This window comes from Calonectris borealis, chromosome 14, assembly GCF_964195595.1.
Source record: "Calonectris borealis chromosome 14, bCalBor7.hap1.2, whole genome shotgun sequence".
Classification (NCBI taxonomy): Eukaryota; Metazoa; Chordata; class Aves; order Procellariiformes; family Procellariidae; genus Calonectris; species Calonectris borealis.
Window position 1 is genome coordinate 10,490,748 of NC_134325.1, and position 271,750 is coordinate 10,762,497.

General features: G+C 41.3%; 2 protein-coding genes across 6 annotated transcripts; both read left to right on the forward strand.

Moving 5' to 3' along the window:
• Positions 1–24,506: 24,506 nt before the first annotated feature.
• MICAL2 (microtubule associated monooxygenase, calponin and LIM domain containing 2) lies at positions 24,507–157,949 on the forward strand. Of its 5 annotated transcripts, XM_075163189.1 has the most exons (36): positions 24,821–24,883; positions 48,818–49,175; positions 69,012–69,219; positions 69,856–69,972; positions 71,116–71,217; positions 73,019–73,174; positions 74,168–74,268; positions 76,047–76,304; positions 77,112–77,227; positions 78,457–78,583; positions 78,786–78,876; positions 78,972–79,119; positions 81,275–81,474; positions 81,983–82,095; positions 86,365–86,436; positions 87,033–87,182; positions 88,343–88,447; positions 89,961–90,179; positions 90,402–90,503; positions 91,116–91,247; positions 99,590–99,697; positions 100,131–100,226; positions 101,622–101,808; positions 102,837–102,925; positions 103,225–103,324; positions 123,616–123,808; positions 127,263–127,435; positions 128,741–128,815; positions 133,103–133,200; positions 135,873–137,229; positions 145,175–145,269; positions 147,326–147,418; positions 149,368–149,461; positions 154,881–154,980; positions 156,205–156,278; positions 157,202–157,949. In XM_075163189.1, exons 2-36 carry the CDS (start codon positions 48,912–48,914, stop codon positions 157,384–157,386), a joined length of 5,898 nt encoding a protein of 1,965 aa, XP_075019290.1. In that variant the 5' UTR covers positions 24,821–24,883; positions 48,818–48,911; the 3' UTR covers positions 157,387–157,949. The 5 variants fall into 5 exon arrangements, with proteins under 5 accessions (XP_075019286.1, XP_075019290.1, XP_075019285.1 ...); XM_075163185.1 differs by lacking the exons at positions 24,821–24,883; positions 88,343–88,447; positions 89,961–90,179; ... (2 more) ...; positions 99,590–99,697; positions 100,131–100,226 and adding an exon at positions 24,507–24,586 and having other exon boundaries at positions 157,202–157,945; XM_075163184.1 differs by lacking the exons at positions 88,343–88,447; positions 89,961–90,179; positions 90,402–90,503; ... (1 more) ...; positions 99,590–99,697; positions 100,131–100,226 and having other exon boundaries at positions 157,202–157,945.
• An 8,138-nt stretch (positions 157,950–166,087) lies between these two features.
• Positions 166,088–235,795, forward strand: PARVA (parvin alpha). The gene is made up of 13 exons (XM_075163190.1): positions 166,088–166,402; positions 212,814–212,903; positions 213,003–213,073; positions 214,281–214,383; positions 216,283–216,423; positions 218,465–218,580; positions 224,108–224,166; positions 225,223–225,242; positions 226,629–226,690; positions 227,368–227,436; positions 229,073–229,174; positions 229,975–230,047; positions 233,527–235,795. The coding sequence occupies exons 1-13, from the start codon at positions 166,267–166,269 to the stop codon at positions 233,601–233,603; spliced, it is 1,119 nt and encodes a 372-aa protein (XP_075019291.1). The 5' UTR covers positions 166,088–166,266; the 3' UTR covers positions 233,604–235,795.
• Positions 235,796–271,750: the final 35,955 nt, after the last annotated feature.

A 271,750-nucleotide genomic window follows, 5' to 3' on the forward strand; every position in this document is an offset into this window, starting at 1 on the left:
TCCAGTCTGGGAAAGGGAAACAGTTCTTGCAAAGCTTTAGGGGCCAACTCTGCTTAGACTAAAAGTTGTTGTGGGAAGGTATGATGCCTTTGAGCTCACTGGACATAAAACTTCATATCTCGGGCAGTTACTCACCCTTCCTTTCCTGTGCTTGCAACAGAACTACTTTGTCTTTTAAGTAGAGAGGAGTATCCAGTTTCAGACAAAATGGACGTTTGTAGGCAGGAGTTTTGCCTCCAGGACTGGGAGTAGATGTACAATCTCCTGCCACCACCACACCTATTCTGAATCTACAGGAGGTCATTTTTATTTCCTTTCATGCCATTCATCACCCCTGGCAAAGGGATAAGGACAGAGAACCCTGCTGAGCAATTGATATGTTTGTGCTGCCCTGTATTAAGAAGTAATGTTTTTGCATCACTTAGGTTACACACTTCTGTCACCCACAACTTAATCCTTTCAGGATTTGTCTGCCAGCAGGTAAAATGGAATGATACGTTTTGTTGCTACTTAGCTCACATTGTGTACTCCTCCTGAAGAGTGATATATGCCAAGTACTAATGACAGTAACAAAGTGCAAGTTTATTACTGTCGTAACAGACTTATGACTCGACCTGGACTAGGATGGGATTTGCAAAAAAATCCTGTGAGGTCATGAGTGCTAAAACTTTTTCCTTTTCTTGCCCTGTGTCGCTGTTAGCATCCTGTACTAGATGCAAGAAACAGCCTTGCAGGAAATGACAACGTGCTACAGCCATCTGCCCAAGTGAAACGTTCTCAACACTGAAGCATCTGCCCTGACACACGATTCTCAGAACATACTACTGGTATGGCTGGGAGCAATGAGACCAAGCTCCTTCTGCACTAACACTTGCACCCATAGGGCTGAGGAGGTCCGCAAGATGGACAATCCCTTTCCACATGGGACCCTGATATATGTTGTATCCACTGGCATGAGATCTCACCAGGGGCACACAACATACAGATGGGCATCCTTCGGTATTTCCAAGATTTGACTTGACTGCTGCTCGACACAACCCATAAAATTCAGCAGGGTCATCCTCTTGTGCACAAGGTACCAGGTATTTACAACTGACACTTTACCAGCAAGACAAAATAGTGTACAGGACTATAAGCCACAAGATCACTTTGCTGGTATTTCCAGTTTTAAGCAGTAAAAATCTGTATCTTAGTTCCTTAGAGCATCCAGCTGGTGGTGCCAAATAGTAAGCGCAAAGGACATTTTTTCTGTATTTTGAATGCTTGGAATATCAATTGTTTGGATAAAGGCAGCTTTACGCTTGTTTCTTAGACTCTTTTTAACAACTGTCCTTCTCTCTCTTGGTGAACTCGGCAGGTCAGCTTCTAAAAGTCAACTGTTGTGTGTTTATGCCTCACACAACGGTATATAACTCCCTTCCGCTCTGATTTATTTGAAAGCTCACTCTGTGCATAGGGTGTATAAGATGTATATAGATGTACATGGATGATAAGCAGTGGAGGATCAGGCCCAGGACATTTTGCCCTGGAGTAATATGTTTATTACTTCATAAATCATAGTAAACCTTAAAAACACATACACCTGTTTTCTTGGGTGGTGAGTATCTCTGTACCTGGCATTTATATAACTTGTATGATCTGATGTCCTGTCCAGGATCTTTAACACATTTATTATGGCTGTTGATGAGTCAGCTTGTGACCTTCTTTTTCTGTGAAGTTCAGTAGTTAAAAGTATTTAGCTTGGAAGAAGATACCTGCTTTCAAATTTAAAAAGGGGGGCAAGGGGGAAGTGGTAAAGGAACACCGTGTTATGTTTCATTGGCCTAACAGTGACCTATAAAATGTGCTGGTGAGAACAGAAAATGTAATGCACCAATGACTGCAGCCACAGTTTGTTTTCATTCTTTTTGATATTTGATTATAAAGGTTAAAGCAGGGGAAAGGGAGTGCTAACCTGAAGTGCTAGCTTTCCTATGGCTCCCTGCCACGTAAGTCGGTGCTGATTTGAAAGGGCCAGGTTCTTTGCGGGCAGGCGGGCAGCAATGAGGAATAAACCCTAGGAAAGCCAGTTTTACAACGGGGTCATAGGTATGGTTATTTTAGGAAGTGTTTTGCCCTGTTCTGGAGGGTCTCCTCTGTCCCCACGGGCCTCCTGCTTCCCAGGAGAGAGCGCAACAGATTGCTGCTTGCACAAGACATGGGTTTTGCTGAGATAGGCTGAGCAGATGGCAGAGTGCGAGTATGACCAGTCGGGGCGGGGAAAGTATCAGAAAGGTGAGTCAGGCAGAGAGAGGCACGTGAAGAATGGCACAACTAACTCATGTTTCCTTCTCTTGGACTCCAGACCTGGTGGACTCGTGGTCAATGCAATTCATCCAGGCACCGTGATAGTCATTTTCCAGAGCATAATAATCAGATCTTTGGTCACTAAAAGAAAGCAAGTAAATGTTATATGCTGAGTGATCACTGAGAGGGACCTGGCTCCGAAGGCATTAAGATTTCCACTTTTTCACATTTCCACTTATCAAAATAATTGCTTAATCTGGTTTCAGAGATGAAGGCACTTCAATATGCATGTTTATGGTAAAATCATGATATGAGAAGAAATATTAATTGTATTGTCAAGAAAAATTTTATGTATAGTCTCTGGTACAGTAAAATCAATCAGTGCGAATGATTTGTTCAGTATTTTAAAAATACACTGTGCAGTATAAATATTAGAGGAACAGCTTGCTCTGTTCTGAGATCTTGTGTCCAACAAGTATGACTTTGTCTGTGTTGTTTTGCTCTGCTAAAGTATACCTCATGAAATCTCCTGAAGTATTCCATGTACAACTGTGGAGGCTAATGATTTACTCAGACTCATTAAGAAAATTAAATCCTCTTCAAACAATTATATCCAAACATTCTGCAAATGTTTTGAAACACAACGGCTGCACTCTGCCTCCAGTTGCTCTTGTGAAATCCTGCTGTAGTGAATGGAGGCTACGTGCGAGGACAGGGCTGGACTAGAGCCTGTTTGTACTGGCTGAGCAGTTGCGTCTTACATTTACAGCATTTCTTCAGTGAAGCGGGGAGCCCATTTAAAATCCCCGTGGTATCAGTGGTATCAGTTGTTCTTGTCTCCACAGTACCTTGAATCTCTCTTACAAAAATGGCTTGAGATGCAGCAATGGAAGAAATATGGGACAAATACTGCCGTCTTTTACATCCACATAAACAATGAACACGTTTGAACGCAGAGAGGTAAAAAAGCAATCACTGGTTAAGCTCTAGCTGCTCACACCTGGGTTGCGTGACTATAACTAAGAACAGAATGTAGCTGATTGTCCTTATGTGTATATACAGTCATTTACCATTTGATGAAATCAAGAGGATAAATTGTACCATTAATGGAATTTCTTAAGCTATGTACATGCTGCCTTTTCTCCTGGGTGTTTAGTTAAATGAGGTTTTCCCTTTCCTGCAGGCAAGCAAATTTTCTTTTTCCTTTTGATCTCTCAGAACTCTGTTTTTTAGCCTGCCTGTCTTACCTTAATTCCTTTTGATAGAAGAGCCCTTTTATCATGCATGCTAAAATTGTTGGATAGATCTATTTGACATGCCATGACGAAACTAAATAAGCAGCTTTTAAAATGTCATGTATCACTTAATTTTTCCGTATGTCTCATCACGAGATTTCACAATACCATGAGTGTCATGATTTTTGGTGGTTTTTGTTGAGGTCCAGCTTCTGGATTTTTTTTCCTTAAAATAAACATGAAAATAGCTTATATATCAAACTTTTGTGGTTGCAGAAAAGCACTTGATAACCTGCTCAGTTGTATGTGAAAAGCAAATTCAAAGCGTATTTATTGTGAAAAAACTTTTGACTGGGAGGCCTTAGCCGTGATTTTAGAATGCTTGGGATTGGTGATATTTCATACACAGTTGTTTGTTGTTTATTAGCAGATAAGCAACAGGACAGGATTTCTGTACTGGAGGATTTCGGATTAGGAATTTAATGACTATTTATTCACACTTACTGACTGTGCTGTCTTAGGCACATGGTAGTTTTCAAGACATCTAGAAATGTGACTAATAATTTAGCCAATTACTATAAAAATGAAATCTATTTTTATGGGCTGGTCAGATGATCTCCTGCTTATGAGTTTTTCTAAACCAGAAATATCTGAGCCACTTAATGTGGCCTTTAGTTCCTAGGAAACCCCTACACTGAACATTGTATTTTAAGGAATGACTAGAAAAAATAGGATTTGTAAGCTTTTCTAAGATAAAATTTGTTATTAGTTATAGAATTGTAAAAAAATCCCAACTTCCAGGGTTTTGTTCGGATGGGGTTTTTTTCTCACCAGGCTGTTGTGTGGCTTGGAAGCAGTAACCTATTTTTGTACCCTGATACTTTTATTTTAAACAAATAAATTAGCATTCAAATTTCCTGTCCTAATCTAATTAATACACTGTTTTCTGTAGTAAATAATGGTAGCATCTCCTTTGACTCTTCAGTCAGAAAGTATAGAAAGATACTTTAATTAGTACCTTGATTTTTTTTGTCTAAACTAAATTTTAGAAACTTTTTTAAAATATTGGAGAAAGACTACTAGAGGCCTTGAATCTGCAAGGATTTAAGCACGTATGGGATCTTGATGAACTCTAACAATGTCATTTAGAAATGACAATTCTTTTATTATATTATGACTTATTTTCTACATTTAGCCACTGCTACTGTATTTCTGACTTGTGTAGCTCTTCAAGACCTGAAGATTAATGTTTTTAATAAATTACTTTCAAGTGAAGGTTTGTTCAAAACCTTGAATTTTGCAGCAGGCATCCTGTAATGATAGAGGGGGGCTTTTATTTGTTTATCAGGAGTGAAATCAATATACAAGTACAGAAAACATATTTAGCTGTGAATTTGCTGTGGAAGCTACTCTCTGATAGCAGGGACATGCTGTTGTAAAATAGTTTGCATTTCATAATCTCAGTTTTACAGGCATCATATCACTGCAGCCTATAAAAAAAGAGTTGACCCATTATGCAACTGTTAGAAATGGGCTATAAAGGATAATAGGCAGTGATAACTTCTGAAGAAGCATTCATACCAAATGTTTCTATTACCAGTGAAAGTATTTTTTACATGTGATTTATAAAATAGACGGATTTATTTTATAAATAAAGGACAGATTCTGCACAAAATTAGATTCTTGGTAACATGCTAAAGATCGTTCCTTTATATATGTAATACTTGTATTTGAATTATTTGAAGTACTTATACATAATTTTCAGATAGGAAGGAATTTCTGAATTTACCATTCATACTCTGGTCTTGCCCAGTTTTTCTTCCAATAGCATCTGAATCTTAATTGTACACTGATCTACAAACCCAGCAGTAATCACTGCTGTTTTTTTTCTGGTCTTATTTTCTTCATAATGAAAAAGTAAAAAATATATGCAATAACTGGCATTCATTCTTCATGTATAAATTGAATAAACCAGATGCCAGGTCCAAGTAGTTGTTTTCCTCCTCTTTTATTTCCAGAACATTTTCATTTTTCTGAGTGTTTATTCCTAAAATATTATATGATTTTATCTCTGTGAGAGTTGTGTAAGCAATAGGGCAGAGGCTTTCTGATGACAAATGCCAAACTAAACACAGCAGGGCTCTAGCAGATCTCTAGGTAGAAATGCTCATGGAGAATTAGATAATCTTTTTAAATTATCCAATATTAAACCTAGCAGTGACTGAGAAAATACTTCTCACCTGACACATCTATAGTCTGCCTCATGTTTTAGAATATATTTTGTTTGGACCTCTTGTTCTGCTTGGTTTCTTCTCCACCCCTGCAAAACCATACAAAACTTGTTCAAGCAATGCAACCATTTTCCCTCAAATTAAACTTCCAGTGCCTTCACAGAAGGTGAGAGGCCAAATCCACAGCCAAAATTTTTGAGGAGGCAAGGGCAGGGTAGCCTAGCTCAGCTGAGGGCTATAAACACTCATTGCTTAGCTTTTAAATTAAAGAGTAGCTTCTCTCTTTCAGCTCTCCTATTTCTAACCTTATCTTGGTGGTGGTTGTTACAGGTAAAAGCCTCACAGCATTTTCACTCAGGTATCCAGGTAAGTATCCTGTTTGATGGTTTGGAGGATGAAGTTAAAAAAAAAAAAAAAAAAAGAGGCTTAGAAACAGAGGGGGAAAAACATTAAAATAGGCATTGGGTCACAGCAGAGTGCAGAATATTTGTGTCAGAAGAAAGACTGCTACAGCCCAGGTCCCTATCTTCTGCAGATGGGCTTAGCTTTGCATGCTGATTAAAATCCTTTGAAGTTGATAGGACTGAATAGTTGTGGGTGAATTTAAGCTGATATATAAGTCCTCAAATGCTGCGTATTCCTAAGAATGAGGTTCTATCAGAAGCCACCCTAACTCTTTTCTTGTTTCTCTTGTATCCTTTATAGATATAACCAAAGCTGGAATTTGTTGAATGTTCCAGTTCTGACCCTGATCCTCCAACATCCCATTTAACTACTCACATGATAAAGTTCTTTGTAAATGTTAAATCTTTGCAGGATTATGATCTAAAGGAGTATTAGAGCCTGATCCAACTACTTCAGAGGCCTGCCCTAGATTTTGGTGATCAGTGTATCGGAGCTATACTAAAGGGATTAAGATGCTGCCAGTGCTTACTGAAGATACAGTTTTCCTAAAAGCACAGTTCAATATTCTAGTATTGACACATCCAGAGCATGTGATATAATGGTGCACGTTATATAGTGTATCTCACCATACTTAGGCTAGCATAACTCTGATGGTTTACAGTGGCTCCAGTAGCCTTCACTTTATTTATGCTTTCATAATCCAAATCCTTAGCAGTGTAAATATTTCCTCTACGTGGCTATACACAGAGAGATGTATTTACTTATATAATGTGTGAGGCTCTGTCATGGAGAAATGTAAAGTTTTTGCTAACGTCTGTCTGAGATGAGTGGGTTACCCACTGCAGTGACATGGAGGCATTAGGCAGGCTGCCATGGCCCTGTCCCAGTGACTCTGCCATGCCCAGAGCTCTCCAGGAGACTAAGCCTTTCTTTAGAGAGGGCAGCATTGCAAAAGTAGAATTACACTTCATAGCACTTCAGCGGCTTGTATATATTAAGCTTTTGTAAAAAATAAAGGAAGAAAACATTAAAACCCTTTTCCCACTGCTGGTACAGAAATATTCTGGGGTCTTCTCTTTTTCTTCATCCATTTGTATCTTTTCATTTTACTTCTCTGCCTTCCCTGTGTCAGGAGAAACTTCCCTTTATTTCACAGGTGTGGCAAGCAGGACTGGGGAAATAATACAGGGAGAGATTTGGCACTTTCTTCTTTCATCAGCTGGCAGGAGATATATGATGACCTACAATGGGAGAGGGGTGCCCTGAATGTCTGTGGAGTATTGCTGAAATGTGAACCAGGTGATTGAAGACTAGGCAAAAAAAAAAAAAATAATTCTGTGGTGAGTCTTTTTTCTGTGTGTGAGAAATCTGCTAATGAACCAGAAAGGCCGGAGGCCTGGTAAAAGCAGGCAACATGCTAGACTGGAAGACTTTATGTACAAAAAAAAAAGGTATTACTGAGTGTCTAGCTTAAGAATACTTCCTTTCTCATTACATGACATCATGAACAAACTGATACTAAATGGTATAAAATCATCATTCTTGTATAATACCTTTCATCTCAGGATTTCAAAGCACTTTACAATCATTAATCTGTACCTCTTAACCCAGTAATCACATGAGTAAGGTCTTCCTCACACAGAAGAAACATTTCTAAATACTTTCACATCCTGTTGAAGATGAGAGAAGAAGCCAAGTTTACCCAGACAGGAACCGAGATTAAAACTCAGTACATCTGCTGTCCGTAAGAATCTTTCTTTCTTTTAAATGCATCTAGAGATCCAAAAGTCCCAATAAATATTGAGATACAGGTGGTTTTGGTGCATATCTGAAACCTGATGCTGCTTGGTTTAAATTTAGGATTTCCAGCTAACACAGGTCTGTTCTGTTGCTTTGTAGAGAAAAAATTTTGTCATGTCATGCATGTAATCACAGCTGTTCTGTTTGTTTTACAAATGTCTTTCTTCACAAGCTGGATTTTGTTCAATATGCATTACCAATTCTGGCATATTGGTAGCAGTGTTTGGGACAAGAAGAATACTTACCCAGGTGAATAGTCTTCTCCCATGTGAATAACTGTAGTGACTTCTAATCAACTCAATCACTCTGTATAGAGAAAATATAGAAACAAAATCTATCTATGGGACAAGAACACAAAACTTAACTCAAAAAAAACTTTCAGAATATTAACTGCAAGTTAAGATTTAAATTCTTCATAAAAGACAAAATATTGCTGCGACTTTTCAAAGTCAAACATTATTTGTCGTGCTTTGTGTTCCGATTTTGCCCTGATTTTGTTTTAGGGTCATATTTGTTTGTTCTAGGGTGAATGGGCTTAGGGCCAGTATAAACCTGGACTTACTGTCTGAGAATCAACGGTGTCAACTCTGTGAATGAAATTGTTTCTTTTGATTCATCGAACTCTGCCATAGAAATCCACAATAACAGGTTTTGATCCCTTGCATAGCTACTATGTATGATCCAGTGCAGCCTTTCACTATCTTTTTCTGCTAAGTCTTGGCCATCTTTGTGCTTGTTTTTCATGACCAAAAGCTGCCTGTTTGATATTATTTATCTGTAGAAGGAACAGGGTTAGCAACAGTTCATTACCAGAAAAAAAGTTGGCACTAAAGCCTTCTAAATATAACCACTTACTGAATTTACTGATTTTATTTTTTTCTTTATATGGAAATACTTTTCAGCTACTGTATCCTTTCGGATTCAGGCTGTTGTGTTATTTTTGAATCTTCCCATTCGAGAACAGTATTTCAAGCATTTGAACATTTTCTTTTTACCATTTGTAGAAGACCGCTAGGCTTTGACCCTGTCACCACCCGAGATGTTTTGAAACTTGCCCACACCTTTATTTACTGCGGACTGGATTACTGTGACTCCTGCCAAACTTCCTGCCCAGACACTGCTATTAAAAGGTTTTGTTAGACTCAATATATTGAGAGCAGAACTTTATAATATTTTTTAAACTTTCAAGTCATGTTATTCTATTACTATTCTTTGCATTGTGTGATGACATGTCCCTTGTGATTCCTACTTTTAATCTGTTGTATTTGCAAAGATATGTTTACAGCTTTGACTGTAGTCCAATAATTCACAGGATATAGCTGGGATGGTTAAAGAATTTTTTGATCAAGTAGCATTTTTACCGAATTGTAAGATACAATGGACTAAAAATAGATAATGTACCAGTATCTAAACTGGGAAAAGGTATGGATCATGAACTTCAGAGTAGTTACTCTTAAGACTGCTAGAGGCAAAATCAGACAAAATCAGAGATGGGTTGCAATAAGAAAACAAATAATTGATGGTAACATAATTAATACCAGTTGACATAGTTTTATGGGTGATAGAGCTTGACAATGGACATGTAATGTGCATTTGTAAGTGTGGCTAACAAACATACCTATGTTGATCTAATATATGATTCAATCATCCTAAGGATGTTGGACTTTCTGATTAAAAAAAAAAAAGGAAGAGAAAAATGCAATATTAAATAGATAGTTAATTGATGAGCTGAAAAAGTGGTTATAAGAGAAGATTAGTTAGTTTGAATTATTTCTGTTACTCCCAAGAATTTGTTCTTTCTTTGGTGAAATGCCATGTTTTTATCAGAGTCAACATGGAAAATGCTGATGACTCCAAGTCACTTCTAAAACCTGACCTGAGTAATTTGATAAGGCATGATCATTTGAGTAATATGTGTTTGAATATTAACAACCAGTGCTTATGGAGGAGGAGTATATTAAAGGCTAATTTATTTGTTTAATCCAAGAGTTAGCAATTATCACAGCCCACAAGTAAAGGAAAGGTGACTGTCAGTTCTATAGTCAAGTAGAAGAAACACCCTAAATTTGGAAGCAGAAACTATATACATTCAAGTCACCAAAAACCTGCAGCAGCAGGTTTTTTATTCTGAGGCAAGCTAGTTCTTGGTGCAATCTTCTTTGGTATGCAGAAGCTTCTTTAATACTTGAGTCTTTTTAATAAAGACTAAAATATTTCTAAAATGGGTACTATAACGCAAGCAGAAGTATACGGTTGAAAATTAACAGCCTATGTTAGATAGGAAGTCAAGTTAAATGATGATAAAGTTCCTCAGGTCTTAATCTATGTATGTATCTTCCTTTGAATCCTATTTTCCTTCTGATTATTAATAACCTCTGCTATCAAGGGTATATTCAACATGTGTTGAAACAGTAGAAGACATGGCTCCATTCCTGTTATTTTCTATTTCCAGATACACATACAACAATTCACACAGAAGTTTATCAGAACCATTGAAAGGAGTGAATAGTTTTAAAATAAGCCAATACTTTGAGTGCTTTAATGTTCAGTTTCTGTAAAAAGCATGACTTAAGATTATCTATTTACTTTGCATGACAATAGCATTATTGTCAGATGAGGTGCTACATCTGGGGGATTAGTAACTCCTAGCCAAGAGGACATAACTGAGTTTAGAAATCACTTAACCTATGCTATCTACCGCCTTACCTTTTTGTCATATGTGAGTACTTTCTGAAAGAGCATTGAAGAATATAGTTACAATTTGTTGTAAGAAATTAAGTTATTTTGTCATCACCCAGATGCAGATCTGATCCTGCACCACTGAGGTCCGTGGAAGTGGGATGAAGCTAAATGGGTGTTAGTCTTGTGAACTTTTTGTATGTGCAAAAATGTGCTCATGCTGCATGCCTTCAGGTCAGGAGACAGAGTTCCCTCTGGGGCTAGTGAGACTTTTTCAGGGCCAAATTAGGGAAGAAGCTTTAATCTGACTTGTCACTTTGGGAAGTCTTCTCTCCCTCCTGAGTAAATCAGCAGCCTACGGTGACAAGACACTTGACTACCTAAGTAAGAGCCTCTGAGTCTGTGGTGTTGGTGCTTCTTTTGGTACTATTTCTGGTATAATTGACAGACTCTTGCTTCTTGAGCATTTCTTAACCAAAGGGCAACTGATATATTACTCCTTGGTGAGTGTTTGGTTTTATTGTTCTATGTGACAGTCAATAGCAGTTTGTTGTGTTTCTTAATTTGCCTTGTCTTGATGAAGTTTGCTTTTGTGACCTCCCTGGAAAGGTACACTGAATTACCTATGGATGGGATGTGACCAAGCTGAACTCTAGCTGGTTTGCTCTTTGCATCCACTTCTGAACTTACCATATCAGAGTAGGGGGGAAGGTGGAAAGGAGAAACTAAGCAAGTTACCCTCCATAGAAGAGGGTGAAGGAGTTGTTTAAGAACACAATACAAACAGGCGCCTTGGAAGTAATACTGGTGCCTGGTATTAGTTTACTTTTTGTTCTGTACTGTATACATCTCATTTCACTCCATCTAATCTAAAAAATGCATTTGCATAATGACTTTTTGTTAAATAAAAGATACACTGCTGAACTGTTTAATTATACTTTGGCTGACTTGCATGTGTTTTCAAATTCTTATTTCCTAATAACTTTAAAGGAGATGGAGTTTGCCAAGGTCTCTGTTTAATTATTTCACCTATGTTTACTTGGGGAGTTTTCTTTTTAATCCAATTTCCTCTCTCTTTCCCTCTTCTTTCCTTCTTCTTTCCCTCTTTCCCCTCTGTTGCAGAACCCAGCTCCAGGCATTCAGACTTAGGCAGTTGTCCAAATCTATTTTAAAACAAAATTTTAAATCAAAACTTCTTGCAGCTATAGGGCGAGGGTCACATGTACTTTCCCTGGGTCAGCAGGAAAACTTGTGTTGACATTGCAGACCCATCTCTCTTTCCTCTCCCAGTAAGTATATGCATAACGTAGAGCTATTAAAATGTTTATTTTTCAGAAGTCAAGGTTACCTTGTGCCATATAGGACCAGTTGAAAGAACTTTGGCTCAGAAAAAAGAGGGAAGGTAGGCATATCTTACCTAAGAAACTTAATTTTTTTTCCTGATTAACAGCAAAGACTTAGCAAAGCATGTCTAGATTTTGCAGTGTCGACAAGCAGCTTCATTATTACCATAATAATATCACTTGATATCAGAGGCAGAGAAATGTGGAATCTGAAATGCCATTCAGAGATGGGAGAAATCATGGCATTTTGCAGATACTGAGATATACAAAGCTTTTCTAAACGCTAGTTCATTGTTCACACCTTCCGTCAGTTTTCCATACTGAACCCACAGTAAGCCTGTAGTGATGTAGAAAGGTAGATACTTTGAACAAAACTTGGAGTAGAAACAGATGTTAACACATTTGAAGCTGCATTTGTAGCTGAAAACATTCTAGTATTTTGATTTTTTTCCCTGATGTTTCTGTGGTAGTTATTCTTGTATGTTTTTCAGCTGCTTTTGAGCCACTTTGCTGTACTGCTGGCCGTGAAAGTGAGAGAACAGCTTCTGCAGATGAAAGGCCAGCAATGATAGCATTGGAATGTGACCTCGGACATTTATCAGAATGACATTGTCTGTCAGATGATACGGCATTCTTATTTTTCCGACCACTTTTGGCATGGAATCAGGTCAGTTCAGGGTGGGGGCGTATATTGCCATGCCATGCAATGGTATATTAAGATTCTCAATATGAAGTTAGCTTAGTTTGTATGAAATAGGTTTAATTTCAAAAGCCCTCTCTTGTGTGTAGATATTTAACATGTTCCTCTGTCACTTCCAACCTGTTTTAAAAGTCTGCTTGAAAGAAACCACTGGGATTAGAGAAAGACTGGTTATTCTCTCTGGAAAAAAAAAAGAAATAAATACCAAATGAGGATAATTTTCTTGCTGTGGATCATGGGTATTCTTCTGCTTAATAGACCAAGGTCTCATAAACTGTCAGTGATTATTCCTTCCTGCCTCAGATTTGCAAAGTACCTGAAACAATAACAGAAAATAAGCTGTTGTCTAAAGGATAGATTTTGGGTAAATGACGTTACTTGGGTGTAATCTCCATAGCTTCCTTCTCCCTACCTGCCGTTGAAAATAATGGAGACAAGTGTTTGGTAGATAGACTATGAGGGTGAAAGCTTGGACTACATGTCAATTCTGTTCTCAGCCTGGCTGTTGGCTTGCACTGTGAGCAAGTTATTTCCATAAGCTGCAACATCCACAGCTGCAAAACAGAGTGAGACTCAAGAGTCCTCAAAATAAAAAACTGAAATTTGTAATACAAATTCTATTATTTCTATGGTACTACTACTAAGGTGTTATTACAGATCTGAGATTTATTTGTAGATTGTGTCCCTCAGGAGATTCCAAAGAGTCAGGAATATTTTGGGGTTTTGTTGGTGCATACAGATTCGGACAATGCATGCAGGTGGGGCTGTCTTTAAGCTAAATGGTTGAGATGCCAGAAATTTGGTGCTTTTACATCTGGACATAAGGAAATACTTCTACTGCTCTTCTTTTACTGTGGAGTGTGGAAGAAATTCTGTGATGAATCATGCAGATAGTGGTTATGCACAAGTTTGTTTTAGGATGAAACTCCATCCTTAGTTTTTGATAATACTTCTGCTCATGAAAGGAGAATTGAGATTGCTTGTGCTCTGTATTCGAGTTCCATCTGTAATTTTTTTGCAGATGAATATGCTGGATGATGTTTATAGATGAATATTTAAACAGCATGCATTTTTGTGCCTAGAAAATTTAACAAGATCTGTGATATTCTAGAGCTGAAAAATTAGCAGTGAGTTAGTAAATAAGTAAGTTGAAAACGACAATTTTAGCCAGTTACATCTTTGTATTTCCAAGATATTTTTAGCTCGCATAAGAAACTATCAAGCATTTCTTCACAACAATGCCCACCCCAGACCAAAGAAGAGCAGCAGGAGAGTTATCCATGTTACAAATCTTGGTCATAAGCCTGTTTGTTTGCTTTTGAAATATAATATTGTGGTAGAGTAATTACAGAAATAGAAAGCATTTCAGAGTGAATGAATGATCAAAATATTCTTATTCTTGCTGAACAAGTGCCTAAGTGCTTCAAATGACAAGGTGAACAATTTCTAACATATTTCTGATCTAGAAAAAAAGAATCAGTTTAAACAGTATTTTGACTCATCAGTCAAGTTTTGAGCATGCTCATAATTTTCTCACTATGTTTGGCAGTGCCTGGACTGATTGGCTAAGTCATTTTCTGGTGATTAAGTGCTATGTCTGAACAGGAAACATACTGAAAAAGGTTTAAAGGGGTTTATAAATAGAAAATGTCACTCAGAAAACAAATTCTATTGATACATGACTGCAAAGATGCTGTTTATTGTACAAGACCAGTATTTTTTAATGGAAAATTTTATTTCTTTTTTAAAAAAAAAACTTTAATTACTTAATACTATTTCTTTACATCTTTGTCTTACTCAGATGAATGTGCAGGGACTATAATCACTTTTAAACTTCAAAATAAATTGCCTTGATAGCGGTCCTTTTGTTTTCAGGGCCTATTTGATTTCAGGGCTTTTGATTCCAAGAACACATATATCTTTAAACTTACCCTTGTAAAACTGACAAAATCCTGATTTACTGTGCACTTCCTATGTGCCTTCTTCTATGATACATACAGTATGTATATGTCATACATAGAGAAGGAGCAAGGAGTGGGACACAGAAGCTAGGAATTCCTGCGTTAGTACTACTTCCACCGTTATTAAATTAGTGAGTCACCTTAGACAAGTTTTCCTATCATTTCCCTGTTTTTTCCTAGGACTGTGATTTGTCTTCAGTTTTTTCTTCTGGAAAGGTAGGATAACAGCTATTTCCCCATTTCAGAATGGTATTTTACCACATGCTGAATACAAAGCATAATAGGATACTGTACAATTCCCTTGAAGTCAATTACTTTGTCCACAAAACCAGAAAGGGTGTCTTTTTCCCCTCCCCAGTTAGCAGCAATCTTAGGATCCCTATCTGGCCATATTACATTGTAACTTACTGACAAACGGATCATTTGACTGAAAAAAGCAGTTCTGTCATTGTTTAAAGAGGAGCTATGTTGTTAACACAGGAAAAAAAGATTGCGGACAAGTAATGAACTAAAATCAAACTTTCCTGATTTATAGCCGGATCCAAAGCTAATCAAAGCCAGTGGGAGTCTTTCCACTGACTTCATTAAACTTTGCATATTTGTCCACAGAAGTGCTAGTAATACAGCCCAGCCAGGCCCTGGGAGATGCTCCAACCCCTTGTTCTCAGCTGACCTTCTTTGGCCGGCGTACAGAGCTGCTAGGGTGAAAATGGTACTACAGTACGAAGGGCAGGCCGAACTACAACCTGAAACAAAAAAATGCTGTAGGAAAACCCTCATTAAAAAAGAAAAAGCTAAATATAAATAACCGTAAATGCTAGCAGTATTATGGGTTCTTTTGCCTCCAGGCACGTGCCTACACATTTATAAATACTGACATGCAGACATTAGTTTAGTTTAAGATGCTTATTGATGCTTTGTAGACTGATGTTTTAAGCAAAACAGAAGGCAAGAGTGGGCAAGTTTCCAAAATCTGGGTATATTGTGAAATAAAAAAGTACATATAAGCTTTCCCTCCATGAGCGCACAGTGAAATGTACATGTTGGCTAAAAATCCTACTGTACACTAAAAAACAAAATCCTACTCTATCACTGCCTGGAGTAAATGATAAGAGAAGTGGCAGGGCTCATGAAGGAAACCAGCCATTTAATTAAATTAATTGAAGATGGAAGTCCGCTTGAAATGTAGAACTTTTTTTTTAATAAGGAAGTTTCACCTGTAAAGTTTCACAGTAAATCATTCTCCGAAACAGCCTGTTAGATAGTGACTGTATTTTGTTGAAATATAATACAAATTATCCATGTATATCTAAACTTTTGTTTACTGTCTGACAACAAATATTTGTCTGTGTGGGTGAAAGTGAAAGGCCAGACAGTGATCTCTAGATCACCAGGAAGTATTGCACTATTGTAAATAAACTGTTTGAATTCTGTGAAGTTATTTCAAATTGACTTTTTTTAATACTGAAAACACCTTTTAGTCTTTAGCTTACACATTGTTAAACAGTATGTTGGTGAATGGGTGATGCCAGATCCATATCTTAAAAGAGCAGCATTAAAAGAGCAGCATAATTGCTGCTCATTAAGAAATTGCAACGATGCAATATAGCTAAAAGAAGCACTTCACGTGCAGAAAGGAGTGCTTTCAAATCAGGAAGGTTGAATGGCAAAAGAAGACTTTTCAGTTGTGCTGAGTTTCACAGGTCAATCTCATGTATGAATTTTAAATAACCTATGAAGGGCACTGTGAACAACATGGAGCAATCATACAACAAGCTGATGGACTAAGTTTCTGCTCAACAGGGTTTCCCCTGGGAATGTGGCAGTTGTTAGATGTCTTCATTTCAGCTGTTTTGAAAACGCACTTGTGCCCAGGTTTTGTTTTCTCCCCAAGTGGTGCTGTTACCATTCCAGAGAGTTCAAAGTGGTTTTGCTCTCGGTGTGTTCAGGCTCCTCCTTCATCAGCTGAAATCTGGTATTTCAAACTCTAGGTATGCACGAGGAGGAAGGGTGGAGGGATGCCAACTGCCCTGTTGACAAATTTGCAGAGGCACAGGACCTTTTTTTTTTTTTTAATTAAAGAATACCTTTTTTTTATGCTGGCACTGAGCCTGGAAAGCTATTGGCAGATGGTGCAACTCTGAAAAGGTCTCTCTTTAAGCTATGCTTGTTTGTTTGAAGTTGCTAACATGACATGTTTAAATACTAAATTATGGAGTTCATAAAAATATTTTACAGGTTGTCAAGAACAATATTGCTTGTGCTGTGATCCAGTGAGATCACATGAGCTAAGAAAACCCAAGCAACAGAAAGGAGATTGTTCAACAAGCCTTAGTGTTATCCTGGGAGCTGGTGGCAATTCATGAGGTGGCACCTCTCTGTCAAGCGCTAAGCCAATGGCCCAGTGGTGGGAGGAAACATGGTGCTGCAGAGCCTGACGTCCCGGGGGGGGCAGCAGTAGGGGCTGAATTACCTGCAACATCTTTGAAATCTCCAAAGCTTATGGCAGGGAGGAGAATGACCGTGGCCTTATTCCACATGTGGTCTCAACACGTCAAATGCTTGCTGTAAAGCTTCGTTTGCTCTGCCAGGTGGGCTTTAGCACTTGTCTTCCCTCTCATAAGCAGTGTTGAAGAGGGTTGTGTCCTCCCGAGCCACTCTGAATTTGGCAGATGGGTTTCGGTAGCACTGATGTCTGCGCATGGCCTGCATCTGTACCGCAGCGCTGAGCTCCCCTGGGAGCGGAGGCATTATGTAAGGCTGAGCTCTTCCCTATAGGTTTATGGAAAACTGACAATGCTGGAAGGTGGCCAATTTAACTGGAAAACCTGAAGTTGACTGAGCTTGAACAACTTAATTATCACATAAGGTTAAAGAGGTAAATGGCTTTAGGCCCCATTTAAGAAACCAGGAATGAAAGGGTGGAAACAGGAATAGGCTGCTTTTTTTCTGTGATCAGATAAGAAAGAGAAATCTTTAGTGCTGCTGTAGCTGGATATAAAATAAAAAAACCTGAAGTTACAGTGGGTAGTTAAAAAGCAATTAAACTTTCAAGAACATATTCCTGAGTAGCAGTTTGAGAATGCTGTTGTAATTTTTACCCAGAAAGAAGTCCAATCTTTTGAGAATAATTTTCCTAAGGTTAAGGTAGTGATTAGAGACCTATAACTCACAACTTTGTAACACCAGGTTTAGGAAAAAGTCTCTTTTGTGTCTGTACTGTGGGTAGCTTATCAATGCCATGAATATCTTTAGCTTTAGCAGTTGTGTTGCTCTGCTGCTATTTGGCCTCCGGTGAGGACAGTGGAATCCTTGCTTTTAACAGATGTCTCGGTCTTTTTGTTTGTTTGTTTTTGCAGTTGAGTGAGGTCAGAAGAAAAGTTGGTTATTGGTTTAAATGAGCACAGGATTGACTCCAGTGAAAGGCAGGAGGCTGGATGAAATTTTCTTTCTTACCAACAAGCATAGTAGTGAAAAATGTCAATATGCATATTTCATTGAGCATAACCACTTACCTCCTGAACCATGACAAAAACTGAGTATGATTGAACAAAGTTTACATATGCAAATATTTGTAACACCTATAAATCAGATTGAAATGCAAACCTACAGGTAAACCAAACTTTTATATGCATCAACACTTTTCTTGCTGAACTATATATAACCATAATATGCATAATTTCTGTGGAACCTGTAGGTCCTTAGTTATTCCACTCTTATTGACAGTATCCTTTGGAAATCCGTAGCAACATTATCTTGATGAAAGAGTAAATATGAGAGTAAAAATGTCAGTGACATTAATTGACATTTCCTACAGAACCCAGAACATGGAAAGAAACTTTAGAAGTTGTAATTATACATTGGCCAGAGTCCTAATTATGACATGACAGTAAAATTCACATTTCTTCTTCTTTGCCCAGAACTCGAGTTTGCATTTTAGTTGCACTGTGATAGTCTCCAAGTGCATCACGGCTACGTTTCATTTTTTATATAAATGCTGATTGTAAATGGCATTAAACATGCATAACTCTGGTTTCTTAGCAACCCTATTTTTTAAACAAAGGGGGTTTGAATACATATAATTTATTTATTTTATGCTGTCAAGACAAACAATAATGTATAACAGACAAAACTGACACCCAGCAGTTGTTGATTGTTCTCCATTATCTCCATAGAGCAAGTTAGAAACATTTGTGTTAGATAATTTTAAAGAAAGACTACATCTTCTTCCTAGCCATTCCTTCCTGGCTAAGCATGAGAAGCGAGGTCATCTCTTTTCTAATACAGCATAATGCAGCACAGTAAATGATCAGTCACTAGAATCTCTCAAAGTAAACTCTGGGATTGCCAAAGGAAGTACTTCTTTCCCCAAGAACGAAAAAAAAGAGATTTAGCATTAAACTTCTAACATAGGTTTGCTCATGCATATGGAGTCATATTTATTAAAGAAACAATTACAATAGCACAGACTAACTAGAAGTGTTTAACTTAAAAATGAAGAATGAGAATCTGTGAAACTAGAAGCATGGCAATTAGAAGTGGTGTGGTTTCATCCTTGAGCTAGGCAAGTATGTCTGAGTGTTCAGCTGTCTGAGAAACAGTAATTTTCCTAAAATATCACCAGAGACTATCTCTGCACTCAGACTTATCATGATGGTCCTTACTGGTTCAAACTCTCTGTCATTCGTCCATTAATGACACTCAGGGAAGACTTTCTTCAGTAACACCCACAAAACATAAATAACATTTAATTAAATAAAGTCTCTGCTAAGATTTAATATGCTAACATCAAAGCATCTGGAAAGTGATCTTTGTCTCTGACAGAAGGTTTCCCACAGACAAGAAATAATCTCAGGTTCTTGCTGACGACACATACAGAATGGTTAATTTGTATTAAGCATGTATTTACAGAAGATTCCCTTTATTCACTGACAGTCACATTCTAGGAACTATCTTCATGCAGGTGTGTGCTAAATACAGAAGTCTACTGTGTTGTTTTTATTGGGGTTTTTGGGGTACCCCTTGCCTCCCCCCCAAAAAAATTCCCCAACATCTCTATCACAGATCACTATATTTTTCTCCTGATATAATCTGAAGCAACCTAGCCAGCTATTTTGCAATGTGACATCCTTTAAGCAGCTGACAGTTACCGGCTCATGCAGATGTTTTAGCACCCTAGCAAAGCAGAATCTATTTACCAGCTGTATGCAGCCCGGAATCATTTGGCTTGAAAACTGTGCGTTAACTTAAATTTCTTTATCACTTTAGACGACATTTAAGTTTCACTTAGCTCTGCAAAGTCTTAATCTGAAATCAAGTATGACCAAACTCAGAGTACATTTTCAGGGAAGGTAATAGCACAGCAGTGCAGGAAGGAAATCTTATCAGCTTTGTTGAGCTTGGTTGGTTAGTTTTACAGCGAGTCGTTTGTCAGCAGAATCCAAAGCAGGAAAGCTGCAAGTACTAGCTAGGAAAATGAGGCCTGATCCAAAGCCTGTTGGAATCCATGCAAAACAATGTTTAATTACTTGATCCTTTTCTCTCTGAAGTCAGTGAGATGTTGATATTTATTTCAACAGGAGAAGCAGCTCTATGCCCTTGATATTCTCTCATATGTATTTCTCAGAGTGGTGACTTCTGCAAAGCAAAGCAGAATCAAAACGGTATCTGAGCACGCAAACCCAAATGTCAGAAATGAAAATATAAAAGATCTGTGGAATAAAGCCTTTAGGGCACTGAGGACTCAGCATTAATAAAATGAAGACTTTTAGTAATATTCCTTGGGGAAAAAATCCAAATATGTCCCTCTGGAAGACTGAGTCTTTTAACAGCTGACTAAAAGACTGGCTACCACAAGGACAGAAAAAGAAGAAAATGCAACTTTTTATAATAATTATTTATTCTACCTTTCATAATGTCCACCTTATTTGATTATCTGTCAAATCTTCTCAAAATTCAAATATACCTTACAAAATTATATGTGCCTCAAGAGAAGTTTCAAACTTCTTAAGGTTTTGGTTGTTGCTTTCAGAACTCAAAAAATGTTTCCATGATTTGTAATTACAACATCATCAAAACTGACATTATTACTTACACGAAGTGAAATGACACTGAGATGTGACCGTTTTGTAGGAATAAATACGGGATTATAATTTTATGCCTTACTAAAATGAGAGTTATCCTAGAGAATGTGAGGCTCATTTCTTCTGTCTTTTTTGACAGATTTTTTTGATTTTTTTGAAGGATTTTTTTGATTCATGAACTGAAGATTTTGAAGAGGTTGGTGCTGGCTAGCTGGGTATTCTCTATATGAGATTGCAGTTATCAAAGTGTCTTAGGAGATGAATCAGTTAATATTGAATGATACCGGGAGCAAGAGATCATCCTGTGCTCGGATTTGGTGTATGATTAGAAATTTCATATCACTAAAATCCTTTTTAGCTTCAGGGAGATTTAACCAGCAAAGACATGTGATCTAAAGAGTGAAATTTCCTAGATTTGTGTCAGTAACCTGCATCAGACAGGCTCTATCTCCTTTTTGTCAAAATATCAGAGAAAATATTCACATATGGAACTCCCCCCGCTCCCCCCCAACTAAAAAAAACCCATCCCCACACCCCCCCAAAATTCAAACAACAGAATATTTGCATTGAAGAAAGGAGGACTAATGTTACCAACCTGGGGATGTGTTACTGGCCAGGTGTGCTGTGGGATAGTTTGTTAGAGCTTGCCCTCTCAAAGGATAGAGGCAACACAGGGCAAATACAAATCCTGGCAGTTCTGTGCCAATGTGGGAGAGCTCTACTGCTGTTACTGCAGCAGAAGCAGTGAGTGTGTGAGAATTGCTAATATGAGGAAGGTAGGGTGATGAAGGACCCATCCCCAAACTTCCCTAACAAATGAACTTGTAGTCATCTGTGGGAAGAGGGCTAGAAAATTAGCTAGGTGTGTTTTGTTGGTACTTCTGTCTGGTTTTTTAATTAAGAAACAAGGATCCTGTGGAATAGTTTAAATATTCATTATTTACCAGTGAACCAAAGTGTTTTGAACTGTTCCTTCTATTGCTTAGAAGGTTATGCTAAGGGTATTATCTGATACATTCAGGATCGGGTAGGAAGGGCTATTTCCTGCACATGTGGTAAGAAAATCCAGCTATTCCAGGCTCCAGGAAAATTATATGCTCCCACATAAAGAATTCAGCTTCCTTTCCTTAGATCTATTTTCTTTTCCTCAATCTATAAAGCAAAATTTCTTTAAAAGAACCACTCTAATGGTTTTATATGTAGATTTAAAACAAAAAGCATTACTGAAGGAAGAGAATATGAAAATTTATAACTACTGATTCTCACTGGAGGTGAATATGATGACAAACTTCAAACCAAGAGCAGGAAAATACCTATGCTACCCATAATGGCCTTTCACGTGATGTAGTAGAATGTCAAGGTTTTACCCTCACATGAGGGTTTCACCCTCATAACCCCCCATAAGGCAAGGAAGTCTTATTACCTTCACCCTATAGATCATGAACTGATACACACCATGTATGCGTGAATACTCAAAGTCATAAAGGAGATGAGAGGAGGAGGGGGAGTTCAGCATGGTCTCCGGAGACCCAGGCTGGGACATAACAACCAGATCGTCTCTTTGTATAAAAAAGTTCAGTTAACTTTGAAGAAATCCACAATTAATCAGAAAAGATCAGACAGGTTGTTTAAATACCACAAGAAGGGCTTTTATTGTGTTGGATATGTAGATAGTATTACATTTACAAAAATTTGAATAGATAGTTTTGCACATGCCAGGAAAGGGAGTGCTTTACATGATCAGCCACAGTGAGGGGATGAGCATCCTACAGCGGAGTTAGCAGGCGTGGCTTTATACTAGTTGATAAGGCTGGATTGTTTTTCATAAGGGCTATTCTTATTCCTTTTTCCTATCCTTTCAACGGGGGAGAACAGGCTAGGACTGAACAAAAAAAAATGTACAAAGCAGCTGCACTGTTAAAAATAATGGGTTAGGAACTTGGTCTCAGTGGAAGGGGAGGCTGTGCAGCACCCAGGGAAATTGCTATTTCCCTTTATGGTTGCGTGTCCCATGCTTCACATAAGGGAGGGTGGGCTAGGATAGCCAACAGAGCCACATGTAATGCCAAATTTGTGGTTCTTGATTAGTGTTTATTAATCTAATCTTTACTGAAGTGTGTTCATTTTAGCCCAGTGTGATTAGACTGTATCTTAGTTATGTTTTCCTTTGGAGAGAGGTAGGTGTGACTATGAATAAAGAATTTCTTAATTCTGGTTAAGTAACATTTAATGAAACATAATTTTAAAAAGTGGTTATGATAATAGTTAAGATTAGTTAGTGTGAACTATACATTCATCTTCTGGCCATTTTCAAAGCTCAAACATTTAAGGACAATCAGTAAATATACTAATTATAGTTATTAGAATAGCAAGGTCCCTGGTGGTCTTAATGCAGCCCGTGACATGTCTCCCTAGGGAACACATAAAAATTTTGGAAGGACTTGGCAGGAGAGGGTTATCTTTTTATGGACTTACTAACGTTTTCTGAGAGGAGTTGAGGGAAGAGGACAGCTGGTAAAGGTGAAGGGATATATGAGAGGCCAGTGCTGTAGGCATCTTTCCTACCAAGAAAGAACATCTTTCCTAAGGAAGGAAGTTTTGGAATATTTCCCAGGAGGGGTTAAATTCTTTTTGACTTTGTATTTTCTGGGTTCTCTGTGGAGGAATCTTGCTTTCATGTGGCTCTCAATGCTGGACTGAAACTAGGGAGACTTTGTACAAATCATACAGATACTACTTCTTCATACACACATCCTGCTTTGCTAACTACAGATCACTTTTGCTGGAAGTTTGCCAAGAGCATTTTCTCATTCCTTGTTCTTGCCTTCCTCAAGGCTGCTAAAGATGATAGTCTTTTAGATAACAGGGAAACAGTATGCACTATTATTTCTATATTCTAGCTTTTAACATTTTGAGGAAAAAGTACATTTACTCTCCCAACATTAAATAAGCATACTGCAATGCAAAACTTAATAAGTGAATAAAACTTGGGTTCAGCCAAGCACAATACAAGAAGCTAAAAGACAAATCTCAACCCAAATGAGAGGTATTTTCCACAATAAAATGCTTACCTTGAGGTCAACAAATTTTTTTAGAGAGTTAGTTAAATGCTTGGCTCATTAGAGAGTGTGTTACATTCAGCTGCGCGTGGATAAATAGGGCCGCATTCACACTTGTTTTCTCTCCATGTTTTCCACAGCAACTTTAAATTTGGCTCAGAGCAGGCAAGTGTGAAAAAGGTCAGGTAGCTCATGTCATGGCAGACTAGGGTCCTGCTCCCTTGCTCTGCCACAGCCTTCTTCAAGGTCACTTAAGGTATAGTGTCTGTGTGGCCCATGTCAAAATACTTATGAATGTTTTAAGTTACCTAAATGTAGGCCTGCCGAGGTTTTTATCAAACCTTTAGGTTAGTAGATATGAGCTTTAGCTGCGGAGCATTTTGCCCTCCCTGTTGCAGCAGCTCAAGTGAATCCTAATTGTTTTTCTTTGTTCTTTCTTTTTTCATAAAACTTCACTTCTACCGTTAGCAAGGTGTTGTTATTGTTGATAAAAGTCAAGAAGTTGTAGTGTACGTGCTGTTAGTTACATTAGCTTGAACTTTCCAGTAGTTTTCCATTTGCTTGCTGACCTAAATCTTCTTAAACCTCCTGAATATATGACAACCTTTAAAGCTTCCTCAAATATAGAACCTAAACAGACAAGAGAAATAATTTCCGAGTTCCCTATTTCACGCTCTGCCCGGATGTGCTGACACACACACCACTTCCCCAATTTACAGGTGCCATCTTCTCCACCGCCCCGTCGGTGTCTCCGCGGGCAGCAGCAGCGGGGGACGCCGCTCGGGGCCGGACGCGGGCCAGCAGGTGAGCCCCTGCCTCCAGCCGGGAGGGCGTCCGGGACCCACGCGGCCCCGGGCACGGTCGGTCCCGAAAAGCCACGAGGGGGCGTGGGGAAAAAAAGAAAAAGACGACTGGGGCGGCGGGGGAAATGCACCTTGCTCGGAGCACAAGGGCGCCCGGCGGCGGCTCGCACGGGGCTGGGGCGGCCGGCCCGCCTCGGCCCGCCCCGGCCCGCCGGCCCCGCCCCGAGCCGCCCGCAGCCGCGCCGCGCTGAGCCGAGCCGAGCCGTGGGCAGCATGCGGAGCGGCGCCGCCGCCAGCGGTAGGTGCGCGGGGCGGGGGGCGCGCTGCCGCGGGCGGAGCAGGTGCGGTGGGAGCGGGACTCCCGCGGGCGGCGGCGCCTGGGGCCCGAGGGTCCCTCCGCGGGTGAGGGCACCGGGAGCCGGGCTCGCCCTCCAAGGGTGGCGGCGCTCGGTGCCGCGCCGTCCCTTCGCCGGGCGCGGGCGGCCGGTGCCCGGCTGAGTGCGGAGGGGTGCCCGGCTGGTGCCCGGCCGGGTGTCCGGCAGCTGCCGGCGCCCGGCAGGCTGGGCTTTACGTTGCGGATTTGCTTTTGCCGGCCGTGGCCCTTCCACGCCTGCGAGCTGTACCTGCCCCCGCGCGTTTGTGGTGGCGCAGGGTAGGTTCGTGGGCTCGCGCCGTGTCGGAGGGCGACGCAGGAAAAGTAAAAATAATCTTTAGCTTCGTAAGTACCCAGGGATTAAGACAGCAAAACGCTTTCCAAATGTGTTACAACACTGAAGTGGGCTATTAGTTTGGACGCGTCTTAATGAGTGTGTTAATCGGTGTAACATCCTTCTCTGCTCACCTTTTGGGCTAATTGAGTATGGCATCTGTTGGGTTTTTCTTTGTGCTTTGAAGTATGTCTTAACTTATGATAGTAATTGTCTTGTCATGTTCACGGTGTTTTTAATGTGTAAATTCAGCATGTGACTTGAATTCAGATAGTTGGCCGTGGGTTGGCTCGGAGGCTGATGATTGTAGATTTATTTGCCCCTGGGCTTATAGGGTTGAACCAGCATCAAAAAGTTGCAAGTTCTCTCTCAAACTTATCGGAAAAGATCTGGAGGTCTCTGTCGACGTTAAAAACCGTTTACAATTGGCAACCTTGCTGGTACTTTCAGCCAAAATGTGATCTGAGCATGGAAACCAAACTGCATTCATGTGTCTAAAGATGATCCCTGCAGGTCAAAACTGAGGCATATTGGTGTGGCCAGGACACTTCATATGAGTGTGAACCTTTTTTTTTCTTTTTTTCCCCTCACCTTAGAGACTCTAAATCGTGTAGTAAGGTGGAGCGGTGCAGTCTCGTGCCACCAGGCCCGGCTGGGGTGTAGCTGCCCCCCCCCCCGACTCTGCTGTTGGTTTTGAGGAAGTTCTTAATCTCTTTGTGACTCAGTGTCCTGATCTTTAAAATGGCTTAATAAGACTTGTCACGCTTGCCTCCCAGGGATATTAACATCTAATTGATGTTCATGAAGTGCCTTGATCTGGGAGAAAAGAGGGCATCTTGCTTCCCTCATTTCGCCACTCCATATTGGTTGCTAATTATATTACATGGGTGGAAAACAGATTATCCAACAACCAAACTGGAATTCATGTCTGTTATCATTTACACAAGCACTCTAAATAAGTGTATGTCCATGTATGATTAGTTTGAAGTTATCTGGGTATTTATCTAAATACGGTGGGTTTTATCCTTTCTGGAGGATGCATCTGAAAAATGCATTTCTAAAATACTGTACTGAAGCATCGGAAAACTTTTGCTCTTAACTCTAGAGATATTATATGGTTTTTCTCTGTGTTATGAGGTCAGTAAATGTTTTAAGAATTAAAATTATGTTGACTCAACAGTCAACACATCGTTGATCTTAGTCTTACTCAGACTGAATCTTATGTTCAGTCTCAGTTTTTGTCATGTTTCACTTCTTTAGAAACTTGAAAAATGTACAATTTTACAATTCTCTGCTTGAAAATACAAGTTGTCTTCAAAATGCAAGTGCTGTATTTATCTGCGTAACCATTTTACTTGCTATCCAAAGCAGTAATTAGCCACTTTACTCCCCTGACTTTAATCTCGCCTCACCTCTTCCTTATCACTGCTGCAGATAGCAGAACCCGCAGTGGCAATAGCGCAGGGCTGGGGTGATGGGGTCACCAGCAATGTATGCCAGAAGATATCAGTATTCCATAAATCAGCTGGTATGAATGACACACCTACTTACAGCACAGGCGTAATGGTCTTTTTCAGCTTAAGCCTTGGGTTAAGAAATTCTCAGTCCTTTTCCTACGTCTTGGATTCTCCATACCGCAAGGCTGTGTGCAGGGAGGCTGCTTTATGACGAGGCTGACTAGCAGGTACCAGCACATTTGACTTGTGCATTTTATTCAGTTCTCCTTTTCAAGATCATTGCCGCAAAACATATATTATCCCCCACGTTAAACAGACCTGTCAAGTTGATACCTGACAAATAAAGGTTTTAAAATGCTGCTTGACATTGGTTAGTGCTGTTCTCTTCATAGTACTAGAAAAAGATATTGGAGATGCAGCTTATACTGTGTGGTGGGGAAATGAATTCCGATGGGAAACTGAAGGATGCTGCATCCCAATTCCTCTTGCCATGTGGCCTGCAGGAAGTGACATGACTTTTCCTGCCCCGTCTGTAAAACTAGGTGAATTCTTAGCAAACCAGTAAAGTATACAGAAATGAGAAGTCGTCTCTGTTTGAAACTCTGAATTTCTTTTTTTTTTTTTTTTTTTTTCCTTAGTTGCCTTAATGCTGCCCTAAAGATGCACAGCAGTAAAATATCCCTGATACCACGGTAGTGGTTGCACTGCTGTTTGTGAGGAGTTCAGGTTTCCTTCAGTTTTGTCTAGAATCTAGAAGTAAGTATGATCTGAGAAGATCTTGTTTTTTCTAAGATATTCTGAAGCAGAGTTTTCTTGTCTGGCGTCCATGTTCCATTCCTTGTGGAGATGAGAGAGCCTATTTTTTGGCTGGAGATGATTCTTTAAGTGTAAGAAACCATAAAACAAGAGAGGTGATTGCTATCCGGTTTCTCCATGAGCACGCTTTAAGTCTTTCACCTCTTCTAGCACGTACCTTGTATCTGCTCCAGCTGTCTCACTGCTCTGGTATTTTGTAATTAGTATCTTGAAAACTCAAGGGAAAACTTTCAAATGCTATATATTTCCCATTGGGACTCTTCCACAGGGCTGTAACATTTGTTGTGAGTCCTTGGTAACGTGTATCTGTTCCTCAGGAGTCCTTCGTCTCAGTTTGATTCCCCTGGCATCAGCAGAAAAACTCTGTGTTCTAGTGGAAGAGGCTTTGCTTCTTAGGGGCATGGTGTGTTTTCATTCCCTTAAAACGAAGACAATTTCAGATGACTGAAATTGAGGTCTGCCTCCCCATATGGTCCTTCTGTTTTCTCAGCTTGCTCGCATGTTGTGTTCAGAGCCAACGAGCTACAGGAAGGCTGAGGGGTTGCTTTGTACGCCTGTACAGGCAGCCCGGCATGCATGTATCTGTATAATACATGTGTACCTGTATAATATATATTTAGCGTGTGCATTTTGTATGTGAGCAAATTGTTTCTTTGATGCACCTTTTCTTCTCAAGCTCTTTCTGTGTGAGGAGTCTATTAATTTGAAAAACGCAGTCTCTGCTCTGTGTCTGGCACCCTGACTGCTAAGGGATGGCACGCGGTTTGCTTTGCTCATCACTAGGACCAGTTTTAGAGGTGTTTATGCTGCAAATTGACTCCTTCAGAAGTGTTATTAATAGTTCAGGGTATTCCAGCATGGTACATTAGACTGTTTCCAGAAAATACAGATATTCTAAATTAAGGCTATTAAGTGTCCGCTGATTCAGTGACCGTGCAGATACATAGTTAATATTGTATTGTGACACATTCTGGAAATTGCTGGGTTTATTTTTGACATGGAGAAGATGACTAATAATAACTCTTTCATCTATGCATAGTTACATCTACAAGCAAGTGAAAACTTCCCCAAAATGATCTTTAGTCATATTTAGACTCTTAGGTCCATGAAAGGAAAAAAATTCAGACTTGTGCTTAAATCTGAGCTATGTGTGCTATCAACTCCTCTTCCTTCTCTGGGCTGTTGTTCAGTGAGGGGTTTTGGTTTGATTTTTTTTGTTTTGTTTTATCATCCCCTCCAAATTTTTGTGGGCAAGGTACTGTGCGGGGAAGGGGAGGAGAGAAGCCCAATTCCTTGAGTAGAGACCCTACTAACATAAATTATAATAGACACTACTGCCCTAGTTTATATTCAGTTCGAATTCTAATTATTTTTATTTCAGTGTCCCAGTAACACTGATGTAACTAGGAAGAAAGTCTGAACCTTGGGTTCATTACTTCCTGCTTTTTTCCTCCTACAGCTGTTATGGTAAGACCCATTGGGGAGAGAATAATTCTGAAGACAACCCATGGGTTCAGAGATCACCTGCCTGTCTGTTTCTGGACACTTTGCTACGTTTTGTTAACTGGTCTCCAAAACCAGTTGGGGACTGACTTCTTCAGGCAGATGGTTTATTGAATTGAGTGATGGGAATATGTGGATTAGATTTAAACTTTTGTTCTTGTCATTGGTATCTCATCTTCATTGGTCTGGACAAATAGTGCCAGCAGTTTCTCCACTTGCTGCATTCAACCAAGTGGATATTACCAAGTCAGTTTTTAAAATGACTGTGCCTGGCATTGTAAGTGTGTGCTGTGGAGTTTTGGCCTCTTAAAAAGCAGGTTCTTTGGATCCGTTAGTTCACGATAAATCCTTCTCAGACCTTTTAAGCTTGCAGCTTATTGCCTGTGTAGACTGCAGTAATGCCCAAGGGGCTGTTACAGTTTATCCTTCTGTGTAACTGCCATAGCCAAGCATCAAAATAGAATTTCCAAAGCCATGTGAAATTTTTGTTGGGAGTATGGGGGGATATTTCATAACCAACTTTAAATAGTCTTTGGTAATTCAATTGCTTATCTTAACTCTTTTGCATATTTTATGTTTTTTTTTTTTAATAGAGCGATACTTTTGAAAGACTGAGTACATCAAAATACTACTTGGTTCAGATAACACATTTTGCCATTTTCTTACCTGAATAGGTAACTCCAACAGCCAATCGGAAAGCTTTTAAATCTTCCAAGACGTTTTTTCCTAGTCTATCATATGCAAATCATATATGATGGAGTCCAGCAAAAAAATATTAACAGTTTTTAAAAAAAGCAAAGCAGAAAGTGGAGCAGGAGCAGAAGATGCATTTCCCCCTCTCTTTGAGAAGACTTGGATTTGGCAGATAGTAGAATTCTTTTTTGCGTGTAATCGGATCACAGTGTATCGCAATAACTATAATCGGTGTTACTGGCTGAGGTGAGTCCCATCTGTTAATGGTGTTAGGGATGTGCAATACCCTTGGCCTCTAAACTTGTGCACACAGGGAGCAGCACAGAAGGATTTAGAGAAACAAGTGCAGCCTCTGAAGGCAGTTGCTAAAAGCAAGGGAGAAATTCATAATGCAACACAATGTTCTCTGCTGACACCCTTTCCAGCTGAAAAAACCCTCTGGTTAAACATTACCTTTAATGAACTTTAGAAGATAGTGGGTAGTTTTTGGTTTCTGCTTACTCATGAGATCAGCTTTTTTTCGTACAGGATCATCCATTGTATATGCTTGTTATCAGGCTGTTTATTATGGATTTTCTTTACGCTGTGTCACCTCGTGTTGAGCTGGGGAATAATTTTAAGTAGTAATCTGAACTGATTAGGAGAAAATTCCAGGCTTGTATTGCAGGAAGTACTTGGGCTTGACTTCATGGTAGTAAGTGTATAGTCAGTGCTGCTTTTATTTATTTATTTATTTACTTATTTAAAATATTCTTCTTGTTGTCATTTCACCCCAGCTGTGGATCTGGCACAGTATATGCTTGTACACTTGAATCTCCATTGCTTTTCTCCTGTTGGAGGTCGTAAAGAAGAACTTACTTCTCCGGGTCTCATTTCCATCCTAGCTGGACTGAAGGAACTGCTGATGAAATGTGATATTTGGGTTTGGATAATTTATGTGAATGAGTTCTCTTTCAGATCCAAACTCCTAGCCTTCTGCCCAGTTTTTAGTTTTCCCCTTTCACTGAGTGCTGAGGATTCCTATGGTTGCCACCTGTGCAACCAACTGTTTCTATCAGTTCAGAAAATTGTTTAAGTAATTGCACAGCTGTAGGTTCAGAAGAGTATTGAAGTCGAGAGCCATTTTTTCAGATTTCAGAGTTTTGCTTCATAAGAGGAATGAATATTGAAGGTTCCTCCCATTTCTGACTATGGATTTTTAAAAGTAACAGCTGACACTCCTCTGTACAGTATTTGTATTCAGAACATTAATGTGGTTGAATGACGATCAGAAATGTGCACGTTTAAGGCTTGGAAACAAGCTCCATAAATATGAACTATTGGTGCGTATTCAAAACTGAATTCAGTGGATGTGACCAAATACCTCTTGCTGTAATTATTTTCTGAAACGCTGCCCTTGCACCAAGTCAACATTAGGTGTCCTGGCAAATGCATTAGGAAGAATAAGGCTTGCATAAAGAACTACGTACATCCCAACAGCGAACCTGTTAAGACAAAAGAAACCGTCTTTCTGTTGTTCTGATGGGGGGTATATGTGAGAGGGGAGAAGAATTAGGGTGGTTGACTTTATTTCCTGGAAGTGAATAGCATACATTTTTCAGTGCATAAAGCGGATATTACTCAGTTTGTGACCTGCTTCCTAGCAAAAGTGTCTTGAAGCAGGGATTGGTTAAAATCTGTTGCCTGCATTCCTGACATACAGTATTGTGTGATGCTATCTTGTCGCAGAGGCATGCAATGTGCCATGATGTATAAATAACCCTCTGTGTCAAAGGTAATTTGAGACAACGTGCCAAATATTTAATGAAGCGCTGGGTCTTGTCCTGAGTACCTGGTATATATTTGGGATAGGTATCTGAGCTGAAACTCGGTACAGTAAGGCATAACCAGCACTACAGGTCAGCCGCATCTTATTTGTAACTTTGATGCTTAGGTAAGTGGACAGGAAAATAGGTTGATGTGCACTAGGCCAACCTGCTTTGTGCATGTTGTGGGGAAAAAAAGTGCCTTTAGTATCCTCTGTGGAGTAATTCTAATGAATATTTCACATATCAATTTTCAGGATAAGTATAGAATAGCATACAGAGGGGAATGGGTTTATTCCTTCGGGAGCGCTACTTCTCCGCTGGAGGTGGACTCAGCGGGATGCCGACCTCGGGCAGTTGCACACTTTGTTCCTCAACGCAGAGTTACGGTATCCTGGGGCTGATGGCAGCCCTGCGAGGCAGATGGCTTTGGGAGATGTGAAGCAGCAGGTGCTGGCACGGGAAGGAGGAGCTGTGCCGCACACCGGGAGCTTGGCAGAGGCCTGGGTGTTGGTGGCAGAGGTGGATGGTGGCCTCGCTCAGGGAGAAGGTTTCTGTCTGGGTTTCCTTCTGATCTGGGAATGAAACTCCACAATGGGGAGTTTTCCTCTGTGTATTTATGTGGAAAAGGAGATCCACGAGGTCTTTATCTTGCACTTGCCTATGCAAAAATGCAGAGGGCAGGGTTATTTTCTTTCTCTCAATTTTCTTTTTTACTGAGGAAGGAGTTGCGATTGTTTCCTGAATGCACGCATGTAGAGAATTCCAGCAATATTTTTAATGCTTTTTCATGACAAATGCAGAAGCTTGATAATGCCTTCTTTATGCATACGTTTACATATATACCACCGAACCTGTATATAGCTACTCTTTTAGCCACTACCTGACTTAACGAATGGGTTGATGTTATTAGTAACTTGGGTGTAGAAGCACCTTCAAGCTCAGTTGTGGAGTCAAAATGTTTGTCTCCCATTTATTTTATGCTTATCATGCATTAATGCAGAACAAAAGGAATTACGCAGCTATTTCAAAGCAAGGTGAGACATTTTTGTGTGTTGTTCACAACACTTTGTGAACAAAGGTAAGTCCAAGGTTCAACCTGACAGTCCATAAAATACACAAATGACTTAACACTGCATTTGACAGAGTTTCTTGCCTCACCTTTTTCTAACGGAGCATTTGTATGTATCCTTCATATGGTCAGGTAAAGCAGGTAGTTCTACAAAGCAATATCAATATGAAACTCTTTTGCCCTTTGAGGTAAAGCTTTGTGGGTTCCTTGACAAGTAAAACATTCAGCAGGACATAACTGACCCAGAACATAATAGGATACATGTTCCTAAGGTGATCTGGCTCATTTGAATTCTCAAGCTAATATAACTACAAACTGGCTTCTGGAAAATAGCTGTATAATTATTTAAGTGTCACTTTTAGTTCACTGATTTGTAAGATAAATAAAGGAATGGCATATATAGTGTAGCGGGTCTGCATTTGCATACAGGATTTAATTTAGAAGTAAATATCAATGTGGATATATCACAGACTTTTCACTCTAATAGTTCTAGTGCACAAAGAGACTGTGAACCACTACTTTTCAGTTTTATTTGCTCTACTGAAGTAAGATACAGACAAGCAAAGAATGGCAAGGCTTTCCTTGTCTACCTGCCTAATCGGCTGTCGTGTAGCCAATATGCTAAGCCGCGTGCAAAGTTTATTGAAAATGTGGGTGAGAGAGAGAATTATTGGTACTTCTACAAAGTAGAAAGCAAACTTACTTCATTACTTTCTCTGACTTTCCTACTAGGTATCAACAGACTTTGTAAGGTTGTGATCAGTGCTTCTGATGAGTTCATGGAAGCCTTCATTGCATTTATTTTTTAATGACTGTTTCTCTAATGAGAAAAATACACCCTTGTCATACTAAGAAGCAGCTCATGTTTTGAATCCAAATTTTCTACTTTCTTTATGGGTTTCATCTGTTGTCTAATATTTGCTGGGATATTATGCCAAACACAGGGCTGAAATGAGTATGTTTTTTAATTTTGGAGAGCAAGCGAAGCCAATCAGTGTTTTCTTCCTTTGGCTGATGATTCCATTATGATTTTAATGATTATTCTGCTTTCTTGGGGGGAAAGTATCCAGAAGAGAGCGAGCTTATCTCTTTTCTAGCAGGTCTGGGGCATTTAAGATGAAAACTAATGGCTTGTTCTGGACCCAGTCATTAGAAATTAGTATTGACAACATTAAGGATTACCTCTCACAATTAGAGTTAAGGAAAAAAGGCAACATTTACATTAATTATTTACCTTACAGGCCTATATTCACAGGAATAGGCTCTGTCAAGTGTATCTGCAGTCACCTTTCTATTTTTAGAAATAGGATCCTAATTTCTAACATGTCTTACCTGATACATCTTAATCTTAAGTAGAATATTAACAGTCATGGTCCTGTGTGAATAGTTGTTTCATATCTTGTGGTGTGTTGGTTTTTTTTCTTGTTAAGGCTTCTTAAACTTCACTTGCAATGTTCTGTCTTTTTCCATATTTACGGATTGGTGGGAGCAGGAGATAAGAAGAAACTACCTTTATTTTTAAATTGGTGGTTGAGTATTGACGTACCCGAATACATGCTTAGTCATGTGCTGTGATGTTGATGAGTTTCGCTTGGCACACCCCAGCAGATGCAGTCCCTCCCCTGTTTTCAGCAGAGCCATCTTCTCTGTGGTGCAATTGTAGATGACTGGATTTGTTGTACAGCGGTGACATGGTGTAATGATAACCTTGCCAATGCTAAGGGGAGGTGGAAACAGCTGAACTTTTTGCTTGTATAGCATATTTAAAAATTTCACTCAAGATAACATGACTTGAAGGTTTTGGTCAGTGTTGCTTACAAAACTGTAGGGAACTTCTGTAAGAAACTGTCAAAGTGGCAGCGAGACTCGGGCCAGAGATTCCTTTTTCTTCCACTAAAATTGTACTGCAGTTGCTCATTCTTTTTTTTTGCCTTTACCTGTTTTTTTTCTCTCCTTTAAGCCTATATTCTAGATTATGTTCCTATTGCTTTTGATTAAAATTCCAGCAGTAAAATTTTGAGCTTTAAGCTGTGAGATGCACTGCTGTGCAACCTCATAGGGATCAGAAAAATAGGATGTAGGCAAGGATGTAGAGAAATCCATTTGGGAACTCCTGTGGTAATTGTGTTGGTAACTGTTGCTAATAATCTGGCTTTTCTGTCTGGGAAATATAAGCATGTTGGATTACTACTTAACACATGGAGGATCTGTGCCTGTAAGTTTACAGGCTCTGTCAGAGCCTGGGCGGACTCTTTACTCTGTGAAGGTAGCGCCTGCAAGTGCAGTGCATTTCTTCTGGCTGCTCGGGCATTTTGTAGATCCAGAGAAGTGGAGTCACGTTAGCAGTGTCTGTGCTGAACGCCCTTGGTTGAGATCCTTGCCCCTGCCTGTCGGGCGTATGCCTTAAGCCGATTTGCTAATCTGACCTTTTCACCCGCTGATGATTAATAGACCTCTGCCAGAGCACTATGAGACATCGTTGCTCTGGAGTGTCCCTGCCAGTAAACGTCTGCCATGAGGTAAAAGGAGTAATCAAGTAAGTGCAGGTGCCCCAACTGCAGGAAGATGGGCTGCGCAAAGCTGTCACCTTCTGTTTTTAGAAGGGAAGGGTGCTTTCTGCCTGATGTTGCACTGACCCATTTAGGATATAGTCTGACGTGAAAATACCGAGGTGAACTGTTCACGTGTTGCCATACACTGCCTGCCAAGATGCCTTGGAGAAATAAAAGTTGATTCATAATTAGTTGATAACTGGATATTAGGAATCCAATGAAGTGCTGTTCTTCTGCACTTTTTTCTAGTGATCTCTCTTAAACCTAATTTATATAGTCAAAGCGGCGTTTCATGTGCACATCCTACGGGCAACAACAGGAGAGACTGTAGTGGCTACTCGTGTAACTCAACATCTGCAACTTACAACTCTTTACAATTTTTTTAGTTTCCTTTTATGCAAACGTACAGCATCTTTTGTTGCAGTGAAAAAAAAAGCTAATAATTGAAGAATCCTATTATGTCAATCACAGAAAGCTAGGAATAAACTGTTCTGGATGTCATTGCTGCGTTAGGGCATCTGGTAAGCAAACACTTCATTGCTAAGGCTTTTGAATTTTTCTCAGTGTTCTTGTGTTGCTCCCCCTGAGGCAGTGTGCTGGTCACGGCTGCTGGCAGGACCGGTGGTCAGCAGTGGTCAGAGCTGGAAGACCCCCAGCTCTGTGTGGTGCGGTGAGGAGGACTTTGGATCATGGAGCACAGATAAACCATCATATGAAATAAGACAAAAGAGTTTTTCGTGAAAGGCTCCACATCATTAGTGGCAACAGGAGCCCTGGGAAATTTTGTACAATGAGGGTGGTGAAACACTGGCACAGGTTGCCCAGAGAGGTGGTAGATGTCCCATCCCTGGAAACATTCAAGGTCAGGCTGGATGGAGCTCTGAGCAACCTGATCTAGTTGAAGATGTCCCTGCCCATGGCAGGGGGGTTGGACTAGATGACCTTTAAAGGTCCCTTGCAACCCAAACTATTCTATGATTCTATATGCACTTAGAAGCCAAATCACTGTAATATATCCTTGGATGTGTGGTTTTCAATGTGGCAGTTTAAGGTAGCAGGTTAATCTGGCTAGAAAGGAGCCCGTTTTCCCTAGATGCAGACAGTAGTATGTCTGATGGACCTCATTTGAAAGGAATTCCCTGAAGTTGATAGCATCAATGAAGAAGTCAAGCTCAGTCTAGCTTTGATAGAAACATGAGGTCTGACAGCCTCTCATCCTACCTAGCTGCACCAGGCACCAGAAACCAAAGAGACATTGATGTTCAAAGCCTTTGCAATGATAATCTGTGCTACACACAGGGGAGGTTCTGGAGGATTTGCACTTAATGTCTTTCATAGTGATCTGTGCTTGGCAGGAATGAGGGCGGGGATAAAAACTCCCATGGTGTACCTTAAAGAAATGGACTGATTCTGTGACTGTTGCAGTCACTTCCCAGCTCCCTTTCATAAGGATTTCTGATCTAGAAATGCATTATGGAAATCTTTTGACTGGCATACAAGCTTTTTTTCCTTTGGCTATTCGTTTGAGAGTTTTCTTTTAAGTAGTAGCTGGCTGTAGTGTTACTTGCATGCAAAAGGAAGCACTGTTTCTTGAAAATTTTGCTTCCAGAGCTGATATAAATTCCCTTTAAACTTGTTCCATACTTCTTACTGTCCAGATTATTTTATTTGAGGTTTAGTTTGTAAGTTGACTCACTTTTTTTTTTTGAGGGGGGTGAGATCATACTATGCAAATTATATCCATTTGGACCTGATGTGCCAACTGTCCAAAACTTCTGGTGTATGCCTTTTTTATTCTTCTTTTTTTTTCCTTCTCTCCATGCAATAACTGCATGATACCTGAAACTCAGTTGTGATCACATGCCTGTGGGTCAGCATGTACGGAAGAACCTGTTTTTTAACTTCAGTTCAAAATTGGAAGGGGAAATACTGCATCATAGTTCAGCTTTTACTTCAGAAAATACTGCTTTTCTTTGCTTTATGCAGTTTATCGCTTGCTCATTCTCTTTGGTAATCCAAGTAGCAGTTCCAAGAAACTGTTTGGGGGGAGAAAAAATAAAAATATTCATGTATCTTTAAAAAAAAACCAACCCAACTACAAGTCCCAGCTGGAAAGAAAAGCTGAGGAGCAAAAAGCGTCCAACAGTACCCCTAAAGTTCTCTTTTCTTTTCTCTCCCTGTGCCCCAATGCTTTACAAAGCTGAAAGGTACTACATGATCTTCAGGACTGTTTCTGACAATTTGGGTTTTCTTTGCAGCAGAATGGTGTTGTGTGGAGGTCCTTCAGCTGCTCGTCCCTAACCAGCATCTATCACTGTGCTGTGATGGAGGCAACAGCAGAATTTGGTCTGCTCCAAACACAGATCTGCCCTCCCCTGTCTGCGCCTGTCCATCACCAGCCACCTCCGTGCTGATGCCTAGGCCAAAAGTCAGGCTCAGTATGGCAATGGCAGAGCAAGATGCCAAATGCAGATCGCTACAGTCTGTAATTAAATGGCTAGGAAAATGCAGCGCGAGTAAAGGCTAGTTCTGTGCTGTTTTCATGGCTTTATGAACACTCGGAGCCCTGTGTAGCGAGCTCCAAGGAAGTCTTGCTTTTGAAAGATGCTGCAACAAAGCCTATGCTGTTTTGTGTGTACAGCTCTTGGTGCACTGGTTGCATTAGTACTTAATCACAGTAATAATACATCCACTGTATTTGGGCATTAGCTAACTCTTTATTCCTAGTAAGCTAAAGCTTGATAACTGAAGTGTAGATAAAGATCTGGTTGCACATTTCAGTGAAATAAAAGCAATACTTTTTACCTGTATGCGGAAGACAGGGAGAAATCTGTGCTAATGTAAAACTAGAGAGAAGTCCGAGCCAGTATAAGGTCTCGGCTCAGTAATGAAACATTTTTTTTTAAAATCATATTTGTAAAGTGGAGAAGTTAACAATATTTCCTTTGCTAATAGCTTACATCCCAAAATTTTTCTCTCTATCCTGTTTCTGATGGTCAATTCTCTGTTTTCCTTCTTGGTCTCTATAAGTTGGGGAATATTAAAATTGTTTGAACTGTATATGAAAGAACTGTAATAACAAAGTACATCTTCACATCTTCAGTTGGTTTGCTTTTGGTAAGCACACTTGAATGGAATTTGGGTTTTCTTCTGATCAGAAGTTGAGTAAAAACTTCCAGTATTCTGGCAGTTCCCGCTCCCCAGTTCCCTTTCCCGCTCTTGGCAGGGCAGGCACAGTGGGGAGGAGCACAGCGCTTGGGGGGTCAGGCTGTGTGGGCTCAGCCCCGGGGACCCCGCAGGGGCCGTGGGCAGCCCACGGCAGTGGGGCAAGGGCGCAGCTGCCCCACGTCCTCCCTAGTGCGGCCCCGAGGGGCCGGCAGCACTGAGGCACGGGCCAGCGGGCATCCCACCGGCTGGCAGAGGCTGGGCTGCGTTAAGGCAAAACCGAATTGACCCAAGATGTTTCTGTAAACCACTTCCCGTCCTAAATTGTTGTTTTCTCTAACAAAGCCAGGTCTAATCAGGACCTTGCATACCAGGTGCTCTGCAAACCCAGAACCAATTAATCCTTTCTCTCTCTGAAAATTACAAACTGAGATTTGGGGCACCAAAGCAGCTTTTAGCTCTGTCTTCCTGTAGCTGTAGGAAGGGGAAGAAATGTGTTGCCTTTAATCTACTCTGGTACTGCAAACATTATTCTCAAATAAGCAACATGTAATCACCACATGGCATCATTTTAGGATCCCCAAACATGTAGCTGTTACATGTAACCTCATGTTAATATATGGGAATGAAAGAGTAACACTATCTTAAAACTTCCTGGATATGTCTAACATACCTGCAGTGTTTTTGTACTTTGCACATGCTCAGCTCTTTAAAAATACTGTTAACGTTGACTTTCAGATATGTATGTGTTGATGTTGGCCATAGCCTCCTACAGATGCATTCTTTCATTAAAAAATTTTGGATCTTCTATACAGTAAAGCGAACGTTAGGACTAAATGACAGTGAGAAAAGTAACCTTTTAGAGAAAATTGACATTGTCCTTTGCCTTGGCACTTTAGAAGTGCCTGTGTTCCTACAGTGTCTGCCCACTTACTTGCAGTGAATTACAGATACGTGGAAAAATAAATTTTCCAAATGAAAGAATGATTAATGAAGAGCCTGATGATAACATCTTCTATGTATTTAAGTGATTTTGTTTGGTAGGTGATTGGAAGCAAATGGCCAGTGATGCACAAAGACATATTAGAAGGTGCGTCCACCTCTGACCTTCAATATTGTTGACAGGACTAACATAGAGTATTTAAACCTTAGGCTTTTGGAACCAGGCTGTGTGATGAACAATTACTATTAAGAAGTGCTTTTTTGGTGTTTCACATTTTCTAGTAAACTTTTCTGTGCTGGAGAAGATGAATCATAATTTAATTCTGACTATATCTCAGCGTGCCTTGTGAAAACAGTGATGCATTTGTCATCTCTCCTATTATCGGTTAATGAGGTTCTGCCCTCAAAGGTTTTTTTTTGAAGGGACTGCTTCCTAACATTTTTTTCCCACTGTATTTTTTTTCTCATGGGTTTCCCACAAATAATGTTCCAATATGTATTTTGTTGTTTGAATGAGAGGAGTTTTCTGCAGCAGAAATGGATGATGTTTTTGTAACTCTCTTGGAATCTTTATTTGGTTTTTTTATACTTTGTTTTTCTTCATTTTTTGGGAAGTCAAGGCTGAGAGAGGGTAGAAATTGTCCTGCACATTTTCTTCCAAAAATACTGTTTCTACTTTCAGAAGCGATATCTTTTCTAGTCTCTTCTGGTAACTATGGGTCTAATTTACAAGGACAAAAAAAAGAAAACAGATATAAAGCAATCCCAGTAGCCTTCTTGCTTTTTTGTCTTCTCATATATCTGTTCCCTGGAGCGGAGTTTGGTGTTTCACCTAAATTTTCTGGTTTTCCACCACCCTCTGGCTGACTTGTCTGGGTGCGGCTTCACAGTTCTCCACTGTTGTTCAGTAGTGAATTGACATTACTCTAACCAAGGAACCTATCAATCACAACTCGAAACTGCTTTTGGATTTTTTTGATTCTTTTTCTCTTTCTTTAACTTATTTGTGGATTTCAGTGTGACTGATGACATTAACACCCCAATAAGCCGCAGGAAGTATTGTGTGCTAGCTTGCATTAAAAAAATTATAACAATCAAATGTGTTGATTGCTAAAAGCATGTGTGTATACATATGAAAATATTGCCCAGAATGTTTTATTTCTTTAATGATTGACAGTGCAATACTGTCTGTGTTTTCAGTGGATTAATCCTGGTTACTGATCTGGAAGTCTGATGTCTACAGATGAGGGCAGCTCTGCCAAATGAATTATCATGGCCTGGAGCCCTCGGGGTCTTGCAGCCCTCGTGTTGACTGTTTCTTTCTCCTGTTCAGCTCTTGGGTAGTTGCAGCAGCCCCAATAATGAGAGGGAAGCATGCTGGAGAGAAGACATATAACCAGAGATCCACACTTGGAAAGACAATCTGAAACATACTCCGGAGAGCTTTTGGCATGTATTTCTGTGAAAGCTAACGTTGGTGCTGTTCTTTTTCTTCCCCCAAGACGTATCCTGGGCAATTTGCTTCAGCCCAGCCATCGTTTCTTATTTTTGCTTAAAAAAACACAAACAAACATTAATTTGCTTTCCCACAGAAATCCTGAGGGGAAACAAAAGACAGTCTTATTTTGGTATCCACTGTTTTCTGGTCCCTCACTGCAAGGCACTTTCTGGTGTCTCCAACTCTCTTTGGGCAGTTCTCGGTTTGAGTAGCAGCAGTGCTGGTCACCTTTGCTCCGTAGCCCCTCTAGGTCAAGAGTGGCCACAGTAAGGGGACGGGCTGTATCTGGGCATAGGGTGGCTCCCAGCTGGAGAGAGCAGAGACTGGTGGCCCACTTTGCCCTGTGCTCCCTGCTGGGGGCCACCAGCTGCCTGGAAATGTGGTGGCACCTCCTTGGGCACTGCCAGAGGCCTTGGCAGTCTCCTGTTGCTGAGTCAGTTCATAGCCTATCTCGCTGCCCCATCCTTCTGGATTATTCCTATTCTCAGAGTGTCATAAACCAACATTATTTCCATGATTGCTGACTAAGGGAGTCTGCTTTCTCCTGGTTCATGCGTTTGTCCTTTTTTCATGGTGTATTTACCTCCATAATTACGTCCCCATGCATACAAAGGGAAAGCTGTACTAGAGTGACTGCTGCTGCCAAATGTGGCTCAATTTTGTTGGTATAGCTACATCTGTACCAGGGATTTTGCTGACATAGCTCTGTTAGCTAGTGGGTGTGCAATTTTTCGTGCTCCTCACAGACACACTTGTGCCGTCTAAGTTTTCCCTGTGACCTGGGGGTGAGGAGCAGAGAGGAGGACACAGGGCTGTGAGAGGGAGTGGGATGTCGAAGCTCCCACTGGCAGCCGAGCAGGAGTGGTGCCGGAGCTCCCTCTGCATCCTCCTCTCGTGTCGTCTGCCCCTGCTCGATGTGCCTGGCCCTGCTGCCTGCCTGCTGGATGTCATTTTGGTAACGGTAAATAGGATATTACTTGCTCGCTGAATTTGTCTGGCCCAATGTCCTAACATCCTATTGAAAGAAGAAAATATTGTGCTGATCAAAATACAACCAACCTGTTCTATGGTTAGCTTTTATATCTCTGTGTCCCATTGTGTGAGCTTGAGACTGGAAGTGTCACTATAGCAAAAGAAAGGCAGGATTTTCAAAGAGCTTAAAGTTTGTCCTTTTAATGTTTTCACTGACAGTATTTTCATAACATTTTTCTGACTTGAATAACAGGTGCCTTTTCTTAAGAGATACACTTACTTTCTGGTTGATGTTATCCTTATGGTATACTTTTTTCCTTTGCTCTTGGGATCCCAACCTAGGAAAACATCAGCATAAACTTTATACTGTTGTTTATATTGTGCGTTTAATCTACTACAACAGAGCTGAAAAATGTTCTTTCTTGTAACCAGTCTAAACAAGAGTCAGGTTTTAATATCTTGTTTGTGTATAACATTAACCCCTAATGACTGTGGCTTAATCATCTACAGTTAACTTTGAAGGTGTAGTCTATATGGAAACTTGTGACCTTGTAATAGAGGTTTTAGCACCCTTGTTAGAAATAATAATTTTTAAATACTCGCTATAACCTGCACAGAATAATAATTGGTCTAGAGACATTTTTCCTCAAAACTGTTGGACTTAGAAGTTTAGAGTTACAATTTCCAGTGTTATACGTACAACACCATTGCTTTAAAAAAAAGAAAATTTATTTATTTTAGAACTCGCTCTTCAGAAATGCATCAGTATTTCTGATCAGTATTTCTGATGAGTAGTTTAAGTATATGCTGCAAACAGATGCCTGCAAAACTACGCATTGTCATTCATTTGAAATACTTGTGCCTGTGCTTTGCAAAATGAGCATCTGGGGGTTTTGGTGATGCTCGCAGGACAGGACTTCCTGTGCAGGCGGCAGAATGGTGCGAACCCTGTGGTTGCCGGTTTTCTGTTCTGTGTTATCTGAAATCTGGGTTGCAAGAGTGGCCGTACGGCAAAACTAGTGCAGCGTGGCTGGGGTCCACCAGTGGCTGTGGCAGGGGCAGACGTTTGAGCCTCCATCTCTGGGATGACGCATGTGGACCCTTGGGCGGCATCCCGTGCTTTGCTCATGCCAAAACTGTATGTTTGCATGAATGGAGACATACGCAAGCTGCTGGCTTATGCAGTTGATCTCATTTTACTTGTCAGTGTCGTAGTGTATTCCCACAGTAAAACTGGGAAGCTCAGACCAGTAACATCAGGAAACAAACTGGACTGTTTTTAAAGCTTTCAGCTTTAAAACGCATGGAATGTGACTTAGTCTGTGTGGCAGATAAAATCCTACAGATAGGTCATTTTATTTTATGCTTCCTGTGAACATATCTAAAATATTCACTGCAAAGTGTTAGTGTACTTGTGCACATGCTTCCAGCTATATTTTATTGTGGGATGATTCCAGATGTAGCAGGTTAAATCGCCACAGCAGCACTTGTTGGAAGGCTTATGTTTGAAATGTCTCATATAACTTCGGCAAAACAAGCTGATAGCGTGTACGGTAACCTTGTAAGTTCATAGGCACAGAGTGTCTCAGTAGGAACTGTTTTGAATTCCATACTTGGCCTGAAAAGTTATTTTGCAGGAGTTCTGTGGAAGTCAGCTTTTTATAGAAATACAGAAAAGTGATCTGGCTGTTTATAAAGAGAGACTGTTTGCAAGGCTTTGTTCAGAAGCAATTTCTGTTCATTGATGTTTCTATAAGGATTGTGCATCTTAAGAAATGTGTTTTCTATTTGTCACCAATGGAAAACAAGTATTTTAGGCAAATGTACTTTTGTGTTTTTTAACTAGTTTTATTTGCAAAGCAAGGGAGAGCTTCAGTTGTTACCAGAGTCACATTTAAAAAATTTTTTTCCTTTTATGTCAGTTCTAGGAAAACATGCAAAGAAACCAAACCACCAAAAAGCTATGTTTCCTCCAGATAGAAATATTTATATTTAAAATGGTCACCATGAAAACAAAGTGCCTAATGTGAGTAGAAACTAAGTTGAAAAACCTAGAAGGTCCTGTAACACAGCCAGTCTCACTTGCAAATTTCACTTATTGTAATGGTATTGAGATTTTAGGCAGTTATGTCAGGGAAGAGACAGCAGAAATACTGTAGTTTTTACTGACGATGAGGAAGGGCCAAAGTAAATGATTACTACAGATGCTGCAGAATGCAGTCTTTCATTTCTGTTGATGTTTCTAACCTTAAGCAAACAATAAATGTATTGTATCCTGCATGCCAAACAGAAGTCTTAATAAAATAACTTATTCTTGGTAAACATGGCAGAATTAGGGTTGTATTGAAAATGGAATCGGGATTAGTGATACTGAAATGCGAGGAATTGAATTCTTTTCTAATCTCCCTGAGGAACATGTTCTCAAATATTAGAAACAGAGCATTAGGGGACTAAGGAAGGACTTAAGTGCTGCAAGTTTGAATTAAAATTAGGGTTGTTCTTTCTCCAGTGGGACAACTAAGCCAAAAAACATTTTTTTTTTGAGTATACTGCCTCAAAACACTGCTGACAAGCAATTCACATGGTATTGCTGTCAAAAATGTAAGTTATTTTCACTTAATGACTCCTATATGTCAACTTTATTGCTTGCTCTGTTATACTGAAAGGCTTCATGTGCAGACGTGAACCAGCTCCATACATCCATTTAACTAGTGATAATTAGTGGAATTACCCTGACAGTGGAGGCATTTTTTCACTATTCTCAAAATCATTTGCAGTAACAGAGCTTGTTTCACTGAGAAGAAATATCAGCCAAGGCTGGAGGCATTTGTTTTCATATGTACACATCTGTACATGCACCATTGCTTTAATTTCTACTTCGTCCCTTTTCCGTTGCTTTCCTTTAAGTTGTAATAAGATCTTCACTTTCTCCTTGGGTAGCCACCAGGCATGAATAGTGCTTCTCAGATTTTCTCATCTGATGTTCCTGGTTGCCCCCGATTGGAGGCAGAAAGGAGGTTGGGCGAACTTATTACAGTAGAAGGGATCATCAAAGTGCAGCCCTTCTTCTTCCCAGCGTCTGCACTTTGTGTCTGGGAGCCCTCCAGAGACTTCTGTAATACCACGGGAAGCCGTGTGGAAGGCCAAATTCTTGTATGTGCTTAATACATCACGCATGGGACCTAAAGTGACAGTTCTTGTTAGTTGTGAATCTAACCCATGGATGCTTCAGTTCTGACTTAGAAGAACTGTTTGTCCAGGCTATTTCCTGCTCTCTAATTCTCTTTCTTTCTGTGGCCCAAATTTTTATTGGGCTCTGTAGCACTTCAGTAGAGTTTCACATAAACTTAATTGTATTTTTGGATTGTGTTTCTGGAGGAAGTTCAGTGATCACTTTGAAAAGCAGAGTTTGCAGTTTCAGCATCAATGTTCACCGTGATGAGACTTTAGTATCTGTATTTCATCCGTGGAGTGATCTATATAATGAAGGAAGAAAAAGAGTAAATTGTAATACTCTAAGAACTCAAGTATTTGCCCAAACACTACTTTTTTTCCACTACAGGTAAGCAGTTTATGCATTGTCTTTTAAGTCTTTGAGACAGTAATAGAACAGGAAACTTTAATTATATTTAAGAATTACTGCATTCAACTTCTTGTCCTTATTGCATTGTTTCTAGTGAGTTATGTACAATACTGCAGTGAAATATCGGTGACTCCTCAGAAAAAAAATGCGTACTTTTCCATGAGCTGCATATACTTAGAGCACCATCATCTTCTCTGTCATCTGTCAACATAGTGTTCGTGCCAAAAAAAGAGAAAAAAGTGGTGTTTCCAGCAAGTCAGAAACCCCAGTAACCAGTCTCCTGTCTCATCCTGCCTTTCTGACCACAAAATGTGGCTTTTTTGGAGAACACGACCTCTGACACAGCGAGGAGAAATGCTTCGCTGGTGAGCAAATGTCTCTGCTGAGATGCCACTCCACAGCTTTTCAGTGTGGACAAGATGGGAGTGTTTTGGAAATTCATGAGCAGAAAATTTTGTGCCTCAAAAGAATAGCCTCAGTCCTGGCTTTGCGGTGTTGGAGGAGAGAAGTTTTAAGGCTGGGGAAGGTGTCCTGGCTGTCCTTCCCAGCTGCTCTCTTCCCCAGTGGAATGGCAGAGGAAGCCCAGGCCTGCTGCGTGTGTTTGTGTGTGTGCAACACCTACTTCCACTGGCTTGCATTGTGCTAAAAATGGTTTCTTCCCCTTCCCTTTGCCTGCAGTGGCTCCTGCCGACCATCTCTTCCGTCTTCCCCTTACTGTTATCAGCCCTGGCACGTTCTGCTTTTCTTCTTCGGTGGGTTCAGAGAGGGCTCTGCTCTTCTAGCTTTTCTCCCCTGCCCCCTTCCTTGCTGGATGGAAACTGCTGAAGCTTTAAAAATCTCCTCTCTGTGAGCAGAAAAGAGCTTGTGATCAGACTCACTTATCAATTATGCCAGAGTTAACTTTTAAAGATATTTGTGTTATATGAACTTGGTAACAGTCTTGTGGTGAGCTAATGAAAACAATGGAGAGGAAGTGTTGTTTTATGGCTATTAAGTCGGTCAAAGTCTTTAGTAGCACTGAGGCAGTAGTGATGTGAGCTTATAGCAATTAAGAAAACTGGATCTGGCTGCTACTCCCTTAGCTGAAATGTCCGAAGTGGAATGTTTCACTGACACTTCCCCACTCCCCAAGAAGCTGTTCATAATTACTTTGAGAGAAAAGAAAAATACTTTGGCTTTTCTATTATAAAAAAATATCTCCGGCAGGTATGGAAGTTGGGTAAAGTCAGCGTTTATCCTTGATTTTAATTCTTTTTTTTTTCAATGGCTCTTGACTCCTGGGGTGCCTGTATATCAAGCTGTTCAAGCCACATTGTAGCACCTTACACTGTGCTGTTGCTATCTTTAGTTGCCCTGTGTTGCCTTCCCCTTGTAGTAGCACTCCTGTGTAAAGCTTAAGCCCAGACATACATCAGCCTTTCCGCATGGCAGTCCCCTACCTTTCCCCTTCCCCTAGGAACTTCTGGATGTATTGGCTGGTTTTGGACTGACCCAAAAACCGCTGTGTAGCTCTGCGTTCCCAAAGCCGGGGCTGGTGAGGGTCATGCTGGGCCCCCCTTGCACCCACACCGGGGCGGCCAAGGTGGCCGGGCTCGCTCCTGCCGGCATGCAGTTGTTGGGGGGGTTTGCTCATTAATCATTGCGGACTCGAACCTGGAAGGGTGCTGGATGTCCTCAACTCTTTTTGAGTCAATGGGAGTTCACGGCCCTCAGTTTCTTGAAAAATTAGACCTTTTGGAAGTCAGGGCATATAAAATGTTTGTGCTTTTACCTCACAAAGCCACAAAGCTCTTCAGAAAAGGGCATGGAGAATACTATAAATGAAGAATTCAGAGGGGAAAACAAAAATTTCCTGACTTATTCTTGGCACCAAATATTTAATCATGACATTTGGTCTAAGAAAATGTACAAACTCTCAACATTGCCAATTTATTTTACCCACAAACCAACAACAGACTGATGATATGCACACAAAGGTTATTTATTTTGAGCGCAGCCGGGGAATGTGAGTATTCCAAATGCTTCCTTATATCTCCCCATGGGATGTCTTTAATAAGTTGCATAATATTTTTCTGTATTAGAGGATTGTAAGATAGACATGGTAGGTCTCTTCTTTACTTAAATACACTGGTTATGTTTTCTCTTTTCTTCTTTGAAGGAAGTGCAAGCAGAGAATGAATAGCTTGTGAACAGTGTTAAATTAAAAAGCATAACTTCAAAGGCCGTTCTAACAATTTATTCTAAAACTATCAGTCAACAGATGATGTTCCAAGCAAAATAACTAATTATGTGGGAGGTTAGGCAAGCATTGATTTAGTTTTTGATTTCTTGGACTGGTAGATAATTCTTTAATAGCAAGAAAAAGAATACATTACTTAAATCTCTGGACTTGAGTCCAGGTAGACCCTCCTCTGAGGACAAGTTTATACATAACCTGTACCAATTTTCTGGGAAAATGTGAAAGCCACTTGGATATTTTCTGTGGACCTTGGCTGACTCTAAGACGCTCCCCATTAGGGATTGAGAGCAAGGTTAAAGAAGGATAAGGGAGTGCCGCAATGAAAGTATTTTAGTTCTTGCAAACTTATGTTAATTTAGAATAGCATTCTTACAGAATGGAAGGGTATTTATCTGCAATATCAGGCACATTTTGACAGGGATCATGTTACTAGGAAAAGCCAGTGGGGCTTAGTGGGCCAAACATCATTACTTCAGCATCAGCACATGACAAGGTAGGAGTCCAAACACATAACTTTAGCATTTAACATGTGGAGACGTGGAGATAAAATTCCTTTCGATGTCCTAGAGCACCGAACCCTTTCTCATTTTGGCAAGAGAGTTAGAAAAAGGGGAGCTTTCTGTGGTTACTTGTTTTCTGTTTCTTCAGTTATAGTGTAACTTGTGATAATGTTTCTGCTTAGCCTGTTTTGTGCATTTGCTCGTGGCAAGTGATTGTGCCAATTCTAAAGTGCTCTGGTTAAGCTGCAGTCTTGGCCCTAGCTTGTGCAATGCGAGAAAATTCCCTCAAATAGTGTTGACTTTTGGCTGTGGGTTTATAAGAATTCTTAAGACCAAAACATTACCAGAGATGTACTTGCTGTGACATAAATTCTGCTTGGGAAAAGCATCTGGACATTTGGGTTTTCTTAATTTGTTACCTAGCGCTTATCACTGAACAAAATTTAAAGAAATCCTCAGGCTCTCAGGGAAGCTGGTTTTTTTTGTTGAAGCAGTAGGTTTGAGTTTGAAAGGTTTTTACGACAGTCTTTGTGAAGTTCATGTCATGGCAGCAGAAGTATGTTATGTTTACTTGTAACATTACCTTGGATGCCACTACTAACATTTTGTACCTGGTCATCCAGTTGCCATATGCTGTGTTTTTATGTTCATATTGGATATACAGTTTGTGGGTTTAATTTTGTTAGGCAGACCCTGCTTTAACATGACCTATGTTTTGTCTTTTCTAGGAATAACATGCTTGGAAATACTTGGTAGTGTTGATCACTTGTACACCAGCACAAGAGCTCCAGCTTAATCCTTTTCAAACAGGTCTCTCAGAACATGGGGGAAAATGATGATGAAAAACACAGTCAAGCTGGCCAGATATTTGAAAACTTTGTACAAGCATCAACGTGCAAAGGTACCATTCAGGCCTTTAATATTCTCACTCGCCAACTTGAATTAGATCCTTTGGACAATAGAAACTTTTACACCAAACTGAAGTCAAGAGTGACCACGTGGAAGGCCAAAGCTTTGTGGAACAAGCTTGATAAAAGAGCAAGTCACAAAGAGTATAAACGTGGAAAATCTTGTGTGAACACTAAGGTAAGTGGAGAAGTTCAGTTTTGGATTTCATAGCTTAGAATCTTTTAAACTTGTTTTTCTGCAGAAGCAAGGTTTATACCATCACATGCAATGTCTCCATTCATATAACCCTCCCTTTAATACACTTTTTGAAACTGGCTGATATCAACTGATTTTGACAAATTTTCAGGTGTATTTGTTCTGCAAGTTTTGTGGAAACACACAGCATGTAATTGTGGTCCCAAAAGCACTCTGCTTTACAATCTGCCTCAATCGTGACAGAAAAGTTTTCTGCCCTCTTTATTTGTCAGTGTCAATCAGGCATAAGAAGTAAACTCATGAGGCAGTAGGCTTTATTCATTCCAGGCTCACGAGAACTACTTGCTCTATTTAAACAGGGTTTTGCAAGGTGTAAATCACAGTATATTCAGCAGGCTCCTCAGTTTGCTGCTTGGTGCATCCTGTAAGAGACCAGGGCTGGCCAAATGTGTTTCAACAGCAGTTCCTAAACTGTTCTTTGGAAAGTGCTGCCTGGAGGTCTGGGGATCTGTCTTTGTCACCTAGCATTGGCTCTAGTTGCTAAACAACAGAAAAAGAAAATCCTGCACTATTTAAGGAGTTAAATACTTTTCTGTAACTGCTTTTTCGCAAGCACAATGTGAGTAATTGCTATGTGGTAGTTACTGAAGGAGAGGGTCTGCTTGGTTGTGGAAAGGACGGGAAATGATCTTCTCTTCAGCAGAGCATGCAATACCATATTTTGATAGAGAGAACCACTAAGCATTTGTATAAATCTTGTTGATAAAGCTGTACAAAATATTCTAGTTTGTGCCACTTGTTTCATCTAACTATCACAGAATATCTTTAATAGCGTTGTCTCAGAGCAATTCACTTATTTACTGCCAAGTGATAGCTAAAAGTTGCCCCAAGAAGGGTAAGTTTTAAGAAGCTACTTGACTGTATAGAGGTAGGACAGAGAGGAAGGGCACACTGGGGAGTAACTTGGACACCAAACTGTGGAGGACATTTTAATTAAAACTATCACTGCAGTGTTATTTTATGGACTTGGTAGACAGGCAGTGTTCAAGGTCTCTTTCTTGTTTGCATCACTGCATTGAAACTTCTTAAAAGTGCCAGGGAGAAGGACACCCTGTTACCTTCAGTCCATATAGAGGCCTCTGTTTTTATTTATTCATTTTTAATAAGCTCCTAATGATTGTTAACTTTTTCTAAGGTAATAAATGTCCTTACTACAATTTTCTTTAGAAAATGAAGGATGCCGTTACAGCTATTTGCACTGCTTTCCTGACAGCCTCTGTTTATCTCCTTTCCTTTTTCCCTTCGTTTCCCTTTTTGACCTCTGCTTCCTTCCTCCCTTTTGTTCTTTTGAAAAGGCCTTGAACATATGTCATTGAGCATCTTTGTGATGAAAACAGACAGGAAAGGGAAGGAATGAGAAAGTGTCTGATGATTAACAAATTATAGGAGATATTCCACATACACCTCACCTACACATACAGCCCTGGGTCCAAATTTCCATGGTTAGTTTGAGGAAGTATTTGCAACACAAAAAAGCAGTTTTAAGACCTACATGAAATATAAAAACGAAGTCCTGCTTTCTCAAGTGTGACATTACAAAGCCAAGGCCTGGTTCTGCAAAGTTCTTAAGCAAAGATTAATTTTTATGTATGGTGAGAAGACTCATGGAAATCGGTTGGTACATAAAATACAGCCTGTGTAAAGCTTTACAAGGTTGCCAGGCAGGAGGCTAATCAACACCTTCCGCAGCATTGAAAGTATGGTTATTGCTGCTCTTTAACAGTAAAGATTTATTTTTAGTGGCATGCTGTAAATATTTGCAGAAATTAATGGACCTATCTATGAGGCACATATGATCAAATTGCAAATGAATATATGAACAGTGCATGTATAGATATTCTGTGAAATACTTGTAGATGTTCATTATGAACCTGGACTATGCCCAGGCCTGCACTTCACTGTGTCATCACTGATTTAACGAGAGAAATATGAATCTTCATATGGCTGCAAATGAAAGCAGTAACCACAGTCTGCGGGCTCTATGGGGATATCTAGCAAACATTCCTCACATGTGAATCACAGTCTGCTGTGAAAGCCTATCTATGCAACATGAATGAGAGGAGACACGTTGTGAGAACACGGCGGACTCCCTGATCATGGCAGTGGTGTACTCTGACAGCCCCACTTACAGATAAGGAATTCTCAGAAATGCTGGCAGTCCAAACAAAAAGCCAGTGCAGAGAGATTAGGCTACAATATACATACCACGATTTTCCTTCGGTGCAACTGGTGATTTTAAGTTTCTGTCCTTCTTGCATGTTATGCCAGCTGCCAGTTTCAGTAGTGAAGCAGGGAGACAGGAGTTAGTAGGCTAAATTCTGACAGTGGTGCCCAGCGCTCACCTCTGTGGAGTTGCCTGGGGACTGGTTGAAGTAGATCAGCCTGGAGTAAAAAATCTTACTTGTTAAAGCAGGATCTCAAAATGAGCTAAGTGGATTTTTGCAGTTGCAGTTCTGTAAACAGAGCCAAGGTTGCTAGTAGGCATAATTTTAAAAAAATATGACTTGAAGGCTTTATATGAGGTTGTGGCCATGAGCTCTGTAGCTGAGTCTGCAGGTCACAGTTCTTCTCAGATAGTGTTTTGCAATCTGTCTGGCTTCTTGCAATCTTCCCAATCCTTGGAGGAGATAAAGGAGATAAAACACAATCAGGATCTAAACTACTCATGGTCTTTTGGTCTTTTTCTTTTCTTTTTTTTTTTTTTTTTTTTTTTTTTTTTTAACAAACTGAGAACCTGCTCCTTCACCCAAAAACTGTTTGGTTTTTTGCACAGTATTTAAGAGCTGAATGCTATACTTGTTGCTTTTTGTGCTTATAAACTCTTCAGCCACACTTAAGTTACTCATTACAATATACACAAGTTTTATACATACAGAACGTTCCACTCCAACTAAATAACAATAATCCTGTGTCTTAACTGCTCTTGAAGAACATTGCCAAATATGGCTTTCAGAGTTTCTACAATGATACGATTTTAAGCTGGATGAATAAAACCAGTTGAACAATTTTCAAGAAGCTCAAACCCACTGCTATTTCAGAGTTGCCTTACTGTGGACTTTATTTTCTCTTTAATTCTTTGTAGAAGAAAAAAAAAAAAAACAAAAACAAAGTACTGCAGAAAGACATGCACAAAATTGGGGCAGAAACAAATTTTTTTTGAAACTGCAGGAGTCCATCTGTGTGTATGTTAAATCTGTATCAAACATACACTTCTTTCCATCACAAACTTATAAAATGGGCATGAGTACTGTTCAGAATAGCTGTTTCTGGAACTGGCATTTGCACAGTTCACCAGAATTAGAGATGCAGAAGTCTGTCCTAAGTAGCCAAAACTCTAGAAATCATACTGTGATTTTTGCAAATACACCTAGAAAAAGAGCACAACTTTATTATCTTGGCAAAGTTTCTCTCTCATTTTCATCTTTTACTCATCAATGCAGAGTAGCGTGCTTGGAATCTGTAATGATTATTTGTTTCTTCATGGAATGAGATGTAGCTAGACAACTGAAGAAGATTAAAGGTTTAACATATGTTGTTCACCATGCTAGCAGCTTGAATGTCTTTCTAGGTTTTTGAACATGCAAAACATAATACGATGATGAAGGAGAATTCATCCAGCTAGATGCAGAGTGTATTCAATAGCATTTTTAAGACATATGTGAGTGTTCTCTAAACGTTTATTTGAACCTCTCGATATGGAGTAGATTCTTTACTTGATTTTTTGGCAGTTTACCTGTGTAAATGACAAAGATATGTGCATGCACATATAAATGAGGCTCCCACTGATGTTTGAGATATGTATATATATGTATGTGCACCTGAAATTCTGGCTCTCCCATGACTGTAGATTCATGCTTGAGGAGAGCAGAGGTTGCTGCACATGAAAACATCCCAGACTTGGTCTGAAGGGAGGTGTTGATTCTCTAAAGCATGCAAATGTGGTGGTGTCTTCCCCCTCAAACATGTATGCTGTTTTTTCAAAACACATGCTTGCACTTAAGGAGAACTAAGGAAACTTTGTTTGAAGTGCTAATGTGTAATTGTCAGCTACCTTGGTAGACTCTAGCATTTCTCTCTAGATATACCCAGTTTTGGATGATGGTGTTGTGCATTGGGGGGAGGGCAGTGGCAAGTTCCTGTGCACGACTTTGGTCTTCGGAGCATTGTTTCTATTGTAGACCCCACCTTGGGCACGGTTCCTGGGCAGAGGACTTGTACAGTCTGAGCAGTGGTTTTGAGGCCTAACTGAACAAGATTAGCATAAAGCAAGTAAATAAAATTGAGCTAAGAAGTTTTGAGTGCTTCATATAAATACATACATATGTGCATTTGTAGGTGTACGTCTATATATATCATATAGATTCCTGAAAAACAAATGAAATGATCTTGAACTCGGTCCCTGTTGGCCTCTCTTGTTTGACTCGTTCCTGGACTTGGCCTTTCAAAGCTGTTTTATAATAGCTTAGGTTCCCTTCCAAAAACTCCTGTTGGGAAACTTATTGCAAGAGGATGACTCTAAAATTATTTATGACCACATTTCCAAGGATTGCGTAAAAACACAGTGGCTCTTTTCAGTAGCATCATACGCTGTCAGTCCTACCCGGACTCGGTGGCGTTGGCGTCTCTGCCGTAGGGAGGGCTCCACGGGCTCCTCTGGCGGTGCTGCTTTAGCCGAGGCAGCACTGCAGAGAGCGTGCGGCTTGAGGGGGGACGGGAGCAGAGTCGGGGGCCAGGGTGTGAGTCAGCTGAAGAGGAGCCCTGGGTCGGAAACAGGGATGGAGGTTTTGTGACTGACTCAGCACTGGCTCTGAGCCGCCTCGCCCTGTACTAACCACACTGGTGTACCCGCGAATGATAAAACGGGACAGTCTTTATCTGCCAAACCCCTTCCGCTCCTTTTCATATCGTCTCCGTTTCCAAAGACTGTCAAATGAATGCTTTGGGAGCTCATAAAACCTACTTTGCCTGGTGCTTTCTTCCCACAGGGTTGAGAAAGGGAGAGGTGCTGCCATGTTACGTAGCCGTAGGGTAATCAGCAGGATGAGGAGTGGATACCAGGTCTCCCTCCTTGTTATTAGGTAGAAATTGGCTTCCTACCAGTCCTCAGTTGTTTACAAACATCCTACTCTGCAGTCTTGCCCCTCATAGTAAATGAGGCAGGTTGGCTTCTAGATGTCTTCCTCTCCCCTCTCTCCACCTTCCTCTCTAGTGCTAAACAAATACTTGTCTCTTAATTAAGCAAATCACCAGCATGTATAAACCTGCTGGTATTGTGGCTAAATTTCTTCCTGAAGCGCTGGCATTTGTTGATCTTTCAGAGGCAACTTGGATTTTCAGCCAGGTTTCTCCTGTGCTGTATATACTGGTACAGAAGCCAGTGAGTTTGTGTGTTCAAGTGTCGTGATTGATTGTGTCCCTCGAGACAAATATTTGTTTTTTTAAAGGACTAATTGAATTGTAAGATGAAAGAAGGGAATGCCAGTTGTGCTCCCACTCAAAAATATCCTTATTATAATGAAAACTTTAACCTGTTTATAATATAAAGAGCGAATATCCAGATGGCACATCCCTTTTGCTGGACATACTAATCTCTTCAAAATAATAATTGAAATGGGGAGATTTCCAAACCTGATAATCTAGGTTTATAATGAACACACCAAACTTATCTTAGATGTATTAGATAGCATTGCTAATTCTCTTATTATAATAAAAATGCATTCCTGTGAAGGTCATAAAGCTTGAAACTAGAAGTTAAGTATCATATTTATAGGAAGTTTAGTGAATGAAAGGTTGTGACTTTTCACAAAAAGACATTCAGCTGCCTTTTTTTTTTTTTTTTTTTTTAAATCCAAACACACAGTGCTCGGCTAGCAGAATCCAGAACCTACTGAGGTGTTGGGGGTATTAAGGGCCAAGTGTTCTACTGACTTTTTAAGTGGCATCTAGGTGTGTTTGGTACGCTTGAAAGACAAGCTGTTTATTTTGGTATATGTGCTTCTTTGCTTTTGCCTTTTAGGACGGGGCATCTAAAGCCTTGCAGTGGATTTCCATTGTAGACTTACTTTTAAGAATTTTAATAAGTAACTTTTACAGAGTTACTTTAAAGTAGTAGAAGATATGGGACTAATGGAATGAGTGGTAAGGAAGATTTGTTTGAGAGAAGCAGCAAATCACCTATGAACATGCAGTGAAACCACAATTGTTGGACATTGTCTGTGGATTCATTTCTCTAAGGGTTTTTAGAGGGGGTATGGGGAGAGGCTCGGGTGATGACAGGACACACAGCAGACAGGGTTCTTTGAAAACCAAACAAAGCATTTGACTCTTTGAGCTGTGTTTTAAATGGAGATTGGGCCAAATTACGTCAGCAAAAGCAAATGTTTGGCATGTGATTTGGTAATGAAATCACTTTATTTTTATTATCCTACAGACATTTCCACAAACACAAGATTTTTCAGCTTTATCAGTCATGAAAAGCAATGAAGCCCGGCCAAAGTAACATAATGAGGCAGCCTAAATAAGACTTTTTCAGGCATTTGGGAATTTTAAAATTTTTGGCTTGTAGGATAACAGTAGCTTTACATCAGTACTTTAACAGCACTGTGCTGTTTTTCTGCCCCTTGCTTAATGGCTTTGCAAGTAATCGACAGAAGGGAACTGTCCCACCCTGACCTGATTTCCTAGATATTTTATAAAGATTCCCAGAGGGAGTGACACCCAGTTACTTTCACACAAAACACTACTATTGTCACCACAAGTGGCTTAATTAAGTTTGAGTGAAACAAAAGGTTATGACAGGGCATGTTGCCGTCGCTGTGACTTTGTAATGCTTTTAGGTTTGACTGCGTGAAGCAGCCGGGCTGTGTGCGGGGCGAGGGGTGCTCTCGCCTGGCCCCCCGCCCGCGGCCCGTACCGACGCTTTGCTCAGGCCAGGCCTTCTCCTGGCTGCAGAGGGACCCCCACAGTGCCAGATGTGGTTGTTATGGGTTTGTTGTTAGCTACGTTTCCAGCTTCGCTTTGGTAATGTTTGTGTACTGATAAGTGAGGAAATACATAACTTTTGCTACCAAGAAGTGATTAAATGCTTGGCTGCTAAAAACCAGATTTCAGACAATAAGGCAATTTCCTGTCTCCTACAGCTCAGGTCCTTCCCGAGGTTCCCATGTCTGTCCTGAGAACGGGGGGTTTGGGGATGTGGTTGCTCTCTTTCCTCTTTCTGCTGACAAATGTAATTCTACCTTATTTCTGGTTTAGGCATTTGTGCAGATCGCTTTTAATACACTTTGGGTAGAATGCAAAATACCACAGTTCTAAGACATGCTGTATAAGAAGTGAGGATGTAAAATATTTTAGTAGAAGCTGATTGTCTTAATCAAATAACAGAATTTCTATTTGTGTTTTCTGTCTAAAAAGCCTTAACAGTGATGGAGTTGTCAAAAAAAATGGGATCTTTTGTCGTGACAAAGTAGAAACTCCCCTTTAATGCCCTTGAAATTGGGTTAATTTGCCTTACTTTCTCTGCTACAGTGTTTAAAGGTGGATTAGTTTGTGTCAGTCAGTTCTCAAAATTCCCACATTCCCTAACATGTCTACATTTATGCACAAAATCTGTTTGTGTCTACAAACGGCCAGGTTTCTGCAAACTAATGTAGACACCTGTTTTTCATTTCTAGGATATTTGTGTCTTAACCTGTATATCTGATGAATAGAGATTATTGAAAAACAATCTGAGTTTATACCATAATGTGACATTATTATAGTTTTCTAATTCTTCAATCTTTTAATCTTTTCCTTAGGTTGGGAACGTTTGGGTGGGTTTAAGCTGTATTTTGGAACAAACCTGGCAGGGGTGGGGGGGAGAACTATGTATTTCTGTGGTGAAAAAGCCTTTGCAACGGAGAGCTGTTGTCCTGGCAGCTGGCCACATTTTGCCTCAAATCTTCCAGAACTGTGAGAGTCTGACAGGCATTCAGATGAGCTGTGGTTTCGTTCTGGGTCCTGGGCGATGGCAGAGAGGACAAGCGTTATACTGTTTCAGCTGACAGAAGAGCTGTACTTGACATCTACAGAAGTTTTAAATTAGAAGTACATGAGAGCTGTGGGCCCGTTATACTAACCGCCTGGGAGATGAGGGATGGAATGGGTAATGGTGACATCTTGCATTGATTGTTGAACGCCATAGCCAGATATAGGTATCTTCCTCCTTTACAAAGAAGTTGGCCCAACGTGTCTGAGGGAAGCAGAAGTTACAATTCTGACTTGATCCTCATAGAGCCCTTGCTTTAATGAGCAAACTTGTGAATATGGTTTACGTTAAATTATGTCACATGGGCAGCTAGAGAACTGTATTTACAGTGGTGCTAGGAAGGGTTTGCTGCTGGACTGGGGAAATGCATTAGGTCGATTTCAGTGATTCCTGTTGTAGTCTGGTACTTACAAGTCATACTTACTAAAAATTTGGGTGCTGGATTGAGGAGGTGCAGATGTAACCAAAGCTGTAACTGCTTTGAAATGCAGGATTAGAATCTTGAAAAGTTGAAGAAATGGTCTGAGATCAAGAGGATAAAGTTTCTAAAAGCTGCTAGAAAATTGTGACCCTTCTAACAAAGGAGTGCAACACCCAGAGAAAATTTGGAATATGCTGCAGAAAATGATCCGGTGGTTATAACGGACCACACACCAAGCCTGAGCCCATAAGGTGTAGTGCTGACCCAAGGGGAGCTGATCCTGGGAGCCTGTCCAAGGAGGCCTGCAGTGTGTTGGGGACTGGGGTGGTTTCCTTCCCATCTAGCTGGTGCAGGTGAAACCCCAGCTAAAATATATTCGCTCGGTTTGGAGCATGTGTTATAGGCAAGAGGCAGATAAACTAGAGTGAGTCCAGAGCAGAGCAGCAAGAATGGTCAGAGCTTTAGAGAACGTGACCTGTAGGAGAGGCTTAAATACCTTCCCGAGGAACACTACATAGTTACTTGGAGCACAACCAGAACTGTTAGTCGTTTCACCTTCTCTCTAATTGGCTAACACTGCTGGATCAAATTCTGACTAGTTTTTCAAAGTTTGCATTTTGCCTTGGACGTTTGCTGCTCCTTTTTCAGCCCTGAAGAACAGCTTGTGTTTCCCAAGGTCTTAAGAAAGATGTTTCTGCTTAAGAAACCAGTCAAGAGATACTGCCTTGCTTGTCTTGCATCACTCTCTGGATTTGTTCATTTGACTAAGATAGTAACTTACAAGGAACCATGTGGTTATGCCACACTTTGAATTAGTCTTGTGTTGCTTACTTCCACTGCCCCTTTGAATGAGTTACAAGGGCGGCTTTAAAAGAACCTGTGCAACAGCAAATACTCTCTGTGATTGGTGTCCACCTCCCCATCCTGCCTGTACTCCCTGCCATCCTCTCTGGATTTACAATTCAGATAAAACAACTGCCCCAGGGTAAATTGCAACTCAGATTAGAAAACATTGCAAGAGATGGTAGTGAGCTTCCTGCCAAGGACTACACACCCAGGTCATTAATAACAAGTTATGCTGATCAGCAAGTGCTCAGTGGAAGGCAGAGGCATCTCTCTCAGATTTTTTTCTTTCCCTTTTTCTCTTGTTTGTTTGTTTTTTAGCGAGGTAGGAAATACTTGCATATGGTAGGAAGCCTTTCCTGACAAGTGAGGGCTGTTGTGACCGGTGGGGCTGCCGCTGGGTCTGCTCGCTGCCTGCCTGGCCCCCGGTGGGGCTGCACGGGCTGGGCCAGCTTGCTCTGTCTCCTGCTTGGCTGTAAGCATCTGGGGTAGGAAGTTCACTGCCCGTCAGCCCAGATACGGCCCTGATAGTGGTAGAACAAGCGCAGCCGGTGTTGTTTAGGCAGGTGCCTCCAAATTTCACCCTGCCTGGAACGTGAAAACAGCGTCATTAATATGTGGCCGTGTAAATAAACACTGATCTTCTATGTATGTTTATCTCCCTTCTGTTGTGTCGGATGTTGGTGTAAAAGAGACTGTTACACCTTGTGATGTGCAATTTGCTGCCAAATATTTTGTCTTCAACTCTCTGCCCCTCTCTTTGAAGCATGCTCCTTTTCATATTTATATTTATAGTTACTTTTATTTTTTGAAGACTCTTTCCTTCAGTAATAATGGCCGTTATGTACCTTCTAAAGATACATTTTCTACTTCTGGTTGTTTGAACTGTTCAAGTCCATCTTGCTTGTTGGTACTGTCAGATGCCATATTGCTAACAGGTGCTGGTTGGTCAATTCCTAGTGTTTTCAAATTGTAAATAAAAAGGTAAAAAGTAAGAGCATTGTCTACCTATGGTAAACTGGTAGTGCAAGTGACCAGTTAAATAAACTGGGAAAAATCAGGTTATCACTCTTCGGAGCTGTATTTGGCTTTGCTAGTAAAGTGGCTGTGAATGCTAGCACTGGAAAATGCAGTGGCTTTGAAGATTGCATGATGAGCTGGAAGAAAATAGACCCCAAGAGCCCAAAATTGCTGCCTTCTTGTACAGCATTGCATATAGAGCTCAGCTATAGCTGCCATACACGTCATTCTGCTTAGGAAAGTTAGAAATGATGGGATTAAATGATTCAGCTCTTTTAAAATAAATAAATAATAATTTAAAAACCTGGATTCTGTCTTGGACCTGATGGCTAATTCTGTATGAGATCATTTACCCACTACTGGCTTCTAAAAGCCAAGTCTTAATTGGGTGTTGGTTAATAATTCACCTAATATAAAAATGTATTTTAGAATGTGTTTTAAAATATTCTGTGAAATGACCTTGAAATAACTTGACTCACCACTTACTTTAAAAAGCCAGTTTCTAAGCAGAAGCTTAGCTGATTTATTAGATTGTTGTAATTGTTGTTGTTAAAAATTTTAGGTTCAGTGTAGTGTTTCATCTCTGTAGACAGACAGGCTGTAGCAACAGTGCTATTTTTTTTTTTTAAAGCATATTACCAACTTCTTCCTGTAGCAAAACCATGATTGTTGACCAACTTGTCTGCATGCTTCGGATGCCATAAAGCATGGGTAATCCCTTCCTCTGGGTCTGTAGACAAGTCCTGTACTGGCTGGTCAGCCCCTGCCCCTGAAACCATGTAAAGGATTAATTATTTTCTTGCAATCGCAATCTCACGAGTGTCACTACTCGCAAGGCTCCCAAGACTCATGTCTTGGTCTCTGCTGTGCTTGGAGGTAAGGTTCTTGGTGCCTTTGTTTCTTCATCTCTGTTCACCAGTTCTGTGTTTCTGGATGAATTGTTTTGTTTTGGTTTTTTTGCTAAGTTTTTAAGGATAGCCTTAAAGCATTATCTCAGTATGACAGGCGTAAGCCTAGAAAAAAAGGCAAGGTACTTAAATGCTGCCAACCATATTCATGACTGGGATAGTCAGGCAACATTCTTTCTGCAAGGTTTATCTTGTTTTCATTTTGATTGTTTAAGCAACTGGCCAAAAAAAAAAGAAAAGAAACCAATCTCTTCTGGTTTTTGGGTGTGGTGTCCCCCCCCGTTTTGATTACAATGAAAGACAGGTAAGAAAATGGCAAATACGCTTTTAATTCCAAAAGATGTTAGAGGGTTTATTTTGTACTTTATTTGAGGAGATTTTTGGATTAAAGCACTTGCCTGATTTCTGGTGGATAATCTGTTTATTAAGAATAGTATAACACTTCTTGTCAGATGATGTGCAGGTTTTCTTCAGATAACTGTGGCTGTGGTGCAGGGGAACTGAAAGTTTCTAGAGGTACTTTTCTGTATTATGTCTACCAATTGCAATTTTTTAAAATTTATTTTTGTAAATTGTTATAAAAGCCCTGAGATCAAGTCAACATATGGAAATATGACCAATGCCGCCTGAGAGAGCTCTTCAGAAAAGCTCCAAATAACAAAGTCCTGACAGCTTTGATGCATCAACAAAGGAACTCTTGACCTTCTAGCACACTGAATGCATACAGCCTTTCTTTAATGTATTGCATAGCAGACTATGAGTTTCAGATGTCTTTCATACCGTTGTTTTAATTTCAAACTATGGAAAGGTTTTTATATGCAAATCTAATATTAGTACATATATCCGAGAGACAGACAGGTTGGATGGACAAGTGTGTCCAAATTCATCCAGGAAAAATGAAGGCACGTGGTTTTTTCCATGCAGAAGCTTATCTTCCAAAAAAGAGAAAAAAATCCCAGTAAAGATGAGCCAAATGAATGCAATAAATGTACTAATGTTTCACTTCTGGCATTTTGACCCAATAAAACAGAAGGGCAATAAAGATAGATCCTCTGATCCCTGGATTGTGCCATATCCAGCTGCGAGTGCAGCAACTGCAGGGCACAGTGCTGGGGAAAGAGCTCTGTTCAAAATCAGCCTGGATTAGGTAGCCTCAAGTCCATGTTACAGTCTTTTAAGGAGAAAAATAGCAACGTCTCCATTTTTGCCAATTGCTGATATGGGTACTTTTGGCAGGAGATGACAAAACTGCTTATTTCTGAGGCGCTCAGCGGCAGGTACAAAGGGTAAAATGCTGGTGGGATCGAAAGCAGAAATGGACTCGTCGTGTTGCGCTTCCTGCACCAGGACAGGGTTTTGTTGCGGCTGTTGGCTGGCAATTAGGGGTGCGTGAGCCTCGCTGTTCCCAGCTGCCTTTGAACTTCCCCAACAGTGGTATTTCTGTGGTGTTCACTCTCCAAAAATGTCTGTTCATTGAAATCCAGCTAGTCTTAATAATATTTTAAGGTAGGTTTTGGAGCTATCTGTAGTGCATTTAAGTAGTGTTCACATAACCCTTTGGAGAGTTAAGATCTCATTAAAATACATTTAACTGAATATTATTTTTGTCAAACAAAACATTTTTAACCTTACTAATTTTATAAGGAGCTCATAAAACATAGTATAATAGACAAAAATATGCTTTTAAAGATTACTTAATTTTTGTAGGGCGAGTTTAATTAGCTCCTGTACCTTCTCCTCTCCCTTCATTTGATGGAAGAATTAATTTTTTTCTTTTTTTTTTTCTTTTCTTTTAATATTTGCATGTAGTATAGATCTGTTAACCACAGAAATTTTGGGTATATGTTTTGGTATCTGGCCTCTTTCTAAAAATGAAGAAAAGAATTCTTGTTTTAGGTCGGCACTGTCCCTTTTCTATATATGTGTGTATATATATATATGTATATATATGTCATATTTAGCTACAGTTATCATCACTGTTCTTGACAGGGTCATGTTTGTTGCCTTTTAGTAAAACCAGTTGTATAGGTATGGCAGCATTCAACAAGTCAGGCAACAGGCAACAAGTACAAGCATCTCATGCGATGCAGGGCACGTTACTGTCAAGAGAGCACTATACTTGCGTAGCTCTAACGTGTCTGGTAACTGAGCTATCTTATAGGAACACATCCTTCGTTGGTCCCAGCAGTTGGGCTGGTTTGTAAAGAGAAGACAAGCGCTTTGTATGGGAGTCTTTGTCTAGAGAAGCAGCGAGTGCCTGAAGAGAGTTGTTGAGTTCAGGGGAGCAACCATATATTGAAGTGCTTTGGTAGACCAGGGCAAGACTAGACTCGCATCTTAGATTGGCAAAACTCATAATGCCTATTGTGAGCTTAACCTTTTTTCTTTTTCCTATTTTTTTTAAATAAAGCTTTAGCTCTTGACATTTTTAACATTATCTGAAGTGGCATATAGAATTTTATTTTTGTGGCTTCAATTATAATGTTTCAAACTTTAAAAACTATATTGGCTGTTCAGTGGGTTCAGGGTACGTTTGACTTCACTGTTGTATCCGGTGACTGTCAATGAATTTATGTGATAAAATCTGAGACTACAAATGTGAGATGAACTGTAAGTCAGTAAGTCAGGAATGTCCTACTGAGCAGTCCTATTTTTGCCAGAAGCATTTTCACATCTAGTAAAGGAGATGAAGTGAAAAGCGTTGTGGTGGAGAGAGCTTCCCGCTGCAGCTTCTGGTAGCCGTCTGCCGTAGCTGCTTATGCAGCTGTTTCTCTTTGGAGCCTTTCCAGGGAAACAATCATTCTGATCCAGAAAATGTGTTGTTTCATTACATTTTGTGCCTATCTCCTGTTGCATCACATTTAGCTCTATCATGAATAAACACTTGCCCAAATCCATGTAGGATGTAATCCTGTGGAGTCAGTCAAATTAATCCTTGGTGCATCCCTGTCGCTTTGGATGTTGTACGAAGGCCAGGGCCGGTCTGAAGTCCCAGACGTGGTGACTACAGAAATGGACACACCTGAGGCCCAGAGCAAATGATGGAAGAGGGTTTGCCATGGAAAGGCAAAGCATTCTGTCCCTCTGCGTCCTGCAGACTGTCTGGGCACGGGCAGAGCCTCCTATCACTGCCGGGGAGGCCCACAGCCCCGGGGGGCACCTGCAGCACCAGGCAGCAGCTTCGAGGTGCGTGGGGAAAGCCACCCCTTGGTGCTCATTTCCAGCAGCATGATCCATTCCTATAGATTTCAATTTCCAGTTGGTGATTTGGGTGAATATTACATACAAGCTAATAATTTAGGCTGATGGTTTTCACTGTTTTTTCACTAGTATATATTCCTCTGAGGAGTAAAAGTGGTGTTTCTGACTTGGCGTGCCTTAGGACAACGGAGGGTGTCTCTGTGTCTATCCAGTTGCTGTTGAGCTGGAGTCTAAAATTAATCTCCTCTTTTTTACCTCCAAAACAACTGAAAGGCAGAAATGAGAAAATCTCGAATTCCTGGAGTGATTGTAGCTTCTGTCTTCATCCCAAGAACATATGGGGAGTGGATCATAATTGAACACACTTTCATTTTCCAGGACTAATTTAATGGTTTGGTACCTTGGGCAGGAGAGGAGTGAGGGATTTAGAGTTGGACGAGAACAGTGTAATGCATTGAGCTACAGCGGGATTTGTCTACTCTTAACTGTGCGAAGAGATGCGGTTTGGTTGCATTCCCCCACCCACATGCTACTGCCAACTGGAAGATTCCTTGACTGTGAGCATGTAAATGCCGAGAGCTATTTTTTTACATTTTTCAAGGTAAATGAGTAGATTCTGCCTTTCAATTATTAAAGTGGATGAGATTTTTGTGACTAGGTCATTGTGGAGTGTTATTTTGGTTTTTGTTAAACACAGTGCTTGTATTCTTGCTCTCTCCCTCCTTTCTCTCAAAACTTCAGTTGTTTCTGTAAGCTTTACTGTCTGAAAACCAATAGAGGCATTCTGCAAATTCTCAGCTGTTAAACTGCATACAGTTTTTCCAGAATGGGGTATAGGTGCCTGGATTCACAGGCTGCAGATTTAATAGTGGGGGACGGGAGGGGTTGCAAGAGGCCTCTACTTCACATCCCTCTCTCCCTTTCCTCTCCTCCTATTTTGTAAGTCATATATTTGTACATTATATACAGGAGATCATATCAAAAACCTGTGCCTGGCACAAAAGTCATTTTGCTTTTGGAGAGGTAACTTGTGCTGCCATTTAGCTCAGCACTAAGTGCTCTTACTCAGTGTAGAAACACTTTCTGGAGATTTTCAAGGTACTGCCATTCTTAAACATACTGATAGAGGGAAAGTAGCATCTCTTACAGTCAGATCGACCTTTGAGTAGAATCAAGCTTATGAGACTTACCAAATGCTGTGTATGTTTATATTATTACAAGTGAAACTTTCTGATATCTTTTAATTGTACTGGGGAAAAAAATACATTATGTTTCTGCTCTATTTCAGTCTGGAGATAAATAATGCGATGAGTAGAGTGTGCTTGGTTATAGTGTGGGACAAGTTTTATACAGAAACAAATAATTATCTTTTAGGGAGAAGTACAGTACTTCTTAACAGTACCGCAGAAACGTAATGTTTACTCAGCAGCTTAAGTAGTCAATTTTTATAAAATATGCATGGGCTCATTAGTGTTTTATTTTGAAGTACAAAAATTTCCGTGCTTTACTTAATATTTATAATTTTAAACTGAAATTGTCCTAAGTTTGTCACTAGGTAACTATTACTGGCCTGTAAACTTGCATTAGTCCTCTTCAATGGGAACTTTATAACTGGTATTCTAAAAATGCTCTTGCAGAAGTTTAACTCAAACCAGCACGTCCATTTACTTATGATATTTATATAATGAAATTTTCATTGTTGCATTTATTCTAATTGGTAATTAGTATCATTCATATCCAGGATATTTGCAAGAAGAGCAGATGAATTTAGCTCACATAAAATTCTCATGAGGAGTACTCGTGGTGACCGTTAGTGTTTATGGGCAGTCTCTCCAGTACTGCCAGTTACTGCGTAGCTGGAGTTTGGTGCAGGAAATTTGATGTATGTAACTTTACCTGATCCTGTTGCCGATGAGGTGCTGGAGCACAGGTGTGCCCGTGCGGGGCAGGCCACTGTCTGGGTGCGTGCAGGCATTCGCAGCGCCCAGCTTTTCTCCCCTTGGCTGGGGAATTGCTGGGCACCGCGCCGGGCTGCGGTGAGGGACAGGGACAGGGACCGACCAGGTCGGAGTCCTTGTCACGGCTCCCTTTCTCAGTGCGTGCATGTCCTCTTTTAGAGGATGTGTGCTCAATATTTCAAGCATTTATAAGATCTTTGGATGAAATATGTGCAAAGATAAATTATTTTCATAAAGGATAAAGGAGGAAACTTGACATTTTAAAATCACATGCTTTAATCTGCCACATGAATGCATAACTGTGTTATCCTCATTTATTCTTCCTGTACTTTTGCCTTGTTGTAACGTAGGTGCTGTTCTTGGGGAGTGTATTAAATTTGATGAAGCTTCTCATTTGACAGGAAGTATTTACATAATTTGCAGGCAGAAGATCAGCCCTTTATACTATGAGGTTTTCACTGAGAAAAATGCCTTCTCTCAGTATTTCTACCTTGCACTAACATGGTATACTCTTGGTAGTAAAACAGGATGTTAACATCCAACGTGATACTGATTGTTCAGGCAGGTCACAGAGGTCTAGTAGTGATCTTATTCTTCGATAAGTTGCCCTGTAACCTATACAAGTCTTTCTCCCCTTCGTTTCCAGCCTGAACAAGAAATATGCAAAAGCTGCCTGTCAGCCCTCTTCAGCAACTATTACTTTGATTAATTTGCAGAAGATGCTTTGAAAAGTCAAGTTACCCTTTACCTTTTGAGGAGGTGATCTGGCACCATTAAAAGACAGTTGAGCTGCGAGTGGTGATGTGGATGTCAAGAAACTGTTGGCGTTTGTCCAACCCTGTTTGTTAGATTTCAGGATTGATTATTCAAGACTTCCTTATGTGATGTCACTTGTCACGATCTGTGTTAAATTGCAAGAAATTAATTTCAAAAGCAGCCCCTGCTGAGCCAGGAGACTGGGGTAACAGGAGGTGAAAATAGGAAGCCATTCAAGGTTTGTTCTAGGCTGACTACAAGACTAGGCTACTAGGCTGACTACTGTTTCTCCTGTGACTTTGTTTGCAAGCAGAGAGCTGGGTAGGGAGGGCAGGGACAGGACAGTGGTACGGTCTCTTTCCTTACTTACTAAAGGGGGGAACATAAACACAGTAAGAATTACCTTTGCAAGGGTTTTGTGCTGGTTTTGACCCCAGAAGTTTCAAAAAAGATGACAAAGTGCCAAGAATGAGCTCTACACCAGCAGGAAGCGTCCTTAATAAATCAAAGAACAAATAGTTCTCAGACATAGATAATTATGGTTATGGAAGGTAACCATGGATGATAGCAAATATACAACCATTTTTCACAGTGTCTCTAGGCAGTTAGGAAGATATTTTGTCAATGGTGATAGGAGGAGGGGAGAGGGCAGAATCCTCCTTAAAATTTTAACATACTGTGTTGCAGAGCATCAGGAGGAACTAACAGTGTTTTCTGTGTGGGTTTTATTACTTGGCAGGATCCGCTATGACTAAATCTCAAAAGACTGCTTTTTTTTTAAAAGTTGCATTTATTTATATATAATACAGTTTGTTAGCCAAAAAAACAACCCCACCTTATCAAACCATGTATGGTCTTTATTTGTAAAATGTTTCTAACTGCTTGCTAAACATTACTGGAAAACTATGTAGCTGTGAAGGCAGTCGCTTACTTGTCAGAGCTCAGAGTTCCCATGTTAATCACAACAAGCATGTGCAGAAGAGAGCTGACCCAGACTCCACCAGTGATCCTCTTCAGTCGGGATAACATCTGCACTCCATTTTCTTCCTTTATATAATTATATCTGTTGATGTTTTCTTAATATTTAGTGTGCAGTGAGGAGTGTTCTTGTGAAATTATGAATTAAATATGTTCTTTTAGGAGGAAGAAAGCCAAGTGGCTAATGCAACAACCTAACTTATTTAATATCTCTAGTTAACAAAACACTTGCCCAGAGCAAAGCAAAAGCACCTCACAGGAGCTCTTCTTTCAGTGGGAATTTATTTGAATTATTTATTCAGTTTTTCAAAAATGTTTTGCACCTTTACGATTGGGTTGGACAAAAGTCATGGATGAAAGTCAGCACCAGATAATTTTTGCTTAAGTTGTTAAATTTGAAAACAAATGACGAACAAACCAAAATAAATAAATGACTCTATTTTATGAAATTGAAATGTAATGGGAACCAGACTCGTATCCAACAAGCCTCCAGATACAGTCCATGCTTGCTTTGAAACTGTAATCACTGTCTGGCTATGTGTGCGGGACGCACAGGAGCATGTCTGGCGTGTGAGATAATGGGTTTGGATTTGCAACGCGGCACAGCTCGGCCTCGCAGCCAGAGCTCTCCCCTCCGCTCAGGCCCACCTCGCCCCTCCCTGCCCGAGCTCGGTGCTTGAACTGATGGCATAGATTTTGTGAAGTCTGTGGGGGCTTGGGGGGGCTTGAGGGGAGGGTGGGTTTTGGGGGGAGGTGTGGAACAGCAAGGTTGTCCAGCTATAAGACTGTTTCTAATCAGTTTTTTGTAATCAGTCAGGAAAATGTAAGCATTAGATATGTTTGGGTTTTAATTAGTTTGCTTTCTGGAAATCCTTTGCTTGTTAGTCTGTGAAAACTTACAGCTGTCAACTAAAATTTGGGCAAGAATTCTCTGTAATCGTTTCTGAAGCGGTTCTTCTGAGGATGCCCAAACTTAGATTTAAACTCCTAAAATGGGATTGTCCCGAAGGTGAGAATGTTGACCACTGGGTGAAATGGAATAGGACGGGCCGAGTTCCCCAGCTCGGTGAAGCAGGACAAGTCTGCTGACTTCTCTTGACATGCCCTGCTTTACAGCAGTGGGTGCCTAGGCTGTTATATTCAGGATACTCCCTCGCTTGAAAGAGAGAGTAACTAATACTGTAAGACTTATCATAGATTTGTCTTACAAGCATAGCAAACGTATACCAATTTCCTCTTTAAAACAAAAAAAGCCTACACCAAGACCACTTGTTTCCTTTCCCCTCCCTTTTATGTAGCTGTAATCCTGTTTACTGCAAGCACTTTTGAAACGCTGAGTGTGAGTGAGTTAGAAATGTACAAGCAGATGCTCAAAAGTTTTTTTGCTTTTTGCTGTTTCTTCTGCTACATCTTTTTATCAAATGCTTTTACGTCTGCATGAAGCACAATTCATCCTCTTGTTGTATAAATTGACTGAACGCCACACGTGAACAAAATTTGAACATTTACTGATTTAAACAGATGGCCTGAATACACTCTCAGTAGCATAAGTCCAGTTGAATATTAAGTCGTACCAATAGAGTAAGTTAGAAACTATGTAGAAGTCAATACAAAACCCTGTGTAAGACTCCTTGTTTTCTCTGCTAGTGTTTAATTATTGGAGGTGGCCCATGTGGCTTGCGGACTGCCATAGAACTTGCCTTCCTGGGAGCCAAAGTCGTCGTCGTGGAGAAGCGGGACACTTTTTCAAGAAACAATGTGTTGCATCTCTGGCCATTTACAATCCACGACCTCCGGGGACTGGGAGCAAAGAAATTTTATGGAAAATTCTGTGCAGGATCTATTGATCACATCAGTAAGTATCTGAGGGCATGGGCACTGTTCAGATAAATGGTGTACTGAGGTCAGAAGATTAATAGAGACTTTCTTGATTTGGCAGAAAGCTCATCTGCCTTAAACATGCGCAAGTGTGTGCGTGCACACAGAGGGAAAAAACCAGTCTCATTTAAGGAGAATGGCAATTGAACAAAGGGCAGTCTTATGGAACAGCTTTTTTGTTAGTCTGGATTTGTTAAACAGTAGGTTTTTGTTATCAAGTATGAAGAATATTGATATTCATTCTAGTATGTTGAAGGTAGACACAACCCTTAATCTAATGAAAAAATATGCAGAAGTGGCATATTTTACAGGGAAACATGCTGTAAAATTTTCTGTCTTAAAATGGTCAACATATTGGTTAGCAGATCCTTTAAATATCATTAAGAAGGAAAGCTCTAAAGTATTGTAAGAAACTCACTGAAATGAATTTTATTACCTACGAGATTGTGCTGGAAGATAACATCCTGTGGTGGTTGCAGCATTTGCATTTGTCAGTATGGGAAATAACGATGCTGCATGCTTGCGTCAACGAGGAGTATCAGTTGCGTGGCATGCTGGTAGCAGCTGTGGTTACTTACACATTAAACACATCTTTGTTACTTGGTGTCTACAGGTATTCGACAACTTCAACTTATCCTCTTCAAAGTTGCACTTATACTAGGAGTGGAAATCCATGTGAATCTAGAATTTGTGAAAGTCCTGGAACCTCCTGAAGATCAAGAAAACCAAAGTATTGTTTATCATAATGTAGTTCTGTTCACAGTAACTTCTTTTTATGTCAGGCATTATGTGAAATCATTCAGAGTAATTGAATTCTGTTAAAGAAATTGGAGGTTTTTGCCCTTCTTATTCAGCTAGGTTCGCTATATGCAGCCATAGGCATGATAAGTATCATTGTGACAGAGCACTGATAATTCTTAAAATAAGACCCAGTCTGAGAAGTTGAGGTTTTGCACTATGCCTTCTGGCATGTGTTTGAGGCTTTGTAGGGAGTCTGGTGTGGCTTTTTGGTATCTTCTTGCAAAAACAATTTTTGATTGATAATATAAATATTGAGGATGGATTAAGCTCCCCGGGCCTCATTTTGCTTTCACATTTGATGTAACTCCCACTGGCACACAGAGTCTTATCAACCATCTTATGCAAGATTTTTAAATACAATAGAGAAAGACTTCTCATTCTTCTTTTCTTTTTTTTTTTTTTTTTTTTTTAAGATTAGTATTTAGGGTGTAGTAGCAATAGAATATTTTAAAATCTTACTTTAATTAAAATACTATGCTATCTCTCTTTAAATGGTCATATAGTGACGGTAGAATAAATATATTGTTTTAAGTAGTTAAAGCATATATGATTTTAAAATATGGACTATACAAACATTTTCGCATCATCAGCTTTGTGTTAATGCAAAGATTCAATTTAGCTTTGTGAGTATGCTTCCATTTAATTTCTATTTAGAAGACAAAAATATTGACAATGGAATGCTATTTTTCTTCTTTTAAAACCCAGCTCTTCCTTGCTGTTACCACATATATGTACTGTTCTGATAAGGTCATTGTGGGCTGTTTCTGTGAGAATGAAGTGCTTAAGCATATTCTTGTGATGTGGGTCTGAGAGGAAGTTTAAAGCATTAGGTGATCCAGATGAAGGCTTCCATTTTTTTTTTGTTGTCAGTTTACGAGCTTGATACCGTGCTAATACAGCCTGAACATAGCTTTGACTGCACCAGAACTTCTCTGCATCAAACTGAGGCAGAATTCAGCTCTGTTTGAATGAGAAATGGACCATTTATCTTAATGCCTTTACTTCAGACTCTGAAAGCACGTCTCCATTGTATAACTGAAGAATGAATAGATATTATTCTTTGTGTTTTTAGAGATAGGTTGGAGGGCTGAATTTCTCCCCCTGGATCACCCTTTGTCAGAGTATGAATTTGATGTTATTATTGGTGCAGATGGCCGCAGGAACACATTAGAAGGTAAGTGAATTTTAGCCTTATTAATGGTCTTTAGGGTATTTTGGAAGGCCTGAAAGTCAGAGGAGAACACAAAGCAACAGGCTACCTTTCAATCCACTGTAGTTTCTGTGTGGAAACTATTTTTTATGTGACATGTTCTGCTTTTGTTGTTATGTTGTAGCTCAAAATAAAGACTTTTAATGTCATTACTGATTCTCAGCACTGTGTATCTGCATTGCCTCTAAAATGCATCATGATGCCATTGGGCTTGCTTTAAGGTTAAGTAATTATATGATGATTTAACTTTAAGGAGGCTGACGAGATACGTATCAGGAATTGCATAGCCTTTGCTATTGTGCCGTAAATTTGCACTATGTGTTTGAACCAAAATGTGACTGCCAGGTATTTAATGAAGGCATCAGAGGTACTGCTATTTTATAGAGGTGATTTAATTTCAGAAGCAGTTACTTTGGAAACGATACCAAAAGATAACAAATAACTTGGGGGGGGGGGGCGGGGCAGGAAGAGGGGGGAAATGCTTGATGAAATTGAGCCTCAGACCACCTGAGCTGTCTTTGTTAGTGAGACACTATCTAAGCAGCTCCCATATCGCATGAACAAACCTGTTACTTAATTTTATATTCCCCTTTAATTATATCCATGTTAGTTTCAGTTCACCAAGTACAGCATTTCCTTTTTTTTATTAGCTTCATAGTTTGTCTGCTTATTCTTATATCTGCCAACCACAATAGCCTTATAATGTTCTGTTAGAAAATTCCTCACAGTAGTGTCTAGCTATCCCCCATAAAAGACTGTTTAAGTAGTCAGCTATCAGCAAAACGAAATTGTTCTTACTGCAGCTACAGACTGTATTGAGAAGTTAATGGTTATCGTAGTACTGGGATCTAAGGGAATATTTGGTGCACTGAAGATTGTTTACATATGGAAGCTGGTATTGTCATATTAAATTTATCCTTCTGAAAGAACGAGGGCCCATCAAAAAGCACAGAGACAAAAATTCATAGCTGATTTCTTTCTTTTTAGAAAAATATATGTATTCTCTGAAAAGTCATCTTCAGTTAGCTTAAAATACTCTAAGGACCCTCTGTCCTACTTCATAATTTACTTACAGATAAGGGGAGTATGCAGAGGGAAAAACCTAAATGTGTGACTGCAAGAGTGTGGCTTAGCAGGCTGCTTTTGTGAAAAGAGGAAGCTAGGATGGAGTGAGAGAGCAAGTAACTTCGCAGTCAGTCTCACCTTGGAAATATAACAGTTAAGCCACTGAGTATTTTTCAACCCCTAATACCTTTGAAAAACCTCATTAGCTGGTAGTGTGTGCACCTAAGCACTTTCAGATCTTTCTCTGCTGGTTTTGACTGCTGATCTCTTGCATGTTTTTTCATAAGCTGTTTACCACCTATATAACAAAAATTTTATTTGCTATTTAGCATGTTAGAAATGTTTCCCTCCATTAAATTTGATCTGCTCTATTTCCAGTCTGTTTTTCTTTAGTCATCATTTGTCCTTAACTCCCTCCCATGTTCAACTTCTTCCCATAGTTCCCCTCCAGACCTTTTTTTTTTCCTATGAGGCTTTATCTTGAATGCAGTAGAGCTCCCGTTTTGCAGCTGGAAGTGGGGAGAAAAGACTCTTTGCATTCAAGGGAGTTTTGGAGGAATGACGGAATCTGCTGATGGTGTGTTGTTTGATGACGTGTAGGACGAGACGTAGGAAAGAGACTGAGCTGCCTTGAGCTGACCCTCCCTGAAAGTCCAATGTGAAGTTTCCAGTGTTTTTAATTCTTTTGTTTGCTTACCAGGTTTCAGGAGGAAGGAGTTTCGTGGAAAGCTCGCTATAGCTATCACTGCCAATTTTATAAACAGAAACACAACTGCAGAAGCCAAGGTAGAAGAAATCAGTGGTGTTGCTTTCATCTTCAATCAGAAGTTCTTCCAGGACCTGAAAGAGGAAACGGGTGGGTGCATCCTCATTTTTTCCACAACCAAATACAAGAGGCAGTAGAGGAACTCTTTATGTGCCAGGCCACCCTCCTATTCCTATTAACATCAATTTAAATATATTGTATAAAAAAACCCAAGTGATAAAATGCTGTTATGTCAGAATCTTGCAGATGGAGGTGTCCATTTATGGTACAGTGGGATTTTTTTTTTCTTTTAGCTTGGGTGTTGCCATATCATAGCTTGTTTTAATGTTTAAATTTTTCTCAACTGTAAAAATGTCTGCTATGTTGAACAAATTTAGAAGAGCATTTTCGGTGCCCAGAGATTTCCCTTAAGACATGGTTTGTTTTGTTTGTATCCGTTCACATACTGAACAGCTTAAACCCTGTGAAAAAGGCTCTGCCCTTCTGGGAGGAGTTTATTCTTGCTTATTGATGTGTAGGTCTGATAAACTGAAAAGAACTAGACAGGAATCTGCCATAAATACTTAAAATATAAACTGTGAAATACATCTGTATGAAAAGGGGTTTCAGAATAGTTGCATCCACTGTCAGTACAAGCAATTCCATTCTTGATTTACAGCTGATATTATTATTGTTATTATTGTTATTATTGTTATTATTGTTATTATTGTTATTATTGTTATTATTGTTAATTATTATTACTGAAACTAAAACTCCTGGTTAGTCCCAGTGCCAGAGCACTTTGTTCCCTTGGCTCTCCATTTCTACCTCAGAAGATTGTTAAGGCTGTAGTTAACTGGCTATTACTTAAAAGGATGCTAAATAACTTTGAATTATGCTGAGACAAACTGTTGTGGGGTAAGGCTGATCTCTTCCCTTGATTTGTTTTGTTTTAGAGCATCTTGTCCACTAATGCTTCATCCCAGCTGGGAAAGTGAATGTATCCCAAAAAGGAAACGCACCTGTGGGGATCAATGACATGTTGTTAGTAAATGTCACAGACAATGCACTGTACTTCATAACAAATGTATTACCTCTTTTCAGGAATTGACCTGGAGAATATTGTTTACTATAAAGATAGCACTCATTATTTTGTGATGACGGCAAAAAAGCAGAGTCTTCTGGACAAAGGAGTGATTATTAACGTATGTAAAAATGCTGGCTGAAACCTTATTTTGTTTACTTGGCACAGAATAAGTGTGAACATCTGCATAAACGTTGTTGCATGTTATAGAGGGTGTTTATAGACTTACTGGATCACTTCAGTAAAGCTCGGATCACTTAGATCTTACTCTGACTTTTTTGTTTGTTTGTTTTTCCCTCTAGTCAGCACAAAGTTTCTGTAGAGAACTGAAAACAATACTTCCTAGATTTGTCAGTTCTGAAACTGGCTGAAATGGGATCTTGACTCACCTTGGAAATACGTGGTGTGGTCATCACACCAGAAAATAAAAACCTCAGTTTTTTAAAGATTAACTTAGCACAGCTATGTCCAGTTTTATCAGACAGATAAGGAAGTGTTAAAACCTACCCCAGGCTAAATTGCAAATTCTCTAAAGTGGGTGAAACAGGATAGTAGGAGGCTGATGTACTGAACTTTCAAAAGGAATTTGAGGCCTTTTTTCCCTCTTTTCCCCTCTTTTCCCTTCTTTCCTCTTTTCCCTTCTTTCCTCTTTTCCCTTCTTTCCTCTTTTCCCTTCTTTCCTCTTTTCCCTTCTTTCCTCTTTTCCCTTCTTTCCTCTTTTCCCTTCTTTCCTCTTTTCCCTTCTTTCCTCTTTTCCCTTCTTTCCTCTTTTCCCTTCTTTCCTCTTCTGTGAGATGTGGGAGTTTGTTTTCTTTTGTTTCTAGAAAGTGTTTTGGCACCATTTAAATTCCTCTTCCTGGAAACCCATGAGAGGTCAATTTTTCTTGCAAAGTAAGACAGTGCCAAAACAGTTGAGTATAATTTCCCGAAGGAAGTACTTGTGGGGAGCTATCAGAAGGCTGCTTGGCTTTCTGATGGGACCACTTAGCTCAGTGCCACGGTTGCCTGCCCTTTTGGAGGAGAGGGATGCCCAGGGCAGAGCAGCTGGCCTTGCCTAGCTGGGGCGGGAGAGGGGAAGGGCGGCAGCCCCGTGCAGCGTGGGGGGGGAGCGGGAGGTGGGCGCTGGGGTTGAGGGGCTGATGTCTGTAGGTGGGGCAGTCCCAGGAGATACATGGGGAGTTTGGAGAAGAGGAGCAGCAGCTGTGGCCCGTCAGAGCTGTTCTCCTGACCTACTCAGGTCTGAGTGGGAAAAAAAACCAGTCTGTCTAAAACAACTGGGCTAATAGTGGTTCTGTGGTGTCATCCCTGTGATTAGGGGTCTCATCCATGATTAAGCTATAAATAGAAACTGCCTTATTAATAATCACTGGCTTTAAGTAGGTTGACCTGTAAAGGCTGGGTCCTTCACCACACTGGCCAAAAAAATCCCCAGCTCAAAACAGAACAACAGAAAAGCATCTACGATCCAAATTTGAATGTGTTGTTACTGAGATGTTAAGTCAAACCTCCAGGCTGAGACCCGCATGTTTCATCATCAGTAACATCGGTATTTCTGCTCTCGTGTGGTTTCAGATGTGGGGTGCACACATGCAAAAAAGCATTGCAGTCATGATGATAACATCTTTTGATGGGAGGGAAGTAATGTTATGAAAATAACACTTAACCGAGGACTGGGAGGCACTGTAATATTCTATTGCAAATAAAGTTGCTTATTCAGTCTTGGCATAGAGAGTTCCTGTTTGGGGCAGTACAGTAACCTATGTTTGTGTATTAACTTTTTGGAGGAGATCTCACTTGGTTCTTTATGCTGTGAGATGTGTGGTTGCCACTCATGCTATGAGACTGCAATCCAGAGGGGATAGTTGGAGTATCTAATCCTACATGCTTCTCTCCTTGCAGGACTATATTGATACTGAGTTGCTCCTCTGTGGGGAAAATGTGAACCAGAGCAATTTGCTGTCCTACGCCAGAGAAGCTGCTGACTTTGCAACCAATTACCAGCTGCCTTCCTTGGATTTTGCAATTAATCACTATGGGCAACCAGATGTAGCAATGTTTGATTTTACTTCTATGTATGCATCTGAAAATGCTGCGCTAGTGAGAGAGAGGCACAGACATCAGCTCCTGGTGGCGCTTGTTGGAGATAGTTTGCTTGAGGTATATCTTAGAATGTCTTCCAAGTTGTCTTCCCCCCCCCCCCCCAATCCAGCCATTCAATCTACCCTCCAAAACAAACAGTCCTCTCTTACATGTCCTGAAACTATGGTACCTTCTTTGGAATAGATTCTTTTTTTCTTTTTCTTTTTTTTATGCCATAGTTTATGTCATAACTAATGCTTGGCTGGCAGTCTCTGGCTGAGATCCTGTTTTGCTTTATGCGAGTTGTATTTCTGGCTGAAAACTGTGAGCTGTGTGTCCTCAGCTTGGGTGCATGGCATAATTTTCCTGACTTCCATCATAGATAAAAACTTGGTCCAAATTTTTATTGCAGTTTCTTTGCTTTAATATGTTCTCTTTTTCTCTTTCTGAAGTGAAAAGTGTATGTTGCAACTGATTTATTTTTTTTAAACTCATGCTGACAGCCTGAAGTGTTTGAAAAGATCAGTCCAAAGCAAAATTAGGAGATGAGAAGAAAGGCATCATTTTTCCCTTTTTTTTCCTTGACTAATTCTTGAGTATTGGGTCTGGTTTTTTTCTCAGCCTTTACCTTTTGAGGTTAAGAAATTTGTTTTTAAATACAGAAGTTAAAAAAAGAAAAAGTGAAGGCAGCCTTTTTCATTACATAAGACTTGGAGGAGAGAAACATCTAAAAACTGCAAGAGTTGGCTATTTTGTATTTTAACTCTTTCTGGGCTACTTTTCTAAGACAATATTAAAACCTAGACTCCAAATTCACATTGCAAGCTACTTTTGTAATAAGACCTTAAGAAATACAAGGAATTAAAATGTAAATGCTTCTTACAGCCCTTCTGGCCAATGGGTACTGGCTGTGCAAGAGGATTCTTAGCTGCTTTTGATACTGCATGGATGGTGCGGAGCTGGGCTCAAGGAAAACCCCCGTTAGAAATCCTTGCTGAACGGTGAGTGCTACTTTTGTCTTCTCCATCGTTTCCAGTGTTTTAAGGAGTTGCAGTATTGGTAGAAGGCAGTGGAATTCAGAATGCCAACAGTAGAAGTATACTTCTTCACTGCAATGGCATTGGGTTGAAATTATCCATTCCTTCAGGTTACTGAACAATTTAAAATAGCAGTAGGCCGTTGCTTTGTAAGCTTCTGCACACTAATACAGACATCCAGCAATGTGCATGACATGGGTTTAAATCACTAATTTAAGTCACTAATGACTAGAATTAAGTGTGATCCTTAAGGAAATAAATGAAAGATACCTCGTGTCAAAAGACTAACCCTCCAACCATTTCAGCACCTGTTTTTTTTTTAATTTAAAAAAAAAAAATCCTGAAACAAGTCTAAATACTTTAACACTATCAGCTTTCATAGTTGGTATTTGTGATTTTAAATGTGCATTTTAGCTTAGTAGCCCTGATGCCCTCTTTATTTAGACTGATAAATGTGTGGCAAAGGAGAATTGCTATAATGCTGCATCATACGTAATGTGATCTATGTAATGTCTTTTTGACCAGGGCAAAAAAACTGTTGTTAAGTACACCAGCAATCCTGGTGTCGCCATGGTCTGGTGGTTGAAGTTGCTGACTTCGGTCCTGATGGCAACTGCCCTGCTCCACTACAGCTGCCCAGGCTGTTTTGGGGCAGATACGTAACAGAAATAGTCACGGTTGTGGTAATGCGAGTAGAAGCATTACTAAGTACAGTGATTTGAGAAGTTTTAAGATAGAAGCCTGTGGGATGACTCAAACACGGCATAGTCCCAAATGGAAAATTGAACAGCATAATAAAAAAGGCTGTGGTGGTTATAGGAATTGCAGAATGACGGGATTTAGTGCTGTTATGTGGTAAAGAAGTTACTCCTTGGGTGGATGTTAAAGCGAAACCAGATGACTGAATGATGTAACCTCCTTTTTTTTTTTCTTCTTCTTTTCCTCGCTTCCTGCCTCAGGAAAATATGGGCATAAGTTCTAAGAGTCTGTCTTTTTGTTGTCCATTTTCTGTCTGGCATCCTTCTCCTGCTGAGCAGGGGTAAGAAATGGCATGGATGCATTATGCATTTAGTGCATAACACTTGTCCTGGCAGAATCAAAGTAAGGTGCAGGTAGCTGCAAGAAAAAAATACTCTTTATATAATAAATATTTATTTTAATCAATACTTCTTGCATCTTTTTTTCTCTATAAGAGAGAGCATTTATCGACTCTTGCCTCAGACTACCCCTGAAAACATTAACAAGAATTTTGAGCAGTATACCATTGACCCGGGAACAAGATACCCGAACTTGAACTCAAGCTGTGTTCGACCTCACCAGGTCAGTACTTATGAGGCTTGCTTGTGAAATCACAGTTCATTTTTTGTCCGGGAGAAATAGGGCCACAACTGGTGCATAAACAAAATCTTCAGGAGACTCCTTAATTTAGATCCAGCTGTTGATAAAGTTAACCTAGAATGAAAACTCTTCTTTTCTCTCCAAGCAATTCTAACATTATACTGCCCATCGCTTTTAATTGTAGGTGAGACAATTATATGTTACCAATGAGTTACAACAATGTCCTCTCGAAAGAGTAAGCTCCATTAGAAGATCAGTGAATCTCTCAAGACATGGTATGTGACATCTCATGTTTGCTGTGGCTTAATATTTGGAGCCTTCTGAGCATACAAAAACTGATGAAAATGTTTGCTCTCTACTGTAACTGCAGAGTCAGATATTCGACCTAACAAGCTTTTGACCTGGTGTCAGAAACAGACAGAAGGCTACCGTAACGTTAACGTCACAGACCTGACTACCTCCTGGAAAAGTGGCCTTGCGTTGTGTGCAATTATCCATCGCTTCAGACCTGAGCTCATGTAAGTGACATCTGTAGATCTTGTTGAGCATAGGATATATTAAGCATTTGCCAAAGTATAGTGTAAGACCAACCAGAACAACACTGATAGTCTACAGTCCCCTTTTATTGCTGGTTTTCGCAAGGAGGTGCACACCATTGCCAGATTTGGGGGATGGGGAGGGTGGGGTTGGTTTTGCTTTGTTTTTTCTGTATGTCCTTGCATGCCATTTAAAATGAAATATAGATGTTTTCAAAGAGCTGGGAAGGCTTTGAACCTTATGAGTTATGATCATGTTTGTGGGAGTCACATGGCTATTTAAAACAAAAACTGCAGAGCTTGGAGAATGTGAAACTTGCATTCAAGTCCCTGGAGACAAGTTTTTAATGTATGTTTAAAACCACAGCTATAATGGCACTGTCATGAGTTGCAGAAATACCTGGATAAGCCTTAAATGAGCCATCCTCACTGTGTTATAGTGGTTGCCGTGACAGTCATGTAGGGAAACGTTGGGCCATGGAGGTGCACAGGAGATGGTGGTTCTGCACAAGCCTTTGCCCAGAAGAGCGCAGTGCACTTGCACATGGGCTATACAACAAGGGCTGGCCCTTGAAAATTAACTGCTTTAGGGATTGAATGTAAGCCAGCATTCCTCTTTTGACAGTGTTTCTGGGGTCCTAACCCTACAAGACCTGACTTCTTACGTATGGATATTTTGTAAGGTTCCTCAGATACCAGAGGGTCAGTGCGTGACAGGTGTCAGGAAATGGCAATTGCTGCTTGATGCAGTGCGCGGTGGGGTGACGCTTCTGTCCTCTCGCCAGTCTCCAGAATGCAGCAGATGCATTCTCTTGCCTTCCTACACAGACTTAAGAGTCATGAATGAATTATTGTCAGCCTCCCTTTATTGTGGATAAATGAAAGAAATGATTGAGCTCTTGTATGAGGTGTGATAAGTTGGAAAAAACAGGAGCGATACCCAGGGTGCTTGTTTGTACAGCTTTGCCAGAGGAGGAGCTAACAGTGTAAGAATAAGATATTTTTTGCCTGGGGTTATTTTAAAAAAATGGGAATTATGGATGGTTTTGTGGATATAAGGCAGAGACAGTGTAGAAAGCAAAGTAATCTTTGCTGTCTGTGGAAAGCATGTCTCTTAAGCACTGCTCTCTCCAGAAAGTTGATAGATTTATCTTCCTGAGCTAACAGTCCTCCTGCTGTTTAATTAACATTGTGTTCGGATCTTGTTGGGTTTTGTATTAAATGGGACTGCTGAAGGACTTGGCCAGATGAAAGCCGGGCAGGCAAGAGAGGCGGCTGCGTGTGGGCTGTGGGCAGGTCTGGGGCGGAGGGCTGCCTGCAGACCCTGGCTCCAGAAATAGGCAGAGTGTGTGGGTGGGGGGAGAGAGAGGAATTCTTTGGGGGTTCAAAAACTCACATTCCTTATGAGGAGAAAGAAACTACCCTGCCTGGAGCTTTGTAATTTATTCACATGTTTATTTTAATCATGAATTTTGGAAGCTGTTCAAGGGATCAGAGTCTTAGAATAGGTCCCATAGAAAATGGATTAGAGAATGAATAACACAGTTGCAGATGTGTGATGTACTTACTTGGTGCACTGCTAAATCCAGTTATGACATGGACAGGAGGTCTTCATTCAAACTGTGCGTATAACACCTTAAAAAGTGCAGGTAGTGCCTATGCATGTGTGTGCGCACACATACAACATGTTTGTTTTATAAAATGCTAGCCTAAATTTACTACTCCTGGCTTTGATGATTTATAGAACTAATCAAAACTAAAAAGTCAATTGCTAACAGGTGAAATCTGTAGTACCACAGCTGTATTTGGAGAGGAAAAAGGTTTCTTAGCACTTCTGAGAAGGAATTGCATTTCTTCATAAATAAGGGAATCCTTTTTCATGGGACTACATCAAAATCCAGTTCAATGAAATAGCTTTTAAATTACATTTTTGGCAAAGCTAGGATTTTTAATAATGGGATTTGTATGAGACTTTTACCTTTGGCATTGTGTAGACTCTGTAGCTCTGACCCAGTGAAATGCCTGTGCCCTCATTCATGGTGCTGTTCTGCACCTCTCCGACGGGCAAGGGTGGACCGCGTGTTTCCGAGGGGAGCCAGAGCAAACCACCACTGACGCCAGTGTGTTGTCCCCGCAGCGACTTCGATGCTCTGAACGAAGAGGACGTTGTCAAAAACAACCAGCTGGCGTTCGATGTTGCTGAGCAGGAGTTTGGGATCCCCCCTGTGACCACGGGGAAGGAGGTGGGGTCGGCCGGGGAGCCCGACAAGCTCAGCATGGTCATGTACCTCTCCAAGTTTTACGAACTGTTCAGGGGCGCACCTCTGCGGGCAGTAGGTAAGCCGAACCCAGGCTGCTTCTAATTCTTGCAAGTTTGGGGAGCGGAACCACTTCATCCAGGCTGCTTACGAGCATTGCTCTTGAGCCAAGAGTCCTTTCCCAGCTGAGCCATTCTGGCATGCGAGCGTGCCTGCTTCTGTCTGCGATAGTTACCTTGTGCTTAAAAAAGGAAAGAGGGAAAAATGATTGAAGACCAGGGTTTTGTGGGCCTTTGGTGGTTTCAGAGAACAGGAGCAGCTGGATAACTGTGGCTTGACATCATGAAGTTCATGTATCAGGTCGTTAGAGTGATTCTCTGGTAAGGATGACTGCATATGGCATGTCCATTCCTGGGTGTTTCTCTTCCTTTTTTAAAAAGTCACCCTACATTGTATGTATTTACTTTTGTTTGCCTGGGTTTCTTATATATAATTGCTACCAGCACTCAACTGGAAAGTTATGGCTTAGTCAAAGTATTTAAAAAAGAAATCTGAATAAATATCCTAAGCAGTCATTTTTTGAACAGATGCTGGCGACAAGCAAAATGGAGAAAATAATGATCTTTGTTCAGCAAAATCATCGAACTTCATCTTTAATAATTACATCAATTTAACTTTACCAAGAAAACGAGTACCAAAGGTAAGTTGTGAAGGAAGACTTGCCTTATAAATCCTTTTCTTAAAAAGATGAAAAATAAGGGGTTTTTTTATATATATATCCTACTATAAAAGACTTGTAGAAGGAGATTTTTTGAGCATGGTAAAAAAGTAAAATAAGATTTCACAGTAAACAAAGCTAACACACACCTGCACACTCAATCATTATGATGTTTGTAAGGACAAAACCGAAGCAGTGTCAAATTGCTGAAGCATTAATAATAGTCCCAGTTAAGCGTTCTCTGTAAATGCAAAATTTCGAATCACGGTGAGAATTTGGGTGTACTTGGGAAGAATTTGGATCTGTTGTCCATGTCAATCTTTTTCAGTGTAGGTAAAAGTGAGGGGAAGAGGATGTTTCAATTGGTATGTTTATAAGTTGTAGTTTTCAACTTGAAATATTTGAGATCTTGACTCCATTACCTGTATTGTCTTTTATGTTTTATTTTTGGAAATTTTTCAAAAGGCGTTTTAAGGAGGTTTTGTACAATGCTAGATGCTAAGTTTTATATTTTTGTTGGGGACTTTGTTTTTTTGGGTTTGTTTGTTTGTTTGAGATGGGAAAGACTGGAATTTTTCTGCGCTATTTCTGCCTTTAAGAAAAATAGTACTGTAGTTCTGTATTCCTAGAGTTAAATATACAGCTATAATATATCAGTTCAATTAATCACTGGTATGCTAGAATGCTTATTGATTGGGCAGGGGTGCTTTTTTTTAACTAAAGCAGTGATTTGAACAGTTTGTGGATACTGTCAAGGTTCTAGAGGGCAGCTTTCAAACCCTCACAGATATATAAAGCCTGCAACAGTGACAAACAGTGGGCAGATTGACTAACAGCTCTGAGATAATGATTTCTTAGTCATACCCATATACTTTTTCTCTCTTGGTCACTTATTAATGAAAACTTATTGACATGCCCTGTTTATGTCCCTGTATAAGAAACATCCATGCCCATACATGTTGTAATTAAAGACTCCAGGGCCTTGAAGGGTTATGGAGACCTGAGTTAATACTGTCTGGCATAGGACTGTGTGCAGTAAGAGTATTGTCTTTGTGTTTCGGAATAGATTATAACTTCAAAAGTTTTACATGATTTAATTTAAAAGTTACTCTAATGAAATTATTCAGTAATAAACTGTTTCACCTTCTGCCTATTCATTAGCTTGGTCCTCTTCTGAAAGGAGAACCTTGAGGAGGGGCTTTGCTTTCATAGCCAAGCCTACCTTCATTTTAACTTCAATTTAAATGGGGAGTGTCTGCACAACCTGGCTCAGAAGCAGCAGTGTCTCAAGTCCAACTGTTGCAGATTAACCAGCACAAGTTAGACAGAGCATGTACTCCTCCATCAAAATGAATTTATCTTCTGCATTTTCTGAAGCACAGCTTAATGCAAAACTGTTCCAGGTTTTGAGTTTCCTGGGCTAGCCAGAAACTCTGCATCAACTACAATGATTCTCAAGTTCGTTCTTTGTTTTTTTTTTTTTCTTTTCTTTTTTTTTTTGTTAAACAGACCTCCTTAATACTTAAAAGTTAAAATAAAAATGTATTGCTTCATTTACACCTATGCAGAGACTCTAAGTTTTGCCTACAGAAGTACAGTACAGATTTCCTACTTCTCTTGGGATTCAGTGTCCTTAATAAAAGTTCAGGTGTACATATATGTACTGCATTTCTCGGTATTTTAATATATTGCTTTTTAAATTTGTTGCTATCTTATCTTCTCAGTTTTAGTAGAAATGCAATTTTTTTTTTTCCACCTGAAGAATTACTCCAGAATTTCCAGGTGTTTCCTAGACTGACTTACATCTTGAATATTTTCCATCCACAAACACATTTTCAAAACCTGTGGACAGTCAATTGCCCAGTAACCTTATATATCCTTCTTAGGAAATAACTTTTCCCTGCCACCCACATATACACAAAACCAAGTGACATGTTTCCCAGCTAACTAAGCAGTGAGAAACCAAATAGACAAAATAAATATTGCTTTTTCTTGTGGGTGACTTCTTTAGAAGAAAAACCTTTTTTATGACCACAATGTTGTTGTTTTTCCATGAGTTATTTGCAGAAGTAAATAGACTTTTAGTAGTGGGGAGAGCTTTCCATTACTAAGCTGTACAGCCCTCTGACTAACCTCCCATCATGAAATACGCCTTCTGTCATAACAGGAGGTATAGTTCTTGGCACTACATGAAAGCACGAGGTGATTTGCTTGACGGGCCCCTTTGGTTTCGCACTACAGGGGCTCATTTGAAAGGAGAGTGGAAGCGATATTTTCCAAATCAACTTGGGGAACAGGACTGTCAAGACCTTATTTTGTCTTGAGGCTTTGCAGCCCTGTTATGGATGGGGCATGGAACTTAGCAAGAAACACAGGACTCGAGTTAGGACAGAGACTTGAGTGCCATAACCGTCTGAAACTAGCTCGGAAATGAAGCTCCTTGGAAAGCAATGGCTTGAGTTAAGAGTTTGGCTGTGGCTTCAGTTTTATGGTTCTTTCCTCTGCAAAAAGTGGTGCTGAGCGTTATCCAGGCATGACAGTAGGAGAGCACTCGCCTATCACACAGTCAAAAACCAGCCGGGGTAACAGAGTGTTGCTTACTGAACTTTCTGTGCCATCTACTTTGTCCTTTTATTTGGCTGGAGGAGGGATCCTTATCTGGGCGCAGGTTGTGAGAGACCAGGAAGCGGGGGCTTGGTGCTGGTGCGGCGGTAGCTGTTCTGGCAGCCTGTGCTGGGCTGGATAATGTTTTCCATTCTCTTACGAGTGTCAGCCAGGCTGGAGAGGAACTGAGATTTCCTGTGCTCCAGACTAATAAATGAATGGAGGTGTTTACACAATAAAGGGCACAATCCTTTTTCTTGGAGTTTTGCTAGGCAATTAAATTGCTTTGTCTTTCACTTCTTTGTAAATATGTTAATGAACGTCCTTTATGTAAGATTTTTGAAAGGCAACATCTTGTTTGCTCCATTCACTTAAGCAAATTCTGCTTTTATGTGGCACAGATTATTATGCAGAATACATTGTGCTGTTATGTTGTTCACTCTTCCTTGGTAGACTAATGATTATAGGTAGTGTAAAGCTAGGTTACTGAGAGCTGGTGCTTGAAAGACAATGTATGAAAGCATACAAAGTAATCAAAATATTGTCATCTGGTTCTTTTGGTGTTTGCCCAGAAGTTGTTTGGGATTACTTCTATTCACTGCGTAATGATTTATTATAAACAGTGTATATGTAAAAAGGAAGCCTGTATTCTTTGATCTTTCTCTCTTCATTCTTTTTTCCTTTTTTTAAGTTGGCTGAGCAATCACTGAGTTACAGTGTGGGCAAATGCAAATAAGTGGAATGTAGTTTATTGTTCATAAAATATAACCTAACGTAACATTTATCAGACAAAAAATCTCTCCATTGTACCTATTCTTCAAGACTGAATTTAATAAGAACTGATACAAATTTTAAGCATTGACTATTTTGCAAGTTTCTGTGGACTGAGTATGAAGCATTATTTATTGTTTTTGTAATCTCTAGTTCAGTGAAATAATTTAACATGTGCATAGCTTGAGCACAAAATAGGCAATTCGGTTGCTTAAATACTGTAATGTAAAGCCATAGTCAGGGAGATGAACCTTACAAGGGAGACAGACTTTTAAGGCAGACAATAATTGCTCCAAAAAAGGAGATAGGTCTGCACTAAGAACACATGATCTGCGTGCAGATATCTAGGTTAAAAGATGTGGAGGCTATAGTGAAAGAGTGAGGGTTTTTTGATTTTGCTGTTTATGTGGAAACCAGTGTAGTCTAGATTAAAATTCACAGAATAACTGATGCTGTAATGCCTTTTTCTTCAAGGATGTGCTAGTGCTTTGTGAATTACAAACTCTATAGTACTGAAAGAGGAAAAGGTAAACACCAACGTTGTAGGGCCTGTGTTCACCAAAGTGTATGAGCATGTATTTTCACCCATCAGAGTCCAGTGGGAGCTCCAGTCAGGGGTTACAGGGCAGCTTTTACATACGTGCTAACTGCCACGAGGGCCACCAGGCTCCTCACGTGAGGAATGACCCTGCTGAGCACGCCAGTGCAACGAGGGCCCCCGCACACTGGTGCTGCTCACCTGAGTTTGCCTCGTTCAACACAGGCCAGACCGCACTTGCCTGGTTATGAAAGTTAATATCCTGGGAGGAACTGCGTGCGTAAATCTAGTAACTGCTGCAGTAATCCATAGAACTTGTTTTGGCTTTACCGTTTCAGGTTGAAGGGAAAACGGAAGAAAATGAGACTAACAAAAGACGTCGAAAAGGTCTTTTCGGTGTCTTCGAGGAGGTTGGTGTTCAGTGGTGTCCGCACACATCCAGCTCCTTGTTGAGCACCAGAGCTGAGGAGCAGCGAGCGTCGGGGGGCCAGGGCTTGGCCTCTTGTGCTTGGCGGGAACAAAAAGCCTCTCCCCTTAAAACCTTTGATTTACTGTGGTGTGCACTAAAGAAGAGCTAAATTTATTTAAATCATTTGGTAGGGAGGAGGAGAGCATTACCTAAATTGCACTAGTTTTCTTTCTGACCCAAGAATGTTTAAGGTATTGTTTGTTTGTTTTTTATCCTTTTCCCAACACAGTTGTTTAAACAAATTTTTGTTTGAAGAGTTTGCATTGCAGCTTGGTTCCTAGCCCTTCTCTGATTAGTTACCTTTGTGACTCTGCTTTATCATCACAGCACTGATTAATGTTCCCTTTTTACTGTGCTCTGGGACCAAAGAAAGTGTTTTTTTTGGTGACTTTTACATGCTAACCAATGTCATTTTTAATATACTGTAGACACTTTCCTTTCACCCTTTGCTGATAAGGATGTTATCTCTCTCTTTCTCTCTCTTCATGAGTGTCATAGGTAAACTCGAGAAAAACATAGTTTGTTGTTTCCTTGCAGGCTTCAGGCTTTTCAAGCCAAGGGACAAATGCGGGGAAAGAGCAGAGTGATGGCAGAGAAGGAATGAACCAGAATAAAGTTAAATCAATGGCAACTCAACTGTTAGCAAAGTTTGAAGAGAATGCTCCAAATACAATTTTTCGGAGGCAGGTAGGTCATAGATGAACATAAAAGTAATCGCTGAAATTAAACTGTAGTCCCTCCTCGTGAAGGTGATGCAGATTTCCAAGGGAAAAAATGGATCTATTATGTGTTTGAAGTGGGTTGTCTTTTTTTATACTTTATGTAAATTAAAGGTATTCCTCTCAATATGTAGCGAACAAATATGACTAATATAGATTGACTAATGCATGTTAATATAATATATTAATATCTATTATATTAATAAAGTATAGTGGAATTGCAATGTCTAGAAATCTCTTGTAAGCCAGTCTGTAGAATTTTGGCTTTGTGTGGAAGTCTAAGCTGGCTGCATATGGTATTGCAGAAGGACTTTTTTTTTTCCCTATTTTCTATGAATAAAGGACACTGCATATCCAGTTGAATCTTTTTTTGTAGAAAATTTAGAAAGCGTAAGAAGGGAACCTAATCTTTTGCAAGATGTGTCCAGCTGCCATTACCATTCCTAAAGTAGGCATAATGGAATACATTTTTACATTCCGCTGCATTTTCATAGTTTGTTGTTAGTGTGACTAGTGGTGTTTTAAAAATAATCCCGTGCTGTCAAGTTAGGAATGATAAGCTGAAAATCACACTTTAGCCAGTGAGATGGCTTGAGTCAGCAGAGTTTGGATCTGTCACCTAAAAGATCTGAAGGAAGGATGAGCAAGGTGTCGAGGTTCTGTCAAGGGTGGTGGCTTTCTTAATTCTTTGTGCTTGTATCCATTTGTTTATTTACATACTTAAGTTCTCTACAAGTGTAGGCTTTATAGATGTCAAGTGACTTTCTCATCCCATGAACCACTGTTGTTTGCACTCTGCTTGGCTACTTGTCAATGCCCAGAGCTTTCTGCATGTGATACAAGGTTTGCTTGGCCATGTTGGAGGAAGCCTCAATGCGTTACATTTTGATTGTAACCTCTCTAAAAGAATACTGAATGTGCTGAATTTTAACTGTATCTTTGATGGTAGAAGTGGTTAATAAAATGGATAGGTGACAAAAATCTGCAAAATCTGTTGTTAAGCTCCATAGTAATGTATTGTTAAAAGCAGCTTTTATTTATTTCTGCCTCAAAAGATCTTTGAATCGTATTTACTGTCTTCCTTTTTTTTCCCACTCTGTCTTTATAATTTTAAAAATGCTTTACAAGGAGCTAATAGATAGACCAGCCCTGCTCTCTTCTGACCCTCCTGTTAATCCTCGCTTTGCTAAACCTAAGGATCCAAGTCTTCTTCCACCTCAACCAAAAAGGCAGGTAGGAACTCATATGGGTAACACCTGACAAGCACACCATTTCTCTTACTGCTGGGAACTCAGTGTTATTGTGTCACTACAGAATATATATACACACACACACATATATATACACACACATGTGTATATATTTTTTAAAAATAAATAAATAAAACAATACTTGGATGTAATCTGCAGGGTTAACAGATATATTTAGCTGAGAATTGTGAAAACCACATTAAAGTTTAAGGCTATTTTACGCCTGCTTGGCCAGATGAGAAAACTATTTGAGAGAATTAGTAACTGTGTAGAAAAAAAAACTAAAAACATAGGTGTTGATTTCTGTTAGATTACAAATTGTATAAATATAATTACATAGCTATTAACATGCGAGAAAACTACAGCAGTACCTGAAAATTTGTCTGTGCATGTACTCAATGCTTTGGGCTGTTGTAGTGATAAGGCAAATGAAGTTTTTCATCCCGAGAAACCTGGCAAGAATGTCTAAGGTAAAAGGTAGAGCATTGAAAAGCTGATACTGATGCCCAGGGTTTTTTTTATTTCTTTAAGTAGAACTTGTGATAAGAATTTCTGCTGAAAGCTCTTTCGCAGCATCATAAATATGGGGCAAAATTTTGAATACACTGTCTAAATTTTTCACTTAGTACTTCCAATGAAAGCGATCTCATATCAAATAGTATTGACATTCACTTTACATTAGAGTTCGAAATGGAAGTAAATATCCTTAGTGGCATTTCAAGAGTAGTCTCTTGAAAATCTGCATTGCATGTGGAAATCTGCAGATCAGCTTGATGAAAAATGCGGATTCATGAACCAGTTGAGAATTGTTGTTTTAAAGGCAGGTGTGCTATCCTAGGTTTTTTAATTTTAATTCTGAGAAATTTCAGAAGTTTGTGTATTTATTTGAATTGGACAGATAGGATGAAGTAGAAAACTGTCATGAAAAGACCAACTGGAAGGTCATTTTTGAGACTGAATTTGATAAAGCTGAACTGGTTCAAATGTTTAATTTACTTCAAAAGCTATTTTATATGAGGATTCAAATTCAGAGACCTATTCTGAACTCCTCAGAAAATGCATTATAGCTTGACTTGTGTTGGACTAGATCTAGAATTATGCCAAGAACTACTGTTGATATTCTTACAATTTGATTGTAAGTTTAGTTTCAGGCAGATGTGATGTTAAAAAAAAAACCAAAACCTTTCATAAAAACCCTAGAAGGAGATGTAGTGTCGTGTTCTTCTGCACTGATGCTATCTGGGGTTATTCATATAAACTGATACAAACCTAGAGAAGGATGTCAAGACCTGCGTAAGTTATGTCGGACTGATTTATTTCAGTGTATGGACACAAGCATCAGAGATGCAGTAGGTAGTGTGCAAAGAGTGATGTGAGAACACTTTATTTCTAGTTATGTGCATGACTGTGCTGCGCTTTCGGAAGCATCCTTAAAAGCTGCATATACTGCATGGTAGTGCAGAAAGCAGATTTTTTTCAATTCAAGTGTTTCCCAGTTTCAGGTGGTAGCTAGGAGTGAACACGAGGTCAGGGAACCCAAACAGTCTTTAAGTGGTTCTGATCATATGGCCAGGAGATCAAAGACTGTACAAAAAACAGATACCCAGCCCAGTCTGTCAGAAACCTCTGAAAATCTCGCATCTGCCTGTTCTGCTGCATTTGTACTTTCTGGAGTGCTTGAGCGTCTTCAGCACCTGGAGGAAAAAATGAAACAGGTGACAAGCAATTTCTTTTCCTTTCTGTCTCTTAACTGCATACGTTAATCTGTCTACTGCATTTTCCCTGGATATGCTAGCCTTTTCTCTTTGACTTTAGGTTATATTAAGACAATAAAAAGTCTTTCTACAAACTTGCTGTATTCTGAGGACGTATGTGACATTAACTGAAATCTCTCTCTCTTTCTTTTCTTGGCTCTCCTTCCCTGGCTCTTATTGCAGAAAAGAGCTCAGACCATAGCAAATAGGGAATTCCATAAAAAGAACATTAAAGAGAAAGCAGCACATCTTGCCTCAATGTTTGGATACCTGGAGTTTCCAAAGGTGAATATTAGGTTTTGCACCTGAAGAAGTGCTGAGTTAGAAGATGTATAAGAATTCATGGAAGGAAAAAAATTGCAGTAGTTTTGTTTTTAACTTTCCTTTCATCCTGGGTGGATCTGAAAAGTACTGTGGATTCCACTGAAACCGTAAAAAGCTGTGTTTAAATATTATTGCATAATTTGATTGAGGTAAAACACAATTTAAATCATAAAGCTAGTCAGCGTACTTTAGCATGAGAGAAATGTGTTAGAATAAACCATGTCTTGTGCTTAAGTATGCATTGGTAGCTCACAATTTCTAATGAATTGGTGAGCAGTAGCTCTTAGTGCAATCTGGCATTTCTTATGTTTCTTTATGCTTTCTCCCAGCATTATCTTACCTTACTGCCTACTGTAAATATTTTTATAAGAAAACTGAGTACAATAATATCATTTGCCATGAAGGTTTTGCCATGATGATTTCCATGGCTCCTCACTGTGCAGAAATAGAGAAAAGAGCAGAACTGTAGTTATTATCTTTATATTTTTTTGATGCGTGACTGTGAAATTATTCTCTTAATCTGTGCTAATGTCACTGTCTCTTGGATAACTCTCCTGTTTCTGCTCTATACAGAATAAGCTACCTACTAAAGGCTTATCCCATTCTCAGCCCCCAACTCCCTCTTGCCCTCCACCTCACGATTCAGCTGCTGCCTCTTCTCCATCATCTGTCGGTTCAGCTTTCCCTGCTGTTCCTTCTAGACAGGTACTCTATTAATAGATTTTTTTTTTTTTTTTCCCTGTAAAATCCAAACTTGCGCTAAAGCTGCTTGAGAAATGGCTTGGATGGAAGGCGCTGCCAGCAGATCTGTTGTATAGGTTGTATTTCACATTTGAATCAAACTTCACTTTGTTCACTGTTGTTAATTCTGCATGTTTGTAAGAGGAGAGTCGTTGTTAAAAATAGTTCAGATATAAAGCTGAAGAACAAAGCAAATAGTTAACAAAATTTTTGCTTCAATTCTGAAAATTTTGCATTGCTGCTTATTTTAAATGTTCTGTTATTGGATAGTACCACAGATATGCCTAGCAGAGAAAGAGCTTCACATTGTATAGCTAAGTGGATCTTACAGGACTGGTTAGTTGTTCTTGGGTGGCATTTGTGTGTCTTTTCATAAGAATATCCGCCTGGACTGCAGGGGACAACCTGCACAATAATGGTTATTTTAACTAGAGGACATGTTTTGGGATTGTGTGAGCGCTTGTCGATCTAGACAGATTTTATTGTTGTTTTGTTTGTTTACTTATTTGTACTTTAAACTTGCTTCTGCACGTTGATTGCTAGAATACAGTTGTTTGTAACAGCAAGCTTTACAGAGAGGAAAGATGCATACTCTGAATGAAAGCAATTAGATAACACTTGAATCAGAGATATTCAGCTCTTACTTCTTATGCTGATATTACAATGGGCTGTGCTTTTATCTGTGGAAGTTAAGGTGACATTGCCTTCTAACTCCCCTTCTTTTACAAGGATTTTAATTGAAGAAAGTTTGATATTTTTCAGCTTTTCAGGGCAGGTAAAGGCCCAGGTTCTCTTTCCTTCACCCACAGATTATGTAGCAGCAGTCTGGGAACACTGCAGTATTGAATAGGGTTGGTGTGGAAAATAAAGGTGGAAACATCAAGTTTCTAGAAGTATTGAAGGCGACCCAATGCAGTGCTGCTGGAGCTGGAGGCTCTGCTGCCTGACACACTGAAAGAAGTGCTGTTTGCAGGTACTGTCTCCGTTTACTGTGAGGAGCAGCAAAGCATTCTGCCTGATTTTATTATATTTAAATGACAGTAGTATTATAAAATACTCATAAGTATTGCCCAACTTCAGGTAAGCCATGGCTGAAGGTAATTTCCCGTCTGGTGGGCATTTGGCAGGATCATTTAGTGGAATTGGTCTAGATCTTTTTAGGTTATTTTGCACCATATTGTTAATGCTGGCTGGAAATCAGGCTCACAGCCTCAGCAGTAACTTAGCAGGTAGATACTGAGCTGACTTGCGGTTTGCAAAGGCACGTTCCTCGGTTGAGATAGAGCTGTGTTGAAAAAACTCCCTTCCTCTCATTCCTCAGGAAAATATAGGCTACACAGCCCTTCAAGGACACTGCAAGCCCAGCAGGTGCCTTACTGCGGTAATCCCCTAATTCCCTTCAGCTTCAAAATAATTCCTTTGCCTGGATTTACCTCTTACTTTTTATGACCTAGGAGGTACAGCATGTGATGGGTTTTAAGCTAAGTAATGGTTTCCAAAATATCAGGGCCTGTTGCTCGTTTGATTTGGAGAGCTATTGTGACACTGCAAAGAGAATTAAAAAAAAACCAAACTATGTGAACAAGCCTTTAGAGTATGAGAACAAGGCTCTTAATCATGTGGAAACTCTGTGAGCGATAATTTTACTGGGGTTTTAAGATTTTTTTTCTTAACAAACATTTTGGCCTGAGCAATCATTTTTGGATGTTTTAATTCAACTGCATTTTGTTTAAAGTGCACTCACAGCCTTTTATTAGTTTTTCATTGTATTTAAGTGGCATAGCAATAGTTTGTTGTGACTTGATTTCACTCAGGCTGAGTTTACTTCAACTGAAAAATGCTTTCTCCATGGGTAATGGCAGAATGCAGCACAGCTGAGGCAAGAAAATCTTGTTCTGTCACCAGCACAGTAAATATACATTCATGCCATTTGGTAAATATTTGGCTGGTTAGGTAGGGCTACATGTATTCTTTGGCGGATCTACATGCGTAAACATCTTGATGCCTACTATATTGCTCCATAGGGTTGTACAGGCTCAGGTCCTCTTGTACACTGTATGCATCACATATGTCTAAATATGGTGCATTTGGCACGGCATATTTGAGAATTTTTAAATAGCAGGTCTGATAATGAACTGGCAAACTTTTACCTTCCTCCCCTTTGAGGCAGATGCAGTAATAGAAAGCTGATCCAAATGAACCCCAGGTGATGATGGATTACTGTAGATATTTCAATGGGAAAGGTAGTAAGTAGATTTAAAAAAAAAAAAAAAAACCAAAACCAAAAATGCAAAAAACCCCTTTGAGTTTCCTTTCCAGGGTTGCCAGTGAGTACAAGTGACATTGTTGGTGCTGTCCTTGCTACAGGGGTAACTAAGAGGGAGTAGAGGGGTTAGACAGGGTCAGTCAGCACAGACGGTGTCTGTGCAGGGGTGTTACGGAGAAGGGGAGGGTACCTATCCTCCATGCACAGTAAGGGGTGATGGATGGTCACCATGGAAACAGAGATTCAGGTCAGGCTTGGGGATGGGGATAAGGGACCCTGGAGTGGTAAGGAGCAGGGTGCTGGGGGAGGCCTGCAGTCAGCAGCATGGACAGCTTTTGGAGCAGGTTATGCCAATGTGCACTTACTTTACACAAATAAAGTGGATCCTGCCCTGAGGATGGGTGATGGACTTAATGGCCTTTTGGACCTATGTCCAGGACCGTTGTTTGCATTGGTGATGTGTTGGTGAGGTGTTAATGAATGTGCAAGACTTTTGGTCTCCATACTATTCATGTGCTGCGAGGTCGATTCAGTCCTGTGATATGCCTGTTACTTTAGCTTTACCTTTCTTTGGCAACTTAACTTTAGTTCTGTTCCTCTTCAAGTTACACAGGCCATGTTTTGGCTTACCTTTTGTTATTTCTCAAGCAAATTTTTTCCAGAAGCAGTTTTTTTACTGCTGTTTTTACTGTAAGAGTATGAAATCTTCAGGGAACACCTGCTGCAGCCTTGCCATCCGTCCATGCCCTTCCATGGTTAAATTGTTGTCCCCGTGTTTTATCTTTTAAGCTTGCACACTTTTCAGAACATGAAAATTTCATCATACTCTATAAAACACAGGCTAAATGTGCAGCATTATATAAATAAAATTTGATAACATTTCAGGTGTGCAGTGTGCATTTTCAAGTACTGTGCATGATAATTTTACAATATGTTTGGACCTCTCTGCTGTGAATATGTACTGGTAATTGCCTGTGTTTGTGTTATCTTGAGGGAGGGTGGGGTTATAGGACTCAGAATTTATATTTCTGGTCTCTGTTCTGAGAGATATCGCTAGGTAAGTCTAGACTTCAGTTTGGAAAAGGGCTTCAGGATTGGTAAGCCAACAGAAAGAGCTCCCGCCTGTTACGCTCAGTGTTTCTGCTTTTTCCCAGCAGAAGACCAGAAAATAATAGAAGTCTCTTCAGTTTTGTAAGACTTCATGAGAGATGACCTATAAATATCAGCACCCTCCCATCCTTTAAATAGTTAGTATTGTCATTTTAATTTCAAGTGAGTACTGAGATTGTTATCAGACATGACGATCCTTTACATCTGTTGAATTTTCATTGGTACAGTATTAGTTATTGTAGCATATTTATTGAAAATGGTGGCTAATAAATCATTCTGTCTTATTACAGAAACCTGTTATTAAGCCTCAGTCCTGAAAGGAGTACTTGAAAGGAAGGCTATGGAAGCATATTGTTTCTTTTAAAGACATACAGTCATTACAATTTATTAAGAATTAACTTCTATATGACACTATATGCAAGTTGCCAGTAATAATCAAAACTACTTTCTAGCTTTAATCAGCTGTCAAAATTCACATAGGTAGAATTATGAATTAACAAATATTATATTACAGGCTGGGCTTTGGTTATTCCTGTTTTCTGTTTAAAGTTGGATTGACCTTCAGAAAACTGTGTTCATCTGAGCTTTGCATGAGTGAATCCACACAATACATCGTAAGAACTATGAAGATGTTGCAATAAATAGGCTTTGCTGCCTGCAGAGTTTGGACCAACTACTTCCCTTCAGTGATGTGAATTTAATTACCAGCAGTAAGCAGGGCTTGGGTGTTTCCTACACACGGTAACTTATTACTCAAATGTTGTTTATCTCAGAGGTAAAATATATGGAGCAGGTGGTACCAAAAGTAAATAAATCACCCTCAGAGCAAAATAAGACCAGGAAAATCATTAAGGATATGAAACAAAAAGGGGAAGCATTGTATGCTTTTGGAGGCAGAGAGCATATTTCCTTTGTTTTATGAAAATACTACTGAGGCTGACTTGTTGGTTGGCTGCGGTGCTATAAATAATAGCAGAGGGAAATACAGAAGGCAGCTTTCTTTTCCCACGTTAATAACCACCCTGATCAACCTGCTGAAAAGCATTGGCAACATGTCATTGACAGGTCAATAGTCTTAGTAAATCACAAACACTTGGGGGATTTTTAAGTGGTTTTTTGATCGTTTCCTGAAATTCACCATGTAAGGTAACTCTTTAAGATTCCTTTCCAACAAAGGGTTTAAAGCTACTGGTACAAACCTGCTTGAATTGTGAGCAGTAGCCTGTTACATATTGATAATGGCCCCAGCACTACAAAATTGCATGCGTGTGTGGGACTTCATGTACACCAGTAGCCTCAAGGGTAGTAAGTGCATGAGCAAAATATAAAACCTATTATGTTTATAATGAGTTTCTAGGGTATGAGCAGCATCAGGCAGGCAGAGATCTGTGTGCTGTTGACCAAAGCTGAGCTGTGTAAGAGCTGGCAGGTTCTCTAAAGGAATGTGTGTAGATTTGGAGTCAGACCCTCTCTCCTGCAACTGGAGTTTATTACACTCACACAATTAAATGGGTAAGGATGTTATTGAAGTCCTTCTCCTTAAGCAGGGTGAGGTTTAGAGAAGACACATGGGGTTGCTTGGCGGTTATGCTGTTGTACGACGGCAGAAGTCACGAGCCTTGCAGGGCAGCACTGCTCTTGCACACCCCATCCCTCCCATTCTCTGTGGGTTTCTGATGGTGGCAGGTGCTCATGGGGCAGTGGATTCTCATCCTGCCCTGATATTTCTGTTTTGTGATTGAATAGCATTTGAGTATAATAGAATATTTCAGTTGGAAGGGACCTACAACATTCATCTAGTCCAACTGCCTGACCAATTCGGGGCTGTCCATAAGTTAAAGCATGTTATTAAGGGCATTGTCCAGATGCCTCTTAAACGCTGACAGGCATGGGGCACCAACCACCTCTCTAGGAAGCCTGTTGCAGTGTTTGACCACCCTCTCGGTAAAGAAGTGCTTCCTAATGTCCAGTCTGAACCTCCCCTGACGCAGCTTTGAACCATTCCCACACATCCTATCACTGGATCAGCACCTCCCTCTCCACGTCCCCTCCTCAGGAAGCTGTAGAGAGCAATGAGGTCGCCCCTCAGCCTCCTTTTCTCCAAACTAGACAAGCCCAAAGACCTTGGCCTCATAGGACATTCCTTCCAGCCCTTTCACCAGCTTTGTTGCCCTCCTCTGGACACATTCAAGGACCTTTACATCCTTCTTAAATTCTGGGGCCCAGAATTGCACACAGCACTCAAGGTGAGGCCGAACCAACGCTGAATACAGTGGGATAGTCACCTCTTTTGACCGGCTGGTTATACTGTTTAACGCACCCCAGGATGCGGGTTGCCCTCTTGGCTGCCAGCGCACGCTGCTGGCTCATGTTGAGCCTGCTGTCAGCCAGCACCCCCAGATCCCTTTCTGCAGGGCTCTCCAGCCACTCCTCTCCCAATTTATAATTGTGCCTGGCCTAGGTGCAGAATCTGGCATTTGGACTTGTTAAATTTCATCCCATCAATCATTGCCCGGTTCTCCAATCTATCTAGATCTCTCTGCTAGGCATCTGAAAGGTGCAGTCCCGAGGCTGTGGCAAATGGATGTCCTCTTAATTACCCACATACCCGATTCAGTAAGGAGAACCAGTAGAGATCTTCCCCCAGTAATATGTTCTTATTGAACAGTTTCCCTAAAATGAGATCTAATCAGTCAAGTCCACTTGCTTCCTGCCCTCCCCGCTGGTGAGTAGCAACAATGTTTGTGTTGGTGGTTGTTGATTAGGAGGCGAGCAGACAGCAATCTTTTGGTTGCTAGATTAAATTGAAATCCCACTTACTTTTACATGGAATGTGAATTCACATTCATTACAAGAACATTTCCTTTTAATAACATTTTTTAAAGTATGTATAAACATGCAGTTTTCTTGTTTTGACTGCTTTAATGTTGACACAGATCACTCCAGTGGGTGGAGAACAGAAATCAACCGACTTGATGAATTGCAAGGTGTAGTTCAGACTCAAGGATACTTTTCCTGAAATTCAACTACTTGCACTTTAAGCATAGCCTTATTGTTTAAGCAATTGCTCCAGTTCAAAGTAAACTTTCTGCTTCAACTGACTTTGAATGCTTTCTTTTAGGAGCTCATGGGTAATAAGTTGTATGTGGCCTAAAAGTTGCTCAGCATATTCAGAGGTGCGGAATTTGGGGAGGAAAATTTTTTCTTCTGTGATCTTAAACAATACAAAGGAACATAGTTTTCCTGCGGTAGCAAGTAATCTCACTTCTAGTATTGGTTTATAATTTAATGTACCACTTAGAACAGCATTGTGGTATGTAATTAACAGTTCACTTTGCTGTTGTTACCCCACAAGTTGTGCAGATATTGAGTAATATTTAAAAGTCTTTTTGTATTAAACAAAACCAGCAGTACAGAAGTTTGTCCCTTGAATGGCCTTTGTTGTCTTAACATACATATTTTGTATCTGCCTGGATATTAAGTTAGTTATGGGATAACTCTCAAAAGGTAAGGGGAGCTGTAAGGGGCTGGACCTGTTCCCAAGTTCCTGAACTTGAATTTTTTTTTATTAGCAAGAACATTTTTATCCATCATAATTTTTGAAAACACACCCACAATGCATTATAGTTGCTTTTAAGCTTGATAGAAAATGCTTTAAAATTATTCTGAAGTATCATGAATACCATTGCTTTTGTATTTTTTTTCCTTTCTTCATGGTAACTTTCTGATATTTTAAAACCTTTCCATTAGCCAGACTTGGTGTGGTGGCAGTAGAAAAATCATTTCACTGAGAAGTGTGGGACTTAAAATCTGGGCTCTGTGGGAGGCAAATGGAGTGTAAGATATGAGATCATGGACCCTCCAGGGAAAAAAAAAATGTCCTGGCTTCAGAAGCAGAATATCAGATCCCTGGCCATACCAGGATGGCCCTTGCTGCCTTTGCCACCAGAGAGGTTGTGAGACCTATAATCAAAATCGCTACAGGAGATTTGGTTTAGGGTAAAAAATAGTAATGTAAATCTACAAAGTCTTTACGGACTTTTTTCCCAGGAACAGAAAACTAGAGTACCTACCTGCCTGCCTGCCACTCACGCAGACGTGCATGCGCACACACACCTTTCTTCTTTTCCAGTCCCCCGGCGTGTGTTTTGGCAAGGAAGTCTGGACCATGCAGGCAGTGGTCTGTCTGTGGTGCGTTTGGAGCCGCAGCCTAAGGAACTGCAGTCTCCTTGCAGGCCTGTCTATTTGATAAATTTGGTTAGAAACAGCCTAATATTCATGGCTGCAATAGTGTGATGAAGCAGATTAAAGGAGGTGTCTTCCTTTCATGAGCGTAGTTTCTCCAGTTTTCCCTGGCATTAAAATGAGTCACTGGGGAGAAGGAGAACGGTTGCTCTGTGAGCATCAACAAACATTTCCGTGTGGGACTTCTAGTATGTTTTCATAGAATGTTTCCTGAAAAGCCACAGTTTGTGGTCCATTAATGTGAAGTTTAGTCCCCATCCCCTGTTCTGAAATAGAACAACAAAGTCCTAAGAAGTCAAAGTGAACAATATGGATTTTTTTAACCTATCAGAATGGTCCAACCCTGATAGCCAGGCAGCAGCTCCCTGCTCAGCCTCTTTGTGGACAGGGCAGGAGGCCTTGTGCTGTGGGAGCAGCGTTTGCTCCCAGCAGCTATTTCTCTGTTATCTGCAGGGAGAAATGTGTGGGCTGCATGGAAGCCTTCTGTGGCCACCAGCTGGACCACGCTGATCACGCATGAACATGCTTGTGCTCTGCTAGACTTTGCCTCTGCTCTTTCTCCTAGCCTTCTTTATCATTGTTTGCATGTTTTCAAATCATTCTTGTCCTTCTCTCATTAAATTCATTTTCAAGAATAATTAAAGGTCTTCCTTCTATTCTTCATCTTCTCCCCTTTTCTGGTTAGATGACTGTAGGGAAGGTCTCGCGTGCAATTGAAGCTGTGGCTGAAGTTCTTGTCAATCTGTATGTGAATGATCACAGACCCAAGCCACAGCTTCCCTCCCTTGAACTGGTAAGACTAAACCCACAAAAAAACAATAACTTGACTTAAGAGTGGTGTTTCCAGAACATCGTCGCGACTTAAGATCCTGGTTGTGGAGCACTTTAAGCGTTACGAAAGGTCTTAGTCTAACACTTATTAAGGAATCAAGTGCATATTGGCAAAATATGCTGATGTGTGGATATGCTGGAGACGTTGCTCACCATGTCTTCTATTTGTATTTTTTACTTGTCTGTATGAATTAAAACTTCAGGAGGCTTTTATTAAATGTAATTACTGGTACAATTAGTAACAGAAGACATTTATTAATCTGGGTGGCTTCTAAAGAAAGTTTTGTACAGTGCATGTTTATGGTGTTATTTTTAACACTCAAATGCTGAATCACCGTGCCTCATTTTGAAGAGAGCTGTTTTTAAACTCTGACACTATTCTGTGTTGAATTCAGAAGCGGTCTCTGGACAGAGCTACAGGTTCTTGCCCCATTCCTCACTCTCTATCTCCTGCCTCCACTGCTCAGAGCTGTCAGGTATTGGGAAGCAAAGTAAGGTGTTGTGTTGTGGTGTTGACACTTACTTATTAGCCATCACTAAACTCAGTTGCTTCTGCTTCATTGTAACTATCTGTTCTATTAACACTGTATTTTTAAAAATGCATTTGTATATTTTTCCATTTGCATGGTTGTTCATTTGGAAAGTTTCATGCTCTGAAGTGATCCATCACAGCAAAATAGATTACTAATGGCAGATTTGGAATAGGATCCTCAACTTTTAAGCACAAGACAATGTGACGGTGACAATTGTGACTTGCACTTAACATGAAAAAATTGTTCCAAGGCCTTCTTTTGCTGGCAAATTAAAGATGAGTTGTGTGGACTGTGTGCTGCTGTCTGAGTGTGCCTGGACTCTGCCAAGCCTGCGCCTCCTCTGTCCCGTGGTACCTCTCCTGTGGCAGCGGGACGGTGGAAGGGGAGGGAGATGGTGATGGCTGTGGCAGAGACGGGATGCTCATCTGTACCAACCTATAACTAAGTATAGTATGATAATACATAGTAACATCCTCATACCCGCCTCTGATAAGGAAAGGGAAGCCCAGTGGCATCTAATCCATCTGTAATTTATTTTTCTGTACCTTTTGCATGTATATCCAGAGAGGATGACATTTGTGGCAATTAAAGAATATTAATTGCCAGCCCAAATTCAACAAAAACTTTCAAAATTGTTTCAGGTTGTTAATATTGATCATATTTTAAAGTCCAATGAGTTAAAAATATTCTGAATGTCTGTGGTAGGAATTAAATTGATTTTTAAAACAAACCAAGCCCCAGCTTGGGCTGTAATCTCAGGCTGAGAGGGGAAGCACATCTGCGGCGATCTAAGGGATAGTTCAGACACCGGCATCGAAGACTGTCAGTTTTTCTTTCTGGACCTTAAAGCACGAGCCTGCATTTTCCTCTGGAGTGTGTATGAACCGAGTCTTCAGGGTGTCTGTTTTCTTAGCTCCAAATGCGTGTCTGTTGTTTGAGGCTGGCAAGGTCTGCCTTTGCCCTCTTCTGAGAAACACCGGTGCCCGCAGCCGTGAGGTGCCAGTGCCCGAGGCAGCGCGGTGCGGGGTGGTGAACGAGCACTTGGGGCTGATGCTGCTCTTGTACCCGAGTAAACACAAAATGTCACTGAACTCCCAGAGGGAGGCTGGATGCAAGTCCAGCTGAAAACTCACCCCTTGAAGTCCTTTGATGTCTGATTTATGAATTGCTGCATAAACCTACAGAATTGCAGCAAATGAGTAATAAAAAAGCTGACTGATGCTTGTTTTAATTGTGTGTGGAGGGTGCTGTGTAAAACTTCAAGCAGCAAAAGCAGCTGCCCACTTAGTAAGAATTTATATCTGGGTGTAGTGCAACAGGTTTATGTGCATTTCTATTTTTATCTTTTAACAGGGATCTCTGCGAAAAGAATTTCCTCAGTCTGTCGGGGGGAGTGACATTTGTTATTTCTGCAAAAAACGGGTATATGTTATGGAGCGGCTGAGTGCAGAAGGCCACTTCTTTCATAGGGAGTGCTTCAAGTGTGAAATATGTTCTACAACACTCCGTTTAGGAATTTATGCCTTTGATGTTGAAGAAGGTAATATAAGAGCTATTTAAGAATATTTTACAATGTCTGAGTATTGATGCTTTTAATGGAACTAGGGAAAAAGTCCTGGCTGAGTAGCACGGTCAGGAGGAGGTCTGCCAAGTATGTTGTTTGCGTCCATGCTGGTCTTTGAGTCCTTCTACTTGTAGTTCTAGTCTTTCAAAAGAATCCAGTTATGACAGACCTGAGCTTTAGATGAAGAAATCCTCAGTGGAAAGTAAGTTGAGTGACCAAAATGCAGTTTGTTCAATCACAGGTCAAAGCGGGGGGGGGGGGGAAATAAGGTGCTTTTTCTCCAACAATACAGAATTATTCTCATCCCTCATTTATATTTGGCCATTAAATAAGGTGATCTATAAGGTTAAGCCATGATAGTGGCAGATTTACACGGATGGGGGGAATATAGGTTATTTCTTTCAAGATGTTATGGCTCAGGAGTTGAAAGCAGTGTAGTGGCCAAGCAGCAGTGTAATTCATTCCAGTCTGCTGTAGAACAGTGCTCAATCCCACCTAGAGCCTGGGTTTTTTTGGTTTAGAGGGAAATTATTAAACTGAATTGAAATTCCCTTGCCACTTCCAAGTGATTTGAGTAGATCGGAGTATTAACCTGATCTCCTTCTACGAAGTATTAAAGACTCAAGGCCAAAGGTGGTTCTTTTGCCGTCCAGAGAATCTTCTGCAAAGACTTTTTTGGACTGAATATTTGACTTTTTGCTGCTTGATGTCTTGTTTTGGTTTGTGACTTGGTATTTATGGAATCTTGTTTTTCTGCTGTTTATTAATCTTAAACCTGTGTGGTAGATAAACGACCTTGCCTTGTTTAACACATGTACAAATCTGTGTACTGTAAAAGAAACCTGTTCAGAGCTGTGAGCTATTCAGTCAGTGGCAAGTTTCCCATTCCCTTTGCTGCCCAACCATTAATTATCCTGATTTCATCTTTTTAGAGATGCAACAGTGAGATTTCAGTCCATAGACATATAGGTAAAATATCATATAATTTACTTTTTCTCTTGTAGGTAAATTCTACTGTAAACCTCATTTTACACACTGCAAAATGAGTACTAAACACCGAAAGAGAAGAGCAACATTACAGGTCCAGGGAAAGGTATGTATTGGTTATATTACTAATGCAGGAAATGTTGAGGCAGCTTTATCTGGAGCAGGGTGCAATCCGTGTGTGTGTGTAGTGTGTAGTAAAATCTATACTAAAATATAACCTCCTGGTTCTGTGAATTTGGCATATTTATAGTCTGGTTCTCAATGGAAACTAGCTTTTCCTATACAAAGTAAAGTTGAATTTAAGAGCAATTGGAAATGACATCTATAAAAACTTGAAAACAGTTACAGAAACTGGACTTCCATTTTTAGAACTATATTTAACATTTTTTTAATGCTTTATATAAGGAGGCAACAGAAGCATGGAAGAAAGAGGAATCCAAACCCACAGAGACCACCACAGAAAGCACTTTGTCTACCGCTAGCAGTCCAGAGGACAGGTCCCCAGGTATCCTGACTTCCTTCTTTAGGGGCACGCTAAGCTGGCCCCTTAGGGTGACAAGGGATCTGCTTGACATTCCCAGACGCCTGTCTAACTGGATGCATGGTTTTCTGCACGCTACCAATCTTCATTTCAGGGACAATGCATATAACTATACCTACTTGTATGAACTCTTGAGCCTTGGTGTGCCGTTCCTTTGTGCTCTTCTAGAGGTACTTACTCATATGTACCGGGAAGCAGAGCTATCACTTGAAAATGTGCTTGAATGGGTGAAAAAATTCTATAGGGTTTAAATTCTTCTACGTGTCTTGCTTAGTTGTGCCTTTCAGATTTTCAAAATTAACAGCCTCGCTATTTTCTTGAGGGGCTTTTTTGGTTTGGTTTTTTTTTTTTTTTACTTTTCATGCAATTTAATGTGTGACTTAAATGAATGGTGGATTCCTCCTGATATAAATGAGGTGCAATCAAAATTTTCAATATAAAAAGTACTGTATGTTAGAGCATGAAGGGCAGTGTCCAGACACATTTCCAGAACACGAAGACGGATGAAGGATATTTTGTAGATTTTTTGTTTTTTTTCTCCCCCATTTTATCCTGTGATCAGACCATTGCGGGGGTGGTACATTTTAAAACCATTCTTCTCCCTGTCCCATCCTACCCCCCCCCCTTTTTTTTTTCTTAGACCAAGAAAGAATGTGCATTCTTTCAGATGTTTGGGGAATATTTATGACAAATGACTGGGTTTTGAAACCTGAATATGGCGCATACCTTTTTTTTCTTGCTTTCATCTTTGCTCTGGGTTATGAGGTTTATAACTTGCATGAATATGTTAAGAAAAAAAAAAAAATGTACTTAATTCACATTGCTCCTAGTCATGTCTTTTACATTTCTTACATGTGATAGATACCCTTTGTTGATAGTGGGTATACTCTGTACTACTAATTTATTTAAAGTTTTGAAATAAATTTGAAGAGCAAACCTTAGTTGAGTGAAGGCTTGATTGAAACTGTAAGTCAAAGGAACTGGTAGTGTAATTAGACCTGATTTATTCCTCAAGTCAAGGCTTCTTCATTAGGTGGCTGATTCAAGGAATATCAACTTACGGAGCACTCATCGGTAACTGAAATCACTGCTGTTGTGCCTCTGGGTAGGCACTGCTCCTATTATCTTTTGGAATTTTTAAAAAATACAAGTTCAGAACAAAGAACAAAAGCCTACAAACTTATTCTAAGGAGATTACTTCTTAGTTGGGTATTTCCTTAATTTCAATGTATAAAGCTGATAGCAGAAAGGTGAAATTCTATAATCTGGAGCAGCTGTTAAGTAAATTTCTTTCAGATGTCTCTTAACAAGGTCTACCTTAATCAGAAGGTGTTGGGACAGATTAAATAAGCTATTTAACAGCAAGGAGACACCAACATCCCAAATTCTGATTTACTTTCAGCCTAGTTAGCCACTGAGGTAAGCATGCTCCCTGCCTCTTAAATACTTAAATGTTCAAATTCAGAAGTTAACCAGGAAATAGGTAAATACATAAACATGGTAATATGTATAGCCTAAAATAAAAAGCATCTGTAGCATTTATTTCTAGCCAAAAGAATGTGGCTTAAATAATAGGAAATAATGTCGCATTCACTTAGTACCAAAGTTGAGGATCACCTTCCAGAGGTCTTAAATGTCTGCGCTGCTTATGGGCTGGCAGTTTTTTGATTTTTTTAACGTAATGTGGGAAAAGATAATTTGAATTGTTTTGTTTCTTAGGTATTAAAAGGAAATGTGTCTTCTGTTTAAAATAAATGACAAACTGGATTTTTCTTTAGGTAGTTTGACTTTCTTTGAACTACAAGGATAAAGCTTTTCACATTTTAGAGTGCTTATGTATTTTGGGAAAAAATTGTTAAGTATATGCACAAAACTTGAAAAAGTGCTTGAAGAAAATTGTTTAGGTATAAGGTAGCATTCATTTGAAATAAATAGCCATTAATGCTCAAACATGTATCAGCAAAACTTTGCTAGAATATTGACCGGACACAGCGACAATTATAGTAACATGGTGGGCATCTGTATATATGTAAAGAAATGTATCTGTACTCTTTTATAGCATTTAAAAAAAACTCCTTTGGAACACTGTATACTTTTTAATTATTTGCTAATGATAGTAGTTGTTTCACCCTAAAACGGAAAAAATCTGCATTGGGATTTACCATGTTACTCCTGCAACACAGCAAACTGCTAAGTGGTAAAGTTTTAAAATTTGGCTTGCCATCAATTGTGATTTCAGTTTGTCAATGGTACAGTCTTTAGGAACATTTTTTTCCTGAAATTTTCTCCTGCTGTTTACTACAGGAAATTTTCTGCTTTTCAGCAAAGTGAGCATAATGGTAAACTTACAGAAAATGGTGATACAGTAAGAAACTTGGAAAACTCTGATGTCCAATGAATTTAAAGCAAATGAATCTTACTAATAGAAAGTTTAAAAATAAAATTAAAAAATTTAGAGATGGTATTGACTTTATATATATTTATATAATGGGGAATAAAATCCCTATGTTCCCACAACAGAATTCAGGAACTTGCATAATGAAAACATTTTCCTGAGGAATCTTAATTACGTTGCGTATTCCACTGGGAGTTTGCAGGTGATTCTGCTGGGAAGTTTTTTTTATTGGTATCAATCTAATTGGTAGATTTTTTTTTTTTTTAATCTCTTCATCTTAATATTCTGCTAGTAAGATTCATACCTATTTGTCCTCATTCATGGTTTAATGAAAAAAGGCAGTTTCATTTTGGCCAATTCTTCTTTGTGCCTACGTAATCTTTCTGGTGCTTTCCTATATAACCAAGTTAAGTTCTGTGTTTTTTTTCCTGCTGTCTTCTCTGTCAATCTCCCTCGTTGCTTTTAGTCCACTTCATCATTCCGGTGCTGCACCCACTCACTGGCTGAAGCCTTTCTGCTCTCAGGTGATTTTTTCTGCTTGCCAGTTCCAAAATTGTGTGACTAACACTGTTGTTTGACAGCATTTCATTGCGCCTTTTTTTAAGACTTTTGGAGCAAACTGTGTGTGTCTGGTATATTAATGGATGCGAGCTTTGGCATGATCATTTAACCTGTTGCTGAGTTCACGGTTCTAGAAAAGGTAACGTCTGCGCTCTCTGTAGAGAATGTTTTTCTCTCTGTGTCTGTGCATGTACACTTCCTTGTGCCTTTAAGGTAAGTTAGGCAAGTACATTGTTTCTTGAAAGAACTAGTTAAAGCCTTATTTCTTTCAAAGGAGGGATTTAAAATAAGGTCAGGACAAGATTAGCCAGCTGATTCTCCTGGTTAGCGTGAACACCTATTTCCATTGAGCTCAAATATGCAATGAGCAAGCAACGTTTGAGCACTGTGGCGCTTTCTAAGCACGTCTTTGCTTTCATACTGGAAAAGCACAATATAAAAGGATTCTGTTGGAAGAAGTGGTCAAAGCGATGCAAATTCCAGTCTTCCACCCCAAGTAACATAGTAGGCAGGCCTAACAGCAATAGATGTGCATGCTATTTTTAGTCTGTAATATCAAAATGCCAAGTTTATATAACCAGAGTGTTTTGGTTTGAATTGTTTTGTTAACTAATTAACTAGGCCCCATTTGCCACTCTGATGAATGGATTTGTCTTATTGCATGAGGCATTGCCACTACTCTCCATGACAAATTTGTGTGATTATTTTGTATGTATTTTTTTATATAATAAAAAAATTATTCCAGTATGTGATTCCAGTATGTGTAATCACATGTTGATAATCTGCGAGGGGAAATGAATCCAAACAGGAACCAAGGGCTCAGTCTGACAAGCAAGTGCGTGCTAAGGTTTTGGTTGGTATGGCCATGACCCAGCCTTCCCTGCTGAGGATCCCTTTCAAAGGGATCAAAGGATCCTTCGGGGATTGATCTAAGCAGCAATTTTCAGGAGGGGCCAAACATCCTCTGCCGCTTGCCCCATTTCACGTGCCTCAGCCAGGAATGCCGAAGGCTTCAGGGTGAGAGCCCCACGCCTTATCTCGCTGACCTGTATGTTTGCATGACTAAAGCAATAGTATTTTTTTGTGTGGGTATCCTAAAATATCTTGACGGCTTTGAAAGTCCCCACGCTGTGCCCACACAGAAACCTCTCTGCATTTTAAGCATCACTTCCTGCACAAATGGTTAGGACGTGACTTCCTATGTATTTCAGGGCTACGGTGTTTCCTTACAAAGCTCAGCATGCTTTGAGATGAAGGTCGTGACGTAAGGTCTGCCATTTCAAACCACTTCCCATTGCTGTTTTTTTTACCCTCTGTTGCAGGGTCTTCCTAGCTTTTCCTGGCCAGAGAGGATTCTGTCCTTCTCCTCCTAAATCTTCTGTCTTCATTTTACTTTATAATCTTAACTGAATAGTTTTATTAAATAGATTTTAACACTGTATTTAAATTTTCACATGGAAATTCTGTATTTTGCACACAGTGAAAATTGTTTTAGCTTTATTTATGATATCTGCTGTAAACAAAAATAAATGTAGTTCTTTATAAGTCTCCTTGTTTCATCTTTTCCTTTTAAAAATATTTCCTGAGGACAGAGACTTAATAGCAACTTCACACTCGTTTTGCGAATTCCTCTTCTGGTGGATGCTGTTATCTTTGTTGCGGCCTGACCCAAAGGCCAGAGAGTTTCACTGTGGTGGGATAATCGCATGTGTGTCCCTTTTGAAAGGGATATACGTCGGGGTCCTTGACAAGTTATCCCATCCACTGCAGATCAGGAGGTGCCTGGTGTTGGGGTTTATCCTTCTTGGGAACGATTAATTGGTGTTGGTGAGCATGGGGGTTGTGTATTGCGTATACAAATGGCACTTGTCCTCTTCTCTTTGACTTCTGTTACCTTTCCTGATGTTTTTATTTTGCATATTAACAAATGCTAAGTTACATGTGTTTGGGATCGTGCGCAGGAAAAGCAGGTAATAACTGTGGGTAAAGCTTGACCTTTGCTGCTGGCTCTGGAGTGCTATTTGCAAGCTCCCTGTATCTTCTGGACCCCTGGAAGCTGCAGCTAATGGTGACCTATTATCTGTTAAGAGTGGCGTTGTTTTATTTATGTATTTATTTTGCCTTCCTTTACTCTGTCATGGGTTTTTTTTAATTTAAATTCTTGTTTTTTTAAAGCTGGTGTTGTGGTTCTTTGTAAACAGCAGGTTCTCCAAAAGAGCTTTCCTAAGTCTTCCTCGCCTTCATCTTCTTTCTTTTACTTGCTCTGCAATTCTTAAGCTATAATCTCTTCCGTTGCATTTCAAGAAAAAAGCAAATCCCAGAAAGAATAGTCCCAATAATTTAATGGAAAGATTGTGTGATTTTTTTTTTTTTTTTTAAAGTTAATTTGAACTGAGCCTCACTAGGGCTGATTGAGTGACAGAAATGAATTTTTTGAAAGTGTTGCTAAAGACAACATTGCTAAAGAACAACAAATGTTACTCCCAATGAACTATTCCATCTTCCCTGCCAAAGAAAAAGCCACTATGCACAGTAGAAAGTTTGCTGTCCAAGGGGGAGATGATTTGCATAATGAAAACATAAGGCAATGAATACCATTTAAGACAATACTTGGCACTTCCTTAATTGCAATGGACAAAGCAATTTGGGTAAAACTAAATTTACTCTTTGCACAATTTACAGTTTCGAAGCAGGCTCATTTCTGCCATCTTTACTTGATCATTTTAGGCAGAGGCAGTGGCATGGAAACATCAGAAGAGGTTTTTGTGTCTGCAGAAGGTGATGATTTGTTTGGCACTGAAGCTTTCAGAGGCATCAGATGTTCATGCTGTTCTCATAAAGTTTCACTTATTCCTGCTAAAATATCAGTACAATAGCTTGGAATTGGGGTGATGTTAGAGTCTAGATTTGTAGTAATTGTGTTGTTCGTGGTGGCGCAGAAGGCCCAAAAAGTCAAGTCACTAGCAAATCCTGTCGCTAGAGGGATATACCGAGTAGTAAAGAGTCCATGCCCTGGAGCGCTAGTGGACAAGACAGGACACAGTGTACAGAAAAGAAATAAAACAGACAAAATGAGCAACACGAGGGGAGCAAGTTGTTAGTTCCCTCACTGTCAGTAAAAATCATTACACAATAAAACTCAATATTCCTTGTTTGGCTGCCAGTAATGCTGCTAGAGGAAGAGACAAGTGGGTTAAGTTCAAGCGAATTTAACAAGCCTAATTTGGGACTCCTGTCTTCCACTGGCCATGTGAGCAGACCTCCCTGTGAGTAGGAGGCTTGAATCCTCCTACTGCTCTTGTGTCGAGCTCTCTCCAAAAGCTCCAGTGCTCTCGGTCTCCAGCAAGCACACGCTCTTATAAATGCACCCCAAAGCAGTAATGCATTGTCCCTTTGTATAGCTGGAATTGGCAGCGGTGCGTGTTGGGAAGGCAGACAGGCTGCTACTCTGGTCTCCAGCTGCCGCTGAACTGGGTGCCTTCCAAAAATCATGGTTCGGAGCCGATGATACTAATGCCTCTTTACCTAGTTAATGCTTTCTAAGACTTGAAAGCTACTTGATGTTAGAGGTGCCATTATAGCACTAGAAGTGCAGAGGTGACGGTTGCTGTGTCTGGCCGGCGTGGGAGTTGCTCTGTCTTTCCTTCTCTTTATATGGTTCAAATGGGTTCTGAACTTGTCTGTTGCCACTAGGGCCATTTGGATTGGAAATACATACACAGATGTGCTTTTTTTGAAAAGCCAGACTAATCTTTCATTCTCAAAGCAACACAGCATTACCTGCCTAGATGTCTGTTAATGAAAAGCAAACATGTTGGGATTCTGTAAAGGTAACCTTCCTTTATTGTAATTATGCTAATACTTTATAATGAAAAAGATCTTGCAGTTTTTAAGCATACTTGATTTGGAAAAAAAAAAAAAAAGAGTACTGACAAAACTTCTTAAAATTGCTCACATTCAAATGTCAGCCTTTCATTAACTCTACTAAGAAGAGTAATTTCTATTCCTCTTGGTTTCTTCTAGACTGCTACAGCTATAAAATGCCAGTCCAAGTTGCTTCTGTATGTATTCAAACCTCAAGCAAGGGCTATGGTCTGCGTTTTCCCACAACATTATGGCAATTAGTTACTATAATTGGCTTTAATTCATTTCTGGCTCGCTCATTCCTCACATTCCAATCAAAACAATGAGTTCTGAAATGCACTGAATTCTGCATTAATATTTATGTTTTCGAAGGCATGACATGTTTGCAGATGACTTGATTTTTTTGCATGAAAGATTATGTCGCTGAAGATCAGAAGACATTATATATTAATGTTTGATCCAAGTATATATATTAGTCATGTAAATATTTCCCCAAGTCTCTTTCCTTTTCTTCATGAACTGTGTTAACATAAAAAGAAGGGAGGCTTTGATCTCATCTTGTCAGGTGGTGGGCTCCAAACTTCTTTGTAATGGCTGGAATTTCTTTTGAAATGTGAAATTGCGAAAAAATTTGCTATAGTCTTGAATTTTCTCTTTCAGCATTTATTTCAGCAGGTATTAATTCGTGTCTTTGTTTTACGGTTTTTGGTGCTTTGAGTCTGTGTACAAAAAAGTATTATTTTGACAGACACTGATCACTCTAGAGAATGAAACCGTTGTGGCTGCACTCCGAATTCACAATTATTACATGCATTAATATACCAGACTAACACAGATTGCTCTGATAAAATATATATTTACTCTAAAATGATAGAAATAGTGTGTTGTTATAGCAGTTTTTGTTTGAGAAGCAATTTTCCATAAATATATACATTCAGCATACTTAGTAGGTTTTCAGTGAGTTGCTTTTTCCTTTATCTCTAAGTTTTGCTTAGTTTGTATTAGAGCATAAATGTGCACTGTCCCGGATGCATTCAAAAGTCGTGTGCTTTGGGCTCTGCCTCGCTTTGCCAACTTCACATTCGCTGGTTGTATTTTGTGCCTGAATTCAGAAGTATCTGTTCCTCGAGTAAGTAATGGTTCCCTTGAAAAAGTGTTTTGCTGCTGAAGAACTCGTGTAGGAGCTGGCATGGGCCCACAGGGGAGAGGGAGAAGGTGGGCTCCTGGCATGGGGACAGGAGGAGGGGGCCGAGGGGGAGCCTGTCACTGGGCTATGGGTGGAGAAGGGGCAGCAGGAAAGCATTTGCTTCTGGTGGTTGGAAGCCGGGCAGGCGATCACGCCGCATTGCACAGGGAGCAGTGTGCCACCCCATGGAAATGGGAGCAGTGGTTGTCTTTATTCTTTGCCCTGTTAGCCACCATAACATGGAGATGACCTCTGTAGACATGTGAAGGAGGCCTGAGGAAAAAGGAGGAGAAAGGTGGCAAGAACTGAAATCTGTGAAATGTCCAACATCCTATCTTTTACAGGGGTCCTTTTTCAAGGACAGAAATCTGCCTGGCGGTTTGTCAGGTGTGATGAAAACTCAAAGTTTGGACAGGACATCAGTTTGGGAATGCTGCTAGAAGCTTTCCAGCCTCTTAAGGCAGATCTGTGAAACACCTTAATGGGATGCCTTCAGTTTCAAACTAACGCAGGTGATCCTCCCGTGCAGCCTTGCACGTGTTGAAGCTCAGGCTGCAGGGCACAGCTGAAGCTGTAAGAGGCTTCAGCTCTGGTTTCACTCCAGTGCGGGCTGGTAACCAGTGTATTGCAGCAAGAGCAAGGTGGAGGTGTTGTGGTTCCTCCATCCCCTCTCACAGTCCCACGTGGGCTGTGCTTCCCTGGCGAGTGCTTTCTGCTCTGCGTCTCGTCCCTGTGCTGGCTGGGTTCATTTCAGCTGTGCTTCCACAGCACTGGTATGGGACCTTCCTTCTGCCCCACAGCTTTCTTAACGCACTGCTGTATTATAAGCAGGACTCAAAAATTATTTTTTTCATCTATTATACAGTAAGAAGTCAGAGAGACAGTGAAGTGTGCTGGGTGTGCTACAAAGCAGTTTGTGGTCTGCTGACTGAATTTCTTAATGTCGGTTTTTGATGCCAACTGGTGTTTGCTTTCACCATCAGAGCTGCCTATGTTTATGAGTAACGCCACTTTAAGATTGTTCGCTCCCGTCGTTGCCTTAGTCAGCAGCTCCGTACAGGGCCAGGCAGAGTCCATTCATCCTCAGAAAGAGTTATGGGGTGACACATTTTAATGGCAGGCTAAGAGCCCCAGGATTGCCAGCCGGAAAAGCAGGACACGGGTTAGGCTGGGGTCTTTGTGGGGGGGCCCTGTGTTGTATTGGGCCAGTTGCCCAGCCAGGAAGGTGAGCCGTGTGCCAGCCCGGGGTGCCCGGGCACGCGCCTGCTGCTGATAAGAGCATTACCAGGGATTTCAGTGGTGCTTTTCACCTGAGGACCTGAAAGCCTTTTGCCAGTCCTGAATGGCGGGGGCAGCCGTGGGTAAGTACTGCTCCTGCTTCGCAGCCGTCAGGGAGACACAGAAGCGTCGTGTGTCAGAGGTGCAAAATGTCACATCCCAAATGCAGGCTGCAACGTCCAATTCCAGTAGGTTTCCTCCTTCCTCCCCCCTGCCGAACAGGGCCGTCGCACAGACAGGCAACGTGGGCAGGGCTGTAAGAAATCGGTCATTTCTTGTCTGCTTTTTCTGGAGCCGCGGGGCGGGCGCCCAGCTGCCTGGGCTCGGGGCAGGGCAGTCGGGGCAGGGCCCCCTCTCGCTGCCAGCAGCAGCTATGAACAACTTCTTACCTGCTTCACGGGCCCAGCTGGGGGTTCTCCACCCGGTCAGCCACCAGACCTCGTGTTTGCTGTGAGGACCCTCCCAAGCCAGAGGGGTCAGGGGGCTCTCGGGGGCATTTTCTGGACCAGCGTCCCTGCAGAAACTTTCTTGCTGACCACCAGGACGCTGGGTGTGTTGTGTCCCAAAGCAGAAAGGCTGATACCATTTTAAAACTTCTTGTTTCCTGGCTCTGTTTCTGTTTTTCATCTGCCTTCCCTCAGGGGTGTTCGCTGGGTTTGTGTCAGTATAAGTTTTCATACTTGGGTTAGCTCGGCAAGGCTCGCTCTCCCTTTCTGCTTGTGCGGGGCTCCCGCTGTACCTTGCTTAGAAATGGATTCCCCTCTCATGACTTAAAATCAGCTAAAGAGGAGGAAGGAGGATAAATGTGAACACTTCTGGCTGCTTATGGCACGGCAGCGTGGACTTGGTGGGGAGGCTGCTGCAGCTGCCTTGGCTGGGGATTTTTCAGTGGAGCATCCTTGGCCTTTTTTGTCCAAGGCGGGCAGAGGCACGCGCAGAGCGGCCGCTCCCGAGCAAAGCTGACAAAAGGCAGCTGCCCTGAGCCAGCTGGTGCCCGAGGCGCTCGGCCCAGTGCTCCCGGAGGGGAGGGGGACGGTGCTCGGCACAGTTCGGGCTTTGTGCCGTTGTGGGCAGCGCGTGCTCTGCCCGAGGTGGGGGGGAAACGGCCTATCCGGCCCAGCTGCCCCACGGGGGCTTGGCTCTGCCCAAATGTGGCTGGTTCCCAAGCTCTTGTCATCTCCTTGTCAGGTCGCGGTAATGTGATTTGCCTGACGCTGGTTTGGCAGATGATGGGGAGCAGCAGCCCGCACGGAAAGTCAGGCTGACTTGTCAAGTGGGATTCGCCAGTATGAATAACATCTCCTGCTTATGTCTGTTCGTTGGCCCTGGCGTTATCGGTGGGGACACTCAGATGCTGGAGCGATCAGCACCTTATAAACGGTAATCATAGAAGGTGCCGAGAGCCGTCTGTGAAGCCCCGTGTGGGTGGACGCTAAGCCCCTTTGGTAAGGGCCTCTCCCTTGTCACGCTGCTCCCGGGCAGGTTTCTGAAGGGGACCCATGCCAGGGACTGTCACAGGACCGTGGTGTTTTCATCAGCTGAGCAAAACCCATTGCAATTGCACCACCAAGCGTGGCATAACATGGAAGAAAGTTTCAGTGCTTCTGTGCGCAGCGCTGCATTGGCACGGTGTGTGCCAGTCACCAGCGTGTAGCTCGGCACCTTTCCCCCATTAAATGGGGCTGGTGTGTTGGCAAAGCCTCTGGGACCAGGAGGAGGGATGTGATGATGCATTTATCTGTTTTGGAGTGGCAGAGGGATCTTGCCTGGTGGACAACATTAGCAGTTTGTTAGTCATGGAGGGGCAGTAAACAGCTCTGAGATTTGAGCTTTCAAAAATCTGAGCTTGAGCTTTTTGGCAAAGTGGTCTAGTTAGAGCTGGCATGGCCCGTGAGGGTCCTAGATTTGGGTCTGCGCAGCTCAGTGCCCCGTGCAAACCCTCCCTCGGTCCCCGCGGGGACCAGCAGTGAGGCCCTGCGATGCCGGGAGAGGTTTGCTCTCTGCCAGCGCGAGGCCGACAGGCCCGTGCAGCCGTGCTGCTCCTGTTCAGCTTGAGCAAAACCGGCGCAGGTGCCTGGTAGCTGTGGGGGAGACCTGCCCTGTATTTCCATGGGGATAAAATCACTCCAGGAGAAAATGACTAACAAAACTAATTGCAAGCTTTCAGGGCATTAAGGATATTCACGTAGCTCATGTCTGTAATACGCAGCATATTACAGACAAGAAAGACCTCTCCACTGCTGTGCTTGGCTGTCAGCTTTGCCCTCGTACGTGAGGGAGGAAGGCGAACCGAGGTATTCACGAAAGCACTTGAGATCCCCTAGGCCCTGATCCTGCCTGCTGAGAGATTTCTTCATCCTTGTTTCTGGGCTTCGGGATGACTTGCGGGGCTGTTCCCGCTGCGGAGCTGGGTCTCGGCACTGCGCATGTGGTCTCACCGCCGTGCTCCCTCCTTGGCCGTTCCCCCCGGGCACGGAGCCTTTTCAGGAGAGCGGTGCAGCTTGAAGGCATTGGTAGATACTGAAATGCATCCAGACCACTGAGGATGCTGGTACAAAAAATAATTAAAAAACAAACAAAAAAAAGAGGCAGAAATGCTTTTTAGGTTATGGTGGATCATCACTGGATGTTATTCTGTAAGTGTGTGAATTTTACAAGCCTGTCATTGAGAGAATCACAGTTACAATGATCTTTCAGTGAGCAAAACCGCCACGCTGAATTTGCATGCTTTTTGCTAACACGAAGCTGCCTGTGCGCTTTCTGCAGGGCTCAGCCAGGGAGAGCGTCTCCAGCGAGATGAAGGGAAAGGTCTCTCAGAACTCCTGCAGGAGGGCTGCTGCTGGACTTGCATGTACAGGGACCTCCAAAACCCATAATTATATTCCTAATTAGAGGCTGCTGCTTTGCCGAGCCATAAACAAACTACAGTTTGTTTCTCAGATTTGATAATCGAAACAGGCCCCTGCCAAGGTACCGGCCCTGCCCGGCTCCTGCTCGGCGGCCGTGCTGGGATGGGAGCATCTTCACACAGCCCGTCCTCCCCTGAAGCGGGGTGAAGGATTTGGAAGGCTGGGGCTCTGGGTGCAGGCTGGCAGTCCAGCACAGGGCCTTGCCGTGCCGTCCCAAAGGCTTGGGTCACTTTGTTGCCTTTTCTGCTCTTCGGTACAAACTTCCCCGAGTGGTCCAGTCCGCTCAGCCGCGGTCTCTGCTGCGTCTGATGGGTGAATTCTTGCAAGTCCACCCAGAAGCCACAAACTAGCTGAAGGTGGTCTTACCATCCAAATGGTCTCACTTCATGAGTAAATGTCCATGGCGTTTGGATTATCGGTGCTATGGGGAAAAACTGAGGATTTGTGCTCCTTGACCATATCTGTGGAGCTGCAGTAAGGCCCACCTCCGAGTTTTGTAAACCCTCCCAGTGTTGCAGAGACCTGGTAATGTCTTTGTCCCTCACTGGCTGCATCTCTGACTTATTCGAGACTTGGTGCAAAAATTGCTCTCTCTCAAATGCGAGGGTGAGCTGGCGCTCTTGGTGAATTGGGAAAACTTGCCATGACACTTAATGGAGAATAAAAGTGTGGTTTACTGGAAAGAGGTGTGCATCTGTCTGTGGGGTCTGCAGGGGCTGTTTGGCCAAGCCCGTACGTTGGAGGACGTTTTGAACCGCCCTGACCTCTGGGTGAGCGCCGACCCAGATGCGAGCCCTGCAGATGAAGCTTTGGGGATACTTCTCAGTTACCACACGGTTTAGCTAAATCCTTGCCCTGTAAGGAAAACAGTTGTTTCTCTCCCAGTGTGAGGAGGATGAGGTGGGCTTTGGAATACAGACAAAGGAGAAATTGTTTATTCAGATTTTTCATCGTGTTTGAGTGGGAGGGCCAGATGAATACAGGATTGTTCTGTTGAAATCACTTACGGTCTTGCTGCTGTTTAAATAACTGGAGGCAGCTAAGCTCCATTGCTTGCATTAAAAAAACGTAACTCAAAAAAAACCTAAAGCCATGTTACTTGCTCTCAATGCAAGTCAGTCAAGAACTCTGATCAGGAGAGCTCAGACTGAGGAGAGAGACTTGCAGTGAAGAGATGGGCGATAGAGCTTTTGTGTGGAAAGGGTGCTGTCCCAGGACAGCAAGGGTGCTGTCCCAAGGACACCAAGCCTCTGAGATCAGCCATCCCTGCCCCAGGGTAATTCTCTGGAGAGAGCTGTGACTGCTGATGTGAATGCACCAGTATTTTGAGCATTGCTTTGCATTATAAGATGCATTGCAAAATTTTTTCTATATTAAAGGGCTTTAGATTTATGCATTGTTTTTTCTAGCTGTAACTTTGCATAAGGGACGACTGCCAAGTTGCCCTTCGTGCCAAAGTGACCGTGGCAAAGCAGGGAAAGGAGGAAGCATTAGTATTGCTGTTGTGAACACGGACAGCAGAGGATAGAGAGGTTAAAATAGAGGTTTTCCCGAATTCAGTAGGATTTGGGTTTCTGGATCCTTTGGAAAATTCCTCTAAGGTAACTTGTTTATTTTGTCAGGAAAGTATGTACCTGAGGAACTGAACCCAAACCACCTGAGCAGAAACTCAGATTTTTCTTGAAATAGGGGGGAAAATAACCCAATGCTTTTTGCCCTGCTGGGCTGCAGTCTGGTACTAAAGGGAATAATCTCACCCCAGGCTCCGGCGGGGCAGGCAGCGCACTCTCCAAAGGCTGGTCGCCCACACCTCGCCATGGTGCAGCCTGCCCGTCACCGTGTGTTTGGGGCCCTCGGGTTGGCGAGGGTGACAACAGCCTCACCTCCTCCTGCCTGCCCTGTGCCCGGGGGTGAAGTGCAGCCACCGGCCAGTGCGCTTCAACCAGCCTGGCTCCGCTCTCAATTTGGGACCTGCGGTTTTGTCACGCGGTTTAGGAGCAGCAAGCGTGACACCAGTTTTGTGGTACCGCAAAGCTGTTCCTGCTGCTCTGAGGAGCAGAGCCCCTCCAAGCCCTCGCCTTGGGCCGGGTCCGCCTGCTGTTGGGCCAGCAAGATGTCCCCGGCCCCAGAAACTGCCCAGCTCAATAGCAGAGCCAGCCTGTAAGTGGGTGAGGGCTGTCGGGCTTTGGAGCTGGAAGCCTGCTGGGACACCACCCTGAGAAGGGCAGCTGGGGAAAGGCAGCCAGGGGGTAGGGGATAAATTAGGCAAGGCACAGTGTGCTTGGCAGGGCAGAGGAGAGAGGAGCATTGGGAGATGAATGAAAAAGGCAACGGTGTGGCCAAAACAAAGCACTGGGGCAGAGGAAGGATCATAACATGCAGATGACAGTGGAGTAGGGAGGAGGTTAACAACGACTTAAGTAATGGAGAACTTAAATTCTCTTAATCTCACCAGACCTTCAGACAGCAAGTTACAGTTGTGTCAGCGTAGTCCGTAAAACAGCGTGAACCCCGGGTTGCGCAGGCTGCAGGGGACCTGCTGCTGGTGTCTGAGCAGAGCGGGAGGGCTGCCCTGCCTGCTCGCTTCCCTTCAGAGGCGTGCAGGAGAGCACCAAACGACATGGAGGATTTGGAAATTAGCACATTAGCTCCCTGGCTTACTCGTACTGACTAGCTTAGGAAACTTCAGCACATAAGAAACACAAGTGAGTTGTTGTTAGGACGTTTCCACTTTAACTGGCCAGCAGTGTGCTGCGAGATACTTGTGGTGTGTGCTGCCTGTCCCTGCAGTCATACTCGCATGACTGATCTGGTCGGCTGATTGTGACCTAAGATTAACGCCTTCCCATGCACGGCTTGTCCATGCCCCCCCGAGTAAATTATTTGAATGTTTTGGCAAAGGATGAGTAGGGACTCCAGTCCAAACTGTGCTACGGAGCAGGCGTACTCACTGCTGGAGGTCTTTAGCATGCTGAGACATAGATAGTAGGAAATCTGAAGTGAGCATGATGGGAATGAAGTAAGATCTTACGCAAATGCTATTTTGAGTGACTATTTCCTGAGGACTGGGTTCTCTTCTGGTAACGTCTGGTGCTGCCCCACGGAGGTCAGTGGCACGGCACCAGTTTGCATCGGCAGGAAACAGGGCTGTGCCCTTTTCTGTCCCGCAGACCGGATGCCTCTTTAGCTTTTACACTGTATGTGTTTATCTTACAAAGTTCAATTCCTCTGACTCAGTCTCTTAATTTCTAGTAGAAAATCTCCTGGCCTGGGGAGGAAACCTGGTGCGGAGCGAGAGCGCTGGCTGGCCAGGGTGGTGCCTGCAAGCGTCGCAGGCTGCCTGGGTGATCCCGGAGGAGTGGCTTGGTCCACCCGCATGCCCCTTCCCCTTTGGGAATAGCAATAAGGCCATTTTTCTGTCTTCTGGTGAAGCAGTGGGATAACGTGATATGTACAGCCAGGCACAGACTTATGAAAGGACTCAAACGCTAGCAAAATTGGATATCTCGGAGCTTATGTGGGAATTGCCACCTTGGATTTAGGAGCTGAATGTCCACCTCAATCCTTCTGCAAGAGCTTGAGTTTCCCCAGAGAGCAGGGGCAGCAGTGGGGGCTGCTGCGTGTGCCCAGAAGTGCCGAACAGCTTGGGCTTATCCCCTGCCTGAGCCCAGCTCAGCCTCCAGCGAGGCTCCGTCTGCCTCCTCTGCGAGGGCCAGTTCTTCAGCCCGCTTGGTGCGTGACCAGTTAATTGCAGTGGTCACTAGAGGTGTCAGTCTGAGGTGCTTAACTCTCAACCTGCAGTGTGATGGGAATCAGGGCACTGAGGTTTAGAGCCTGGTTTCCACCCTGGAGTCAGATTTCCAAAAAATCAGTGTCCTCCCGCTCAGCATCGCTGTGCCAACGTCTCGCTGAGGACCTGACTGCCGGTGCTGCAAGGATGGGTGGCTGTCCAGGATGCAGGGAGAGCTGCAAGGCTCCCAGCTGGAATGGAGAGGTACGAGGGCTGCTTCTTATTTAGCCTAGCATCTGTTCAGGAGCATAAATGTATGCCTCACCTTCTGTAAGTACTCAGCCTTTGGGCTGATTCAGGAGAAATTAGTTCAGACAGCCCTTCTTATCTTTTTGTGCAAAATAAGAGCTTTAAAGAAGTCTCAGCTTTCTTTTTAAATTCGTTGTTTATATCGGATCATGTTTCTCCTTTTTGATACTCCTTTCAAATGAATGGCAGTGATGGCCAGCGGTGGAGTTGCAGCTGATGGCCGGTTGGATTTGTTTGCATTGCTGTGGAGAGGCAGGTGGTAATTGCCAGGCGGGCTCCAGGCCTGCGGAGCCTCCAGGCTTTTGTTTGAATTGGCCACGCTCTTCCTCCGCAGTGTTTACACGAATCCAGCAGCAGCTTGTCCCTGCTCTCTGTACTCGGTCCGTATCCCTCTTGTTCTCGGGGATTGAAATCTCTCTCTTGTGGGAGCCCGAAATGCTCCGGCGGGCTGCGTTTCACCATGCAGCGCTGCCTGCGGGGCTGGGGGGTCAGTCCGGCGCTGCAGGAAGGGCTGCTTTTTAGGAGAGACCAGGCAATTGTGTAACATCATCAGAGCCTACAAAAAACCTCTGACACCTGGGCATCTGGGACATCTTTGCCTTTCGTTTGAGTCTGTTACTCAAGGTGCAGCCCTGCAATGAGAAACAGCAGTACTAACTTTAGTCTTTTCGAATGTCCTGCAGAATGCGTGACCCAGTGTTGGAGTTAACGCGCACATGTGGGCGTCCCATGAAACACAAGGCGGTCCAGTTTCTAATTTTATGGAGTTGAGTGCAACGTAGTTTATTCAACTTTATATATCACTATACAAATATAGATTAAATATGTTGGTAAGGAGTGGGTTTGCTTTCTAATCCTAGAGTGGGTTGGGTTGGAAGGGACCTTTAAAGATCTAGCCCAACCCCCCTGCTGAGGGCAGGGACATCTTTCACTAGGTTGAGGTGGATGCTAATGCAGGATGCTGATCTTAAACCTGATTAGTATCACTGTGAATGCAAACTTATCTTGCTCAGAAAGGACTCTGCTGTCTAACAGATCCCTGAGAGGGTCAGCTTCTAGGTGCAGAATTCAAGATGGGAGATACCATGATACCAAAAAAAAAAAAAGGGGAAAGAAAAAAAAAAAGACGCAAGCACAGAAATGTAGCTCATCGGAGAGAGGTGATGGTGCCATCCGTCACTGTCATCCAGTGGCCTGGATGACATCCTGAGGTCCTTCACCAGCTCTGACTATTATGTCTATAATGATTGAAAACTGGATGTGTGACAGGTCATTGCAGAGGGACTTGTTGACTGGAAATGTGTTCACATTCAGGAACCACGCTGGGAATCGTTTTAGGTAGTCTGTCTGTCTGTGGGTTTCGATGCTCTCCAGCTGTGTGTCTGTTAGTCATAAACATGTTTTCTCCTCTTTCCTGTTAGCGTGGCGGGCAAAGCATTAATGTGTGGGATGGGAAGGGAATACGTACTGAGTGTGCAAGCAAATGGCAAAACTGACTTTCTTTAACAGCCGCTTGCAGTGACCCCGGGCAGTGCTTATTGCCAGCATGGGTACAAAGTTTGTAGACAGAGCTGGCAAACTTTTGTTTGCTTGTGCTTGCTCTGATTTTCATATAAAATGCAGCACCGTTTAAGGAGAAAGTTGAGTTGAAGGACTTAGGTTTTACAAATTGGCTCACAGTACTGCTTTCTGCTTTGCTTCTGGAGAGTAGAAATGGCACATCGTGGTCCAGCCCAGCTCTGAGGGAGAGGGGCCGTTCCCAGGAGGGTTTCATGCCCCCCGCGAGGAAGGGCAGCTCTGCCCTCCTGCAGGCAGCCGTGCCCCTGACCCGTGGGCTCCCACGTTGCCACCTGAACGCTGCTGGGCTTGCTGTGCACTGCCCGCCAGTGCTTTGGGGTGGGTGGCCTGGCTGGGCCGAAGTAGGAGTCAGACAGAAAAATTGGAGAGGGATGAATTTCCTCCATCTCCCGAAGGAAATGAAATCTCTGCGGTCAAGAAACACGTGGCTGCTGTGGTGCTGGTGAGCTGGACGTAGAGCCTGAGCACGTGTTTTCACATGGGAGCATCTTGCTCCGGAGAAGCAGTGAGCCACTCCTCCGTCCTCCTTGGCTTCTTCTACAAAGAAGTAGAGGAATTTAAAAAAAAAAAACCACACAAAACCCTTGTGAGCAGTGAAGTCTTGAGTTTTTAAGCCAAGAAAATACATTGACTTTTATGAAGGGTGAAAAACCAGAGCTCGCCACAGCCTTTTGAAAAGTGCAGTGCTCTGTGCCGCTTGGGAAAAGCGTAATCAGTAAAACTACTAAAAAAACTGACTGTAAAGCCATGTTACTCAGTCTGTGAGCACAAGTTAGGGAGCTTCACCTGGCCAGCACAGGAGTTGTACCTGTAGAGCAGTCATCCCTGCCACCAGCAGCTGGGCTTTCCTCGGTGGTGGTGATTTTCAAACATAGAAAGCGGGTGAGCACAAACAATAACTGGGAGAGGTGCAGAAGCTCAGAACACCAGTTTTCTTTTTCTGGGGGAGGCTGGGAGCTACCTGAATTGTGCAAAAAACCAAAAGCGTAGCTCTGCTGTCACAGGTTGTGTTGAGGACCGTTGAGGACAGCTCCACAGAAATGGTAACAGGCCAAGGGGACGGCGAAGGACAGACCAAGCGATCCGGGACAGGCTTAGAGCTCAGCGCGGTGCAGGTCGTGCCCCTGCAATAGCTGCTGCGTCTGCTCCCAGGAGCAGCAGTGCCCGGCGGCTGCCGCCTCTCGGGTGCGAGTGAAGAGCCGTGTGCGACGGCCCAGGGGCAGACGCAGGGACTGCAGGTGGGGAATTGCTGCTCCGGAGGGTCCGAGGGCCAGCGCTTGGGCTCTGCAGCGTATATAATCCTCCTGATGTGTCTGGGATTTGCTTGTAGCACTCTTGCTCCCAGCAGGTTTGTTTTCCACGTTCATTCGCGCTTGGCGTTCGAGTTAAAAACCCTTGCAAGGTGGAGGACAGCGGTGGGTGAACTCCTGCAATAAATGGAGGAGCTGCAAGTTAAAGAGGAGTTTAATTGATGTTTACTAGATAGTTTGCTCTAATAGGTGAGAAAATAAGCCATGTCCCAGGTCTGATTTTTTTCCACTTATACAGGTGTAAATTAGAAGCAACAGTGTTGAATTAAATGTGGCGAAAGCACCACACATGGGAGGTGAACTGAGCAAAGCCACTCTCCTGGAGCTTGTCATTTGTCCCTTCTGCACCGAGCCCCAGGGGAGCTTGCGCAGCCGATATTTGCTTTGTATTTGCTTGAGCAGGAGGTTGTGGATAGATGAGGTTGCTCAGAAATTAAGGATTTCACAGGGAGAGATGATCTCCTGTCTTTGGCTCCGTCTGCATCACTTGGGGTGAGCGAGGAAAACTTGGCTTTATTCTTTATTCCTCCTGCCTGAATGTGAAGTTCAAGGATGGTGCTGTTTAACTGCTGTGATGATGCTGCTTTTCCCAAATCAGTGTCTGTATTTGCTGTACACACTCAAAAATAACCTGAAGAGCCTGTGTTTATTTTGCTCACTCCCGCTGTCGTAAATTGACCTAAATTTGCAATAAAAGGCTGAAGTTTTAGCCACCCAAGCAAGGTTGGTCCATCTGCCACCTGCCACATGCACACATACATCGGGGGCTTGAAAAGAGGCCGTAAACCCCTACTTGTGTGGCTGGCACGTGTCTTACTGCTGCCACTGCACCCACCCTGACAGCGTCCCACGGAGCAGAGCGAGGACCTGCAGCTGCAAAAGCTGAGCCTGCCCCTGAAGTTTCCTTCTCTCTGCACCCGAGCTGACAAATCCCGGCAGGGCTGTACCGGGTTGAAGGGATGTTCTTGCTGTGCCAGGTGTCGGTGCACGCACCTCGCCTGCACCCGTGGGGACAGCACGGGGCCCCACGCGGAAACTGCCGGTGATGGCCAAGGACCACCCGAACGCGGGGGTGAGGTCCCCGCCATGGACGCCCTCCTCCCTTAACGCCCCTATCGCCTTTGTGCTTTCCCAGACCGCTGCCTGCCCGCGGCCGACGCGCCCACCTCCCCGAAGAAGGCGAAGAGCATCCCCGAGTGCCACAACCTGGAGAGCTGGTTCTCGCCCCCTTCCCCCGAGTGGGCCACCGTGAGGGTCATCCCCGAGGAGGAGATGACCGAGCACAACCTTCTCGCTATCCGAGTCATGGTCACCAGTGATGCAAGCAGGTACTTTAAAATACAAGTGAGCCTATAAAAAACCCATAAGAGCAGCTTGGTGTTCTCTGGAACACAAAGAAAAATATAGCAAAATATAGTACTGAATGTACGTACAACTGGGGGAAAAAAAAAGAAAAAGACAAACCGCTCAGAATAACAATTGTTCTTTGCCGCAGCCATAAATCCCCCAGACACATGACTCACTTTGCAGAAAATCGTCAAACATGTGCATCCCACACAGGGGCCTGAATCAGAGAGAAAAGCATTGCCCTGATCAGCCCGGGTTCAGCTCTTTGTGTACCAAAAAATGTCGGTTCAGGGCTTAGGGCAGTGGGTGTGTTGTGGCAAAAGGTGCGTCCTGTGATGTGGCTGCCTCCCACCCTGGGCATCATCCTGCAGCTCCGCACCCCGGGCCTCTCTCGGGGTGTTTGAGGGCTTGTCCACCCCTAAGAAATCTGAAATTTGATGATCCTTGGGGAGCTGTCAGAGGAAGCCCAATTTCTGCATACAAATTAGAATATATTGGCTTTCTGGGCAGGATTCTGGGGGAGTTCATTCTGTCTAAAGATTAGATTGGTATCTCCCGAGTAAGGCAGTTTTCCTTACTGAGAACTAAAAAAGAAGAGGGGGACGAAAAAAAAGAAGGGAGGGGGGAAAAAAAAAAAAGGCAAACGCAAAGCCAACTGTTGCAAACACAGAGCTATTGCTCTGCAAGGAAGCTCATTCAAATTCTTGACATCCTTTAAACACCTGTTCGTGGTGCTGTGTGGAGAGCAACGCTTTTAGAAATGCAGCCTCCTGCTCTTCCCTGCGGTGGTTTTAAATGACGTTTGTGCTCTGCCACGTGGGTAATCTTCTGGGGAACCTCTTTGGGGTTCCTCTCTCGTGGGGGACGGAGAGCTCGGGGAAGGGTTTCCTACCTGTTTGACAGCCCCCCCTGCGGAGCGTGCGCTTGTATTCCTCGCTAATACCCTCCGGCTCCTGGTGCCCCCGCGGCGCCCGGGCAGCGATGAGAGTCGGCTAATCCCTCTGATCTGAGGGATCAGCTCCCTTCCCTGCGGCAGGCCCTGCGGCTGGACGGCGAGGCCCCTGGTTCCCCGCCAGCGGGACGCGGCGCGAGGGCTGGTGCCACATCTGTCACCGGCGCAGCTGGTGCCAGCAGCTCCGAGGTCAGCCTCCCGCTGCTGCGGCAGCTCAGGCGCCCTTCGCCTCACACCGCTCCGGCAGGCCAGCCCCTGCCTAAAAAGGGGGGGGAGGAAAGAAATAGCAAGTGACAAATGGCACTGCTGAGCTGGCTGCGGGGCACTCGGTGGGACGGGGAAAACGACCGGCTCGGTGACACAGCTTTGCAGTTCAGGCTTTAGGTACTTGTGAGTAATGACTGCCTATCAAACAGAGAGCAGAGGAGAAGCTTCGTACTATAGCACTTGCATCCTTGCCAGCCAAGGAAAATAAACATTTTGCTCTTAAAAACAGAAATATATCAATCAATGTTAATGGCAGGTTTTTTTCTTTTTCTTTTGTGTGGCGCTCTGCCCAGTCTCAGTGTGGTATCTCCCCATCACACAGCATCTCAGCTATCAAAGACTTCATATATTTATATTTTTATATATATCTCTGTATGCTTGACACAGCTTGAAAGATACCTAAAAAGTATGTGTTAGTGGTGAAATTTAAGGCTGCTCTGATTCAGCCTACTGAGAGAGCAACGCACCTGGAGCTGGGCTCCCATCCTCGCTGCCTTGCTGGCCCCGGCCTCCCAGCACTGCTGGTTTGATCTGGGCAAAGAGGCTGCAGGACTGGCAGGCGCTACCCATATGGCATTTACCCCGGCTTTATACTGTCTGCAGCCTTGCCTTTAGCTCTTCTTCCTCCTGCCTCCTGGGCTCTGCCTTGGGCTGTTACAATAAATCTTTACTTTCTATGAGGCAGTGCTATAAAAACACAAAACAGCTTTCTCCTGCCATGCCAACAGGACTACTCATGGCGTAAGATCCTTTTTTTTTTTTAAGGTAGAGCCATTAATCATCACAATAAATCTATAAATTAGGTTAGCAGTATTGTTTGCATTAAAAATAGGCTGAGTGGGATGATGGCATGCTTATTTATAGCAGTGGGAATATGGTCAGATCAGAAGGCCTGAAAGTGCCTTCCCTACAGTCTGGCCTTTAGAGATGAAAGAAATCCCATGGTTATTGAAAAAAGGACTAATAATCACCTCAAACAGTCGTTCTCCTGCCCAGAGGCAAGGTCATGACGTGTGTGCCATTCACGTGTGTTTGTGTGGCATATTTTTAATTACATTTAAGGAAGGGGATGCCAAAATCTGCCTCTGTGATCAGCTCAGGTGCCTCATTGCACTCGCTGTTCTATGGGCTGTCCCAGTGGCTCCTGAAGAGTTCGTTTCCTTATTTCCTATAGGTGCCTTTTGCATGTTGAAGGCTATTCACGTAGCTTCACTCAGGCTTACCCTCTCTAGCCTGGTGCTTACAATTTCCTCCAACTTCTTGCCTAAGCCCTGTTTGCTGGGCCAGTGGCTGTCCTCACCCCTCTCCTCGGGGCTCCCTCCTCGTCCTGTATCGCAGCACCCAGAAGTGGGGTCAGGACCAAGTGCAGCAGCTCGCTGTGGTCCAAAACCCTCCTCATGGCTCCGTGAGGTGCCCGACACACGATAAGAAATTATGCTGGTGCAAAGGCTGAGTTTTACAGCGGTCTCATCTGAGCCACGGATGCCAGCATGGCATCATCTGTCACCCCCAGGTTGAAATGGCTGATGCTGCGTGATTTCCAGCATGGGTTCCCCCAAACTGCTGAAGGCTTAGGAAAGCCTCCCACCCCTCAGCATTTCCTCACCTTCCTTGGCTTTATCTTCCGCTGGCAGCACCAGTGCAGAGGCATCTGTGTGGCAGGAGGGGGCTGCGCCTCCCCCGCCGCTTGCCAAGTGATGGGCACTCGGCAGCCGCTGCCACCCGGAGAGGGGAGCTGGTTCCAGGTCCCAGATGGGAGATGAGGCGAGATCCAGCAATAACCATATTGAATTGGGAGATGAAGCCTGCCTTGCAGTCGGAGTGGGCTGCCCTGGATTTGGCCTCCTGCGCGTTCTCTACGGCATGCCTCATTTCCAAAAATCTGTGGGGAAAAGCTGGAAAGTGTGGAGTTTTGACCCTCATCCTTGCTTCTAGGCGGATTATGGCATTGCAAATGCTGCTATTTCCCTTTCTTCATCTTGGTGCAGCCTTGCGGGCAGAAGGACCTGTCCCTGCTAATCGAGCAGTGTGGTGTTTCCCCCCAAGTCTCTCTCGATGCCAGTTTGATTCCAGGTGCTGAGTGTAGCAGTTGTGGGCTGCATGGCTGTCAGGGCTGACACTGGTGCTTGTTGCACTGAAGGGGAATGAATACCTCCATGCCGTGTGTCTTCTGATGTGTCCCGCTTTCTTTCCATCTCGCCCTTTTTTCCCCGTAGCTCTGAGCTGGACTCTGATTGTAATGGCGACTTGTTGAACACTGAAGTGGGCGAAGGTCGGACCTCACTGCTGGAGCCCCCTGCCTACCCGAGCCCCGTCCGGAGGTGGGCATCGCTCGTCAGGAGCCCTGAGGCGCCGGAGGAAAGCCCCAAAACATCCAAAGTTGCCGATGGTAAGCAGTGTCCTGACCCAGGGATACTCCAGCAGCTTCTCCTCAAGGCTGAAGTCAGGGTTGGGGGAGAGGCTTCGAAGTGGAGGCTGTTACCTGCGATGTGGCCAGGTTGTACCCATTAACAGTGTCTTTTTTAGGGGGGATTTATGCCTTTTGAGTGCTGTAGCTGAAACAGCATTTCCATGATGCAGGGTAACCTGGAGCAGTTGTGCCTCGTGCTTTGCTTGCAGGGGTGGGATGAATGTTTTCCCTCTGGTAAGAAGCTTGGATTTATTAGTATTAGTTATTAGTAGCCTCTGCAATATTTGTGGTGTTGCCTAAGGAAGGGTGATATTGGGAGGCACTAGAGAGCTCTGCTTGGTTCAGTTTGTATTTCTATCAGTAGCTGCTTAAAATTTTTGTATCCAGTGAAAGCACAAGGAGGAAAGGAACCTCGAAAAGCTAGCAGGGGACTGGGGAGAGGCTTAGGAACAGTCTGCCTCCACATGGAAACTCCTTTCTGGAGCTGGAGAAGGTCAAAACTAAAAGCGCTAAAAACAGCCAAAGAAATGGTTTTGCAGAAAATAAAAGGCCATCAGCCTTCATTTCTTCCCATCTCCCACCACCCCCACATCCATATATGCATTTTTAATCCAAACAGAAAAGAGAAGATTTCATACAGCAATCTAAATGGACTCTTGAATAACGAAGCCCTTGTTTAGGGCAAAAAAAGGACAGCAGCAAACCCCAAAAGGTGCCCAGCAGTGTGTGATCCCGTGCAGTCACTGAAGGATTTTATCCTTTTTCCTCCCCAATTCCATGCTCTCCCCACCCCTGGCTGCTCATGTCACCTTCCCCCCCGCCGTCACCTTCCACCCCATGCCAGCGGGGTTCTCTAGGTCTTCACGAGCAGCCCGTCTCCCTGCTCCACATCCTCACCCAGCCGCGCTATAGCCTCCTTAATAAGTTTTTACCCCTTCAGGCTGTCCCCCCACCTGTCTGTCTGTCTGCTCGTCCCGGCTTCGCTGAGAAAAGAGCCGAGGTTGGTCTGGGGACCAGCGAGAAGGACCAGGCGAGCCCTTTTCCCCTGAGCATCTCCCTGCCGCCCCTCGCCCCAGCACCCCCCGCCCGGGGCTGGGCCCGGTGGCGGGCGCGCGCTGCCCCCTCCCGGCCGCCGCCGCGGGGAGAGGGACCGGCGCGGGGGGAGAGCGGTTAGAAAACTCACCCCCGCCGCTGGGTTTATTTCTTTTATTCCCCCCCTCTTTATTTTTGCTCTCTGGCTTTTGCTGCATTAGCTGACCGTGTGTCTTTTCTGTTTCTGTTCAGCCCTACAGAGAGCCAACAGTTTTCACTCCACGGCATTAAATAGGTATCAGAATTGGAGAAGAAAACTCCAAACAAGTGAGTAAAGCCTGAGAAGCGATTGTTTCTTCTATTTGTACTGTCTTTTGTTTTCCTGTCTCCTAAATGTTTGTTTCTCCTTCTTTCCTTTCAAAGTTTTGTATTTTTGAGTCACTAGATGAGAAAACAGAGATCTAAAATGCAACAAATATTTCTTTTCCATTTTCTTGTCCTGAAAAGATCAAACTCCCTTTTTGCTTGACTGTTCCCTACATTATTACACCCACCAGCAAGTGGTGTCCTCTCTAACTCTCCAGCCAAGAAAATGCACCCCTGTCTCTAGCCCTGCGTGTGCCGATTGCTTTTGATCAGGTGCAAGATGTGTCTAACATTTTGAGTATCACTTACGAGAAATGCTCCTGGAGGTGCCTATTTACACCCTCCTACAGGTGCTCTATCATCTCTTTTTTGTTGGAAAAAACAGGTGATGTTTTTGGGTTATGGAAAGGGATAGCATACTAATAGCCATCCCAAGAGGTGAGCTGGTGAAAACGAGCATTGCTAGTTCTTGTCCTCTAGCAGTTTCATTTGGTTTGGGCTGACCTCTCTCTGTCCGTGGGAATCGCACAGGAATGCAGCGATTTCAATAGCAATCAGGTCTGTGCTCAATTCACCTCCGAAACACAGTGCGGTCGCTGCTTGCAGCCGGGGCTGCATCTAAGGAATCCTCCTGGGCTGTGGTCCCAAAACAAGGCAGCCATCCCCGGTCACACCTCTGCTGCTCATAACAGGGTCACCCGGCAGCCTCGGCACAGCCACTCTGCAAGCGCACACGGTGCCTGCCCAGTGCCCGCTAAGGACTCACAGGTACCTGCCAGGATAGATCATACCAGTATGGGAGCTGGGTGAGCTTACCAGCATCCCAAACCCTCTCAAAACTTGGTTATACTGGGGTGTTGACAGCCTTAAGTATAAAACATGAATGTATAGCAGCGGAAAGAGGGGATTTGTGCATGTGACCGAGTGCCACAGTTTCTGGGCATGGAGACAGCGGGTTTTGGGGAATGGTGGTGACAGCCGCTCTTTAACCCTGCCCTCAGATGCCCTCTGCAACAGCGGGGACTGCTGCTGCTGGTCAGAGTCCCAGTTGCCTTCAAAGAAGTTAAGAGCTCTGCTCACAAAACAAGCAGGATCCCTGTGTCTGTTATGGGACCAGCATTCAAGCAGAGGCGTCTTGGCTTGCTTGGTTTGAATGCACAAACAAGCTTCAGGATTATTTGCAAGTACCCACTGCAGAAAGATTTTTCAGATCTCAAAAGAGGAGACAAGCTGCATCTCCTTCCTGGCACTGGGCTCGCCTCCAAGTCAGATGCCTGCAGGTACACGTGAGCGCTGTCACTACCGACCCTGCGGTCCCTTGGAGGCCCCCCGTGCCACACATCTGGGATCTGGAAATCCCAGAAATCAGGAAATCTCAGTAGAGGATGCACGGGGCTCTTTCACAGTCCTGAAGGATGCTCCCACCAAGCTTGACTTCAGCAAACCATCCCCTGTGACGGGCTGTCCCCAGAGAGGCAGCTGTGGCAGACAGACAGGCAGACGGGCCGCGATGGGGCTGCCTTCCCTGGGACTCACCGCACCTCCGCGGGAGACTCGCCGTGCCTGTGAGGCCTCTCTGGAGCAGCCGCTTGGGATGTCCCACCCGGGGAAAGACTGTCCCCAGCCTGGGACAGGGAGGCAGAGCAGGGTGCCCTCAAAGTCTCGTGGCATCTGTGTCAGCCTCGGGGCTGTCTCTGGGCACTGTACAGCATTTGAAGATTGGCTTGTAATCAGGTGTTGGCTTTGCCAAAGGCTTAGATTTAAAATCTTGCCTTAATCAATCTCAAACGAAAACGATGCTTATTCCAGGTTTGAAGGAAAAAAAAGAAAGACTGTGAGAGAGGAAAGAAGAGAAGACCAGGGGTCACTCTTAATTTCGACTCATTTTCAGCTTGTTCTCAGCAAGTGCATTACTTAATCGTTTGCCAATTAATTTTCCCGTCATTTTATTAAAATCTTCCGCGTGCCTCCGAAGGGCTCTAGAGGGAGCTAAAAGCCTTTGAGAGGGAAGCGACGCGCTGCATGAATTTGTCCGAACCTCAAGTACGGTGTTAAAACGAGGTATAAAACACATTCAGCATATTCTGGGAACAGAATAAAGGCATTTTTTACTCTCTGGAGGAACACTGTAAATCTTAGTTTCTATATTTAATCCACTTAATATTTGGTTACAAGAATTCATATGATCATCAGTCACATGAAAGAAAAATCTGTCTCCTTTTCAGACTTATTTCCCCAAACACATATGTTTCATAAACAGCACGAGGTACGTGGCCAAGGAAAGGAAATCAGTGTCATGCTTATATTGGCTGAAAGGCTCAGAGCAGGATATTACCTTTCAAAATCTTTAATCCCTGTTGCACGGCCACAGGGAACACCGCGCTCTTAATTTGTCTTGGTCAATTCGAGTAGCTTTTCGGCCAAGCAGATCGTGATAGTGCCCCAGGGAACTTTTTTTAAAAACCCTGTTTTGAATGTGAAGCTGCAAATATGGGTTCAGCATCTTGGTGGAATACATCCATTATCTCTGTGAAAGACAGCAAGCTGTGGCTTCCTGCGAAGCGATGTTCTCGCACGTGCAGGCCCCGTCCTTGCAAGCTAATGCACGCCCACGAGAGCTGTAGTGGGAAGTAGGTCTCCCCACGGGCATGTGCCGTTACCCTGCAGACCCCTGGGTTGTGGGTTTTAAGCCCTCATCAGTGTTATGGCTGTCGCTGCTGCAGTGGTTGCGTTTCCCCTCGTTGTGCTGAGCCATGACGTTTGCCCGTGTCAGGAGGTGAAGGGCTTTAGTGGATCGGTCTAAACTCCCCTGGCTCACTTCTACAGGTAACAGTGGGTTTTCATCCTCATTCTGGATTTTTATCTTTTCCCATGGTCAATTCGCTATACAGAATATCAAGGTCGACGTGCATGGGTGGGAAGGGAGGAGCATTTGTACTGGGGACAGAGAATTGAGGTAGGGTGGGGATAGGCTGTGAAAATGAAGCTGGAGTAGCTCAAGTTTGATGCTGCTTTCTTAGAGGACCATCGTTGGACTTTCTCAATGTGTCTGAAATTATTTGAAGGGTGGTTTTTCTCTTTCTTTCTTTTCCCCTCCCCTGAAAACTCATTGCAAAAAGGTACAGAAAGCAAGACCAGCAGCAGACCAGAGTTATGGTATCCCTTTAACCAGGTGACAAAAGCTGGGTTTGTCTCAGTTCAGCCCCTCGTTGTTGGTGCCTGTGGGAGTTCCTTAATGAACTCCAGCACTTCGTTTCCATCCATTCTTGACTGAATGTAACAAATTGCATCAAGATTGGGAACGCACAGGTGAGACACCGAGAGGAAAGGAAAGTTGGCCCCTCTCCCTGGCTTGCCTTTTCTGAAGTCCACATGCAAGAACTGTCTTCTCTCTCTGGTGTGCTGCTTTTGTCCTTATGCCGCTTTTAATCCCTACGTAGAAGAACCAAAGTTTGCTTTGGGAACCTTTGTTGGTTTCAGAGCTAATAATTGGGTTTGGGAGTTAATAATTCAGCTATAAATATACTTGTCATGTTAAAGCTTGACATGGTAATATCTTGGCTCTGGGATACTTTTCTTCTGTCCAAAGATTATTTATTATGTAAAATTCCCACAGGCGCAAATATTAGAGAGCTCTTCTGACTCCCTTCAGGTGCAAGTTACCTCCCTACTTTTGTTTCTGGCAGGTCTAAGTCTGTCTGTGCTCGTTTTGGTTAAAGACTGTTAGCAATTAGTTACCTTGCCTGATCCTAGGAGAGCGCCCAGCGTGCTGCCCGTTGGCCTGGCTTGCAGGACCGCAGGATTGTTTCTGTCCTTACTGCCTGCAAGTGGTTTCTTTCCCATTCTGACAGACAGCCCTCTCGGAAGCCATCCATTTTCTTCATTTCTCAGAACTACCCAAAGCTTCAAAAGTCGATGGTTGTTTTGCCTGCCTCTGCTTTTAAGGCCTGAAAGCCCTCTAAAGAGGGCTGGTTTTCCAGAAAGTTTCCTGGAACTCAAAAGCTGCTTCACTGTGTCCAGCCAAAAAGTGGAAGCAGTTCAGGTCCACCACTGAAAACGTCAACATGTGTTTGGCACAGTGTGCACGCACATGTGAGCAAGGCCATAAACTTCATTACTGTAGGTCAGCTCTTCAGGTACAACTGTATCCAGATGACTTTTTAACTTTCTACTCTCGTTCTTTAATTGCAAACTTTATTTAAGACAAAAGCAATACACATATGATGGTAAAATTTGTGTCTTTGGCAGGTTTCCCTCTACTGTCCAGCAGGAAACCTGGGCTACACTGGAAGGACAGCTCAGCCAGCTGTCAAAGTGGTCCTGGAGAGGATCACTCCCAAACACAGGTACGAGGGAGGATTGTGCAGAGCAAAAGGAGCGTAACTACTGTTGGGGTGTGTCTGCTTTTGGCAGGCTGTCTGAGCATCCTCTGCTCTTTCAGATGGTTTTGGTTCTCACAGTAACCAGCAAAAGTTGGAGTTATGCCTGTGCTATACATAGGGAAGAGACTTGGATGCTCTGATATAACCATTCCCAAATCCTGTGGCTAAGTGGCATTTGCTTTTTGTGGGACTCAGACCTCAATCGCACTCAGAGTTAGGCACTAACCTGTTGCATCAGCCAACATGTAGGCACCACCACCCTGCCCTTCCCCAACAGCTTGGGGTTTAGCTGCCACTGGGATTTCCTCTGTGCCACAGTTTCTGCCCAAAGGAGAGGAAACCCCCCACTACAAGAAGGACATTGAGGTGCTGGAGCGTGTCCAGAGAAGGGCAACGAAGCTGGTGAAGGGTCTGGAGCACAAGTCTTATGAGGAGCGGCTGAGGGAACTGAGGTTGTTTAGTCTGGAGAAGAGGAGGCTGAGGGGAGACCTCATCGCGCTCTACAACTACCTGAAAGGAGGTTGTAGCGAGGTGGGTGTTGGTCTCTTCTCCCAAGTAACCAGCGATAGGACGAGAGGAAATGGCCTCAAGTTGCACCAGGGGAGGTTTAGATTGGATATTAGGAAATACTTCTTCACTGAAAGGGTTGTCAAGCATTGGAACAGGCTGCCCAGGGCAGTGGTTGAGTCACCATCCCTGGAGGTATTTAAAAGACATGTAGATGTGGTGCTTAGGGACATGGTTTAGTGGTGGACTTGGCAGTGTAGGTTAACGGTTGGACTTGATGATCTTAAAGGTCTTTTCCAACCTAAGCAGTTCTAAGATTCTCGATCTCTGTCCCCCGGTGCTCCCGAGCTGGCTGCTGGTCTGCCTGCGTGCTTGTAGGGCTGGATGGAAACGTGTGGCGTGTTGGGCAAGGCCAAGTACCAGCAGCAATGGGTAAGAGGGTGTCACATCTGAGTGGCTTAAATGCCACTTGATCGCTGTGCATCACTGGGCAAAAGGCAAGTGCCAGCACCGGCCTCGGAGGGCAAATCTGGGAGCCGAGGTAAGGGGTCGCATAGTGCCGGCCATAGGAAACCTGGCATAGGGGACTGGGGGATTTCAGGCTGTTACAGCCCTTACATAGGTGTGCCTGTGTCTAATGTTTAAATGTTTACCCCTTGCATCCAGTGGGCAGAAGTCTTCTAGTCTTAATTTGCAGCAGGCCCTTGGCTCTACACCTCCCACAACTCAGGAGCATCTGTAGCTTCCTTCGGGACCTAGGATTTCCACTGTATTTTCAGTCCCTTTTTTTTTTTTTTTTTTTTTTTTTTTTTTTTAAGGCTGAGGGAGGGATGACCGACCATCCTGAGCAAAGGGCAGCACGTTCCCTGGACTCCGAGCAGGGTGGAGTGGGGACCAGCCCACGTCCTCTGTGTCCTAGCCCGTTGTCCTCACCTTGGGTTAAACATGATTAAAATTGCTTGACCTCAGGTCTGCATTAGAAAAAAATCAAGTCTTCCACGTCCACGGTGGTAGTTGAAATCCGGTCCAGGACAATAGGGCCAGGAAGGGAATGTCCCAGGGGAGCAGAGCTGCACAATGCTGCCTGGCCGTGCTGCGCTCGAGGAGAGCTGACTCCATGCTGCAGCTCCCACTCTATACGCAGCACACAGCGGCCTTTTTCTTGCTCTAAAGAGAGAGGATTAAGAGGATGTTTATTTGTTTATTGGTGTTTCTCATGTTTTTTATCCGAGATCCTGGCCAATATTAATTTTAGTCATCAAATACGACTGTGAAACAGGGAGTAATCATTATTGCCTTACTTCTGATGCTTCTGGGAAATGAGAAGTCAGACAGTCACCCGTGTGAATTTGAGAATCTGGCCATAGGTGGAAACAGGAATTGAATCTTCTTACCATCCGTTATCACATAACATTGAGGATAAAATGCCTCCCTTTTAAGAAGGAAAAAAACCTCTAGTTTTGGTCCCCTGGCTAGTTAATGTGAACATTTATCCTTGTTACTATCTCCAACAGAAGAGTTGGTGGCTAGAGTAATGAATTTAAATCTTCACCAAAGGAAAAATAATCATGAGAGAACTAATTGAATTTTTTAAAATGACTGTCTTGCATTTTACAATCTCTTCTGGGTCAGTTCATTCATTCCTACCTGTGCTATGTAAGCATGCAATATTACAAAAGCAGTTGGCGAGGATGGATAGTGGTCCCTTGTGCTTGCTGGAAACTCTAAGGTGATGCAAGTGGAATGCACACGGGAGAATAGAGCAGATCTGCTTTTGCTTATTTTCCTGTAGATAGGACTGTTTCTTTCTAAGGAAAATATTAAAGGTAATTCATAAAGTTATGACAGATTCTTAGCATGAATAACATTATTTTTAGACTATTAACATTTCCAGCAGTATTAGATCTCCACTCCTAGAGAAATATTAGCTCTTTAGGGAGAAAACCTTTTCTTCTTATTGTATTATCATCTACATATATATGTGTGTGTATATATGTATATATAAAGTAAATGTTACGCTTATTAGTATTATGTTAAGATTGAAATCGATTAAAATATTATATGAAATAAAAGATACGTTAAACAATATTTTTAACCACTAAAATAATCTTTTTTCATGCATTTCACAGTTGGCTTCTTACAAGAAACCGCCAGAAGTTACAAGAGGACATTTCAAACCCTACAGCCCAGTATTTCAAAGAAAAGAAAAAGCCAGAGAGATGCCTGAAGACATCTGCCTCTATGTGCCCCATTGTCCTTTTCAGAGCAGCACTAGAGGTTCTCCACGGACCCCTCCTGGGAATGGGACACTGGCTGCTGACTTTTCTGAGCCTGAAGATATAGATGGTGACATTGGGACAAACACAGCCCAGGGCTGGAAGGAAAAAAACCTGAAATATACCTCTGAACCAGAAGATTTTAATAGGAAGACAAAAGTGCTGTCATCTCTGGATTTGAAAGAGAAAGATGGCAAAAATACAAGGCACCCAGAAGAAAAGCTTGAGCAAGAACTAAAGGAGGCAAAAAAAAGGCTGGCACTTTGTACTCAACAGCAATCCTTGCCGTATGATTCGAACAGGACGGACTTAGGTGGAACCAGTCCAGGGTATCGAAACAAAGGAGCGCTGGGGACTTCAGAGGAGAAGGATGCTGACTGGAGAAAAGATGTGTTCAAACTATCTGGTTGTCCTGTGCCCCTCTTATTTGCAGATGATGCTCCACCAGCTTTGCCAGTTGACACAAAAGATGCTCTGAGGAGTCCAGTTGCCAGGGAGCATGCAGCTGGCCGCCCAAAATCCCCACTGAGGCTCATAGCCAATGCGATCAAACGGTCCATTTTGGAACCTCTAACCTCATCTCCAGAAGGACTAAAGCAGGACTCAGACAGCAAAGTTAAAGCTTCTTCAGAACAAGCTTTCTTCAGCTTCCCCAGTACTCCTAGCTACTCCCTAAGCCAAAGGAACAGTAACAATAATAGAGCAAATAACACTCAGCCACAAGAGCTTAAAGTAGGGGAGTGGGCAGGAGAATATTTAGGGAATGGGAGCGCTCTCTCAAATCCATCTCATTTTTCTGTTGGCTCTGAAGAGAGATCACCAAGGGATTACAGCGAGGAGGTATCCTTCCCAGTCTACAGTCCTCACACGAGGCCTTCCAAGACGACCAGAATACCTCAGAAATCATATTGCACTAGGATGGAGGATGTCCCAGGACTCCTAGAAAAGTTTACCTTCAAAGAGACTCCTCCAGGGACTCCCATGGATGACATATTTATCTGTAATGAAAAGTACCTCCTTCTGTCATCTCCAGAGCCCAAGATCAACTCCAAGGACAATCTGGATGACTCTGCACACAAGGGTAGTCTTGGGTCGCTCTTTGATAGACTGAGAAGTAAAGTTCGTGACAGAGAAGGGAATTCCTTCGTGTCATCTCTGCCTTTCGTGAAGGATCGTCCTCCAGAAGACAGGCTACGTCATCCTTCCACAGGTGAGGGCATGAGTGGAATTATTTATTTCTGATAATAGCACTTAACATTTAAAAGACGTGTGTGTGATCATGCAAATACATATCTGTTGTATGCTATGTTTAATTTATAGTTACTTTCTATATATGTCGTGGTTTAACATATCAACGTTCTCCTCATACTAAATCCAAAACACAGCACTAGGAAGAAATTTAACCCTATCCCAGCCGAAACCAGGACAGTATAGGAAGACTTAATAAATATATTTTTTGGTTAAGGTTTAAGAGTTGCTTCTGGTTTAAAGGAGCAGAGTGCATTTGCAAGCAGAGCGCAGCACGCTGAACCCAAGTTTGATGTGCTGCTCGCTGCTGTTCAAATGTGTTTAGGTCAGGAAAATGCACTCGCCGAGGTGGAAGGAGCGGGGAGGCCGAGTGGGATGCTGAGCAGGGCAGCTGCTGCTGTGGCACTGAGCCTCTTGTGGAAGGGGGAGTACAGCGGCAAGCAGAAGGACGAGCACCGAAAACTCCAGTGCAGTGTAGACTACTTCTGCTACCCTTTCCATGAGGAGCTCAGGGACGGAAGCAACACGGTTGCAATAGCAAGAAGCTTTGCTTTGTGCATGTGCTTTCTCAGCAGGTGTCTCTTCAGCTCTGCTGTCGTAGTGACCGAACTGTAGACATACTTTCGGGAGCTTTGCGGTGTCATTAATATCCCCTTGTTCTTTTATTTGAGAGGAGATAGCACTTATTGACATACTCTGACCTATTTGTGAGTCTATTTGGGCAGTGATTAAAAGGCATCAATTTTCATGTTTGCTCGCAAGAACAAGGTTAGTATTAAAATTGCAGACGAGTCTAAGAAATATTGATGTCAGACAAAGAGCAACCCGAGTAATCTGAGCATAAGCTCAGAAAGAATTAAGCGCAGCACAGTTTCAGGTATGAAATATGAGGTATGAGAGCTGCACCCACCTGTCTTTCTCCGTGATCCGTCTTTCCACTAGCCCACTGCAGAAAGTCACAGTTATTTAACTAAATAACCTATTGAATGTTATTGAAATACCTGTTTGTTTCTTACTTTATTAAATTGCAACCCAAACTGTAACCCCCAAATTGCTGCTGTACTGCAGCATTAAAATAACAATCTGTATGTAAAATTTGAAGTCACTGAAATGTTCCCAGTGAGCTGCCAGATCCTTTCTGCTTCAGAACTACTGCATACTGTGAGGAAGATATACAGTATATGAGACTCGATCTAAGCTCATTAAAATTGATAGAATAACTCCCGCTCTCGTTCCTGAATTTTTGGATTGGATTCTTGGAGCATCCTTTATCTAGCAACTCACAAAACCACGCATGCCCATCGAGCCAGGGGATGCTGAGGACTGCACTGAAGCCACCAAGGCTTGCTAGTGTTCACACTTGTCACGCTGTGGTCTTAAATGGGAGGCTTTTTCTGAGTCTGTACCTAGTCATCACCTGTCAACTAAGCCAAGCTGACCTGCTCTTAACTAAATGTATTACAATAATTGGTATGTTGTGTTCCTACTAAAATGGGAAAAGTTCTTGTTAGGTTTGAATAATGCTATACTTTATTTATGTTTTAAATATTTTTGAAAAACATGCTGGTTTAATATGTGTTGCATTCCTCTGCTGCGCAAGCCAGAAGAGGAATTATTAAATTATTATAATTATTGAATATAGGCATTGCAAAGTCTGTTCAGAAGAAAAAAATGCAGCTTTGATCTAGCAATTTGCCCACTGACCTGTCGTTTTCAATGTTTCAATGTTGCAGCTCCCTGAACTTTTTCAAACAGTCATATTGGAGTAAATCAAACTGGTAAAGAGCCAAGTCCTCCTTGGCTCTCTAAAATGGCATTTCTGTCTCATATTGGCACTTGTCTGAGGCCCAGGCTTGGCAAACTTCAGTCATGAACTGATGACAAGCTTTAGCCCACATTACATGTCATTATTTTTCTCTCTTGAAATTTACCATGAATCTCAGAAAATTTCTTTTCTTTAAAGAAAAAAAAAATACTCCCAGCAACTTGCAGAAACCAATTTAATGAGGCTCTTTCTCATACTCCTCTTGGCTCTTTGCAGTAGGACTTTTCCATCCTATTTGAGGCCAGACAGTCTTGTTCTGTGCAAGTATGGTTGGTCTTACATTACGCTGGTGTTTTCTCCCTCAATGGGCTGTTGGCTTGTGGAGCCAAAGAATGAGCTGGGTGGTAAAGGTCCATGGGCTTGGGATGAGCCTGGGCAAGCTCATTGAAGAGAAATCCACTGAGGATTAACCAAATGCTTAGAAACCACTTCCAGTTTAGGAAGCTCCTGAACTGAAAAATGCTTGGAGGCTGGGCGATGTTAAGCGGAGGAATCACATATGACTGCCCGGTGCCTCTAGCGTTCCTTTAGACATCCGCTACCGGAGACAGACTGGAAGGACCTTCAATCTCACCCTACACATCTACTTCTATGTTATGTTGCTCATCTTTCCCTACACCTTATCTTTGTTACTTCCTCTGCAAATACACGTCCAGATGTCTTTCCTATGCTGATGACTTCTGCATTTCAGTCCCAGGTGTCTGTCCAAACTAAAACTATATTCTGTCCTTCTGTCATCTCCTGCCAAGTGTTCAGCCACCAGCTGAAGCTCAGCATGAGGAAGCAGAGATCTTAATTACTCAGCAGCAGATTGCCTGTCGCTCAAGCTTATGCCTGCAGTTACACCTTCCATGTGGGTCATTCCAGCTTCTGATATCCAGACTGGTCTAAAGGCTCTCTGGCTAACACTTTCTTTCTGTTTCATAAGAGCTGTTCCTCAGAGCCGCTTGGAAATTTTGGGCTGTGCAGAGATCCGGGTGCATAGAATACATGTGTGGGACCTAGACAAATCTTACTGAAGTGATGGGGGTTCATGCACTGTTTTCAGTGAGAGATTAGTTTTAAAAAAAAAAAAAACAACCCTATCTAAGTTTGCCTGTAGAATATACAAATGTCCCCAAATAGCCACAATGGGGTTTCTAAGTGCAATTCCAGATTTTTGATTTACTGAACAAATATCTTTGAGGCTTTTGTCCTTTGATTTCTCCTTTGTGTTCCAACCTGCAGTAAAAAAACCCCAAAACTTGCTCAATAAAATTTATCAATCAGATGGTTAACCGTTCTCTCCTAAGCCTACTTGCCCTTTTGAAATTAAAAAAAATGCCAAAGTGTCGTGTTAGTGATAGATACTAAAAATCATTAATACCACAGAAAAACAAGAGTAAAAAGAGAGCTAAGCCAGGTTGTACGAGAGGTGCAGTCAGCAGTGTTTGTAATGAGAGGCAGTAGTGGATCCAGGGTTTCGGTTACGTTTGACTTACAGACAGACCTTCTGAAGACCAGCCCATGAAGATAGTTGGTTGTTGGCAAATGTTTGTGACTCCAGGTTTGCATCTTGATAGTGATGGAGAGGTGGGAGGAATATTTCTATCCCTGACAGAGTAGGGATCACGTGAAAACATTTCTAGGATCGTCCCCCAGATGAGATGAGAGTTGTTGTAACTCAGTTTGTGACTGTATGTTGTTTACGCGGCTCACTTCATTAAGTAGGGCAACCAATTCAACTGATGAGAAAACTAGACGTGTTATGAACTCACTTTGCTGTTTTTGTGCACTTTTAGATTGAAAAGGGATTCCTTGCAAATATTTCAGGTTCATACATGGTTCCCATTACTGCATCTTTGTACCAGTGAAAGTCTGTGTGTTTGTCAGCTAGGACACTGTTATCTCAGTGATTTCATATTTTAGAAGGGGAACTGAGGCACTACAAGATTAAATTATGTGCCTAAGACCACATGAGAAATCTGTAGAGAAGCAGAGATGTGAAGCCAAATAGCCAAGCCCACTCTTGATTTCTACTGGCCTTTCTTTTCATCTCCTACCTCATGCCAATTCCCATCTGGTTTGGGACACGAGTGCCCCAAGAGATCTGTGTAGCTTTGCCTCTCTCTTTTGTAAAACACTGAAGTACTTAAAGTGGTCATGATTAACTCCAATTACTTTATAAAAATATGCAATCTTGGACCCTTACAGAGGAAGCCAACAGATTTATATAACGTTATGTTATAAAAACAGTTCCTGCTCCAAGACTTTCTGTGTATTTAGACTATTTAGTCATTACTGTGACACAAAAACACCCCAGGAAAGGGAGGTGAGCTGTGACACGTAGAGTGACGGCAGTGGTGGTTTTGCCTATAAATCTCCAGGACAACCAGCAGTGCTCCCACGACTAACAGAAGGTATCACCTTCGTAACCTCTTCATATGACACCTCCCTCTTTGTTCAGAGGACCTCGAGTTTCCTAGGAGAATCAGTACCTTCGATTTATGTGAAGGGTTCTCAAGAGCACTGGTCTTTGGTCCAGTTGATCCCTCTGGATACAGCGAGGGTTTTACCGCCGATGGCATTCGATGGCAGTGCTCTTAGGCCAAAGCAAAGTGTCTTTGAGACCCACCCTTGGATTACCAAGCTGTAAGGAACTGGCTGTAGGAAGGAATTTTAATTTTATGGATGTAATTTTTCTTAGCTCTTATGACATATACATATGAGGATACCAAGTCTCAATATCAAGAATTGGAAGTTTCCTCCAACTTTGTACTTTGAAGCGTATTCTGTGACGCTGTCAGATGCAATAACAATTAATAACAGTAATAATTAATACTCAGTTTCCTGTGATTTGACAGCTGTAAATCAGGTATGCCGGAAAGGTCTCTTGACCCAACTCCTAGTAGCTGCTGTGAGGCAGAAATCAAGAATAGATTAATAAAAAATTAAGAAATATTTGTACCTTTCCCCTTTATAATTAAGAACTAAAACTATGGCTGACCGTTCCTAGTCATCCAAAGTGATGTTAGCTGGGGAGGAAAAGCTCTAGTATAAGATAAAATAATTTGGAAGTTAGGGAGACGCTAGAGTACTTAAGAAATAAGTAATAAATAACTCCCGTTTTGAAGGGATGAGATGGCCAGAAAGAGAAAGCCCAAGTCTAGAACTAGAGTTGAGCTAATATTTGGAAAAAAACATGTTTTTGAGATCTTTTCTGTAGCTATTGAGCTTTAAGGCTTGACATATTTGGAGTAGACAAATTATTATCTAACTTCACTATTGCAGTTCTAAGTTTCAGATTTAAATGACCGCTAAATGTAAAATTCCCTAAGTTGAACATTTTTGTGCGTGAACTCATTGTCCAAATCCTCACAGCTGGTGGCTGAATTCTGCCTATCCCACCCCTTTGAAGATGGGAAAGATTAATGCTCAGTCATCTATAGTAGAACATATAGACGCTGTAATACAGAAGAGGGGGTTTTGGGTTTGTTTTTGTTGTTTTTTTTTTTTAAAATACAATAAACTTGCGGTATTTTTCTCTAGCTCTGCATAAAGCAAATTCATGCAGTGAGGTAATTTCTTACTGTGCTTGTTATAGTTGTCTTGAAGTTGAAATTTGCATCTGGGGTACATTTTAGCGCATGTTTCTGGTCTCTTCCACAAGGAAATAGCAAAAGAAAAATAGTTGAGCAGAGCATTGAGTGGCCGCCTTTTTAATGCTGAATGAATTGCACTGTCCCACTGTTTCTATATCCCTGAAATGTGGCAGGACCACACATGTGGGAGCCAAAAACCTGTATTCTCATCCCAATTCTGTCACTCTTTGCTGGGTGTTTCCGGGCACCTCCTTGGAGCAGCCCATGCTTCAATTACCCACATTGTGTTAGCAGAGAGCATCAGTGCTGTGAAATGTATACGCAATAAATGTGACAGAGACCGTAACTGTCAATGTGCATAGGTAGATCCATCAGACGCCTCATTGCTGAGTGCTTTCATGTGGTCCTTTGTCCTGTAGGCTTCTTGGGTGGAGACGATGAAGGACGTTGCTGATGGCAGTCGGGTGGCTGTTGTCTCACTGGGCTGTGGGTACCACATCCCTTGAAAGGCTGAGCTGTTTCGGAGCAATCTAAATGGTTTTTCTCTGCAGAGCAAGGTGCAAATACCTGGCTTGCCATAACAGATCGGCATTGGGAGGACTGTGGATGTTACGAATCTGTTCCATGCACAGACATCAGCTTCTTCGTGCTCATGAGATGGCCCTTGGAAGTCCTTGGGAAAGTCATTGGCCCTTTCTCTGTCCCAGAAAGGCAAACAGCTCCCGAGTCACACCCCCGAGGAGGAGGCAGGTGCCCTTGCGGTACAGCGGGCTGCTGTTCCTCCAGACCTTGTAAGGCTTTTTAAATTATTGATATCACTCAACGAGGAGGACACGGGGAAGCAGTCACTTATTCCCACAGCTGAGGGAAGAAAGGGAGCGTGTAATTGCTTGTGTTGCCAGCCCTGCCAGGCTGTAAGGTTTGCCGCTTGCATATTATGGAATTTGATTTCACCAGCGGCCTGACCGCAGGGTAGTCACTGCAAACTTTTGGTTGCACAGCGAAAAGCGGGGTAGGCGAGTTTACTCCTCAAAAGAAATAGTAACTGTGACACCCCCATGCCTTCCTCCATCTTGTGCACGGGAAGGGCTTTACAGCTGACTGTCCCTGCCGGGGGCAGAGATGGGGCACAGCTGGTGTGCACTCTTGTCCGCAGAGCGTGGGGCAGTGCGTGGCACTGGTGTGACCCCAGCAGTCATGAGCCATCGGAGAGTCCCCAGCAGTCAGCAAGCGGGAGCTGCACCCTCTGAGCTTGCAGCTTCATTGACACAAGGACTGGGTGCTTCTAAACTTGAGATTGCTGAGAAAAATCAGAATTTCTGCCTCAAATTACTTGGATTTGCTTTCCTTGCTTTACCGCCATGAACGTGTTTCATGGATCCTGATTTTAAATTAGGTTTTGGGACAGAAGTCCTGCTTCAGGACTGGGATCCAGGACAAGGCAAAGAAGAAACATTTACACTGGGAGAATGGGAAGTGATTTTAATGTGAATACAACTTGCACATAGAAAGCCAACTGTTACCTCACAGATACAAAGAATAATGGCACTGTTAGCTTTAAATAATGTACGTTTCCAAGATGTTGCCCAGCTGTTAATCATTAACCCTGTAGCAGGTTGAAGCGTAGAGACAGATGTTCCAAAAGCAGTTTTATTTTCTGAAATAAAGAGAATGAAGCTATGAATTAGACAAATTAAGAAGAAATTCAAATATTTACACCCAGTTGAAACAAGATGCTGGAAAAACAGGCATGATAAAATTGCTGCAATTAAATGTAATTTAATTTATAATTCTGAAAGCACGCTTCTTCCAAAGGCAGCCTTTGAGTTTTCCTTATGGAGCGCATTGTTGTGATGTATGGATTTTCCTGACTTATTATGGCATTTTAATCAACAGTTCAATGATGTGATAATATTCCTAAAGCAGAAAAATAAGTGACGTTTGTTTAGACATAATTAATGAAATATTTATGTTGCATGAGGCTGTGTGATAAAGCCTTGTTCTCTTAGTCCATTTGCTTCTGATTACATTTGTGATTTTTTTATATGACCAGACATTCTGACGCCAACTATTTTACACTGAGCAGATGTCATGTAGTAAAAATGGGTGCCAGATGCTACAAGCCACATAAGGGTAATTTGTTTAAGAGCTGGCTCAGACTTTTTGCATTCAATTACACTGTATAGTGAGTCTTATACAATCATTTGGGTAATATGGCTAACTTCAGATATACATTTTAATGAATGTTGAGTGCATTCAGAACAGCATGCTACATGCAGGGTGCTCAAGGAATTAATTTATTTGATTGTAATACCTGAAAAAAATCAAATATACCCAGACAGAGTTTTTGACAGGGATCAAAAATTTAATTAATGCCGTCACCCAAATTTCCAAATTGCTCTAGGTGCTGCTGATTAGAACTCAGGGCAGGTGCAAAGTGTCTCTGTAAGTTAAAGAACAGTATTTTTTGCTTCATTGACTATTTTGTTCCTGCATTTTAGGATGTGAACACCTACCTGTCAGAAAACAAGGTACCGAGTATTCTGCTTCTTCCTCCAATGATGAATTTGAACCCAAGCCTTCATTAACACACAAGGTAACCTTGACTTGGAAACAGAAAGATATTTCCTCAGTTGGATTGTATTTAAGATTCATCCTATGATTTTGATCTAAAACAGACTGCAATTTCTCAAAATGGGGATGGGAACGCTTTATCAGTGGAGGTTACATTAAAACTCTTTGAGACAGATGAAAATCAAAATTTCTGTTTCGTCTTTGGATCTTTAATTCCCCCAGGTTACACCAACATTGACAGAGAAGGTCTTAATTTGACAAGCAGCCATGTTTCACTGAAACCACTTTGAAGCTGCATTCTTAAGTGGCCTTAATATGTAGCCCAACAAGCAAAGTATTGAAAAAATTAAACCAAACAGATGCAGATTTCCCTGGGGAAATACAACTTCATTTGAGAGGCGCTACAGGCAGGGTGCGTGGAAAACGCTGTGTTTATCCTAATCAACACGACTGCGTGAGCCACGAAGCCGCACCGGACCCTATCCACCGCAAGGCCGGCTGCACACCGGGCTCTGCACGCCCTAACTCGGTTCCTGTGGCTAGCAGGAGCGGTGGGGTTAAAGCACCAGTGAACTCTTGATACCCAGCTCTGATGTGAAGAAACAGAGCTTTTATTGCCTGCATAGCTCATCAGAAATGTGCTTACCTCTTTCCTGCGGAGGGAATATTAGTAAGTGGAATTAATAGTACGAGGTGGCCTTTTGATTTATTGCCTTTGAGGGGAAAAAAAGGAAAGCAAAGCAAGAGGCTGCCCAGCTCACTGAAAAAACAGCTGAGCTGAAAGCTGAGCGGGGCTTTGAACGGAAACCCAGTTGCACAGCTCCAGAGGAACCGAAGTGCCACGAGGCAGAAGCGCAGCAGCGTGTGGCAGCACGTACCGCCAGTGTCCGTGTCAGGACGTGCTGAGATGCCAGAATCCATCATTCATCTTCCCTGTTACAGGAAAGACAATCTATAGTAAGATAATATGGTGAATTAAATAAAGTTTAAACAAAATAGAGAAAAGAAGGGAGACATGGGAGAAAACTGAATGGGAGCAACTCCCAGCAGGTCAGGCAGCCGCAGGGACAGGCAGGAGCAGGCAGCGGGGAAGGCAGCGCTGCCGGGGCAGCTGCCAGAAACGGGGTGAATGAGCAGCTGTCGCACACGGGCGTTAGCAGTGACTCAGTTTTGATGCACATTCCCTGCTCAGCTTGTTTCTCTCGGCTGCCTCCTAGCACCTCTTTTCATGCCAGCACTGGCTGCTATTTTGCCAGTACCACCATTTTTCTCCGGCAAAAGTCGGTGGGAAAAATTTTAGTGGCTTCCTGGCTTGTTAGTTTTTCAGTCGTCTTGTCTACGGTGCTTATATATTCTGTCTCCTCAAAATTGGAAAACCAGAGCCTTGAAGCACTTCCAGATAGCTTGGGTCAAGGGCAAGACGGAGCAAGCGCAGGCGATGCCCTCGGCCGGCCCTGCAGCACGGGCTGCCCCGCTTCGCAGGCAGCAGCCACAGGTGCCCCAGGGAAAGGCAAAAACCCTCTGTAATGCAGGAGAGAAACGGTATGGGGGAAGGTTTTGTAGGGCTTCAGGTAGTGTCCTGTGATGGCTGTTTCTTTCAGGTACGTCCCTCTTATCGTGTTAGAAGCGATCCAAAGTGAATTTTACCACTCAGCAGCTACAGCAATAGAAATGGGTTGAGTTTCCTTAAATTGGTGCTTCCCACCACCTTTGCCTGGCTTCTTCCCTCATCACGGTGATGTCTGTAGAAGCCAGGTATAGTGGTATGTTGTATATAGTCAACTTCGTGATTCGGACATTTTTTATTGATAGATACAGTTCACACTCACTTAGGGTTGCAATAAGAGCTTGTAATGATTTAAAGTCAATGTAGGCAAATGCATGAAAATATTCCTATGTGAATATTTGTGAATATGTGAATATGTGCACCCTGCAGTAGCTCACCTAGCTTTGAGCAGGGGAGTTGGGTTAGATGATCTCCAGACGTTTCTACTAACCTCAATGGTTCTGCAATTCTGGGGAAGGAATACTTACGCTTTGATAGCCTACTATGCTTTGATAGTCTTTCTCTTTTGTAGGCAAAAAGAACTCTCAGAAGGAGAAGGAAGCTGGAGAAGGAGACAAAGCAATTGATTAAACAAGAGGAGCTGAAGAGGCTTCACAAAGCACAGGTGAAAACGTAGCTCGCAGATGTCCCATTTGTCTCCCAAGAATGACTAGCGAGGACGGGGGGTGCCCAGTGTGGGCTCTGCACCTCCCCTCACTCCTCACTGTGGCACACTGCCTTCCGTGTTGAAATTCCCCAAAATGTCAGGAGCAGAGGATGCATGTGGCAGGGCCTTGCAACTTATATGTGACAGATCCCAAGAGATCTTCGTAATTTTGTAATTGTGTATGAGGAACAAGAGGGAATAGTGACTGGCAATAAGAGAAGAATACACTGAAAAGGGAAAGAGATAGAAAGGGGAAATAATATCAGCCCCCGAGAATGTAAGAAACTCAGCTATTACCCCTATGTACTACAGGAGGGTACAAAAATACAGTGATGGTTTTTATTCTCTCTCTGCCATAACAGTGAAAGTCACACATTTTCTTTCTTAATGATGGAAAGTCACTTCACTTTATACAGGCTGTGCTCTTCGGAAAATGCTGGAAAAGCTCTGGACCCTGCTAATGTTTTATTATTTCCAATTACAGTTCAAAGATTTGGGAATGCACTTCTGCATGACTTGACCTCAGACTGTGTTCTCTCAGGTGTCAAAATTTTCGGGTTTATCTATTTCACTCACCATACATATATACACACCATATATATATACACACACACACACAAAACTTAAAGGCTTATGTGGCTATTAGCATTTCTTGTGTGTGTCTGTACTGTAGCATAAGGCAGAGAAACCTGAGCTAGATTTAATCTCTTTAATTCAGGTTGTAATGGTAATCAAGATATGGTAGTGGGGAGAGCAGGCTTTTTGAAGGCAGAGTTGTCCGTCATCTTCTCTTGTATTCCCATAGCAGGTGGATAGCTTTGGATGGAGCTTCCACTTGCTATTTCTGTACCAATAATAAATTAAAAAAGAAAACTAAGAAGTTGTTTTTCAGATGTGAATCTGAAATCTCTGTTTTTGTAGACATCAATGCTTTTGGAAAATGTATAACTGAAAAGGAGAGAAATTTTGTGTTTAAACCAGGCAGTGGATTTTGTGAAAATGCTAACATCTAGCCATTACTATAAAATCCATTACAGAATAAAACCCATGGGAAAGAAGAATAGTATCTTTTTTAATCCAAAGTAAGAGCAACTGTGTTATAGTTTTTATCTGAGAATTGTAAATTATCTCAAGGTAAAATTATCTCAAGACATACATACCTTCTCTTATTTTACTGCTTTGTGGAAATAATCAAGTCCAAACTTTTTGAACCATCTTTCGTGTTTGTTAGGCTGTTCCTGAGGGCTGGGCTTGGTATGCCCTAACACAGCCTGAAATGGAACTGCGGAGCATCTGTCTTTGACAATTCAACCTTTTAAGGTGTTTCATGCCTATTATCACTGTGGCACCTCTGAAAATCTTATTTAAAAGGGGATGGACCAGTGAATGTAGAAGTCCTTCCTGAAGTGCCTCTGAATTATCACTTCTTAGCTATTAGACCCCTTCCTCCCTGTGTCAAAAGCTTGTGAAATATAAAAGCAAAACAAACAACAAAACCCCACGGACAACCAAATAGCTAGCAAAGCTTTCTAGCTGTAAACCTTCAATATTTATATGAGCTTTTTTCATGTAGCATCTCAGAATACGTGCCTCTGGATGTGTAAGGTATTGACTTTTCACGCCTTGCGAGACACAGAAATGTTATGATCTCTGTTTTACAATGGGAGAGCTAAAGTTCAGAAAAACTGAGGTTCTTTTAGTACCTACGGTACTTACCCACATAAAAATGTGGATAGCTACTTAGTGGAATTATTAAATTGCTTAGGCGCCTAATATGCTCAATGAGTTTGCAAATCCCATGGCTCGTCCAAGAACTTTTCAAGCTGTTTCTCTAACCACTGAGACCATCTTTTGTCTCTGAATTTTTAAGCTATGTCTGTAGCTTTTATATCATTACAATTTTGCAGGCAGTCCAGCGCCAACTAGAAGAATTGGAGGAAAGACAAAGAGCTCTGGAGATTTTTGGTGTCAAATTGGAGAGAGAACTAAGAGGAGAATCAGGTAAATGAAGCAGTGTTTGTTTGGTGGTGGTTTTTTTAACCTTTTTCAAAGCAGAGGGGTTTTAATGATTGTCACAGAAATAGAGTTCAGTGCAAAATCTGAAATGAAACAATAACTGGAAGGACAAAAATCATTGTTTACCCTTTTCCTCAAACTCTGTTAGCTCAAGCACCTTTACGCTGAGTGCTATAAATTTTCTTTGGTTATCACAGATGTGGAATTATTTGCCTTGCTGTTGAACCTGAATCCACATTTCCCTCCCCATTTTTAAAAATCCCATTCTGAGCTTAATTTCATCTTCTGGAGGGAACCAGTGAGGTTTCCAGGAGCTGCATCTCAGTTACCAAGCCAGCAGCAGCCCGTGCCTAGTAACAGAGTCCTTAATGACTTCTCCCGGCGTGTGAAATGCCATTAATACGATTAGAGCTGGTGGCCGTGTTATAGCAACAGCAGCATGCGGGCACACAGACCTGAACCACACAGCTTTCCCCCCCACGGGTGGAAGATAACAGGGGCGTCATCCTGGCCCTGGTCGGAGGCAAGGTTTTCACTCGCCTGAACCAACAGTCCCAAGCACCCAGGACTGCGGCGTCCTCCCGCCGGCCCAGCCTTACCAGTGCTCCCCAGCGCGCATGGGGTGAAGCTGGGGAGACCTCCCGTGGAGGGACGGGACGTCCAGGGGCTCCTGCCAGGCTCAAAAGGGGGATGGGAGCGTGAGCCATGCGTGTAAGGGACTTCAGAGGGGGCTGCAGTACTGTGCTGAAAGGACTCTGGGGAGCCAACAGCCCGATTGCAAATGTGTCTTTATTTACCTCTGTTTTAGAAAGCTGAACCTCGTTTTTTCATGACAGGCAGTTGCACAACACTGAAAACCTAGATATGTTTTGGCACCTGATCTTGTTGTTGTCTTAGCTGGGCAACCCAGCAAAAGCTCCACATGCTGGCTTTTTTAATGCCATATTTCTTAGCAGTTATTGCCCCTATTCTTAACACTGAACTAATCAGTTCAGCAAGAGAGCATTTGTCCAACCTTTTATATTTATTAATTAATTTCCTATAATTGATAGTGCCAACCTATTTCAAATGTTTTTTAAAAAGCATTGGTTTTTTTTTTTTTCTTAAATGAAAACATAACCGTTTATCAAATGGCACCCACCTTCCCGCCTATGAGAAAGTCTGCTAAAAAGAGGATTTGGAGTGTTAGCTTTTTTCTTTACTGCTGATTTGTATAAGGGTGGGTGTTTTTTGGAAATGTCAAAAATATAGAGGGACAAGAGGCTTCTAGCTCTTGGGATAGACACCGAATACCAGGATAAATGGCCTAGAGCTACTCCTTGTTTTTGCTGTTTTGACAATCGCATTTCCTGAAGAAGGCTGTCTGCCAACAGATTGATGCTTCTCATTCTCTTCCCATCCTTAGTAATTGGATTGCCCTCATTAAGGTGAAAGTACTATTTTTTTCTCCCTGTTGATTGTTTGTGCGTAGGTGGCCAGTTACAAATAGGGCAGATACTGAGATGTAGGATGTTACTGTGTCTCAATAACTCTTTTGGGGCAAAAGCATGAAGCCGTACGTTTCCCAAACGAAATGTGCGTGCTCTGTTGCTTGTAATAACATACGTGTAATGATGCAGGAATCGGCGAGTTTAATATTCTGTTCAACCTTCTTAAAAATAATGAGCAGTATTGTTTAATGAATGACCAGTGTTTATTAGGTTAAGTTGTATTTAAGCAGGTCTGCGCTTATGCAATTCAAGTGATTTAATAGGTATTATTAAGGTAATTAGAAAACGATCACAGTTCAGCAATAATATTGAGCTGCAAAGGTTGTGAATAACCAAATTTAGAGACAGGCCTACAAACACTAGTCTTCAGTGACATTTACGCAACTCTCCTCTAATAATTCTGTAAGGCTGGGATGAATGGCTCCTTTGTTGGGGGGAGTTATTCATTAGCTCCTCAACTGAATTAGAAGAGAACATGCGTGGGTGCGAAACAACTGCCATGAAGACTGATGAGCAAAATGAGGCTCTGATGATCTTCTAATTGTAGTGACAACAATTCATGCATTTAAAAAAAAAAAGAAATAATATCAGTCCTGTGAATAATTTTTCATGCCCGTTATTCCCTTCATTCGGGTTCGAAATACCAAATAATAAATCATTGATGTACCGTCGCTTTGTTTTCCACTGACATTTGTGGAGGCTTATGGAGTTCTTCTGCCTACAAGAAAATACAGAAATAAAAATCTCGAAACACATTTTCCACTGAAATTAGCATAACCGATCAGTTGACTAAACAAATCATGAAGAATGATGGTAAAGAAGAAAATCTGTGTTGAGGGAACGCTAAGAAATCTCTCCGTGTTTTGGAAGGTGAACAAATATCTGCACATGTTGCAGCTAGTTTTTGATTTCATAAGGAGCATATCCAAGGTTTCTCAGAACTTTCAACAGAGTCAAAAGAAATCAGTTGAAAACCTGTAGGAATAAGGAATATGAGGTTTAGCTGTTCCTAAAAAGGTGCATACTGGCCGAGCCCCCTTTACTGTGTGCGGAGGGACAGCATAGCATTACTCTGGAGAACAGAAAGTTGAGGTTTTGAGAACAGGGCCTAGTAAATACTCCTCTGCGGCCTGTTGTTCCCTCAAAAGTGATGAAAAAAGAAATATCTATGATGTAATTAGAATAATATCTGTCTGTCAAACGGGATCTAGGTTAAAGGAGACTTGGGTAAACCAGGAGGAAAGTTTTGCTTTAGAAATGCTGTAAGACAAAGCCAGCATGTCTCACAAAACTCACAAATTGTTTTCCCTCTAACCTTTAAAAAGATCTGTCATCCTACGTTACGCAAAAGACTTCATTGGCTTGTTCTGCCCTTGGAAGGCATAAAGCGCTCCATCAGACTTAAATAACTATTAACATTATTATTAACAAATATTTGAAAAGCTCAGGGAAATATGCCCCTGGGGAGACTTGGGGGCTGTTCTGTGGATGGAGAAGGAGGGGAAACAAGGGCTATTTTTATTTCAGCTTGCACTGAGGATTTTGCTAAAATGAGTGGCATTTTTGCAAAGTGCGTTACTCTCTGCTTACTTCAATCAACCTATGATACACAGTCTTTTATTAGAGATACAGAGATTTTTAAGTGTAAAGAGGAAACGTTAAAAAAAAAGAATATTTTTGCCTAATCAAGAAAACAGCAAAAAGGGAATAGTAATCCTCTGTGCGTGTGCAGGACGTACGCATACCTGCAATTGCAATGTTTTTACTGACAGTAAGATAGATCACATTTTGATGATAACTTCTGATGGTGGCATACGAAGACCTAAGGCTCTGAATACTAAGGCTGCATCCCTGCATTGGGTCTGTGAGAAACCACCGTTGGCATGTCCCAGCGAGAACTGCTCCAGCAGTCACTCTCAGAAGACGTTTTTGTATCAGCACTTGCTGACCTGGAAGATCCCACAGGAACACATCCATTACTGCCAAGTTTTAATGGAATCGGGCAGAAATCGGACCAAGATTGCTCTGCCCTCTCCTGCTGCTTTATCCTCCCATTTCATGGTAACTTCAGAATCCTGATGCGAAATTGCAGAACTGCACCCAAGCCAGCAGGACTCCTGCCCTCGGAGTCATCCCTCCGACACCGGCGGGAGGTGACCCGGGCTCTCTGGGATGACAGCGCCTGGTGAAGGCGCGCACATGGGCTGGTGATCCCAAACACCCAACAATTTCCCTCCTGCTCAGGAAGATTGCTGAAGGGCTGCACTGGGCGAGATCGTTACTGCCCGAAGGAGATGGGCTTTAAACTGCTGTTCTTGAGTGGAGCCAAATCCTGGCTTTGACATTAAAGTGAGGGACAGCTGAAGCAGTAGAGGCAAGAGGGTAATTCCTGGGCCAAGAACAAAGTGCATTTCGAAACGATAATAGAAAGGCATCCGAAACACTGCTGAGCTGTCCAGGAGTCTGGCTATCTCTCCACTTGGTAACCTAGTTTAATGATACTCTTGTAATTGTCATCTCTGGAGCTTGAACCTGAGTGAGACCTTTGGGCTTAAATTTCAGCGCTCTTAATCATCTGAAATAAAGGTGAAGTCCTCTTACAGTAGGAGAAATCACATAAGTCTCCATCCACAGAAAATAGCCAGGCTGGTTTATGGGGATTATGGGTTTATGGTTATCTAGCAGCGTGATGTAAGGACTGAGGAGGAGAGAGCTGTGTTCCCCTGCCTGCTGGCAGCACCTCCTTTTGCTTTGTCCCCGCTCCGGCTGTCCCGGCTGCCAACACGCGGGGTGTGCAGCTACCACGTGCTGAGGCAGGAGCACGGGCTGGCTGTCGGTTTTATGCTTCTGAAGGGGTCAGCCTGCCACCTAAATTCTTGCCTCAACCTGGGATAGCGTAAGATATTTGCTTCCTACAAGTGATCACTATTGTGTGGCAACAGACGGCGGATGGACAGAGCAGATGTTGTGGGAGGTGTGTTTGCAGTACCATCGCTGCTGCTGTAATTCTGCATCAAAGGGTGGTGGGGTGGTTTTGTTTTGTGAAGAAAATTAATGCAAAATGTGAAGTGATGAGCATGTTAAAAAGGACAGCAAGGAAAAGAAATACATATGTGCTCTGACTTGCCACTTGAAAACACCCAAGGGTTCTTCATTGCCAAAGATTTTTGTACCGGTGGCATTTTAGGAGCAGGCCCTCACCTGGTGAAAAAGAAATCTGTCCTCCTCTTCAGCAAGGCAGAGTCAAGCTGTGAGCTCTTTGGAGAGAGACCATCTCGTGTTTCGTGTCAGTATAGGGCCTACCAGTGATGCCCTGGCCCAAAGTGTTACAAAACCACCCAGTAATAATGGATTTATCCTGTCCCACAGCCTTTCCCATCATTCAAAGCAGATGCAGATTTAGAGGCCAGTTGGCAAACGAATGGACATTTGTAGAGGATTTGATTGTATGTCTGATGTCCACAGAAGCAGGGACTAAGTTGATACTTGCCAGCATGTACATCCTGAAGCCCAATTGTGTTAATGCGATATCCGTTTATACGTATAGTTCAGCTGCTGGAGTCCAGTATCAACAGAGAAACTATGTTATCAAAGGCAGAACTAAGAGAAAATGCCCATTAAAAAAAGAAAGTCTATATGAATATTTGAAAGAAAAAACTTACCTTCCAAAACAAAAGTGTTTTTAAATCTAATGTATCTTTAACTGCTATAAACTACAACATTCAACCAAATGTAGACAAGAATTTTGTACCTGTTGTACCCAGACATTACTGATGTAAGTGACACACAGCAAAAAAAATCTACATTTTAACTCACGTAGGCTTACAAATGAGGACTGTTTAAAGTGAACTTAAGTGGTGAGAGCATTGGAAGGAAAGCTGGTAATGCACACCTAAGTCTCCTATTTTAAACAGATTCAGGCACAAAGGATGAAACTCAGATGCTACATGAATGGTTTGAGCTGGTCCTGGAGAAGAATAAATTAATGCGTTATGAGTCTGAGCTCCTGATTATGTAAGTAAGGACAAGCATTAGTACTAAAGACGGGGAAGGGAGAGGGGGAAAGCGTACTCACAGTACACCTGAACACCTTGCTGCGTGCTGAAGTTTGAGATTGCCGTGGAATAAATGTACCCAGAGTAGCTACAACCTGTTTTGAACACAGATTTTTAGTTGAGCCCTCCTCGTCCTTCCCTCTCTCAAGGGTTCAATTATTTCAATCCTATACGATACTCTAAACCAGTATAGCATATAGATGCTCTGCCTTTACATAATGCGGGTCTAATGAACACTGGGGTACTTTCTCCTGTGGAAGAAAAATATTCTAACAAGTTTATCTCAGTTTTTATTGGACATAGGAGAAAAGATCTAGGAATTCACTACAGCAATGAAACAAGCAGATACACCCAGCAAATAAAAACCGTCTCAGATGCCACTGTTTGTGGGTGATGGAAACAATATCGGCTGTAGCTCCCTCGCCTCCTTAGAAATGCACTCAACAGATAGGCGGAGGTGACTCTCAGCTATTTTCTCCACTATTTCTGGGCAATGTGGGAAGGCGATGGGAGCTGCAGCAGGCATTACTCACCCCTGGACTGCACACCAGTGCAGGCTGCTCGTTGCCATTTATCATTTCCATATCACTCAGTCAGCCCCCCGTGCTGTCTGCAGAGCTGCAGCCAGCCACTAGCTCCAGCTGCACCCCAGTTTCTCCCCAGCTGTGCTGATGCTGCCAGGGGCCAAACCTTTTCTTTCCCCTTCGATTGTCATTGGGTGTTGTGGTAGCAATGCTTCCTGCTCACACTGTCTGCAAAGCGGAGTTCAAAAAGCAAAAGCAGGCTGCTTTTATCACCACGGGACACAAAATGTTGTTGTCTGGGTGTGTTCGCATGTGTTAATTCCCTTGCCTCGGGACCCGTTCCTGTGCAGAGGGCCTGGCAGGGCCCTTCGTGTGTGGGAGCGTTCGGTCCTACCCAGAATTACACAGCACAGCTGGTTAAAGCCGTCAGTGTTGCAGCGTATGAGGGAGCTTAATCTGGTATGTAATGCAAAAGGTGGGAGTGGTACTTCTGGCGTTGCTGTGGCAATGTAGGCACAGGCAAACCTTTTAGCCTTGACTGCCCATGAGGAGAAAATACTGGATAAACAGAACATAGAATCTCTTGGTTGAAATAATATTAAGATATATGTCTTTATTGAAAAAAGCTTATTCTTTAACATACTTTTTATTGTACCTAGAGCCCAAGAGCTAGAATTGGAGGACCACCAAAGCAGATTGGAACAAAAGCTGAGAGAGAAAATGGCCATTGATGGTAAGTCAAAGAGGAGAGTATGCTCCAGCCCACAGTGACAGACCATGCCCGTATGTATCCCTGTTTGCTCCAAAAAGGACCAGAGTGGCTGAGGCTCTTCCTCCTGTGCTCTTCTGTGAGTGCAGCTCAGCCAGCAAAACGCAACTTGTGAGGTCTTCTCATCTGACTTCTCGTGAAGACAGCTAAGCTAACCTGCCCAGTTTTACACTGAACTGGATCAGAAGCACTCGCACATGTAATTCCACTAACTGCGCTGTGCAGGCAGCAGCACCCAGCTAACACGCGATGATGGGCAGCAAGGGAAAGCAGTTTCTTCAACCACCTAAACACACAAGAGGTTATCTGCTATTATGTTAACTGTAGCATTAGTGGTTACCGCAGTATTTTGGAACTGCTTTTAGGTACTTGGGATTGCAGTTTGGCCTTGTCCTTTCATTCGGTATTAGAAAAGAGAGCATGGGGAGGAGGAATGCAGGGAGAAGGGGGGTTACATAGCACTGAATACCCCAAAATATCCTGTTGTGTTCTAAGCACGTGGATTGTAAGTGACGGCAGTTTTCAATATGTTTTCTGAAAAACACTTGCTGTTTTCTTACAGTACTACATTTCATGCTTGGGCTTTTTACCTTATAAACTAAATTTAAACTCCAGCTTAAATGTTTTTATAAACAAATAGCACTTTTCCTACCCCTTCAAGTTTAAGTTTTGCTAAAAGATCTAGGCGTTAGGAGCCTTAATGGTAACCTTACATGGCCCAAATGCAGGAGAAATTTTCCCTGAACTGTAACATGAAAAATATTAACTGCTATTAACTTCATTTGTCATTGACTATAATATTAATTCAAGCTGTACATCAACAGTTAAAATGCAAAGTGTAACAAGAGATTGATCTGGATTTAACCTCTTGTTTTGTGATCTTTTAGACAGCCTTAAAGATGAGATGGATCTGAACGAGGAGGATGAAATTTTTGCTGAGATGATGAAAGTGGTTGAAGAAAGGGACAAACTCGTGTCTACCTTAGAGGAGCAGAGAGTGAAAGAAAAAGCAGAAGACCAGCACTTTGAAAGTATTATATTATCTAGAGGCTATCAGCTTAGCAGGATCTAAACAGCCACATGCAAATGAACATGATTTCAGCAATATTCGTGATCGTGGAGGTACAGTCTTCTGAAAAAGGAAGGAATTCAAATTTAAGATCAGTTTATTTGGGAAACATGTCATTTTGTTATCAAAGGTCTTAAGCAGTTCTTTTGCTCATACCTGAGTGAGTCATTTCACTATCAGCTTAAAGGATCGCTGGAACACAGAATAGGACTGAATTTACCTGTCTGATGGGCATCAGGGCCTGTGAAAGGGAAATCAGAGCTCTCTTGTTTTCTTGGAATTTTATTTTAATGCTGAGAACAGAGTTTCTGAGAAACATGATGACATCATTCAGTATTTTTGAGATGGCATTATTTTCCATCTGTGTGTCTGAATCTGTATGTGGTTTTGTTAATATTTTGGCACAGCCAAACCATGGTGAACTATTTAAAGGCCAGAAAGCAAGCATCTCATATAAAAATAAGGTTAGTTTTTATTTCTGGTGGAGGAAGGGTCGTTTGACTAATAACTACATATAAGCACTCATTAAAATCACTGTAAATGCAATGTCAGAAATTTAATTTTCCAGGTATTTGTAAGTTTTAGTGCACTGTGTATTTTTGAACAAGAAGTTAAAGCAATATTAAATCCCTACATTTTGTAAAATGGTAAGGGATTATCAAAGGGGTGACTAACCCTTAAAACTATTACATGCTCAGAAAAGCTTTTGTATGTCACAGATTAAGGTCTTCAAAATATGCTAAATGATAATTTAAAAATAGTAATCCAGACTCAATTAGTATTTATAGGGTAGGCTTTAAAACTGCTTGATAAAATACATCACAAATAGTATCATAGGGTGTGATGAGTGGTGTAGCAGTTAAAGATCTCCCTGAGAATAATTCCTCAAAAGGATTGCAAAAAATGTTGAGTTTGTAATGCCAACACTTGATAGAAAATATTGTGGGTATATTTAAACTACATTTATCTTGCTGCTTAAGAATGTATGCATTTTTTTTTGCTTAAAGGAACTATCTCCTATCTTTTTTGTACATGCATTTGTAGATATTGGCAAAGCAGATGTGCAGAAATTCTCCTTAGTATTCGGTGTAATTTAAGTACTTTCTTAAATCTGAGATAATTCTGCAATTTAAGATTGGTAGTGTTCCCAACTGTGTGTATGATGCACTAGATTTTCAAACTGAAAAAACAAGGAGAAACTGAAAGACTGTTTCTTTTTGAATATCATTTTACCTCATGCTCTGAGAAGATTTGATGTTTTCGTTATTTCATGAATGGTGCTAATTTGCAGCAGTTGTCTATGGTACAGCCAAAGCTAGAAGCATTCCTGTTACAAAAGCTTTAAACTAAAAAACCTCTTGGTAAGTACTTGTAGGGTAACAGACACACTGGAACCTGTCACAGTAACTTATGAATTACCTTAAGTTTTGCTGTATTGTAAGAAATTTAAAATACCCTTTCTAAGATAAAAGCAAGATTTTACTATTGACCACAGATAAATAATATACCTCTATTGGTGCAAGGAATATACTATTGTTCTGCAATATTTATGTATTTATATTTATTTATTAGACTGTTTAAAGAGGATAAGAGTGTCTGGTTGCATTTTACAGTTTGTACAGTTGTCTCTGATTTTGATTGATAAATGTGTTTCTAACAGATATGTATAGGTAAAGCTGTGCATTGTAGAGTAGATAGCTTTATCGATTTGGTGAATAATTAGTAATAAAAGAATTAAGGTTTGAATTATGAATTAAGATCTTTAAACAATGTTCTCAGTTACCGTATCTTGAAGGGATATCCCTAAAACATAGCATGTAGGGCTTTAGCAATATAACTTGTCTTTCATCGCAGTGGAAAGACATAGCAGAATCCTTGAATGTGTTCCAAAATTACCATCAGACTTTTTTTTTTTGTCATTCATAGGCTAAGCGTACCTGATCTTCAGACCACATTTTTATTGAGATGGATTGCAGCGATTGATTTTTAAACTAACTCTATTACTTAAGATTGACACAAAGTAGGAGCAGGCAGGTCAGCAATAAATATTTTAATTTTCTCTGTTGAAATCTGCTGGTATTTCCAGTTTTGTGGAGAAAATTTCTGGATTTTCTCACTGTTCCCAGAAGCCTCATGTAATCCCGTAGAAGACGACTGTCTAGAACATCTATCACAGTTTTCTGCAGAAAACGGAGAGTCGTAACGCTTTCACGGTATTTTTAAGAAGTTTTAAAGCAAACTTCTTAGTGCTTTGCACAGGAGGGAATTCAGCAGAAACCTTCAATTACATCAGTCAAAGACTGTTTTTTTTTCACCTCACTTCTACAATCTAAAAAGCCCGTTCACCTTAATGTGGTGCCGCACAAAGAGGAAGGGCAGCCTCAGAGAAACATGATGTCCCACGCCCTGAGGAGGAGATTGCTCTCCTCTGCCAGGGGAGATGCACACGCTGCCATCGGTCAGGTTCAGGTTGCTCTCAATTGTATGTAAGCCCTGCGATTCCAGTTTACAGCAGATACCTGTTCGGCTACAAAACCGAATGCGAAAGGGTGCTTTTCTTTTAGCTCCAAAGATTTGAGTTCTTGAGAGTATTAGAGTCAACAGAAGCTGGGAGCCATCAGCATTTTATGGACCTCAAAAATATTCTTTGCTAAAAAGATACTTTTCTGGATGCCATGTGGTCATAACACATGCTCCACCCAAAACTGTGTTCGCTCTTGGGTGGAAAAACCTGTCAGGTTACTGTTACCCTGCCTGATAGTAAGTACCTCACAGGATTAGATCCAAAAATGAACTGTGCAAGTGATTTAGAAAAATAATAAACTCTTAAGTCATTTAAAGCAGGTCTTCATATATCGTGAGAGTAGAGAAGGAGGGGAAAAAAAAGAGAAGCTATGTGCACTGTTCACAGGTCAATTTAATATGGTTGGCTTGTATTAGAAATGTATTTAAACATTGGTTTGGTTATGAGTCTTCTTGCTGCTCAATCTTTTCTGTAAATTGACTCACTAACTTATTATAGATTTGTTCATTTTTAAGTCCTTGGCGCTGTCATTTTTGGTTATAATGTGATGTGCTGGAACGTATTGACTATGTCTAAATGGACTAGATGTGAGCAATTTTCTATTTGAAAAAAATAAAATTATATCTCACTCTCTGAAGTCCCTGAATCATTTCCATAGCAATTTCTCTCCACCGATATCTACAATGTAATAATGTGTGTCTAGGAAAGATCTATAGGTAAGAAATCACATCAGTTTCTTAATCCATATACTGGTAAGTAAATCACACCGTCTTGCAGTTCCCAGATTCATTTTATAGTTTAGGAATAATGACACCCTGAGGTTAGAGGGCATTCGACGCTACCTTTAACGCAAGAGGTTGCAAACTCCATGAGATCAACAACTTCCTCACATTCTTACATAGGAATTCACCACCTAATTTCCTTAGGCATGACGTACAAACTAAAACAGCTCTTTGAAGACTTGAAGGAAAAGTGTCAGTGTCACTGCATGGATCACTAAGAATCGGTGATCAAACCTTAATTGCCAATTTTCAAATTCCACTATTTTTGCCTCTATCAGGTCATCTTGTTTTGTTGCTTTCTACCAGTGGGAGAGCCTTACAGAGCAAGACCACGTGCTGCTCGAGATGAGACAAGTGGATAAGCAAGATTTGGTCTTACGTTAGTGCCTGCACCTTTCTCCCCTGCTCAATGACTGAACTGATGGATAGTTCTCTCCTCTTCAGAGGACAGATGGACAGCTGCTTCTCTTCAGAGGTCAAGGTAAATTTTGGCATATTTGAACTGAGGTTTTTCTTCTACTGTCATGTCCTTTCCCTTCCATCTTGTGTGCTTCAGAGGCAGATGGGCATGGTGACTCCTCTGATAATACCACATGTAAGTTCTCAGGACTGCACAGGAATTACCTGCCTGCTGGGTTTATTGGAAGTAATAGGTCAAACTTTTATCTGTGTTCAAAACCTTGCAGCCATGTTGACTTCTCAGGCAGCTGGTCAACAGCTGGAGGACTTGGCTGGCCCAGGAGCAGGATATGGGTAGAAATGCCACCATAGGAATTTACTGATGGGTTTTGCATGGACCATACAGTTTTTGCACAGTTTAGCATGATGGGTTTGCCATGTTAGCATGCAAGTACTATCCCTCCAGTCTTCGTGGCAGCCACATCTCATGAACCTAGATCCTGGCAAATACTTTGTGATGAGTAAGGTATTTACTGGATTTCACCTAAATCTCTTCGCCTAATATTTATCAAATTGTGGTTTCTTCTCTTGGTTCTAATGAACTACGAAAAGAGAGCTGGTGGCGCTGCGTGCCAGCAATGCGCTTGCTGGAATATTAGTGTAACACAGATGTACAAAATTACAGGTAGAAGGGCACAAGTGAAGCTTATTAAGAAAAAATCATAATATTGATTTTTTTTCTAAAACTATCTCAAGAAGGCCAGATGTAAATGCAAGTAAACAGCCCGGTATTTATAAATAACTGATTAATGGAACGACATGTTATCAGAAGCATTAAATACCAGGATGATGTTCTCATCTTACTGAAAAGTTTTAAACCGGCTTTCTTTCCTTTGAAACTTTCCAAATAATTAATCTCTGTGACTATACAACATGTTATCTTTTGTCCTTCATGTACATTTTTCCTCACTGCATCTTAGTCTATCTTTTTTGCTCCTTGATGTACAACAAAAAATAAATCTGGTTGGAAATACTCTGATAATTTTATGAAACTCTGTTAATTTATTATTTGTTATTTATTTAAAGAGAAGATTCTTATCCCAAGAAGTTACAAACTGAGTAGAAAGCATACCATAAGCATATGCTTAATCTTAAATTCACCTTGTGAGCTGGAAACAAATTTATCCTTAAGTGTGAGTTTTAGAGGATGGTGGCAATGAAAATTTGGAGCCCTTCTACCCCTGGTACTAATGTAGCCACATTGGCATGATCAGTCAACCCTGGGCCTGTCTTATAGGGTCTGAAATCACGTGCAGCAAAGTCTTTGGGATGTGTAAACTCTCTTGTATGGGTATGGAATAAGAGATGTGGATGTACAAATGCCAGCCAGGTATGGCTGTGCTTTAGCCTGCTCCCAGCACTGTCAGAGGTGGCACTGCCCGCAGGCACGCGAAGAGGAGTGGGGCTTCCTGGTGAAGTTCAAAAACACTTTCTTGCAGGACAGGGCTGGAGGCAGCTCATGCTTCCCAGGCTCCTGGGGTGCCAGCGTTGGCCACAGCCTTTCCTCACCTGAGGGAGCAGGTGCCTGGCGTGTCTTGCTCGTGGACACGTGCTGGAGCGCCAGGTCCTGCCAGAGCTGTTATCTCCAGGTATTTTGGGGCGCTCTCAGGAAAATCCCAATCAAGAAATAGATGTTAAACATCTGCAAAGTAACCTGTAAGGAAATGCCTTCTTTTCTAAGCAGGCTCTTTTAATGTGCTGTTAACTATTACTCAGTGTGGGGCAGGCATGTTCAGCAGTTAACCACACAGAATTGGCAGGTCAGCAGAAGGCTGACCACAAATACTCTAGAAAAATAAAGAGGGTAGACTTTGGTCTAGTTCTGTTCTTCCTGAAATCAGGAAAGGGTGTTACTGTAGGCAATCACAGCAACAGCAGTAGGTTGATAAAACATTTTTGAAAATTCCACTTTCACTCTTTAAATGACCAAATGGTGAAAAGGCTAGAGCAGAGGTATACCTAGGAGAAAAATGTTAGGAGAAAACTACAAGACAAATGAATATTTATTGCACGGCCTTAACCAGCTTGGCTGCCGCAGTGCTCTTTCTGACTAGCCTAGCCCATGGTCCTTATATTACATATCCTGCCTCTTCCGCCTCATTGGGGAAGTAAGATTCTGTTTGCGATCATTCTGAGTCCCGTAGTAAAAGAAATAAAAACCAGGTGTGCGTGGACAGATATGCAGGTGAATAAGAATTATTTGAGTATGTGGATTTAGCCTTCTTTTATTGCCTGGCAAAAGTATATATGTGATCAGGATACAATTAATTTGAGCTACTGGTTGTCTCATCTGTAAGAACAAGGTGCTGACAGGGAGCATGGTGAGAGCTCTCGTGGTCTGCTCCAGATTTCTATATGCCAGATGCACTGGGGCCAGCCTGAATGGCAGCTTGCTGACTACTGTGTCCTGTGCACGGGACCATGGGGCATGATCGTGAAAGTATTCAATTATCAAATATAAAGCAGAGCAAAAACCTAGCCAAACAAAAATCCCCACCGAATTTATATGCAGCTTTTATTTGTGGTTAAAATACTGTATAAATAAGAGCTAGGCATTTAAAATCAACATTCCTGTATCTGCCATAACTTAGACCTTGTGGGTATCTATAAGGCCTTTTGTGCTGAATGCAATATTAATTTAAGGTCACATGTCTATATATATTCCCAGATCAAAAGGAAAAAAAAAGTAGCATACATAGTTCTAAATTAAAGATACAGGGAAAAAAAATGTTGTAACTATCCTCAAAGAGAAACATCATAAGTGGAAAAACACTGCAATAATGTTATACCCAAAGAACTGCAATTAATTCTGAAAGAAAAACCCATTAAAAACCCCAATAAACTTAAGTCTGTCTGTTGCTTTAGCATTATTACTTAAAGCACACAGTATTTGTGTTTCCAGATCTGATAAAGTTGATTTTAAACACATTAAGTTTCATTTAAAATTTATTTTCTCCTTGTGATGTGAAACACTCATAGCTCATGAGGCTATTAAATCAGTAATATTGCATTTGTCATTAATTTACATACAATGAGTGTAGTGAAATAGGAAAGAAAGATGCTGGGTCTTTTCAGCTATTTTGTGTGAGACTTGGCAAACGCACGTTGAATTCTGACTTTGCCGTACTGCACAACCCAGCACCTGTTACTGTTCGTGAAGTATCTGGCTTGTTCTTTCTGTCTTAAACGTAGTGCTGTCTCTTCTGCTGTGCCCACAAAATCCTATATTGACATCTCTGTATAGTCATTTGGGTCCAAATGGAGATTTAGTTGGGTCATTGCTCTGTTTGTAAATGCCACAGATTCACATGCATATAAAAAAGGACTTGACGTGTTTGTTTCTCCTTCTTTTGAAATAGTCTTTTATTATGTTCTTAAAAATTATTCAAAACTGTTCATCTCCTAATCCGTACACTGTGTGAGTAGCACTTCTGTAAAAAGAGAGTAATGTGTGAACTTCAGACTGTTCTGTAGACAACAGCCCTGAGACACAACCAGTGCTACGAGCCAGAGAGCAACCGTAAGGAAAGGAGAGATTGTGCTAACGGCTTGGGCTCATTCCTGCTTTTAACTGATGGCAGTATGGATGAATAAAGTTTTTCTCCAGGGCATATACTAACTGCATGCAACAAATATGCATTGATGTCTACCCCTCATCAGCTAACCAATGTTACTGGCTTGTAAAAATACAACAATTATTAGCTGATTTAGAAATATCCTCATGGTAATTTCATTTCACTTATTATGCCTAATGGATAGCTAGATATTTGCATGAAGTGTGTGTGGCTTTTTGCCTGAATTGTTAATAGAGTGATTAAGTGGTAAGTGAAAGTAGTGCATCCAGATGACATTAATGCTGTTCCAGTCCTGGGTGCCTCCTGAACCAGTCACAGCAAATTACCTGTTTTAAAGATACTTCTCTCTTAAGCTACTCATCTGCAAATCAAAGCAGGATTAGTATAGGCAATCTATCATGCTAAGTCACCTTTCTTTCCCACTGGCTTTCATACTGGTCTGACAACGACAGTTGGTTTCTTTTGTAAGAGTGGGTATGACGATGCCCGCGGCCTCTGACCACAGATGTAGCCAAAACCTACAGGCAGAAGAGCTGCTTTGCAAAATGTGCTCCAGACTGAAATGTATGTAGTGAGCTTGAACTTTAACTTGCACAAAACTATTTAGTTTTATTACACCATTAGTTCTTTTCTCTCTGTGCTGACCACAGGGTGTAGAAACACCTGCCTGCAGCTGCGACCCCCCCATCCTTCCAGAGCCTTCACTTATGAATAGTTACGGATGAGTTGAGCTGTGTGAGCCCTGGTCCTGCCTGTCTATACCTGCGTTTAACTTTTGGCACCCGTGTTGACTAGCTCTCTCGTGCGTGTTGTCACTGCATTGGTGCGTTTGACCAACCAGCCCGAGTTAGTGGCCGGCTCCGCTGCAAGGCAGTGCAAAGGTGGATGGAGCGTGGGGCGAGACACTGTCCTGTGCCTCAGTGTACAGCCCGCCGCCCAAAAAGCTGTGGGTCCCCCAGCTGGGGGGGGGAGCGTGGCCTGCATACCACCCCGGGGCTGCAGCCCTCCTCGAGGCCCAGCTTTCTCCTGCGTTCTCCTTCCCGGGGCTGTGTGAAACGCCCTGCTCCTGAGCCTGAGGGACCAGACCCTGCGGGCAGGTAAAACGAGGACGCTTGGCCCGTAGCTGAACCCCCTGAGAGGGGCAGGTAAGGGCGCGCGTTGCACTGAGGAAAGGGCCGTTGAGGTGGGGGGGGCGGCGTTGGGCGGCTGTTGGGCTGAGGAGGGGGCCGTTGGGCTGGGCGTTGGGCGGCTGTTGGGCTGAGGGAGGGGGGCGTTGGGCTGAGGGAGGGGGCGTTGGGCTGATGAGGGGGGCCGGCGGCGGGAGCCATGCGAGGGGAGCGGGCCCTCCCCGGCGGGCGCCGAGCGGGCGGGAGGGCGGGCGGGAGGGAGGGAAGGAGCGGGAGAGCCGGCAGAGCGGAGCAGGAGCTGCCTCAAATGCTTGAAATAATTCCGCTTCCGTTCAGAGCCGGGAGCAGCCTCCCACGGCATTGGGGCCTCGGACCCGTCTCCTCCATCCCCGAGCGCCGGCGGCGGCTGGGCCATCATGGCAACCTCCCCCCAGAAGTCCCCTTCTTCCCCCAAGTCCCCCACCCCTAAATCTCCCCCGTCCAGAAAGAAAGATGACTCCTTCCTGGGCAAGCTCGGCGGCACGCTGGCGAGGAGGAAAAAAGCCAAAGAAGGTAAAAATTACAGGTTTGCACCTTTCCTGGGAGTTACCTTAAAATGGGGGGGGGGTGGGGGGGGGGGGAGGAGGAGGAGACAGGGGGAGAGGAAAGGCTCTGGGGAGCGGGAGGAAGGGGCTGACTGGGGAAGGACGCGCGGGGTGGGGTGGGCAGGCGAGCAGTGAGGGAGGAGCGCGCCGCCTTGTCCCCGCGGCTTTGCCGGGACCGGGCGGGGGCCGCGGCGCCGCTCCCCGCTGCCGCTCCCCGGTGCCAGCGCGTCACGGCGGAGAAACGCGGGAGCGCGGGCGGGCACCGGCCAGGAGACACCCCACCCACCCAGCCACCCTCCCTGCCGCCGCCGCCGCTGCTAACGGCCCCCCGCGCCGGGGCGGGCTGTGCGCTGCGGCCGAGGCGGGCCCGCCGCACCGCGGGCCGGGCGGCGGCGGGGGGGGAGCCGCGGAGCTCGGGCCGGGTGAGCGGTGCCCCCCGAGTGGGGGGCAGTGCTGAGCTCGTACCGCGGGACGGGGTCAGAGCGGGGCAGGGCAGGACGGGGTGCCCGGGCTGCTGGAGGGGAGCGTTTCCTCGCAGTAGGTGAAGCGCTCCGGCGGGCGAGGGCCGCGGCGGCCTGCGGGCCTGCCAGGCCTGCGGGCCTGGGCGCCTCGCAGCTCCGCGAGCTGGGGCTTGGCCAGGTTGCGGGCGCTGCACGCCTCGGCCGCGCCTCGCAGCCTGACAGGAGTACTTGCCTTTTAAGTTGTGGTGCAAAAACCCAAAAACTTGATGCTCAGATCCTCTTTGACTCGTAATGTATTGCTTTATATTGGTGTACAGCATGGTCTATACGCATTGCTCTGAGAAACCGGTGTAATGCACACAGCTGATTTAATGTTTGTAATAGTAATCATTCCTCAAAGGCTTAAAACTTAACCTGATTATTCTTGTGCCAACTTAACCTGATTATTCTTGTGCTAAGCAAAAAACCTTTGCCTCATGACAGTGGACCTTGGAAGAACAGAGAGCGTGTACAGGAGTCTGGTTCTTTGTCCATACATGTGAATTAATATCCACCCCCTACTGAATAGGTCTATTTAAAATCCCATGAGACAGAGAATTGGAATTTAACCTCACTCACCCATCGTTTTCACAGCTGATGTTAATTTAAACATGATGCAAATAGAGCCAAACTAACAGTCACTTCAAAATAGTTTTTCAAGCAATGTTCATTGCTTGCAAGTGCGAAGAAGGGTGTTATGCTCAGCAGACCCTTGCTTCTGATGTATACATGGGTAATGAAACCAGGCACAGTATTTCAGAGTAGCATCAGTGCTGCAGACAAGGATGATATAAGTTTGGCGAGTACAGCCCCTCGCTCTGTAATTATCACGTCATCTTTCTGAGATGCATGGTCTTGCTTTTCAGTTAAAACGCATGTTCTACGATTGTATTCACATTAGTTGGCTTTTTCTGGTCATTGCAGATGGCTCAGAAGTTGATGAAATAGTAAATGATGGCAGACTTTATTAGTTACCCAGTTTGTTATATTACTCTGTTAGGGTATTCATAAATAATAGCAGCATTGAACTAGCAACAATTTTCTGTGATGAGTTTATATTGTAGGTATGTTTAGAGATCTGTAATTTAGCCTATTTGTAGTAGATTTAGTATGTCCAGTATTATTATTATTAATGCTGTTTTCCTCAGTGACAGATTCTGTTAAGTTACGAATCTCCAGCAAACTGTTAGAGCAGCAGTTACTTTTATCCACAATCTTGTAATTTTACAAAAAGATGTATTCTGTGAAATCATATTTCTTCTCGTTACTTTTCTCTCTGTATTAAATTTATTGACAAAACCTGCACCTGCCATTTCATAGTCTCAACTCATGTTACCCTTTTGAAATTTTGTAACAACATTATGTTGTCCTTTGTTTCCCAATTTTCTAAAGTCTATTTAAAAATAGCAGTGGTTTGGAGAAAATTTTTTTAACTTTGTGAGGAGTTTGTTATTTGCTGATGGAAGAAAAAGTATTTTATTAAATTCACCTTAACATCCTTCTTACTTCTGCATGTATTTATCACATTTCTTTAGTGGAAGCACATATAGTGGTGAGATTGATACTATGCTCTCTTCCTTGTTTGTTTGTTTGTTTTTGACAGATTCAGATGGCTTCAAAGCTGGTAAATCCTTACTGTGAAGCCTGTCCTCTTCATGCTTCCTAATCTTTCCTCCACTAGAAATAAATAGGGGTTTGCAAACTATTAATGAGTCACCTTGTTTTCTTGCAGGCTGTGACCCACATGGGTTCCATCTTAAGTTGTGCTGCCACAGTTTGTAGGGCTGCAGTGTATTTGAAGTCTAGCTAGCAAATTCATGTAGAAGGCCAGATTGCTTGTTCATCTAGGCTCTGTTCTTTGATTTTTTTTTCCCTACTTTAATCAAGCTATCTAGTGTCAGGTTTCCTCTAGAGACAGGTCTCAGTCGTAGGAGTGCACGTGGTTATTCAACTGTTAACACACAGTTATTTTCTGTGTTAACACACAGAAAATGTATAAGTCATAGGCATTTGAAAAAAAATGTTTTTTCTACCGGGCATGTTTAGACCTTCAGCTTATGTAAACTAGAATGAAGTACTCTTGGATGGGACCTTTACTCTTTCTTCATATTTTTTGTAGAACATCAGAATCTATTCTCCAATCCAGTTTGTTAGTCTGATATAGATTTCTACCCCATTTTGTTGTGAATGTTGATCTCTAATCATATAAGGTCTCTAAATATGATGAACTGTTAGTAACTCTTTGGAAATAATCATAGAATCATAGAATAGTTTGGATTGGAAGGGACCTTTAAAGATCATCTAGTCCAACCCTCCCTACAATGAACAGGGACATCTTCAACTAGATCAGGTTGCTCAGGGCCCCGTCCAACCTGACCTTGAATGTTTCCAGGGATGGGACATCTACCACCTCTCTGGGCAACCTGTTCCAGTGTTTCACCACCCTCATTGTACAAAATTTCTTCCTTGTATCTAGTCTGAATCTACCCTCTTTTAGTTTAAAACCATTACCCTTCGTCCTGTTGCAACAGGCCCTGCTAAAAAGTTTGTCCCCGTCTTTTTTATAAGGCCCCTTTCAGTACTGAAAGACTGCAACAAGGTCTCCCTGAAGCCTTCTCTTCTCCAGGCTGAACAACCCCAACTCTCTCAGTCTTTCTTCATAGGAGAGCCGTTCCATCCCCCTGATCATTTTCGTGGCCCTCCTCTGGACCCACTCCAACAGGTCCATGTCTGTCTTGTGCTGAGGACTCCAGAGCTGGACACAGTACTGCAGTGGGGTCTCACCAGAGCAGAGGAGAGAGGCAGAATCACCTCCCTCGACCTGCTGGCCACGCTTCTTTTGATGCAGCCCAGGATACGGTTGGCTTTCTGGGCTGCGAGTGCACATTGTCTGCTCATGTCCACGTTTTCATCCACGAGTATCCCAAGTCCTTCTCGGCAGGGCTGCTCTCAATCCCTTCATCTCCCAGCCTGTATTGATACTGGGGGTTGCCCCGACCCAAGTGCAGGACTTTGCACTTGGCCTTGTTGAACCTCATGAGGTTCACATGGGCCCACTTCTTGAGCTTGTCTAGGTCCCTCTGGATGGCATCCTGTCCCTCAGGTGTTTCAACCACACCTCTCAGCTTGGAGTCCTCTGAAAATTTGGTGAGGGTGCACTCATTGTCTATGTCACTGATGAAGATACTAAACAGTACCAGTCCCAATACGGACCCTTGAGGGACACCACTTATCACCGATCTCCATGTGGATATTGAACTGTTGACCACTACCCTCTGGATGCGACCATCCAACCAATTCCTTATCCACTGAACAGTCCATCTATCAAATCCATACCTCTCCAGTTTAGAGAGAAGGATGTTGTGGGGAACTGTGTCAGAGGCCTTACAGAGGTCCAGATAGATGATAACTGTAGCCTTTCCCGTGTCCACTGTTGTAGTCACTCCATCAGAGAAGGCCACTATGTTGGTCAGGCAGGATTTGGTCTTGGTGAAGCCATGCTGGCTGTCTTGAATCACCTCCCTGTCCTCCATGTGCCTTAGCATAGCTTCCAGGAGGATCTGTTCCATGATCCTACCAGGCACAGAGTTGAGACTGACTGGCCTGTAATTCCCCGGGTCTTCCTTTTTTCCCTTTTTAAAAATGGGGGTTATGTTTCCCCTTTTCCAGTCAGCAGGAACGTCACCAGACTGCCACGACTTCTCAAATATGATGGATAGTGGCTTAGCAACTTCATCCGCCAGTTCCTCCAGGACCTGCGGGTGGATCTCATCCGGGTCCCGTGGAATTGCGCACCTTCAGGTTCCTTAGATGGTCTCGAATCTGATCTTCTCCTACAGTGGGTGGCTCTTCATTCTCCCAGTCCCTGCCTTTGCCTTCTGTGGCTTGGGCAGTGGGGCTTGAGCACTTGCTGATGAAGACTGAGGCAAAAAAGTCATTGAGTACCTCTGCCTTCTCCATATCCTGGAGATGATTGAAACAGGCCTCCTGTTTCAATCCGGAGAGGGCCCACATTTTCCCTAGCCTTCCTTTTATCACCAGTGTACCTATAGAAGCTTTCTTGTTGCCCTTGACATCCCTGGCCAGATTTAATTCCATCAGGGCTTTATCTTTCCTCACCTGATCCCTGGCCGCTTGGACAATTTCTCTGTATTCCTCCCAGACTACCTGTCCTTGCTTCCACCCTCTGTAGGCTTCCTTTTTCTGTTTGAGTGTGTCTAGGAGCTCCTTGTTCATCCACGCAGGCCTCCTGGCGGTTTTGCCTGACTTCCTCTTTGTTGGGATGCATTGCTCCTGAGCTTGGAGGAGGTGATCCTTGGATATTAACCACCTTTCTTGGGCCCCTCTTCCCTCCAGGGTTTTGTCCCATGTCACTCTACCAAGCAGATCCCTGAAGAGGCCAAAGTCTGCTCTCCTGAAGCCCAGGGTAGTGAGCTTGCTGTGCGCCCTTCTCGGTGCCCTAAGGATCTTGAATTCCACCATTTCATGGTCACTGCAGCCAAGGCTGCCCCCTCACGTTCCCCACCAGCCCCTCCTTGTTGGTGAGAACAAGGTCCAGCATAGGCCTTGTTTTGCTGTGGTTTTTTTCTGTATAGGATATTCATTTCCCCTTTTACCTACTTAATCTTGTGCTTTGTGATTTTAATATTCCAGTAGAGTAAACCCACGTTCTGGATTTCACCTATGTCAGTATTTCTTCATGAGGCAACAGTTCTGGTTATTCCAATTTATTGTTATCTCTAATGTATGGGTAGTAGAACAAGTATTCTTCTTTTAGATGAATGTAGACTATGCAGAAGATGCCTATGTCATCCCAGTCTCCTGATCAACTGGGTTATAGACCTGGCTAGAGCTACTATGGGTTTTTTTTTCCCAACCTGCGCACCCTCAGGGCCTACCAAGGGGCTGCTGCACACACACCTCTGTTTTGTTCCTCTGCTGCACGCCCCTCTGTTTATGTTAAGCCAGACCATGCTGAGGGTGCACACCTGGAATCGAAAACTCAGGAGCATACCCGAGTCTTACAGCTTAGCAATACGTCAAGAAAGTCAGTGGGACTTAGTGTGCTTATGATAAATAAGGGGTGTAAGTTGGTTTAAGTTCTGCTGTTACATAGAAGACAGTAACTTACTGATTTACTGGGGTATTTTACCGCAAGAGCTAAGAATTAGTGTTTTTAAATACTGCAGAAATGTTCTATCTGTTGTAAGGAGTATACTGATTACATTTTAGTACTATCTGTGTTATATATGTAGTTAACTGTTGTAGATGATATATGATTATACGTATATGGTTTTTGTATTTATGCCATCAACAGGCATTTTAATCATTGTCAAAATTGTATTTTTATATACTGCAACAATAGAGCCAGTGCCAAAATGCTCCACCGAATGAAAATCCATTAGGATCTGAAGTGACATCATGGTGAAGAATAATGCAGATTATTTATAAAGAGAGTAAAGTCTATGTAGTTTTAGATGTAGCAAAAGTAGTTTATAATACAATATAGAATGGATTTTCTGTAATAACATTAATTTATATGTATGAATATATATAAAAATACATAGCAAGCCTTTCCTGACAAACTTCCAAGTTCTTAGCAATGTTAAGTATTCCACCCATGTTAGAGCTGAGAATATTCTAGACAAGTGAAATGAATTCTTTAATATCACAGTACAAGTTGTTGACCAAAACAGAGAGAGTAACCCAAGATACTATTACTTGAGATATCAAAGCAGGGGTTAGTCATACCTTAAGACATATGTTAATCTGGAAAATACATTGTCATTAAATATTAGAGAATATTTCATAAGATCTGAAATTTGGAGCTCAGATTTGCTTATGTTGTCATCTGTCATGTAGGATCTTAGCCTGGTTTTCATTTACAGTATCTCATCGCCATTGGTGCAATTCAAGGATGAGAACATTGTACTTTTAGTCTCTCCTGTGAGAGTATGACCATCTGCATCTTTAAATAGTCTATAAATTCTGCTAAGGTAACAAAGATTACAAATTATTAAATATGTTTGGAATTAATTATAATTAGCTTTTTATCTAATGAGAAAATTGTGAGAGAATACTAGAATATTTGATGACCTGTTTACGACTGAACTGTTACATGCAAAAATTATTTGTAGCTTATAGTAAGATTCCGTACCTTTAATTCCTGAAAAGCATTTGAAGACTTAGCCACCCTGTATATGCTACTGGAGGATTCCAGTCCTTATCTAGCAGGAGTTAAGATGCATGGTGGAGCTCATTGTATTAGGAAAAATCAACCACAAATTAAAATTATTTGTAAGCTCCTTATAGTAGTCTGCATAACGAAACATATCTTTATCCAAGTGCAAGGAGAGAACAGAATGACCTCTTTTTTTAGATGTAGGGGTGTGTTATGTTATCTTACGAATTTTTCATGGTGGGTTCAGTAAGGTCATGTGTGATTGTCCTCCTTGAATTTTCCTGGCCTGGCAATTATAGACACAGAAATTTCACCCTTCCTAATAGCTTACCTTAGTGGAGAATCTTAAGAATTGGCCCCTGACATGCTAATAAATCTGTGACACATTTGGGAACGGAGGGCAAAGTTCAGAATTGCTTAAATTGCTTAGGAGCAGATGGGAAACAGACAGCTTGGACCCATGAATTTGATAGAAAGCAATTACTGCTCATTTTATGGGCTCAGTTGATTTTCCAATTGATATGACATCAATTTCAGTAATTTGACTGCTCTTCTGCCTAGTTTATTTGATGTTGATGGGTGGGAGAAGGAATGAATTTTCTTCTAGCTTTCACTTACGATATTTCTTCTTTTTCTTTTCTATGTCTTGTTTTGATTTCATTTTGGTATTTGAGGTCACAGTAGACCATATTCTCTGTATAGGGAAGAGTATGTTAGCAGTGTAAAATATTGTAGATTCTGCTATTTCTTTATAATCACCTTCAATTTCTTAATCTTTACTTTGTTGCCATCATGCATTTCACAGAATAATATGAAAATAGAACAAATTAAAATTACAAATGAAAAATAAGTGTAGGGTGATGACAAATTTGTGGTGTTTTAAGTAAAATTTTGTCTTTCTGGAATCCATAACTAAAATACCTTGTGTGAGAGATTGTGCCTTGGTCTGGCTATGGGCATTTTACTATGAAATAAGTGTATTTCTTAATATACAAGAAGTGTTCTGTTGAATTTTAATTGACATATCGGAATTACTTTCTTTGGATCTGCTTCTGCAACTTCTTTTTGAGTAATGCACTACTGGTGCAAAGGACTGGTTTCTTATATCAGTGGACTTTTGTTTTGCTTGTCTGTTTCTCATGTAAGAGATTCTAGACTACCTTAAATGCTTTGCAGGCTTTTTCTTTTCTACTGCTCTCACCTGATGCTGTATTTAAAATGCAGACAAAGCTGAAAGAACTGATATACATCCTACCGTCGTATTTGCTAGTATGTAGTGCAAGTGATGAAAATGGGCCACTGAATGCTAATTTCATACTGGTGCTTTGAAGACAGCATATAGTGTTTTCTAGGAAAAGGAAATGGCATGGGGAAGGCTTTATTGTCACTCTTATATCAGTACTTTTGAATTTCTGTCTTTTACTGTGGCATATCAATACATCAATCCTAGGCTTTCTTGTGCCATTAGAATAGCTGAACAGCTGTTTTTGATGTCTGACATAATGCGCTTTACCTCCAACCTTAGTGCATAGCAACTGAAATGTGCTTATAATCTTTCCCCTATATACTGTGTTACATATTCCCATGTCCCTGGTGTAATGCCACAGGCGCATCATAGACAGCTGCGTAGCTGATGCTGGACAAAACCTATTAGTACCACCACTGAAATAATTATTGGAGCAAGCTCTGTTAAGTAGATAAAATACTTCTGTTAAGTGGAAGGAAGTGGAAAGCAAAAAGAAAAAAAGAGGGAAGACTCACCTGCTGCATATGTTGTCATTTCATTGCTACAAGCCTTCTGAGCATATGAAAGGAAGACAAACTACTCAAGAGGAGAGTATTGGGTTTTTGTTTCCACCCTTTGAATCCAAATTGTCAGGGGATATCTGGAGAGTCCTCTCTGCTCTGACTGTTGAAGGGATTGCTCGGTAGAAAGAAAGATAATTGCCTCTGAAACTCTTCGGTCAGCGTAGACAGAATAACCAACTGTTGCTTATGCTGGGATGGCAATAGCCCTCCAGATGCAACTCTCAGGCATATATGTAAATGACAGCTCCAACATGCTTGAAGCTGTTTGTCATCTGTCAAGCCATGCCGTGCTGGGTTTGTGCGGGTGAAAGAGTAACTGCTGTAGCCTTTGATAGCTTTTGGGTCTGCCTCTCTCTTGCCTTCCTGCCTCTGCTTCCTCTTTCCACAAGTGCTGCTCTCTGCAATAAACAGAAACTAATCTGCGCTGTTATCTGTAAGACACTGTTAAGCATCTATTATTGTTTATATGTGGCTAAATTGAGGGCCAGGTCCTATTATGTTAGGCACTATATTTTCACAAACAGTGCGAAGAGCCCCTGCATGCGATAATTTGCAACCTAGAGCTCTTTATCTGTATATCTTGCATATTTTTCTGGCTTTTTTCCTCCTGTAATCTGCATTTTAACGTTATTTCGTTATTTCAGTTTTTCTGGGACTTGTGATCTCATTGGGAATTTTATCTAATGCATTTTCTCTTTGGTTTCAAGAGACTTTTTTTTTCTTTTTTTTTTTTTTAATAGGCTTTGGCTCTGGTTGGTTCAGAGAAAAATATGAAAATACTACCTGTGAATGCATTTCTGAATCTTGAAAGTCACAGATAATCCCAAACTTATTCTAAAAAAGTCATTGTTTTAACCAAATATTTATGTAGGGATCAGTCCAATTATGCTTGGTCCATGAGTTTCATCTACAGCAATCAAATGTGTAGGAACATGTGAGTCCCAGATGCCCGCATTTTTGCCAGACAGATTATTGAGTCTATATCCAGAGGTACCTTATCATGGTAGAGCTGAGCGTATCAGTGCCTGCTTTATGTGAATGTCTCCTAGCATGTGTAAACATATGTGAAGGGGTTAGGTCATATAGGATCGTAGAACATAGGATACGTGAAATGCGCTGACAGCGTTGAGATTAGCACAAAACACAGCACTGGCAGCCTCTTCTCTGCCAAAGAGAAGGCAAAGGAGCCTGTGGTGGTGTCTCACTGGAGGCGGGAGGCCCCATGCGTGCAGTAGGGGATGTATATGTAGAAGACACAGAGCCAGGCTTTCCTGCCTGTTCCCACAAAGCACCCCCAATTGTTAAGTCCATCCAGTTGCTTTTGAACTAACTAAAGTGACACAGAATTGTTTTTTTTTTTCACTCTGTGCATGATTAAGTTCTGAAACGTATTGCTATAGGATGTTTTGGATGCCAGAAATATTTTTTAAAAGGGAGAAGGGGGGGCGGGGGCTAAAAATGGGTCTGGGTGGATTCTAGATGAAAAAAAAAATGTCTGCAGTGGCCCACATGCGAATGATGTAGGCCATCATAGATATTTCAGATTCAGAAATCATTGAATGCCTATAATGAAATCCACAGCTATTAGGAAGCTTATACCAAGGGAAAAATTCTGTTTGTTTGCTTTTCCCTGTTTGTATTGTTAAGGATGCATTTCTGCCAGGGGCCAGGACCCTGGCCTTTGATCTGCTGTTCTGACCCAATACAGCCATTAATTCTGTTGTTCTCTGACTACCTTCATGTGGGCATAGAGCCACTGAACTCTATTTTTGCATTTGACTTCCAAAAGCAGCCTTAGATAATATGGGCAAGTTAACTGTTACAGAAGTATGGCTTTTATTTCCTGCGTTTTTCCCATTTGAGCAGTTTCTTCATTGCCTGAGCCTATAGGTTTCATACAGGGTAAAACTAAATATGCACATAACGGGTTAAAGGAAGAGGGGTGGTGAAGAGGAGCAGAGCAAGGGGTCTGGCTGCAGAAAACAGCTGCACTCTGAGGCGCTCCTGGGCTGGGAGGAGGCACAGGGCAGGGGGAGGGAGGATGTCTTCCATAAGGCTGTGTCCATCCCGTCCTCCCCTCTCCTCTCTTCAGCAGCAGCTGCTCCCCCGCCTCTCCTTGTGCTGCCTTGGTCGCAGCGGTCACTGTGGAGCTCTTTAGGATGCTGTGAGCAGACACGGATGAGAGTGCTTGGTGGTTTGGCAGTGCTTGTTGCTACAGCAGCTGTTCCCCATCTGTGGGGAAGGGGTGGTGGCCACAAGCTACCAGCTGGACTGTGCTGTCATAGAGACTGACAAGCTTGGGTTGCAGAATTACTGAATAGTTACAATTGGAAGGGACCTCTGGAGATCATCTAAAGATTAAGGTGTCTAATAGTTCAGGATCTCAGCTGAGGTAAGGTGGACTGGTCTGGTCCACCAAGCTTGTACCTCTGACTGGCCAGGTGTGATGAAGGCATGGTGACAGCATACACTGTTAGTTCTTTTCAGTATCAGCTAGTTGGCTAGATGCATAGCAATTATCTAGATGAAAGGTAAAAAAAGATTAAAGTGCTGAAGTAAAATCAGCATTAAACAAGTGGTTGAAGAGCCTCCAGTGCTTCTGAATTACAGGACAGAGCCATGGAAAGAAGAAAAAAACAGAGACCAGCTCAGCCTGATGTACCTTTATTTCAATGTTAACTTTTTCTTTACATCTCTAGATTTAAAATATGCTATCCCTGATATCAGACTCATAAAAACATGCATCCAGTCTTCAACGTGAAGGTGGACATAACCAAGTGAAGCTGTAGAAGAGAGTAAATATGAAGTTCTCATTTTCATCCTTAGTAAAGTGAGCATGCTCACTTACAGATTCAAGAGAATCTGTAATTTTAGAACTCCAATGTTTCCCTTAGCACTTAAGGAATCTGCCCTGTAGGTAAAAGAAAACCAAGAGACCAAGACTGACAAAGAGAAAAGTTCTTGCTGGGTTTGATTACTGCTTGTGGGGTTCTACATCTTCTGAAACCCATCAGCTTAAAGGCAACTTCCTGTAAGTGCAGGTCTGTGCTTCTGTGAATCTCCCTTGGACAGAATCTCTGGGATATATCTTACTTTTTTTTTTCTCTCTTTAATACCTTCTGCAACCAGTAAACCATGCCCTTCCTGCAGTCTGAATAGTTTAATACTGGGCTCTCTGCCCTTCTCACTGAGATTAAGATAAGGACAGTCCAGTTCTTTTGTTACTTCACTGTATCTGAGATCAAGTGCTTTCTGTTAACTTAATCTACAGAGTTCTGCAGTCTTTTTCATCAAAATGCTGATGTCGCTGAAGGTGAAATCAGCAGTTGTAGGGGCACAGTTCCCTGCGAAGTGAAGCTTTAGAAAGGCGGTGCTTGAGGTGTACCTAAACTATTGTTGCTTTCCCATCTGCTGCTTCTGTGCTCTTCCTTTTCCTCCCCACACCAGTTCCTATTAAAATATACAGTGCTGTTGACTTGTGTCCCTAATGATAGGCTATTTTCTTAGCTAAACTGCAGCCAAAACCAAAAAGAGATGGTCCTTGAAAGGGCAGTTAACACTGTACTAGGTGAAGTCAGTACTGTGCTGGGAGCAGTGTGATGCCATTTTGCATGAGAGAGGATGAGCTGGAAGGCAGGATATTTTGCAGTGTTTCACGTTTTCGCTTGCAGCTCTTCCAAATGCAGGGCTGGGGTGGGGCTGAAGGCTTAACTTGCTCTCTGTATTCCTTGTGCCTTCTCCAGATCATAGTAGTTCCTGTGCTGCTTTGAGCGTGTAGCTGTACTCGGAGCACTGAGTAGCAAGGCACTCAAAGCCTTGCTCTTTATACATATCATCATACGTTTTCTTTTTGGTGTGCTAATAATTACTAATAGATAACATTACTTGGTTTTAATATCCTTATCCCTCTTGGGATTGGGTGTGTTATATGTGTTGAGTGCGCCAGTGAGTTAATTCACTTTGGTGACCAGACTGAAATACAAACAAAAGATGTCTTGGACCAAAAGCAAAATCAGATCAGCAGCCTTATGTGAATCCTTACTCTACGATGCAACTACCCCTTGACAACCTGTGCTCAGGCCAGAGAAAACCAAGGGCCAGAAAAAAAGAAAAACAGGGATGTGACTGGTCAAGAGTGAGTTGTATTGGCAGATCTGTATTAGGAAGATTAGCCACCATCTGTTCACCCTAATCCTGCACCTGGCTCTAGACTGTGCCACTGTTCAACCAAGTGGTGATCTTGCTGAAAATATTAAAGAATTGCGGGGTTAAGTAACAAGGCTCTACAGTCTCCCAAATGTTCTGCTTTCTTTTAGTTTTGTAGTAGTCCTTGTAAAATAATTGCATGTGGTGCTATAAAACGTTCTTATCTTATCTGTGGATTTAATACAAAATTAAAGAGAGCACATTGGTCCTGAGTTAGTGATACTGCTTTTCTTTTAGTCTTTTCCTTTCTCTTCATGACTTCTTATGGATGTTTGTGTTAAACACCACATAGTGTAGCATGGTTGACAATATCTTACTCATCTTGTTTTTCTTAGATAATTATTTTTGCAAAAGAAAACACCTGGAATATATATTTCTGTGAGTCATTCTTGATAGTTGTAGTCGTGGTTAAGTCCTCTGGCTCCTCTGATTTCTGCTTAGCGTAGAGCTGATTCTATTCTTTTCCCTTCCTGTGGAGTGATAGAGCAGTCTATGGCACTGACCCAGTGGTGGGTGAGATTAACCTTTATTCAGAGTGAAACCTATGGAATTCCACTTGGAAAAACGGATTTTAGTCAGGGTGGTAGGAGAGGGGATGCAACAATTGTCAGCGACCACTACCTGCCTTCAAAAGCTCTGAGAAGAGACTGAAGGGCATGGTAGAGTGAGGAGCAGCTGCTCATCTCCAGAACGATAGAGGTGGCCCGGACATGAAAATACAATCTTATCCTGCAAAAGCTTTGAAAGCATCAAAAATCCTAAATGTAGTCTAAACGCTATAATTTCCTGAATGTTTCTTTAGTATAGGGTTCATCATTTTTTAATGGAATGTGTGTTCACAAGAAGAAAAATCCGTCACCACATCTTTAGTATTTGAATCTCTTTCGCTTGCCTTTGCATGCAGTAAAACAACTTTTAAGTGCTCTAATTAGAGCCGGCCTCTTGGCTTTGGTGGCTGCAGCAGTGCACAAGCAAACAATTCAGGTGAAGTTAACTATACTAGAAACAGGATTGAGAAAGGGAGTTATGAAATAATTTTTTTTCATACGTGTTTTTCTGTATTATCCTTTGGAGATACCAGCTTTTTCCACTAGCCATGTTTCTTTGGTCATTTTCATGTAGTGCTTTCCTGTGTTCATGTCTACTAAAAATAGATAAAGCTCCATGTTACCAGTGATGTTCAATAGGTAGACTTCAACATAGCCCTTTTCAGATAGTGTGCAGGTAATGACTGCTGGTTTCTTTTATGTTAGGACTTAATACTGTAGCTTCTCATTTACTGCAGAGGCAAAAATGTAAGTTGCTTCTTATTGCCTGGCCCTAGCTTCTAAGAGGTGCACGTTACTGTGTCAGTGCTGTCCTGCCAGTTGTACCTGCACCACTTTAGCTCACGATTGATTGTTTCCCTGGAATTACAGACAGTCAGACTGTCAGGTGTTAAGCAATCATAGGGCTATGGTGGACCACCTTCCTGGCTCAGCAAACAAGCAGGCGTCACGCTTTGCAAACAGATGGATGGGGTACAGGCAGCCTAGAGAGCATGTGTGCAGCAAGGGTGGGTGTTAAGGTCAGAATTTCCCAGACAAGAATGTCTAAATTGCTGTGCCCTACTTATCCAACTGTGAGCTGGATTAATGAAAGGGAGCGTTTAGACAGAGAAGTACTTTGGGTACATTTAGTGGGAGAAGAGAGAGGTGTTTTCTTTTGAGTCTGTACAGGTGGTCCTTTTGAAGCAAGCCAAAATAAACTTCCTCACCTGGGTAACGGCCTGAATAGGTTGGCAGGGTGTGAATCCATTTTCAATGTGTGTAAAGAAAAGTGTAACAGTTTGGCAGCGTACAGCCTTTCATTTATTTTTTTCTTAACAAGTTTCTTCTTTGACCGTTGAGTTAGGCTGAGGCCTAATAATTTTTTTCATTTAACCGTAGGCGGTTCTAAAGCAGCAAACTATTAATAGTGAAATATTGGTTTAGAAGAACACTAATGCACAGGGGATTCTAGAGCAAACGAGGCAATGCTGTCAATGGTTCAGATTGTTCTTAATTACAATAATGGCATTATAGGAGCTGCAGTTGCTGTCGGGCACAAAAGAAGATAATGATAATGTCAGAGTGCTCAGCGTAAATGCAGTATAATGTATTGCAGTACTGGATTCAAAAGATGATATGCCTAACTTGTCGTCAGAGTGCATGAAGAAGAAGAATGGTAAAAGGCCAGAACAGTTTTTCTTGTAACTATGTAGTTCAGGGTTTTGGGGTTTTTTTTGTGGCCTATGCTTTCAGGCTTAAGAAGGAATGTCAGGTCTCATGTGCTTAAATGATGTATATTAATTTTACTAGAAGGTGTGATCATATCTGTCCTCCTCCCTTGGAATAAAGAAAATCACCCTTGCTTTGAGAAGGAAAGGAAATGTGTGTTGGCTCAGTACTCTCATACCCTCCACACATTTGATATTGATCCTGTTAGAATAAAAGAACATGAATATGGTGGATTTGTCCCTGAGTCAGAATTTGCCCCAGTAGCCTCTGGAAATATGTCCAGATCTATTTGATGCATGTGATCCCTATTTTATAATGAGACCAAAAAAATTCAACTTTGAGTTTTGGGGATGTTTCAAAGCTGGATTTGAATTTTATGGCTAGAGGCCAAATCTGAACGGTAGCACTTGTAAACATTTTAAGGCCGTATGCTGTGACTCAAATTCATTACTGTAGAGGAAGAGACTTTACTGTTTTACTGCAAAATAAAACATGCAGCAAAGCAGCTCATGGTCTCAGATTCTTGTTACTGTTTTGTTGTAATCCTCAGTTATAGGTAAGAACAGATAATAAACTGGAAAATAGTGATGGTGTTCCTCATTATACCACAAGTGTTCAAAATGACTTGCATACTTCCTAAAAACTCATTGCAGTGGTGGGTTGGATTGGAAAAAAAAATCAGCATCCAGTTGATTTGCATCTTTATTATTTTGTTCATGTTTAACTGACTTGAAGCAGTTACTCACAAATGAAAAAATGTATATAGAATCCGAATAAATATTTTTTCAGAGTTGTCTCATGCACAGAATACCAGTATGCTTTGTGAATAAACATTTTCCTAAACGGACAGCAGGGTGCAGGTGCTCTATAGGGCACAAGGTGGCTCCAGTTCACGAGGAAAGCTGGCGTGAGCGAAGCAAGTGCCAGGAATTAGTTCACAGGAATCAGCTAGAAGTGTGTCAGAATGGAGCTCAGCATTTCGCTGTATTGCAGGTCTGTTTTTTTGAATATGAACTGAATCTTAATGGGTCTTTTGGAAGAAGACTCTGTCTAGTCTGAGAGTAGGACTAGTAAATTTAGATTGCATTTTGCTTCTTGTATTTCATTTTTGAAGGAGTTACCCCAGTGGATTTTATCAGACGTTCTGAGCTAAATTGCTTTTGTCCGAGTAAAAGGTAACAACTCTTATGTGCAGAACAGCATTCCCAGGGTAAGCTACAGATGAAACAGAGCTGGTGTGTACAGTAAAAGCAGAAATGTAAAGAAAGCTAGTCAGAGGATAAAACAGAGATTCAAAGGTTCATAAGAAATGTTTTTATCAAGCAGGTCATTAAAATTTAATGGGTAGGGGAGAGAACAAAATAAATGGATAAGAAAATCCTGTATTATAACCAAACTTAATAAAAAATGCTTTGTGTCTGTTGTTGAACTTGCACTCTGTAACAACAGCATTTTTGTTTTCAGAGTCTCTTTTCCATTTCTATTTCCAATGTAATAATAGCTGCTAATAGTCTGCCCTTACACAGAACATCTTCATCTGAGCATTTCTAAGCACCTGAGAATTTTTGAGTGAGGACAGAAAGGGAGAAATGTTTGTTCTGTCTGTACTATCTGCATGGGGCAACTGAGGCAGAAAAAGGTGAATTGAGTTGATATACTCATGGGATCTTTTGCAGGGTAAGAAGTGGAAAGAGCAGTGAGCTCCTAATTTCAGTGTTTAGTCTTGCTCTATTAGATAGTGCTTTGTGCCATTCACATTTTTTGTTGTTTTTTTAACTCTCTGTTGCATGTCTTGATACAGTATGTGAAACTGAACTTTTAACTGGGTTTTTTGTTTTTAACAACAGATCATTTGGTGTTTAATTTTTTTGTTTGTGTGAACTTTGCAGAAATTTTCTGGGGTTTGAATTTTTCAATTTGCTTTACATACTGCTGTAGAAGGCATTATATTAGGTAAATACATGAAGAAATAGCATTTCTTAATGTGATCTTTGCCTCGATCCCAAAGAAAGAGGATTTGGTTAAGAGGTTTAAGCTGTTTTACTTAAAAACAATCTTTCTCAAAGTAATATCTGGTGTTAAAACAAATTCATAAATCTAACTTTGCTACAGTATTTATTTTAAAAGTCTTGAAGCTTATAGTTTTCCTCTCTAACATCTAATGTTAGACACAGCAAAACAGATTAGGTACAAGACCTATGTAGAGTTAATATTAAAAATAAAATAGTGCAAAGCACCATTTTGACTTAGTAGATTCTCTGTATTTTCAGTTTTCCAAATGAATTTTATCAAAAGTTAACTGTAAGCATGATTACAATTAGTAACTCCCCATATTAAATCTAATCCCTTTGTTCTTCATTCAGACAGAACACCCATTAAGGTCAAAGAAAGTTTTGACTGAATAAGGAATACAGCAACTGGCTCTAGTTTTAGTACATATAGGGCCAGATTGTGGGTCACAGCCAGCTTAAAAGTGTACAGCTCCAGTGATTCCAGATCTTGTGCATAATAGGCAGATCCTTCACACTGTTATGACGGTACTTTATTAACATGTCAAATACAGAAGGAAAAAAACTGACAATTTTATGGCTGCTCAGAATCTTATTAGCATGTCTTAATATTTTGTGTTTCTGAGTTGAAATTATGCAAATATGTCTTCAAAAACATTTCCCTGTTTTCATGAGAGAGTGAAGAAAATAGAAGTAATCAAAAATTGGAATTAAATAGTCGAATAGTTTGGCCAATTAATAAATCTGCAGTTGCAGAATAGAAGGTCTGTGGGCTGGAGCTGGCTCTTAACTTAATGTTAACTTACATTTAATTAGCCAGACCAGATGGAGCTGGCTAAGCTTCGCATGAAGGCTTGTGGGAAAAAGACATAATCTTCCATTTTGTCAAAGGAACTAATACCACAGATTAAAGGTCGGTGTTCTTTTCAGAATTTAAAGAGTGGATGCATAGTGGCTGTCGGCAAGAAACAGCAAGGGCACTAACAAATTAGCTTAACCCCTAGATGACTAGTATACCAGCTCTGCTTCATTTGATTCCCTGGTTCAAATCATTGGTCTCCAGTTTCAGTAATAAATCCCAGAGAGATAAGAATGTCTGTAAATTTTATTCTTTTGTCAGGAAAGTAGAGTCGTATGTAGGCAGTTAGCATGGATAGAGAGATGAAGCTCTGGGAAAGGTTTTCTTACTCAACTGAGTAAAAATTCATGCTGTTCAGATGCTAAGCACTTGGGATCAGTCTGACAAACCACTTAATTCCTTGCTTAACAATAAGCATGCAAGTAGACAAGTCAAGTAGAGGAGTCAAGAAACCATTCATGTGCTCAAAGAGGTGCATACATAGATCAAGTCAGAGTGTGCAGAGCTTAAGGACTAAATCAGGCACATACTATGTTAAGGCTTGAAAACGTAGTGGAAAGAGTGAAGCGGATCTGTCAGACTGAACCGTAAGCATAGCTGCAAGAAATTACACATTTCAAAAATGAGGAAATTAGAGTCCCTTAAAAAAAGAAAGAAAGGAAGGGGTTAGGTTTATGTTAATTGTTTGAGCATTTAACCAGTCTTTGGGAATACTTCCTAGTGGTTTCAGCAAGGTAGGAGAGAGTTCTTTCTGAAGTAGAGAATAGTAACTTAAATACCAAGAAAATAAGGAAAACTTAGCGTTGCCATGAAACATCGAATGCCACATTGCTTGTGCAGAAAGTAAGGTAACCCTCTGCAGTAGGTAATAATTATTATAACTTTGGTCTGCCATCTTTGCATATCTTATTTACAGTGGAAATACTTACGCAAAGTCTGGCTTGGGAAAGGAGGCTGGGAAATAAGAGCCTGTTTTTTCAATCAGGTTTATGTTTGTGTTCATGTCCAGCACTAGGGAATTAGATATCTGATGGACTTTACCAGCTGAGATGCAGGCACCTGTAGAGCTGGTAGGTGTCTTTTGGACACTCAAATACGTACCGGATCTATGTACCTAAATAGCTGCTTAAGTTCCCACAATGTCTAATCCCCTGTTAGTCTAACACAATGTATTTTTAAACACTTAAAAAGAAGCCTTTCAAAACATTCTGGAGCTTGCTTCTATTTTGTAAAACTTCTTTGCTACTAGTCCATCTTGCCTAGTTTGTCGCATCTAAACTTTTCCATAGTGGCCAAAAATCCACTACCATTTGATGGTTGTATCACTTAAATAAAACTATTTGGATGAGATTGGGTCAGTTCTTACAAAGAGTAGAGTATCTTGGAAATCTCAGTTAATAGTCTGTGCTTGCTGACAGTCCCAGGAGAGGGGGCTAGGGAACTGAATGAACATGAAAAGTCTGCAACCTGTTTATGATTGCCTTGTGTAGATCGAGATTTGATATGCTGCGGTGAGGAAATCTGTTTACTGTAGCATTCTTAGAGCATGGATAAACACAAGACTCCAGCCCCACACTCTGCAATGTGCACGAATTAAAAAAATAATTCTAGGGGGGAAAGCTTTTCTACTGCATCAGCTGAACTGGAGCACATATGGAGTACTTTGAAAGCTGTATTTGCATGTATGTATGATGATGCTTTCGTCTCTTTCCTCATTTTTAAATAATTATATCCTTAGGATGGAAGAAGAAGAATTCTACTAGTCACCATTTACTAGACCACATTTATCTAGAGTTACCAAATGGTGGTGTTGGAGATACCACAGTTATTTTCCATTTTGAGTTACTGACATACTTCAGATACCACTTGGTGACAAAATATTTGAAGGAAATGGTAAATTTAAAAATAATTGTAGTTGCAAATGACGGAATTAGCACTTATATCAAATGGCTCACTTCAGCCGTTGTAAACCCAGAGTAGTATAGGAGTACATAGTGCACTTTTGGGAGAAGCATAGGTAGTATGCAAATATTGTTTTACTTTTCTTGTCAGATAAAACTTAACGCTGCACATCTAAACCCAGCTTCTGTTCTCTGATAAATGCCCACTGCCTCATATGGAGAGTGTAGTATAACCCAGTAGGATTTGTCCCAATAAGTACATTTGAAGAGAACATTTAGGAACAGTCATTCGTTTACCTTTGGTAAGTGTGTTGGACGTCTTCAGGTGGGGATCACATTCAGTTTCGTAAGGGCATGAGTATCTACGAATTCTACCTTCATTAAAACTCTGTTACAATAAACACTGTTGAAATCGGAAGAGTTTGGGAACTGCCCTTTTCATGGAAGTACTGTGCAGTATAAAACTGGCCAAAAACTAATGGATCGTTTGCAGGAAATTGGAAGTTAAAGTGCATGAGTCAGTCTGCTTCAAGGCTGAACAGTTTCCACTGAACTTAAATAATGAATGCCAAGACCTAGAGACAGTACAATCAGCTGCATTAGTTTTCTTCAGTTGTTTCATCCAGGCCTGTAGAGGATTCTATGTTTAGTGGAGTTCTCCTTGTCATTTAGTTCCCCAGGCTTTAAAAGCATGTTAGCATACATTGTTGTTACTGTCATTGAAACCTTTGCAGAAGAAGCAGCAACCCAAGTTTTTTATTTTTGCTTCAAAGCAGTTACTAGAGAGTATGGGCTAGAATGTGCATTTTCAGGGATTTCATCTACAGAAAACAATCACCCACTTTAGTAATGTCAATCTCCAGAAAAGGAGAGGATCATTTCTGTATTCGGAAGTGATATATGCTAGCTTCACACTTTCTTCTCAAAGGACACGGGTTATTTACTTCCTGGTGTGTATATATCAAACACCAAATAAGAGAAAAGACAAAACAATTCTTAATAGTTTTGATTTGTAACAGATCCTGTGCCCAGAGCATATTTGTGCAATACCGCTTTTTACCAGGGTATTAAATGAATCTGACTCTTTGTAGGAATTCAAGAAAAGAATGAGGTGTTCCTGTCTATGCACATGGCTTAGATTTCCTTAATGTGAGTTATTTACTTGATGTCTGTGCGTGGAAAGAGTGGTTGAGGGCATGCATGGCCTGGTGGACTCTTTGCTCAATTCTTTGCTCTTGCAGTGTGAGTCTTGGTCTCCAGTTTGTATCAACAGTTGAACCTTCTGAGCATTTCTGAGTTGGAGAATCACTGTGTGTACCAGAGTCTTGGGACTTTGGGTCATACAGGCAGTGTGATGGGAGGTAGATGGTGTGTCTCCATCCATTCACAATTGCTCATGACGGTGTCACTGCTGAGCTACAAAGATCACTGTGTGCCCAGAGTCACAGAATTACAGAATGGCTGAGGTTGAAAGGGACCTTTGGAGGTCATCTGGTCCAACACCCCTGCCCAAGTAGGGCCACCTAGACCCAGCATGTCCAGATCACTTTTGAGTATCTCCAAGGATGGAGACTCTACAACGTCTCTGGGCAACCTATGCCATTGCTCGGTCACCCTCACAGTAAAAATATTTTTCCTGATGTTCAGACAGAACCTCCTGTGTTTTGGTTTGTGCCCATTAGCTCTGGTCCTATCACTGGGCACCACTGAAAAGAGTTTAGCTCTGCCTTTTTTACAGCCTCCCTTCAATATTTGTGCACATTGATGAGATCCCCATGAGCCTTCTCTTATCTAGGCTAAACAGTTCCAGCTCTCTCAGTCTTTTGGAGCTACTCTTTCCAGTAGCTCCATATGTCTCTTGCACAGGAGAACTGGGCACAGTACTCCAGGTGTGAAAGTGCATGTGCAAAGCTCTCCCCTGTGTCTCCACTGCTTTTCCACCATGCACAGCATCCATGCAGCTCTTCAACTGTGGCTTGGCCAAGAGTATAGGCATGAGGTTTTAAGAAGATTTGAGTATGCTGCCATATAAATTGGGTCAAATGTTTCTTGTTGAGATTTAGTCTGAGTATGCTTAACATTATTTAGAAGAACAATTAACCACTTTTTCAAATAGAGAGTAGTCCTGGATCAAGAGGAAAGAATTTATATTTTCTGTTTTCTTTTTTTTTCCCCTTCTTTCTTTTTTCTTCAGTTAGGTGGAAACATGACTGAGGTTTTCAAAGCCAGCTAGAGAATTTTGCTGTGCTGACTCAATATTCTGTTGCCAAGTCTACTATTTGGCTCTGAAAATCCCAACCTGAGATATGCCCACCTAGAGCACGCCGCCTAAATAATGGCCACAGACTCAGCTGTATTAATTTACATGCATGGACCAGACTGCAATTTCTATTCCCTTTGCCCCCAGAAGATAAATATTTCCTCTGGGTGTTTCATTGGAGAAGACCATCTAAAGGCTAAACAGAAATCTTACTGGTTCCAGTCTTGAAAGAAAAGCTGAATTACACCAGTGGGTATAATTATCTGGCACTTTTCTAATGTTTATAATCTAAATAGGAATGTAAGATTTTTATTTCTTTTGTTAATTTAATATTTCACTTACTAAGCATTTTTTTAATAAATAGCAACTCTCTCTCTTATATCTGCTAGTTAACATAAAAACAGGCAAGCGAAGGCCCGACCAACTCAGCACTTACTGGCCAGAGATGTTCAGCTGTAGACGAGTGAGATGCATATGATGGCTTTTCAGAATGCTCTGCCAGCCTCCAACCAAGTTGTCATTGGCAGCTCTTTTTATGTACATTTACTAAACCTCTCTCCAAATATTTTCTTGAGTGAATTTTCACATTTGGCCTCTGACCATGTGAAGTTTTTGGTACCTTCAAAAGTGTGCTACATAAGGAGTTTCTCAGTTTTACTGTGAGCTTTCCGAAGATCCATCCTTTGATGTTGGTTGTATTTTCTGGAATATTGTTTTTTGAATGCGCATTCCCTCTTCAGCTTCTCTGCTGAATGATCACGTGGTCTTGAGTGTGCATGATTTCATGTGCACGGCAGGATATTAGAAAGTTCCAGCATTAATGCTGTAGTTCCATTAGTCTTGCAAGCTGATTGAAAGATGGAGTCTCACTCTGATCCTAACCCCTGGGGTGTTGCCTCGCTTGACCCAATTCAAGTGTTTGTGTGGCTGTGGAATGAATGGGATCGGGAACTGACATAGGTTAAAACTAACCCTTTTTTGTTGACTGGTTGGTTAGTTTTAATCTGAAGCTCTTTCCTGATGTAATTTATTATAAGGCCATGTGAATGCTTGTGCAAGAGATGATGATCATGTGAGAGTGAGAATGAGAAACAAGTTTGGGAAGAAGGTGCAGTCACCCCTTTCAAAAACAGTGGCTATGGCACAGGTTCCTGCGTTAGGTTTGGATATTTAATTATTGTGTGCCTCAGTTTCCATATATGTGAAATGGAGCAGTGGCAAGGATTCAATGTGAAAGACCAGTTGAGCTTTCTAGATGAAAAATCTTAAGGGTTATTAAGTGTGAATGTGGTGAAAGGCTTAGTGGACAGGTGTGGCTTAAAGAAATGGTTTGAAATCCAGTAATTTAGTTCTAGGTTTAATTGAAAGTTGTAATCCCAGCAATTGGTGCCAATGACTTCTAGGATTTAAATCTAATGCACTGAAGCGTGTAATTTAAGGCTTTACAGAACAGTGTTAGCGCATGTACGCTTATCACTCAGCACGTGTTAGTAGTATTCCTGTGGAATGCTCTTAATTAAAATCCCATAGTTGCTTACAGTGCATTTGATGCTTACTACCATGAGCACTCAGTCAAGTTAGCAGAAAAATAAATCTGAAATAAGAATGATTTTTCTCGGAGGTACAGTGTAATTGGCAGACACTTTTGTAACTGATGTTATCATTAACATACAGGAGGTTTCCACAAGAGACTCCTTGTTGATCAAATGATTTCTGTTTTCCTTTTCCAAATCCTAGTTTTAGCTTTAAGTATGGGGAAAGGGACTTTAAGTTGGTACACCAGAAAACAGGATGCTTTTGCAGCAAAATAGGCAGGGCTAGGGCATGTCTAGTTTACACATTGTATTCTAACATTTCATACTTAAAAGCTAGATTTGTTTTGGAAAAGTTACACCCAGAAAATCTCTTGATAAATTGGAGAAATTTTTTGCTGCTTGTTTTGAAGGGGAGGAACACACACCAAAATAAGTGCTTTGTGATATAATATTGCTTCTTTCTGAAATTTTACGTGGGTTTTTTTTGGCTGGTATATAGTTGGTGCTCAGTAGATAGGGTTAATTGTTTCAGTGTGAGCAACCGAGATTTTAAATATGAATTCTAACTTTTTGACCCCATTAATCATAAAACTGCCTGACCTATCTTGCTTACTGTAACACTGCTTTTTTTAAATTGATGAGTCATGAGCATATATTAAATACAATTTCTTTAAAAATCAAAAAAAGTCCTGCGTGCATCTTAAAAAGATTTTGTAAGCTAAGAATTTAGCATATGTATGTCAGTACATATTGCAGTGGGCTTATGATATAATAGCTTCAATGAAAATTAGATCCAAATTGGAGTAGACTTTGAAAAAGGGTTGTGGGCACGTGTTTCTGGGAGTGGCTGGAAGAACTTACTGTAGGGGAAGGTTCAGTCATGTGTGCGTTCTACCTAGAAACCAGATAGGGTGATGTTTCTGGTTAAAGCAAGACGCAGAATTTAAAGCAAGGAACCAATGAATACGAAAATTAATTTTTGCGTTTACCCAAAAAGAAAAAACTCCAGCTATGCTCTAATTCATTTTCTTTGCTTTGCGTTCCAAAAATATTTTTAGAAATTAAACAAGAAGCATTAAAGTATTTCAACAAACCAGTTGGTTGTTGTTTGTGTTTTTTTCTTTTTTTTTTTTTATAATGCCATTAAAACTTCTTTGGAGAAAAAAAAAAACTCTCGAGGACCAAAACCCTGCCCTCTGTTACAGCCCAGCACTTACAGGCCTCCAGAGCTGTTTAACCCACTCCGTGCACAGTAATCACAGAGTTAGAGCTGAAAGAAAACAAAGACGGATGACAAGATTTAATTCTGTCTGTTGTTCAGTTCAAAAACAACTGTGTTTTGAAGTCCATAGACTTTGAAATGTATAAGAATATTTAACTCCTCTATGTCTCTGGGGCTATTTTGCTTCAAGGCACAGGGCATGCTGTCGCTTTGTATTTCAGAGCACTTCACAGAACTGAAGTGAATCCTGGCAGTGCCCTCCGTGGGCTGTGATTACCCTGTGAGTGGGTGTGTGGGGAAACTGAGGCACAGAGCCGAGATCTGACTTCCTGGTGCACCGAGTACAGCCAGCTCCCATGCTTCCTCTGCTCTTTGGGCTGTCTGGATCACTCTATTTTCTCCCTACCGGCTTGCCTTCTTCCAGGTTATTTTGTTCCTGCGTGGCTTTAACATTTTTCTCCCACCACCCAGCCACTTGTTAATTTATCAAACAGATAAGAAATTGTGCGTACAATTAACAAAAGCCGCCTTTGGTTGCATTCACCCTTACCCCTCCCCCCCTTTTTTCTTCTAATTCCTGGTGACCCTTCTTTGACTTCTATTACCTTTTAAGAAGTGGCAGGATCAGGCCATTAAGTTGAAGTGAATTATGAAATACTTAACCCTCTTGTCTCCCTTCTGAAAGGCCAACCCCACACATACCAGTTATGCGCAGCAGCTTCTTGCAGAAAATTTTAAAGGGTTTCTTTTGTAGAAAAATGTGACGTCTAAGTGTTTGTCTGTAGCCTGGATTGCAGCATGTGTAAGATACAAGAGGGGTAAAAACAGACAATGAATTTCCTCGCACTGTGAATCCCTTGTGTTTCCAGGAGCTCTACTTTTACTGTTTTAAAAATGAATTCTGGATAAAAAAAATACACTGCAGGGTTCCACACTTTATTCAAGGAGTTAAAAGTCTGGAGCTGTGCTTGATGAGCCAGATGGTCTTTAACAGTAACATTGTTCATATTGTTTAGATTATCCTGTTGCAAGTACAGTGCCTCGTTTACCTTTTATGGAAGAAAGTGTGGAAAATTGACCACAGATGTAAGTAACCAAGAATGATGGCTGAGGCAATTCTTACCAGGCCTCCCTCTCTAACACGCCTGATCCTGCAGATAAAAATAAATAGAGAAATGTGAGGCAGCATGAGAAATATCTAGTGTTACCTATTTAAGTGTTTAATTTGAGCTCTGTGAGCTACTAAAATCTTTATTTTCTTAGACTGAGATTTCTTCATATTGAACTGGTTTCAGTCTCAGTGTAGGCAGCCTGAATGTAGATTTTTATCCAGGTACTAAATAGCACATCATTATATATTTTTTCCATCCTGGATGAAAAAAGGGGGGTGGGAAGAAGCCAACTACACTGACCTCAAACACAGTTTATGGTCCAAAAATCTTCGTGAGAAGATTGGTACCCATTTTGTGCTGTAATAAGAGAGCACAAACTCTCCATTAATATTGATTTGATTGGTATCAGAAGCAAAGGCTGTGCCAAATTAATTAGAGGTAGCTCATTGTTACTCCTAATAAGGGACTGCTGAGTTTGTGAAGCATCTTGCAAGACAATTCCAGATAGAAATAAACTTTTTTAGACAGGTATCTCTTTTGTGCAGTATCTGGAATTGGAAGGCTCAGTGCTTAAACAGAACAAAGAGAAAATGCTACAAATGAAAGCAATAAAGCCCTGTTTTATAAAGTCCTTTTGTCTCCTATCACTTTTCTTTCTCTCTCTCATTTCCTTCCTCTTATTAGGAGCTGCTGTCAAACTGCATTTACTTATGGCAAGTGGTTCCCTTTGGAGCCCCTAAGCTGATAGCGCTGCATTTGCATGCAGGTGCTACTGTGGTGGAGCACAGCCTCTCGCCTGCCCTTTTCCCCCTGCCCTGGCAAAGCAAAGAGAGCTGTAATTATAAACCAACAGGTTTACCATGTGAGGGCCCAGAAACTGAAAATCTCCTGTTCGTTCATCAACATGGGTTAGCTGGCTGGTACTCTTTAACAAGGTGGTAAATTCCTTTGACCGTTAAAGGCAACATCTTCCCTTTATTACACTAAGCCTTGATTGATCCAGGAAATATTTTCTGTTGCCCATGCGGTGCTTCTAAACTTAATTCTGACAGCATTGGTTTCTAGAAGCATAGACTATCAGATTCTCTTTCTAATATTTTTTTAAAGACATCTTTAAAAATCGACAGGAAGAAGCGTTTTACAGGAATCACAGGAGGTTGGAGATTATGCTGAGAACTACACAATCTAGGATGTAATGTAAAATCAGCGGTTAACACTGGAAACAGACTTCTAAGGCAAAGTTCAACCAGTCAATTTAAGGTGCCACTAAGTGGGACAAGAGAGAGTTAATAGTCCTTTTCATATTTTTAATACCTGCATTCAAAATACGATAAATTGGATTGGCAGCGTGGGGCACTGTTTTTAATGTTTAACTTCTGGTTCTGCTCCCTGCAGGATCTGGAAAACAAGATCTATTGGACATACCAGCTTTGGCTCTGTGGCTGTGGTTGTAGGGTGGGAAGCCATGAAAGCACAGGTGGGGAGGAAGTGGCAGCAGCAGCACCAGAGTGGGCGAGGGGAAAGATGACAACAGACAAAGGCCTTGGAGGGGGGGATGGACAGATGGACAAGGTGACAGGAATGTTCAGGAAGTGACCAGCTTGAATCAGGATAAAGTAGGTGAGAGGAAAGTGATGCTGTGGCGAGTTAGTGAAGCTTGGAGAGGGTGAGGGACTGCTGCTGAAGTGGACTAAGCCAGTGTCTAGGAGCCAGCAGCTCCCAGAGCGCTAATCCTGGTTCTGTTCTGAGGCTGCATGCAAATTCTCTTTTTTTTTGTCTGTTTTCCTATCTATAAAACAGTGATAATGACCATTATCTGCATCAAAGTGATATCATGAGGCTTAAAGTGCCACTGTAGTTTCTAAATAGCAGAGATTTGTTGGCCTTTGTTCCCAGAGTCGATAGATGCTTACCTTGGTGACAAATGTAAGGTTTTACTTTCTTTTTCCTGTTAACACTACAGAGCAACCGCAGCTATGGAAAAGGGTTTGGACACCATCCTGGCTACTACAACAGACTTGTTAACTTAATTGCACTTGGGCTGTACAAGTAACAAAGGCCTAACATGCCCTAGAGTACTGATGAAAGTGGACACATCTGAAGGAAAACAGAAGCTTTCAGGTCCCTGCTTATATCTGAAGACCTAACAGAAAAACTAGGATTAACTTGTTCACAGATGTAACATTTTGCAACAGAGTTCTAAAATTGATCTAGATCTGTCAGAGAGATCAGGTTTTATGCTTGAGCTGATCATTCATTCAGCAGGGGAGCCTCACCTGCGTTTTAACTCATTCAGACTAGAAATGAATACTAAGATCAATTAAAGTCTGAATGTTTCAGAAAATAGTTTTAAAGCAAAGCTTTCCAAGGATGAACACAGATTTCCATCTAGATTAAGCTGCCAACACATGATTCACAACACCCCAGGGACTGCCCATTAGATAAAGCAGAACTATTGATCACTGTTAGTACTCTAGAGAAATAAGATGCAAAAGTTCTCATTATCTGGGCAGGACCAGTTGAATAGAGCACACAGGGAGAACAACAGTGCCACATGATACAGTCAAGACTCTGATGTGCGAGACACTTTGATTTTGCTGTCATAAAATATCCTACAGAGGCGTATGCTCAAGACATAGCCCTGTAGAATTTAGCTGTGGGGATAGATTTTTACATCTTTACTCACTGAAGGGATTATTTGTTAAATTTTACAGGAAGAGGACAAAGAGTGCTTAATCAGTTGCAGCTAACCAATACAGTAATTCCTAACTTGGTCCCTAGAGGGTAAAGGCAACATACCTATATCTGTACTGTGGTTTTTATAGGCCCGCATCACAAAGGAAATAAATGATCTCTTTAAAGTAAGTGAGACCTTCCAGGTAATCTTATTTTTCAAGTGTGGTGATACAGGTCAAATAGACCATAGAAAACACAGGTTTGCAGACCCAAGACCCCAACTACTAATGTTTAGAGAAACTGAAAAGTAGCCCCTTCTCCTAGCTCTCTTCAAAGGAGACTATGAATTCAAGTAGAGCCCTGTAAGACACGCAGGAAAGTGTTAGGTCACCCAGATACTGATCATCAGATTGCTCCTTGAACGGACCGTGTGCTTTGAACCCTGGTACTACCATTTCTGGGATTAAAATTCAAGTCTCAAATATGTAGACTAAGTACCAGATTTACAGAGTGGGTTGTAGAGTTACCTTTTATTTCACCATTCCAGAGTGTGCCCACATAATAGAAGTGCTGTAAACTCTTGGAAATAGGTGGCCCAGTTCACTGAAGCTTTCATGCAATTCTGTAGCGGCCTACAGAAGTCCAGAAATAATTCTGCTTGGTTTGGAGTTGCCTCAGTGGGCGTTAGTCACTGGTTCTGATCAGCAGGATGGCAGCAAAACAGTAGTGTGTATATTAATGATTTTATCTGAAAAACTAATTGAAAGTTAGGTTACTGAAAATAGAATCAGAAATAGTCTGTGTGCGTGTGATGGGCGAGAAGATCTGTTTTTCTGGTCCCTGTGTGGTATTTTGACTTGTTGCTCTTCATCTGTAAACGTAGGACTCAAGGAGTGAAGCTGTGCTTCAGAGGGTCTGTGAATAGAGAGAGTGCTTTCTCAGCGGGACATGAGCCCTAAGCTCTAACAAGCATTGCTTGATTTGTAGAACAGACTAAGGTCTTCTGATGAACAGCACTATATAAATATTAGATACTTTTATTTTTAAAGTGGTGTACCCTACTACTTCTTGTTTCTGACAGATATGCTGGGAATTTCCTTTTTCACAAACAATGCCTGTCTTGGTAGAAGCCTGTTTCCATGACTAAAACTATGATGAGAGCATCAGCCTAGTACGGTTCCAGGAATAACCTACACATCAGCTATACTCTGCCAAGAACTGAGAGACTGGTTATTGAGATGAATGGTTTTGGTTAATATGCACCACAAAGTAGAAAAAAAGATGCCGATATATTTTAGTTCATAGATAATTATCAAGAAATTGTGTATGGAGAAAAATAATGTATGGTTGGGGAATAGAAATGTAAGCCTTGAACTTCCTATCCTGAAAATATAAATCACTGCAAGTTTTAAAGCACTTGCATGACTCATATGCAGAGGTCATAGACCAAATTTGCTGATGGAGGCAGGATGAAACATTCGACTGCATTTTTATGATATTTTTCCTGCTGCTCTTAGCTTTTTATTTACCCAGAGTAATGCAATTTTCCAGAGAAGTGTAACAGCTCCAACATATGGAACTGCTATCCAGTTCACTGCTTAGGTGCAAAACTGCATGGGAAGAGTGGTGTGTCAATAAATAGGTTACTGCGTGTCGGGGAAAGTAGTCTCTCAGGAGCCATATTGCCAGCTTGGCAATATTCTAGAAAAGGGGATCTCAAGATGGAATTGGTATATTAATGCAGTTCAGTGAATAGGACCCAGGCCTAAAGGAAATCCAACTCAAGTAATGTGAAGACTGAGTGGAAGGCAGAGAGAGTTACAAAGTTTTTCTTGTTACAAAAGATAGGCTTGTTAATGCACAGGTCTGTAAATCAAGGGGTTTTTCCCCCTTACTCTGGCACAAACTTTGAGCTGATTTTGGACACCCTTGTAAATCAGTACATTGTAGTTTTTCACTTGAGAAACAGTATCATATCACTGAGCAAGCTGTTTGGTAACCAATTGTGCTGCCTTTACTCTTGCTGAGTAAATATTTTTGTGCCACAGAGAAATCAGCAGGAGTTATGATTTAGGTCTGATCTGCATGCTAGTTTTACGCTGCTGAGAGTCTGCTGACTTTGAGGTTGTTTCTGTATTTTCAGTAGCATTGCTGATGTTTAGATTTCGATCCAGCATAACTTCCTTAGAAAATGAGAGCAGAGTAATTCCTGCACTCGGTTTAAAATGTCAGCACATAAGAAGTCAATGAGCCTGGCTCCAGGTGAAAGTTTTAGACCTGAATGTGTCTTGATTTAATGGCAGGGAATGAGACTCGCTTGTTAGGAGAGAGAGGCAATATTATTGAGTGTTCCAAATGATCTGATTTTGTGTGCACATACGGTTGTATTAAAGATTTTGTTTATGATATAAGGCATAAAAAAGTGTGTATATTTATAGCTATAACATCATTCTCTTTCTCCTGTGTGTTTAGGGAAAAAGGTAATGGGCATGCCTGCATTTAGTAACACTTGGACCTTCCAAGGTACACTACAAATAATAGTAACATACTGGGGGAGCTGTAATCCCTCAGGATCTTGTCGACATATTTTTAGCCATTTGTCAGTTATATTATAGTTGAACCATGTCATGTCAATGGTATTTTATTTTTGTCAACAGTCTTAATTTTTTGCATTTGCCACCTAGGTCTAGTTGGAATTGCCCCTTTTGAATGACATTTGTCAACATTCACCTGTGTTATTTGGGAAGGACACAGTTTGATAATTTGCACATCTAAAAATATAACTCTGGTATCTACCTCTTCCCTTTGCATTACACAGTCTGTTTTGGAATTCTTCACATCTGGATTTTAGACCTGGTGAATGGGGAGGGGAGGTTAAGTTTACATAAGCATTGATGGTAGGCATAAAGATTAAAATCTATCTTTTTTTTTTTTTTTTTAACTGCTTTCCAGGAAAGCAAAGCTTAACCAATAGCAAGTGCTTTTGAAAATCACAATTAAGTCTTCACATTTCAATTTTGCTGAGTGAATTGTGAATAGCTAGTGCACTGTTTGTCCTCGGGCAGCTTCTTGGCTTTGCTTCATAGGCCTTTGGGCTGGTTGTGAAAGTGATGTGGAGGGGCCTTACACCAGGTCTGTTGGAACAGCGGAGGATTTCTTCAGCATGGTGAAATCTTGACCTAGAATGCAGAAAGTTTCATATCATATATGTCCTCATGTAAGTGGACTGTGGAAAGTAAAGAACTTTTTGGAGAGTTCCACAGATGGATTTCAGAAAGCGTAGCAGGCCTCTGAGACCTTCAGAGACAAAATAGTGTCACTCATACCCCAAAAGTCACTCCTGAAATCCCAGATGCCAGCCTCATGTCATCCTTTTGTGGACTGGGGAAGGCACAAAGGCAGTTTGGAGCCACCTCTTTCCTCACTGCAGTTATACACCAATAGACTTTGGCACTGCCAGAGATCTGACCTATAATTTCTTGGTAACTGAGCATTTTATGTGACTCCCAGTTTGTATGACTCTAGTTTCTGCTTATGTATAACATATGAGTTCTGTCTTCTCAACTTCCATTTACATGATGCCTGGCATTTTAAATTCAAGTAGATTAGATTTAGACTTTTTGTAATGAATCTGCATCATTTTGTGTTCTGCATACTCCTGAAATAGCCTGGGGGAACCTGATAGACACGATTCCTGTGTATCATTTAGAGACATAAGAAAGCATCTGATGGGTTTTGTCTTTCTTTTGTTAGCTCTTTCCTATAATTCTAATCACCATTTTACTGTAGCATTACACTATTGAGGAAAGTATGATTTTGCAAAGGCAGGATGCTTGCTGTATTTAGAAGTGGTGGTACTTAAAGGAAAATGGCTCGGAGGTCTTTACAGCAGATTTTCTCCTGCTGATTCTAGTGGTAGCTCAGATCATAGTTTGCAAGGTAGAAATATATCTGACATGCATTTCACTGATAGTAAGTTTAATTCACCCATTTCTGGTATTATTTCCTGACTTCAACAGAAGACGATACGGGTAGGATGCTTTTGTGCAGCACTGAGCTCTACTGCTGAAAAGCAGTTTGTGTAAAAGCAGAAATGGATGCTGATACTGCAATGCCTTGCGTATGGCAAAGGAGAAGAAGGACTGATGAGATTTGGCAATGTTTATTACTGTGGTGGTGAGATACTTGGAGTCTTTTACGTGACTCCTAGGTCCTGTCACTTTTGCACAGAGCAGAGCGAAGGAGACAGAAGCATTAAGGGCCCGACTCTGTAATTTTCCAATTGAAATCAATCAGTATAAACAATAAGCCAAATTCTCTTCTGATATCAATCAATGCTCTTCTGTTGGCTTTAGTAAGGCTGTGCCCATTTGCAGTAGCTGAGAATTAGCCTGTTGCTCCCCTTCCAACCTTTCTGATGACTTAACACAATTTTTTAAACATAAAAGTCTTGTTTCAGGTCTGGGTTGTTGGCTTATATGTTTAAATTGGAGGCATGTCAGTCCTCATGTAATCAACACTTCGAAGAAGATCCGTGAATGAGGTTAGGTAAAAATGCATTTTTTTTCCCACTACTATCTGGATTTTCTCAGAACCTCGATAATTTTATCCCATTTGCATCAAACATGCAGGTAACTTTAGAATCCTGCATCTGTATTGTTTCTAGGGAAGCAAAATAAAATTACAAATGACAGTAATTGACATTACATGCTTTAATTAAATTTCCTCCTCTATGAACCAAAACCTTTTAACCAACTATTGCAGTGCTATTTCTGTATTTATTTGTTACATGGGTTAATGTGCTATGTGGCAGATACGGTATTTATCCATTTTCACAAATTAAGCTATCAGTGTCATGTTGCCTTTGAATTGTTTCCTGTATTGATGGCCAAAACCGCTTGAAAAAGACTTTAGTCCTCCCTGGCTATACTTCTGTTTTTACAAAGCTGAAAATTGTGGGGTTGAAAGTGAACCCTTAGGAACAGTTTGGGAAACTCTAGGCCCAAAGCATCTTACCAATGTGCTGTTTTTTTCCCTTCAGTGATCCCTGCTGAGGGAAGGGGGAGGCGCACAGGCTTTTTGAATGATGATAGTGGTGGTGTTGGTGTTGTTGTTAGATTACAAGAATTAGAAATTAAGTCCCTCTTGAATTTATGTTTGTGGCAAGTGCAAATGGATTACAGAGAGTATGATTAGAAATTCCTTTACTCGATCCCCAAGCTATGCACTTCAGACCTGCTATTGTCAACTTCTTGCCATGTTACGCCCTCTGAGAAAGCAGCTCTGCTTTAGCTAATTTGCAGCTTTCTTGCTCTACTGTAACTACACCTGTTAGAACAGTTTACCTGAACATGATCTTTTGGCTACTACTGTAAGTACAAAAACTCATAGTAAAAAAAACAACTTTCATGTACTACTTTTGTAAAATAGCTATTTTTGTGCATGCAAAAAAGTGCCACTTTATAAACAGGTATAAATAATCACTTATAAAATAGGTTGAATTGATGATGCAGGTTGCTGTGGCTTCAGACTTAACATATAATCATCTTCAGCATCCTCCTTGGTGTTTCAAGTGGAGCGTGGAGCGTGGTTTTCCTTTAGCTGTACTTACCTCCCAAACCGAATTGCCATAATAAAGTATCTGGGACACTTATGGTTCTATTCAGAAATTAAGAAAAGGAAAGCTTGGTAGGGAACTGCCAGCTCAGTATTGTCCTGTAATTGAATGCTGTTATTCAGCAGTTCAGCAATCCAGTTTCCCGGTGCCAGAAAGCAATGGGACTTCAGGAGTCAGAATGAGGAGCCCCATTACTACTTGTGAGTACAGCATGAAATAGGACTGTTGGCGGGGGAAGGCTGCTTTTAGGAGTGACCCAGTAGCTGCAGACTGATGTGTATCAAAGACTCCTTAGAACTGGCGAAGAATGTGGTTTCAGAACAGTGATGAGAGCTCCATGTCTTTTTCTGCAAGGAATCACATCTAATATAAAACCTGGGGGAGGAATGTTGTGTAGCACAGCTGAATAACTCTAAACAATAAATACCTCTCGGTTCTCCATACTTGCCTTTTGGCACTGGTATTTTAAATTAAGTTCAATTGGAAACTAGAAAGGTAACCACTTTCCACGACTTAGAAATGAGCCAGGGATGTGTCACTTCCCTCATCCTGCTCCAAGTTGAAACAGACACTTAAACATTTTACAGCTTCTGAAAAGTTTTAGTCTGTAGAAAACTTCATAGCAATTTGATTTTTAGCCTGAGTAAGTAATTGCTTTAGATTATTGTTTTGTTACTGTTCCTCTTTGGAAGGACCCATAGCCCATAAAACTAGTTCATTTCTTACCAGTAGTTTATTATTCTTTTGATGGCTCATACCTCTCCTTTCCTCTGCTTTTTAGCTTTTTATCTGCTTTTGCCTGGTTTAGAGCTTAATTCTCCTTCCATGTGAGTTTTACTAATTATTTCAGTAGGAGAGCATTTATAGAGAAAGGAATATTGTGATCAGGGCCTGAATTTGGTCATATCACATGTGCATCTCAATGCTGGCAACAGGGTTCAAGGATTCTGTAGCTCTTGTTGACCAGCCTTTGTTTCATGACAAAAAAAAAAAAAAAGAAGGAAATTTCACTTCCAATATTGCATCTGTGTCCAGACCTTTCCTACGCTTTGAGGGGAATTGTGACTTTATTCAGTTGTAAGGGGAAGAGGTACAAGTTACCTACAGCAGAAATGGACTATGAGATTGGTAAAAACATGTGCTTTACGCTTGCTGTTTGAGCATTTTGTTCAGTTGTATGGCTGATAACAAAAGCACACAGTCAAAACTGCATCCCAGCATTCAGAATGCAACTTACCAAGCTGCAAAAAGCAGATTTAGTTTCTTTTGCAGATGGTCTATGAGTCTCATGTGGCATCATATTAAATTATATAGGCAGTCAGTCACTTGTTCTGAAGCGATGCTCTGAGCTGAGAGTTGTGATGTGCTTGGACCATTCTGTTGGAAAACAGGCTCTAAAGCTAATACAGCTTCTCTGAAGAGCAGCAGCAAAGGGGCCTGCAGAGCAAGGGGCTTCAAACACCTGTGATGCACTATGAGGGTGGCCCAGCAACCCTACGATGGGCTGTGGAGCATTTTGCCCTAAAGGTAGGAGACTAGACCGATTCATTCAGTTATTTTTCATCTTTGTTTCTGTGATACTTAGCAGTATTGTTTTCTGACCTTGTATTTTTGCAATGGTAGTTATTTTTGGTTTGTAATATTTTGAAGCCAGGAATGGGAGTTTACTTTCTTCTTGCCCTGGTCGAGCTTCATTTTTCCTGGGTAAAAGAGGAAGAAAATACAGTCATTTTTTAATTTTGAGTGCTATTCCATGAAAATATTTCCGCAATATGAGTGAAATAGAATTAACTGTTTCATCCTAGTGGTATTTCATATGAGTATGTGTTTCTATTAACTTCAGTTTGGTACAAATTCAGTCCTTAAGTAATACTGGATCCAGTGTGAAAATAGTGATTTTTATCAGCTGAATTTCCACTCAGGGAAAATTGTCATTTGTAGTCAAAAGTATGCTTGAGATAGCAGTTTTCAAATGGGCTATGTATCATGCAGTAGGTAAGTTTTAATATTCATGTTTATTAAAATGAAAATTTTGTAGTATTAAACACTTTCTAATAGGAGTATTAACATAAACTCAGTTATGACATCAACAACTGAAGGCTGCAGATTATTTCTGGGAAACTCTGAATGTGTTAGTGCTATGAAGTAAAAGCCATTTAAGGTTATTCACTTGGATGCTTGAATTGCAATTTTTGGTGTGTTCACCTGCGAAGTAGGAAGTACAGCCACAGCTACTATTGGTATGAATGTTTTCATGCTGAAATTGATACATTGGTAATGACAGCAACCCATGAAATGCATTTAACAGGTAAAAGTATTACACAGAGTTTTTTCCCTTGTCTGACAGTGCTTGACAGGTTGTAGGAAGTGCTGCTCCGAACTTACAGCTTGTTTGAGATCTCTTGGAAAAGACGGTTGCAATGCATGTGCAGTTCAGAGCTGTGGGTTTACCCTTGCAGTGCTGGTGCTTACATTGCTTGCAACTTGTTTCGTGATAAGAAACATGTGAACACCATAATCAGATGAACAGTTCAATAAGGTAATTTTTTTGAGACAGGGCGTTTGGAAGTTGGAGCAGCTGTTTGAGTTTTACAAGGAAATGAGCAAGATCAGGAACGCACAGGAGGGTACCAGGCAGTGCCCCTGAAGGACAAGGCACAGGGCTGGATGAAAATCATTACTACTGGTTCTATGAAAAGAAGGGTGTTCTCTTTGCTATGATATGGGTTTGGGAAACAAGAGGTACGGGTATTCCTGTCCATTCTATGTCAGGCTAAGTCTAACATTATAGACAGGTTTTTAAGGCTGTATTTTTAAGTGCCTAGCTTCCATTTTACAAGTGCAATTTGTGTCTCCAGAAAGGAAACATGTAAATGTATCCCTTAATATAGAAGTGCGTCACTTTCTATGCTGCAGAATGGGGATAATGCTATTTTCTTCTGTTGGTGGGATGTTAAACTAATTAATTCTGATTAAGGGATTTGAGAACCTAGACTGGAAAGTGTTGATTTGATTCCTGTGCAAATTGACAACTAACTCTGCTTTCCCAAGCCAAACATAGTTTCCAATTTGAGCTACCAAAGTCCTGTCTTGCATCATCATCTTACACTTTTGTGTAAATGTGTTTTAGGAGAATACCACAGCCATACTATTGATCACACCACACTGTGATTTATGCCAGCTGACCAAAGTCCTCTCTCTAGTCAGCGATTGCCGCAGCCCTAATATATTCCTCTCCGTCCCTGAAATGACCCTTCACACTGTACAGCTGGGTAATAACAGGAGGGCTTCCACACATCAGATGTACATCTTGATGATGCATACTTCTATGAAACAAGGATGGGGAAACAAGTTTACCTTTTCTGTAGTCCTTTCTGTAACAGTCCAAGCCTGAATTTTTTCTGCTGTGAAATGCACGCTAACCTCCACATTGGTCAAGAGAACCCCGAAGGGCAGTTTATTCTTCTGTATGCTAGAAGATATATTTCTGCTGTTTGAAGGTTTAATTTTTATGCCCTTCACCAAATCCAGCCCATTTTCTTTAAGGTTGTAGCTGGGTTTCTGTTGATCCACCCAAAGCCACAGCTTAGTTTTTTCATGTCGAAGGCCTGTCTTTATATCCCAATTCCCAAATTAGATCCTGATTCTGTCCTTGACAAGAAACTTCAATTCCCTAAGACACGCTGCAAAGACTTTTAGAAACCATCTCTGTGTTAGGCACAAATATTAAATGCAGCAAGAAATTGAAAATCTTTAAAATGGAGGGGAAAAAATGGTTTAGATGTCACAGGTCAATTCTCATTTGTTGTACTGAATCTGAGACCTACAGTTAGAAGCTCAGGATTGATGCAGAAGGTACCAAAGCATGGACTGCAAGCTACCAGTTATGCAAATAAGTAATACATCCGCATTTTTTAATCCATTATTATTTTAGTTTCTTTGGGTCACTCTTATCCCATCTTCCTTGTGTTTGCTAGTGTTGCTTGTCCAGCCTTGGTGTTACCCTCAAACTTTATCTTGGTTGACTTTGATACCAAAGAAAGTTCTTGCAGCATGAGGAGCTCTCAGAAGATATTAAGATGGTTTTGGTTTTGTTTTTTCCTTCTGGGATATAGAAATACTTGGCCAGTTAATACAAATCTTTTGATCCTTTGTCACAAAGTCATTCCTTGGAGATGACCAGATGTTTATATTAAAACACAAGTAGCTCTAGGAACTACAGTTTGAAAATAGTGGCCATGTGTGATACATAAACCAATTTGCAGTCCTTGAAAAGGAACTTTAACTTTCCAGTAAATGTAGTCATTTTTCTAATTTTTCCAAGAAGTTGTTGTTATCTAGATTATGGAGATGCAGTGGAGCTGACACTTAATTTTTTTCTCCTTCAAAAACAAGGCTTATATACACAAGAAGAAAAGAGCAAGAAATTCAGGAAATCCTCAGCTTGCTACTAGCGTGCCCTTACATTCCTAAGAACTATTTTTGGGTTTTCCCTTAGGAATAGCTAGAACTTGTTGAGCTGGGAAAGACTTCTTGGAAGAGCTCTTTGGTTTTGTCTTTTCTGCATGAGCGCCTCTTGTTGATGTTGGAATAGCTACTATTAGCTGGTTGGTGATTCAGAGAATGAGGCAAGTCAGTCCTATAAAATCAGTTCTCCACTCCACAATATTTTGAAAAAGCTTGCAGCAAGCTGGTGAGCATATAGGATGAACAATTGCCTCCCCTTGGTTAGGGTTAGGACCAAGAGGTCTGTCTGACTCTCTTCCGGATGTTGCTACCTGCAGATTTGTTGTAACTCAAGAAATGTTGGTGAGGAGGATACAAATGCTTTCCCTTCTGTCTCCCTATAGCCCCAAGCACCCCATGTAGTTCTGAGATATCTCAATAAATCAGTTCTGAGATACCTCAATAAATTGGAAATCTTAGCTGTCAAAGGATTTGTTTCAATAAAATATTTTGTATTTAGGGATTCCATGTGCAGACTAGCTAACAACCTGCAGGTGTCTTTTGCTCAAAGACCTTACCAATGTATCTGAGGCTGTTTGAGGAGTTTTCAGGCTGGGATCAGATTCAGCGCGGCACATTTTGTTAAGAACTTGGAATGGTCACAACATTTCTCATACGCACGGTTTGTTCTTCAGTGGGGGAAAAAAATCAGTGTCCTTTGAACTCCTGTCTCCATTTGTTCCCAACGCTGTCTTTTGGGTTTTTTCAGTGATATTTTAAACACTCCTATAGGGTGGCAGGCTTTTCAAAACATCTGCAAATACTGCTGATGTATTTTAAAAGATGTGTTGAGAGGATGTGTTGAAGGAATGACTGGAATGACTGGCATCTGTGTTAGCTTGACACTGCAGCACTTGTTACCTCTTAGAAACTACGGGAAAATTCTGAGGAGGAACCTTCATCCCAAATGAAATGTGAAAGCATGTAAGTCTTAATGAAGCTACTTGTGACATGGTGGAGAAAATCACGTGTGCTCTTTAAAAGGATTGAGTTTGCTCCCTGTTTTATTGTTGTTTTTTACCTACTCAGACCAGAGATTTGTCCATCTATGGAGGGGTTTTTTTTTTGACTGAGGTACTTTGGAGTAGCTTTGGACTTTAAAGAAAGTTCAAGGCAATAACCATTTAATTTGTATTGCATACACGAAAATTAAATTATAGCATTTCTCCCATTCTTTTTTGTGAACAGCATTTCTCCCGTTCTTTTGTGTGTATGCCATGTTTGGTTTAATGGAGAAATGAGAAAAGAAAATAGATTCTTTTTTGGAGACTGGGTACTAATGTAGTAACATTAAAGGCAGGCACATTGTTGTCAGCCAGTTTGCATATTTATTTACTTTTACAAATGGTTGGCTTGGAGTCAGCAGTTAATGGAATGAGAATGATGTTCCTGTACAGATCATTTCCTGAGAAACATTTTCAATTACAAACATATCTCTGCTTTTCTTTCCTCATTTGTTATGTCTTGGAGAATAAATGGGGAGTAGCATTTACAACTTAAGGTTTATGTTCTGAAGACAATTTTAACAATGATCCCCACATAAAAAGGCCTCTTTGTAGTTGCAGACATATGTTTATGATGTTTTGTGCTGTGAATATCAAATTTCTGGTGGACGCTGTGTCACACTCTGCAAACTTGTAAACATCTATAAATCCATTGGATCATTTTAGTACCATGTGTAATGCAGATTTATTGTCTTTTGTGTGGATTTCTTTTGTTTCGGAGTTAAAGCTGAGCTGCCAAAATCCATATTGGATGAATTATGTATTCAAGAAAATTAGGCAGTACCATTTTAGATTAATATTTTCTTTTCCCTTTGTGGACTTATAAGATGCACACACACAAGCATTAGAAAATAACATTTTGGATGCATGGCCCAGAAAGCAATTGCATAAGTTTGCTTGACTAAATAGTATCATTCTGTAAAAGCTTAAACTAGGATTTTTTTAAAATGCTTTTGCTGTTTTTTCTCTCATTCTCTGACCATCTTAGGTAATTTGGATCTCTCCTCACATTTGCCAGTACAAATTCAGGATTACTCCACTGGAATTATATCAGGGTATAAAACTGGACTATATGAGGGGGAATAGGAATCACACTGAGCCAGAGAGTGTGCTGGTATATATGCTGGTATAAATCAGCATAAATTGACTGAAATCTGTGCGGATACAGTCATTGACACTCACGTCTGCATCGCAGACTACCATGTCAGTAGAAGTAAAGCTGCTCTCGTGCACAAGTGGTTACAAAAGCAAGCCATCAAGGTCATGAGTATTTATCAGAAATTTGCACCCAAAAACGATTCATGTAAATTTGGCTCAACTATAATTGAGTGGATATTTCTCTCCGTACAAGAGAGAAATAATAAGTGAGTGGATATTTCTCTCCGTAAAGACATTTCTTATTGAAAATCAGCATTTTTCTAAACTGGCTGTAATTTCTGGCTGCATACATAAACATATGTAGCATATGCATGCATGTTTGAATGTGGGTGTATGTACAAATATCCAGTGTTACTCTGGCAATATGATGTCTGCAGCTAGCCTTCCAAGTTGTGCTTGTTCCAGGAAAAAGTAGCTTAAGATAGAGACACGGCACATAAAGCTACTGTCTACCATAGTAGTTTATAGTATCAGGTAGTTTGTCCTTTGACTTTTTATAGAAAGCTTAAACTTCTAGAGTCATGTGAATGTCAACAAATCTCAGCTTCCACAAAAAAAAAAAACAACAAACAAACACCTAACTAAAGTACTTGCAACCTTAAAAATGGCAGAGAAGACCTTGAATGGAAAAGCCTTACGTTAAAGAAAGGAAGTTAAAGAACTGCAGAAGTGTGTGTGTATATATTTATGTAGGTGTATATGCATATATTTAAATCTCCTAATTTTGAAAGATTGAGATTAGAAGCATTGTGTCACTGTGCTCTCCAACATTAGGGTTCCATTCTAGTTAATCACAAACTTTCAGAATCGATCCGTTAGTGTTGTAGCACTTGAGTAATTTTAGTTTTGTAAGTAAGGAATCAATTATATGGAAAGACATGGCTGTAGCACTCAGAGGAGAGACCATTTAACACTACATCTTGCTGTATTTATTTTATGATTCTTTGGATAGATATGCTAAAATATGTCTAAACCACAGAGAGTGCATTGGGTGATGTGGCATTTCTGAGCTCAGTTAAATAATAAGATGTGTTTTATTCAAATCGGAATAACATTAAGCCCTGAATACTAAACAGGGCAGCAAAAAGCCTTCAGCACACAAAATAAACAAGTAAAAAACCCAAATGAAACTGTCTAATAAATACAATGTGGCGCAACAGGCTGCATGTACTAGAGGAATTAAGCCAATTTAAACCGTATGGGCAATACTCCACTTTCAGATGTGCTCGGCATCCAACGGTTTCAATGGCAGTTGGATGCACGCATCAAAGGGCAAAGTCTGGCTCAGAGCACCCGCATGGATTTGATAGCATAGGTTTATGACCTTGTAATCCTAGAGCATCTAAAACAGTAAGAACTCTATCCAGCTTAAAATAGCTGCTGTAGTTGCTGTTGATACAAGCTTGTGGGCTCCCCAGCTCTGGGGCCAAATTTGGTGCTGGCATGATAGGAGGAAGTCTGTTGACAGCTGATAGGAGTGGAGTTGCACTTGATTACATCATAACAAATTTGGCACAGGGAGCTGAATCAGAAGTCTGAGCAGAAGTGTCCATTCCTTATCCAGAGTTAAAACTGGGACTTTCACATTGCCAGTCCACAGAGATTTGTCTGGGCCACGTGTAACTCTGTTGCTTTTAAGGGTCTTGCTTTAAAAGCACATTCAACTCCCAGTTCCACTCAGCATGGTGACTATAAAAAAAGCATGAAGGACTGGATTTTCCTCTGACGTCCAAAAGGATGAAGTCCCTAATCATGCCAATATAAGCATGACGAGAACAAGCCCGATGGTGGCCGACGCACTGGGCTGTATTTGGGCTGCAGCAGAGGGTGAGAACAGGAAGGTGCTCTTAACTCTAATTGCTGGGGTCATCCAGTGGCCAAGCGTGCCTGATGTCAAGCAGAAACTGTGGATACTGTCCCTCAGAGGAGCTGCCACAGGTCCCAGTGCACTGATCTGGCTCCTGGCAACTGGTGTGCTGTAGATGAACTGTTGCAGCTATGTCCCCTCCTCCTTTCCTGGGTCTTTACACTGATGCTCCAAGTCATTCCTCGAAGTGTTTAATGAAATTTTAATTTCAGCTGCTGCAAAAATTGTCCCAAACCAGTGTGCTTTGTTTTTATTAAAATACTAAATTGCTGAAGTGATTTTAATGAAAATTAATTAAAACAAATTAATGAAAAGCAGCTGAAAAATGGATTCCTCTGCTGAAACTGTGGTATGCAAACTCTTAACCTCAATCACATTTTTGTGGTTCCTCTATAAACACCTAAGTGTATAATAGTGGTTTGTCATGGAACTTTTTTGATGGAAATTCTTAGAAAGTGAGGCTATACTACATAATACATTTTCTCTCCCTTTACATACAACTTCATATAATGCATGTGTTCTTACCTGCTCCTTTTAGTAGTATTATTAACCTGTAGTTCAGTCTTTTCAGTATTGGGAAAGAAATGAAAAAGATACTATGAGGCTCAGGGTTTCTCCATCATGTTTTTTGCTTGTAGGGGACAGGAGGGCAGGAGAAGTCTTTATTATGGGACTAATACCAACCTTGGGCATGGGTTGTGCACTGCAGAATGCAGTGGCTGGAGAGGAGCTGTCCTCTCTGACAAACTGGATCCATCTGGATCTTTGGATTATCTGGAAGTATGTTGGGTAGGTTCTGCACATGTCTCAGGCAGGTGTGAGAAATGTATGCAATTCAGGTGAGCTGCTTGGGGGATCAAGACCACCACTTGTGTATACCTGCATACAGCAAAGCAGGACTTAGCCCCTGCTGTACAATAAATACAACACTTGCATTCTAGAACAGATCAATGTATTAGTTTCTCATGTATATTTATTACTATTTTATTTGTATTTTATGTTCCCTTTTCATGCAAAGATATAGTGGTTTTTTTGTTTGCTTTCTCTTATTTTCAGAAACTCTGATAATACGATGAAGGTCATGTTATTAAAAGTAGAACATAATACTTGTGCACATTGGAGGACAAAAATGGGGAGGTTCAGTGGGCCTTATAAAGAAGGCCTTACAAAACATTCAGCCTTGAAAGGTCTGCTCAGTCTCCCTGGAGAAGTGTCGGCAAGCTCTGCCAGTGGGTTGCTCCCTGGATAGAGGAGCCAAAAGCTTTCCCCACTGTCCTTCACCGGGAAGATTAGCTGACTGCTTCCGCCAGTGTGTCTTGCCCAAGCAGAGCATCCAGCCCTTTGGGATAAGAGAGCTCAGTGGAGCCAGTTGGCTTGAACAGATTTTATTTTCTGTGTTCCCTCTTGGGATTGATGTGAAAAAAACATTCTCTGCCTAGGAACCTTTGTGCGGAAGTCCTCCATGAACTAAACATTTCAGAACAGAAAGACCTCCGCATGGAAGTTTTCTATCCACTGACATTTTTATGCCCATAACCATTTTGAACCAAAATGAAAAAAAAAAAAAAAAAAATCAAAGAGGTTAATAAAACCAACAATGATTTTCTCTAAGGAGTGCTAGCAGTTCAAAAAATTGCCATTAAGTGTAAACAGTTCCTGAGATTGTACATGCTAGACCAAATTCATCCTTGCTATAACTCCTCAGAACTCAATGGAGTTACATGAGGGATTAATTTGGTCCATTGCTCTCAGCCATCAGTTTTAGACGATATACAGCAATCCAGGGAACTATTATTGTCAACATTATTTTATGACTCTTTAAGCTGCTCAGTATTTGTATTTTACAGATACACAAGCAGGGTGAGTGTATGGAGTGAAGTTAGTGTTTCAGTATTGAAGGTAGTGGATTTTTCAGAGTTATTTTTGTACAATTAAAAGTAATAAGCATTCTAACAGCCGTTATTGCTATGAATCTTAGATAGATGCCCGAATACAGCTACACAGACTCTTGAAACATGCACAGGCATTTCATCTGGTAGAGCACAAAACATTTCACAAAGCGTAGAAAATATTTGGGAAGTTTTAAGTACTGTTATCACACCAACTGACTCACAGTGTTCATGTAAAACTTAGCTGTACTTACTGCACACAGGAAGTTAAGGCAGAGGGGTAAAACTTTTCCAAAAGCTAACTTTTGAGGCAGTCACGGGGCCAGGAACAAAACACAAGATCTTTACTGTCACTTTCTACTTTTCTGTTTTCTCCGAACCTAAATTGTTTCTGTAATTTTCAAAATAAACTGAGGAAAGCTTCAGGTAGTAAATCTGAAATGTTAGATGGTGAATCTGCATCTGCACGTAAATCATATATTTTAGTTCACGTCAGAAGGTGTATACAGCTACTTGAATCTTTAGGCCACATGTAGGATGGCTGAATTAAGTTATTTAAGTTTAAACTCTGACTGGAACAGTTGTGCTAACAACCAATTCTATTGAAAGTCTGTACTGGAAAATGAGTGGTCAAAACAACATTACTTACTTGTCAGTCATAAGACAGCGACCCTCTTTCCTGGTTTGGTAAATCAGGTTTGCACTGATTTCTTGGTTACAAAGCAAGATACAAACTTGTCTGATCACCAGAGTGGGTACCCTCCCTGCACAGTGCTATGTGTTCTTCCAAAGCGGTAGGATTAGTGTATTGGCTTGTTTGTACTTATTCTCTTCTGTTATGGAGGCATGTTTGTGCAGGGAAGGAAGGGTTTTGTCTTTGTAACCTATTAAAGTTTGGGTCACCCAGAGGCATGAATGCAGTTGCTTTGAACTGTACCGGGTACAGAACCTGTACGGTCCAGAACTAGTGGCAGGACTGCTTTTACACTTCTCTGGTTCTCTCTGTTCATATGTTCTCAGAGCATGTATTACAAGAACATTGATTTTTGCAGCATTAGGGGACTTTGGCTGAGTAAGAACTTGTCCATATTTCCTGACAACTGTGGGCATCTCCAAACTATGGGATTTTGGATTATTTCCCCATTCGCATGTCCAAGTTCTTTCTCAACCTCTCTGGACTTCACACTGAGGCGGTGCTTTTGAGGGTTCATCATCTTACACCTGTGTTCTGCTGCCATGGTTTCTGCTAAAGAAAGGCCAAGAACACATCCCACAGTCTGCTCCAGCTGGTCTCTGACCTGAACAACGGAGGGAGCCGTGTGCTGTGACTGCACCTTCAGTCCTAGTTTATCAGTCTGGCAGCTCCTGTGTGGATATATAGCCAGACCCAGCTCTTCTGAGGTAGCTAAACTTGAAGCGTCTCCAGAGCAAGGGTGACATAGCTGAGAGCAATAATCATTCCCTCAGCTAAAATGATTCATTAATGTTAAAATGTCAGGACCGTTAAAATGCAAGTGAGCCTTTTAAAATTTGAGGACAATGGGCCTTATCCTGGAAGAGATTTGGGGAAATTGCATTGATTCTAGTACCATTATCCATGAAAAATCTACTCATTCAAGTAAAAGTTTGTTGGCTGGGCCTCCCACTTTTGTTAGCTATATTTTATTGCTGTAATTACACCTAGTGGCTTATCTAATAGAGTCATGTTCTTATAAAGAAATTAAGACAATTAATGCTACTTTTAGCAAGAGTGAAATAGTAAGTAAAATTGAATTGAAATTTGACCAAGCTCTTCTTTTTTATTTCCTAGTATCTGAATTACAGGAAGAAGGAATAAATGCCATTAACTTACCTCTCAGTCCAATTCCATTCGAACTAGACCCTGAGGACACTATGCTAGGTAATTCACAACAATTTTACATCTCAACATAAAAGCTTGATGTAAAATAAAGTGTCATGCCTGTAATAGTTTCTAATTTCTTTCTTTTAAACCTTCCAGAGGAAAATGAAGTCCGAACAATGGTTGATCCAAATTCAAGAAATGACCCAAAATTACAAGAACTAATGAAGGTAATGAAAAGCATGTAAACACTTTCTGGAAAGTGAAACTATTTTTTAATGCTGTCCCTACCTCTTTCATAGAATCATAGAGTCATTAAGGTTGGAAAAGACCTCTAAGATCATCGTGTCCAACTGTCAACCCAACACACCATGCCCACTACACCATGTCCCTAAGGGCCTCATCTACACGTCTTTTAAATACTTCCAGGGATGGTGACTCAACCACTTCCCTGGGCAGCCTGTTCCAAGGCCTGACCACTCTTTCAGTAAAGAAATTTCTCCTAATGTCCAGTCTAAACCTCCCTTGGCGCAACTTGAGGCCATTTCCTCTCGTCCTATCGCTTGTCACTTGGCAGAAGAGACCAACACCCACCTCGCTACAACCTCCTTTCAGGTAGTTGTAGAGCGCGATGAGGTCTCACCTCAACCTCCTCTTCTCCAGACTAAACAGTCCCAGTTCCCTCAGCCGCTCCTCATAAGACTTGTGCTCCAGGCCCTTCACCAGCTTCGTTGCCCTCCTCTGGACACGCTCCAGCACCTCCATGTCCTTCTTGTAGTGAAGGGCCCAGAACTGAACACAGTATTCGAGGTGCGGCCTCACCAGTGCCGAGTACAGGGGCACGATCACCTCCCTAGTCCTGTTCATTTGAACACTTCAAAGCACTGTTTAGATACTAATTAAATGAAACCACATGGTGTTTACATCCCAGTGAAATGGGGAGGTTATTTGTTGTAGTATCTTTCTCTAGATATGGCACAGTGAGACTTAAGAATTTGGATTAAAATCCTGAGTCCAGTTTCTTAGTACTATCCCACCCGCAATCTAAGATCACACTGACTTCCCTTGTAGTCTTTGTGATTCTTGGGGTTAGAACTTTAGCAGAAAGCTTCATTAGAATCGACTTCAACACCTTTTGCTTCACAGTAAGATGTTAAAATACTACTGAAAGCAAAGGACAGATTTCACTCCAGAAGGCACTGCATCAGCCCAGTATTTGTCTAGACATTGTGGTGCATTGACACAGCCACCTTAGAAGAGTCCTTCCTAAGTCCTTCCTGTTTTCTTCTGATGGCATTTCAGACTGATTTGTATTTTGAGCCATTGCAGCTTTGGTATTCTTTCTGCTAAATATTTTCATCATTGTACAAAATGACATATGTTTTAAATTGCAAGTGAATAGTGTATAATACTGCCAAATTTGTGTTTCCCATATAGGTATTAATTGACTGGATTAATGATGTGTTGGTAGGAGAGAGGATTATTGTGAAAGACTTGGCTGAAGACCTGTATGATGGACAAGTATTGCAGAAATTATTTGGTAAGAAAGAAATATATGTGCATGCTGTTGGGCCACTTTGTCAGTAAGTGGATCACTTGTTTCTACTTAGGAGCCTTGGTATCATCTTACATTTATGCCACTAAGTGATATAAAAATAGCATTGTATTATGAGACCCTTGAGCAGTAGGCTGTATGCACAATCCTTATAGCTACAGTGCAATGTGTGGTGCTCTGTAGTTGATGAGAACAGCATAAAGCCTACCTGGGGTGCTAGAGAGGGAGGGTTCTTGTCTTGGCAACAGTATTCACTCCAGTTAAATTTATTATCTGCATATGTGCTGTACAAACTGAACCGTGTTACAAGTGGAAAGTAAGTTTGAAGGCAAGGGTATTTTCAGTACAACGGTGGATGTTTTTAATCTCTGCTGGTTCCATAGTATAGTTTATTCACATTGCGAAGTTCCTCTGGAAAGTTGGAATTTCTTTCTGATTTGATGTCTGGCTTTTAACATTACTGAGGTAATGGTACCCAGTGGACTGCAAACTGAGCTTCAGCTAAGAAACAGATAGAGAAAAGAAACTGCTAATGCAGAGCTGGCATGTGCTTTTTTACTGTTGGCTTGGAAGCCATTTTCTTAGTTATTACAGCTCATAAAGTCTCCAGTAAATTTCTTTTCAGTATCTTAAATGATTCTCGAAACATCATGTGAGCACTTCTAATAAAGACTACACAGACTATTCCCTTCTATGACTGGTTAAGTTATTGAATATATTGTGATGGACTGGATATGCCCCAGACTGAGCAATTTGATTCTCATGGGCTGACCTCCAGTGACTTCGCCCAAAACCCCAAAATTGCCTATCAGATACAGCCTGACTCTAAATATGCGTATGCTGATCCAGCACTTAGTGATTTCGGTGGAATCAGGTCTATGCTAACTAAAGACTTTGGTCTTGTTGTGAGACTATGGACAGACTGATTTCTGTGGAGGCATAAGAAACCCGTGGAGATAGCAGTCTCTTAGCCAGGATTCATAGGCTGGTAGCTCAGGCTTACTCTCTTTGGGAAGATATTCAGTTGGCTTTGATGAGAACAAGATCAGCTCTTACCAAGCTTAGTAAGATATTTTTTCATAGAAGTAAATTGATAGGCGACCAAGCATTTTGTTTCTGGTGTTGTTATCAGGGAGCTGTTATTGCTAAATATTCTTTGCTTCCTGTTTAATGGTAAACACTAAGCCATGTATGTATATACCTAGCAATCTGTACTAATTATTAACAAACCAATTCATAAAGTATTTTAAAAACTACTGCAAATTTTGAGTGCAGAAAAGGGCTGTGGTTTCATAGAAAGAAATTGCCTAAGGTTTTAGTTGTTTTCATACCTCCAGAAATACTTGGTCGCATTTCTTGGATGCATCCTCCATCTCTATGAATATGATGTCACTTCACTTTTATTACAAATGGGCCAAGTAAAATTTTTAAATCTCCTGAGTCTGAGGGAAAAGCCGGGAAGCTGAGAGTGATGAAACAAATCTTCTTAAAGTTGGTATTTGTTTCCTAGGTTTGATGGTCTGCTGTACAAGCCACTTGCATACAGAATACCCTTTATCCAGCAGCAATAGAAGTAATAGGCCTTACCTTAGAGTCTGGTGTTCCCTAAAGGGAGTTGAAGCAAATATTTGTTAGCCAGTAGTGTGGCTTTCATTAATGCTTGGCCTTCCCCTTGGCAATGGGTAAATAAAGGGAAAATGTGAGCTATATCTTTAGGAGTTCAGAAGTGTGGAGGAAAGTGGCTCTGCAAGGAAAAGCAGATAATTTAAAAACTAGGAAGTCTAATATCTTTTGAATGTACATCTGGGTGCATGGTATGTCTTTATGTTCTTCATGGAGTTGATGGTGGTTTTTCTTCTGTTTTTTCTTCCATTATCATTTCAGAGAAACTTGAAAGTGAAAAGCTGAATGTTGCTGAAGTTACGCAGTCTGAGATTGCTCAGAAACAGAAGTTACAGACAGTACTTGAAAAGATCAATGAAACCCTTAAGCTCCCTCCAAGAAGCATTAAGTGGAACGTTGATTGTAAGTTGTGTGTTTTCTATGCTGTTCTCATTTGTTGACAGCCAAGAGTTTATAGCCGCTATCTGGAATTCTGAAATACTCAGTGATAACGGAAGGCTGAAGCCTGGTATTTATGGTATGAGCTGCTCTGCAGGGCACATCCAGATGTGGTACACTCTACTCTCTTTACTGGTGCTCAACCTCCAATTTAAATAAACTGTCTTTTCAGAGTCTGTCAAAGTATGGCATTTCTGCTCTTAAGTCCATATGCATACCAGCTTAGGTTTTCTGTTACTAAATTGGTTTGCTGAAACGGGCAAGTACCTGCATAAATGTAGAAGATAGGCGGAAGGAGGCTTAGGTCCAAGGGCTCCCTCTTTGTGTAAAATTTGCAGCATAGATACGAATAATGTTTCTGATCGTTTAAGGCTAAATCTGAACCACCGATTTTGATTACAAAACTATCATCAAGATTCAGACTGCACCCTTCCTGTTTTACTGTATTAAAAATGAACATAGTAATATCTAATAGAAATACTCTCAATGGCCCAACACAAGACTTTTTAGTGCATACGTGTTGCAGAAAGCAGGTTATCAGCAGTTTTAGCAAATTAGGCCTCTTAATCTGTTTTAAGTTTGGTATCCAGATCCATTTCACACTGGTGGCCAGTATATAGCAGTTTCCCTGTCTCCTATACCTGTCTTGAGCTGAGCTGTTTTGTATCCCATTCCATTCACAACAGATTAGTGAGAGGGAGAGAAATAGCTCGAGGAAGGAAGAGTGAACATTAGGCTTCTCTGACTTTCCCCTTTGTGTGGTCCCACTGAGTGTTCTGTCCCCATCTCTCTTCAACCTCCCCCCAGGTTTTTTCCATTCTCTGTTATGCAGCTGGAGGCAGGGTGTTTGGAGTGGCCTGACAATTTAAATTCTAGTTTTAATTTCATGTTTTAGATGTGTTTTAGAGCTAAAGTAGAGATAGGCAGCAGCAGCTGGAGCCAGCTGTAGCACACACCAGTCCTAGGCAGACAGACATCTTTTTAGTGTTCTGCTAAAGCACCTCATCCGTGACCACTGGCACCCCAGCCAAATTTGACAGCGATGCCAAATTTTATATGAATGAGCATCTCCACGGCAGAGTTGAGACTTGCATTGGAACGTAATGAAGAAGGATATTTCAGTGAATCTGATCCTGCTTTACCAGGTAGTAGTAAGGTAGTAGGTATTGGTTATTGGTAGTTATTGGTAGTTATTGGTAAGGTAGTAGTTATTGGTTAGTTCAAGTACAAAGAACATAAGTGCACTGTATTGTAGCTATCAAAGATCATTTAGGAATACTACTCTGGGGAAGGTTATAAATGCAAAAACAAAACAGAAGAAGAAGAAAGGCAATAATAAGAATTAGAAATTATTCGCTTTCATGCCAATGGTTTGATACTTGATTGAGGATTTTCTACAGTATGGCTTTTGATATCTTGTAAGTCGTGCTAGTGTTAACTACCCATATGAAACCTGCTGTGAAAAAGCTTCAATAACAAGAGCTATAACAACTTCATGAGGAATGTTTGAGTCATTGAGTTTAGTAAGTTATTGCTTAAGGCTTCTGCCAAAATAGGCTCGTTTATCATCCTGCAGACATTGTGACACTTAAAAATGAATAAGTGCATGTTATGAGTACAAAAATATCTTTCTGATAGTCCATAAATCCTTATTGAAATAAAGGGAATAAAGGAAAGGCAAGGAGAATGCAGAGACAGCACTTAAACTGCTGTACTTAAAATCTGGCTTTTGGATTAGCTTTAGATTTCCATATACACAAGCCTATGGCACCCAGACATGTTGCAAAAAGTAACGCTTTGGTGCTGACGCATATTACTGACTGGGCTGCATTCACATGACCTGTTGAGCAGGAGGAGACCAGTAAAGGAGAGGTGCCTTAAAAGTGCCCCCTGGCTCCAGGTGGCAAGAGGAAAAGAGTCCCATAATCCCTACATCCTAAAAAGTAAAAATATGTGCCCTGGTTACTTTGCAGTTTCTAACTTGTGCTTTTAATATCTATTTCAGCTGTTCATGCTAAAAGTCTCGTAGCAATACTTCATCTTCTGGTTGCATTATCACAGTATTTTCGAGCACCAATCAGACTCCCAGATCATGTGTCCATTCAGGTTGTTGTTGTGCAGGTAAGAGAGATGTTAAATAGCTCTTGGTAGTGTTGTGAAATTGACTGAAGGGTTTCTTGAAAAATACATCTAGAGTTTCTGTTTGGGCGGGCATGTGTGTGTCTCTCTGGCTGACAAGAAACACACGTGTGTCTTCCCTGCTGACAGTGCTTCAACCAGAAAAAGGCAGAAGTGCTTTCCCAGATTGAGCTGTGGCTCAGAATATCTTGTTTTGGTTGTGAAGTGGCCAAACTCTGACATTAAAAATATATGAAGCATTATTATTGTTGGAATGTGTTTGTTTATCACCCAATATGATCTCTAGAATTATTATTTTTCCCATTTTTGACGGTCTTCTCGCTTGTGTAGAGATTCAAATCATTCTTGGCACTCAATGATGAATTGTCACTGTTTATTACATTCAGATTCATGTTAGGTGACTAAATATTCTTTTTCAGCCTTGTGCATGCTAATTTAGTATGATTACAGTGTTGGCTTTCTCATAAGCGTGCAAAAAAACCCAATCAACTAAATCTTTTGTGTCAGTCAGTCTCCTTATTAGAGCTTCATCCATCCAAACTCTTCATGTTACTCTGTTCATCGTTTTTCTTTCAGTTGGACTTGTGCTTGCTCTATCTTATTTGGCCTCTTCCCATTTAATCTGCTTTTCTTTCTCTCCAATTAATTTTGCCTTTATTTTTCACACTGTAACTGTCTTTATTTATGTGTTTTAACTGATGTTACCCTGAAGTATCTGGTGCAAAGAGATATTGCTCAAGTTTTGTGTGACTGAAAATCTGTGGGACAGATCTGAGAAAGTAACCACCCCTTTTTCCAGCATTCAAATCAGACAAGTTTTGTAATTTGGGGAGAAATCTGAAGGAGAGTCTCTGGTAGATGTATCGCTGATGCCTGATAATGACTCATTGACTCTCAGATTCTGCTTTGTGGGTTTCTCTACAGATGATGAAAGAGAACCCCAGCAAATCTGCACTTGTGTGTCTAAGGCTTCAGAGGAACATAATTTTCAAGCACTTTCCTTTGACTATTATAAATATATTAATTACACTGGTTTATCTCAAAGTTCTGCCAAAAACAGCTTAAGAAATCAGGAGTGCAGTGGTCAGGGCATCTTTGGGATGAGAAACTAAACCAGAAAAAGAACACAGTCCTAAAATAAAGAACCAGATCTTGCATTCTGCTGTCACTCCATACGTCCAGACAAAATTCCCGTCGAAATCAATGGACGTAATTGTCCTCTTGTTTAATAGGCTACTGTAGTTCAACAGCAAATGCACTGAAGTCAGTAGAGATAAACCAATTTAAAAACAATAAGTAGTGGGAGAATCTGGCTCACTGCTTTGCCTGTTAGCTACACAGCTGTAGCTCAGGCGCCAGTGAATTGCAGAGAAAGCAGTTGCACCAGAATAAAATCCAAGTAATGTTGCAGAAGATTTCGCCCTGCAGACCCAGTTCTTGGTGAAAGCCAATCCGTGGAACTCCAGGGCTATGCTGATTCCTATTAACATAGGGTGGGGGCCAGTATTCTTGCTGTAATTGTGTTTGAGACGTTTTTCATTTTTATTTTATGGTGGGTGGGTTTTTTATTTTTATTTTTTAAATCTGTCTTTCAATGTCCTGTGGGATTGGTTCTGTGTAATTCATCACATACCCTTTGAACTCAATGAAAGTTTTAATCAATAATCAGCAGATTCTAAAACCTAATTTAGTGTTCAATCTTGCACTCCTCATGTTCTAAACTCTCATACATTCTGTAAAGTAAGATCATGCCTAGGGAAACTCAACAGACTATGTAGTAGCTGGGTTTAAATTCTACTCTATGCAGTTTGATAAAGGGAATAGTAGAGAGAGAGAGGAATAAAAGAAGTAGTACTTTTATGAAGTCTTCAAGGAAGACTACCCTAATTAATTTCATGATTTTGTTAGGTTTAGAAATACATAAAATTTGAGGCTTGCCGTGTTGGCTGGGTGTAGTTTATTGAAATAGAAACAAAGATATTTCTGAAACAAAAAATGTGCTCATGCCCAACAGGTGATCAGCACAGTTCTTATGAAAGCTTGTTTCCTTTGGCTGTTTTGTACAAAAGCTGTTAGCAATGAGAGTAATATGAAATCTGGATTATGAGCTGATCTGGTAAAAAATGTGATAATTGGACCTTTTGTAGCTGTTTTGTTATATTATTTTCTTTTCCTTCCATACTAATAGAATGAATAACTTTGAACAAAGGCCAAGCTTTGTTTGATCATTTCTACTGAAACAAGTGAGAGCTTTTGTGGAGAGCTGGATCTTGCCATCATTTTTCCTCTTTTTAAAAATTATTTATTTATGCCATCCACAAATGGTTAAATGACAGAGTGTTTGTGTGCAAGAGCTGTAAGTCAGAGAGTATAAGAATGCCTTGGCAGAGCAGTCAGAATGGCTTAGCATATTCTGAGCACTGGGACAGCAATTCTTGGGTGCATAAACTGCTGTTAAGCAAAGCTAGGAAATGAATGATATTAGAAGAAGGTGTACATCACAAGCTTAATCTGAGATCATTGGTCCCACTGCCTCTCTGAAAGCCCTGGGAAGGTCTGAAATGTTTCTGAGCAGCATTGCCTCCAGGTTCCCAAGAAGTCTTGTTTTGAACCTATGACAAAGGTATTTGTCCTTTCAAGCTCCAGAATAGTTCTGCATTTCATCTTGGTGGGGCAATTATAAAACACGATCCTCCAGGTGAAATGGATAGCAACAATACATAGGCAAAACCCACTCAAATAGTGGGAAGGTTTTCGGAATGGGACTTTGTATGGGAAATAAAGCAGTTGGTCCTCAGTTATATAAACCTGCTGGCATATAGCTGATGCGAAGAGACATGAAGAAGAGAGACCCTTTCCATTTCCAGACATATTACCCAAATTTCAGATGTATTTTTTTTGTTCTAGGGGTAGTCACCAATTTAAAATGATAAGTGATTAGGAAGATCTTTCATAGCCTTTAGTGGAGTCTTTCAGCTGTGAGGGAAGAAGATGCCAAGCCTGTCCAAATAAAGTCTTCTGTGGTCACTGGAATGTGCGTCCAGCTTTTCTTTTTAATGGGGCAATCTTAATTCATGCCTTATTTCTCAGTGACTTTCAAATAATAGGTGTTCATTTTTATCATTTGTTATTTCAGTTATAGCCACTGTTGTCTTTAAGGAACATTGCTGGACAGTCTTTCAGTCCTCAGTAGCACTTGTTTGTATTTTTAGGAATATTGTGTCATTCTCTGTCAAGTATAAAACAAACTTCACAACAGGTGACATCAGTGTTAGGGTCAATTTTGAGGTGGAGAGTTTTTAAAGTGCAAAAGATGTATGGGAAGCAGCCTTCAAAGAGAAGGTGCTTAGACTAGTGTTTCTAAGGCCCATTCTGTTTGTTGCCGTTGGGACTTTTTCACCAGTCTTTTTACAAATCAAAAGCATAGGAAAGTCTCTCTTGACGTGTGCTGGTCAAATAAGTGTCCACCGGATGCATGTCATATTTGGGCAGTGTGGAAATTCCATTAATGTTAGTGATCAGATACCAGGTACAAAACTAGGGCTTGATGTCTTTTTTTTTTTTCTGTCAACAATAGGATTAAAGTGCAGAATTCCTATTGATACTAATTGCAGTTTATAAAAAAGGGAAATATGTTTTATATCGGTACTGGAGTATGTTTTAGGCTATTTTTGCATGTTTGCAGAGGGAAGGTAGAGTGCTAGAAGCCTTTTTCTTCTCCCATATCACCGCACTGGGCACTGAGAAGTACAGTTGCTGTTGCTATGATGCTCAGCTCCTCTAGGAAACAAGAGTGATAGGGCTTTCGCTCCAGAAGGCATCATTGCCATGTCAGAGTCATCATCAGGAGGAAATAAAAGTTTCATTTCAACCTGCAGCAAAGGGAAAAATAAACAAAAATCCCCAACAGAGTGGAATTCTAACTTGAGCTAGCATGAACTAACTAGATTGTAACTTCAAGTGCAAGTACTTATTGCTGTCTGCACAAGCTGAAAATGAAGATAGCCCTAAATGATGTAGTTATTCTTCAGACTTTCAAGATATGTGACAGAAGATGTCTCAGCAGCTGTTCTGTGCCCCCTGTTTCGGTATGTAACACACTAGACTCCACTCTGTTTTTTTAATGTTCAAAGGTCCTCCCTGAATGCATTTTTAACCATGTGCAAGATATTTAGTAACAGGGCTTTAAAAAACATAACGGAAAGCCCCTGAAACTATCATCTAGCTAAAAGGACAATTCAGATTACTCCAAGTGCCAGTCTGGAGTGATCCAGAGGGTACCATGTATGGCTTTCGTGCAGAAAGTAAGTTTGATCCTCATATATTTTAGTAATGCAGTATAGAAGTAATAGGCTCAAGCCTGGCCAAATCCTGAGCACATCATACACCGAGGACTGCCTCAGGTGGGGATGTGCTATCTTCTCGAAAGCAGAGAATAGCAGAAGCCCCAGTTCCCATGCCCTGAAGGACTTTTCCAAAAGGTTAGTCTCCTTTTCTCTTTTCCACGTAAAAGGCAAGTCTAGGACCAGCATAAATTTATGTTTTCTCATTTCCTTGTATGACAGTGAGTGAAGAATCATGGATAATTGCCTAATGTCTAGACTTTACATGCAGTCGTCAGCATTTGCCTGACTTTTCTTTCTGTATTGCAAAATTTTACTAATTCCGGTGAACAGAATTAACAGAGAGAACACAAAAAGAAGCAAAACATATGTGCGGTATTTACACCACCACCAGATGACTGTGATCAGCATCCTGGAAACAATATCAAATTTTTAAACTCCTTCGTTTTCCAACTGACTCAAATAGCAACCATTTGAGTTGGCTTCTGCCATTTTGTGTTCAGCTTCTAGACACAGGCCACTCACCACCATGTACAAAGGGCTTCTCCCATCTGAAGAACATTGGAGTCAATGCATATATTAACACCAAGATGACTAGGGTCTGGAGCAGGCTGTGAATAGATGATCCTCCATTTTGGTTTTCCATCACAAGCAAATAGAGCTCTTTGTGTGGAGAGAAGTCAGAAAAGGAAAACACTGAGGCAAGAAAGAAATTGTATGAACAGGGCAGAAAGAACAGATAGCCTGGGAGCAAGATTTTTGCAAAAGAGAAGCATGGGCACCATCCGCCACGCTGTTCATTGAAATACAAGGTTTAATTCAACTCACCTAGACATACCTCTACTAAAATACTTACATATGTGTTTAGGTGTTTCAAATGTCTTGCTGAATTGAGGCCTTTAAAAGAAAAGTGAATTAAGAACAATGGAGAAAGGAAAAGAAATACTTCCTTCTACAGGTGGAGTTTCAAGTTTCTTGTTAATGTACAAAAGAGTTTTCTGAAATACTTGCAAGGTGAAATAATATATTACTGTAAGTTTGTTTAAAAAAAGTTCTTATTTTGCAGGTTTCTTATCTAATTATGTTTATGGATGACAAATAAATTTTTACTGTACCCTAAGCATTAAACTTTACTGAGAAAAATGTCACTTTTTTATTTTTTCCAGAAACGAGAAGGAATCCTCCAGTCTCGACAAATCCAAGAGGAAATAACTGGTAACACTGAGTATGTCAACACCACTTTTGCCAGAGTTCAGTAATTGAACACAGATGCGTCTCAGAAATTCAAACATTTGCTGATATTTAGATTTTGGTATTGGGGTTCCAAGGAAGATGATGCATCAGCCAGTGACTGTATTTTAGCCTTTTCAGGAGCTGCAAACATGCATCTAAAAATACAAAAGGGTGAGGAATTAGAGCTGGGGAACTGAGAGCAGGAGACCAGGATAAAAGAAAAGAGAGAGTGAAGATATACAAAATCTCTATTTTATATTTATCTACTGTTAATTTATTTCTGTATTTATTATATTTTTTATTATTTTATTCAAAAGTCCATCAAACAAACAAGAAAGATATGCCTTATTCTTTTATGTTGGTATTTATTTGATAGAGAACTAGATTCTTTCAAAAAGGAATGTGATATGATTATTTTTAGGTGTTTGGACTTTGGGAATGTAAAATGGTGGTAGTAAGCCTCGTACATGTCATCTCACTGAACAATTTGTAACAGAAAAGTTATTCCAAACTAACCGAAAGCGATAGTTGAATATCCTAGTTTCTAACAGAATGGATAGAAGTCGGACTATTGACTTATTATTAATCTTTATGCATTTGTTTATGTATCGTAGTTATATGAGGGATCAACTGGAGCAAAATGCTGCAGTCCTTAGGAACCCAATCCAAGCATTGTTTTGGCTGGAATTGTATTGTAGTTGGTGTGGTAAATGTATCTTCAAAACAGAGGGAAAAGTTTTCACAAAATCAACATGAAAAAGCCTTCTTCACTCAGGCAAGGTGTGTTGATTTGGTTCAATAGTAGGAAATCTGAGATCTGGTCTCTCATGAGACGTTAGTGAAGCCAGGAGATATTATACTGATGGACTTCAGACTAATCCAGATTCGCAGTTGGAGTAACTTGATGAAGGTTTTCTTAATTCCATGGATCTACTCCAGTTTTCACCAAACTGAAGATCTGGCCACGTATGCTGTTTTCTTTTGCAGTACAATGCTTGCAAGTGAATTATATATAACTGTGGTTTGTTTTTTGTTTTTGTTTTCATAGGGCATTATCAGGAAGGCATGGTAAGTTCATTTGATTATTATCTTTTTCTTGAGACAGCCAAAGTATACGTTAGTTCTGCAGTGGGTGGTCATTTTGATCAAACTGCAAGGAAGTAGAGGATTTCAAGTTGCCCTGGCAAATATATAAATATATGCACCATGGGCTATTGTGGCAGTTAACAAAAGGAAAAAAGCATTAAAATCAGTCTGACTGTCTTTAAAACACATTTCCTTGCTTTTCAGCACGTGTTAATTTGCAGGTGCTTTGTGGTTTAACCTCCAGAACATTACTGTAATAGTATTAATGGTCCTAAGTTCCCAGCATAATGTGAAACGATGTCTTATCATAAACCAGCTGCTGAACTCGTTGGCATTCTTGCATACATTACCTACTTACACTTTAATGACTTTGAGTCATTATTCATCAGGCCTAAACACCATGCAAGTTCCTGTGCCTAGGATGTCTTACTGCTAGTATTGAGACTGGCCAAATTCCTGGCCAACAGAAAACAGTCATCTGAGGAGCTTAGGTGGAGTCCCACCAAGAATTTAGCATTTGCTTCTTGTATTATTTCAATGGTTGCCTTACAGCTGGTTTAAAAGGCTACGTGCATGACCTCTTTTCCCAATGATATCCCTGAGCAGTCTTACTCTGTATAAAGTCTGCCTTCTACAAATGCATTTGGATCTACTTTAGCATTTTTTTATTGAGGAATATGAATGTAGCTTTTTGTGGAGTCATTCGCTATCATTCAGGTAATTGTCAAAATGGAAATTGCTCACAAAAGGCTCTGGTGCCTTTTTTTTTTTTCTTCCCCTGTTTTCTTCAAAAGGTGACTACAGTAGCACTCCAATCATGCAACCCTAGGTTGCCTGTCCTGCTGATAAAGTCCTAAATTGCGAATCAGAATGGTCCAAAAACATCTATACAAAGGACTGTATTGCAGCTGTATAATCATAAGCTTGCTTGAGGTGATTAATAATATAGCACACCACAATGCCATCAGTGGCCCATGGGGAAAATGGGCCTCTGTAGATGTAGTGACTTTAGATGTAAACTCATGGTCTTCTGCACACAATGATTTGGTTACTTAGCTCCCTGTATCTGGCTATTTAAGGTTTTACGCATAAAGATACCATTCTTTGTTCATTTTTGAGAAACAGGGTTATTAGGTAATTCAAATCGTACTTGAAAATTATGCTTTTGGTAAATAATAGAGAATACATTACTAGCAGCTTATAGCAAGAGAGCAGTATGCAAAATACATGGTACTTGGAATACAAAGAGATTATACTGAAACCTTTCGCTGACTCTGTTGTCTTAAATGAGTGTGTGCCTTAATAAGTGTTTATTCTGCATTTGGACAACTGCTGCTCAGTATATTAACATCTCTGAATTTTTTTCAGAAAGAGATGCATTTGATACTTTATTTGACCATGCTCCAGACAAGCTCAATGTAGTGAAAAAGGTTGGAAGGTTTTTATTTTTAAAATACATGTGTGCATGTGCATGCTTGTGTGTATCTGTTTGTGCATATGTAGTGCGTGTGTACGTATATAATATATAATTGGCATAATTTGCATTCATTAAATACAATTGAGTTTTATGCTTAAACAAGTATACAAATTCATGATTGTAATGTTACCTTTTATTAATATTTAGCAGCGTGAAGTTGACTTTGGAACACAGAACAACATGTAGTTATCAAAGTTTCCATCAAAAAGAAGTTCTCACAAAGTGTATGTTGAGTAGAACCCAACTGGTAGAGTGAGTGTACTGATGCCAAAGAGGTATCCAGTTTACAACTGCCAGGGGTCTGACCTAGAGTATTTTGGCTGCTGTCAGATTTGAGTGGAGTCCAATTACCCACTTCCCTATAGTCTGCTACAAGTTTTTTTTTTAAGAATTACTTTGTTTTAACAGTGTATTTTTATTTATATACATCACGTTCATTTTATTTCTGTTCTTCATTCTTGGGAGAAAAAAGATTTTGTTTTTCTTATGTCACATTTCAGTTTTTAAACTTAAAAATTGTGTTGCGGTCTCTTCACTCATGCAGATTCGCTTCTGAGTGGAGTTCGTACTGTATGCATTGAACTGCTGCCCTAGTGAATAGGCCTTCACTACATTGTTTTCATATTTCAGACTCTCATCACCTTTGTGAACAAGCATCTCAATAAATTGAATTTGGAGGTCACTGAACTGGAGACCCAGGTAGAATTTCACAGCCTTTCTTAAAGGGGAGGGATAGTTGCACTATGTTATGCACTACGCCCCCAACTTTATCGCGAAATTTCGTTGAATTATTATTGATTGAGCTCTAAGATGTTATTTCAGCAGGAAACCTTTCAATTCTAAATACGTTCGTATAAGGAAGACCCTCACCAATTAAGCAGAGAAATCATGAGGGCAGCTACATTTCTCTAAAACAGTTTTGTATTTCCATTAGCATAAAAATCAATTAACAGATGCTACCTCTTGGGCGCTGCCAAGTGCTGTAAGCAGAACCTGTGCTTGTTTTGGTCAGGAAAGAACTGTCCGCTTGGTTTGATCCAATGTCAAGCTGAACAGTTGTTTCCTGCCTACCTTTACACAAGCACGCAATCGCATGGGATTACAATGAGTCTATTCAGTGAGATACGTTCTTGAGAGTAAGGCTACTCAAGTGTATAGGCAGCTGTACAGTTGGGCTGCAGGCTTGATTGCACCACAGAAATAAGGGGGTACATGGTCTTCTTTCTTGTTCTCAGCTGCTAAATTGGCTGGAAAGAAGCTAAAAGAAAAGCTTAATCCTGCTGTATTAATACCTCCCCATGTGAACAATTGCAGCAGTTATCATAAGAAAATTACAAGGTCAGGCAGGAACGATTGTATCCACACTATCAAAAAAACCCAGGTGTCTTCAGGACAGGCTTTATTTTATGTCTTGATTCACGTTATTAAGAATCTCTGGTTTATTTAAATAGCTATCAATCTGATAGAGATTTTTCAAAGGTAAAATTAAGATTTAGTTGGAAATAATGGGTAAGAGCTTTCAGAAGGGTGTTCCCTATGCCTGCTTACTGCATTGGGTACTTTTGGAAAAAACGTATTATTCAAATGTACCTAGAAACCCCTTAAGCGTTTACCTGAAACAGTATTCCCTAAGATGGGAGATTGTATTTCTGTCAGTTGAAAGAAAATTATCTACCTCAGGAAGGTGATGGGTTGCTTCAGATAACTCAATTTGGTTGTGAGGATATCTCAGTGCATTGATAGACCTGATGCCACAGGGGTAAGAGTGAGAGACCTTTAAAAAAATTTTATGGATGTTGCTATTTTTTTAGACGGAAATGAACGTATATCATAGCAATTAGCTATCTTCCATCTGTAATTACATACACTTAAAATTAAATTGACTCAGACTTGCAGAACGTGGACAAAGATGATTCTTTGTTCCTTTATTTCCTCCAATATATTGAATTTCAGTGCATCATGAGATTGCACCTTCGTTCTGCTTTTCTCTGCTCAGCGAATGCCATTTGAGAGCTTGAAAGGTGGCTGTTCTGATTCACCACAACTAGTAGAATAGAAAGCAAAGGCATAGATCAAAGCCACTGATGACCTCTCTTTCCAGGAACTTTATTCTGCATGTATATTTCAGCATTAAGTCCGTTTTGGAGAAGACATAACAGAATGTACTAACTAAATAAAAGGAATCAAAGTGAGATGAGATCTTTTAGTTGCAATTTAAAATATTTGTATTACTAGTTTGTTGACAGTTCTGCATTAGACAATATATATCTTGTTCACTAAGCAAAGCAATAAGTTATTCTTCAGAAAATGTACTGAGAAATGTCTTTTTTTACAGTTTGCAGATGGTGTGTACTTAGTCCTGCTAATGGGTCTCCTAGAAGGCTATTTTGTTCCTCTGCACAGCTTTTTCTTGACTCCTGATAGTTTTGAACAAAAGGTAATTAGATTTAATTTTTCAGTTAAAAACAAATAAACATATAAACGTGTCTCGTAGTACAAGGATGACACAAACTTTTCCACGTAAGTTTGATGTAAATAGCTGAAATCAAGAGAGGACCATACTGGTAACCATTTCCAAGCATTTTTAAGATGTCACTATTAATGCTTATCCAGAATAAAAAGGAAAATTATGTTAATGATGGGGTGGTTAGCGAGTATTAGCTGATTTTGGCAGCCATTGTGTGATGCTGTCATTGAACCAGACTTACTGTTCATTAAGTGTATAAAGAATTATACACAAGAATTGATGACAGAACTGATTTTTTGTGTCCAAAATCCAAGAACTTAACATTTGAAAGGTTTCATGTTTTTTGGAAGCATGAAGGCATATATGTACTATGTATCATTTTAAGACCAACTATTACCCCTGTGTCTGTTGCTGTCCAGGCAATTCAGCTGTCTATTCAAGACAAGAGCACGTCATGGGCCATCATGTTCCAATTTTTAAACTTGTGGGAGGTGGGCTATTCTTACTTGTAAGTAATTTTTCTATGGATAACATTAATTCACATGTTATTTTTCAGTTCCTTTTATATTTCGGAAACCACCATCACCACCCAGAAAAAACCAAAACAATGGATTGTCTGGATTCCATGGACCAGATCTTCCACTGATATACAGAGCCCTGACTATTTTTTCCTTCTGAGCATCTGGGTCTTCAGCTTCAAGTCTTCTTTTGACCATTTGTACTATACTGTATATAGTTCACAATAACGACTACCTTTATTATATTTCTAGGTCCTCAATGTATCCTTTGCGTTTGAACTAATGCAAGATGGTGGATTGGAAAAACCAAAGCCAAGACCAGAAGGTATCTATTCTAGTTTCTTTGTATCTTCTTAAAATTTTGCATTGGATCCAGATCTTATCTCATAGGATTATGGTATAGCTAAATGAAGATTAAAACATTAATCCAAGAGCGAAAGGGAAGATACATTTTGAAATGCTAATTTCAAAATGAGCTGATGGATATGCTTTTTCAAATACTACAAGGCTTCCTCTCTTGAGTGGCCAGGGTAAGATTTGCGTGACCAAACGTGCAGTAATACTCAGATATTCACTGAAAGAAAAAGAATACAATTGTGCATGGTGCCACTGACAGATCTGAATTGCTCCAATTGCTCCATTTTCCCCCATCCCACATCTTCATACTAAACCTCAAGTATTCCAGTGTAATTTACAAGATTTTCACAGAAGAGGTGGATGTTGTGGAAGAAAAATTCAAATGTTCACATTCAAATGTTCACTGCCTTTGAGTGCAGGACCTAATTGTACATATTTAAATTAGATTTAGAGCTGGAGACTGAAAGTAAAATGTGTCTTCAGGGAAGATGAAGGTTTTGCTGCTGACTTTAGCAGAATTAGGATTCCACTCCTAGGATTCCAGTCCTCTTTGCTCATATAAATACAGGGTTTAAATCCAGCTTTTCAGGCTGGATATAGGGCCCTTGATTCACTATGTTATAGGGTACTCTTGTGGTTCCTCCCATGAGAAGTTACCACTTCTTACCATGCAGGAGCTGAATGTGCAGCTTCCGCTCCACTCTTCCCAACAGGGGTGGTAGCTGGGCTTCTGCTGGTTACCAACCATAATAATCAATATACGTGTGTTTTCAAGACCCATTGCAGATCCACATTCTATGGTGCACGCAGTCTTTTCATGCCGTAATATTGGATTGTCATTCCCTGAGGAGTTGATATAAGCTAATGCTCAGTGTTTTATTTCTAATAGTAAGGGCTCTCTGGAGATTCAGGCACACATCACTGAATCAAGTTCTGCTCCATTCTGCTTATTTTCCATCCCTCCCAACTTCCAGATCGTAACAGCAGCAGACATACGCACACACACAAAAAAATATGTCTCAGGATTGAGCCTATGCTGCCTATGCATTTAATCTGGACCTACCCAGCTTATTTTTTCGCTTCTTTTGATAGCTTGAACTCTTATCCACAATCATGCTTAGCTAAACCAGTGGTGACTGTATCACAAACTTTTATGTTTGAAATAGTCAAAGAGAGAAGGGGGAAATAGTGAAATCTAGGGATCCAAGTAAAACAGAGAGTGTCTCTGATCCCTTACTCCCCATGGAGGTTTAAAATTCTTATGGCATTTAATTTTTCAGGTATTTATTGCTCTAGGGGACAGCTAATTTTTCCAGTATAAATCAAGCCATAAGGATATTTCAGCATATATAAGACATTTCTTGTGCAATTATTGAAATGCTTAATATGAAACTTCCTGCCCAATGTGAATGGAAAAACACATCTGTTTTATGTGTTGTTACATTGGGCACAATGCCCGTACTTAAAATTTCCAGTGAGCAAAAGAGTATTGAAAAGGATTTTACCCTAAACGTGTATACTAAATACTCTTTAAATTCCTACACTGTTTCTTTGAGGTTCTTGAGGAAAAAATATGCTGAAAAGTGCTTTAGAATATGAAAAACATATTTAGCGGAAAAAAGAATGCGGTTAAATAAATGAGTATGAAAACCAATGATTTTTATGGGGTCAACAGTTTATTTGGGTTATTTGCAATATAATTGAAAAGGTATTAAAAAGCTTTCCGTGACCTTTTACTTTAAAAATGGCCAGAACAATAATCTACTGAGTCTGTAATGAATTCATTTGCAGTTTGAGCTTTTTCAGATTACTTCTTGAAATGTGTACATCAAAGCCAAATTAAAGTTTCTCTTTTTGAAAATTTCAACCAGTAAAATATTAGACATGTTGGTCAAACACACATAGCAATGGAAAGAACTTGTCTTTCTCTGGGAGCACGCTTCTTTTTAGTTTGGACGTTTCTGTGGAATCCTGTTGTGGTGGTGGAGTCTTCTGGTAACTTTGCAAAGACCTGTCAAAGTTATCTCTTTGTTCATTTGAAGTTCTGTATTAGGAAATGAAGGTGTTATAGCTTGCTACTGGCCTGAAAGAGGAAACTTCTGAGTTATACTCTGCAATACTGTTTGCATATAACATGATGTTGTGGGAGCAATGTGCCCTTTGTGTAGTTTTTGGCATTTTCTCTTCATTTTATATCAAGCATTTTTGATCTGATTTATTAAGAGCCACAAAATCATGTGGCCATGGTTTCATGACCATGCATAGTCTCAACATAAAATCTAGGTTTGATTGTTTTCACCCTTGGATCATTTTCACCCTTTGTCCATGGATGTCAGTTTGCCGTGTAGCTAATATCTTTAGTCCTTCAAAGTTTGCATACTTTGGGACACCATGCATAGGTTTGATTGGATACATTTTTCAAAGTATAAACCCTTCACAATCTGTGAGAAACATCACCGTATATAAATATAATGGCAAAAATATGTGATGATTACATACACAATTTACTAGGCTTACTTGGAGGTTTTGAAGACCTCCTGCTTTACACCTTCATGGCCAATTCCAAGAACCAAAGTTAGGAGATTGAGTTCCTATACAATCAACAGAAAGAGATAGGACTATTCTAATTCTGTTCTAATTCTATTCTATTCTAACTCTTTTCTATTCTTTCTGAGGGCAATTCTGAGTCCCTATTTGAGATTGAATATTCCTTGAAGCACTAGTGTAGACTGCTGCAGTAGTACTTGTCAATTTGTTTTATAGTTTTCTTGTGAAATAATATTGACTTTCTCAACAACTTCTCTTGGAAACAGCAGGTATTCATTAGTTTTTTGTTTCCTATAAATCATTTACTTTAGATGTTGAGTTTCTAAGGACTGATTCAGCATGTACATCAGCTAACCCAAAGCATTTCAGAAGTGTCTTCGAGGGGCACTTGTATACCTAGCTTCTTTAGATCCTTTAGAAAATTTAAACTTGCCTCTAGCTATCTTGCTGAAATTAGGCCTAATAAAGGATGTTGCAGCCCAGAATGCGCCAGGTCCTGCAATTCTTACATAAGAGAAGAGTTCCATTGGTTCCTGCCTGATGTTTTTTTCAAAATCATTACTTTTTGGCCATAACCAACTGAAGATTCAGTCATATTAAATATATGTAATGCTAGGCACAATTTGTCTCATGGGCATCTAAACCTTGGTTGCATTTCTTCATCAGTAACATTAGCCATTTGTATCCCTAACTAAAAGCGGCTGAAATAATGATTTTTGAGTTGCCAGTTTAAAAACTGTGCTTTATTTATATTTCTACTCTTTCTTACTATCTTTGTGATTCGAATATTCATGGATATGGATCTGAACAAGGAAAGCAAGTAGAGAACAGGCGCTTTTTCTGGAAATGTTTTGAGCTAATGAAGTTACTAATGTTTTTTTCCCTTGTCCTTTTTTCTAGATATTGTAAATTGTGACTTGAAATCTACACTGAGAGTACTGTACAATTTGTTTACCAAATACAGGAATGTGGAGTGAAGAATTGATTTGGGACGTAAAGGAGTGTTAACAAAGAAAGCATCACAACTAGTGTATTTTTCATCGGCATTCCTCTGCATCTTTATCCTAAGAGGAACTAAACCATTTACCTGAAGAATTTTTAATTCATTATTCTTGCACTACTATTTTCATAGTAGATTTAAAACTAATATAAATTATGAAGAAAAAGGTTTGGAGGAAGGTATTTAGGTATATTCAGGAGAATTAATGTCTCAATAGTAACTGTCTTCACACTGTTTTGTAGTAGGTGAAACAAGAATGAAAAAGAGATTTAGTAACTAATTCAAATCAGCCGTTAAAGCCAATCATAGGAAGATTCAGCACTGAGTATCTATTTTAATATTTTTTACATATATCTTTTCTAATCTGGGGATTTTGTATTCATGATAAGATGGTTCCATTCTAATTATGACAAATGTGCACAGGGAGAAACAGTTAAATACTCTTCTTCACTTCACAGCTAAAAAGAAGAGACTTTCTCAAGCACTTAACCTGATTAATTTATATTTCCAGTGCTGTTAGGCTTGAATTTTATGGGTACAAACTGAAGTGGCTACTCATTCCTTCAGACTTATTATAATGTGATACTGCTTTAAATATGTGTTATTGACCATTCCGCATAAGCACACTTTGCAGCTTGTCACTTGCTTTTGTTCGAGGAAGAGATCTTTTTTGCAAAGTACACATTTCAGGAAAACACACCTGTATAATACAGTTTCCCTATAATGTTTGTATTATTACATAATATTAGAAAGTAAAAGAATGGCTTGTTTTTCTTTTAGTAGTTTAAACACAGGATTACCAGGTTGCAAGTATAGATTTATTGCTAAATAGGATTTAGAATCTGTCCCTTTGGTTGATTTTATGATAAATGTATTTTGCTGCATAATGTCCAGCACAAAAAATAAGATTTATTTTCCAGAAACATTCCTGTAGCCTCTCAGATACAAAAGCACTGCTTTTAGGTCAAAACTACTCCCATCTGTAAAGACTCCGTTACAGTGTAAGGTTCTTTGGTCATTTTACATGGCTATAAAGAGTACTTTTTTCTAATCATAACCAAGTATAAGCTGTTATCTGTTTGGTTTTAGCTTTAACAAAGACACAAAAGAGAAATGGGAGTTGATTCTTCCCTTAGACTTGATATCAAGCACCAGTTATGTTTGCATAAAAAAGCTGATAGAGACTGCCTGACACAAGTGTTAATCATAAAAAACTGCACTGGCATAAGTTGAAGAGTAAATTAATCATTTGCTAGAAGTCTTGATGTTAGTATTAGATACCTTTCTAAAAGAAGTGTTCCCATGCAACCACAGATTCTTGGGATCCTGGATTACACAGTAAGGAAAAAAATTCTTAGGCAGGAATCACTGGACGACTGTTTAGAAATCTTCAGACTGCTTAGTGCAGGAAGGAGACTTGTTAATAGTCATCCAATTATGGCAGAACTGGTATAGGTGAAAGGGAAAGCAATCCGTCAACTCTTGAGTCTGTTCATCTGAAGAAATGCAGTTCTGGCAAGAAGAGTCAGTTACAGCTATACGTTACTCAGTATATAAAGCATTATAAAGCTTTTTTTTTTTTAATGTAGAGTTTTCCAGTGCAATATTAGCGTAAAGGGAAGACAAGCGATTACGTTCTGTCTTTGATGAACACTAACTGATATTTAATAACAAAATGATACTGACTTCTGCTGGGGGGCCACAGAAATTATTATTCTGAGAAGTAAATATCAACCTTTGCAATGGAAAGTCAATATTTAATTCAAAGGACAATACCTGGATGTTCTCTGAACTCAGGATTGTTATCTGATTGTTATAAGCATTCTAAATATCTTTATTAAAATATTCTTTTACCTCTATATTTTTAAATGAGTTTCTGAAATTAGAGGTGCAGAAAATAACAATTATTTGCCTTTTACACAGGTAAATAACTGGACATTTTGACCTCAGTGAAAATGAACATGTTTTCATTATATCTTTAATACCAGAGAAGCTAAATGATGGGAATTAAGAAAGCATTTTTTGAGCAAACTGAGACAGAACTTCTCATGTATATACCAGCAGCAATTTCAGCTTATTTTAATGTTTCACATGTAAGTTTTTCATTTGCACACCTAGATTGTAGTAATTGTAATTGTTAATTAATAAATCTACGATCGTTTTTCTGCAGATCATGCTCAGCTGAAATACTCTTTTACATCTCAGCAGTGCCAAAACATTTTGATTGCCCTTGTTTTCAGGAGTGCACTTGCTTTAAGAGGAGATTTATATATGTAAAGGAAAAAGCTTAGGAACAGTGAAACTGTTTTTTGCCTGGACTTGAAAATAAGTATTCCTGTGCTATATTGGAGATTTTGAAGTCTGTCAGACTCCATTTTCCATCCTTAAAAAACATAAAACTGAGACAGAATGGTGAAATCCTCATGCTGAAATACAATTACACAGAACCATAGAAACATTTAAACAATATCCAACCTTTACACAATTATCTATCCTATGGTAAGAATTTATGTAAATTAAAATCTGCTATATAAACAAGAGTGTCCTATGTAAATACAGACCCATGTAATAGTTTTAACACATGCACACAAATAGTATATGCTGCCATGTAGGAGTGGGTCACTGCTTATATTTTTGACAGTGTAGATTTAAATAGCTATCAGATAACTATGAAATCTAATATACAGATTATATCTAATATTTATTGCTTTGATACAGAATATTATAGAAATATAGAATACTACTGTAAACAGTTTGCTCTTCAGCAATCAGTGTAGGCCAGCACTTTCCTTCAGGGAAGTGAAATGTTACGTTAGCTGGGCCAAATTCTGCTGACACCTATAATACTTTTGTTCTTGATACACAGCGGTGTATACTGATGTACAGCTGAATGCAGAATTTTCCTCACTGTTTATATTAAGGTAGAAGTTCTTTAAGTTTTAGGTCAATCATGGTTTTATTTATAATTACTTTAAATGATTAAATAGATCCAAATCAATGGATTTAGCCCATGTAAGATATGAACAGTCACCTGGAGAGGCCAGTTTCTGTACTAGTCCCAGAGGGAGCCTCTGATCTTGAGGCTGCTATCTCAGCGCTTTGGCTATGTCTCTAAAACCGGGTAGTATGAATCCAAGCCACTGCCTTAAGGTCTCATGGTGGTATTTGGATCTCGTCCACCAGACCAATGTGCTTGTCTGTTGCTCTCTGTCCCATGAAGGCCCACAGGTAGCTGAGTCCACCAAAAACTGGCAGATTATTAGCCTTCCTTGAGTAACAAACAAACAGTAAACATTGCTGCTGCTGGGGCATTATGAAACTGCCAAAAGAACAGTTTTCTGTGCTTCTCCAACTTCTAATCCATCCATTGCATCCAGCAGTATGGTATCCAGATTTGTTTTGTGGTTGGAGAGAGGCATCCTTTCCTTATTGATGGATCCTGGCATGCTCTGTCTACCACACAAAACTTTTTTTTTTTCGAAGAGGAGCTACAGATTCTTAATAGTATGTCAAAAAGTTGTTGTCAAAATAATTATCTGAAACCCTAATATCTTGAGGTCAGCTCCTTTCATATTTCTTTCCCAGCTGACTGGCATTTACTTGCCATAAAAACCAGGCCCTAGAAAAAAGGTATTGAAGGAATCTTTGCATAATTTTACCTGAGACACACACAAAAAGTCCAGAATTGGTTTGCTCTATATTTCCAATGGAGTTCAGACGCACCAAGTTTCTTATTAAATGAGCTGACTGCAGAATATCTAGTTCTTTGCATTTCTTAGTCAGTAGATATCTTCCTGTTATAGGCTGGCAGCAGCCCGTGCAGCTACATAGTACAGGAATTCAAGTGGACCGGCGAGTGCTGGATAAGGTCCTAATCTACTTCGATTGACTGTGGACCAAGTTGCTGATTGGCATATCTCCATGTAAACCAGTGGCATTAAATCAACAGAGCATTTGGTCCTTTCTGTTTTGTAAAGGGTTGCAGTGCTTGGGAATGGTTTACATTCAGACAGACTATATTGATTGAGGTAAAGGCTACTTGGTTGATCTTTGTTCTTACTTATTTTTGTAAAGTGTGTTTTTTAAATTCATGTTTCAGATTAATTTAGCAGACACCTTACTGCAAGCCACAGTGTTGTAAAGCAGAATGGCTTTTAAAAGTAATGGGTTTTATTTCATTAGAGAAAGATATATATGATATTTAATATACTAGATACTAGCTTTAGGTCTAGTTTTTGTTATTCTTGTCTCCCTATCAAAACAGCCTTCGTGAATGGCCTGGGTATGTGCCAAGCACCCAAAGAGAGAACAGTGCCTTGAAGACCTCTTGCAAGATTTTCTACACTGTTACCTAATAGACTTTTGTCGTTTTACTATAAGAATTAGTGTGAGTTTTCTCTTTACAGTTGAAGTACAATAAAAGGCTGAAGGAATCCTTTGTAGAAAGTTATAATTAGTTTAAAGTTTAAGTTGTTTTGTTTTGATGTATCACATGAAAAATGGAGATAGCAGCACCAAAATTCCAAAATTATGCATACCTCAGCATCCACAGATTTTCCAAAGAGGTTTTGAGCCATTTAACATTTACTAGGGCTAATTTTATGTATTTTGACAATATTTTATATGTGACTATTTCTTTTTGCAATAACAAGATTTTATTTTCTGTCTAACAGTTTAATACTACACACTCTGTGACAATGTTAGTGTCATTGAAATATTTGGTTCTCAATTTCAATATTAAATTAATTGAGAAAAAAGAATATTTGCAAAATTTACTTCTTAACACGTGTATCTGAAAATAAGTCTAAAGTAAGCTGCATTGCCTTCAGCTGCAGAGTTAGTAGCTTTCACAGAATATATTTTATGTACTCTGTAAGTAAGAGACACTCTATTGCTGATTTTTCCTGTGCTTTTTCTGAAACCTTTGTTATGATCCACAATAAAATTTGCACCTGAAAATCAACACTGTATGTTGTTGTTGGGTCAAAGTATGAGATGTATGACAAAAAATCAGGAAGGCTGTATGGTTTATGTTCTTGGAGCTTCCAGACCTCTCTATGCATCTAACGCATTCTCAGTTACCTCTTTGTGGGTGTACTCAGTGTTTATTATTATTTTCTGTGGGGGCTGATGACAGCTGAAAGTGGGTTGGCAAAAACAGCCATGTAAACATATGCTTGAAATGATTAACAGCAGCAGGTCGGGAAAATGCCGTATTTGACTCAAAATAGCAAAGCATACCTGTGGTTTAATATTGCTGAACACTTCAGTGGTGATATTGTAGCTGGGTATAATGCAATTTTCTGCAGAGAAATTGTGTTAATTTGAAATTTAACAAAATGTTAGTGAAATGTTAAAATGATCAAAATTAAACTGTCCGTTTCAGAAAATAACTGCACTTAGGAAGATTTTGAGATCTATTTTTTTTATAAACTTGTTTTTGTTGTGACCCTTTAATGCAGGAGCTTCAATGCAGAACTTGGAACCAGTCAAAAATACAGGCATCTAAAGTGCTACAGATCAACATTTTTAGCCACTGAATTACTGGAATGAATCCAGAAGCAGGTGTTTGATCTTTAGGTCTGCTTGTAAAGCTGAAACCACCAAGCAGAGCTACCTAATCAACAGGGAACACTAAGGACAGGGTGAGTTTTAATGCCATTCTTCAATCCCAGCTCTGTTACTCAAGGCTGGAAAGTAGTATCTCTGTCTGCTTAGGATCCACGGTCTTAAGCCCCACCATATGCACTTACAGCTTTTGTCCTGAATTTTATGGATTTTGTCCTGAAGAGCAAGTAGACTTGCTCTTCTTCAAACATTGCAGTATAACAAGAAGGTAACAGTCTGGCTACCACAATTTCTTCATCACTATTCACCCAGAAAGTAAAAGATCTGGGTTTAATGCCTTTATGCACCTGTGGGAATTATTTCTCCTCCTTCTTAGAAGAGTGCCGTAACCTGCAATGTGAATTTCAGATGACATGCTTTTTCTAGTGTTGTTGGTCTCATAAGCTGAAGTTGCAACTCTGTGTATAAAGTAATTCTACATTAACTGACAGAGGGAGAAAGAGAGCGGAAGAGGGAGCATAACTGGTGGTTAGGTTGTTGAAAAGGTGGAAGAGGATTTGGGGGAAGAACCTGTCTTCTGGGCCTCCTGTAAGGCCTACTTCTGTATTTTAGTCAATCAGAGAGTGCTAAAATACCAAACCACATTTTGAAGAGGAACCAGGACTAACATCACCTCTGTTTCAATGCAAAGTTCCTGCTGAGCTTTGGTCACTGTCACTCCTCTCCTCCAGGACTCAGGCTGTCAAAACAGCTCCAGGAGAAAGTGTGCCTACCCTACATAGCCTGCAGCCTGAGTTAGGTTTGCATTTCCTCAGGCAAAGCAAATAATAATTTCACCCCCTGCTTCCTACCTGTTCTCTAGCCATTAGGTGAGCTCACATGGGAAGGTGAGCAGCACCACATCATCTACAAGTTGTGTTTTAGGAAAATGGCAGACACAACTGCATTTTGTCTGTAAAGCCAGTTGAGGTTTCTTGGGCCTTCTCCGAGCACAAATATAGGATTGAGTGCTACATCTCATTTTTGGATCCCAACCAGATTAAAACTGGAACTACTCAGTCCCATTGAGACTGGGTCAGCTTCAAACCTGTGCAGGCATAAAATGCTAGGGATTTTTCAAGTGAAAATCAAGGGTGAAATTTAGATGGGGAGGTGGTGCTCGAACAGATTTTCCAGGATTGCAACCTTGGTGCCTATATTCTGTGTGAAGAGCAGGAAGTCTGCCTGGGGCCATGCCCCTCACATAGGCTGGTGAGGAAAACCAGGGAGAGCATCTTCTGCTTCCCTTCTGAGATCTCCATGGTGTGGCAGACTGCACAGACTGTTTCCTACTTGGCTCCGTTTAATTTTATTGGGAATAAGCCTGAAAACATGCTTTAACTATTCCTTCCTCTCCTGGATTTTTGCACTGTTCCACTTAGGTGAAAATTAATACTAAACTAGCATGTTGAGGCTCTAAAGTCTTCAGCTGTGACTAATCAGCACCATCCACTGCTTAGGGCTTTTGATGCTGGGAGGAATGAATGGTGCTGACTGTAGTCATGTCTCTGAATGATTAGTCCATTGGATCACATGCCAAATTTATAACTGCTACATTAGATGAACAGATGAGGCTATTAAATTACATGGAGGGGAGTGGGGGGAAATCGCTGTGACCAGAACTTTTTTTTTCTTCTTTTTTTTAATGTAATTTTCCTTTCTTTTTTTTTTTTTGGGTGGCAATTCTTAGGTAAGGGGGGGAATATATATATTCCCGTGCGCAGTGTGAAACTTGCAAGGTGCTGAGGACTGTAGCCTCAATTCAGCAAAATACTGAATTAACTTAAATATGTGAGAAAAGTCCTTGTGGTTTCTTTGAGTCTGTTTTACCTAGAAATGGATAAATATTCGCATCACCGTGGGAAGCCTCAGTCACATTTACACTGAGGCCTGTGTTGTATTGTCTTCACATCCTAGCACAATCCTATATAATTACACCCACAAAACCATTACTTTTAAGGCCTGCTTTCCTCAAACAATCCCTTATAGCCGCTTTGTGAATTAGCTCATAAAAGATACATGCTTCCTGTCCACTCTTGTATTCATTAAGACTTTCACCTGCATGAGGGTTGAAAAACCAGGATAATTTATGTCTTCTCTTGTGAGGCCCTTGGAGATCAGATAACTAAATCAACTGCAGAGTAGCAGAATGCTGCTGTCTGCTTTGAACCTTGGCACTAAGTTTTAGGCAGATATAACTCGGGTGCGCTTATTATTGCTCTTTGGTTTATATCCATGCCTACAGGGTTTGTTGCACTAGCAGTTCCATGAATGCATGCTATGATACAGTCCCTGTCTTGAAAGGCTCACAGTCTTGCAGGAACGTGAAAGGAGGAAAGCTGTAAGTGAACTTCTCTAACTTTGCACAGAAGATAATGATAGGTATGGATTAGGAACCTGGTTCCCCTTTGTGTACCCTATCTGTGCCTTTAAGTTGTGGTGTAAAACAACGAGCTGGAAGGTTACCGGTGAGGCTTGTGTGGAATGCCAGTCCCCGGGGGAAAAGGGACCAGAGGAATTGCAAAGGCTATTAGCTTAAAAGATTACCACACTTCTTGTGGTAAAGATGTAGGTGCTCAGCGTCAGGCCACTGAGGCAAGTAAGTGTGCGGGTTTATTAGGTTGCTTGGGGAGGAATTTTTCCCATTGAAGTGCTGCAGGGCCATCAGCTAGAAGGAAATTGCCAGCATTACGAGTTGCATGCATGCGATTTAGACTTGTCTCTATGTGACAGTAGCTTAAACACTTTCATGTGCATATTGTTACAATAATAGAGTATTGAAGGTGTCAGTCCTAGGTTTCTAAGCCTTCTGTACCTCCAGATCTTTCTGAACTGTTTGTAACGGCACTTGAATAGACAGAAAGGACATCATTAGAGCAGATCTGTATGCTTAATTGCATAAAAACCTTGCACATGTACTGTCTGAAACCAGCACTCAGTTCAAACAGTGTCATAACCTCTAGCTTCATTTTTTCTGTGTTATCGGGACAAATTAACCCATTAGCTGCACAGACTCTATTGTGAGTCAGAGGTGTATGACTCATATGAATAGAACACATTTCTATTCTGGTTTTAATTAACTTGGCCTCCACCCAAATCCTCCTTACAAATGAAAGATACTAGATTAGCTGAAGTCTACAATACATTTTTATGGTTTGTGCTAAACTTACATGTGTATTTTTACGAGATAATGCTACAAAAAAAAATTTCCCATGAATGCACTAGCTTAAAAAATAAGCAACAGAACTGCCTTATTTGACAGACTGTGGAAGTATTGTAATTAATCTTGTTTGTTTGTTTGCCTTGCAAACTATAAGAGAACAAAAAAAGAAATGCACAATTCTAATACATTGGGAAATTAGTCCCAGTCTTGATTCAGACGAGTGGAAAACAAGTTTGTGGTGGTTACATTTTCAATAGAAGTACAGTCTTAGGTGGCACTTCCCTGTGATTTTCATAATTTTGCTATCTGGAAATTTTTACTTTCTTTCTTTCTTTTTTAAGATAAAATGTAAAGATTGAATTGGTCAGGATCCCTATCAGTATTTCTAATTGGGTCACTGTGTCTTCTCTTAATAAAACAGTACCAAAATCGAATAAATTCCACAAATATAAATTGCAGAGAGCCACTACTGACTGTAGCCAGTCAAAACAAGCAATACTAATTGTATTTACACAATTTTAGAAGAATTAGAACAAAAACAAGAAAACAAACCCACCCCTCTCTAACCCTCAAGGAAATCAAGGCCTGAATCTTACTTAACACTAAACTTTCTTCATGGCATCTTGGGAACTCTTTAATGCAAATGAGAAGCAGGCATACAGATACTTGGTGGAACCTTCCCACAACACCACTATTCTAAAGAAACAAGCACAGAATAAAAGCAGAGGGTGAGGGGAAGAGAGAGAAATGTATCTTTGTGTGAACACTTTATAGTTTGCAACTTGCTCATATAACACAATGAGGGTGGGCCAGCTGGCTGTAAAATAACCTAGACTGATAAATTAATCAGGAGTATGCTCTGTGTGCCACCAACTGTCCTGTGACTAATAAGTTAGTTTTCTACTTTGGCAGGTTCCATGAGTTTACTTGTAGCATGAAGAGGAGAGCTGGAGGAAAAAGGTCAGGATTTAAAAGGGGCTTACTTTGAGGGGCTCTGAAATGTAAACTTGCATGTGGACCACTACTTCCCACTGCAGTCCCACAGTTCAATTCCAGTTGCTTAGAGCACTTAATCAAGATCTGCCTTCAACTCTGCCTGCCGCCAGTTAGTTCTGATAAAGCCCTAACTTGCCTCTCATTGCCTAAGTGGTGACATTAGGACTTCCATCAAAGCAAAGAAATTAGAGGCACGTAGCAGACTCAGCTTCATTTAGCCAGAGCTCCATGTCCAGATTAAGAGGTTTTTCTGTCTTGGAGGGACTATTCTCCTCCCATGCAAGAAAGATAGTCTGGCAATGAATTTGCTACAATATGCACTTCCCAATCACTATGGAAAGCTACCAGGTTGGTAGGAAGCAGATTTAGGGCACAGATTTATCTATTGATATTTTGAACAGTTACACAGCTTTTCAGGAACATACGTATTCCTCAGTTGAAAGTTTTGAGTGTTGATTTCTGAAATTCCATTGCGGATAACTAGACCTTGCTTTTCATTTTTTATTAGCCACAGTAGATTTTTTTATGCCCATGTTTTTTGAGGTTGGATTACCAAAACTGTCTGGATTCCTGTTTTATGCTTACAATAATGTCCCTCCACTGAACAGAGCTCCTTTATATAATCTACAAAGTATTGTATGATCCACCAGGGTGCAGAGCATGATGTAAAGATAGGATACTAATGGGCAAGTTTCTCTGAGTCAGCTCTGCCTCCTTTTGGGATATACGTACAAGGAAACCTGCATCAAACCTCAGGATGTCCCTGTTACCGTGTGTGCTCAGTAAGAGAAAAGATCCAGGGCTGTCCTTCACTTTGTGGTTAAGGAAGTTACGTGTAGTTGTACCACTAGAAGGGGGAAGAAGCAGTTGTACCCTGATGTGAGAAAGAGGATGGATCTTGCTGGGGCAGCACAGATCCAGTACCTTTAGTAATCTCTTTCCTAGCAGACCTGTAACTTGCCTTCTGAGCAGTTTCAGGAAATAAGTTGAACTATCTTATGTACCTTAACACTTTAACCCCAGAAGTCTTGTGATCCTCTGTTCTCTCCTCTAGTATGACACAACCTCACCCAGTAATTTTGGTATCAAGACTGTAACTTCTGCTGCTTCTAAGACCTCTTTCCCAATGGCTCAGTTACCCAGGCAGACCTCTGGGATAGGGAGTTAAACCACAGTGAGTAACACCAACAGAAAACTTCTGCTGTCTTAAGTTAGGCAAAATTTTCCACTAGGTGAATTCCCCCGATTAAAAATCAGAAGATTTGTTCCAGGGAATCAAGACACGCCTGTTATTTAAACGCAATTTCTCTTTTATTACTGGCTTATTAAAATTTACAGCTCTCTATTAATCAGCATTTCTTAATTAACGTAAAATTCCCAGGGTCTGGTACAATTCCACCACCCACAATCTGGTGCTATCCTGTTCGTTGCTATTTAGACTACATATTGCTAGAGTATGTAGGATTATATTGCATGCTGCAATTATTTTCAGGGAGGACTGTGACACTTGGCCTTGATCTTGGCTTTCTCTAGTACAGAGCACTGTAAGTATCCTATATTTATTTATAACTTGTTGGGGGGAACAACAGAGGCTGTCTGACACTGTGCACTCTCTTTCTCTTTACACTGTGATTCTCGGATGGGGCTCTCATGAATTACAGGGAGGAGAGCTTTGCCATTTGGAAAAAAGGTCTTAAAATTTAATAAGAATACAATTCTTAGCCAACCAGCTAGTTCAGTCAGCGAGGCCGATTATGGTGTGGGTTGAGCAAGCCTCTGTGCTCAGGGTTCCCTTGAGTTGCTTTTAGTTACGAAATAAAAATAAGAAATTAGGTCAGTTATAGTGCATTGACTACTTCTAATCATACAGCTTCCAAGGGTATATAGCAGCGTAGCTTTGCCTAAATTAATATTTGGCATCTTACTGCTATGACTAGGCTTTGCCACCGGTTGAAAGCTAAATTGGGAATGCTCATTCCAAATGGCAAATTACATATGTACTTGTCTCTGGACTGGTTTTAACCCTTGCAACACTGCAGTTGAATACTCTCAGTCCAGTGCTAAAAGAGCGGCATCAGATCTTGCATCACCATCGAAGAACAACAGATACTTTCCTGGGTGCCTTGGCCCCTCCATTGGTTATTTCCTCCTTGGCTGACTCTCCTGAAATCTTGTATGAGCCTTTCTACCAAATTTTTCTTAACTACTTTAACCCTTCAAAAATGCCCAGCTCCCAAACCCCTCTTCATCTGATCATACCTTATGACCTACCTCATCTTCTAGGTGTCCCTTCTCCCTGGTTAAGGTAGTTGATAACCCAATTTCTAAACAATCAAAATCATGCAGCGGATCATGCCGTTGTCTCACCAATAACCTATTTTTTTTCCAATTGGTCTTAAGCACTATGTCATTCCTGTTCCTTTTCTCCAAGCAACATTAAAAGCTTTGAATGGTTTCTTTATCTTGCTGCATGCAACAACTGATAGAGCTTCTTATTTCCATCACCAACCTCTCATGTTCTATGGACACACTCGTAACACTTCCCCACTCATCCCCCTGCTATAATTTTAAAAGGTAGGATTGAAAGAGCATGTATCAATCAGTTTTTGCCACAGTCCAGCACATTGCAACATAATTTGCAAGACCTTTTTCTTCTCCCCTGAGGGTTATTCTAAGAAAAAATAATTCTGACCCAGCAAACAGCCTGTGGCCATTGCTTCATTCATGGCTGGTCAAATACATGTCTGTTCACACAGACTGCAATTTAGTGACTGCACAATATGGAGAGTATGGCTGCATGTCTCTGCCCATTACATTGCAGAGCAATATTAAGCCAGAAAAGTGCTGGGAAAACCTCAAAAGTGCCTGAGTTTGGATACATCCCAAATGTTTTGGTTTCTTGTGTGCTCTTACAGAAGTCAGAAGAGAAAACAGAGAGACCTCTACATGTGCTGTTGTTCATTCCCCTCCCTTTAATTCTCAGATCCTGTCCTTTTAAATGCCTGCAGTCTTTATTCACTCTACTCTTAATTTCACCCCTCAGTTGCAGATGCATACCATGTTTCATACAGTGCCATGGAAGCAAATTGTTGAAAAACAGTCAGTGTGTTGCATAGTGAAAACGGGATTTGAGGAATTAACTGAACTTCTTATAGATCAGTTACAAAAAAATCCATGGAGTTGACACATATACGGGATTTGAGGAATTAACTGAACTTCTTATAGATCAGTTACAAAAAAATCCATGGAGTTGACACATATGAAGGTTATTATTTGCAATACTGCAAAGTTAAATGAAGAGTTTGCACTTCTCACATGAAGTTGAGTTGCATCTGCATATGTGTCTATGCGGATACTGTTAGGTTTTTAAGCCCAGATGAAACTGAGGGATCCAGTCTGCTTCTATACTATTAGTGTTATGTGCACCTGAGGACAGCTTTATCCACTGACACCACTCTGAAGCTTCCAATTTTATGAAATAAACGTTGTATGTCTAGAATTAAGTCCTCCCTGCTCTGCAGAGGATGAAGTTGCTTTTCTCTAAATCGTTTTCCTTCTCTCTATCAAGTCATGTGTGCTTTCAAAGCTTTGCATGCTAACAGACTTTTCGTATTTATTGCAAAGCTGGTGATAGTCTTTTCTCAACATCATTGGACATGGGTCAGGCCAGACTTCCAGAAAAGACAAATAGTATTTTCTGTTAAGTTATCCTCTGGAGTAGGTAGATTATATGGTGTGGTCTGAATTATTAAAGAAGTCAGAGATCATTGTGTAAGGTACTGAAATAAAACTGTATCTAAAGACGTATTTTGTTGAGTGTAAGTTAGATCTTAACATTTGAGAATGATTTGGGTGTTTGGGATAGCATAAAAATTAATTTCAGAAACAAGATATAATCAGTTTACCTTTCATAGCACTGTATCTTGCTAAATGTAAAAAACCTAATTTCATTTACTATATAATTATCCTCGTGTTTTCTTGAATGAAAGCATAGCAAAGATCACATTTCTGGCACATTTGGGAGCAAAACAGTTAAATTGCTAACAAATAATGTTTTGTAGTTTGTATGAGAGCCAAGAAGATTAATGAAATGTTCATGAGAGAGTCTGGCAAGTGGCCACATTCCTATGGGAACATTGCTGCAGTGAGGTTTAACAGAGCATGAGGGACATTAAGAAACAAATGTGTGGGAGTTTTAGGGTGAACTGTAAATGATCAAAAATCTAGTAAAACTAGATATCGTGCATTTTGCCTTTGAGGCTTTCCAGTGGATCTCTGTAAGATTTCTCATCTTATCTAAAGTCTGTGAGGAAGATGAGCAAAGTGCATCCTCCTTGGTTTTTTTAAGAGCAGCTGTCAAACACTTGAGGTCTGCTGACTTCTTTGAATGTTACAGCAGATGTAAACTTATTAAACAAATGGCTACAAGAAATAAGTCTTTAGCCTGACCAGAGTTTTTGTGTAGAAGCTCCTCAATTAAATGCTTAATCTGCCAGCCTGCCCAAATCTTGCGTCTGCTTTTAATTGCAAAAAGCTGTTAATTTCATTCTTCTAGACAAGCCAAGGAGAAGCTGCATTACTATAGCATTATTTCTATTTCTGCTGTACCGCCACCTCCCCTTTCACAGCAGTTGTCTCTGAAGTACATCCTTATTGACCATGCGAATCCACTAACATGATGTATTTCAATTATGTTAGTGAATGTTATATTTAATCAAAGATAAGGAAACAAGCTGAGTTTCCTCTGTTTCAGAAGAAAAATTCTTTATCAGTAAGATTGCTAACAGCAATCAAACACTTCTTTTTACCATACCAAAAGATAAATTAAATAGAAGCTATCTATTTCCCTGAGAGCAGGGCAGGCATTGAGAGACGTATGGACCTTACAGTATGCCTTCTAGGTTTTCCAAATTAGCTAAAATAATCATTAATGATCATCACAGATAGCTATTAAAGTGAAGGAAACCTGTGTTCTTACTTACCTTTCCACTAGATGGCAATGGTACATGGTAGTTACGTGTACTTTAGTACAGGAAATCTTTAAAAACGAAAATTTTATTAAAGGTTTGAATATCTCTTTAAGTGAGGACAGTCGTACTATTAACATATGCTGAAACTCAGCTGTCTCAGCAGTCCCTATCTCAAGTAGTAAAACTGATTTTCTTTCTCTGCATAACAAATGTAATATCCAGATTTAGAAGTAACACAGATATGGATAGTAAGCCTATTCAAAAGTTAAATACAGTGCGGTGATGACAAGGCTGTCTAACACACTGAAGTGCGTACTAAGTTTCTACTTTTATGCTGGATGAGGCACTTTTCCGGTATCAAAACCAAGAGACAAATCAATTCTTGGCGTCATTTCGTTGACTTCAGTAGAGCTACATTAGGGATGGATTTGGTTCAGGGCTTTGCATTACAAAATTAAGAGTGCACACTACTGTGTGAGGAGGAGAGAGGACTGTTCTTTCTGTGGTGAGCCAGAACAGCAGCCAAAATGGGACTCCTTTGTAAAAGCTGCCCCAAAGCCATTTGGGGGCATTACATCCTAAAGGAAGTGATGTTGGAGGAGGAGGGTGAGAGGGGGAAGAGAGGCAGCAAAAAATACTCTTTTTAATGTACCCAAAGATCTGAAGAAATGCGATAGACGTTTGGACAAATGGATATCTGAATCAGGCTACCTCTCAAAACAGGTGAGTTGGTATCTGTGGAGACCATTTGAGGCCTGTCTGTAATTCAGAATACACCATGGTAGAACTGCTTTTTCCTAAAGCGTGACAGTTTGTTGTGATGTGGATTAGCTGTTTTGCTACAAAATAGCCCTCACAGGACTTGCTTCCCAGTGGCTGGATAGAGAATGTATGGGTATTAAAGTGTCTGGATTTAAGGAAAGTCTTTAATGTGATCACAAATGCATGTCAATGTAGAACATTTGTCCTATGCTAATCATGTGCTTCAGTCTGGAAGTTTTTTTGATAAATACTACCTACAGAATTTTCAAATTCATTCCATGATAAAACAAGATCAAATTCAAATTACAAAAGTTTAACTGCCTCCTAGCCAAAATGTTAACCCAGCAACATTAATAACCAAACCTGCATTGCTAAATAGAGTTTTGTGTTTAATTACTGTTGTAACTTTATTTTATACCATCAGTTCATCATATTATTATTCTTATTTAGATCTGCTTCTGTTTGCAGCAACAAACCACCAGTTACATTATTATCAGTGAAATGTTTTAAGACGACTTTGATTGATTAATTCTTCAGTTAGGACTGCTTGTGACTTCTGAAAGGAAGTACAGTACCATAGTTTTAGGCATTGAAGCACGTCTCTAGCGATAAGGTTATTTCCTTCCCTTACTCTGCCACCCTGTCATGTTTCCACCATGACTATGGATAATTTACTTGGACTTGTCAGATATGTCCACCTCTCTGCCAATGTCAAGCATTCCTTCCTGTCTGGCTCCAAGGCTTAGTCAACTAGGAGCTTGAAGCACTAGGACTGTGGTGGGCATTGATCTAAATAAATCTGAACTGCTGTCCTACATCCTCAAAGTCCTAGTGCCTGCTAACACAGTAGGATTTAGGTGCCCAAATATTGTGAAAAACTAGGCTTTCGTTCCTTCATAGCCCCCTAGATTGTCACTTTAGCATCTTTGGAAGTCAAACCGTATGAATAGCCACACTCGCTAACATTTAGCTCCTCACAACTTTCATAGGATGTTCAGCAAAAACCTTGCCCTTTCATCACCTTCCCAAATGCACCCATGTTAGTCTGGCTAATACACACATGGAGAGCCAGGGGCTGCCAACAGCCCGCAAGACAGCACAGCTAGCCTGTGCCACAGCAGCCTCATGTCAACAGGATATCTGCCAAGAAAAGGAGCTATCCTCTTCCTCAATACAGAGGAGTTCAGCAGCAAGCTTCAAAGATGCCAGTTGTGCTCCCACAGCAGTAAACTCAGAGCCATTCACACAATCCGTGGTGAGCATGCAACCAAACAGAGCAAAACACGCCACATTTCCACTGGTGCTGGCTCTTCCAGGGATAGCCCTGTGGTATGGTGTTTCTAATATTGTCCCTGATGGATGTTCTTTTGCTCTGTGCAGGTGTATTAGCAAAGGGTTTATGTAGCAGCCTCTTCTGACTAGCTCTGGTATTTTGGAGGAAGGTAAAATGCTGCATTGGAATCTTTCAGACTTGGAGCTAGCACAGGTGATGGACTGCACACATGCCTGTATCTCTCAGACTTGTGCAGGCTGTAAGACCCTGGTTCCTCCATCCCCCACATACTCAGAATTAGTTTGCTGGGCCAGGCAAGGTAGCTACTGTACCCACCAGAAGCAGAAGAGTCGCTCCATGATTGACTGTTAGCTTTGTGGGCTGCCCTTACTCCCTTTCCTTATGCCCTACACAGAGAAGCAGATAGGTCATCTCCTAGAATCACTGTTACTGACTCCCACCCCAGACTGACTGACTCTTTGATCTCTTCAGGCTTGTCATGAGATGGAGAGGGAGAGAGGCCCTCAGTGTCATATGTTTCCCTAACACATGCTGCCAGGGTGTGAGGAATGAAACAACTGTGAGATACCATTAGCTCTAAAAAGAAGCTGGAACCCAGTCCTTTCTCCCTGGGATCTGTTGCGTTGGCTTGGGGAAGGATCAGGATGACTGACTATTCGTTGTAGTCTTCATGGACACCCATGGAAATATGGCTAAGAAACGAGCTTTGAAGACCTGCCCAGAAATATTGCTAAAGCCACCTTTCCCATAGGCTCAGTCTTTCTCTCCCCACGACTGTTCCAAAGCACTGGTGAAACAAGATGAAGGTGAAGTGACTCTTCGGTTGGATGTGTGGGGTATTTATAGCATCTAAGCCCAGCACTCCACCATGTGCTCGCTCTGCAAATGTTGTCACTGCTGTGCACGGTTGAAGGGAGTAACTCCTGGCCCCTTCTTCTGTGTGGTTCCCGCTCTAACCTTCCCAGAGCCAGCACTTCTGTTCAGGAACAGAATTGCTCTGAAGCTGTCACAGATTCCTTTTGCCTAGTGTGGTGGTTTTAGTCCTAAGAGAGAAATCTGGACATAGAGTGCCTCTCTCAAAGTGTCAGGGAGGCTTGCAGAATCCCAGAGGTCCGTGGTACTTGTCAGAAGCCTCATGGTTACAGCTGTGTTAAATCAATCCCTATAGCTGATGAAAAGTCATGTTCACAGTTGGTGGACATGGCAACACGTCATATTCTGCTACATTTTTGAAAAAATAGGATTTTTTTACAGCTCAGCTCTAGTCAAGGGGTCAGCTCTTCGCAAAAATCCTGAAATATTGTCAAGCAGAATCAATATTATTAATATCGTCAAGCTCAGAGACCATTTTTGAGGACAGAATTTCTTCAGGAAAGAGAAACAAGTAATAAAATCGTATGATCAGGTCCCATTTTGTCACAGAGAAGTGGATTTCATTACCTGCTGGAATAGGCCCAACTGCTCTTGTCTAAGTGGAAGCTCTGGCAGTGGTTTAAGAATGATGTCGTTGGGTTCTTTTTGTTCTTGTTTTATTTTATTTTATTTTTTGCATTTATTGACTTGTGACAGCAAGTGAAAGATGCTGGATGGGCATAAGGAAATGACAACTCCCACCGTGTTACCCTGGCATTACCTAGATTGGTGCATATGGTTCTACAAAAAAAGACCACTTTTCAGTGTGTTACTAATGACTGGATACTTAGGCAAAGGAAGAAATCCTTCTTTCTTCAGCAGAGTGGAAGATGTGCCCCAAAGCATGGGGGTTTTGTTCTAGAATACTTTTCTCTCAGCAAAAAGATTAACGTCTCTTTCAGGATCTGTGTTCTCTTCTTAACTCTGAGCATTGCTGTGACATCCACAGTTAGCCCAGAGAGCCAGAGGGAAATGCTTAGAGCTACAGCTTTCCAAGGAAGTCACGAGACCTTTTGTGGCCTCATGGCTCAACCAAACATCTGAGGTGGCTGTTTGTAGTGCAGCCGTTCCAGCTGAGCTCAGCCGGTGGGCAGTGGTGCTGAGGAACAAGAAGAAACCCTTTCTCCCTTCCCTGGGAAGTTCCTTTCAATTTGGTCTCATGCTCTTTCATAAAGCCTGTTTTTCTGCATCACACCCTGACAGTTTTACATACTGGACTACAAAAACACTCCAGCAAGTTAATTGTAGGAAATGCAATGGCCAGGCCATATTCTTGGACCCGTGTAAAGAACTCTAAATAGAGTCTTGTGTATAAAAAAAAAATCACAAATGTAAGTCAACATCATGGATTTTTAAGATCTGAGTCATCATTTGGTATACATGTCAACAACAATCCTGCTTTAGATTTAGTGAGGACTGTAGATTCAGATCCCTGGGTTTGATTTTGTCTTGTCTCAGCCTTATTGGAAATGGTTTCAAGTGTCAATACCTTAGTGTATTGATGGTGTGATACACAGTGAAAACATAGTACCACACATAGTGATAGTCCTTGTTTTCTTCTTCGTAGCTGAACAAACTATGGAAGTAAGCTTTCAATGTTTGCATAATTCAGGCGTGTTCTTTTATTTACTATGTGTCTCTCTACAAATTCATTGAGTTTAAGGAAAGAAACTTATGGGCTTTTGGAGGAATATTTAGCCAATTAATTCTCAGCAAAGACTGGCTACATCTGGCCATAGCATGGAGAAGGAAGGACATGAAACTGATTCCATCATCGTGTCTGGTCTTTTCCAGCCTATCTTGCTGTCACTTTACTTCCAGAAGTCAGGGCACAGGTATATTCCCTACCCTTGACTGGTGCATAAGCAGAGCATTCACTCAATTCTCCCCAAAGACTAGATAGAGGAATGACTCCAGAACAGGGTTACGCTTTGTTAGTCCCCCTTTGTAGCAGCCCTTAGATACTGTAGTGGTGAAGTCGCTAAGAGTGTGCCTGTGAGAGGGAATAACAGGTTTGCTCCTGGCATGCGTGAGACCTGAGTTGCTGCATGAAGACTGCAGCCCCAGCGCCTTACTCCACAAGGCTCCAGGGCTGGTGTCGCAGAACTGCCTGCCAACTGCACTTGGGCGTCGAGAAATAGCATGTGCTGGTTATTAATCCCCACTGTGAAGAAGAGGTGAGTGATAGTTCTACAACTAAGGTTTCCCAAAGTCATTTTTACTAATTAGTCAAGAAAATGAATAAGAAATATGTTCTTTCCCTCAGAAGGCTCTAATCCCACTTGACTGAGCAGTATTAAGCAATCCTATCAAAGAGAATGTATTTTTGAAGCAGTCCTTGGGGCAAAATTAGAGCTTCAAGAATAAGAAATAATGAGACGTGTAGGGGGGAGAGGCTTTTTTATTTTTGGAACAAGTATTAAAGAAGAGCCTTTGCTCCTGAGTCAAGTTCCCATGCTTTTTCATTATGTTCTTTGGCTGAAGTGGTCTTTAGATAACAAATGTGTCAAGCTGTTCTGTCTCACTAAGTTAGAATTAGGTTATGTCTGTGCAGAAGAAAGTTTTGGAATAGCTGCAAAAACAATTACAACGCTGCTTGATTCACTGATGATGTTAATTGTAAATCCATATTAATCTGGGGCTGGGCAGGAGTTGCCAGAAGGATTCATTTTCTATATACCATGACAGATGCTTGTCTGCCTTTCCTTTTTTCTGGTGCCTTAGACCAGAAGATATCTCCAGTATTTTCTGAAAGCATAAACAGTAGCCTTAAGCAAAGTTACAGTTGATAGGAAGGTTGCAATGGCCTATATAAATCTCCTTACATGACTTCAGCTCTCATAAAAGCAGCTCATAATATTTTAATCATATTCTGGAAGTCCTTGAATACTAGCACATAGGAAGTACTGTACCAACAGCTAGTTTCTTAGTTAGGAAACTTTAAGGTGAGTGTTTCTTTTTTGATGTGATTCTTAAAAAGGGACGGATACAAAATGCAATCTGGGAGAGAAGGATAGAAGATAAAAATGTTTTTTTACTCCATTTTAAATTTAAGATGGAAAGCTGTTCTTTCCAGTCAGATGCCATGTCTCTTTCTGTTTGCAAGAGTTTTCGAACTCTGTGTCTGCTGCTTGAGCTATGGAAGGCTATTTCTGTGGGGAGTATTTCTGTGTTTGGGGCTGTGCGTTTTTGAAACCTTGTCAGATTCGTACCCTTTAGTGTGCAACTGTTTAAAGCTGCTCGGACGTTTACAAGTTGTCCTAGTGATAAGGAGTGCATGAAAAAATTCAACATACTGGTTGATTTTGCCTCTTATAGATAGATGGTTTGTCAATTTGTCATGTGATAATACCAATTTATAAGCAAGCTTAAAGATACAGAGGCATGCAGTGGGTGCTGGGGGATGTAACTTTGGTGTGGGTTCCAAGTTACTGGTGTAGCTTCAGTGTGGCCAGGGGCTGAACCAGAGGTGAGTTACACAACTGCCTAACTGAATGGAGAGAGTGGGAGTGATGTACCGTAATCCCAGATTTTCTGCTTATAGGAAGAGCGCTGAGATAGAAACAGCTGCTGAGAGATTCCAACAGAGTATAGAAAGAAAGTGAAATGTCCTGTGTCTGTGGCAAAACCCACATGAAAAATTCAATTAATTTTAGTATATTGTTGAAAAATTACCAGTTCTGTGGCTGTGAGACCAATGAAGCTACTGATTAATATGAATAGGGCAGTTCATATTCACAAGCGTCTTGTTAGGTTCTTCACAGACTCAGGAAGATCTTGCTGTTTCAAAATACGTTTGAATCACATTTTTGCCGCAGCCATAAGAACTAAAAAGTTGGGGGAAGGGAGTGATTAATGAATAGCAAAGATGGGTGCAAATTCATGTCAAAGAAATTGAATAGAGATCACAGATCTTCCAGGCCCTTCTGTAGCTGGCACAAACAAAGGAATCACTAAATTGTTCCTGCGACAGAGACTGCACAGCCCGTGAAAGGGTCCTATTAAGTGGGCTTTTACCCAGAATGTTTATGATTGTAATTGCTGATGCAAGTTACTTGGCACAGCAACTGACAGTTCATTCATAACTTGGTAGTTTCTCTGATAAGAAGTTACCCCCTAATTAGTTCCTGTGAAGGTACTTTATGAAATCATAAAGTCATATTCTTGTAACTTCTCCAGTATGACATCTGCCCCATGCTAGCCACGAAGGACTGGAATTCATCAGTCTGATGAGCTTTAGTTGGAAGATGACTGGAGATGGGAGAGGAAGATGTCAACTGCTCTCTGTGCTTCTCAGTCCTAAAATTAAGGGCTGAACCAAGAACAGCATCAACTAGCGCGCTTAGGCCCCTCCAGCATCCGCTTGGTTGGTGGGGGAGTGAAATGCATCCCTGCAGTGGAAAATGGCATAAGGACCATTAATTATGGCGACACTGTGTCCTCTGTGGTTCCCCATACTCAGATAAGATCGTCATCTGTAGAGGTCAAAGGATCTGACCATGATTTCTTTTGGTGGCTTATGTTTCCCTCTAGTTCTTGTTAAGGAAATCAAATGCATTTTCTATAGCTAATCCAAGGATAAACTGGCATTCCGTTCTTGCTGTGCTTCCTCAACCTTTTTTTCAATATTCAGAGATAATAACGGACTGTCCCTACCATTCCCTTGCTTTTGTTTTGGGTTGTTTAAATGAATTTCCAAGTCCATGACCTTCTGCATCAGCAGTACCATCTGCTTGAGAGTGACATTTTCTTCATCTTGGCAACCAAAGACATAGAGTTACAGCCCTTTACACTGCCTGTTACTGCGCAGCAAGAGCAGCATTTTGGAGCAGCAAAGAAAAAAAAAAAAAAAGAAAGATCATACTTTTACTTTATTTTGTAATTTGTCTTGCTTCGTGCACACCCATGCAAGTATAGGGTACTATCATCCAGTACTAACTCACCTTTCAGATTAAATTCAGAGCTGACCATTATCTGCACTGAGACCACTTTAAGTACGATATTGCCCTACAGGGGCTGCACAACTTGAGATTAATTTAATGGTGGTCTTAGCTGAGGCGTTTGGCGTGAGCTTTTTTCTTTCTCTAGAGTTAGTGGTCTGAACTTCAAATCCATGTAGGTCTGAAGTTATCTGACGGGTCATCTCTGGCACACCAAGTCCATGGGAGAAATTTATGAAGCTTGGGTGGGTATATTGTTAGTAAAGCTCTCTCATCTCTGCAGAATGTATCCAAGTGTCAACATAAAGCTGGAAATCTTTTGGCTAGATCTTTTTCTTAGTTTCAGTCCCAAACTTCGAGGAAATGCGGTTTTCTGATGCTTTTTAGCTAAAGGTCCCATTTAAGCCAAGTACTTTGTACCTGAATATTTCTGGAATGACTAACTTAAACAGATGTAGTACTACTACAGCTAGGTCTCCATTAGTTAACCCAAGTTTCCTGCTGTTATGTTATTTATTAAGATGGTTATTTCTTGAATTGAAATTTGAGATACCTATTAACACATGTTACGAGTTGAACAGATGGCTATATATTTCTAACTCTAAAAAATATATGTTATGCAGCCAATACAGCTGTCCTGCCATCCAGAGGAGTCATAAAAATTAAAATAAACTAAACTTTACCTAACATATTTATATTTTTTCTTAAATATTTATTCAAAAGTTTCTGAAATACAGATTTTATTGCCCAGGAAAAATACTAACTTTCATAATACTTCACATGCTATAAAAGATGATCCCAAGGTAAGAAATAACTGCAGATCAAATCTAATGACTGGCCTGCTGAGCAGCAGTTTAAAAATTAGGATCTCAGCGTACAGAATGGCTTACACCAAATGATCAGATATGGCCATTACATGGACAGAGGGTGGGCACATCCATGTCATGCTAGGTTTTCTTGTGGTCCAGAGCATGAAGTCATGGCAAGGAGTGAAGTGTCTTTTGCCTCATCAAGTGCAGTTTCTGAACTGGAGTTGAGCAGCACAGCCCAGAGCCATGTTTAAAGCTACTAGCTTCAGTTGAGAGTGAAGAAGGGTCTGCTGAGGATTTCTCCTGGAAGGTGTGTGGTGAGGGAGTGTAGGGACCCAAGGGGCCTGGCCAGAGTGGCCTAAGCCTCTCGACGAGTGGAAGGAGCATTGGTAGTTTTGCTGTGTGTGATGCTACACTCTTAGTCACGCCAACTTGGTGCTTAGTATCGAAGTAACTTTTTTGTAACATTAGATGTTTTTCATGATTTTTACAACATTGAGTTTTATGGGATTTCTGTCAACCGACTGCAATCATAACAAGAATAAAAAGACATGTTTGTTTAGTGAATAGAGTACTGGTAAAGGTCTTGTATTGGCTGCAGTTGGAGCTGAAGCTCTCCAGTTATCCAGGGAACAGGTGTTGGAGGTCAGCAGTAGGACAGGCTTGCCCAGCCTTGCTCCCAGAATATGCTCAGCCCATGCTGGCTGAGTACGTGGTAGTAGCACAGAGGGGGTGAGCATCCCTCTTCTACAGGTACGGGGAATTGAAACACAAAGGGGTTAAAAGATTTGCTTGAGGTCAGCCCTCCAGCTGGTCACAAAGCCAGGAATAAAGCCCATGTTTCTGCAGGTTCCACCAGCATATTTCACAATTAGGCTATCTGAGTTTTTTTCTAATATCAACCGCTAAGAAATACACTAAGATCTATTTGTGTGTGATTTCAATAAACCAGCCATGCGACTCCTTAGGGAGGAAATGCACAGTGCAAAATTATGGACTGCAGAACCTCATTATACTCCAGTCACCCAGACCGCAGCTCTAACCAAGGGCTGCTTCATTGACTCCAGGGAAGGGAAATGCTAGCTCTAGTCCAATTCCTTTGGGACAGTTGTCTCTAGCATGAACGTGACACTACAAAAGGCTGACACTAACACATGTGCAAACTGAAGTTTCTTTTTCATCATTGAAACTTGGGAGCAGGGCTACACTGGCACTGTAGAGGTACCTGATATTGTAGGGGGTGACAGAGCTTGTTTGAGTACCACAGGTAGCCCAGCCACAGCAACCCAAAACACCATATGAGCTAGTTACCCTGCCAAGCAGCTTTGTGGGACGACAGTGAAGCAACTCTTGTTACCCAGGCCAGATTGCTTACCTGGCTCTCTCTGCTGCATTGTAGGTTGCAGTGAGGGCATTCCCATGCCTCTTCTGTGGGGCAGCATGAGGAAGTTTGAACAGCTTTGGTTTGAAACTGTCCACTTCCATGGAGAAGGGACAGGAAAGCTGTGGGTTAAGACTTGACATGAACATTGATTTTGGTTCTCCATGTTATAGCTGTTAAATCTGAAGTTTCACTGAGAGGCATCGTGAAGGTCCCTTCCCAACAGTTGTTGCTGTGAAACAAATAGGGGCTACTGTGCTCAGAAACAAAGGTAACAGCCTCATTTTAAAATCGACATCTTTTGAGAAAAAAACAGTCTTTGGTTGAGACAGAGCAGGACTTGAAGCAGTTTTGGGGAATTTATAGATGAAAGGGGGAAGTTTTAATTACATTTTTTAAAAGCACAAAAGTTGGATGTCCTTAGAATCACAGTTTACAATTCAGCTGGGCTGGACAGTTTGGGGGAGCAAGAAGGGAATATATGTTTACACTGTAGCAAATACAAAAGAAGCAATCTTGACTAAATTATGTGTGATACCTTTTCTGTTTGCTTTTCTTTGGTATGTTGTTAGGAAATGGGCCAATTTCAGGAATGTAGTTTTTAATTTTCACTACTATGGTGGGTAAACTGATAGCCTTCACAAAAATATGGAGTAATGTTCTGGGGATAAAACCAGACCACACTGACTGACACACAAAGAAATTGTCTCTTTAGAAAACACAAACCTTTAGAACTGCAAAACTGCAAGGGATTTCAAAAAAATCACTCAGTCTAGCCCTGCACTGAGGCAGGATCAAATACTCCCAGACCACCCTGGCACATGCACATTCTAACTCCTCAAAAACTTCCCGTGAAGGAAGCTCCTCTGCCTCCTAGTTGGTCTGTTCTGGTGTCTCACCATTATAATGCAACATAACATAACAGAGATTCAGAACATGGCTGTGTTACATTTACAGTAGGGACAAATTTGCACTGCCATGACAACATAAAGGATTGCTAAAGTGTTTCACATTAGGTTTAACTTAAACTTCAGGACCTTTTTATATTGCCGGAGCAATATGAAGGGCCCACTAATGCAAGTGAAAGCGAGGCTTTCAGTTTCTGATAATCTTTCTATGCCTGTAAACTAGGAAAACTCCCTAGGACAATGATGGTATTGGTTGTGTAAAGAAAAGTAGATCATATACTTCATCTTTTCTCTGATAGTGTTGTACAGTGCCAAAATTTGAATTGTCTGGAAGCAATAAAAAGAACTGCATTGATAACAAGAGAGGCTGCAAGATTGTGAAACCATCTGTCACATATTTTAACACATATACAATAGACTTCTGATGTAATTTAATAGTTTTTCCCATGCTTTGTGTATTCCATCTTCCTCAGTTTAACATCGAACGAGAGCTTTCACATACACCTATGTCACTGCCTTGTGTCGTACATCCCATGTCCAGATGAAGCTGTACAAGATACCCCACAAGGTAAGCCGGTAACTCTCATCATCTGCATTTGTGCCTACCCTCTCAAAAAGAGCAAAACTCTGCAGGAGACAACAGATTGCATTCCCTCTCTCTTTTGCTGAAAACAGTACAGCTCTTTTCCTTTTCTTTCCCTACTTGAAATCACCTGTTGATCTCCAGACAGCTCCAGGCCTGCATCTCACACATTTGCAGAGCAGCCCTGCAGCTTCCCCTCCTCCATGACCCCATATGCTGGAAGCAGCTGGTCGGTCTGATCTGTGATCTATTAACCAGCTGCACTTGGCACACAGACTTATGGAGGAGAGGAGAGAGGCTGCAGGTGAGGGTGTGCCTCTGAGCGTAGCCCCAAGCTGAAAGAAAGGCACACTTTTCAGCTGCAGCACAATACTGGGTGGCCTCCGCTTGCACGTGACTTGCACGCAGTGTCTCACTCAACACAGCAGCAAAAGCTGAGAGGCCTGAAAATCTGTTTTGTTGCATGATGTGCCATGATTGACAGGAAGGTATCTGGTCTTCTTCTAGAATGCCTATTTTTAAGGATGTTTTCTCGCTCTGCGCATTGAATAAACCAGTTTTGCAATCTGCTACAGGCCCCACCCTGCCTAACCCTGGCTAGTTAACCTGTAACAGATTGCAAAACTGGTTTGAGTCACACTGAAGAAAGAGACGTAAATTAGGTTTTTAATAGTTTAACTCTCCTCCTCACCAATCACAGTAGCCATCAGTTGTTCATAGTGGTGCCATAGAAAAAGCACAACACATATCACTCGGTCATTCCTTTGCCACACTGTAATAGCTCCTTTCATGGTTTTGGAGATTAAAAACGATGTAGGCAGGAGTAAAAGTCCCTTCCCAGTGCTGCAGCCTGGATGCCTAATTCATATTCTGTATGTAGGATTCACGAATATGCCATGAAGAGCTCTGACATAACTGAGCAACCATAGTTCAGCTGATATGCATTGCCTTGCTAAGCCACTGTAACTGGCTTGTCTGAGCCAATGCTGGAAGGAAATGTAGGTAAATATCTCAGCCCCTTCAAGCCTGGGCAGCAGAACAAACCCATGTCTCAAACAAACAGTTTTTACTTACTGTTTTCCACTGGCCTGAATTCATGAGACACCTACAGATTAGACAACAGTCACCTAGAGAAAGGAAAACAGAACAAAAAGGTATGGACAATGTTTTATACATGAAGGATGTTAATACTGATATGTTACTAAAACAACTTGATCCCGCACAAGTTTATTTTCCCCATTGTTTTGCTATAATGCATGGTCAGAAGCAGCATGCACGCCTAGCCTACTGATATAAAATGTAAAGTCAATGAACACTCCTTCTGAGCAGGTGGCCCTTCCAACTGGCTTTAGATTTCCCATTCCCTCTGCCCCATTTTCAACCTTTAATTCTTTTATTGCAAAAGGGAACAGAGTGAGCAGGAGTTCTAATGCAGAGATATACCTTAATGGCTAATTCCAATACAGATGCAGCCAACAAATAGATTTTGCCCAGGCTACACCAAGGCCACAAAACTGATGAAGCCGACTTACCTGTTTGAGAAGGTATACTGGTGGCCATGCTCCTGGTCTTATGGAGAGATTATTTGTCATTTCAGTTCCCAGTTTGGAGGGCTACATCCACTAATGGCTTGCCCAGAAAAGCTGGAACAGACCCACTGCTTGCTTCTGCAAGGAGCACAGTAAAATGCAATGAATAGCTCTGAAGGAAAACCTACTGCTCTGCAACGGAGCTGCCTCCTGCTAGACAGTGCTTTCTCCGTGGGGCTTGGAGGAGTGTATTTATCTGAGGCAGAGACAGACATTAAACTCAAGTTCCTTCAGTCCTGAGTGGACCGAAGCTTATCTACTTTGCTACCAGGGAAGGACAGTGAATGGCAACATCACCTTCTTCCTCTCATTGCTGTACCAAGGCCAGCTGCCAGTTTGAAAAGAGTGAGCAGAGACACCCACTCTCAGCAGAGGCAGCTAGGGTCTGAATTGCTTAACACTGTTATGCCAAACAAGGTGTCTTCATGCTGACAGAGGGCAGACCTCTAACTGTTTTCCTAAGGATTTCCCTTTTAGCTAGTTCTAGGTACCTCTAACTTACCTGTGGTGAATCTTATTCTCAGGCACCTGGCTTCTCCCATGCATTGTCCATCACATCTAACATGAAACCAAATCCATAAAGCATGAATTGCAACACTGAATGTTGAGGAGGTTTATCCTTAAGAGCATCAGGGCTGGGGTCACCTATGCCAGTATGGGAAAAACATTTTAAAAAAGAAGGAAGGAAAAGACAGTATCATAAACAAAAGTTCTTGCACTGTGTTTTTGTTCAGGTAGTTTTTTATGCGAATGGTATGACCCAAATGAGCAGCGGGCTCATAGAGCCTTTTTGTGCTGAGGGGCTGGCAGGTGGTGGTGTACTAGTAGAGTGCAGCCATGTACCACTACTCTTTGCTAGTACGGACAAGATTAGATGAAGAAACATTGCCCAAGGAAGGGGTTACAGGCTTCTAATTTTGTCTAACTACTACCCAGTGTTTCTTCTTTACTTGCCTTCGGCAGTTAGAAGTGACTCAAAAGCCTTTACCTGACTATAACTATGTATGTAAGGCCATTATTATTAATAAATCAAACTGCTTCCCTTTGTATGTGCTTGGAAGGAGTTTAACATTGCTGAATGCTCTACTGCAGCTAAGAACACAGCCATTCTGAGTTTCAGTTCTTTCCAACAGTTACTGATGTCAGTTCTGAAATACCTCTATTTTACAAGCCATTTAATGGCTTACTTTTAAAATTCACCAAAGCTCAGCTGGGGCCTGATTTTCAGTGAACCTCAGTTCTGTACCCACAAGGAATTTAGATGACACTGTGACCTCATATTAAGTGAATAAATTAAAAAGATTACTTTTTAAAACTATTGATTGCACCTGACAGACATTTGGGATACAATATCTTAAGGCACAAAAGTTGTACTCATTTGTTTTTAGAATATTTTGGAAGTTGACTTGTGGACAAGTTGGGAGCTTGGCTCTTCAGCTATACCAGAGACCAAAAAGTTGCAAGAACTACCAGAGCTGGGGAGAGGATTTTTATATGTAAATCAGAAAGAAGAAAGAACTACCGGAGGGCAGTGTGGTAGATGCGTTTGCATTAGGAAAGTGTGATGTGCTAGAGGCGTAAAGAGCAGTTAAAAAATGGGATGGTACTGAGTTCTGCTGTTACCTTAGCTACTGTGAGGATTGCTTTGACTTCCCATAACAATTTCCAGTTGGTAAAAAGGAAGTACTAATGCTTAGGGCACAGGGGTGGTGTGAGGATCAACTGCTTAGTGTTTATAAAGTGCTTTGAAAATGATAAATGTTATATAAATCAGGAAATGCTGACAGACATCATCCATCTGGGACTGATCGTGAAAAATAACAAATTAACTAATTTCTTCAGGATCTAGAGGGTAAAAGAAGCACATAAAACATACAAGGCTGTGCAGGTGGTAGAGTAAGTGCACTTGTGAGGTCACCTAAGATGAAATCATACGTGAAATGAGGTCAGGATTCTCTATGTTTATGATAAGCATTTGTCCATTACATCATCTCATTGTTTGACACACTTCTACCCAACTATTTAATGACCATTTTCAGGACCTGTGATTCACAGTTCCTTATGTGTCCCACTTACCTGTGACACCCACTGTGGGCAGAGCGCTTTGCCCTATGTGCCGTGTGGCACACAGCCGCGAGCCGTGAACACTTACTGACTAGTGTGACTTGTGGTCGTCCCTGTCTTCCTTCTGCCAAAACCTGTTCGTTAAGACTGTACAGCTATTCCCCCACCTTTGGGAGGCATTGCTCTTCCTGCAGGATACCTGTTTGAGGTGGTCCTCTATTTCCATGGACCACTTCAAACACTGGCAATGCGTCCTGACTGGCTGTCTATGGGATGTAACGCATCATGAGCATATAAGCAGAAAAGCCAGAACAAAGAGAGCATTTGCAATCAGGATTAAGCTTCACAGCAGCCAGTCCATCCACTGGAGCTTGCAAAGCTGCAAAACTCTGACTTTTAAGAGCATTGAACAGTTGTTTTAATTTCAAGTAAGTAACACTGTCAGTTCAGTTACTGTTTGTCATTACTGGAACATGACAGAGAAAAAGCAGTGAGAGAAGAGACATCCTAATATTAAAATTAAAGGTGAGGTTCCTATTCTGATAGACTAGAGCACCAGCTAGCCTCAGTGGCTCCTACATCTTCAGATGACTTTTCTTTTTCCTGTTTCCAAAACTGTCTTCCTAAATACAGGCTAGATGAAAAGTATTTGTGGTTCCCCCTGGGAAGGATGAGGAAAGGTCAGGATTTACATGGTGATATTTACTACTACAAATTCTGTAATGGCCATTCCAGAAACTTGATTCAGTAGTTCTCATCCCCGTGAACTGAGTCCATTTAACTACATATCCATACACCATTGTGATTTCCCAGCAGCTTTAGGTAATTTTTTTCTTCTTTCATTACCCAACCAACTGTAAATTACTCTCTGTAATTTTCCTACCAAAAAGCCATGTAAGCCTGGCCTTCAAGGATTAGTTGCAGTAAGGAATGCATTACCTCCTTTAGATTTCCTTTTATACTCATTTGAACATCCAGATAGTAAAGTTTAACACGAAATAGCAATATATTCTTCTAAGAGTCCCTTTCCTTTGCCTCTCCTCTCCCGCTTGCCCCCTTCAAAAGTAGAACGACTGAATCCTGCTAGGTTTGAATCGCCTCAGAAATAGTGCTGTGCTCTCTCAGCTCCCCTGTTCTGTCCTGAACAAACCCTGAGCTTTGCAGGTGACTATATTACACCAGAAGAACATGCACTTAGAAAATAATGAGGCAAGAGGAACTCGGGTACTTTTTGCAGGTCTCATTATGCAGATGACATAGAAGAGAGCATGATAAGAGGATGTATCTCTTCTGACTTTTTTCTTTCTTAGCAACATCACCCTTAACACCTCTGCAGAGCTCAGACTTTCTCACTTTGGTTTTCTCCTGATTTTATTTACCATGTGTGATTCTACCTGCATTATGAATCGAGAAATGGAAAAATCAGTGTAAAATAAGGGTAACTACATTCTAATTGGGCCTTCAGTGTGCAATCTGTCCTACCTGCCTTGGTCATATATCAGGTATCCCTTCCACTTCAGATTAAGTTTGGTTTTGTATTTATCAGAACTTCCAATGATACTTTGGACTCTGTATGCATAAGGAGCGTTGAACAACTCTTCCTTGTCTGGGACAGTTTGTTTTCACTTTAGACACTGTCACTGTGGTTCACTGGTTTTGGTAGCCTTTCCCACTGTCTGGCAAATTCTCCCTCAGCACATGGCTTCCCAGGGGTTGGGCGAAGCAGCAGCCCATGTGTGCTGCCCTTGGTGTGACAGGGGAGGCGGCCTTTGCGCTCCCCGCCTGGGGCCGAGGAGCCTCAGCAGGAAGCGCGGCTCAGCTTTTTGCCAGCGGCTCCATGTCGCCCGAGTGCCTGCTTATGCCCAAAGTTGTTTATAAACGGATAGGTCCAAATGCTGCACGGATTTACACCTTTTGCGGTCTCAGCAAAGTCGATTGTGAAAATGGAATTTGTCTTACTGCAGAAGGAGTCGCTATCTCTGGTGAAGCTGCCTGGCATCTTCTATTTCTTGTCTTAAGATGGTATAATGACTCCCGTGTTTGCTGCTGCTCTTTGAAATTTGGTTGGTTAATGACTTTACCGTCCCACAACAGGCTTCTTCCCATACGAACGGTGTGGACAGATGCCCAGGCCAGGCCTAGCAGGGAACCAGATCTGTGGGACCCATGGCCTTTGTGGGGGTGGCAAGGTGGCCATGGGCTGATGCGGAAGCAGCAGCATCACAGGGGACAAAGGCAAGGCCTGCCCATGAAAGGACACACCGCCGCCTCTGAGGCGGAGGCAGGTGGTGGAGAGCCGGCCGGGCACCACAGGGGTGTGCTGGGACAAACTGACACCAGGAATGGTGTTTGTGTGTCCTTCTCCGTGGCTGGAAAAGGCCTACTTGGAAATAATTAGTTTTGGAAAGAAGAAAGTCTGGCCCCTGCCTCTCCCTGTAAAAGTTACCTGTGGAGTCATTTTGGTGACATAAATGAATGCTTGTGAATGACCTTGTACAACAGCTCTCACAGCAGATGGTGCTTTGAAATATTCTTTGGATGTAGATTTTGAGCATCATCCAGAGGAAGCCTGTAATGGTACTTAGGTGGTTAAGACAAACATTAAGGTGTCTTTTATTATTATTGTTATTGTTATTTTTATTGCTATTACTATTACTATTATTATTCAGGTGTCTAGATAAGCATTGAGGTTTCCCAGAATAGGTACCCACCTAAAAACCATTGAAATCAAAGAAATTAGGCACTTAGGTACTGAAGAGGATTGAAAATACCTACACCTAATTTCAAGCATCTAAATACCATTAGAAATCCGGGCCAAAGTGAAGAGAGGGAACAAAATATGCCATCTGCATATTAAGCAGGCTGAGAAGTGCTCAGAAACCTGAAATTTTGATGAATCAAAGTAAAGAGATCCTTTGGGAATTTGAATAGGAATTTTTTTTGTCCTTTTTTCCCCAGCAGAAAATGATGGTAACACAACAAAATTTGTAGTGCAAAATATTTTTTAAAAGCCCAATCACCCAAGTGGTTTTCACAGTAATTTGTTTCAATCAGTGGTGCTAAGAATTATTGCTATCAGTAGAAGGAATAGGCTGCTGTGCTTACATTGTTTGCTCCAAAGCAGGACAAGAGCTGCACCATTTTGATGTTAGTGATTTCATCAGTGGGAGAAATACACAGCCCTGGACTCTGGTGGTGTAATTTTAAAAGGCTCTCAGTTCACTTTTAGAAATAAGCAACTAGAATTGTCTGAAATTATATATTTCTACTCTCTGTACTATTTTAACTCAGTTGGGCTCTGAGGCCGTGGTTCATGTCCTGGCTTCCTCTCGATTCAATTATTGTAATTCATTATTAAACTGTTAATTGTTTTCATTCTTTATACTGTCTGCTGCTTTACAAAGCTCAGCAGCTAGATTTATAATATGGAGAGCTCTGTTCCATTACATTAGAGCTTCCCCATAGTATTTTTGTTGGCATATTCAATAGCATATTGATTTGGGTATTTAATTCTTTGCACACTATAGATAAACCCTAATCTACATACTACTTATAAGCATTTCCTGAGATTAGCGGTTTTCCTAATCTGAACTGCAATCCAAATACAAAGTTTTAAAATTCTTGCAGTGCTTGTAACCAAAACGCTGTATCCAAGCATTGTTGAGCTTTGAGGTTCATTCCAAGTCCACAATGGGCTCTGGATCTAGAATTTGCGAAGTCCATCTTGTTTTTGTCTGCCAGTAATCTCTAGGCAGATGAGAGTTTACTTATTTCTAGAGTAAACTAGGAATTCTGTTAACCCTGTATCTTTGGGTACCATTTCATGTCTTGGAGACTTAAAAGCATCATCTGTCTTTGGGTGGCTGGGATGAAACAAGTAAGTTATGTGCCCTCTACCTGGCATAGCTAACGGCAAAGAGGAGGAGAACTACAACTCTTCTGTTAGGGTCCCTAATGCCCCCTACTATCAGTGGTCTCATTAATGAAGTCAAAAGTGGTTCTTATATGTAAACCACAATCCAGCCTCCATGTTATCTTTAAGTATGGTCACACTTGCCTCTGCCCCAGTCTCAATAGGACTTGCACTCAATATTTTACTGACATATATGAGACTTGATAGTACTACAGACCTTTATTCTCTAATCATATATTCTTTTGCTTGTTCTTTCTATTCTTCCTTACCTTACTCCTTTCATTGTTAAGCTAATTCCCTTTCCTCACTGCCATCTCCTGTTTCTATCTGCCATCTTCCTGCTTTTCTTCTCATAAACTACAGTCTCCCTTTCTCTCCCAGCTGGTTTCCCTTCAGCTGTTCTTTCTGCCCCGTCAATTCCTTTTCTTCTGCAGGTTTCCCTTTCTCCATTTTTATCCCCCTTTTTAACTTTCTTTTTATTCTTCCTGCCTTCCTTCTCTAGACACAAATATTTCTCTCACTTTCCCTTCTTTCCTCTTTTCTGTGTCTCTTCTCTTTCCCCAGTCTCTCTCCCTGAAGTCTTTTTATTGGTGTCTGCCTCTTGAATCTCATTCTTTCTCTTTCTTAATATATTTTCCCATATTCCCCACTTGTATGTCTCCTTTCTAGCTGAGATAAGCATTTGTCCCCAGGAAATGCCCCTGTCTGGGCTTGTCCCAATGTCCCTTTGTTTTCTTCAGCTTTTGTAATTCTCAGCACACCTGTATGCCTGAAGAAGCCATTCATCAATAAACACACGGCAGGCAGTTCATCAGGGCAAGTTCTTTGTGTATGAATGTGCCTCCAGTGTACCTTCCTTCTTCATCCACAGGGCCTCCAAAGAAGCCTACCCTCGCATGAAGGCAGCGGCTGGACTAACAGGCTGGATGATACTCATGTTGTCTTTCCTCATCCTCACCTTCTGCCAAAACGCACAGACCTCTCGCCCCAGTACACAATTTTTTTCTGTCAGAAATTCATTGGGATTCCCAGTATGTATTTTTTGAAGTGACTGCCAATATGGTATGGCATGACATGGCATGACATGACATGATGACATGACAACCTACAGGATGTATGAACCAAGAGGCAAGAAAGATCAATACTTGACAGAGTTTCCCTACCTCAGTTTTCAGAGGTCATTGGTTTTACCTGGAGCTTTGCTGCCTGTGAAGAACACTAATGTACAAAGTTTCAGAACCTGAGAAATAATCAGAATTTTGTGAGCTTTCCCTGCTGCTCGCAGTTAACAGCAAAATGCGCAGGCATCAGGTAAATTTAATTATTCTTCTTGAAAGAGTTGTGAATGGCAAAAGAGCTACTGAACTGTCTGTCTGCAGATACCGGCAAACAGTACAACCTGGTTTAAGTTTGATTCGTGTTCACCCACAACTGTGGGTGTAGAAACAAACCCCCTTTTTTCTTTTCCACTAGGAGAGCGTAATCCTGCAAATTTTTCATCACTTTCATTTGTGAGAGCTGCTATAGGTAAGAAGTTTTCAAACTCTATTTATCTATTGTCCAAAAATTTGCTATTCTCCCTCCATGTGTACATAGCTATGATACCTTTTGGGCCCTGCACAGGCATAAAAGTTAGAGTCAGTATTCTTGGTATTTCTCTACAAGCCTTATGGAAGAAAAAAATCACATTCATTTAAAGATGTTTCACATTTCTGTGCGTGCAGTGAACATAGTGGAGTGAGTTTAAGTCTAGTGATTAAAAAAATCTATGGTATAGGTGTTCGGGGGCAATGTTTTTTCCCATTTTTCTGTTCCAGCTTTGGAAAAGAGTCAGAAAATTTTGTGTACACTCAAGAGACTATGGCTTTCGTATAGACAACTGCAAAGTGATTGAATTTTACAAATTGTGCAGACACTTAGACACTTATTAGATAATATTACCAGAGCTATGTGGAAAGGTGGAGGGGAAGAAGAAAGAAATTCTGTGTGTGTGTGAGGGGGTTCCTTGTAGCTTACTTTGGGGAAGAAATTTTTCAGCCAGTGTGGAACAGTGTGGGGAAAAAATATCCTAAAATATGTTCATTTTTGCATTCTCGCAATCCTTTGACCAACATCTGCTCAAACTTTGGCTCCATGTGATATTGTTACTTGTTGCACACCATTTCTGTAGGGTTGAGTTTTAGTAGATTTCAGTCAGTATAATTCATGTGATCAGTGGGAACACTGCATCTTCTGCTTGCCCTGCCTATCATACACACTCTGTGCCTGGTCCACAAAGGTAAAAAACAGTCGCAACCTCTGTGTGAACTGCAAGGTGAGCTTTAAGCGACTCATTTTCAAGAGGCTGTGGGTCAGTCACAGGCTCAAATGGTGGCTGTTATCAGCATGGCTTTCTTACAAGATTGGTACTGGGAAAGCATCAGAACGAGCATGTTTCTGGTATTCACAGAGACACATGCTCAGCATCTTTTCTTAACGTCATACACAAGTAATATACAGGGCATTTATTGTGAATTCCACCAGCATGTCATGAAGGTACATGTGATATGAGCATGTTAATGCTGTCTGATGACACCAACATGTGGTTCTTCTGAGGTTGTAATGTGATTTTCCTGACATCTCCAAAAGTGGTAGCCCTGCTGGGCACACTTTCAAAGATGGATAGGAATGTATGTTTGCACATCAAAATAGGCAATTTATTTCACAAACAGGCACCGAGGTATCCAGTTACCCATTTTGCTTATGCAAATATGAGTTTTCACAAGCAGAACAGCTGTGCCTGCCCTGTGATTATTTCCATAAGGTAGCGGATTGTTAACTGATGGAGCCATGCCTTATGATAACGCCTGGGGAGTGTTCCGCCATTACAAGAAGGGTAAAGATAGTCTAATGGCACTTAGGCTCAACAAGAGTGGTGCAAAACTTGCATTGTAAAGACTGAAGCTGGGGCCCGTTTTGTGAGAAGGGTCATGACCTGGATTCAGGGTGAATACTGTGGCCCCCTGGGCCATGCTGTGTCCACGTTGATTTGAGGTGTGATGTGTACAAAGCCTTCCTGCTCACCCCCTGCTCTGTTGTGGGTGCTGCGGGTGGCCTTTGGGGCACAGGCCTGCATTTCCTGGGGACTGGCAGGGGTTTGTGTGCACAGAGCTCTGTGGTGCACCCAGGAGTTGGACGTGTGTGTGGGTAAGCTGGGCTTCCCAGGGGACCCTCCCCATCCACCAGGGTCCAGGGCCCAGCCAGCTCCTCTGACCCACTGCAGACCTTCGTTGCAGACCCCTGTTGCAACCCCATTGCACACCCTATTGCAGACCCGCGCTGCAAGCCCATTGCAAAGCACAGCAGACCCCGTTGCGGGACCCCGTTGCACAGCACCGCAGACGCCCGCCAGGCGGGTGGCCGGCGCGGTGCCCCGAGCTCCCCTTCCCGCTCCCCTCCCGCCGGGCCCCCTCCCGCGGGCTCCCCTATGAGGTCAGCGCGGCGCGGAGGCCCCGCCCGCCGCCCCGCCCGCCCGCCCGCCCGCGGCCGCAGGGGGCGGCGGGCCGCGCTCCGCCCCGCGGCCGCCCCGCTCCCGCGTTCATTTCATTCCTCCCCTCATTCCGCGCATTCCTCGCATCGCTGGCGCCGCGCAGCCCGGCCGGGAGCCCGGCCCGCCCCGCCGCCGGCCGGGCAGCAACTCATCCTCCGAGGGCTCCGGCCGCTGGCCGCCGGCAACCTACCGCCGCGGTATAAATAGCCAAGCGGCGGATTAAAAATAGGCGCGGGGCCATAAATAGCCGGGGCGGCCCGGGGGCGGCGGGCGAAGTTTGCCGTCGGAGCGCGGCGCGCTGGCGGTGCGCGGAGGGGGGCCGCGGCGCGGAGGTAAGAGGGGGCCGCGGGCGCGCACGCCGCGCCGCCGGCGCTTTGTGCGGCGGGGCGGGGGGTCGGTCCCGGCCGGCGTCGGCCCGGGGGGCCCGCGCCCCCGCAGGTGCCGGGGCAGGCGGGAGAGGGGCCGCGGCAGGGGAAGAAGTTGTTTCCCGCGGAGTTTCTGCCGCTGCGGGGCCGCGGCCGGAGCTGCAACAGGCGGCTGCTGCCCGCCCCGCGCCGCTCCGCTCCCCCTCGCCGCCGCCGCTGCTCGCACTTAGTTGCCTGAGTCACCGCTCTGCAGCCGGGCGCGCACACACACGCGCGCACACACACACTCTCTCTCTCTCTCTCACACGCACTCGCGCACCGATCCTTGGCATTTTTCAC

Excerpts from the sequence above, each read along its gene's own strand:
- MICAL2 (XM_075163189.1), top strand. The coding sequence starts at position 48,912 with ATGGGGGAAAATGATGATGAAAAACACAGTCAAGCTGGCCAGATATTT. Across the intron at positions 74,269-76,046 it reads ACAAAGGAGTGATTATTAAC|GACTATATTGATACTGAGTT; the intron begins GTATGTAAAAAT and ends CTCTCCTTGCAG. Across the intron at positions 156,279-157,201 it reads AGAGAAAATGGCCATTGATG|ACAGCCTTAAAGATGAGATG; the intron begins GTAAGTCAAAGA and ends GTGATCTTTTAG.
- PARVA (XM_075163190.1), top strand. The coding sequence starts at position 166,267 with ATGGCAACCTCCCCCCAGAAGTCCCCTTCTTCCCCCAAGTCCCCCACC. Across the intron at positions 166,403-212,813 it reads GAGGAAAAAAGCCAAAGAAG|TATCTGAATTACAGGAAGAA; the intron begins GTAAAAATTACA and ends TTTATTTCCTAG. Across the intron at positions 216,424-218,464 it reads CATTAAGTGGAACGTTGATT|CTGTTCATGCTAAAAGTCTC; the intron begins GTAAGTTGTGTG and ends TATCTATTTCAG.